Consider the following 288,358-nt stretch of genomic DNA (forward strand, 5'->3'; position numbering starts at 1 on the left):
AGGGGATTATGTGCAGTTCTGGACGTCACTCCAGGAGGGGATTTGATAGAGATATTCAAAATCATGAGGCAGCTGAACAGAGTTGATAGGGAGAAACTTGCCACTCAAAAGGCTTAGGAACAAGAGGGCACAGATTTAAAGTTATTTGCAAAATTAACGAATGTTTTTTGAGAAAACATTTTCACCCAGCAAGTGGTTTGGATCTAGGATGCACTGCCTGGAAGTGTGGTGAATGCAGTTTCAATTGAGGAATATTTGAATAAAAACAACGTATGTGGATTTAGAGAACGTTCAGGATATGGTGCTCATTTGAACCATTGGTGCAGACACAGTGAGCCAAATGGCCCCCTTCTACACCATAACAATTCTGTGACTTGAATGTAATTGGATTGTCTATCCCTATTTGTCCTTGAGGATGTGGTAGTGAGTGGCCTTTTTGAACCATTGCAGTCAATGTGTATTTTAGATTTGATTTATTATTGTCACATGTATTACTTTACAGTGAAAAGTGTTTTTCTTGCACGCTATATAGACAAACTATTCCATTTATAGAGAAGGAAAGGAGAGAATCCAAAATGTAATGTTAAGTTATAGCTAAGGTGTAGGGAAAGATCAACTTAATGCCAGGTAGGTACATTCAAAAATCTGATGGCAGCAGGTAAATAGCTTTCTCAAGTCGGTTAGTACCTGACCTCAGACTTTTGTATCTTTTTCCTGACGGAAGAAGGTAGAAGAGAGGTGCCTGGGGTGTTTGGGGTCCTGAGTGTTGAAAGCTGAGCTGTAGTCAATAATTAGGAGTTTGATGTAGGTGCCTTTGTTATTTAAGTGTTCCAAGGTTGAGTGTAAGACCAGGGAGATGGCATCTGCTGTGGATCTATTGCAATGGTAGGCAAACTGTGGTGGATCCAGGTAGGCTAGAATTGATTCATGCCATGACTAACCTTTCAAAGCACTTCATAATGATGGATGTCAGAGCCACAGGCCGATAGTCGTGCTTGCCTTTTCTTTGGTACCAGAATGATGGTCGTCTTCTTGAAGCAGATAGGGACCTCAGATTGCTGCAAAGAGAAGCAGGAGCACAGCTTTGTGGTCTGATTTGCCAAAGTGTGATTGGGCAATAGAGCGGTAGGCATGTTTGATATTTGTGCAGCAGTGGTCTAAGATGTTTGGGTCTCTGGTGAAACGTGTTGGTGGCAAATTGGGAAGTACACTCTTGAGCTTGGCCTAATTGAAGTCCCCTACCACGATGAACAAGGCCTCAGGATGTTTCGTCTCAAGACTATTTGTAGTGATGTATATTTTGTCCAGTGCAATCTTCACGTCAGCATGGTGTGGGATGTAAATTGCTTTCAGGATAACAGAGGTGAACTCATGTGGAAGGTAATAGGGGCAGCATTTTAGCATCAGGTATTCTAGGTCTGGGGAACAGGATAGAAGAAGAATCAACAAGCTTGGGGTCACCACAAAATAAACTTCACTCTCTCCAGCCAGACTGGAAGTGCCACTCAGGCCCCATCAACTGGAAAGTTTAACACACTTCAGCACAAAGGAGACCCCACCAACCAGAAAAAGAATTGTCAAGATATCTGGGGAAAAAAAACATAGAAAATAATAGCACGAGTAGGCCGTTCAGCCCTTTGAGCCTTCTCAACCATTCCTTACGATCATGGTGATCATCAGATTCAATATCCTGATCCTGCCTTCCCCCATATCCCTTGATCCCTTTAGCTCTAAGAGTTATATTTAATTTCTTCTTGAAATCAGACAACATTTTGACTGCAACTATATTCTGTGGTAGTGAATTCTACACATTCACCTTCCTCTGACTTAAGAAATTTCTCTTCACCTCTGGTCTACAAGATTTACCCCTTATCCTCAAACTATGACCCCTAGTTCTAGACTCCCCCACCATCAGGAACATTCTGAATCTACCCTGTCTAACCCTGTTGGAATTTTATAAGTTTCTATGAGAACCCCTCACCCTTCTAAACTCCAGCGAATATAACCCTAATTGACTTTAGTCTCTCCTTACGACGGCCCAGCCATCTAAGGACTCAGCCTGGAAAGATACTATCCATCCCTCCAGACAAGATTAAGGAAAGCCTGTGGGATCAAGTGTAATAAATTGGAGCCTATTGGAGTTGGGTTTGGGTTTGAGTTGCTCAGTGCTGCCTCTCTGGCTGTATTAGTGTTGGGTTCGGGCTGTGTTGCCTGGCGCTGACTCTGTGTCTGGGTTTGGTGTCGGTGCTGTCTGTCTCTGTGTGTGTGTGTGTGTCTCTCTCTCTCTCCCCGTGTCGCTCCCGGTCTCTCTCCGGGTCTCTGTCTGGGCTCCGGGCTCCGGGATGCTGCGCTGGGAGCGGGTTTAGCCCGGGCTCGGGAGCGGTGTGTGAGGCCGGGACAGCGTTACTGAGGCTGGGCTGTGCTGAGCCTATGCCCGGGGCCATGGAGGACATCATGTCGGAGAAGGAGGCGGAGGAGAGTCACCGGCAGGACAGCGCCAACCTGCTGCTCTTCATCCTCCTGCTGACCCTCACCATCCTCAGCATCTGGCTCTTTAAACATCGCCGCTTCCGCTTCCTGCATGAGAGCGGACTGGCCATGGTGTACGGTAAGGAGATCCCCACCCTCACCCCCCCCCAACCTCCTCTCTCTCTTCCCGCACCACCCCCCCCTCCCCCTCCTTCCTCCCCCCTCCCCCTCCGACCCTCTCCCCCTCCCCCTCTAACCCCCTCTCCCCGTCTGTCCCTCCCCTTCCGACCCCCTCCAACCCTCTGCCTCCGACCCCCTCCAACCCTCTGCCTCCGACCCCCTCCAACCCTCTGCCTCCGACCCCCTCCAACCCTCTGCCTCCGACCCCCTCCAACCCTCTGCCTCCGACCCCCTCCAACCCTCTGCCTCCGACCCCCTCCAACCCTCTGCCTCCGACCCCCTCCAACCCTCTGCCTCCGACCCCCTCCAACCCTCTGCCTCCGACCCCCTCCAACCCTCTGCCTCCGACCCCCTCTCTTCCCCCCCTCCCCCTCTGATCCCCTCCCCCCTCCCCCTCTGATCCCCTCCCCCTCTGATCCCCTCCCCCCTCCCCCTCTGATCCCCTCCCCCCTCCCCCTCTGATCCCCTCCCCCCTCCCCCTCTGATCCCCTCCCCCCTCCCCCTCTGATCCCCTCCCCCCTCCCCCTCTGATCCCCTCCCCCCCCCGATCCCCTCCCCCTCCCCCTCTGATCCCCTCCCCCTCCCCCTCCCCCTCTGATCCCCTCCCCCTCCCCCTCTGATCCCCTCCCCCTCCCCCTCTGATCCCCTCCCCCTCCCCCTCCCCCTCCCCCTCCCCCTCTGATCCCCTCCAACCTCCTCAAACTCGTCCCCCCCAAACTTCCCAACATACCTCCCCATAAGTGCAGACTGGCAATGGTATACGATAAGGAGACCTCCGCCCCAACCTTCCCCCTCTGACCCCCTCCCCCCTCCAACCCCCTCCCCCCTCCCCCCTCCCCCCTATCTCCCCATAAGAGCGGACTGGCCATGATGTACAATAAGGAGACCCCAATCCCAGCCCCAAACGCTCCCAACTCTGTCCCTGAACTCCCCCCTCACCACCCCACCCCCTCACAAATTCCCCAACCTACCCTCCAACAGAGCAGATGGGCCATGGTGTACGGTAAGATCTCTACCCAACCTGCCCACCCCCCACCAGTGAGATTGGACTGACCATGGTGTATAGTAAGGAAATTCCCAGCCTCTAACCCCAAACTCCCACCCCAACCACCCTCTCCCAATCACTCTCTCCCCCATCTACCCCTCCAAACTCCCCCAACCCCTCCCTCCAAACTTTCCACTCCCCCTGACCCACTTGTTCTCTGTGTATTTTCTATTTATAACTTGTTATTTTTAGACACTTCACAAAACTCCCTTTGTTTACTGATCGGTAATCAGCATTCCGACATTGCAGCTTTCTGAGGCCCCAGGTAAAGGTGACACAGACATTGAATCATTGTTCGAACAGCATCTATATCGCAAAATATGTGTGGATTACCTTGTTTACGTAACTCTTAAACACTTTTAGGGAGGTTGTGTTCACTGCAGCAGAGAAAGGGCCCAGAATTATTCTGATAAGACAACAGCTAGAATGTGTTCCCAGCAACCACACAAGATGCTGCAACCCTTAACACAGGTACGGACACATACAATACTGCAATATTTAATATATTTGCATCCTTCCTTAAATCAGGAAACCAATACAGTTCTGCAGATACAGTCTCACCAGTATCCTGTACAACTGAAGCATAACCTCCCTATTTCTGTAATTGATTTCCTCACGATAAACATCAACATTCAATTACTTTTCCTATCTATTTGCTGTACCTGCTACCAGCCTTTTGTGATTTGTGCACTGGGGCATCCAGATCCCTCTGCACCTCAAAGTCGTGTAACCTCTCACCATTTGGATAAGACGTTTCTGTTTTATTCTTCCTGCCAAAATGGGCATTTTCACATTTGCCCACATTATTCTCCATTTGATGGATTTTTACCCACTCACTAAACCCATCTATGTCCATTTGTAACAAAAACAGAAAATGCTGGAAAATCTCAGCAGATCTGACAGCATCTGTGGAGAGAGAATAGAGCCAACGTTTTGAGTCTGGGTGACCCTTGGTCAGAGCTGGGAGGAAAGAAAATCAGACAAGATTAATACTCTGAGGATGGGGGTTGTGGAATTGGACAAAGAGAGTGTAAATGCAGAAGGCTGAGAAGGTGCTAAAAGTGGCCATTAAGTGATCAGAGTGTGTGAATGGGCAAAACAAAGGTACAGCTTGGTAAAGGACTGCCAAAGGGTTCTGATGTCTCCCTGCCTGTCGTTTAGGGTTCTGGCGCCACCCTGCCTGTCGTTTAGGGTTCTAATATCTCCCTGCCTGTCATTTAGGGTTCTAATATCTCCCTGCCTGTCGTTTAGGGTTCTAATATCTCTCTGCCTGTCGTTTAGGGTTCTAATATCTCCCTGCCTGTCGTTTAGGGTTCTAATATCTCCCTGCCTGTCATTTAGGGTTCTAATATCTCCCTGCCTGTCGTTTAGGGTTCTAATATCTCCCTGCCTGTCATTTAGGGTTCTAATATCTCCCTGCCTGTCGTTTAGGGTTCTAATATCTCCCTGCCTGTCGTTTAGGGTTCTAATATCTCCCTGCCTGTCGTTTAGGGTTCTAATATCTCTGCCTGTCGTTTAGGGTTCTGGCGTCTCTCTGCCTGTCGTTTAGGGTTCTAATGTCTCTCTGCCTGTCATTTAGGGTTCTAATGTCTCTCTGCCTGTCGTTTAGGGTTCTAATGTCTCTCTGCCTGTCGTTTAGGGCTCTAATGTCTCTCTGCCTGTCGTTTAGGGCTCTAATGTCTCTCTGCCTGTTGTTTAGGGTTCTGGCGTCTCTCTGCCTGTCGTTTAGGGTTCTGGCGCCTCCCTGCCTGTCGTTTAGGGTTCTGGCGCCTCCCTACCTGTCGTTTAGGGTTCTGGCGCCTCCCTGCCTGTCGTTCAGGGTTCTAATATCTCTGCCTGTCGTTTAGGGTTCTGGTGTCTCTCTGCCTGTCGTTTAGGGTTCTGGTGTCTCTCTGCCTGTCGTTTAGGGTTCTGGTGTCTCTCTGCCTGTCGTTTAGGGTTCTGGTGTCTCTCTGCCTGTCGTTTAGAGTTCTAATATCTCTCTGCCTGTTGTTTAGGCCTCCTGGCTGGAGTTGTTCTCCGATATGGGATCCATGTTCCCACGGACGTCAATAATGTGACCCTGAGCTGTGAGCTCGAAGACAGTCCTGCAACTTTATTAATTAATGTCAGTGGGAAGTTTTATGAATACACGATGAGGAGTGAAATCAGCCCCAAGGACATTAATAATGTACACGACAATGAGATGCTGCAAAAGGTAAATGTATTTCTGATTTCACTCACTGGTGGAGAATTCAGGGGGACAGGCTGAGAGACTGGGGGAAAGAGGCAAAGAGTGTGGATAGCATGTGATGGGGTGGGAGTGGAGAGAATGGGAGGTGGATGGGTGGAATCTCGGGGCAGGGAGTTGGGGAGGTGGAGCATTGGGGTGGGTGGCAGATGTTTCAGTGGGGAGGAAGGGGTGTGGGTAATGCAGGGGGTGGGGAGGGGAGAGGGGCAGAGGGAGTGGAGGGGTTAGGGAAGGGGTGGGAGTAATGGAGGGGGTGTAGAGGGTGTGAGTGAGGCCTGGGGTTTACCTCTTTACCCGCTCTAGTTTTTGATAATTCTACCATTGCTTCTGCTTTGATGCACAGGTGACCTTTGACCCAGAAGTGTTCTTTAACATTCTGCTCCCTCCGATTATATTTTATGCTGGTTACAGTCTGAAACGAGTGAGTCAAATTCTACTCTCTGATTTTTCATGAGTGCAACTGATGTACGTTTCTGTATTTTAGTTAAATATCAGAATGAATTTCTAAATCAATAGCAAGAATTGAGAGAGGGTCAGACTGAGTAGAATCTCTGTGGGTAAAGTTGAGGAATCGCAAAGGTAAGTTGTGGGATGGGAGTCAGGTACAGGCCCCCTAGCGGTAGTCAGGATGTGGGGCAGAAAATAAATCAGGAGATAGAAAAGACAAATAAAAAAGCAATATTACAATAATCGTGGACTGGGAAAATCAGGAAGGTAGTGGATCCCAAAGAACGGAGTTTTTCATTGGGTTCATAACATTGAGAATGTCCACGTTTACACAGCTATTTGGAATGGGGATATTTTACTGATATCTTATTGTTAATATTTCTGGGGACTATAAGACATAGGAACAAAATGAGACCACCATTCAATTATGGCCAATAGTTTTCTCATCACCTTTCTCTTGCTTTTTCCCCATAAACTCCTCATCCCCTTATTAACCAAGACCCTTAGATTTAAATTCTTCCCCTGGAGATTAGTTTGGAGTTTGCATGTTGGGAAATTTATCACTTTGTGTGTTTTCAGCGACATTTCTTCCGGAACTTGGGCTCCATTTTGGCGTATGCTTTTATTGGGACTGTCATTTCCTGTATTGTGATTGGGTGAGTATTACCAACACGTTCCTGATTCTGTTCAGACAGTGAACTTTCCTCAAAATTCATGGTGACAATGGTTGGAGTTTAGCTGCGGTTTATCTGTTGTTAATATTACTGACCAGCAGAGGGCAGGTGGGTTAAGGGCCCGTTATACAAAATTCCTGGATTCAGTTACTTCCAAAAAAAAATCGTCCAGTCACTAAATGAATTAAAAGTTGAGGAATTATATTTTCACACTCCTATCACAACATCGACAGAATGTTCATGGGTATAGCAAATAATTAGGAAGGCATATGGAATGATGGCCTGAATTGGGCTAGGCCATTGCATGGGAGCTGTGCTGACACCTGCGAAGGTGGTTCCTCTGAGCTTGGGTCGAGTAAAAGATCAGGGAAACCAGTGAGGGAAAATCCAGACTTTACCTGATGCAATTTTTCAAAGCCACTTTGTCCTCTTGGCAAAGATGAAGCCCGAGAAGGGCTGCAATGCCTCATCCTGTCAGCTTGGATCCTGTTTGTCCCTCATGTGGGGACCATGACTGGACTTAATTGATTAGAAACAAAGTACTAAGATGTACCAATAAAAAATTGCAAAGGGATGGCGAAAAAAATAAATCTAAAGTTCATATAACTTTAATAAGACTTCCTTATTCTGATACTTTGGCCTTTTTAGAAAGGGAGTTAATGTGATTTGGGTTTTGGTGGGACCACATGTGAAATAGTGTGTGCAGTTTTGGTCTCCACATTTAAGAAAGGAGATAAAGAACACAAAGTTACAGCACGGGTACAGGCCCTTAGGCCCGCCAAGCCTGCACCAACCACGTTGTTCGACTGAATTAAAACCCCCTACCCATCCGGGGACCTATCCTTCCTTTCCCATCCTATTCATGTATTTGTCAAGACACCCCTTAAATGTCAGTATCGTATCTGCTTCCACAACGTCCCCTGACAGTGAGTTCCAGGCACCCACCCACCCAATGTAAGAAAAACCTGCTTTGTACATCTCCTTTAAACCTGCCCCTCGCGTCTTAAACTTAGAAGGGTAGCAAGAATAATCCAGGTTATTACAGTCTGGTGAGCCTAACATTAGTGGTAGGAAAATTATTGGAGAGGATTCTTCGAGACAAGATTTGCTCTCGCTTGGCAATAAGTGGTATATTAGCAAGAGGCAGCATGGTTTTGTGAAGGGGTGGTGGTGTCTCACTAACTTGATTGAGTTTTTTGAGGAAGTGACAAAAATGATTGATGAGGGTGGGGCAGTGGATGTTGTCTACATGGACTTCATTAAGGCCTTTGACAAGGTCCCTCATGGCAAACTGGTGCAGAAGGTGAAGTCGCATAGGATCAGAGGTGAGCTGGCAAGTTGGATACAAAACTGGCTCAGTCATAGAAGACAGAGGGAGAATGTGTTTTTGAATGGAGGGTTGTGACTAGTGGTATTCCTCAGGGATCAGGACTGGGACCTTTTGCTGTTTGCAATATATATATATATATAAATGATTTGGAAGAAAATGGGGTGGAGGCTGAGACATTGTTTCCATTGGTTGGGGAATCTGAAATATGGGGACACAGTCTCAGGTTGAAGGGGCGGGGTGGGGTTGCGGATTTGGAATCTGTTGTTAAGGTGTGTATGATTGGCTGGAGCTGCAAGATCCCAGCAATAGACCAGCTGGGATCTGGATTCACGCTGCTTCACACAAACTGACACGAAACGGTAAATAAAAATGTCCAATCACAGCTCGGAATGAATTCTCTCCCTTCTCTCTCTCGATAGGCTGATTATGTATGGCTGTGTCAAGCTGATGGCTCTGATTGGCCAGTTGAATGGGGACTTTTATTTCACAGACTGCCTGCTCTTCGGGGCTTTTATTTCTGCGACTGACCCAGGTACGTCAAACTGGCCTATCAGCTAGCAGAGATCTCAAACCAGAACAGGGTGAGAGGGAGGGAGGAGTGTCTGAGATGGTGGAGTGGGGGAGAGGGAGGGAGTGGGGGAGAGGGAGGGAGTGAGAGGGAGGGAGGGAGGGAGTGGGGGAGAGGGAGGGAGGGAGGGAGGAGTGTAGGAGGACAGAGGGAGGGAGGGAGGAGTGTAGGAGGACAGAGGGAATGGAGGGAGGAGTGTAGGAGGACAGAGGGAATGGAGGGAAGGTGGGAGGGAGGGTGATGACATTTCATTACTCCACCAATCAGCTGTCTCTGGAATAATGCCGGTACCGTTTTGAGCATTTATTCTGAGCTGTGGACAGTCTCTGGATCAGCATTATCCTCGCTGCTAAATCCGATTCTGTTCCACAGACTGGCTGCTGGGAGCGGGGTCACATGTAGACCAGGCGCAAGTTCCCTTCTCCCTGGGATATTTGTGAATGTCCACAAAACTTTACAAAAAGTCTGTGTGGGACCCTCCCCTTCATTTTAAAGCAAAGAAGTACTCACCAATCCTCCTCACCAATCAGAGAGAAGAAGGGACACCCTTCCCCCTTTCCCCAAACTCCAGCTGAAATCTCTTGCAGCAAGGTGGTGTCAGCACCAATCACCTTCGTGAAACCAAGCTCACTCTTCCCAATCACCTTCAGCTTGTCTGTGTGTCCAGCTATAACCTCTGTCTGACTCCTGCACCTTCCCACGACAGAGGTCAACCGAACTGGCCTTCAATTCCCTCTTTCCTGCCTCCCTCCCTTCCTGAAGCGAGAGGTTATTTTCACGATGGTCTGGGCTGCATTCACAACCCTTTGTATGTCTAAGGTCTTTAGTGGCTACATCCTAGGAAGCAGCAGTGGTGAGCTGCTTCTTTGAACCGATGCGGTCCACGTGGCAGAGCTGCATCCACAGTGCTGTGAGGGAGGGTGTTCCAGGATTTTATCACACACAGTCTCGCCCACACAGTGTCCACCTCGCATACTCTCACTCCCACACGCACATCACTTGCCTTCGTGCCCCCATGACCTGACCCCACCAGCCTCTCTCTTCCTCACTCTCACCTTTACTGGACCTTTCTTGCTGTCCGCTGAGAGGCCAGCGTCTCCCTGATTGAAGGAGAAACCAGTCTCTGATTGGAGAAGCATCTTCACAGCATCTTTCCAATGTTGGACATCAGCAACATTCCTCAACACGCTCACCGCAAACCCAGAGTTCCACAGTTTGGGAAACTCGGAATAAGGTGGAACAGTTTTCAGTGGCAGGAATGTCTTTAGGGAGATTGAAAATATGAATAAAGAGCTGGGCAGCTGAGGGAAATGTTTTTTAACATGGTGAGTTGTGATCTGGAAGGCACTGCCTGAGAGCGCGTTGAAAACAAATTTGGTAGGAGCTTTCAAAAGAAAATTGGATAAATATTTAAAAAGGAAAAACATGCAGGACAGTTGGGAAAGAACTGGGGGCAGTTGGGATTAATTGGAAAGATCTTTCAATGAGCCAATATGGACACAGTGGGCTGAATGGGATTGTGTTCAGTTGTAAAATGGCCATTCTGAGCCTCTGCCTCAGGGATATTGTCTGGTTCTTTGTGGTGGAGGCAGTGGTGACTCAGGTGCCAGGAGGGTGCTGGGGGCCTGAGCAATGTTTTGTTATTGTGACTTCTGATTGGTGGAGGAAAGTTAATGTCTCACATTGCAGATCGGTTTAAAAAAAAAACCTAGGGAATCCAGGAAGATGTAGCAAGCTGCACACAGCATTAGCTCAGTGCAGGAAAGGAAGTCCAAGGATTCAGGGGTGGACCATTTAGGACGGAGGTGAGGAGACATTTCTTCAACTAAAGAATGGTGAGCCTGTGGAATTCATTACCACAGGAAGTGGTTGATGCCAAAACATTGAATGTATTCAAGAGGTAGCTGGATATAGCACTTGGGGCAAATGGTATCAAAGGTTATAGGGAAAAGGTTCATGATGGAAGATATAGGAGGGATGTCCGAGGTAGATTCTTTACTCAGAGAGTGGCTGGGGTGTGGAATACACTGCCTGCTGTGATAGTGGAGTCAGACATTTTAGGAACTTTCAGGCGGTTATTGGATAGGCACATGGAGCACTCCAGAATGATAGGGAGTGGGATAGCTTGATCTAGGGTTTGGACGCAGCTCAGCACAACATCAAGGGCTGAAGGGCCTCTACTGTGCTGAACTGTTCTATGTTCTAAAAAGCAGGATTAGGCAATTGAGTCAGCCATGATGGTAATGAATGGTGGAGCAGGCTCAAAGGGCTGAATGGCCTCCTCCTGATGCTTTCTTCTATGTTTCTATCTTTCAAAGAGTAATTGTTGATGGATGCTTTTGGAACCAGAAGGCTGTTTCCATGGAAGGGTTCTGCACCACACAGTACTAGGACACATACCTTTTGTGGTATTTCTTAACAATTTGGACATAGGGGGAATGATCAGGAAATTTGCAGACAGCACAAAAATTTGTCTACATAGTCGATAGGAAAATTGCTGTAGGCGAGGAAAATATTTGTGTCCTGGAATGGAATTCAACCTGAAGAAATTGAGGAGCTGCATTTGGGATCAATCGAGGCAAAGGATTAGACAACAAGTGGGAGGATAATGAGAGGGGTAGAGGAAGTGAGAGACCTTGGGATGAACGTCCACAGACCCCTGAAGGTTACAGGACAGCTTGATACGATGGTTAAGAAGTCATAGGGAATCCTTTCATTTATTAGCTAAGGTGTAGAATATAGTAAGTAGTCTCACAACATCAGGTTAAAGTCCTATAGGTTTATTTGGTAGCACTTTTGGAGCGCTGCCCTTTTATCAGCTGAGTTCATTTTAACCTGGTGTTGTGAGACTACTTACTGCGCCTACCCCAGTCCAACGCCGGCAACTCCACATCATGTGTCGAATGTAAGAACAGAGAAGTGGTGCTGGAACTGTATTAAATACCAGATAGTTACAACTTGAGTGTTGTGTGCAGTGCTGGTCACCTCATGACAGAAAGGATTTAATTGCATTAGAGGTGGCACAGTGGTTAGCACTGATGCCTCACAGTGCCAGAGACCCAGCTTCAATCCCTGGCTTGGGTCACTGTCTGTATGGAGTTTGCACATTTTCCCCATGTCTGCATGGGTTTCCTCCCACAGTCTGAAAGACATGCTGGTTAGAACATAATAAGAACATAAGAAATAGGAGCAGGAGTAGGCCAACTAGCCCTTCGAGCCTGCCCCGCCATTCAATAAGATCATGGCTGATCTGTCGTGGCTCAGTTCCACATTCCCGCCCTCTCCCCATAACCCTTAATCCCCTCTCTCATCAAAAACCCATCAACCCGCATCTTAAAAATATTTAACGAGGCAGCCTCCACCACTTCAATGGGCAGAGAATTCCAGAGATTCACCACCCTTTGATGCATTGGCCATGCTAAATTCTCACTCTGTGTACCTGAACAGGCGCCAGAGTGAGGCAACTAGGAGATTTTCACAGTAACATCATTGCAGTATCAATGTTAGCCTTATTTGTGACTAATAAATAAACTTACGTAAAGAAGCTCCAGAGGAGATTTATGCACGTGTGGCCAGGACTGGGTTGGGTTAGTTGGGACTGGTTGTTGAACAGAACAGGCTGAGGAGAGTATTGATTGAGATGTACAAAAATGTGAGGGTCCTGGGTAGAGTGGGACAGCCTATTTACTTCAGCAGAAAGGTCAGTGACTAAGGGACATAGATTTAAAGTAGAACATAGAACATCATTACAGCGCGGTGCAGGCCCTTCGGCCCTCGATGTTGCGTCAACCTGTGAAACCAATCTAAAGCCCAACTAACCTACGCTATTCCAATATCATCCATATGTTCATCTAATGACCATTTAATGCTCTTAATGTTGGCGAATCCACTACTGTTGCAGGCGGGGCATTCCACGCTCTTATTACTCTCTGAGTAAAGAACCTATATCTGACTTGCATTTAAGATGGCCAGTCAAACTAACCTGCACACCTTTGGACTGTGGGAGGAAACTGGAGCACCCGGAGGAAACCCACAGGGAGAACATGCAAACTCCACACAGACACCCAAGACTGGAATTGAACCCAGGTCCCTGGTGCTGTGAGGCAGCAGTGCCACCCTAATGTATGTAGAGAGCCAGCATTGTGGGTTTTATTAATGAAATCCATTCTCTTACAGTGACTGTGCTTGCAATATTTAATGAACTACAAGCTGATGTGGATCTGTACGCCCTGCTGTTTGGAGAAAGTGTCCTGAATGATGCGGTTGCCATTGTCCTGTCTTCGTAAGTTTTCAAGTCCTGATTATTGAACAAGAGAAACTTGGTCAGTTGGTAATTAACATGTCACCAGATGCATCCTCGCTGACAGCCACAACTTCATTCAAAGAACAAAGAAAATTACAGCACAGGAACAGGTCCTTCAGCCCTCCAAGCCTGCACCGACCATGCTATCTGACTGAACTAAAATCCCCTAGCCTTCCAGGGACCATATCCCTCTATTCCCATCCTATTCATCTATTTGTCCTGGTGCCCCTTAAAATTCACCATCACATCTGCTTCCATTTCCTTCCCCGGCAGCGAGTTCCAGGCACCCACCACCCCCTGTGTAAAAAAAAAACTTGCCTCATACATCTCCTTTAAACCTTGCCCCTCGCACCTTAAACCTACGCCCCCGAGTAATTCCATCTTGGGGAGAAAGCTTCTGATTATCAACTCTGTTCATGCCCCTCATAATCTTGTAGACTTCTATCAGGTTGTCCCTTAACTTCCATCGTTCCGGTGAGAAGAAACCAAGTTTCACCAACCTCTCCTCATAACTAATGCTCTCTATGCCAGGCAATATCTTGGTAAATCTTTTCTGTATTCTCTCCAAAGCCTCCACATCCTTCTGGTAGTGTGGCAACCAGAATTGAACACTATATTCCAAGTGTGGCCTAACTGAGTTTCTATAAAACTGCAACATGACTTGCCAATTTTTAAACTCAGTGCCCCAGCTGATAAAGGCAAGCATGCTGTATCCTTTCTTGACTGCCTTCTCTACCTGCATTGCCACTCAGTGACCTGCGTACCTATACACCCAGATCCCTCTGGCAATCAGTAATCTTAAAGGTTCTGCCATTTACTGTATATTTCCTATTGGTATTAGACCATCCAAAATGCATTACCTCACATTTGTCCGGATTAAACTCCATCTGCCATCTCTCCGACCAAGTCCTACCGATCTATATCCTGCTGTATCCTCTGATGGACCTCCTCACTATCCGTAAATCCACCAACCTTTGTGTCGTCTGCAAACTTGCTAATCAAACCAGTTACATTTTTCTCCAAATTATTTCTATATGTTACAAACAGCAAAGGTCCCAGCCCTGATCTCTGAGGAACACCACTTGTCACAGCCCTCTATTCAGAAACACACCCTTCCACTGCTACCCTCTGTCTTCTATGTCTGAGTCAGTTTTGTATCCACTTTGCCACCTTCATCTCCTCATGTTGCGCTTTTCCTTTTCCTTGTGAAATGCGGACTTTGCAGTTTCCTGTTTCTCAGTTTTCATGGTGTTTTGAGCTGAGGACTGGGATGCTGCCAGTTTCAGTGTTCCACTGCGCTGGTTTAGACACCTATCCCCACAGCCTCAGTCACACCAAGATCCAAGTAGCTTCAGGCCAGTGGGTTCTGTACCCACCCCAGCAACATCTGCTGAAACTGCCTGCCAGGTTTATATTGTCAGAGTTGGCATCTCGCATCAGGCTAACAGAGAGAAAGTAAAGTTTATTTATTAGTCACAATACGGTTTACATTCACATTGCAATGAAGTTACTGTGAAATTCCCCTCTCGTCCAGAATAGATTTGAACCCTGTCCCCAGAATTGAAAAGTCACAGCATTTCCCGGTGCTTAAGTCATCCCACTTCCTGCATTAAAACCCAACTAAAGAACCACTGAAGTCTAATATGCCCATCAATCCCATCACATCCATAGCCCAGATCTGATTATTCTCTCATGTATCAGTTTGAGGGCCCCTCCTGCTCTTACATTCCACTACACAGAGTCCTAAACAGGAAGGGCTCCAGTGTTTAGCAAAGGTCCTTGAAGAGTATTCTGCTCCTTCGAGACAGTCTTTCAGAATGGTGGGGTGACTCACTTTCCCTCCAGGTAGATGGGTTCTGAGATGGTTGAGAGTCCAATGCGGGATCTGCAGACTGTCACGTGTGGGGTAGGTGCTGCATGAGAGGTCGGGTAAATGGATAGATTAATAAAATGCTAATAGAAAATTTAGCAAATGACAAGATGATTAAGCTGAGTCAATATGGTTTTATGAAAAGAGGAATGTTACTCTTCCCTCTCCCCCATTCCAACCTGCCCCCCAACCCCCTGCGACTGAGTGGGCTCCGGAGATAGAGATATCCGTCCTTCCTTTGAATTCTGTCTATGAGGTGGAGAGGAAGAGACGTGGATTTCTATGTCTAAACCACGCACTTTGGGACGTTGGAGCAATTTAGCCTGGCCAATCCACCCAACCCACACATCTTTGGCGTGTGGGTGGAAAACAGAGCGTCCAGAGGAAACCCATGCAGACACGGGGAGAACGTGCAAACTCCACAAAAAACCTTGAGGTGGAAGAGAGAGTACGAGGGAGGGAGTGTGGAGTCCCAATAAGAAAACCAGAAAAATAATCACCATTCCGCAAGGACCAAATGAACATTGAAAACAGATGATCTGGTTCATATAAGGAACTTTGAAGATAGTCCCAGTTAGGTCCTGGGAGAAAACAGGCCCAGTTACTTACAAGGTTAAAGGCCAGGGCAACATTGTAAAATAGCTGGACCATCTCAGAGCTTCAGAGCCCCTGCCCAAGCAGGTCTCACCGGCCATTGAGATGCTCGTTCCAGTGTCTGCCCGCAGCTTAAAGCCGGCCTGTGTTAGCCCCTCCAGAAGAGGAGGACACAGACTGGAAGCTGGCATCGTGGCTGAAGCAGAACCCAAGAGGAGCCTGTGTCAGTCAACCTGCGACACTCCCTCTGGAAACAAAGGCTCCCCATTTTGTTCACACCACTAGGCCCAGCCCCACCTTCGGACCTCAGACTGGCTGCCAACCGACAGAGAGGACCTTCTCGCGGTGGGGTCCTAAAGGGGGAGGGATGTTTTAGTGCTGTCTGAGGCCATGGGGGAATCATCAATAGATTTCCTTGTGGGCTTCGTGGAGTGCAAACTCCCTTACTGAGTGAGGGGCGGCCCATCTGACAGGGAGTGAGGGGCAGCGGAGTTAAAAGCCGTTGGTTTACTCTGAGCCAGTATTCTGTAAATCCTCGGAGATTTGACTTGCTGCGAGCCAAAGGCCCATTCTGGTGTTATAATAAAAAGGCCTTAGGTGATGGAGGCTGGTCTTGGGGAATTATCATAGTAAGCAGGAGGTAAAAGGTTATGGGTGGGTCAGCAGGAATGTGGGTTTGAGCTTACTATCAGATCAGCCGTGATCATATTGACTGGTGGAGCAGGATCGAAGGGCCGAATGGTCCTATTTTACTGTCCCTGTTTCCTCTGGATAGCCTGCCGGTTTGGACAGACTGAACGAGGAAAGGTTCGGCTGCTTTGGGAGTATCGGTGTGGACGTTGCCTTTGCTCCTAGGTTTGTAGGGGATTTTCACAGTAACTTCATTGCAGTGTTAATGTCAGCCTACTTGTGACACTAATAAAAGAAACTGTACAATGTTAGTTGTGTGTGTGTGTGAACGACCAGGGCATCACAATCCGGGAAGGCCGCAACACAAACTCATTAATCACCCATGGCTTGTGTTGGTGAAGTTAGTAACACGGGTTTTATTAAAGTCCCTGTGCAAGTAATATCTACCTTTCATCAAATTACTTTAACTCTCAATATTTCAACAGAACATTCACACTCAGACCATCTATTCACAGAATTCTTAATTGTTTTGGGAAACAGCAACTTCGTGAATCCATTGAGACTCGGCTGCCAAATGCAACAGGGTTGGAGTAAAGTCATGTATCTGCATGAAAAACCCACTCTGCGTTGTGGAATAAAATTTGATTGTGTGAACTCTTGGTAGTATTTGCATAGAAGAATACATAATATTTGCATACTTGAATATGCAATATATTCATACCTCTGATTATGTATTAATTGCGTGCATAAATATGTCAAATTGGAATACATGAATATATCATAATCTCATGAATACATAATTGCAGACACAAACCATGCAGATGTAGCGATCACCGACAGATGCAATATTTGCACATGCCCGTATAATAGAAATCATACATCATATTTACATGCATAAATACAGAATATTTGTATACTAAGTGTAATATCTGCTCACATGTATTTGCGTACATGACATTAATTGGAGACATGTTATTCACATAGACAAACAAGTTATATTTGTACAGAGACATTCAAAATATGAATATATGTCATGGAAATTGCCATGGGGGATTTTGAAACTGCAGTTATCCTGTTTTTTTTTAAAATCTGAATCATTTGCATGCATTCTCTTTGTGAATTTGTGCTATATTCCATACCTGGAATGGGTTTATCTCGGTTAGTACTGGGAGCTCAGTAAGTTGGGATTTGTACTTGTGTCCTAGTGTAAATGTACCCCATATATTACCTGTTCAGGTAAAGATTCTCTACAAAGACACCAACTGCTAACCCAGACCCTCAACTCTTTGAAGATTGAGTTAAGATTTAGCTACATTGTGGCTTAAATTTAATTTGAATTCCAGAGATTGATTAGTCCTCTGTTTCTATTACCTTCCATCCAATACCATGGACAGGTTGGGCTGAAGGGCCTGTTTCCGTGCTGTAAACCTCTATGACACTGTGAGCCGGGGAGCTGGCTCCCTGATCCTGCTCTGGGATGTGAGGGTGTGGTTCAGCAGGAACAATAATGAGCTTTTCTTGGTGAACCCAGGATCTGAACTTGGTGCAAAAACCAGATCACAGGATTGTTACAGCACAGAGGGAGGCCATTTGGCCCATTGTGCCTGCACCTTCTCTCCTAGAATAACAGCAGAAGTATTCCGAATGCTCCACTCAAATTCGGACTGAGACATCACACGGTGCAAAAGTTCAGGGGGTCATTAACCAATGTATAGTTGGAATCAATGGGTGCTTTTCTGGTTGGCAGTTGGTGACTAGTGGAGTGCCGCAGGGATCGGTGCTGGGGCCTCAACTGTTTACCATATACATAGACGATCTGGAGGAGGGGGGTGAGTGTAGGGTGACGAAATCTGCTGATGACACGAAGATGAGTGGAAAAGCAAATTGCGTGGAGGGTGTGGAAAGTCTGCAGAGAGATCTGGATAGGCTGAGCGAGTGGGCGAGGACCTGGCAGATGGAGTATAATGTTAGCATATGTGAGGTTATCTACTTTGGCAGAAATAATAGTAGGAGGGATTATTATTTAAAGGGTGAAAAGCTGCAGCATGCTACAGTGCAGAGGGACCTGGGGGTCCTTGTGCACGAATGGCAAAAACCCAGTCTGCAGGTGCAGCAGGTGATCAAGAAAGCGAATGGAATGTTGGCCTTTATAGAGAGGGGGATAGAATATAAAAGCAGGGAGGTCTTGCTGCAACTGTACAGGGTACTGGTGAGGCCGCAGCTGGAGTACTGTGTGCAGTTTTGGTCCTCTTATTTGCGAAAGGATATACTGGCCTTGGAGGGAGTACAGAGAAGATTCACCAGGCTGATACTGGAGATGAGGGGGTTAGCTTATGAGGAGAGATTAAATAGACTGGGCCTGTACTGGTTGGAGTTTAGAAGGCTGAGGGGGGACCTTATAGAGACTTACAAGATAATGAAGGGGCTAGATAGGGTAGAGGTAGAGAGATTATTTCCACTTAGAAAGGAAACCAGAACTAGAGAGCACAGCCTCAAAATAAGGGGGAGGCAGTTTAGAACAGAGTTGAGGAGGAACTTCTTCACTCAAAGTGTGATGAATCTCTGGAATTCTCTGCCCGTTGAAGTGGTGGAGGCTACCTCGTTGAATATGTTTAAGTCATGGGTAGATGGGTTTCTGACAGACAAGGGAATTAAGGGTTATGGGGAGCAGGCAGGATAGTGGAACTGATCCACTTCAGATCAGCCATGATCTTACTGAATGGTGGGGCAGGCTCGGAGGGCTAGATGACCTACTCCTGCTCCTATTTCTTATGTTCTTATGTATGGAATAATGAATTATCCCATGAGTTTTTTTAAAGGTTTTGGTGTGTGGTTGGTGCAATCTCAGTATTTATCCATGGGATAATCTTCAAATTCTGCAAATCTCACTCATCAAAAACTTGGATCAAACCTTGTGACCATCTCTAACTGACCATTCCTTTTGGAGTTGGTTTCAATTGACAATTCCTAAATATAGATGATGTGATTTGCAAATAATGATCTCCTGCTGTGTCCTGTGTTTGAAAATTAGCCCTTGCTCATAGAGTCATCTTGTTAAACTTTTGTGATTTTTTTAGAACTGATAAATGTTTAGGGAATATTGGAACCAGTGTCTAACTAAAGGGGTCCATCACAAACTGAGCTGTTCAACTATCAGGATCGAGATTGGTGGGCTGAATGGCTCCCTCTGGGATTGGTGATTCTGACAGTGCTCCCAGGTCTATTTAGGAACGACATTGCTCCAGCTGTGCTGGGCAGTTTTTCATATCACCTCATCCTCGTCAGTAGGGTAGGAACTCGCTGTCATCAGGGAGACAAAGTAACACAGTGTGGGAAATAATTATGCGATGGGATTTTCTGTGAATACTGTCTGGGAGGTGGTGGAGGGGGGCGTAGTATGCTCTGGCTATCTGATAAAGAACAGTAAGTGGGCTTTACGACTGAAAAACAGCAGTCGGATGGCAAAGTGGGTAAGTGAGAGACAACACTGCTCTCTACAACTTCCAGATTCAAATGAAAATGATTCTTTTCAGCCAGACCACACCCTGTGGATATCTATAGGCTGCTGCATTTTACCAGGATCCTTGGGAATTCCTGAATGAGTCTGGTTAGATCCATCCTGTCACCAGCCATCCTGCCCCCATCCCTCATCTTTGAAAATAATTCCAGGGTGGGATGAAGCTGGGGGTTATGCAGGCTGATGGCACAACTTTTAATTCTTGCAGACGTACCTTCTATTTTCCACACCTCCCCGCAACCCCCTTCCTCGACACCCTTCCTCCCCCACTCCAGAGCTTGGTTCCAGATTGATCTTAAATCCTGGATATCTCAGTGGCAACTTGGTCACTGATTCAACGGCAGCCCCCACAAAAGCCCCCAGCACTCGCGCCACCCCTCCTGTTGTTTCTGGTTTCTGTGTGGGTGACAAAGTGAACTCTCGACGAGGGTACCTATAAACACTAACCACCATCACCAACACCCCCCCCAAGAATGATGACTATCTCCCCCCACACGGTTAGAGGAACTGTGACAGAAACTGCGAAGTGTTTTTTGATGGTTTGGGGCAGTGTGTTGATCTGAACCTTCTCTAGTTTTCGGTTGGGTTTTGGTGTCTGATCACTAACTGGAATTTCTGTTTTTAGGTCGATTGTGGCATATCAGCCTGTGGGGGTTGGTTCTCACAATTTTGACGTGTCTGCAATGTTCAAGTCATTTGGATTGTTTCTGGGAATTTTCAGTGGATCGTTTGCACTCGGATCAGCCACAGGAGTGGTGACTGCACTGATATCCTTTATCTTGATTTGATTTGATTTATTATAATCACATGTATTAACATGCAGTGAAAAGTATTTTTTTTTGCATGCGATACAGACAAAACATACTGTTCATAGAGAAGGAAACAAGAGAGTGCAGAATGTAATGTTACAGTCATAACTAGGGTGTAGAGAAAGATCAACTTAATGCAAGGTAAGTCCATTCAAAATTCTGACAACAGCAGGGAAGAAGCAGTCCTTGAGTTAGTTGGTACATGACCTCAGACTTTTGTATCTTTTTCCTGAAGGAAGAAGGTGGAAGAGAGAATGTCCGGGGTGTGTGGTGACCTTAATTATGCTGGCTGCTTTGCCGAGGCAACGAGAAACGTAGACAGAATCAATGGATGGGAGGCTGGTTTGCGTGATGGATTGGGCTACGTATGCAACCTTTTGTAGTTCCTTGTGGTCTTCTGCGGAGCCGGAGCCATTCCAAACTGAAAGAATGCTTTCTGTGGTGCATCTGTAAAAGTTGGTGAGAGTCATAGCTGACATGCCAAATTTCCTCAGTCTTCTGAGAAAGTGGAGGCATTGGTGGGACAGTGTCAGCATCGGGGGACCAGGACAGGTTCTTGGTGATCTGGACACCTAAAAACTTAAAACTCTCAACTCTTTTCACTTCATCTTTGATGTAGACAAGCGCATGTTTTCCTTTACGCTTCCTGAAGTCAATGTCAATCTCCTTCATTTTGTTGACATTGAGGGAATGATTAATGTTGTCACAGGTTTACCAGATTCTTTATCTCATTCCCGTAGTCTGTCTTGTCATTGTTTGGGATTCGACCCACTACAGTGGTGTCATCAGCAAACTTGAAAATTGAATTAGAGGGGAGTTTGGCTGCATGGTCACAGGTGTATAAGGAGTATAGGAGGGGACTGAGAACACAGCCTTGTGGGGCACCGGTGTTGAGGATGATCATGGAGGAGGTGTTGTTGCTTATCCTTACTGATTGTGGTCAGCGAGTTAAAAAGTTCAGGATCCAGCCGCTGAGGTCCAGGCCACAGAGTTTGGAGATGAGTTTCGTGGGAATAATAGTATTGGACTCTGACATAGGTGTCCTTGTTATCTAGATGTTCCAGGGTTGAGTGCAGGGCCAGGGAGATGGTGTCTGCTGTAGACCTGTTGCAGCGGTAGGCAAACTGTAGTGGATCCAGGCAATCTGGGAGGTTGGAATTGATAGGTGCCATGACTAACCTTTCAAAGCACTTCATAATGATGGATGTCAGAGCTACTGGCTAATAGTCATTATGGCACGCTGCTTGGTTTTTCTTAGGTACCTGGATGATGGTCGTCGTCTTGAAGCAGATAGGGAGCTCAGATTGTTGTAAAGAGAGGTTAAAGATATCTGCGAATACCTCCACCAGCTGATCCATGCAGGATTTGAATGTATGCCCCGGCACCCCATCCGGGCCAGTTGCTTTCTATGGGTTGACCTTTGAGAAAGCTGCTCTGACGTCTGCAGTAGTGACCCCAGATACAGATTCATCCAGGGTTTCCAGGGTGGAAGGCATTCTCTCGATGACCTCTTGTTCAAAACAGGCGTAGAATGCAGTGAGCTCATTAGGGAGGGTGCGTTGGAGCTGGCGATTTTACATGCCTTCACCTTGCATGTTATATCTTGCAGATCTTGCCATAGTCAGCGGGGTCAGTGTGGCTAGCCTGGGACTCTAACTTGGTCTGGTATTGTCTTTTGGCATCTTTGATGGATCTCCTTAGATCGTACCTTCAGTTTCTCCCTGTTCTTACCCGTTCCTCACTGCCTCCACTGGGTCCAGCTCACTAGAAAGACAGCGAACAATATCCTGCATCATCCAATGAATACACTCAGATCTGTACCAGTGCTCTGCCAGTAACAGCCTCATTCAGGGGTTGGAGCAGATAAAAATTGAATCGCTCCTGTCACTGATTGAGAATAACCACAAAGTTCATTACCATCAATTAGGTGCTTTTAGTCTAGTCACTCTTATAATCCAGGAAAGCTAGAATGGCAATCGCAGACAGTACTGAGGGAGTGCTGCGCTGTCAAGGGTCAGGACTGACAGACTGGCGCACTGTCAGAGGGTCAGTGCTGAGGGAGTGCCGCACTGTCAGAGGGTCAGTACTGAGGGAGTGCCGTACTGTCAGAGGGACAGTACTGAGAGAGTGCCGCACTGTCAGAGGGTCAGTATTGAGGGAATGCTTCCCTCTTGGTTCAAAGCCTCGGTGAGCAGTCAATTCTGGGTTGAGCCTTGGGAAAAAAACTAACATATTTAGAGACAAAGAAACAAAACATTTAAACCATACACCGAGACCCCTTCAGCAAAATGTGTGTCGGGGAAGCAGGGTGACTAGAAATGTACACTGTGTAGAACCCAGAATCCTGCCTGAGATCCTGGAGTGATCCCTGGGTGTGTCCCACCCCCTGTCTGGGGTCCCTGGGTGTGTCCCACTCCCTGTCTGGGGTCCCTGGGTGTGTCCCACTCCCTGTCTGGGGTCCCTGGGTGTGTCCCACTCCCTGTCTGGGGTCCCTGGGTGTGTCCCACTCCCTGTCTGGGGTCCCTGGGTGTGTCCCACTCCCTGTCTGGGGTCCCTGGGTGTGTCCCACTCCCTGTCTGGGGTCCCTGGGTGTGTCCCACTCCCTGTCTGGGGTCCCTGGGTGTGTCCCACTCCCTGTCTGGGGTCCCTGGGTGTGTCCCACTCCCTGTCTGGGGTCCCTGGGTGTGTCCCACTCCCTGTCTGGGGTCCCTGGGTGTGTCCCACTCCCTGTCTGGGGGTCCCTGGGTGTGTCCCACTCCCTGTCTGGGGTCCCTGGGTGTGTCCCACTCCCTGTCTGGGGGTCCCTGGGTGCGTCCCACTCCCTGTCTGGGGTCCCTGGGTGCGTCCCACTCCCTGTCTGGGGGTCCCTGGGTGCGTCCCACTCCCTGTCTGGGGGTCCCTGGGTGCGTCCCACTCCCTGTCTGGGGGTCCCTGGGTGCGTCCCACTCCCTGTCTGGGGGTCCCTGGGTGCGTCCCACTCCCTGTCTGGGGGTCCCTGGGTGCGTCCCACTCCCTGTCTGGGGTCCCTGGGTGCGTCCCACTCCCTGTCTGGGGTCCCTGGGTGCGTCCCACCCCCTGTCTGGGGTCCCTGGGTGCGTCCCACCCCCTGTCTGGGGTCCCTGGGTGCGTCCCACCCCCTGTCTGGGGTCCCTGGGTGCGTCCCACCCCCTGTCTCTGTCTATTTGATCTTAACCTGAGTACGTTACAAAATTCACAAAATTAAGAGACTTCCAGTTACTGGAGACGGCTCTTTTCTTCCTGATGTCGTGGAGCACCTTTCTGCTGGCTGAAGCATGTGGCTTTACAGGTAAGCAATTATAACACAGTCTTAAAACATTATCATGAAGGATTCACTCTCTAAGTGTATGGCACAGGAGTTAGACTCGAGCTGTATTGTCAGTACAGGCAGCCTGTACAGTTTCACAGTGTGTGTGGATCTGAGTGTGTGTGTGTGAGTAGAACCATTACAGAACGTGGCCATTCGGCCTATCTTGTCCGTGGTGACTCTCCTTAAGGAACAATACCCCATCTTCTCCCCATATTCCTGCACATTCCTTTTTTTTTCAGACATTTGTAAAAAGTAGAAATATTTATAGCACAGAAGGAGCCCATCTCTCCACTGGCCAAACTCATCCTCTTTTCTGCTACATGGTTACGGCACGAGAGGTGAATAACCAGGCATCTTTCAAAGGAGTTGAGGGTTTCTACCTCTTCTGCCATTCCAGTGTGAGTGCCAGATCCTCTCAAACCTCTGGGTGAAAAGCTTTTCCCTTTGAATCTTTCTACCAGTCAATTTAAATCAATCACTCCTAGTCGCTGATCTCTCTGCTAACTGAAATAGATCTTTCCCACTCACTCTATCCGGGCTCCCCATTGTTTTATACATCTCCAGAAAATTCCCCCTCAGCCTCCTCAGTTCCTTTATAAATCTCCTGATCATTCCCCCTACGTTTATGTCTGAATTAGCACCAAGGGCAGGGACCCTAGAACTGTGGTGTGCAGAACCCCTCCATGGAAACAGTCTTCCGGTTCCAAAAACACCCATCAGCATTTACTCTGTTTCCTGCCACACGCAGCACGGTGGTACAGTGCTTCACACTGCCTCCTCACAGTGCCAGGGATCCAGGTTCAATTCCCGGTTTTTATTTCTAAACTGCCATTGAACCAATTCTGTACCCAGCTTGCTGCATTCCCCAAGATCCCAGGGGATTTTTTTTTTAATCAATCTGCAATGTAGGACATCGCCAAAAGTCTTCCTAAAATTCATGTAGATTGCATCAATTGCACTACCCTCAATCAAATATTGATTCTAGGTTTGAAGGGGCTGTTGTATGAGGAGCAGTTGAGTAGCTTGATTTGTACTCGCTGGGGTGCAGAAGAATGAGGGGGGATTTGATTGAAGTATATAAAATACTTAATGGGATTGATAAAGTAAATATTAACCAAACGTTCCCCCTTCTAGACAGGACAAGAGGTCATAGTTGTAGAGTAAGAGGGAAGAGATTCAAGACAGAGATAAGGAGAAGCTACTTCTCACAGGGTTGTGAATCTATGGAACTCACTGGCCCAGAGTGCAGTGGATGCAGAATCAATCAATGGATTCAAGAATAGATAAATATTTGATCAAAAGCAGGATAAAAGGCTGTGGGGAAACGGCAGGAAAGTGGAGTTAGGATGAGATGGCGATCAGCCATGATCATATCGAATGGCAGAGCGGGTTCAAACGGCTGAATGGCCTTCGCTTGTTCCTAGTTGCTTTGTTCCTAATCCTCCTCGTTAGTTAGACATGACCTTTCCTTAATAAATCCATGCCAACTGTCCTTAATTAATCCGTGCCTCAGTGACAGTTTGTCCTGTCTCTCAGGATTGCTTCCAATAGCATGCTCAATAGACTGAGTGGCCTGTAATTGTTTGAATTCTGATCACTGCTGCTGAAATGCTCCCCTACAGCCAGTCCTTCCACTTGTCCAGCTTTGATTTCCAAAATAAAGTCTAGAATCACACTGTTTCTTGTTGGACTTACTACAAATTGGTTAAAAACGTTCTCCTGAATGTAGCTCAAGAATCCTGTTCCCTCCATTTCTGTCCGACTGAAGCTGTCCCAGTTTATATTGGAGTGGACCTTCAGTGGGACTGTGGTTAGTTTAATCAGTCTTTTATGCAATTGTTTTGTTGTGCATCACTGTAAGCCTCATGATTTCCTGAGGAGCTCAGAATGACTTGTGTTCGGTCTGAAGTGAGACTTTGTGAGTATCAAAAGATGGATCGGACTGGGCTTTGATGGAGAGGTGGGTGGGAGAAAACTTGTGTGGAACAGAGATACGAGAAGGGGCCGAATGGCCACAGAAACCAGGGGAAAAGGCTGCTAATGGCTGTTCATAGAGAGAATAGAAGGAGTGAACGGCCAAATGGCAGAGAAGCTGAAATCAGAGGGTAGGCTTTGACAGATGAAGACTTGGGAGTGGAATGGGTGAGAGAGAGATAAAATTTAGAAGAAAGGGAGAGAAAAGGTAAGGAAATGGGGGATAAAGTAGGGGCAAAGGGAGGGAGAAAAATGAAGAAAGACAATGAAGAAATAAAAGGTAGAGAACAGTAAAGAAATTAAATAAAATGAAAACAATCGGGTCAAGGTGGGATATTAGCTCTACCTGCTGAGATTTTTCAGCATTTTCTCTTTTGGGTTCAAGGGACTGACTGGCCTCTTTCTGTGCTGGAACGACCAGTGATATATCAGTCTCTGTAGCCTTCAAAATAGGGAGCGCCTGAATTATATTATTTTGTGTTGTGGAATTTGAAACTGGATTTAAATCAAATTGTATTTCTGTTTATGCCAACATCCTGTTTTGGAAAGTGGATTTTAATCATTTAATAAAATAAAAATGAAAGACTCCTCTTTCTTGCTGTTTTCCAGGAGTTGTGGCTGTCCTATTCTGCGGGATCACGCAGGCTCACTATACCTACAATAACCTGTCTCCTGAGTCCAGGATCCGCACCAAGCAGGTCAGACTTTGCTATTTGCAATGTGTTAATTGGAGATTGAGGTTTAAAGAGGGGATCCAGTTACTCTGCAACTAGCAATTCCTTTTGAAACTCTTCCTCTAGTTTCTCTGTGTCAATGTTGACTCCAGAAATTGAACATTATTTATCTGTGTACATATTGATGGCTCCTTGTGATGTGTCATTTGTGGAGTAATTTCTCATTTGAATTACTTTGCTTCCTGGGTAAGTCAGCAATTGAGATTAGTTTGAGATGTTTCAGTGAAGAAGCTCCAGCACTTTCCCTGGCCATTGCGATGGATTTTAAGGTGCAGCTTCGGGCTGAGTAAGGAACATCTGAGCCTCGGTCCATCTCTCTGGACACTCATCTCTGTCTCTCTAACTTTCTCACCTTCATTCACTCTCACCATCCAGGTTAGGGGTTGCCAACTCAGATTGAAGTGGTGGGGTCATTCCTTGAACTTTTGTCACAAGACCTGCACCCCATAATGCCCCACCCCCACTGTCCTACCATTGGTCCATCTTCCACCGCCTCCTCAGGACCAATCAGAAAGGGAAGAAATCTCTGTTACAGAATTGAATTCATCCTGTCAGACACACCCACATTTCCCAATCTCCAAGATTGTTATAACCAATAAATTATATTGCTCAAAAGAAAAGGGAATGCAAGCCTTCTTTAAACATCTCTGACAGTGCAGCACTCCCTCAGTACTGACTCTCTGGCAGTGTGGCACTCGCTCAGTACTGACCCTCTGACAGTGCGGCACTCGCTCAGTACTGACCCTCTGACAGTGCGGCACTCGCTCAGTACTGACCCTCTGACAGTGCGGCACTCCCTCAGTACTGACCCTCTGACAGTGCGGCACTCGCTCAGCACTGACCCTCGGACAGTGCGGCACTCGCTCAGCACTGACCCTCGGACAGTGCGGCACTCGCTCAGCACTGACCCTCGGACAGTGCGGCACTCGCTCAGCACTGACCCTCGGACAGTGCGGCACTCGCTCAGCACTGACCCTCGGACAGTGCGGCACTCGCTCAGCACTGACCCTCGGACAGTGCGGCACTCGCTCAGCACTGACCCTCGGACAGTGCGGCACTCGCTCAGCACTGACCCTCGGACAGTGCGGCACTCGCTCAGCACTGACCCTCGGACAGTGCGGCACTCGCTCAGCACTGACCCTCGGACAGTGCGGCACTCGCTCAGCACTGACCCTCGGACAGTGCGGCACTCGCTCAGCACTGACCCTCGGACAGTGCGGCACTCGCTCAGCACTGAAGATCCAGGCGTTTTAAATCTATGTAGGCAGTGAATAGCTAAATGTGTCACCATTGATTTGAACATTTAGCGGAATTCTCTGTCTCTGAAGAATCTGCATTGCAGCCATTTATATTCATGTTTTGCTCTCTGTGTGTCTCGCTGGAGTCGATTCTCTCTGGCAGTGAAAGTGTTTTAATGAATTATGCCCCTGGCTCAAAGCCCAGGGCAAATCCTTGCTGCCCTCCCCCCTCGCTCACTGTCCCCCCCTCAAATATTTATACAAAGTCCCCCTCTCACCCCTCCTATGCCAGCCTCGTTCCTCATCTTCCATTCACAGGGTCCATTCAGTGTTTCCACGTTGACCAGACAATGAGTGTTCTGATGATTTGGTGACTATCCCAGGTACTGGTTTACAGAGAGCCACTGGGGGAGGGAAGATAAAGGAAGAACGTCAGAGTCAAACTCTTGGAATCTGAGTTTGCTGTCTTGCGGAATAACTGTTGGGAAAGTGGTGACTGCAGGAGGATTTAATTCCCAGCTCCATGCTTGAACTGATTCTTTAACTGAGACTCTGGCAGTGTTGTTTTTGATTATGTGATTACACTGATCTCATATGAATTAACATAAAAATGATGTGTTTTGTGTTTTTCAGTTATTTGAACTCCTCAATTTCTTGGCAGAAAATTTTATCTTTTCCTACATGGGATTGACTCTCTTCACGTTTGAGAGCCACGCCTTCAATCCCACATTCATCGTTGCTGCTTTTGTATCTTTTCTGATTTATCACAGTCTGATCGGGTGTTGCCATCCTGGTCTGATTAATGACAACACGAATGTGCCACCAATAATCACCTCCAGCAATAGAGATACTACATTTGACATTTATTATCAACAGGGCGGGGGAGTTAACCATTGACCAGAAACTAAATGCAAGCTAGCCAGGTAAACACAGTGGCTGCAAGAGCAGGTCAGAGGCTAGGAATCCTGTGGCGAGTGACTCACTTCCTGACTCCCCAAAGCCTATCCACCATCTAGCAGGCACAATCAGGAGTGTGATGGAACACTCTCCAATTGCCTGGATGGGTGCAGCTCCAACAACACTCAAAAAGCTTCACGCCATCCAAGACAAAACAGCTCGCTTTGATTGGCACCTCATCCACAAACATCCACTCCATCCACCACCAACACACAGTAGCAGCTGTGTGTACTCTACAAGATGCACTGTAGGAGCTCACCAAGACTCCTTAGACAACACCTTCCAAACCCACGACCACTTCCATCTATAAGAACAAGAGCAGCAGATGCCTGGAAACTCCACCACCTGGAGGTTCCCCTCTAAACCATTTAATCATCCTGGCTATCAGCCGTTCCTTCACTGTCGCTGGATCAAACTCCTGGAAATCCCTCCCTAACAGCATTGTGGGTGTACCTACGTCACATGGACTGCAGCGATTCAAGGAAGCAGCTCACCATCATCTTCTCAAAATGCTGGCTTTTTTTTATTCTTTCATGGGATGTGGGGGTCGCCAGCATTTATTGTCCATCCCGAAGTGCCCTCCGTTTCCGAGGGCTTTTGAGAGTCAGTCACATTGACTCTCGATGACCTAGCCAGTGAAAGCCACATCCCAGGGTGAATGAGTAAAACTGTGAAGTGCCTGAGTGTTTTGTTGAGAGGTGAGTCAGCCGGTTCCTAATCCCTGTATTGGTGAAGTATTGGTGATTTATTTTTAAATCTGTGATTATCTAATCCTCTGGCAATCGAAATAATCCCAATTTATAAAGTATTGTTGAGAGAATGGGTTTGTCTAAATGCTTGCTCCTGTAAATTATAAGATGAATTGATCAAAGTTTGAATGACAGGGTAATTGTCTGGGTTTTCATTACTTGTGATGTGGAGATGTCGGTGTTGGACTGGGGTAAACACAGTAAGAAGTCTCGCACCGTCAGGTTAAAGTCCAACAGGTTTATTTGGTAGCAAAATCCACTAGCTTTCGGAGCGCTGCTCCTTTGTCAGGTAAGTGGGAGTTCTGTTCACAAACAGGACATATAAAGACATAAACTCAATTTACAAAATAATGATTGGAATGTGAATCTTTACAGGTAATCAAGTCTTAAAGGTACAGACAATGTGAGTGGAGAGATGGTTAAGCACAGGCTAAAGAGATGTGTATTGTCTCCAGACAGGACAGTTAGATTTTGCAAGCCCAGGCAAGTCGTGGGGGTTACAGATAGTGTGACATGAACCAAAGATCCCGGTTGAGGCCGTCCTCGTGTGCGGTATTTAATTTTTTGTTCTTGGATTCTTCCTGGTGACCTGGTGGAAGATTGTGATTCCTCTGCATTGTAATTCCAGCTGTTCATTCCTTAATCCATTCACTTAGCTGGCTGTGTTCCTCGGGAGAGCTGCAAATATTTACCCACTTTCGTTCCTCCTGAACCTGGGTCGAAGGAAAAAGATTGGTTCCAATCTGCAGCACATGATGATGTTTGCTGGTGTGTTACAATCACTGTGTGAATTTTATCATTCAGCTACATCCAGATATGATGTATTCAAATCCTATAGTGCCAGGTGTTGAGAGAAGTGAAAGGAGCTATCACTATGGATGCTGTAATCCCGCCACAGATGGCAGGTTGGAATTACAGCATGATGTTTACGTACATTTCTGCTAGAAATTGGAATTCATAACAGGAAGATATAAAGAAGTAAGAACAGAATGTAGGACTTTAAAATGTGGACTGAGTTTCTGTCTGCATTTCCTGTTCCAATTAACCCCTTTCCCCAGACTGCACTCCAGCTCAGATCTGTCTTACCGAGAGCACCAAGGGAGAATGACTGATTTTTAAAAGTATTTTGGAGTTTTTTTTCCCTTGTGTCCACTCTGTTCTCTACTTCCCTGTTACATGGAGATTTGAAGTGTATCTGTCACGTGTGTGGGAAGGTCTGACAATGGATGAAACCTTTCACCTTGCTCTCGAGTTTCTCTCCCACACTGAGGACAGACTGAGGTCAGTCAGGCTAATCGCAAATCTTTCTCAACCACCTTCTCCCTTGAGCATTAATCAGTGCCTTTATTCTTGGACTGGCAGTGTTGGTAATCCGCTTGCAGGTTTCCAGTTAATTCCATGGAGAATTTAACCAAACTCTTAATTAGTTTATCTCCAAATTTCATAACACATTTTATGTTCTGAGAAAAGAGACATGCCATAAAAGCTTTTCATCTTGCACTCATCAGGACATTTTGCAAGAATATCATGTTGTAAAGAAAACAGCAACTTCTATTTCATCAGAGGATGTTCTTGCTCTCAGGGAGTGCAGCGAAGGTTTACCAGGTTGATTCCGAGCATTGCAGGACTGATGTATGAGGAGAGATTGATTAGGTTAGGATTGTTTTCGCTGGAGTTCAGACGAATGGGGGGATCTCATACAGACTTATAAAATTCTAACAGGACTAGACAGGGTAGATGCAGGGAGGATGTTCCCGATGGTGGGGGAGTCCAGAAACAGGGGTCACAGTCTGACGATTCAGGGTAGACCATTTAGGACGGAGATGCAGAGACATTTCATCCCCCAGAGAGCAGTGAACCTGTGAAATTCATTCCCACAGAAAGTAGTTGGTGCCAAAACATTGAATGCATTCAAGAGGTGCCTGGATACAGCACTTGGGTGGAATGGGATCACAGGTTATGGGAAGAAAGCAGGTTTAAGCTATTGAGTTGGACGATCAGCCATGATTGCAAAGAATGACAGAGCAGGCTTGACGGGCCAATTGGCCTCTTCCTGCTCCTATTTGCTATATTTCTGTGCGGATTAGAGACCACTCAAAAACCAATCAGTAGGGTTGTTGCTATGGAGAATGCTCCAGTTAAATGATTGACAGTTAACTGCCAAACTTTGTTTATGTTCAAATGTGGTAGGTTGACTCTGGTGAAGGCATTGTCCTATGATTGAACTCTGGGCTAGTTGAAAAAGGCACAATGTATGTCCATGTTCCTTCTGTCTGCAAAGGCCAGCGTCCTGTTCATTAACATAACACATGCATGTTAATATATATGCTCATTAATACCTGTAGCTTCTGGCATTCATGAGTCACATGGTGAACCTGATTGATAATCTTAAACTGGTGTTCAGTGTAATTCTTAGCACACTCAGGATTGTTTAGCCAGTATTGTCCAATCATGGAATCATATCTAACGTTGAACACTATGTAGTCTGTACTTTGCCCGCTGCGAACGGCAAAATGGACTTTAAAGCAGAAACTGCTGTAAAAACAAGTCAGGCAGCATCTGTGGAGAGAGATTAGAGCCAACGTTTCGAGTCTATATGATTCATTTCCCAGTTAAAGACAGGGAGAAGTGTGATGGAATTACAGTGTTTAAGAGAGGCTGGAGAGCAGAATAGAAGGTCTGGGCAGGTGGGAGCTTGGAGAGATTGCACGGGTGTTCCTGAAACATGTGGCTACACGCCTGGCATCAGAACAGCACTGGAATTCATATATCACTTTACCCGCGTGATAGAGCAGCTTTTTTGGCTTGACAGTTGCATCATGTTGGTAGCAAAAATAGGAAGGCAGATTATTATCTGATTGGCTGTGGATTGGGAGAGGGCACTGTGCAATGAGATGGCTTGGACCCTATTTACAAGGTTACCCATATGGCCAATCGTATAACATGTAGAACTGTAAGAATTCCAAGGCAAATATTGATTGGTGAAAGTAGGCTTGTGATTGATCGTTACAGAGGGCTTACTGGTAGATTTCTCGATTAGTGTGTCAGGGCGAGGAAGGCCTGCTCCGTTTCAAAAGCGAATCTGAAACTTTAATCATAAGTCAGGCATCCCAAAAGACTATTGAATCATCAAAGTTTATTTATGAGTGTCACAAGTAGGCTTATATTAACATTGCAACGATGTTACAGTGAAAATTCCCTAGTTGCCACACTCCACCTGTTCAGGTACACTGAGGGAGAATTTAGCACAGACAATGCACCTAACCAACACGTCTTTCAAACAGCATGTCCCGTTCGTTGTGCACAATGGGTATTGTACACACCATACCAACCAGCCTGTACTTGTAAAACTCAAAACACTGGATGGAATTTTGTGGCCCTGCTTAAACTGAGACTGGAAAATCCTGCCCGAGGTCAACGAACCTTCACATTGTTCGCCCCTCACCCACAGTGATTCCCATGGCAGGCGGGGTGGTAGAATTCAAGCGACTATGTCCAACATTAGATGTGATTCCATCATTGGACAACATTAGCTAAACAATCCATAGTGTGCTAAGGATTACATTGACAAACAATTTAAGATTATAAATCAGGCTCGCTGTGTGGCCTAGAAGCTACACATATCAATACAACAGACCCTGTTCTTTGCAGACAGAAAGAACGTATACGCACATTGCATCCGTTTCAACTAAACAAAACAGGCAACAACAATTCTCTGGTTCGTTCCCCAAGGCAATGTCTTGACCAATCAGAGTCAACTCTGACAGGTTTCAATTTAAACAAAGCTTGGCAGTTAATTACCAGTCATCAATTAATTGGTGCATTCTCCATGGCAACATTTCTGCCAATCAGAGTGCACTTGTCAACCAATCAGCACTCTCTTCTCATGCAGTATAAATTTACCATTGGTATATTCTGTCCTGATGAGTATGAGGCAGAAAGCTTCATCAGCATGGCTCTCTCTTCAGTAACACTCCAGTTCTATACCCCAAACAACCCCCACTTATTTAATATCCGTTCACTCATCAATGCTGTGCTCGCTACACTGACTCCTTGTCCATCAAGACCTTCATTTTCAAATTCTCCTCTTTGTCATCAAAGGGAAATCATCTTTGATAAACCTGTTGGAGTTCTTAGAGGATTTTACTCACAGAATCGATGAGGGAGAACCAGTGGATGTGATGTATGTGCATTTTCTGAAGGCTTTTAAGAAGATCCCACACAGGTTAGAACACATGGGGTTGGGGGTAATACACTGGCATGGATTGAGAATTGGTAAGCAGAAAGAAACCAGAGAGTAGGAATAAATGGATCATCCTTGGGATGGCAGTCTGCGATTAGTGGGTTTACCACGAGGGCTAGTACTTGGGCTCCAGCTGCTCACAATCTATTTAAATTCTTTAGATTTGGGACCAAATGTAATGTTTTCAAATTTCCTGATGAGACAAAATGAGGTGGGAATATGAGTTGTGAGGAGGACACAAAGAACTTCAAGGGCATTTAAACATCAGAATGAGTGAGAAAGAACATGGCAGATGGAAAAAATGGGAAGTTATTCACTTTGGTAGAAAAAACGGAGAGTTGGATTATTTCTTAAATGATGAGAGGTTGGGAATTGTTGATGTCCAAAGGGAGCTGGGTGTCCTTGTTCATGAGTCGCTGAAGCTACAATGGACATGTAGCAAACAAGGAGGAAGGTAAAGGTATGTTGGCCTTTATTGCAAGATGCTGTGAGTACAGGAGAAAGGAAGTTTTGCTCCAGATTTGCAGAATATTGTTGAAACCTCACTGGGAACATTGTGTGCAGTTTTAGTCTTACCTACGAAGATACACTGGCCATGGAGAGAATGCAGCAAAGGTTCACCAGACTGAACCCTGGGATGGTGGGATTGAGCTCTGAGGGAAGATTGAGGTGACTGGGCCTGTATTTGCTGAATTTTAGAAGAATAAGAGGTGATCTCATTGAAGGATATAAAATTCCTCTGGGGCTCCACAGGAAGGATGTTCGTCCTGGCTGGGACAGAGTCGAGAACCCAGGGTCACAGTCTCAGAATAAGGGGTGGCCATTTTAGATTGAGATCTGGTGGAATTTCTTCACTTGGAGGGTGGCGAATCCTTGGAATTCTCTTCCCCAGAGAATTATGGAAGCTCAGTCATTGAGCATGTTCAAGACAGAAATCTATAGATACTGAATACTAAAGATATTCGGGGATAATGTGAGAATGGCATTTAGCTAGAAGATCAACCAGGATCCAGTTAAATGGTGACGTGGGCTTGAGGGGCCAATTGGCCTATTCCTGTTCCTATCTCTCACTTGCCCTAACTCTAACCTCCAGCTCCTACAACCCTCCCTAGCTCTGTAACCTTTTTCAGTCCCTACACCTCTCCCTGTCTCTCTCCTTCTGCAGCCCCTTTTACCCTCCCATTTATTTCCACTCTCTGTTTCCTGTCAGTGAACCAATTCTCGATCGATGCCATTACTTCATATTCCAGGTGCTTTAATATTGCACACTAACCTCTTATGAGGGACCTCACTAAAGCTTTCTGAAAGTCCAAATACACCACATCCACTGATTCTCCTTTATCTATTTTACTAGTTGCATCCTCAAAAAACTCCAGTAAATTTGTTAAGCATCATTTGCCTTTCATAAACCCATGCTGGCTTTGTCCAGTGCTTTGCAAGTGTTATTACGTCTTTTATAATAGACTCTCACATTTCCCCAGTGCTGAAAGCAGATGTGTAGGTCAGGCTAACTATCTGTGATTCTCTCTTTTTAATACCAGTGGGATGAAAGTCAAACCCCACAGCTGCTCTGGGCTGTGAGTTGTTGTTAGGTTACTGTTGCCTTGCTCTAGAATGTAATTGTTATTGTGTAAATGACCCTGTCTTCCAGGTCTGAGAGGGGCAATGGCATTTGCCTTGGCCATTCGCGACACTGCTACCTACGCACGTCAGATGATGTTCAGTACAACACTTCTAATTGTTTTCTTCACTGTCTGGGTCTTTGGAGGAGGAACCACACAGATGTTGTCCTGGCTTCAAATCAGGTGAGATCCCCAACGAACATCCTCAGATAGTTGGTGCCCTATTGGAGTGAGAGCGATATCCAATCACCTGATAACCCATAACAGAACAGGAATAGCAGGGGATGGGGTAGTTACATGAACACTTGGTACCTGGAGGCAGTCACATTTCTGTGGATGGGGTCTCCTGATGTGGCCAGTAGTCAGGGACAAGAGGATGTGACTGTGAATGAGGCAGGCACAGGGATTGGGAAGGTAAAGGTGGGGTAGCCTCTGTTTTTGTAACTGTCCCACAGGTTTGATGTTCTGGTTGTTTATACGGATGAGAGTGAGGGCTGCAGGGCGGGCAGACAAACTGACCGTGGCATTGTGCTACAGGGGAGATGAATAGGAATGTAGTGGTGGTGGCTAGGGAGAGTATATTCAGGGGGATTGACACCATTCTCTGCAGCCGAATGCGGAAATCCAGGACATCAGCTCTGGGCTAGAGAGGAACACAGAACGTGGGCGGGGTGGGTGCAGGGAATCTCCACGTAGGTACCAGTGACATAGGTACAACTAGGAAAGAGGTTCTGTTGTGGGAGTATAAGCAGTTGGCAGCTGAATTAAATAGGAGAACTTCATGGATAATAATCACTGGATTACTACCTGAGTCATGAGCAAATTGAAACAGAGTATGTCAGATTAGACAGTTAAATGTGTGCCTCAAAGGCTGGTGTGGGAGAAATACATTTTAATTCTTGGGGCACTGGCACCAGTACTGGGAAAATGGGGCCTGTACCACTGGGACGGTCTACACCTGAACACTGCCGCCTTGAGTATTCACTAAAGATGTAAAACTAGGGAGGTCGAGAGAGCTTTAAATCAAATTTAGGGGGTGAGGGATCAAGTGAGGGAAGATGTGAAAAATGGAGAATAAAGAGCAAGAGAGTAAAGAAATCAGAGTGGCATGAAGGGATAGAATTTGCAAACCAATCAATAATGCCAAAAGTTATAAAAATAGGGGGGAAAAAAGGCCTAAAAGCTCTCTATATGAATGCATGTAGCATGTCGGAGGGTCAGTGCGGAGGGAGCGCCGCCCTGTCGGAGGGTCAGTGCGGAGGGAGCGCCGCCCTGTCGGAGGGTCAGTGCGGAGGGAGCGCCGCCCTGTCGGAGGGTCAGTGCGGAGGGAGCGCCGCCCTGTCGGAGGGTCAGTGCGGAGGGAGCGCCGCCCTGTCGGAGGGTCAGTGCGGAGGGAGCGCCGCCCTGTCGGAGGGTCAGTGCGGAGGGAGCGCCGCCCTGTCGGAGGGTCAGTGCGGAGGGAGCGCCGCCCTGTCGGAGGGTCAGTGCGGAGGGAGCGCCGCCCTGTCGGAGGGTCAGTGCGGAGGGAGCGCCGCCCTGTCGGAGGGTCAGTGCGGAGGGAGCGCCGCCCTGTCGGAGGGTCAGTGCGGAGGGAGCGCCGCCCTGTCGGAGGGTCAGTGCGGAGGGAGCGCCGCCCTGTCGGAGGGTCAGTGCGGAGGGAGCGCTACCCTGCTCATCCAGGTATTTTTTAAGGCTGTGAAGCATGTTGCCTCCACCACCCTCCCAGGCAGTGCATTCCAGTGTCCCCACCCTCCAGGTAAAAAAGATTTTCTCGCGTTCCCTCCCGTGACCCAAACCTCCTGCTCCTTCTCTTGTGGGAAGACTAGAACCAGCGGACAAAGTTTTAAAAATAAAATCTCTCCTGTTCAAGATGGGGATTGTAAGAAATGTTTTCTCTCAGGGTGTCATTAGTCTGGAATTCTCTTCCATGATGTGAAGATGTGGGCATTGGACTGGGGTAAGCGCAGTAAGTAATCTCCCAACACCAAGTTAAAGTCCAACAGGTTTATTCGGTAGCACAAACTTTCAGAGTGTCGCTCCTTCTTCAGGTGAGTGAGGAGTTGTGTTCGCCTAGGGCTTTTGTACACACAAACTCAATTTACAAGATAATGGTTGGAATGTGAGTCTTTACAGGTAATCAAGTCTTAAAGAGGTGTGTAACCTCCACGACTTGCCTGGGCTTGCAAAATCTCACTGTCCTGGCTGGAAACAATACACACCCCTCTAACCTACACTTAACCCTCCCCCCACTCTCACTGTCTGTACCTTTAAGACTTGATTATCTGTAAAGACTCCTCGCTCACCTGAAGAAGGGGCAACACTGCGAAATCTTGTGCTACCAAATAAACCTATTGGACTTTAACCTGATGTTGTAAGTCTGTGAATTTGGCCATGGCTGAGTTGGAGCAATGTTTTGCTATTAAGAGAGTGAGGATTATGAGGGGCAGGCAGGAACTGAATTTGAGAGCACAGCCAAATCAGCCATGGCCTTATTGAATGGGGGAGCAGGCTCGAGGGGCTGAATGGCCTACCTCTGCTCCTATATCCCTAGTCCAATTCTCCACTGCAAACCAGTGATTGAAAGTCCAGAACCCTCTTAGGGAATTTCACAGTAATTTAATTGCAGTGTTAATGTAAAACTACTTGTGACTAACAAATAAACTTTACTTTTATTTGACAAATAGGAAATGGAGAGTGGGTTTAGACAGGGCGGGATATTAAATGATTCAGGAGATTGGAATTAAACAATGTAGTTTATGAGTTAAGTTGCGGGTTAATAAACTTGTGTGAGTGTGAACAGTCTGATTGATACAAAAACTGAAAAATCTCAGCCGGTCTGACAGCATTTTTGGAGAGAGAATAGAGCCAACGTTTCGAGTCTGGATGACCCTTCAACAGAATTATCTTATTCCTTTTCTCTTCTTCGTGTTTTGTCTCGGTATTTGTGAAATAATTTTAATTTTGAATCTTGTTTTCAGAGTTGGTGTTGATCCTGACCAAGAACATTCTGCTAATCTTGATCATTCCCAACAGGTAAATTCCGCTGCTTCAACTGTGGCTAAAGTGACCCTTTGTAATGTTGGAGTTTGAGGTGATCTTGCAGCAGAGTTTGTCTTTCATTTAAACCTGTTATTTTCCATGCGGGAAAAAAACAAAGCTCACATCTTCCCCAAAGGGTTGTGAACCTGTGGAATTTGCTACCCCAAAGTGCAGATACTGGGACAGTGAGTAATTCTAAGGAGGAGATAGACGGATTTTTAATTGGTAATGTGTTGAAGGGTTATGAGGAGAAAGCAGGAAAATGGGAATGAGGAGCATATCAGCCATGATCGAATGGTGGAGCAGACTCGATGGGCCGAATGACCTAATTCTGCTCCTATATCTTATGAACTTCATAGAAACATACAGCACAAAATGAGGCCATTCAGCCCATTGTAACTCTGCTGGCTGTTTGAACAGTCTATGTAATTATTCCCACTCTCCTGCTCTTTCCCACAGCCCTGGGAATATTTGATGGGAATATTTTGAAATATTTCTCAGTCAGTGTAGGAAAGGGTTCCTGATTCTGTCTGGGGTTGGGGGGAGGCAAACTGTAACAAATTCTCCAAGTGAGAATAATGGCAAATTCTGACGTTTGATCAGGTGATGATTTCATACAATGGGAGCACACAAAACCCTCACTGTGTCTGCCAGAATGTTCAGCCCCATCTCGTTGGCTAGTTTTGGGAGAGATGGGAATGTGAGAACATCACCGAGGATTCTAACCTGTTCCTTTCCTATTTCCTCAGGATGGATCTGAAGGAGATCAAAGGAACACGAAAGCCGAGAGTGCCTGGCTGTTCCGCCTCTGGTATACGTTTGACCACAAGTATCCTTCACTCTTACACCGACTCCAAGTACGGCTGTTGCTGCGGTGATGAGGTTTCTATTGTGGACCTTGCAGCAAGATTATATAAATTGATGACTGTTCAGATAGGAGGGTGCGACTGCGAGTGAGACAGGAGAGGGGATCCTGAGGGCAGGAGTGTCAGGCCCTGCAATTGTCCACCAAGTTTGAGGTCCTCTCAGCTTGTATGGAAGGGAGTGGAGGCTGCAGCATGGATCAGTTGAGTGACTGACCATGGTACACTAAGCCATTCAAGTGAGGGGAGAGAAAGGAATGTAGTGATAGTAGGGCACAGTATAGTGAGGGAGACCCACTGTTCTCTGCAACAAAGAGCCAGAATCCACACAGGTTTGCCTGCCCAGTGCCGCAATTCAGGACATCTGATGCAGGCTAGAGAGGAACTTGCAATGAGAGGGTGACGATCCTGTTGTTGTGGTCTTTGTAGGTACTAATGAAATAGGTAGCACGAGGAAAGAAGTTCTGCATTGAGAATGAGGGGCTAGGCACCACATTAAACAACAGAACCTCCATAGTTCTAATCTCAAGATTATTTACTGAGCTACCTGTAAATTGCAAAGACTGGTGGGGGAGAAGTGGGTTTTGGCTCGTAGGCTACTGGCACCAGTACTGGGGAAAATTGCGATATGTGCCATTGGGATGGCATACACCAGAAGCATGCTGGGGCAAATGTTCATGCAAGTTGCATTGCTAAGGAAGTAGAGAGGATTTTAAATCAAGGGTATCAGATATGGATGATGTGGCGAATCCAAGTTGAGACAAGGCAAAGAGAAAGGCATTATGGGAATAAAAAGCCACCGGTAACAGGAAGGGACAGACAGCACAAATCTAATAATCAACAGACGAGGCTAAAGGTTATAAAAAGATTATGGACCTGGACTTGGCCTTTACAGCGAGGGGGATAGAATATAAAAGTAGGGAGGTCTTGCTGCAACTGTACAGGGCACTGGTGAGGCCGCAGCTGGAGTACTGTGTGCAGTTTTGGTTGTCGCACTTGCAGAAGGATATATTGGCCTTGGAGGGAGTGCAGAGGAGGGTCACTAGGCTGATACCGGAGATGAGGGGGTTGGACTATGAAGAGAGACTGAATAGACTGGGTCTGTACTCGGAGTTTAGAAGGCTGAGGGGGGATCTTGTAGCGACGTATAAGATAATGAAGGGGATGGATAGGGTAGAGAGATTCTTCTGGCTTAGAAAGGATAGCAGGACTAGAGGACACAGCCTCAAGATAAGGCGGGGCAGTTTAGATCAGAGTTGAGGAGGAACTTCTTCACTCAAAGGGTGGTGAATCTCTGGAATTCTCTGCCCGTTGAAGTGGTGGAGGCTACCTCGCTAAATATATTTAAGTCATGGGTGGATAGGTTTCTGATAGACAGGGGAATTAAGGATTATGGGGAGAAAGCGGGAAAGTGGAACTGATCCACTTCAGATCAGTCATGATCTTATTGAATGGTGGGGCAGGCTCGAAGGACTAGATGGCCTACTCCTGCTCCTATTTCTTATGTTCTTAAGAGGATAAAACTAAAATCTCTCTATTTGAATGTACAAAGCATTCAAAACGGAACAGATGAACCGAGAGCGCACATAGAAATAGATAAGTCTGATGTAATCATTATTACAGGGGACATGGATTGGGAGCGGAATATTGAAGGGTATGGGACATTTCAGAAGGACAGGAAGTAAAAAAAGAAGGTGGCTTTGTTAGTTAATGATGGGATTAGCACAATAGAGGGGGTGACCCAAGTTCAGGAAATGGTTTAGGTAGAGACGAGGAATGATGAAGTTAAAAAGGTCACTTATGACAGTCATGTTCAGGCTGCACCTTCAAATTGAAATCAGAAGAGAAAACGCTGGAGAATCTCAGCAGGTCTGGCAGCATCTGTAAGGAGAGTAAAGAGCTGATGTTTCGAGTCCAGATGTCCCTTTGTCAAAGCTAAAAGGCATAGAAAGTGGACATCAAATTGAATTTGGGTCATTAAGGGCAGGAACTTGGAGGGAATCCCATCCATTCAACATTACAACCCCCCATCCCACCTCTGAAGTAGCCCAGGGGGGAGTATAACATTCGACCCAGATATTGGAAGCAGGTTTCGATTCTGTACAGACCAGGAGATGGATCATGGTGACTGTTGTAATGTGTTGGATAGCTCAGCAGGGGGAGCTCCAGGGCAGACAATAGACACATATGTAAAGTTGAAGCATATGGGATTGCATGTAATGTCTTGAGATGGATAGAAAGCTGGTTAGCAGATCGGAAGCAAAGAGTTGGCATAAATGGGTCTTTTTCTGATTGGCAGTCAGTTATTAGTGGGGTTCCACAGGGATCTGTGCTGGAACCCCAAATGTTCACATGATTTGGAAGAGGGAATTAAATGTATTATCTCCAAATTTGCAGATGATACAAAGTTAGGTGGGAGGGTGAGCTGTGAGGAGGATGCAGAGATGCTTCAGCGTGATTTGGACAGGCTGTGTGTGTGGGCAAATACATAGTATAATGTGGATAAATGTGAGGTTATTCACTTTGGTAGGAACTGTAATGTTTTAAAGTTTATTTATTAGTCACAAGTAAGGCTTACATTAACACTGCAATGAAGTTACTGTGAAATTCCCCTAGTCGCCACACTCCAGTGCCTGTTTGGGTCAATGCACCTAACCAGCACATCTTTTCAGACAGTGGGAGGAAACTGGAGCACCCGGAGGAAACCCACGCAGACATGGGAAAAATGTGCAAACTCCACACAGACTGTGACCAAAGCCAGGAATTGAACCAGGCCCGTGGCGCTGTGAGGCAGCAGTGCTGACCACTGTCCTGCCGTTCTGTGAAGGGAAATTATTATTTGAATGGGTGTAAATTGAGAGAGGTGGCTACTCAATGAGACCCTTGTGTCCTCATGCATCAGTCACTGAAAGTAAGCGCGCAGGTACAGCAGGCAAATAGTACATTGGCTGTCATAGTGAGAGGAGTTGTGTATAGGGATAGGGAGAGAAACGTAGAAATTAGAAGCAGGGTTATGCTATTTGGCCTTCGAACCTGCTCCGCCATTCAATTTGATCATGGCCGATCGTCGAATTCGATATCCAGGAATTGGCCTGGTAAACCTTCACTACTCCTCGACAGCAAGGATATCCTTCCTCAGATAAGAACAGCAAAACCGCACGAGGGGATTAAGGGTTATGGGGAGAGGGCGGGAATGTGGAACTGAGCTACGACAGATCAGCCATGATCTTATTGAATGGCGGGGCAGGCTCGAAGGGCTAGTTGGCCTACTCCTGCTCCTATTTGTTATGTTCTTATGTTCTTATATACAATTGCAGCAAAACAGAACTAGGGGTCATAGTTTGGGGATAAGGGGTAAACCTATTAGAACTGAAGTGAGGAGAAATTTCTTCATCCAGAGGGTGGGCAATGTATGGAATTCACTCCCACAAATGCATTCAGGCCAAAACATTGTCTGATTTCAAGAAGAAATTAGATATAGCTCGAGGGACTAAAGGGACCAAGGAATATGGGGAGAAGGGGGAGGAATCAGGATATTGAATTTGACGGTCGGCCATGATCAAACTGAATGACGGAACAGTCTTGAAGGGCCGCATGGCCTTCTCCTACTCCTTGTTACTATCGGTGTTAAGTTCACTGCCTTTCTTGTCCCATATTCATGACTTTGACCTCGGCATGCAGGGACACACTTTCAAAATTTACAGATAACACAAAACTGGGAAACATGGCAAGCTATGAGCACAGTGTAGAGCCTCAATGGGACAATGGCTGCTGGAGGGGATGGATAAATGAAAGATAATATTTAGTATAGGGAAGTATGAATTGATTCATTTCAGTAGGAAGAATCACAGAACCTTTACAATGTAGAAGGAGGCAATTCAGCCCATCGAGTCTGCACCAGCCCTCAGAGCATTCTAACTGGCCCCATTCCCTGCCTTAGCCCTGTAACCTTGCACATTCTCTCTTTTCAGATAACAATCTAATTCCCTTCTGAATACTTTGATCAAACTTGCCTCCACCTCCCTCTCAGGGAGTTCATTCCAGACTCCCAGACATCCTCCAGGTGAATTCTTTTCCTCCCATCTTGAGGTACTTTGGGAGAGAACAGTTTCTTGCTATTTACACTGTCCATACTCCTCAGGATCTTGAATATTTTTATCAAGTCTCATCTCAACCTTCTTTACTGCAAGGAAAACAGACCCATCCTCTTCAATATATCCTCAAAGCTACAGCTCTTGCTCCCTGGAATCTCTTCTGTTCTCTCTTAATGCCTCCACATCCTTTCTCAAGTGTGACACCCAGGACTGGACACAGTCTTCAGGTGAGGTCTAACTAATGTCAAATTCAACAGGACCTTCTTACTTTAGTACCCAATACCCTACTAATAAAGCCTAAAATACTGGATGCTTTTTCAACTGTCCTCTCAATATGCCCTGCCACCTTCAATGACTTGTGTGCATACGCACCAAGGCCCCTTTGTTCCTGCACCTACTTTAGAGTTTCTCTCTTTATTTTGTGCCTTTTCTGCATATTCTTCCCACTAAAATTAATCACCTCACATGTCTCTGCAATGAACTTAACCTGCCACTTGTCTGCCCAATCCACCAATATGTTTGTGCCCTTTTGAAGTTCAAGACTATCCCCATCATAGCTTTACAGTAATATTTGTAAGTTTTGAAATCATGCACTGAACAGCAGAGTTTGGGTCATTCTGATATGTCAGGAAGAGCAAGGGCCCCACACTGACCCTTGGGAAATTCCACTCCAAACCTTCATCCAATCTGAAAAATACCCAATTACCATTACTCTCCATTCCTGCCTGTCAGCCAATCTCATATCAAAGTGTCGACTTCCTGTTTTCCTCCATGAGCTAGAATTTTGCTCACAAGACTTTTGTGATCTTCTTTCCAATGCCTTTTGAAAATCCATTTACAGAAAAGATTTACTAGGATGTGCCGGGAATTGATGGCTTGAGTTGTAAGGAGGGGCTGGATAGACTGGGGCTTTTTTCTCTGGAGTGTAAAAGGATGAGGGGTGATCTTATAGAGGGCTACAAAATAATGAGGTGCACAGATCAGTGAGATGGTCAATATCTTTTCCCAAGATAGGGGAGTCTAAAACTAGGGGGTACAGGTTTAAGGTGAGCGGGGAGAGATACAAAAGGGTCCAGAGGGGCAATTTTTTCACACAGAGGGTGGTGAGTGTCTGAAGCAAGCTGCCCAAGGTAGTAGTAGAGGTGGGTACAATTTTGTCTTTACAAAAGCATTTAGACAGTTACAATGGTAAGATGTGTATAGAGGGATATGGGCCAAATGCGGGCAATTGGAACTAGCTTGGGGGTTAAAAAGGGGGCAGTATGGACAAGTTGGGCCGAAGGGCCTGTTTCCATGCTATAAACCTCTTATGATTTTATGACTACATCAGCGACATTGCCTTTACCAACCTTCTCTGCTATTACCTCAAAAACTCAACTCAAAGAACATGGAGAGACAGTATAAAATAAAAGGTACAACTCTAAAGAGTGCAGGAGCAGAGGGACCCGGATATGTCTGTGCAGAGATCATTGAAGGTGGCAGGGCAGGTGGAGAGAGCAGTTAATATTGCATATAGTAATCTGGGCTTTATTAATAGGGACATAGAGCACAAGAGCAAGGAGGTTATGCTGAACTTATACAAGACACTAGTTTGACCTCAGCTTTGATTTTTTGATTTGATTTATTATTGCCATATGTTGGGATACAGTGAAAAGTATTATTTCTTGCATGCGATACAGATGAAGCATACTGTTCATAGAGTACATAAGGGAGAAAGAAAGGAGAGGATGCAGAATGTAGTGTTACAGTCATAGCATAGGGTGTAGAAAAAGATCAACTTAATATGAGGTAGGTCCATTCAAAAGTCTGATGGCAGCAGGCAAGAAGCTGTTCTTGAGTTTGGTTAATATGTGACCTCGGACTTTTGTAACTTCTTTCCAGCTCAAATATTGTGCACAGTGCTAGGCACCACACTGTAGGAAGGATGTGAACGCATTGGAGAGAATGTAGAAGAGGTTTACCAGAATGTTCCAGGGATGAGAAACTTCAGTGATGGGAATAGATTGGAGACGTTGGGACTGTTATCCTTGGAGAGAAGGCGGCTAAGAGGAGATTTGATAGAGATGTTCAAAATCATGAGGGGGCTGGATAGAGTAGACAGGGAGAAACTGCTCCCATTGGTGGAAGGATTGAGAATGAGAGGGCACAGATTTAAGGTAATTGGCAAAAGAAGCAAATGCGCCATGTGAACAAAGCTTTACCCAGCGAGTGGTTGGGGTTTGGAATGTGCTGCCTGTGATTGGATTGGAATTGGATTACTAACTGGATAGAAAGAATGTGCAGTGCACAGGATTAGGCCAGGAGAAGGGTACTAAACCAGAGTTAGCACAGACAATACAGGCCGAACAGCCACCTTCACTACAGTCACTATTACATTACCCTATTTATCAAATTCCTCTTTTGAAAGTCGCCATTGAATTTATTTCCACTGCTCCTTCCAGCTCTAAACGAGTGACTTTTTAAAGTCTGAGGGAGGGAATTGTCAGGTTTCAGTCACTCGACTGCAGCCAGTTTGTGAAACTCTTTTCCTTCACCAGAGGTAACCAGTTATCTGAAACCGATTTTAACGCACAGCGGACCCCCTCTCACCACCACGTTGCCCGGATGGTGTGGACCTATCGCCAGGTTCCTGACCAGCCCATTGGCTTACCAGGTGAGAAGACCATCAATCTTACCCATTAATCTCTCTGGTTGTGTTTGCTGGAAGCTTCTGGAAGCTGCATCGAGCTATGTGTCTTATTCTGCTGGAAACTGTATGAATCCAACCTGCAATGATTGGCTCCCTGATCAGGGAGGAACCCAAGGAAGGTCTCTCATTGGTTCATTTCTTCCAAAATTTCAGCTTTCGCACTGAATGAGATATCTGCTCCCTCACTGACACTGTTCAGCAGCTAATATGTGGCTGGCAGTGAGTCGGTTATGTGCACTCTCTGGGTATATTTATATATATATATGTAATGTGTGTACTTTATATTGGGTGATGCAGTGGTGTATTCTCACTGGACTGGGGACCCGGGTTCGAATCCCACCAGAGCAGATGGTGGGATTTGAATTCAATATGAATCTAGAATTAAGATTTTACTAATGACCATGTAACCATTGTCGATTGTTGGAAAAACCCATCCAGTTCACTCATGTCTTTTGGCGAAGGAAATCTGCCATCCTTACCTGGTCTGACCTATATGTGACTCCAGAACCACAGCAATGTGGCTAACTTGTAAATGCCTCTGAAATGGCCGAGCGAGACACCCAGTTTGTATCAAAACACTAAAGAAAAGTCTCAAAGGAATGAAACTAATGGACAACCCAGCATCGACCTAGGCACTGCAAACAACAGTAAACCCAGCCCTGTCAACCCTGCAAAGATCTCCTTACTCACATCGGGAGGCTTGTGGGGGTAAGGGGGAATCAGGATATAGAATTTGATGATCAAAATGAATGGTAGAGTAGGCTTAAAGGGCTGAATAGCCATCTCCTGCTTCTAGTTTCTTGTTTAACTCTGGTTCAATGGAGAGTGCAAAAGGGCATTCCAGGAGCAGCACCAGCACACCTAAAAATTAGCCATAAACCTGGTGAAGCTATGACACAGAACTAATTGAATACCAAACAGCAAAAACAGCAAGTAATAGACAGAGCTATACGATCCCACAACCAAGGAGTCAAATCTAAGCTTGGCAGTCCTTCCACATCCAGTCATGAATGGTGGTGGACAACTAAACAACTCACTGGAGGAGGAGGCTTCATAAATATCTCCATCCTCAATGATGGAGGAGCCCAGCACTTCACTGCAAAAGATAAGGCTGAAGCAGTCAGCTCTGGACAATATCCAGGCTTGGGCTGACAAGTGGCAAGTAACATTCACACCACACAAGTGCCAGGCAATGATCATCACCTCTTGACATTCAATGGCATTACCATCGCTGAATCCTCTACTATCAATTGAACTGGACAAGCCCTATAAATATTGTGGCTACACATGTGGGTCATGTGCTACTAATCCTGTGGTGTCTCCCCAAAGCCTGTCCAAGGCCCAAGTCAGGAGTGTGATGGAATACTCTCCACTTGCCTGCATGAGTGCAGCTCCAACAACACTCAAGAAGCTCAACATCATCCAGGACAAAGCAGCCCCGCAGCAATTCAAGATGGCAGCTCCCATCACCTTCTCAAGGGCAATTAGGGATGGGCAATAAATGCTGGCCTAGCCAGGAAGACCATGAATGAATGAAACATATTTATATGTGTGTTTCTCATAGCACATGGAATAAAAGGGACAGAAGCAACATGGATACAAAATTGAATGAATAATAGGGAGCAGAGAGAGTAATGGTCAGTGGATATTTTTCAGAAGGTTTGTAGTGGAGTTCCCCAGAGGGATCCTTGCTTTTCCTGATGTATATTAATGATCTAGATCTTGGTGTGCAGGGGACAGTTTCAAAATGTGCAGCTGATGCAAAACTTGGAAGTATTGTAAATTTAGAGGAGAACAGTGCAGAACTTCCAAAGGACATGAATCTATGACACAGACAAGTTGGGGAAGTGGGCAGATCGGTGGTAGATGAAGTTCAGTGTGGAGCTGTGTGAGGTGATGTATTTTGATAGGAAGAACATGGAGAGACAACATAAAATAGGGGGCAAAATTCTTAAGGGGGCAGGAGCAGAGGGAGCTGGGTATATCTGTGCAGCGATCATTGAAGGTGGCAGGACAGGTGGAGAGAGCAATTAATAAAGCATATAGTAATTCGAACTTTATTGATAGGGGCACAGGGTACAAGAGCAAGGAAGTTATGCTGAACTTTGATTTGATTTATTGTCATCTGTATTAGCATAAAGTGAAAATTATTGTTTCTTGCGTGCTATACAGACAAAGCATACAGTACATAGAGAAGGAAAGGGGAGAGTGCGGAATGTAGTGTTACAGTCGTAGCTAAGGTATGGAGAAAGATCAATATGGCAAATGTGCAGGAGATTGAATTAAAGCATTGTTAGAGAGTTTAAATGAGTTAGAATGAAGTTTTTGAAGCAGAGAACAAGAGAATTAGAGGGTATGCTGGACACAGCTCACAAGAAGTAGCCTCGCTGCAACACCATCTTGGAATATTATGTTGTTGTGAAATTACGTAAGACACTAGTTAGACCTCAGCTGGAATATCGTGTACAGTTCTGCGTGCCACACTACAGGAAGGATGTGAACGTATTGGAGAGAGTGCAGAAGAGGTTTACAGGAATGGTTCCAGGGATGAGAAACTTCAGTTATGAGGATATATTGGAGAGGTTGGGACTGTTTTCCTTGGAGAGAGGGCAGCTGAGAGGAGATTTGATAGACATGTTCAAATTCATGAGGGGGCTGAATAAAGTGGACAGAAATTGTTCCCACTCATGAAAAGATCAAGAATGAGAAAGCACAGATTTAAAGTGATTTACAGAAGAAGCAAATGTAATGGGCGAAAAAGGTTTTTCTCACAGTGAGGGGTTGGGGTCTGGCATGCACTGCCTGGAAGTGTGGTGGAGGTAATTCAATCCAGGTATTCAAGAGGGCATCAGATGATTACTTGAATGGAAACAATGTGCAGGTTGTATGGGGAAAAGGCAGGGGAATGACACTAAGTCACGATGCTCATTTGGAGAGCCGGTGCAGACAGACTGGGCCAAATGGCCTCCTGCACTGTAACAATTCAGTGGTTGCCTGATTCTATATTGTGTGTGTACATATATGTGTATATATATTTATGTGTGTGTGTATTTTATTAAATTCATTTGTGGGACATGGACGTAGCTGGCTGGCCAGCATTTATTGCCCTTGTTGCCCCTGTTCTGAGGGCAATTGAGAGTTAACCACATTGGCTGTGGCTTTGGAGTCACATGTAGGTCAGATGGGGTAAGGATGGCAGATTTCCTTCCCTAAAGGACATTAGTGAATTGGATGGGTTTTTCTGACAATCAACTATGGTTTCATGGTCAGCAGTAGATTCTTAATTCTAGATATTTCTTATTGAATTCAAATTCCATCTGTCGTGGTGGTGGGATTCTAACCCGGCTTCCCAGAACTTTGGCTATGTTTCTGGATTAATAGTCTAGTGATAATATCGCTCGGCCATTGCCTCTTCTGCTGGTTGTGCTGAACAAATTGTTGCTCTTTCTCAGAACCAGGAACAGCTGAAAGATGATGATTCAGACTTGATTCTGAATGATGGAGATATCAGTCTGACATATGGAGACTCCAGCCTGACCACCACCTCTGATCGCAGGAACCTCATTCAAAACCTGGAAGATGCCCAGGAACAGGAGCTGGCTTCGGGGGAGCACGAGCTGGTGATTCGAGGAACCAGGCTGGTTCTCCCGGTGGAAAACACTGAACCCGCCTTTGACTTAAAGCTGCCCGAGAGTCCTGGTCCTCAGCTGATGTAAGATGTCCAGTCAGAGACTTCATTCATCCTTGGTGCAATTTCTGGTGCCCCATTGCCATTGGGTGACGTCTGTGTAATCAGGAGTTGGAGGGGCTGCTATTTAATTTACTTTGAGCTGTTTGAAGGGTTGAATTTCATTCCCAACTGGAGCAGAGAGACAGGAAGGCGGATTTTGAAATGTGAATGGATTGTGGTTAAAACAAACTCTCTCTCCATTTGGTTCCTTTTCTTTTTCGATGATCTACCCTCCCAACAAGACATCACCTTAACAAGGATGGGTTACGGCACTTTATTCACTCTCTCACTCCTGACTTTGAAATAGTTTGAATTTTGTTGCACTTGTCATTAAGAAAGAGGTGGTTTGATTTGTTGACACTGAGGTGGCCTGGTTCAATCACATCTTATTAAAGCTGGCTTATTGTGGAGAGCCTGGCCTGTGTGTAAATCTGATTGGGTCTCATTCTGCTTCTAGAACCAGTTGCAACATTCCAGCTTCAGGGAACGTGGTTGCCGGATTGGTGCAGATTATTGACTTGATGCTGGTCAGTATTTAAGGTTTTGTGGTTGACTAGCAGGTTTTAATTTGAGGGAATCAAGCATGAATGATATTTCCGTTTGACTGAAGGAACTCTGAGGTGTGAACTGTTAGAATCACTGCTCAATCACTCCCAAAATACCGATTGATGGCTCTCAGAGCTTGTGTCTTGTATTAACTTTTTCTTGAAATCAGACAAAGTTTTGGCCTCAACTATATTCTGTAAGAGTGAATTCCACCCATTCATCACCCTCTGGGTGAAGAAATTTCTCCTCACCTCAGTTCTAAAAGGTTTACCCCTTATCCTAAAACTATGACCCCTAGTTCTGGACTCCCCCACCATTGGGAGCATTCTTTCTGAATCTACCCTGCCTAACTCTGTTAGAATGTTATAAGTTTCTCTGAGATCTCCTCTCTTTCTTCTAAATTCCAGTGAATATCATCCTAATCGACTTAGTTTCTTCTCATATGACAGAACTGCCGTCCCAGGAATCAGCCTGGTAAATCTTCGCTGTACTCCCTCTATAGCAAGGACATCCTTCCTCAGTTAAGGACACCAAAACTGCACACAATTCTTCAGGTGTGACCGCACCAACATCCTATAGAATTGCAGCAAACGTCCCTATCCCTATACTCAATTCTTCTCACTATGAAGGCCAACTTACCATTTGCCTTCTTAACTGCCTGCAGTACCTGTGTGCTTACTTTCAGCAACTGATGCACAAGAACGTCAAGGTCTCGTTGAGTATCCACCTCTCTCAATTTCCACCCATTCAAGTAATAATCTGTCTTCATATTATTGCCATCAAAGTGGATAACCTCACATTTATCCACATTGCACTGCATCTGCCATGCATATGCCCATACACACAGCCAGTCCAAATAATGCTGAAGCATCTCTGCATCTTCCTCACAGCTCACCCTCCCACCCAACTTTGTGTCACCTGGGATCACAGCCTAAGAATAAGGGGTAAGCCATTGTGGATGAGATGAGGAAGAACTTCAGAGATGTGAACCTGTGGAATTCTCTACAACAGAAAGCTGATAGGGTCAGTTCATTAGATATGTTCATGAGGGAGCTGGATGTGGCCCTTGTGGCTAAAGGGATCAAGAGATATGGAGAGAAAGCGGGAGTGGAATACTGAAAGTGCATGATCAATCATGGTCATATTGAATAGTGGAGCAGGCTCGAAGGGCCGAATAGCCTACTCCTCCACCTATTTCTGATGTTTCTATCTGCAAATTTGGAGATAATACATTCAGTTCCCTCTTCCAGAACATTAATATATAACGTGAACAGTTGGGTCAGATCTCAGATCCCTGTGGAACCCCACTAGTCACTGACTGCCAATCAGAAAAAGACCCATTTGTGCCAACTCTTTGCTTCCTATTGACTAACCAGCTTTCTATCCATCTTGAGACATTGCCTGCAATCCCATGTGCTTTAACTTTATATAGTAGCCTGTTATGTGAGATCTTGTCAAAAACTTTCTGAAAGTCTAAACAAACCACATCCACTGGTTTTCCTTGGTCAACTTTACTAGTTACACCCTCAAAATTCCATCAAGCATGATTTCCCTTTTGTAAATCCATGCTGACTTTGTCTGATTATTCCACTGCCTTCCAAATGCCAAGTTATGAAATCCTTGATAATGGAAGTTGCTAAACTTCCCCAGTAACGACGTTAGGCTCACTGGTCTGTAGTTCACTGTTTCCTCTCTATGTCCCTTTTTGAATAATGAGCTTACATTAGCTACCCTCCAGTCTGTAAGACCAGTCAAGAGTTCAAAGAATTTTGGAAAATAAGCACCAATGAATCTATTATTTCCAGGGCCACTTCCTTAAGTACTTTGCGATGAAAATTATCAGGACCTGGAGATTTATCCACCTTCAATTTCCCCAAAACCATTCCTCTACTAATGTGGATTTCCTTCAGCTCCTCACAAAAACAGATTTCCCTCCGCACTTCTGACACATTATTCATGTCTTCTTTTGTGAAGACTGAAGCAAAGTAAAATTTAATTTCTCCGCCATTTCTTTATTCCCTGTTATGATTCTCCTGTTTCTGACTGTAAGGGGCCCACATTTGTTTTTGTCAATCTTTTTCTCTCTACATATCTGTAGAAACTTTTACATATATTTCCCACTCACTTACTTTCATACTCTATTATTCTCTTCTTAATTCTTTATAAAATCTCTACAATGCAGAAGGAGGCCATTTGGCCCATCGAGTCTGCACAGAGAGCAATCCCACCCAGGCCCTATCTCCGTAACATCACATCTTTACCCTATTAGTCTCCCTGATTCTAAAGGGCAATTTAGTATGGTCAACCAATCTAACCCACACATCTTTGGACTGTGGGAGGAAACCGGAGTACCCAGAGGAAACCCATGCAGACAGGGAGAACGTGCAAACTCCACATAGACAGTGACCTAAGGCTAGAATTGAACCCGGGCCCCTGGCACTCTGAGGAAGCAGTGCTAACCACTGTGCTACCATACTGCCCAATTGCTTGGTCCTCCTCTGCTGAATTTTAAACTGCTCCCAGTCCTCAGGCCTATTGCTTTCTCTTGCCAATTTATACACTTCTTCCTTGAATCTGATACTATCTCTAATCTCCATGGTAAGCCATGGTTTGGCCACAATTCCCTTACCACTTTTGTGCTAAACAGGAATAAACAACTTCCGGAGTTTACCTATTTGTTTTTTAAATGCCTGCCATTGCCTTTCCTTTCAGTAGTTGAAAGATTGGAAATGTATCTTTCATTTATAACTGGGAATAGTTTGATTTAGTTGTACAGATTATTCAATTCAGCACCATTGCTACCAAACTCTGAGATTATTCAATGTGGACAATTCAGTCCATGATGAAGCTCTCACTCATTCACCAAGCAATTAAACACAGCCTAACTAATTGCTTCCAGATTCATTGACTGGTAACACACCATTCTGACTGGTATGTTGCTTCAGACAAGATTACTCAACATCTCGAGATTAAGATATATTTTAAAGGTATATTGTACAGGGTGAAATGGACTCCAATCAAATGGGTAAAAATGTTACACTGCACGCAGTTGTACTGTATATTTTAATCATAAGACCATAAGAAATAGGAACAGGAGTTGACCATTTGGCTCCTCGAGCTTGTTCTGCCATTCAATGGGATCATAGCTGATCCGACATTCCTCATGTCCATACTCCTGCTTTTTCCCCATAACCTTTGATTTCCTTACTGACCAAAAATCTATCTCAGCCTTTAATATACACAAGGACTCTGCCCCCACAGCTGTCTGTGGCAAGAAGTTCCAAAGACTCTAAACCTTCTGAGAGATGAAATTCCTCCTCACCTCAGTGTTAAATTGGTACCCCTTTATTCTGAGTGCCCTCTGATCCTAAACTCTTCCATGAGGAGAAACATCCTCTCAGCATTTCCCTGTCTAGCCCTTTAAGAATCCTGTATGTTTCAATGTGATCACCCCTCATTCTTCTAAATTCCAGTGAGTAGAGTCCCAACCTGTTTAACCTTTCCTCATAAAGCAATCCCTCCATACTGGAGATCATCCTAGAGAACCTTCTCTAAACTGCCTCCAATGGAATAATATTTTCCCTTAAATAAGGGGATCGAAACTGCTGACAGTTCTCCAGATGTGGTCTCACCAGTACCTTGTACAGTTGCAGCAAAACTTCCCAACTCTCATACTTCAACTCCCTTGAAATAAGGGCCAACATTCCATTAGCCTCCTGATTACCTAATGCACCTATCTTCTGGCTTTCTGTGTTTCGTGCACAAGTCTCCTTTGTGTTGCAGCTTTCTGCAGTTTTTCTCTATTTAAATAATATTCCTGACCAGAAAGAGCAACTTATGTTTTTTCACGTTATACTCCATTTTCCATCTTTTTGCCCACTTACTCAACCTATCAATATCTCTTTGTGAACTGTTTGTGTCCCTCTCGCAACTTGTCTTTCAACCTAGTTTTGTGTTGTCTGCATTCACTTACTTCCTTCAAGTCATTAATAAATATTGTAAACAGTAGCAGTCCCAGCACTGATCCCTATGGAATTCCATTGGTTACAGGTCACCACCTGAAAAAGAGCCCCTTATCCCCACTTGCTGTTTCCTGCCCCTTAGCCAATTCTGTATCTTTGCTAATATACTACCTCCAACACCATGGGCTTTTATGATTTAACCTTTTGTGAAGTACTTTGTCAAACACCTTCTGAAAGTCCAAGTACAACACATCTACTGGTTCCCCTCTATCCATCCTGGTTGAGATTTTCTCAAACAACTCTAATGAATTAGTCAGACACGATTTCCCTTTCATGAAGCTGTGCTGACTCTGTTGATTAGATGAGGAATTTTCAAATTTGCTGCTTTTAGTTCCTTAATTATTGATTCCAACATTTCCAACAATAGATGTTAGGCTAATCGGCCAATCATTGCCTGCTTTTTACCTCCCTCCCTTTTTGAATAGAGATGTCACATTAACAGTTTTCCAATCCTCTGGCACTTCACTAGAATCCAAGCATTTTTAGAAAATTACAACAAATGCATCCATTATCTTTGTAGCTGCTTTTAAGATCCTAGGATGCAAACCATCTGGGCCTAGAGTCATAGAATCCCTACAGTGCAGAAGGAGACCATTCAGCCCATTGAGCCTGCACCAACCACAATCCCATCCAGGGCCTATCCCCATAACCCCACGCATTTACCCTAGCTAGCCATCAGACACTAAGGGGCAATTTCAGTACAGCCAATCCACCTAACCTGCATATCTCTGGAATGTGGGAGGAAACTGGAGCACCCAAAGGAAACCCACGAAGAAACAGGGAGAACGTGCAGACTCCACAGAAACAGTGACTCAATCCAGGAATTGAACCCAGGTCCCTGGCGTTGTGAGGCATAGAACTAACCATTATGCCACCGTGGACATGGGGACTTATCTGCCTTTAGCCGCATTAATTTGTCTAATACTACTCCTCTAGTGATGGTGATGGTACTTAATTCTTGCCCCGTATTCTTTAATAATATTTCGAAGGTTACTTGAAAGAAAATAGTATATAACAATCAAATCAGCTCCTTATCATCCATTGACAAATGGATTATCTGAACAATTCATACTGTCACTCAAACAGTCATTAAAGGTATCACAGGATCAAGGGATGTTGTCAAGGTGAGTAAATAAATCACGGATTTCATATAGGAACATCACACACACACAATTATACAATTCAGCGATACTGCTTTTAAAAAGATCGAACAACGTTTGACCTTTTGATACCAGCTGATCGATGAAAGACAACAAAAAGCAGATTGCTAAGAGGGAACAAGTAACTTCTCACTAGCACACTACCAATGAAAGTTGGGTACCTGCCAGTGTTACGATTCAGGTCAGAAACTCCAAAGTGTTTTCTGGAGCACACCTGGATCATAAGTTTAGCATCTTGAATTTGGCTTGAATTTGAACATAGCATGATAGGTTTCACTTCAGGTATGATTCAAGTAACCAACAGGGAGCTTTTATCGAACAAACTTTATTTAAGAATATAGTTAACATGCATAGTAAGAAAATTAGCAAGAACTCTTATCAATTACAAGCAACAAACAAAACAACCAGTATAGTGTATAACTTTTAAAGATATCTAAAATGTTCCAATCTAACAAAATCCTTTAAACAAATTCAACATAGCAAAAACTAATGCTCACGTGATACTGAAATTGAGTCCTTTGTTTGAAGTCTGCAGTTCTCTGGATGCACCCAAAGCAGTTTGAAGTCAGAACAGCTTCCCAGAACCCCTGGTAGACTCTGGTCAAGCCTCCAACAGCAGATTTTCTGCTCCAGGAAAGCTTTCAGCTAACCTGCAGAATTTCCAAAACTAGGGGCAGAGAGAGAGGCTTCTTTTCAGCTTGATGTCCCCTCTAAAACTAAAACTCAAACCTGCAGCTCCAAACTCAAAATGAAAAAGAAAACTCCTTTCACCTGACACTCCTGTTTAAGCAGTGAGAAAAGGAGCCCTCCAGACAAGCCAGTGCCATATTGGCATCAACTAAGGCTGTGAGCTGAATAACACTGTGAGAGCTGCAGAGATCATGATTAAAAAAAAAACCCTTCTTAAAGGTACACTGATGTTACACTAGCAAAACAGGTCCATTATCTTATATTGTACAGCTGGATAATGAGAGTAGTGATATCATATTGAGCAAATATTAGCCTCAAGAAGTGAATTCACTGAAGCTTCACAAGAAGTACGTACATTGGAAATGCTAAGTAGAATATTGAACTGACACTGAAATTGTTTCACATAAAGAATTAACAACCCAATTAAAAGAGGACACTTCAAAGATCACACGTAGCCAAATTCCAGGGCACTGAGTTCAACCCTAAAGAAATTGATGATTGATGTCCACCTGAGAGATACTCTTACTGTTTGCACAGAAATGAAAATATAAATATGTGTATGTATCCACTGTTTATTTAGGTCTGTTGTTTAAACATAAAGAAAAGCCATAGTTTGGAACTGAAGAAGTAAAGGTGGAGGGATGTTATGTATTTAAGTAGTTGCATTTCTGCTAGTAGAATGTCATTTGACCTGTCATGTCATAAGCAGAGGGGTTCATGGGCTTTTGGAGCATTTCCATCTTCGCCATTGATGAGCAACATCTCCTAAATAAATCTGCATCTTGTCTGACTTTAACTCAGCAGTGTGGCACCTCATTAATTGAAATTCCTGGCCAATATTTAACAATCATCTGACTGCAACTTGGCTGCAATTGGCAATGTACACAATGCCTGACTAGGGTCTCAATCGGTGCCAGGCCACCAGACGTAACTCCTGGCAAGTAGACCCTGATGGACACTGTGTAATTCAGTTGGGAGCAAATCTCTTCCAAATACAGGGACGACTACATTCGCTCCCCAGAGTATGATGCCAGCTTGGCAACTAACACATCTTTTCATAAAAATATGTTTTCATCTCTTCAGAAACTGGCTCATTCGCCCAACCCATTAGTAACATGTGCCTCACCTGACTGGACCAGTACATGATTTCACCACAACTGGCAATGTGTCTGAGAAATTCAACACCATGGCAATTTCCTGTAGGTACTGGAGGAGGTACTACACTCTCTGCATTCACTGTGGGTTTTCCAGGCAGCTGTTTGAAGGTACATTCATAGGTGGAGAGGATTGACATTGAACACTGAATTCTTGCTAATGAGATTGATGGAATAGCCTTGTCTTCTTTGGAAAAAGTCCAAAAGCAGTTTGTGATCAGAAATGATGACAAAGTTTTTTTTGTGGGACCCGGGCATCAGTGGCTGGCCAGCATTTATTGCCCATCCCTAGTTGCCCGAGGGCAGGTGAGAATCAACCACATTGCTGTGGCTCTGGAGTCACATGTCGGCCAGATCAGGTAACAATGTCAGATTTCCTTCCCCAAAGGACATTAGTGAACCAAATGGGTTTTTCCAACAATCGGCAATGGTTTCATGGTCATCAATAGATTCCTAATTCCAGATATTTTTATTGAATTCAAATTCCACCATCTGCTATGATGGAATTCGAACCTGAGTACCCAGAACATTAGTTGAGTTTCTGGATTTATAGTCCAGCGATAATATCATAAGGCCATCGCCTCCCAACTCTACCATGTCTATTAAGTGCCGACAGTATAAACACTGGTGGGGAATTACTTGATACCAAAAGCTATTGATAATCCTGCTTTCTCAACTTGTGAGTAGCCTTTTTTGGCTCTCAAAGTGTTCTCGAGAAATACGGTATTGGCCTTTCAGATCTGCTGCCCAGCTCATGGAACAATTTGGATCAACATTTTCTAAGTACATGGGATTTAATGTGATTGAGGGTTATAGGTAGGCCTAGTAGGTAGGGATATGATTAGCACAACTTGTGGGCCAAAGGGCCTGTTTGTGCTGTAGTTTTCTATGTTCTATGTAACATTGTATGGAGAGGCATTGCAGAATAACATCAGTTCCTGAGACGGGTTGAACCAAGTTCAAAGAATGCAGAATTTGTTCACTTTGTTAAAAGCTTCTCTCTGGGAATCTTCCAAATCCAATGCTGGTGTTGCTTTCGCGGAATATTCAAGGGGGCCAATAACGTCGACAAATTTGATTAAAAAAAACACCCGTGGTAATTCACCATTCCTTAAAATTGACTTGAGCTCGTGTGTTTCTGGGGGCCAATGCCCCTTTTATGGGTCTGACCTTGTCTTCCATGGGGTATAATCCTTGTGCATTTACTCAGTTCACCAGGTAAATTACCCTCAGTGGCTTAAAAAGTACATTTCTGCTTCATAACCCCAGCCTCTTTAGTGCCTCCTCTAAGTGATCTAGGTGATTGACTTCTGTTGATCCAATTATGAGAGCATCATCCAGGGGTTTATATAATTCCTGGAACCCTCTGCAGCAGACTCTGTCCATCGCCCACTGGAAAATAACACATGCTGACGACACACCGAAAGGCAGGTGCGTGTACTGGAGTGAACGTTTGTTTGTGTTTATTGTGGAATAACCTCAGGAAGTGTCATCTCATTCAAGTTGCTAATTTGTGTGACTCATATCTAGCTTTATATTAGATTGATCTCCAAGCAGCTTCGCATACAAATCTTCAATTCTCGGGGTTGTCAACGTATCCAATTTTGTAACCTGATTAACTGTTAACATGTGGTCTCCACATGCAGGCGGTCTTGTCAGGCTTCAGGGGGACTATGGTACTGCCCATTCCACGAACTGAACTGCTGGATAATGCCCAATTCCTTCAATCTCTTTAATTCTGTACCTACCTTTTCTCATACGGAAAAAATACAAGGGGGTCACCTCTGGATTTATATTGATCTTTGACTGCAGGCCTTTTATCTTGCCTCAACTGTCTCTGAAGACATTTTCATATTTCTTCACCTGTTAGAGCAGTCCCTCCTTCCACACTTAGAAAATCTCGCTCCAATTTAACTTGATTTCTTTCAGCCAAACAGCCCAGAAAGCTTTGTCCTTCCAAAAGAGAAAATGCTGGAAAATCTCAGCAGATCTGGCAGCATCTGTAAGGAGAGAAAAGAGCTTTGACAAAGGCTCATCTGGCCTCAAAATGTCAGCTCTTTTCTCTCCTTATAGATGCAGCCAGACCAGCTGAGATTTTCCAGCATTTTTTCTTTTGCTTTCAGACTCAAGCATCCGCAGTAATTTGTTTTTATTAAGCTTTGTTGTTCTTTTGACACGATTGTTACAGGGAACTGGGCAGACTACTGCCTGTCACTTCCATGTACTCTGGCCATGCCCATTATTTTTAAAGCTGTTCATGTGTAACTTGTTAACTTTGCTGCAGGTCTCTTTAAATTCAGTGGCTGGGCTCCTTCACGCAAGTAGTGAAATGTATGTTGACCTATCACAGTGGCAGATGCCCCCGATGTTGACTTCCATCTTAAGAGGCTTTCCATTTGCCAGAAGTGTTACGGTGCTGGGGTCTGTCTTATCCCCATTCCCTTTAAGCAGGGAGTGAACATCTAAATCATTGGTGCTAGCTTCTGCCACACTTTATACTTGTGACACTCTACTTAACTAGCTATTGGGTAGGCAAGAGTTGCTTTTGCATCAATGCCTTGGATGATCTTTCCCGTAATTGACAAAACATTTAGCCTCTTTATATCTGCTGGATTCAGGGGAGAGGTTACTCCCATAATGCTAATGTACTGCTTCAAGAATAGATACTTTCAAAGAGCTGGAACAGGCATGATGACTGAATGGCCTTCTGTGTTATATTATTCTATGAAGTCAACATGATTTTAAAAGATATCCTGCAGCTATTTTGATGAAGCAATATTCTCATTATTTCCCAATACTTTGTGCTCAGACACTGATATTCTGCATGTTGATGGTTATCTTGACCAAAGGTAGGGGAGTCTAAAACTGAAGAGCATAGGTTTAGGGTGAGAGGGGAGAGATACAAAAATGCCCAGAAGAGCAATTTTTTCACACAGAGGGTAGTGAGTGTCTGGAACAAGCTTCCAGAGGTAGTAGAGGATACAATTTTGTCTTTTAAAAAGCATTTAGATAGTTACATGGGTAAGATGGATATAGAAGGAAATGGGCCAAATGCGGGCAATTGGGGCTAGCTTAGTAGTTTAAAAAAAAGGGCAGCGTAGACAAGTTGTGCCGAAGGGCCTGTTTCCGTGCTGTAAACCTCCGTGACTCTATGACTTTACGATGGTTAATGATTGGCTGCATTTCTGACTCCATGGGTGGAAAATTCTTATTTTTGACTAATTATTAACTAAGGCGTCAATCCTGGCACTGCCTAAGCACTGACCCCTGACCATTGACCAGGGCTCAGTACTTGGACAGTGCCGAGATGTAGTGCCAGGGATCAGTGCTAGGGCAGTGCCAGGGGGCTGCCCAGGCATGACCCTTTACCCCCAGGAATGTTATGGGGGTAGGGGAATTATTGAATATGGGGCAAGCCCACTACAAAGAAACAAAGAACAACCCAGCACGGGAAACAGGCCCTTCGGCCCAACGAGCCCGCGCCGCTGCATCCTCCTACACCTACCCTGCCCCGTGTGTATGTGAATGGTACCCCTAATGTAGCCAGATTCAGGGGAGAATAGTGTCAATTTGGTAAACCAATCAGCCTAAGAGCACATCTTTGGGGTGTGGGAGGAAACCGGAGCGCCCGGAGGAAACCCACGCAACCACAGGGAGAATGTGCAAACTCCCACAGACACAGGCCCAAATCCATGTATCTGCACAGCTAGCAGTGATAGTCACTGAGCTGTTGTGGTGCCCGTCTACTGGTCCAGGATTAAGCACACACAACGACACGAAGTACTAGGCCACTCCCGGAACCTCCAAGAGCAGCCCACGCACGACCCACCGTGTGCATGCCCCTCGTTTGACAACAAGGTGGACCGACACCTGCGGAATAAAAAGACAAAAACGTTAACATGTAATTCTACATTTCCGGTGTCCCCCGAGGCTCTGACCCTATTTAATACCGTCTACTATAACCCTCCATCCTTGTTTCGCTCATGTGTCTATCTAAGTAAACCTTAAACAAGTCCAACGTGCCTGCCTCCACCACCCTACTCGGTAGCGCATTCCATACCCCCACGACCCTCTGCGTGAAAAACCTTCCTCTCGTATCCAAATTATACTTCTCCCCCCTCACCCTTAGATCGTGACCTCTCGTAACTGTCCCCAATCTAGGGAAAAGCCTACCACTATTGACTGTATCTATTCCCTTCAGTATTTTATATACCTCTATCATGTCCCCCCTTCATCTCCGTCTTTCCAAGGAGAAGAGTCCCAGTTTCTCCAACCTTTCCTTGTAACTCAGTCCTTCCATGCCAGGCAACATCCTGGTAAACCTCCTCTGCACTCTCTCCAGGGTCTCCACGTCCTTCCGGTAGTAAGGTGACCAGAACTGGACGCAGTACTCCAAATGCGGTCTAACCAACGTTCTATACAACTGAAGCATTAGACGGCAGCTCCTATACTCTATACCCCTTCCTATAAAGGCTAGCATTCCGTAAGCTTTCTTCACAACCTTCTCCACTTGTGTCGCAACCTTCAGAGACTTGTGAACCTGCACTCCCAGGTCCCTCTGTATTTCTATACACCTAATCGGTTTACCTTTTATCACGTAGATCCTCTCTGCATTATCCCTTCCAAAATGCATCACCTCACATTTGTCAGGATTAAATTCCATCTGCCATCTATCTGCCCAATATACCAACCTATCTATACCCTGCTGTGTCATCTGCCATTCCTCCTCAGTACCCGCCAACCCTGCCATCTTGGTGTCATCCGCAAACTTGCTGATCACACCACGCACGCTCTCTTCCAAGTCGTTTATATATACTACAAAGAGGAGAGGCCCCAGTACTGAGCCCTGTGACACACCACTGGTCACTGGCCTCCAGCCCGAAAAGGTCCCCTCGACAACTACTCTCTGTCTCCTATTGCCCAGCCAGTTCTCAATCCACCTAGCTACCTGTCCTTGTATCCCATGTGCCTTCACCTTTTCTACCAGCCTACCGTGAGGGACTTTGTCAAACTCCTTACTGAAATCCATATAGATGACATCAACAGCTCGCCCATCGTCAACCGTTTTTGTCACTAATAAGATGTAAATGTATGTTCATGGGTTGATGGCCTTTTCAAGGCAGGAAGCCAGCCTTGTCATTGTTGAGGGTGGAGGGGATGATCTGAATGGGGGTTTGGGGGAGCCCCATTGAATTGTCCGCCCCCACTGGCTTTCCCTTCCACCAGGAGTGAATCCCAGCCCATCCCTGCTCCGTCGCTAACTCCGCCAATTGCATTGTCTTAGCTGAAAGCCTCGTTCAAACCTGCATTAAATGTGAATGTCGTACAATAACTCTATTCAGCCCCTGCCCCATTTCCCCCTCCCCCACTCTCTTCCCCGCCCTATCTCCCCCTCCCCCTCCATGCCCCATCTCCCCCTATCCCTGCCTTCTCCCACCCCATCCCCCCTCCCCTCCTCCATGCCCCATTTCCCCCTCCCCACCTCATCTCCCCTTCCCCACCTCATCTCCCCTTCCCCACCTCATCTCCCCTTCCCCACCTCATCTCCCCTTCCCCACCTCATCTCCCCTTCCCCACCTCATCTCCACTTCCCCACCTCATCTCCCCTTCCCCACCTCATCTCCACTTCCCCACCTCATCTCCCCCTCCCCACCTCATCTCCCCCTCCCCACCTCATCTCCCCCTCCCCACCTCATCTCCCCTTCCCCACCTCATCTCCCCTTCCCCACCTCATCTCCCCTTCCCCACCTCATCTCCCCTTCCCCACCTCATCTCCCCTTCCCCACCTCATCTCCACTTCCCCACCTCATCTCCACTTCCCCACCTCATCTCCACTTCCCCACCTCATCTCCCCTTCCCCACCTCATCTCCACTTCCCCTTCCCCACCTCATCTCCCCCTCCCCACCTCATCTCCCCTTCCCCACCTCATCTCCCCTTCCCCACCTCATCTCCCCTTCCCCACCTCATCTCCACTTCCCCACCTCATCTCCACTTCCCCACCTCATCTCCCCTTCCCCACCTCATCTCCACTTCCCCACCTCATCTCCACTTCCCCACCTCATCTCCGCTTCCCCTTCCCCACCTCATCTCCGCTTCCCCTTCCCCACCTCATCTCCGCTTCCCCTTGCCTCCCTCCCACCCCATCTCCCTCTCCCCCAGCCCCCCACCCCCCCACCCCCAACACCTGCCCTGTCTCCCCCTCCCTCTGCCCCACACCCCATCTCCACCTCCTCTCAAACCCCTCCCCGCCCCATCTACCCCTCCCCTGCTCCATTTCCTCCTCCCTTCGACCCCCTCCCTGCCCTGTCTCCCCCTCCCTCTATCCCCCTCCATCTCCCCTTCCCCTTGATCCCCTCCCCGCCCCGTCTACCCCTCCCCCTATCCTCACTTCATCTCCCCCTCCCCTCGACCCTCTCCCCGCCCTGTCCCCCCCTTCCCCTGGCCCCCGCCACTTCTCCCCCTCCTCCTCCATCTTCAACTCTTGCAAAACCTTTGACTTCTTTTGATCAACGTGGAAGTCAGTGGTTCTGGAGACCGGACGGGAAAGTGGAATGAAGCCACAGTGAGATCAGCCATGATCTCACTGAGCAGCCAAGCAGGCTGGAGGGGCCGAATGGCCTACTCCGGCTCCTAATTTATAAGCAAAATACTGTGGATGCTGGAATCTGAAACAGATGCCCCTCCGTCAGAACTGAGAGCAAAGGGAATCAGCAGAGATTTATACTGTGAGGATGAGGGGGAGGGAGGCTCTAATTGAACAAAGGGAATGTAAATGCGGATGAAGGATCCCTTCTGATGAAGGGTCATCCGGACTCGGAATATTGGCTCTATTCCCTCTCCACAGAGGCTGTCAGAATTGCTGAGCTTTTCCAGCATTTTCTGTTTGTGACCCTGCTCCCAGTTTGTTGTGATTCTAGTGATAGTGATCACTCTGGCTAATGACTCATTAGAACAAAGAACAGTGCAGCACCGGAACAGGCCATTCGGCCCTCCGAGCCTGTGCTGATCATGATGCCCTCACTAAACTAAGAAATAACATTCCGCCCTTACTCGGACCATCTCCCTCTATTCCCTCCCTAGTCATGGATCCATCCAGGTCCCTTTTAAATGTTGCTAATACGCATCTTTTAGTTCATGGAATTATCAGTGAAATATTCAGAATGTTGTCTGTGTTGTTTATTTATGATAGAATCAATTTTTGGAGATGGTTAACTTTTCTCAACACAAACCATTTTAGAGTCATTAAATTCTCTAGTTGAGGAAGGAAATTCATCACATTCCAGAGAAGTGAGATCGATGTGGGAATGTTTCCTGTGGTCTCTGGCTCCAAGCTCCGATCCTGTGCTGGATTCATGAACTGGAGAATTGTCTGCTTGGATAATTTCCACTGGGATTTTGGTGGAAAACTATTTAACTGAAGGAGAACGCACGGATGTGAGCAGAAAGCGAGGAGTGACCCACTGGAGAAGTCAGATGTGTAAGTGTGTAACTTTTGTCTTTACACTTACGGAATACTTGTCATGATGGTGAAGATCTCTTTACTTTAACAGAAATTCAGAAGCATTGAGAGTCAGACAGTGGCTATCGATTCCTCATTAATAATAAATAAATACCCAAAAGTGCTGTCGAGCATCTTTACAGCAGTATCTTGTTCTGAGGAGTCATATTCAACTCTTCAGGACATGAACCATCTTTCTCTCTCGATAGATGCTGCCTGACTTACTAAGTGTTTCCAGTTTTTATTTCAGATTTCCAGTACCTGCAAGATTTTAGTTTGACATTCCTAGACTCAGTCAATTACTTTAACAGGCTGTTTCCTTTCTGTAGACATTTAAAACATTGCTTTAAAAAAAATAGTTTTGTGGAAACCTTGGAGATTTGTGCATGTGTGTTACAAAATCCTACTTTAAACCAGTAAGTGCAGCTTCATCATAATCATTTGTTCTGTGGGGGAATGACTTGATGGAATTCTTTAAGATACTGAAAGAGTTCAATTGGAAAGTTGTGGCAAAGATGATTTGGTTTATGTGGTAGTTTGAAAATTGGAACCATAAGTATCTGATAGTCCTGAATAAATCCATTGGGGAAATCAGGAGAAGCTTCTTTACCAGATAGTGGGGAGAGTGTGGGACTCGCTCCCACAGGGAGTGGGGAGAATGTGGGACTCGCTCCCACGGGGGAGTGCGGAGAGTGCGGGACTCGGTCCCATGGGGAGTGGGGGAAAAGTGGGGGGAGAAGGTGGGATTCACTCCCATAGAGAGTAGGGAGAATGTGGGACTTGCTCCCACAAGGAGTGGGGAGAATGTGGACACGTTCCCACAGGGAGTGGGGAGAATGTGGGACTTGCTCCCACAGGGAGTGGGGAGAATGTGGGACTTGCTCCCACAAGGAGTGGGGAGAATGTGGGACTTGCTCCCACAAGGAGTGGGGAGAATGTGGACACGTTCCCACAGGGAGTGGGGAGAATGTGGGACTTGCTCCCACAGGGAGTGGGGAGACTGTGGGACTTGCTCCCACAGGGAGTGGGGAGAATGTGGGACTTGCTCCCACAGGGAGTGGGGAGAATGTGGGACTCACTCCCACGGGGAGTGGGGAGAATGTGGGACTCGCTCCCACAGGGAGTGGGGAGAATGTGGGACTTGCCCCCATGGAGAGTGGGGAGAATGTGGGTCTTGCTCCCACAGGGAGTGGGGAGAATGTGGGACTTGCCCCCATGGAGAGTGGGGAGAATGTGGGACTTGCTCCCACAGGGAGTGGGGAGAATGTGGGACTTGCCCCCATGGAGAGTGGGGAGAATGTGGGACTCGGTCCCACAGGGAGTGGGGAGAATGTGGGATCCGCTCCCACAGGGAGTGGGGAGAATGTGGGACTTGCCCCCATGGAGAGTGGGGAGAATGTGGGACTCGGTCCCACAGGGAGTGGGGAGAATGTGGGACTCACTCCCACGGGGAGTGGGGAGAATGTGGGACTTGCCCCCATGGAGAGTGGGGAGAATGTGGGACTCGGTCCCACAGGGAGTGGGGAGAATGTGGGATCTGCTCCCACAGGGAGTGGGGAGAATGTGGGACTTGCCCCCATGGAGAGTGGGGAGAATGTGGGACTCGGTCCCACAGGGAGTGGGGAGAATGTGGGACTTGCCCCCATGGAGAGTGGGGAGAATGTGGGTCTTGCTCCCACAGGGAGTGGGGAAAATGTGGGACTTGCCCCCATGGAGAGTGGGGAGAATGTGGGACTCGCTCCCACGGGGAGTGGGGAGAATGTGGGACTCACTCCCACGGGGAGTGGGGAGAGTGCGGGACTCGGTCCCACAGGGAGTGGGGAAAATGTGGGACTTGCCCCCATGGAGAGTGGGGAGAATGTGGGACTCGGTCCCACAGGGAGTGGGGAGAATGTGGGACTCGGTCCCACAGGGAGTGGGGAGAATGTGGGACTCGGTCCCACAGGGAGTGGGGAGAATGTGGGACTTGCCCCCATGGAGAGTGGGGAGAATGTGGGACTCGGTCCCACGGGGAGTGGGGAGAATGTGGAGCTTGATGCTATTCAGAGTGCTGGAGGTGAATGTGGTCGATATGGTTAAGGGGAAGTTGGATGAATACCTGAGGGGGAAAGGAATGGAAGGATATTGAGATGAGGAATTTGGGGCATTAACACTATTTCAGACTCATCAAACCAGGGGGCTGCTTTTCTGCAATAAATTCTTTGTCATAAATAAACCATTTAACACAACTGAACGTTTGTTAAAAATCAGATGATCATCTGATAAGAATGTCTCTGATATTTTGAGCCGATCTGTAAGAGTCTAGAATGGTAGAGATTCACTTCAGTCTCAACTCTTGAGTGATTTATGGATCTTGGGCGTGCACACGGGAGTGGGTGCAGCCTCTGCACTCTCCCATTAATACCTGGTCATTCAGTCAGGGTTTATAATGGGTGTTGGGTGGCAGTGTGTCAGCACGGAGGATATCTGAACTGTATTGAAAGGCCAGCGTGCAGCCTTCACCCAGGGGAGGAGGGGTGCTGAAGAAGGAAAGCTGTGCAGAATGGTTGGGCCCACTGGAATGTGGGAGTGGGGGTGGGGGGGGTGGTATGGAGGTAGGGGTGAGGGTGAGGGTAGGTGTGGGGATGGGGAGTGAGGGTGGGTGTTGGGGGTGGGCATGAGGGTGGGGGTGTGGGATGAGGGTGAGGGTGGGGAGTGTGGGTGAGGGTGGGTGTTGAGGGTGTGTGGGTGGGGATGACGGTGAGGATGGGTATTGGGGGTGTGGGTGTGTGGGTTGGGGGGGGTGTTTCCTCTCTGGAGATGCTCCTGTGGGAGGTGGAGGGTCAGGCAGAGGTTCTGTTCTCAGTGAATGGCGTGGTGGGGGTGGAGGGAGGGAGGGGGGGGTGGTGGGGGTGGTGGGGGGGGGGGCAGTGGGGGGGGGGATGTGGTAAGGGGGCGCAGCAGGGAGGTGATTGGAACTCGCAGAGGGAATGTGGGGCAGTGACCCAGTTAGGTGAGCTAGTGCCTGAAGCGACTCGATGAGCTGGAACAATCCGGAAAGGGGCGGGGTTTTCATTATCGTGAGCTCACTGCCCTGTCTGTCAGAAACGCCTTCCATACAAGAGCAGACTGGGCGTGGGCTCCATACACTGGGCATGAGCAGGAACCTGCATCCACAGTGAGGCACAGGGTTAGCTCACATCAGGAGCCCCTGATCTCTCAGTTATTTGGTACAATGCCAATACTGAATGGCCATTTGAAACTGGCAGCTAAGTGGTACAAAAAGTGCTGGTAATGAGCAGTAGAGAATGGGCACAGTCCCACCTGGAGATTGAGGTGGCATTCATATTTCACCATTACTGATGTGGGTGTCGCTGGCTATCACAGCATTTATTGTGAACTTGTCATTATCCAAGAGAAGGTGTCTTTGAACCTGTTTCCAAAAGAAGCAGATGTGACATCTGAAAAACCTTTTCACCCAGCGAGGGGTTTGGGTCTGGAACGCACAGCCTGGGAGGGTGGGAGAGGCAGGTTCAATTGAGGCTTCATGAGAGCATTAGATGATTATTTCAATAGAAACAATGTGCAGGGGATATGGGGGAAAAGGCAGGAGAATGGCACTAAATGATAATGCTCGTTTGGAAAGCCAGTGCAGACATGATGGGCTGAATGGCCTCCTTCTACACCGGAACAATTCTGTGATTCTTCTTTCGAAGAGTTGTGAATCTTTGGAATTCTCCACCCCACAGAGGTTCTGGAAGCCCCATTGTCGGATATACTGAAGGCTGAGATAGACAGATCTTTGGTTTCATGAGGAATTATAGGACTTGGGGAACGAGCAGGAGAGTGAAGTTGAGATGCTAGAAACGTTAGAAATGTTAGCATCCAAAGGGATCTAGGTATGCAAATCCACAGTTTCCTGAAGGTGTCAACTCAGGTGGATAAGCCAGAAGAAAAGGAATTAAGGGTTATGGGGAGAAAGTGGGAAAGTGGAACTGATCCACTTCAGATCAGCCATGATCTTATTGAATGGCGGGGCAGGCTCGAAGGGCTAGATGGCCTACTCCTGCTCCTATTTCTTATGTTCTTATATTTGACATCTGGCCTTCATTGGTCAGGGCGTTGAGTATAGGAATTGGAAAATCATGTTGCAGCTGTATAAGTTAGTCTGCATTTGGAGTATTGTGTACAATTCTGGTCACCATACTACCAGAAAGGATGTTGATACATTGGAAAGAGTGCAGAACAGATTCATCAGGATGTGGCCTGGTTTGGAGGATACGGACCACGAAGAAAGATTGAACAAACTTGGATTGTTTCCATGGGAACATTGGAGGATGAGGGGTGGACCTGATAGAGGTTTACAAGATTATGAGAGGCTTGGATAGAATGGATAGTCAGAGCCTTTTTCCCAGAGTCAAAGAATCAATTACTCAGAGGCATAGGTTGAAAGTGAAAGGAAAAAAGTTTAAAAGAGATATAAGGAACAAGTTTTTTGCACAGAGGGTGGTGAATGCCTGGAATGTGCTGTGGAGGAGGTGGTGGAATCAGATTCTATAGCAGTGTTCAAGAGGTATCAGGATAGATCCACGAATAGGCAGGGAATAGAGGGATATGGACCGAGAAGAGGCTAGATTAGAGAGGCATCTGTGTCAGCACAGATTCGGTGGGCTGAAGGGCCTGTGCGGTATTATTCTTTGTTCTTTGAGATAGATCAGCCACGATGTTATTGAATGGGGAAGCAGGCCTGATGGGACAAGTGGCCTGCTCCTGTTTCTCATGTTCTCCCGTACAGCGTGCCAATTTGTGATTTCCCCAGAAGATATGTTATGTTTCTGGGTCTGGGATGCTCCAATAACAGGGAATCAGCTCGTGTCGGGAGATCACTTCCAATCCAAACTGTTCTATAAATGACTGGGTGTAGTGTATCTTATACTGACCGCACTGATATTTTAACAGCTTCTCAGGTTAATGAATCTTTTTAGCAATAAGTTAGCAAAATGTTTTTCACTGATTATTTGTCCTTCTAAAATTTCAAACAAGATGTTTTGCGTGCTGCTCGTGACCTCCTGTGTGTCCCGATCCTCTCCGCGTGACCTTGGCTGTCCCAGATATCTTGTTAACATTCTATCCCACTGCAGTCAGAAGCTCAATTCACCCAAGAGAGTCAGATTTCACTATTTCGATCCCTTATCTTTTACCTTTCTCGATATTTTGCTCCTCCGCTTCCTCCTCAGGTTAACTTGCGGTGTTAATTATTGGGAAGTGTGAAGATCGGAATGAATTCAGCAAATTAATTAAGTTAAAAAAACCGGAGAATTGTATCCCGTTCTAGGAGCTGCACTTTCAGAGGAGGTGAAGTTTTTGGAGAGGGTGCAGAGGAGATTTCCTGGAGTGGGAGCAGGGGTGAGGGAATACAGTGAATGTGGAGAATTTGGGGTTGTTCTCCTTGGTGCAGAGAAGTTTTGGAAATTTAATTGAGGTGTTTAAAACCACAGAGGGTTTGGATATAGTCAATAAGGAGAGACTGTTTCCCATTCACAGGAGGGTTGGAGATACTGACTAAAGGTCATTGGAAAAGAACCAGAGGTGACATAGAACATAGAACACTACAGCACAAACAGGCCCTTCGGCCCACAAGTTGCGCCGATCACATCATCACCTACCAACCTACAGACCTAGCTATAACCCTCAATCTCATTAAACCCCATATACTCATCCAGGAGTCTTTTAAAAGACCCCAGCGAGTTCGCCTCCACCACCACTGACGGCAGCCGATTCCATTCACTCACCACCCTCTGAGTGAAAAACTTACCCCTAACATCACTTCTGAACCTCCCTCCCCGCACCTTAAATCTGTGTCCTCTCGTAGCGACCATTTCAACCTGGGGAAATAGCCTCTGAGAGTCCACCCTATCTATTCCTCTCAACATTTTGTAAACTTCTATCAGGTCGCCTCTCAACCTTCGTCTCTCCAGGGAAAAGAGTCCCAGCTCCCTCAACCTAACTTCATAAGGCATGCCTCCCAGTCCAGGCAACATCCTTGTAAATCTCCTCTGTACCCTTTCAATAGCTTCTACGTCTTTCCTATAGTGAGGCGACCAGAACTGCACACAATACTCTAAATGAGGCCTGACAAGGGTCTTATAAAGTTCCAGCATTACCTCCCGACTCCTAAACTCAATCCCTCGATTAATGAAGGCCAGTACACCATACGCCTTCTTGACCACCTCCTCCACCTGCGAGGCCGATTTAAGAGTCCTGTGGACCCGGACCCCAAGATCCTTCTGCTCCTCAACACTACTCAGACTTCTGCCCTTGATAGTGTACTCGTTCATCCCGTTGGTTCTGCCAAAATGGACGACTACACATTTATCCGCGTTGAAGTCCATCTGCCACTTCTCCGCCCAGTCCTGCATCCTATCTATGTCCTGCTGCAACTTTTGCCATCCTTCCAGATCATCCACAACACCACCGACCTTCGTGTCATCAGCGAACTTACTTACCCATCCCTCCACTTCCTCATCCAGGTCATTTATGAAAATGACAGACAACAAGGGTCCCAGAACAGATCCTTGAGGCACTCCGCTGGTGACTGACCTCCATTCAGAAAAAGCCCCATCCACAACCACTCTCTGCCTTCTGCAGGCAAGCCAGTTCTGGATCCACAAGGCCAAAGGCCCTTGGATCCCATGCCCTCTCACCTTCTCAAGAAGTCTTGCATGGGGGACCTTATCAAACGCCTTGCTGAAGTCCATGTACACTACGTCCACGGCACTTCCTTCGTCAATGTGTTCAGTCACATTATCGAAGAACTCAACTAGGCTTGTAAGGCACGACCTGCCCTTGACAAATCCATGCTGACTATTCCTGATCATGTCAAACCTCTCCAAATGTTCGTAAATCTTGTCCCTCAGAAGCCTCTCCATCTGGACCATTTTTGTGGTGATGTGGAGATGCCAGTGTTGGACATGGGTAAACACAGTAAGAAGTCTCACAACACCAGGTTAAAGTCCAACAAGTTCTTCACTCACTTGATGAAGGAACAGTGTTCTAAAACTTGTGAGTTTACTATCAAATAAACTTGCTGGATTTTAACCTGGTGTTGTGAGACTTCTTACCATTTTTGTGAGGCAGCCGTTTGCTGTGATCTGGGACGTGCCGCCTGGAAGCAGACTCGATAATAACATTCACAAAGGAAGCGGATAAAGACTGAATAAGAGCAATTACAGTGTTTGGGGAGAATGCAGGGGAGTGAGAATAATGGGATAGCCCTTTCAAAGAGCTGCTTGCTACAGATATGATGGGACAAATGGTCTTCCCCTGTGCTGTATTGTTCTGTAATTTGGTCATTTTGTTGGGGGCAGTATCTGACTATATCTGGATGGTACACAGAGGCCCTTGTTGCCTGAGAATCAGTCTCAGGACGCAAAGTGGAACTGACCAAAAACAATGCTTTATCCACAAAAACAAAGAATAACCGCATTAACCTGATCTGAGACACTTCACACAGCTGGCTCAGCATTACTGATGATTCTCTGTAAGGTCAGCCACACTCTGTAACTGTTTGTCAGAGCGTTTCTGTACGATCACCTTCAGCCAGAACACACTGTATTTTTAGAATCGAGGTGAGAAGATTGCAGTATTTGGAAGGATTACCTACAACTTAATCCCAAGACAGCCGCAGAGAGATCCCTCGTGACTGACCCTTCAACTAAGGGGAATAGCTGCTTCTTATCCATTCGGTCCATGCCTCTCATAATCTTATACACCTCAATCAGATCACCCCCTCAGCCTTCTCTACTCCAACAGAAACAACCCAAGTCTACCCTCCCTCTCTTTATGACTTAAATGTCCCATCCCAGGCAGCATCCTGGTGAACCTCCTCTGCTCCCCCTCCAGTGCAATCACATCCTTCCAATAATGTGGCGACTAGAACTGCACAGTAAGAAGTCTGACAACACCAGGTTTAAGTCCAACCGATTTATTTGATAGTAAACTCACAAACTATCAAATAAATCAGTTGGACTTTAACCTGGTGTTGACAGACTTCTTACTATGTTTACCCCAGTCCAACGCCGGCATCTCCACATCATGACTAGAACTGCACACAGTACTCCTACTCTGGCCTCACCAAAATTCTATGCAATTCTAACATGACTTCCCTGCTTTTGTAATCTATGTCTCAACTGATAAAGGCAAGTGTCCCATATTCCTATTTCACCAGTCTACTAACATGCCTTTCCATTTCCAGAGTCTATGGACAAACACACCAAGGTCCCTTTGTTCCACAGAACTTTCTAGTGTCCTACCATTCATAGAATACTTTCTTGTAAAATGATTCCTTCCAAAGTGTATCACTTCACATTTTTCAGGGTTAAATTCCATCTGCCACTTATCTGCCCGTTTGACCTTTCCGTCCGGATCTTCTTGTAGCCCAAGACACTCAGCCTCACTGTTAACCACCAGCCAATCTTTGTGTCATCTACAAACTTACTAATCCTACTTCTATGTAGAATTTACCAATGTCACTTATATAAATGATGAATAATAGGGGGCCCAACACGGATCTTTGTGATTCGGCACTGGGCACTGGCTTCCAGTCACTAAAGCAGCCTGTTGTCTTCACCCTCTGCCTCCTACAACTGAGCTAATTTTGAATCCTTTATCAAATTACCCTGTATCCGATGTGAATTTACATTCTTTACAAATCTCCTATATGGGACCTTGTCAAAGGCTTTGCTGAAATCCATATAAACTATAACAACTGCACCAACCTTGTATTAAGTTGAACTTTCTCTACACCCTAACTCTGACTGTAGCACTACATTTTGCACTGTCTTGTTTCCTTCTCTATGAACAGCATGCTTTGTCTGTATAGCGTGCAAGAAACAATACTTTTCACTGTATGTTAATACACGTGATAATAATAAATCAAATCAAAAACTGTACTATCCTTATCTACACACCTCCTCAAAATATTCAGTTAGATTTGTCAAGCATATTAAAACCCAGCCCAGAAACTCACAGGTGTTTTGTGAAGTTAGCTGAGATCCTCAGTTTTCCATTTGATTTTTGCATTGGTGAGCATAAGGAGTTTCACTCCAGGTATGTTCATGTGACCTACTAGAAAGCTTTTGTCAAACAAAGTTTATTTAAAATCACGGAATATAACAAAAATAATTAACATAACCATTACTAATTACAAGAATGAAACATGAGACAGTGTAACTCCTAACAGCTAGCTATCTCTGTTGTTCCAAGTTAACCACCATCCCAGAGACACAAACCCCTCTTCAGACTTGGCATAGAAACAAGTATGCTCAGGTGATGCTAGAGTGCAGCTTTTAACCCCATAAGAATTGTTGCTTTGAATGTTGGATTAAATCTTCAAGGCTTCCCAGTTCTGGAACTTTCAGCACGCCTCTGGAGAGAGAGAGAGAGAGAGGGACGGGGTCCAAGGGGACAGAGAGAGAGAGAGAGACACACACAAACACATAGAGAGAGAGAGAAAATGAGAGAGAGAGAGACAAGTCTCTGAGAGAGATAGAGAGAGAGAAACACAGAGAGAGAGGGGGGGGGCGCGCAGGGTGAGGAGAGAGAGAGAGAGAGACATTGACTGCCTCCACCCACTTCTAGCGGCAATTGAGAAACTAAATTAAAACGGACTTTTCTCTGAAGCATAGCCTCACATGACATAAACTGTCAATCAGCCTCAATCAAGCTCCACTCAGCAATCCCCAAAGAACCATTAAACCACAGGACACTGCATTAGCAGTATAGTTCATTTCAGTTGAGAGATGATTGATTGGGCAGTAATTGGCCGGGTTGGATTTGTCCTGCTTTTTGTATACAGGACATACCTGGGCAATTTTCCACATTATTGGGTAGATGCCAGTGTTGTAACTGTACTGGAAGAGCTTGGCTCGGCGAGCAGCAAGTTCTAGAGCACAAGTCTTCAGTACTATTGCTGGAATGTTATCAGGGCCCATTGCCTTTGCAGTATCCAGTGACTCCAGCCAATTCTTGATACCACGTGGAGTGAATCGAATTGGCTGAAGACTGGCATCTGAAATGTTGGGGACCACTGGTGGAGGCTGAGATTGATCATCCACTCTGCACCTTTTGGCTGGAGATTGCTGTGAATACTTCAGCTTTATCTTCTACACTGATGTGCTGGCCTCTTCCAATATTTGAAATGGAGATATTTATGGAGCCTCCTCCTCCAGTGAGTTGTTTAATTGTCCATCACCATTCATGGCTGGATGTGGCAGGACTGCAGAGCTTAGATCTGATCTGTTGATTGTGGGATTGCTTGGTTCTGTCTATCACTTGCTGTTTTTGCTGTTTGAAATGCAAATAGTCCTGTTTGGTAGCTTCACCAGGACGACACCTCGTTTTTAGGTGTGCCTGGTGCTGCTCCTGGCATACTGTCCTGCACTCTCCATTGAACCAGGGTTGATCCCCTGGCTCGATGGTAATGGTGCAGTTGGAGATACGCTGGGCCATGAGGTTACAGATTGTGCTGGAGTACAATTCTGCTGCTGTTGATGGCCCACAGCACCTCATTTGATTTGACTTGGTTTATTATTGTCACATGTATTAACATACAGTGAAAAGTATTGTTTCTTGCGTGCTCTACAGGCAAGGCATAGAGTTCATAGAGAAGGAAACAGTAGAGTGCAGAATGTAGTGTTACAGTCATAGCTAGGATGTAGGGAAAGATCAACTTAATGTGAGATACGTCCAATCAAAAGTCTGATGGCAACAGGGAAGAAGCTGTTCTTGAATCGGTTGGTACATGATCTCAGGTTTTGTATCTTTTTCCTCATGGAAGAAAGTATGTCCGGGATGTGTGGGAGTCCTTAGTTATGCTGGCTGCTTTTCCGAGACAGCAGGAAGTATGGACAGAGTCAGTGGATGGGAGGCTGGTTTGGATTATGGACTGGCTTCGTTCACAACCCTTTGTAGTTTCTTGTGGTCTTGGACAGAGCAGGAGCCATACCAAACTGTGATACAACCAGAAAGAATGCTTTCTATGGTGCATCTATAAAGGTTGGTGAGAGTTGTAACGGACATGTCAAATTTCCTTAGTTTCCTGAGAAAGTAAAAACATTGGTGAGTTTTCTTAACTATAGTATCAGCATGGGGGGGACCAGAACAGATTATTGGAGATTGGACGCCTAAAAAGTTGAAGCTCTCAACCCTTTCTACTTTGTCCCCATTGATATAGACAGGGGCATGTTCTCTACATTTCCTCAAGTCGGTGACAAGCTCCTTCATTTTGTTGACATTGAAGGGGAGATTATTGTTGCCGCACCAGTTCACCAAATTCTCTATCTCTTTCCTGTACTCTGTCTCGTCATTGTTTGATATCCAACCCACTATGTTGATGTCATCAGCAAACTTGAAAATTGAATTGGAGGACAATTTGGCCACACAGTCATAGAGTGTATTAGGAATATAGTAGGGGGCTGAGAACACAGCCTTGTGGGGCACCGGTGTTGAGGATGATCATGGAGGAGATATTGTTGCCTATCCTTCCTGATTGTGGTCTGTGGGTTAGGAAGTTCAGGATCCAGTCACAGAGGGAAGTGCCAAGGCCCAGGCCACGGGAGTTTGGAGATGAGTTTCGTGGGAATAATGGCGTTGAAGGTTGAGCTGTAGTCAATAAATAGGAGTCTGACATCGGTGTCTGTTATCTAGGTGTTCCAGGGTTGAGTACAGAGCCAGGGAGACAGCGCCTTCTGTGGAACTGGTGAAGCTGTAGGCAAACTGTAGAGGATCCATGTAGTCCGGGAGGCTGGAATTGACTCGTACCGTGATGAAACTTTCGAAGCACTTCATAATGATGGATATCAGGGCCGATAGTCATTGAGGCACGCTGCCTGACTTTTTTTTGCTACCGGGATGATGGTCATCTTTTTGAAGCAGATAGGGAACGGTCAGAACATTCCAGTCTAACAGTGTGAGATTCAGCCCCCAGACATAACGGTTTAACTGGGTTTAAATTAGATAAATTTGGATAAAGCTGTGTGATTAAAGGGTATGTGTTAGAAATGGAAATGTGAAGGAATTGGCTCTGATTACTCATCATTCACTGAATATTTTTAGTTAATGTCTCGATGTTAGTGAGTGAATCTAAGCAAATATCCAAAGCATAGGAGTTAAATTCTAGGCTAAGGTGGGGTCAGATCTGGATAGCTGTGTAAATGTTGACGTATCAGGGAGATTTTGGAAATAAGATCTGAATAATTCCAGCATATGGAATGTGGGATATGAAGAGAGCTGAATTCACCTCATTGGGGGCAGCAGAATACAGGCTGGCCGCCTTTATATACTGAATAGAACTCAAATATTTCAGTACTATTAATGTTAGAAACTAAGGGGTTAAGGGCAGAATAACAAGTGAAGCAGATTGCCCTTCCTGTTAGTATTGGAGTTGATGTTTGATATTAGTGCTCTGTGTTAGTGCTTAATGTCAGTGTTTGAGTTAGTGTTCGATGTTGGTGTTTGATGTTTGTGTTTCTATAGTCAGCTCTGCAGAGGTTTCCACTTCTTCAGAAACATATCTGCTCGTGACAGGAAAGTAAACTAAATTCGCAAAACGATGGCACATTAAATAAAAGCTGAAAGATTTCAATACAGATGTGATTTTTTTTCCCACAATGGGGATCACGGGCTCAGTTCATTGGCTAGAGTGGGGGCATAAAACTGGAAGTGGAATAATCTCATTTCGAAATGAACAAGTTCAGAGAAATGTTTCCACAAATAGGGAAATAAACGAAGTTGGTGTTTTTTTAATAAAAGTCAATCATTCTTAGACTAAACTTAATGAATAAACTAATAGAGCCAAAGGAAGCCACCTTAGAAGCAACATGTTATCCTTTAACGGTCACTGTTTTATATATTGTTGTACTTACAATGAATTAGACTAGCCGGCAACAGATACTGAATCTCAGTGAATTTTGACAAATGTCAGATAAATTATTTATCTAATAAATAATAGGCTTGACTAAGATGAATAGTTTTTGAAAAGAAATATCTGAGCAAAATACATGAAATTGCAGTATTGAAAAACTTTTAATTTTAGCAGAATTACAGTCTATAGCTAACAGCGACAGTGACAGGATTCCTGTACCAGGAATAAGTCACTATGGAAACAGACAAGAGTCTGCTTTAGGGCTTCACTAGGTGTGAGAAGAGAATTGGAATTGGACCTGATGGTAAAATAACACATTAAAATGTATTAAAAACATCTACCAGTAACTTCTAATTACAAAACAATTAATGTTTTTTAATAACAGTCGTTATGAGGACTGAAATTATGAATTCCCTTTTTATTGATATAATTAGCTGTGTGATGTTACTTGTTAAGTCTTTATTTTTAAATTAAGATTAATTTGCTAGAATCACTTTCGTAGTTTAAAAGCAAACAGGATGAATCTGTGTTATTAGAGAGTCCGTAACAATAGAAACAGTAGATAAGGAACAGCTGAGTCCTTGATCCATCAACTCAGGAATTGTTGGACCTGAGCCCAGAAACTAAGATTGAGCCACAGTTATAATTAAATAATAAGTTTAGAAACCAAAATGTATACAAAATATAAAGTCGCAGTTCTGCTAAATTGCCCCTTAATGTCCCAAGATATATAGGTTAGGGGGATTTGTTGGGTAAATATGTGGTATGTGATAAGCCCGGGTACATTTTGGTGCAGAGTCGATGGATCAAATGGCCTCCTTCTGCACTGTGGGGATTCTACGATTCTGTAATTCAAAAAGCCAGCATTGCTGTGATGGGCGTTTGTTGCAGCGAGGCTTTCTTGTTATCTGTGTTACTGGGTGGAGTACTGTGTTACACCCCTAGGCGCCCACAGAACTTCACAAACTGTACACGTCTAATACTGCTGAGAGGGGACTGTGTCCCACCGACTAAGAGCTCTACTGATTAAAAGCCACACAGTCTGTTAACTTGACCCCATTCCGTACCCCGCCGTATTGAGTACATTCACTAGCAATGCCAGGTCTCCAAATACTGATTGAAATTGAAAGATTTAGGTATTTACTTAGAGCTTTGGGTAACTCTCATTCAAGTTATTAAAATACAAGTAAATTATTTTAAGCATTTGTTTTTATGCTTGTGTCAATGTTGTAAGTAGAACAGCTGTGGGCAGTGTGGATGTTTATCCAGAGAGGCAGTTCTCTGTTTCAACTCCCCGATGGCCAGGGAGAGAAAACTGACAGGGAAAGCACACTTTATGCTGTAGTTAGAAGTTGTTTCTTTACACACAAACCAAACCCTGGGCAATACTATTGAAATGTACATCAATAAGGACTGTGAGGATAAACTCACATTTCAACAGCTCCTGTGATCACTTCAGCACAGGCAAAAATCTTAACAATCAATCAGATCCTATGGTACTCACTATAATGTGCAAAATCTCGCAGCCAACCTTAGCACAGGAAGATCCCACAAGCAGCAGTGATTGAGATTGTCTGATTTGGGGAAATCAGTTGAGGGACAAATATTGTCCAAGGTTACTGGGGTGGTTTCCTCCTGCTCCTCTTCAAATAGCAGCTGTGGCCTCGTTTAAATCCATATAAAAGAACCGTTAGCTTCAACTAAACATCTCACCTGGAAAACAGATCCTCTGACAGTGCAGCACTACCACAGTACTGACCCTCTGACAGTGTGGCACTCCCTCAGTACTGACCCTCTGACAATGCAGCACTACCTCAGTACTGACCCTCTGACAGTGTGGTACTCCCTCAGTACTGACCCATTGACAGTGCAGCACTACCTCAGTACTGACCCTCTGACAGTGTGGCACTCCCTCAGTACCGACACTCTGACAGTGCAGCACTCCCTCAATACTGATCCTCTGACAGTGCGGTACTCTTATAGTACTGCCCCTCTGACAGTGAGCACTCCATCAGTACTGACCCTCCGATAGTGTGGCACTCCCTCAGTACTGACTGTCTGACAGTGCGGCACTCCCTCAGTACTGACCGTCTGACAGTGCGGCACTCCCTCGGTACTGACCCTCTGACAGTGCGGCACTCCCTCGGTACTGACCGTCTGACAGTGCGGCACTCCCACAGTACTGACCCTCTGACAGTGCAGCACTCCCACAGTACTGACCCTCTGACAGTGCAGCACAGTGGCACAGTAGTTAGTACTGCTGCCTCACAGCGCCAATCACCTGGGTCTATTCCTGGCCTCGGGTAACTGTCTGCGTGGAGCTTGCGCGTTCTGCCCATGTCTGCATGGGTTTCATCCAGGTACTCTGGTTTCCTCCCACAGCCCAAAGATGTGCAGGTTAGGTGGATTAACCATGCTAGTGTCAGGAGGTTTAGCAGGGTAAATATGTCGGGTTACAGGAATAGGGCCTGGGTTAGATTATGGTCAGTACAGACTTGATGGGCCAAATGGCCTTGTTCTGTACTGTAGGGATTCTATGATTCGATGTGGCAGTGTGTCCTGCAGCTTCTGATGAACATTTTGCTCCTTTCAGAGTTACATCTGTCGCTGCTATCAGTTGCAGATATTTCTAATGGGCCGGATTAAATCTGAAGTATTCGACATTCTCTGTGGGACGTGGTGCTGTGCTGTCTGACTCACACACTCAGAATTTGACCCTTTGGCTGCTTGTTCCTCAGCTGTTGTTACAGTGCGTGAGCTAAAAGCCTTTCTCTGGAATCAATCTCTTCAAAACAAACATCGGTCCAAAAGCTTCTCACTCCCTCATCAGGATCCAATTAAAGCAAAATCTCTTTTCTCACCGCTGTCATTCCTAAATGGACATTAATTATATGAATTCAGGTCTGACACAAGGCACCATCCAGAATTTAATCCTAAAATGAGACAAATTTGCACTTAAATCCTAATCCCTCCTTTAGGGTTTTATTGAAATAATTGAAGGCTTTTGCTGGGTTGTTGAGGAAGGGGGTTTATTCTAGCTTCAGATCAGTTCCCACTCCGCTATTCAAAAAGGGAGGCAGAGAGAAAACAAGGAACTATAGACCAGTGAACCTAACGTCGTTTCTGGGGAAGTTGCTAGAGTTCATTATCAAGGATTTCATAACTCGGCATTTTGAAGGCAGTGATATAATCAGACAAGGTCAGCATGGATTTACAGAAGGGAAATCATGCTTGACGAATCTATTGGGAATCTTTTGAGGATGTAACTAGTAGAATTGACCGAGGAGAACCAGCAAATGCGGTTTATTTAGTTTTTCAGAAGGTTTTCGGCAAGGTTTCACATAACAAACCACTATGTAAATTTAAAGCACATGGGATTGCAAGTAATGTCTTAAGATGGATAGAAAGCTGGTTAGCAGATAGGAAGCAAAGAGTTGGAATAAATGGGTCTTTTTCTGATTGGCAGTCAGTGACTAGTGGGGTTCCGCAGAGATCTGTGCTAGGACCCCAACTGTTCACATTATAGATTAATGATTTGGAAGAGAGAACTGAATGTATTATCCCCAAATTTGCAGTTGATACAAAATTGGGTGGGAGGGTGAGGTGTGAGGAGGACGCAGAGTTTCTTCAGTGTGATTTGAACAGACCGAGTGTGTGGATATCTGCATGGCAGATGCAGTATAATGTGGATAAATGTGAAGCTATCCACTTTGGTAGCAATAATAGGAAGACAGATTATTACTTGAATGGGTGTAAATTGAGAGGTGGATACTCAACGAGACGTTGGTGTCCTCATGCATCAGTCGCTGAAAGTAAGTGCACAGGTACAGCAGGCAGTAAAGAAGGCAAATGTTATGTTGGCCTTCCTAGTGAGAGGATTTGAGTGTAGGGATAGGGATGTTTTGCTGCAATTGTATAGGGCGTTGATGAGGCCACACCTGGAGTAGTATGTGCAGTTGTGGTGTCCTTATCTGAGGAAGGATGTCCTTGCTATAGAGAGAGTACAGCAAAGGTTTACCGGGCTGATTCCTGGAATGGCAGGTCTGTCATATAAGGAGAGACTAAGTCGATTAGGATTATGCTCACTAGAGTGAGAGGGGACCTCATAAAAACTTATAAAATTCTAACAGGGTTAGACAGGGTAGATTCAGAAAGTATGTTCCCAGAGGTGGGGGAGTCCAGAACGAGGGGTTATAGTTTGAGGGTAGGGGGTAAGCCTTTTGGAACTGAGGTGAAGAGAAATTTCTTTACCCAGTGAATGGTTAATACGTGGAATTCACTACCACAGAATGGAGTTGAGGTCAAAACGTTGTCTGATTTCAAGAAGAAATTAGATTTGGCTCTTGGGACTAACAGGATCAAGGGATATGGGGGGGCAGGGAGTATCAGGATATGCACGATATCGGCCATGACCAAAATGAATGGCAGAGCAGGCTCAAAGGGTGGAATGACCTCCTCCTGCTTCTAGTTTCTGTGTATCTATATTGTTCAGCTGGTTAATGTCTCACTACAAGAAGGATGTGGAAGCTATTGAAAGGGTGCAGGGGAGATTTACAAGGATGTTGCCTGGATTGGGTGGCATGCCTTATGAGGTTAGGTGGAGGGAGCTAGGTCTTTTCTCCCTGGAGAGACGAAGGATGAGGGGTGACCTGATAGAGGGTTTATAAGATGATGAGAGGTATTGATGGGGTGGATTCTCAGAGGCTATTTCCCAGGGCTGAAATGGTCACTACGAGAGGACACAGGTTTAAGGTGCTGGGGAATAGGTACAGAGGAGATGTCAGGGGTAAGTTTTTCACTCAGGGGGTGGTGGGTGAGTGGAATCGGCTGCTGTCGGTGGTGGTGGAGGCGAACTCGCTGGGGTCTTTTAAGAAACTTCTGGATGAGTACATGGGATTTAATGGAATTGAGAGTTATAGATAGGCTTGGTAGGTAGGTATGATCAGCGCAACTTGTGGGCTGAAGGGCCTGTTTGTGCTGTAGTGTTCTATGTAATGTCCTGTGCTTTGTTTAATGCTGGGGATGCAGTTATTGAGACCTCACAGTGTTAATGCTGTAACTGTGTGATAAAGTTCACTGGGACTGTGTAAATTATCCGGTTTTCTGTGGGGAATCCATCAACAACCATCTGTATTGATACATTACAGACGGCATTTATGTTTGCCTTTAATGTGTTGGAACCTTCCAGGACATTCAGCCAACATTGGCTCTGGGCCTCGGAAACATTAGGGAGGATTTAGCCTAACCAGGCTGGGAAGCGGCAGGTTAAATATGGAAGGAAAAGAACGTGTACGAGGATAGAATGAGCGTAAGGAATGGGGCCAGAGTGAGAGGAAATACACTCAGGTTAAACTTTGGTTTACTGTGCAAATATGTGGAGTGTGGTCGATGAGGTTGAATTTAGTATGGCCTAACCATGCACCTAACCAGCACATCTTTGGACTGTGGGAGGAAACTGGAGCACCTGGAGAAAACCCACGCAGACACGGGGAGAATGCGCAGACTCCATGCATACAGTGACCCAAGCCAGGAATTGAACCCAAGTTCCCTGGTGCTGTAAGGCAGCAGTGCTAACCACTGTGCCACTGAGCCATGATGAAAGAGAGAGAGAATGTCCCAGAGGGCTCAAGGACAGAATCTATTTGCACAGAGCTAAGGAACATTGAATAGCGGTGTCCACACACTGGGTATTAACTATAAGGTGCAAGTTGAGAAATGTTTATTAAAGTTTATTTATTTATTAGTCACAAGTAAGGCTTACATTAACATTGCAGTGAAGTTACTGTGAAACTCCAGGAGGCACTGCTAGACCTGGCTCTTAGGAATGAGGTGGATGTCGGCAGTATAACATTTGGGGGACAGTGATCATTATGTTGTATGTTTTAGGCAAACGTTGGACAAGGAGAAAGAGAGAAAGTTAACTGGGTGAAAACCAACTTGATTGGGCTGCCTCCCCACCCACCCCTGCACCCAGCACCCTGTACTCTCCCCATCCACCCCTGCACCCTCCCCACCCACCTCTGCACCCAGTGCAATGTTACCTACGCCAGGGGATGGACAGACTACCCAACCAGTGGCCAATGAATACCCACTCCTGCTGCTGATGGACTTGTACAGGTGGTCAGGGAGATCCACGACAAGCAGGGCAAAGGCTGGCACTAAGCACGGGTGGGGGCATCCTTAATGGGCCAGTTACACCCCCCCCACCCCCCCAACCCCACCAACACCCAACCTGTGCCTGGCCCAGATTCCCATCCCCATGCCCCTTAAAACTAGGCACCTCCCCCCACCCCCTGCACTCCCAGCTCCTCACTGACACTCATGCACTCACTGAGCCCCCTCACTGACCCCCCCTCCCTCTCACTGACCCCCCCTCCCTCTTACTGACCCCCCCTCCCTCTCACTGACCCCCCCTCCCTCTTACTGACCACCCCCCCCCCCCCACCTCCCCTTTCCCCTCAGTGCTGTGAGTGGTCGTTTGTGTTTTGATGTTTGTTGCAGTGATTCTGACAATAACATTGACTCACTTAGACTGGAATGTCAGGCTTTGCCAACTCTCTCTGATCCTGGCTCCAAATCACTGCAAGTTTCTGGCATTCAGTTTGGGGGCTGGTCTTGAGTCTCTCGGCTCAACTAAATGTTTAGCAGGTTGAAAAGTTTCCAGGTTTTCACCACCTTTCCATAATTCCAGTTAATGCCTTCTTGTTTGTTCTTTAATTTCATTACAATTACCTCTGTAAGTGTGCCGTGGTTAATCATTAGATTCAGTCAGTGAACCTCTCAGACTCCCTCTGTGCTTTTCATTCCTTTTTCTTTATATCTTTATGGGATATGGGCATCACTGGCTGGCCAGCATTCATTGCCCATCCCTAGTTGCCCGAGGGCAGTTCAGAGTCAACCACGTTGCTGTGGCTCTGGAGTCAGGATGTGGAAATGCTGGCGTTGGACTGGGGTAAACACAGTAAGAGGTCTGACAACACCAGGTTTAAGTCCAACCAATTTATTTGATAGTAAACTCACAAGCTTTCGAGGTTTCCCTCTTCGTTAGGTGAATGGAGAGCACTCGAAAGCTTGTGAGTTTACTATCAAATAAATCGGTTGGACTTAAACCTGGTGTTGTCAGACCTCTTGCTCTGGAGTCAGACCAGGGTAAGGATGGCAGATTTCCTTCCCAATTGGACATTTGTGATCCAGATGGGTTTTTAATAATTTACGGTTTCACGGTCACAGGATTTATATTCCAGATTTAAGGGGTAAATGTTAAATTTGACCAGCTGCCATTATGGGAGTTGAACCTCTGACCCCATTTAGCCTGGGTTTCTGAATTATTCATCTTGTGACATTACCCCTGTGCCAGCATCTCCCCTGAATGCTGTGAATGAGTTTGATGTTTGAGTGTCAGTGTGACAGCCTTAGCTACACTTACAAAGCTTCCCCAGTATTTACATGGATTACGTTACCACAATGTTGTGCCGACTGTCCACTGAGGTTTCTAAGGAAAGTTGAGAACACATGCTGCTCGCTGACAGAACCTCCGCATAAAGAAAGGTCATCCAATGTTGGATTCTCTGTTGCTGTTACACTGTCCTTTTAACTACCCTAGCGATGGCCCATTGCCCGTGACAAGCTGGGGATGTTGGACAGGTGTTGCAAAGTTACTAAAACTGGCCTCAGGATCCCTGGATTAGCAACATGGAAAAAAAATCAGAGTCCTGCTGTGCATTGCATGAACTCCCACACTCCACTGAAAGCTGGACATATATGGGAATGGCTGAAATTACAGCTGGGGGAAACCTGATCTCAATAAAATACTAACCAAAAGAAAGGGAAAGAGCCTGCTTTTCATCACCACAGAATATCCCACATTGTCTCACAGTCAGTGAATGTTCTTTTCAATGTACATGCTGTTGTACTGTAGGCAACAATTTATACACAGCAAGATCCCACAAACAATAATGAAATAATGAGCAAATCTGACTTTTAATTTTAGCTGTATATTGGCTAAGGAATAATTAGTGTCATAAATGCATTATCACGGAAAGATTTCACCTTCAAGGGCTAAGGACATACTGGATGATTTTGTATTTTTAAAAGACACTGCCTCTTAAAGGGTTAATCATAGAGTCCTACAGTGTAGAAGGAGGTCATTCAGCCCATCAAGTCTGCGCTGGCCACAATCCCACCCAGGTCCTATTCCCATAGCCCCATATATTTATCCTGCCAATCCTCCTGACACTGGGGTCAATTTAGCATAACCAGTAACATAACCTGCACATCTTTTTTACTGTGGGAAGAAACCGGAGCACTGGAGGAAACCCATGCAGACATGGGAAGAACATGCAAACTCCACATAGACAGTGACCCAAGACTGGAATTGAACCCAAGTTCCTAGCACTGTGAGGCAGCAATGCTAACCATTGTGCTACCGCACTGGTCTTGCAAGGACTCTGGTTGCTGCTGTTTTTGGGAAAGACAACATTTTACAGGAAAAGGTAATTAAGCAGTTTGAAAGAAACTGGAAATCTCTTGACCCCAGTGGAATTGACGAAAGGGCCACATGGTAGTTTAAAGCTTTGAAGGAAAGTCATGCTGGGAAAACTGTGATTAAGAGCTGGTCGGCAGGGTTTGTGTTGGAGAAACATGAACCAATTGGGTAAAGAACATACCAACTCCTGAAGCTCGAGACCCAATCGGAAGCAAGAAGTGAGGGGAACTTACTCAGCAGTTGCCCTACTTTCTGAAATCGATGGATTTTAACAGCAAGTTTCCTGTAAAATCTGCCTGAAACATCATGGAAGAGTTTCCACACAGCAGCACTGAGAAGGGCTGTATAACCCAGGAACCATTTCAAGGACAACCCCATTTATCCTTGACCCTTGAACCAATGACATTTAACTCTGTGGCAGAATTTCTCTTTTTTAGGGTGTGTGTATGTGTGTGAGTAACAGGGAATTTAGAGTAATTTTTATATTTTCATACTTTATTCTGTTATTTTGCTAATAACGTTGCCTTTCTACTGGACCAGACTTTGATTTGATTTATTGTTGTCACATGTATTAACATACAGTGAAAAGTATTGTTTCTTGTGCACTGTAAAGACAAAACATACTGTTCATAGAAAAGGAAACGAGAGTGCAGAATATAGTGTTATAGTCATAGCTAGGATGTAGTGAAAGATCAATTTAATGCAAGGTAAGTCCATTCAAAAGTCTGATAGCAGGGGGAAGAAGCTGTTTTTGAATCGGTTGGTATATGATTGATCTCAGACTTTTGTATCTTTTTCCCGAAGGAAGAAGGTGTAAGAGAGAATGTCCAGGGTGCGTGCAATTCTTAAGTATACTGCTACTTTACTGAGACAGTGGGAAGTGAAGACAGAATCAATGGATGGGAGGCTGGTTTGCGTGATGGATTGGGCTATATTCACAACCTTTTGTAGTTTCTTATGATTTTGGACAGAGTAGGAGTCATACCAAGCTGTGATACAACCAGAAGGAATGCATCTGTAAAAGTTGCTGAGAGCCATAGCTGATGTGCCAAATTTCCTTGGTCTTCTGACAAAGTAGAGACATGGGGCTCAGGTCAGGTTGTTGGCGATCTAGACACATAAAAGCTCTTGACCATTTCCACTTTGCCCCATTGATGTAGACAGGGGCATATTCTCCTTTCGGCTTCCTGAAGTCAATGACAATCACTTTCATTTTGTTGCCATTGAGGGAGAGATTATTGATACAGCACCAGTTCACCAGATTCTCTATCTCACTCCTGTACTCTGTCTTGGCATTATTTGAGATCTGACCCACTATGGCGATGTCGTCAGCAAACTTGAAAATCGAATTGGAGGGGAATTTGGCCATACAGTCATAGGTATATAAAGAGTTTAGTAGGGGACTGAGAACGCAGCCTTGTGGGGCACCGGTGTTGAGGATGATCATGGAGGAGATGTTGTTGTCTATCCTTACTGATTGTGGTCTGTGAGTTACGAAGTCTGGTTTGCTTTTGGAGGAACCTGGATAATGCGAGATCATTCAGAGGCCGACAGGAAAGTGTTGATTTATTGCAGAAATCAGTAAAATAAACATTCTGACTTGTGGAGGAGTGAGCATTTTACCTATCCTTGCCAGTACATGGTTAACACTTTACAAAGAACATCAGGCTAATGCAGAACATCCAACTGTGCGGCATTCTCTCAGTACTGATCCTCTGACAGTGCGGCATTCCCTCAGTACTGACCCTCTGACAGCGCAGCACTCTCTCAGTGCTGACCCTCTGACAGTGCGGCATTCCCTCAGTACTGACCCTCTGACAGTGTGGCACTCTCTCAGTGCCGACCCTCTGACAGTGTGGCATTCCCTCAGTACTGACCCTCTGACAGTGCAGCACTCTCTCAGTGCTGACCCTCTGTCAGTGCAGCACTCCCTCAGTACTGACCCTCTGACAGTGCAGCACTCTCTCAGTGCTGACCCTCTGACAGTGCAGCACTCCCTCAGTACTGACCCTCTGACAGTGCAGCACTCCCTCAGTACTGACCCTCTGACAGTGCGGCACTCTCTCAGTACTGACCCTCTGACAGTGCAGCACTGTCTCAGTGCTGACCCTCTGACAGTGCGGCGCTCCCTCAGTACTGACCCTCTGACAGTGTGTCACTCCCTCTGCACTGAACCTCTGTCAGTGTGGCACTCCCTCAGTACTGACCCTCTGACAGTTCAGCACTCTCTCAGTATAGACCCTCTGACAGTACGGCACTCCCTCAGCACTGACCTTCTGACAGTACGGCAGTCCCTCAGTGCTGACCCTCTGACAGTGCAGCACTCTCTCTGTACTACACTGATAATCTCATGCTGAATGTTGTCTTTATGACTTCGGATGTGGCTAAATGTCGATGATTTTAATCAAGGATCAGGAAGCGACGGTGAGGATGATGTGAATCACCAGCAGTGATAGTCAGGTAGAATGGCAAGCAAGTGGCAACTAGAATTTAATAGATAAATTTGTGAGGTTGTGTATTTTGACAAAGGAGTCATGCAGTGGGGAAAACAGTATTAATGGTTCACCTGTATAGGGTGAACAGGGATCAAAGAACAAAGAAAAGTTCAGCACTGGTACAGTCCCTTCGGCCCTCCAAGCCCATACTGATCATGATGCCCTAAATGAACTAAAAAAATCCTTCTGCACTTATTCAGTCCGTACCCCTCTATTCCCTCCCAATAATGGCCCTATCCAGGTGCCTCTTAAATGTTGTCAATGTGCTTGCTTCTATCACCTCCTCTGGCAGCGCGTTCCAGACACCCACAATTCTGCATGAAAAACTTCCCCCGCACATCTCCCTTAAACTTTCCCCTCTGCCCCTCATCTTGAACCAACACTGCCTTGTAATTGACACTTCCACCCTGGGAAAAAGCCTCTGACTATCTACTCTGTCCATGCCCCTCACAATTTTGTAGACCTCTATCAGATCTTCCCTCAGCCTCTGCCTTTCCAATGATACAGTGATTCGCAAAGCCTGTGGGATCATGGGCTTTAGAAGTGGAGACATTGAGGGCAAAACCCTGGAGATTCTGTGAAAATTTATAAATTTTTGGTTGGGCTCCAGGTCTGGCCGCCAGCCTTTAGGAAGGATGTGAGGGTGTTTCAGTTACTGCAGATTGACCAAAATGTTCCCAGGGATGAAGAGCTTTCGTTATAGGTTGATTTGATTTATTATTGTCACATGTATTAACATACAGTGAAAAGTATTGTTTCTTGTGCGTTATACAGGCAAAACATACTGCCCAAAGAGAGGGAAATGAGAGAGTGCAGAATGCAGTGTTACAGTCATAGCTAGGGTATAGGGAAAGATTAACTTAATGCAAGATAAGTCCATTCAAAAGTCTGACAACAGCAGGGAAGAAGCTGTTTTTGAGTCGGTTGGTACATGACCTCAGACTTTTGTATCTTTTTCCCAAAGGAAGAAGTTGGAAGAGAGAATGTTCAGAATGCGTGGGATCCTTAATTATGCTGGCTGCTTTGCTGAGGCAGCGGGAAGTGTAGACAGAGTCAATGGGTGGGAGACTGGTTTGTGTGAGGGGGATTTATTTGAGGTGGACAAGATTCTGACAGTTTTAGATAAGGCAGACAAAGGAAAGCTGTTCCTATCAGCGGATGGAACATTGCATCAGCAGACTAGAGGAAAAGATGACAATGTCTTCAACTTTAGTAAATCTGTGATTAAATATTGCTTGATCTACTTCTGCATTTCCATGGAGCAGTCCAACTCATTCTTGATGATAATCCCCAGCCACTCTTGGCTGTTTTATTAATTTTATTAGGAATGTCTGTGTGTGGAAATGAATCTTAACATCTCATTTCATAGCCATTTACAGTCATACATCAGTGACTTCAATGTGAATCTAACAAAGTTCAAGAAAGTAAGTTGAACAATTTCACAAATTAAAGACTGGTTCAGTATGAATTGAGTTTAGTGATTAGAATGGTGCATTACTTCGGGTCTAAGTATAATTGGTCAATATTACCAAGTTAATGTTTGATAATGCATAGAGTGTTACATGCACAAAATGCGCAGAAGCAGAATATATGGAGTCTGTTATAGTTGTAATAGATCATTGAGAAATATTCTGCACCCATTCGGTTTCCTCTGTACTGTCAAGCTTCAGCTAAGTGTCAGAGTTTACATAATGGAGCTTCACACTCATATCAGCTGGGACTCAGTGAGTAACATGCCTGCCTCTGAGACACAAACAGCCAGGTTCAAGCTCCACTCCTGACATTTCAGCACACAATACAGCCTGACACTCCACCGAAGTACTGAGGGAGTGTCGCACAGAGGTCAGTACTGAGGGAGTGTCGCACAGAGGGTCAGTACTGAGGGAGTGTCGCACTGTCAGAGGGTCAGTACTGAGGGAGTGTTGCACTGTCAGAGGGTCAGTACTGAGGGAGTGTCGCACTGTCAGAGGGTCAGTACTGAGGGAGTGTCGCACTGTCAGAGGGTCAGTACTGAGGGAGTGTCGCACTGTCAGAGGGTCAGTACTGAGGGAGTGTCGCACAGAGGGTCAGTACTGAGGGAGTGTCGCACAGAGGGTCAGTACTGAGGGAGTGTCGCAAGGTCAGAGGGTCAGTACTGAGGGAGTGCTGCACTGTCAGGGGGTCAGTCCTGAGGGAGTGCTGCACTGTCAGAGGGTCAGTACTGAGGTAGTGCCGCACTGTCAGGGGGTCAGTACTGAGGTAGTGCCGCACTGTCAGAGGGTCAGTACTGAGGTAGTGCCGCACTGTCAGAGGGTCAGTACTGAGGGAGTGCTGCACTGTCAGAGAGTCAGTACTGAGAGAGTGCTGCACTGTCAGAGGGTCAGTACTGAGGTAGTGCTGCACTGTCAGAGGGTCAGTACTGAGAGACTGCTGCACTGTCAGAGGGTCAGTACTGAGGTAGTGCTGCACTGTCAGAGGGTCAGTACTGAGGTAGTGCCGCACTGTCAGAGAGTCAGTACTGAGGGAATGCTGCACTGTCAGAGAGTCAGTACTGAGGGAATGCTGCACTGTCAGAGAGTCAGTACTGAGGGAATGCTGCACTGTCAGAGAGTCAGTACTGAGGGAATGCTGCACTGTCAGAGAGTCAGTACTGAGAGAGTGCTGCATTGTTAGAGGATCAGCACTGATGGAATGCAGCACTGTCAGAGGGTCAGTACTGAGGGAGTGCCACACTGTCAGAGGATCGGTATTGAGGGAGTGCCGCACTGTCAGAAGTGCCTTTTTTTTGGATGAAATGTTCAGCCAAGCTCTTGTTCGCTCTCTCCGTGGATCCCAGACAGATATCTGAAGAAAAGCTGTGATGTAATTCCTGATACCCAGAACACTGCTTCCTGCAGCTAGAGAATGGCCTGACTGGCTTTGAGCAGGTGTAAGAGAGTCTGAGAAACAGTAACAATGCAAGTCCACCATTTTCTCCAACATTTCCAGAACAGCACTATTTGGAGCATTCTATTGGTGCTTGCTGTGTATTTGGTGACTGAGGTGTATCCCAAGAACTTACTCCACAGACACGGGCTGGGCAACACAGGGATTTATTTGCAGGTCTCGCTTGCTCCTACCCCCCTCCCAGGGTAGGCTGCCGCCAGATCGCCAGACACCCAGGGTCATGTGACCCGTTCCCTTAAACTGTTCCCCAACATACAAACAATGCAGAAGATGAGAAGACTGTGATAGAGAAGCTTCTTGGGAGAGATCCTACCTGCGGGGGTCAGGGGCCTTGTTGGCAGATGTAGGGCTAGGAAATTTGATTTCATTTATTATTGTCACATGTATTAACATACAGTAAAAAGTATTGTTTCTTGCAATACAAACAAAACATACTGTTCATAGAGAAGGAAAGGAGAGACTGCAGAATGTAGCGTTACAGTCATAGCTAGGGTGTAGAGAAAGATCAACTTAGTGAAAGGTAAGTCCATTCAAAAGTCTAATGGCAGCAGCAGGGAAGAAGCTGTTCTTGAGTCGGTTGGTACGTGACCTCAGACTTTTGGATCCTTTCCCCAAGGGTAGAATGTGGAAGAGAGAATGTCCAGGGTGCGTGGGGTCCTTAATTATGCTGGCTGCTTTGATGAGGCAGCAGGAAGTGTAGACATAAGAAGAAATAGGAGCAGGAGTAGGCCATCTAGCCCCTTGAGCCTGCCCTGCCATTCAATAAGATCATGGCTGATCTGATAGTGGTATAGTTCCACTTACCCACCTGCTCCCCGTAACCCTTAATTCCCTTATTGGTCAAAAATCTATCTATTGTGACTTAAACATATTTAACAAGGTAGCCTCCACTGCATTAATAGGCAGAGAATTCCAAAAATTCACTAACCTCTGGGAGAAGAAGTTCCTCCTCAACTCTGTTCTAAATTGACTCCCCCGTAATTTGAGGCTGTGCCCCTCTAGTTCTTGTTTCCATTCTAAGTGGAAATAACCTCTCTGCCTCTGCTTCATTTTCTTATATGTCTCTATAAGATCTCCCCTCAGCCTTCTAAACTCCAATGAGTACAGGCCCAGTCTACTCAGTCGCTCCTCATAAGCTAACCCCCTCATGTCCGGAATCAACCTGGTGAACCTTTTCTGCACTCCCTCCAAAGCTAATATATCCTTTCTCAAATAAGGGGACCAAAACTGCACACAGTACTCTAGGTCACCCTCACCAGTACCCTGTACAATTGCAGCAAGACCTCCCTGCTTTTATACTCCATCCCCCTCGCGATAAAGGCCAACATTCCATTCGCCTTCTTGATCACCTGCTGCACCTGCAGACTGAGTTTTTGTGATTCGTGCACAAGGACCCCCAGGTCCCTCTGCACAGTAGCATGTTGTAATTTTTCACCATTTAAATAATAGTCCATTTTACTATTATTCCTTCCAAAGTGGATAACCTCACATTTGCCAACGTTATACTCCATCTGCCAGATCCTTGCCCACTCACTCAGCTTCACTTACAGTCAATGGATGGGAGGCTGGTTTGCATGATGGACTGGACTACGTTCACGACGATTTGTAGTTTTCGTGGCGTCTTGGGCAGAGCAGGAGCCAAGCTGTGATACATCTGGATACTTTGGGGAGTTAGCAGGTGAGTTACTTGCCGCAGGATTCTGACCCTCTGACCTGCTCCAAAGGCCGAGATGGATCATCCAGTCTGGCTGAAAATAGTCACAGGTGCTTCAGCCTTTTGCATGGATGTGTGGACTCCGCCATCATTGAGAAAAAGGGGATTAGTGGAGCCTCCTCCTCCTGTTTCCCTCATTATTGATGTTTCCCTCCCTTCACTCATTGGAATTTACCGAGTTTCTATCTCAGTGTTCTCTCCATGGGGATTAGCCATTGTGCTGTTCCAGCTCCTGATGTTAATCTTTGATTCCAAATGACCCTGGCTAGATTCCTCCCATCACATTGAATCATCATAACCGAGACATTATAGTGAGATTGTTATCCTAAAAGGAGAATTGGAAGATCGTGCACACAGTACCTACACTGAGCATGTAGGATGTGCTTGATGTTTAAATGTGCCTGTCCTTTTGGATTATTTTCTATCCAGTTCATCTCAGTTTCACGGCTCTTTTCCAGAATGCGACATAAACATTTATCAAATCGGAGCCTACTTCTCAAGGTCAGCAATGAATTTTGGGGTCAGGAGAATGGGACAGTTGGGTGCACACCAATAATTTGTCAGCCTGCTTATAGCTGGAGTGTGAGTCAGACCTCACCAATCCATCTGCTTAGTTACAATGAAAACACTTTCTAATTATAATGAAATCAGCAAAACACAAATGGTGATCTCATGTAATACTTTCAACGTGACAAACACTTCCCTGAATTGGAAACAGATTTCAAGTTTCTTCCAGAATTTGGAGAAATTTATTAATAAAAGAAAAATATGTAGTTTTAATCAAAGCTGGAAAACATCCCATTTAAACTCCTCATAATCTCAGAGTTCAAATTACTTAGAAATACTGTTTTAACAAAACTGTCAATCAACCATCACAGTGAAAACTGTGTTTGTAAATAATGCTGCACTGTCAGAGATGCAGTGCTGAGGGAGTGCCACACTGTCAGAGGGTCAGTGCTGAGGGCGTGCCACACTGTCAGAGATGCAGTACTGAGGGAGAGCCACACTGTCAGAGGGTCAGTGCTGAGGGAGTGCCACACTGTCACAGATGCAGTACTGAGGGAGTGCCACACTGTCAGAGGGTCAGTGCTGAGGGAGTGCCATACTGTCAGAGGGTCAGTGCTGAGGGAGTGCCGCACTGTCAGAGGGTCAGTGCTGAGGGAGTACTGCACTGTCAGAGGCGCAGTACTAAAGGAGTGCTGCACTGTCAGAGGGTCAGTACCGAGGGAGTGCGGCACTGTCAGAGGTGCAGCACCAGAGAGTGCCGCACTGTCAGAGGGTTAGTAGTGAGGGAATGCTGCACTGTCAGAGGGTCAGTACTGAGGGAGTGCCGCATTGAAAGAGGGTCAGTACTGAGGGAGTGCCACACTGCCAGGGGGTCAGCACTGGGGGAGTGTCGTACTGCCAGAGGGTATTTTGTGGTCTTGGGCAGAGCAGGAGCCATACCAAGCTGTACTTTCAATGGTGCATCTGTAATAGTTGATGAGAATCATACCAGATATGCCAAATTTCCTCAACCTCCTGAGAAAGTAGAGGCATTGGTGGGCTTTCTTAACTATAGGATTGGCATTGAACAGATTATTGGTGATCTAGACACTGAAAAACTTGAGCTCATGACAATTTTCACATCATCCCCATTGATGTAGACAGGGCCATGTTCTCCACTGCGCTTCCTCAAGTTGGTGACGATCTCCTTCATTTTGTTGACATTGAGGCAGAGATTATTGTCATCGCACCAGTTCACCAGACTCTCTATCCCCTTCCTGTACTCTGTCTCTTCATTGTTTGAGATCTGATCCACTATAGTGGTGTCAGCAAACTTGAAAATCGAATTGGAGGGGAATTTGGCCATACGGTCATAGGTGTATAAGGAGTTTAGTAGGGGACTGAGAACACAGCCTCGTGGGGCACCGGTGTTGAGGATGATCGTGGAGGAGGTGTTGTTGTCCACCCTTACTGATTGTGGTCTGTGAGTCAGAAGTCTAGAATCCAGTCACAGAGGGACGATCCGAGGCCCAGGCCACGGAGTTTGGAGATGAGTTTCATAGAAATAATAGTGTTGAAGGCTAAGCTGTAGTCAATAGTCAACCTGGGTGTCCTTGTGCACCTGTCACTGAAGGTAAGCATGTGATAAAGAAGGCAAACAATATGTTGGCCTTCACTGTGAACAATTGCAAGTACAGGAACAGGGATGTGTTGTTGCAATTATACAGGGCCTTGGTGAGGCCACACCTAGAATACTGTGTGCAATTTTGGTCTCCTTTTCAGAGGAAGGATGTTCTTGCTCTCGAGGGAAACCTTGGATAATGGGAAATATTGTGAGCCTAGTCAAACAGAAAAAGGAAGCATTTGCCAAAGCTAGGAGGCTGGGAACACACGAAGCAAGTGTGGAATGCAAGAAAAGTAGAAAGAAACTTAAGCAAGGAGTAAGGAGAGCTAAAAGGGGTCACGAAAAATCATTGGCCGGCAGGAATAAGTAAAATCCCAAGGCTTTAAAGAACAAGAGGATGGCCAGGGAAAAGGTAGGCCCACTCAAGGATAGGGGAGAGAATCTATACGTGGAGCCAGAGGAAATGGGCAAGGTATTAAATGAGTACTTTGTATCAATATTCACCAAAGAGAAGGATTTAGTGGATGATGATTTTTGGGGCAGGGTGTGTAGATAGTTTGAGTCATGTTGAGATCTAAAAGGCGGTAGTATTGGGGTTCTTGAGAAACATTAAGATAGACAAGTCTCCAGGGCCATATGGGATAAAACCTTGAATACTGAGAGATGCAAAGGAGGAAATTGTTGGGTCCTTGAGAGAAATCTTTGTATCCTTACTGCTGACAGGAGAGTTCCCAGGGGATTGGAGAATAGCCAAAGTTGTTCCTTTGTTTAAAAAGGATAGCAAGAATAATCCAGGTAACTACAGGCCAGTGAGCCTTATGTCAGTGGCAGGGAAATTATTGGAAAGGATTCTTCAAGACAGGATTTATTCCCACATGGAAATAAGTGGACATATTAGCAAGAGGCAACATGGTTTTGTGAAGGGGAGGTCATGTCTCATGAAATTGATTACATTTTTCGAGCAAGTGACGAAGATGATTGATGAAGGTAGAGCAGTGGACCTTGTCTACATGGACTTCAGTAAGGCCTTTGACAAGGTCCCTCATGGCAGGCTGGTGCAGAACTGGTGCAGTTGCATGGGATCAGAGGTGAACTGGCAGGTGGATACAGAATTGGCTCGGTCACAGAAGACAGAGAGTAACAGTGGAAGGGTGTGTTTCTGAATGGAGGGCCGTGACAATTGGCATTCCTCAGGGATCAGTGCTGGGACCTTTGCTGTTTGTTATATATATATATATGACTTAGAGGAAAATGTAACTGGTTTGATTAGTAAGTTTGCAAACAATGCTTGGAGATTTGAATGGAGAGATGGCAGATGGAGTTTAATCTGGACAAATGTGAGGTAATGCATTTTGGAGGGTCTAATACAGAGAGGAAATGTACAATAAACGGCAGAACATTTCAGAATACAGAGAGACAGAGGGATCTGGATGTACAGGTACACAGGTCACTGAAAGTGACAATGCAGGTGGAGAAAGTAGTCAAAAAGGCATATGGCATGCTTGCCTTCATTGGCTGGGACATTGAGTTTAAAAATTGGCAAGTCATGTTGCAGCTTTATAGAACCTTAGTTAGACTGCACCTGGAATATAGTGTTCCATTCTGGTCGCCACACTATTAGGTGGATTTGGAGAAGGTACAGGAAAGATATACCAGGATGTTACCTGGTATGGAGGGCATTAGCTATGAGGAAAGGTTGGAGAAATTTGATTTGTTCTCATTGGAACGACAGAGGTTGAGGGGAGATCTGATAGAAGACTACAAGATTATGAGGGACATGAACAGACTGGACAGTCAGAAGCTTTTTCCCAGGGTGGAAGAGTCAATTACTAGGGGAAATAGGCTTAAGGTGCAAGGGGCAAGGTTTAAAGGAGATGTATGAGGCAAGTGTTTTACAGAGCATGATGGGTGCCTGGAACTTGCTGCTGGGGGAGGTTGTGGAAGCAGATACGATAGTCACTTTTAAGGGGCGTCTTGACAAATATATGAATAGGATGGGAATGGAGCGATATGATCGCTGGAAGGGTAGGGGGTTTTAGTTCACACGGGCAGCATGGTCAGTGCAGGCTTGGAGGGCCGAAGGGCCTGTTCCTGTGCTGTAATTTTCTTTGTTCCTTGGAGTGCAGCGAAGGCTTGCCAGGCTGATTCCAGGGATTGATGTAAGAGGAGAGATTGACTAAGTTAGGGTTGTTTTCACTGGAATTCAGACAAATGAGGGGGGATCTCATAAACACTTATAAAATTCTAACAGAACGAGACAGGGTAGATGCAGAGAGTATGTTCCCAATGATGGAGGAGTCTAAAACCAGGGGTCACAGTCTGAGGATTCAGAGTAGACCAATTAGGATGGAGGTGAAAAGACATTTCTTCACCCAAAGAATGGTGAGCCTGTGGAATTCCTTACCACAGGAAGTAGTTGATGCCAAAACATTGAATTTATTTAAGAGGCAGCTAGCTATAGCACTTGGGCTGAATGGGATCAAAGGTTATGGGGAAAAAGCAGGATTAGGCTATTGAGTTGGATGATCAGCCATGATCATAATGAATGGCAGAGCAGGCTCGAAGGGCCAAATGGCCTCCTCTTGCTCCTATCTTCTATGTTTTGATTTTCCTATAGGAGTCTGACATAGATATCTTTATTATCTAGGTGTTCCAGGGTTGAGTGCAGGGCCAGAGAAATGGTGTTTATTGTGGACCTGTTATTGGGGGATTGGGGGAAAGGCAAATTGTGCAGAGGGTGTGGAGAGTCTGCAGAAGGATCTAGATAGGCTGGGCGAATGGGCCAGGAAATGGCAAATGGAATTTAATGTTGGCAAGTGTGAGGTGGTCCACTTTGGTAGGAAGAATGGTAGGAAGGACTATTACTTACGTGGCGAAAAACTGCAGCAGGCGACGGTGCAGAGGGACCTCGGGGTCCTTGTGCATGAGTTGCAAAAACCCAGCTTGCAGGTGCAGCAGGTGGTCAGGAAGGCGAATGGGATGCTGGCCTTCATAGCCAGGGGGATTGAATATAAAAGTAGGGAGGTCTTGCTGCAGCTGTATAGGGCATTGGTGAGGCCGCAGCTGGAGTACTGTGTGCAGTTTTGGGCGCCACACCTGCGCAAGGATATTTTGGCCCTGGAGGGAGTGCAGACGAGGTTTACTAGGCTGATACCGGAGTTGAGGGGGTTGAGCTATGAGGAGAGGCTGAATAAACTAGCTTGTACTCGTTAGAGTTTAGAAGAATGAGGGGAGATCTCATTGAGATGTATAAGATGATGAATGGGATGGATAGGATAGAGGTGGAGAGACTCTTCCCGCTCAAAAAAGACAGTAGGACTAAGGGGCACAGCCTCAAGATAAGGGGGAGGCGGTTTAGAACGGAGTTGAGGAGGAACTTCTTCACTCAAAGGGTGGTGAATCTCTGGAATTCTCTGCCCGTTGAAGTGGTGGAGGCTGCCTCGCTAAATATTTTTAAGAAGCGGGTTGATGGGTTCTTGATAAGAGAGGGGATTAAGGGTTATGGGGAGAGGGTGGGAAAGTGGGACTGAGCCACGACAGATCAGCCATGATCTTGTTGAGTGGCGGGGCAGGCTCGAAAGGCTAGATGGCCTACTCCTGCTCCTATTTCTTGTGTTCTTGTGTGTTCTTGTGTTATGACAGTAGGCAACCTGTAATGAATCCAGGCAATCTAGGAGGCTGGAATTGATTTGTGCCATGACTAACCTTCTGAAGCATTTCATCATGATGGATGTCAGAGCCACAGGATGATAGTCATTAAGGCACGCTGCTTGGTTTTTCCTAGGTACTGGGATGATGGTCATATTCTTGAAGCAGATGGGGACCTTAGATTGGTGTAAAGAGAGATTTGATCTATCTGATATGATTTGATTTATTATTGTCACATGTTTTAGTATACAGTAAAAAGTATAGTTTCTTGCATGTTATATAGACAAAGCATACCATTCATAGAGAAGTAAAGAAGGGAGTGCAGAATGTAGTGTTACAGTCATAGCTAGGGTGGAGAGAAAGATCAACTTAGTGCGAGGCAGGTCCATTCAAAAGTCTGATAGCAGTAGGGAAGAATCTGTTCTTGAATTGGTTGATAAGTGACCTCAGAGTTTTCTATCTTCTTCCTGACGGAAGAAGGCCAGAGAGAGAATGTCCAGGGTGTGTGGGGTTCTTAATTGTGCTGGCTGTTTTCCCAAGACAGCGTGAAGTGTAGACAGAGTCAATGGGTGGGAGGCTGGTTTGCGTGATGGACTGGACTACATTCCTGACCTTTTGTAGCTCCTTGTGGTCTTGGACAGAGCCTGAGCTACACCAAGCTGTGATACAACCAGAAAGAATGCTTTCTATGGTGCTTTTGTAAAAGTTGGTGAGAGTTGTGGCTGACATGCTAAATTTCCTTAATCTTCTGAGAAAGTAGAGGTGTATGCGAATACCCCTGCCAGCTGGTCCATGCAGGATCTGAGTGCTCATCCAGGTATCTCATCTTATCTTTCCTTGTTGTGAGCTTGGGGTGAAATGTTGTTTGATAATTACTCATGTGAAAAGCTTTGGGACATTTATTATGTCAAAAGAATTATAGAAATACGGGTAATTATTTTCTAAATATGAATTAATATCCCTGGTTTGCTAACTAATTCATCCCCTCACAACGTTTGTCACTTTAATTAAGTTCCCCCTTCAGTGTTCTCCACTCCACCTGTGAGAGTTAATCCTTACGGTTGTTTTCCACATGTTAATCAGATTAATAGAGTGAATAGATGAAGAAGAGTGGAGACTTTAGTGGAGGATAAATGCTAGCATTGACCAGTTGGGCCAAATGGCCTGTCTCTGTGCTGTAGGCCCGAGGTGTCTATTGAAGGAGCTGTTTTATTCCATTGTTGATTAATGAATTTAAATCTCTCCCATGACTCATTGTTTTATTAGTGACTTGATCTGAAAATTAATCATCTCTAAAATAGCTGAGCAGGGAATTAAATCCCTTTTACACATTTTGTAAACTAGTAAAATAAGTGATTTTGTGAATTGTCTCCAAATTTTCAAATGACTAATGTCAAATTTTATTCCAAATATAGTGTGAGCATCGGTTTGATTTATTTGTCCTTCACTCGATATTTTCCTTTATATTTTTATAGAAACAGCCCATAAATCTCAGCCACTCTGGAAAATATTCCAAACTCCTCATCTCACATTTTTATAATCAATGTGCTCAGTTTGCCCAGTGGGAGGATTTGAACCTCCGCTGTGTGAAATGTGGATCATTGTCATCAGCTCGACTCAAGGGTGAGGTCTCTGCCACTGGCTCTCACATTGAACAGGATAATTCTCGATCGAGATTTTTGTGTATGTCACAGTGCTCTGTGTCAATCAGCTGGCAGAGAATATTCATTGTATATAAGAACATAAGAACTTAGGAGCAGGAGTTGCCATTTGGCCCTTTGAGCCTGCTCCGCTATTCAATAAGATCATGGCTGATCTTTTCACGGACTTACCCGCCCGCTCACCGTAACTCCAGTCATGTTGCCATCGAGAGAGCCAATTCTACTCAACCGAAGCAGAAAGTCTTGGTAACAGAGACATGAAGCAGTAGTCTTTTAATTCCAATTTTCCTTTCCCCATGACTCTTCCCCTGCATCCCATTTTAATTTCTGTATGACAGAATGTATGGCAAGCTCTTCATTCCAGGGATCATTCTTGTGAACTTCCCCTGGAACCCCTCCAAGGCCAGCACGTCCTTCCTCCGGCTTGGGGCCCAAAACTACTCCCTTATCTACTCTATGAACGGTATGTTTTGTCTGTATAGCGTGCAAGAAACAATACTTTTCACTGTATGATAATACATGTGATAATAATAAAACTAATCAAACACTCCAGAGATGGCACATCCTCTTATGGCCCAAGGCATCATCTCTGCTGTACCAGTCTGAACTTTGACATTTGTAGGGAGCATTTTAATTCAATCAAAGATTATTGGGTAAAATAAAAGCCCCATGACGTTGGAGTTAACACATTGACATGGATTGAAGATTAGTAATGAACAGGAAACAAAGAGTTGGTGTAAATGGGTCATTTTCTGGGTGGTAGGATGATGTGTGTGCCACAGGGATCAATGCCAAGACCCCAACTTTTCACAATTTTTATAGACAGGTAGAGCAAATGGGCAAAGGTCTGGTAAAGGGAGAATAATGTGGGCAAATGTGAAACTGTCCATTTTGGCAGGACAAATAAAAAAGAAGCTTAGAAGTTTGTGATGGAGCCGGTGGAGAGGCCAGGGGTCAATGACAGGTTTGGGTTCAGTGATGGAGACTGGGGGGGTCAGTGATGGAGACTGGGGGGGTCGGTGATGGAGATGGGGGGGTCGGTGATGGAGACTGGGGAGGGTCGGTGATGGAGACTGGGGGGGTGTCGGTGATGGAGACTGGGGGGGTCGGTGATGGAGACTGGGGGGGCCGGTGATGGAGATTGGGGGGGGGGGGTCGGTGATGGAGATTGGGGAGGGTCGGTGATGGAGACTGGGGGGGGGTCGGTGATGGAGATTGGGGGGGGTCGGTGATGGAGACTGGGGGGGTCGGTGATGGAGACTGGGGGGGTCGGTGATGGAGACTGGGGGGGGTCGGTGATGGAGACTGGGGGGGTGTCGGTGATGGAGACTGGGGGGGTGTCGGTGATGGAGACTGGGGGGGTCGGTGATGGAGACTGGGGGGGTCGGTGATGGAGATGGGGGGGGGGGCCGGTGATGGAGATTGGGGGGGGTCGGTGATGGAGACTGGGGGGGGGTCGGTGATGGAGATTGGGGGGGTCGGTGATGGAGATTGGGGGGGTCAGTGATGGAGATTGGGGGGGGCCAGTGATGGAGATTGGGGGGGTCAGTGATGGAGATTGGGGGGGTCTGTGATGGAGATTGGGGGGGTCGGTGATGGAGATTGGGGGGGGGTCGGTGATGGAGATTGGGGGGGGTCGGTGATGGAGATTGGGGGGGGTCTGTGATGGAGATTGGGGGGGTCGGTGATGGAGATTGGGGGGGGGTCGGTGATGGAGATTGGGGGGGGTCGGTGATGGAGATTGGGGGGGGTCGGTGATGGAGACTGGGGGGGGTCGGTGATGGAGACTGGGGGGGTCGGTGATGGAGACTGGGGGGGTCGGTGATGGAGATTGGGGGGGGTCAGTGATGGAGATTGGGGGGGTCAGTGATGGAGTAGGGGGAAGGTGGGGGAATGGGGTCAGGAGTCAGTAATGGGTTGACAGTGATTTTGATCATGAGAACAGTGAACGTGCTTCAGAGTGATGGGGACTGGACAATAACCTCTTCCCATTGCACAAGAACAGCTTCAATAATTCCACAATCTCAGAGTTCCCGCCTGGGACTGGGATCCCTGCCTGACACAGGGGCTCCAGGGGCTCCCACCTGGCAGAAGGACCCCTGTCTGACACAGGGGCTTCAGAGGAAATAAATCACCTTCTGTGGGCTGGGACACCATGTGGCAAGAAAAGGGCTCTCACCAACACGCAGATCGTGCGGCTCTGAGGACAGAGACCCAGGGACATTGTGGGCTAACAAAACAGAAATCAGGAAAACCTCCTGTAAACTGTTCTGGAAAATTCCATGGAATATCTGCCATTCCGAGTGGATTCTATCCTGATAAGAGCCAGGGCAACTCTTCAACTATCTGTCTCTTTATTTGTATATTTCTATTTTTATCTATACATAGAATGGGAGATTGCTTTGGGCATGTCGCTGGTTTATAAATAATAGCCTGGGCTTGATGCTGGAAGTAGAATTGGAAACTCTGTCTGTGTCATGCAAATCTGTCTAGTTAAATGTGTCAGAATGAAATATTGAAACTTCAGGCTCTGTCTGAGAGTGAGAGTCAGTCACTCCAAATTTCAGCCATCAAATCACCCAACCCTTTTCATTAGAAAGATGTTGCTTCATCCCAATCATTTACAACAGGCAGTTAATTACCCCTATAAAATAAAAATCAAATAATCCAACAGGAACCCAGGAGTAACTTCTGCAGCCAGTGAGTGGTGAGAAGGTGGAACTTGCTCCCACAGTGAATAGTCTGGATATATTTCACGGTAAAGGCATGAGGGAGAAAGGATCTGGTGATGAGGAGGTGAAGCATAAACACCAGCACCAACCGGTCAGACTGAATGGCCTGTTTCTGTTGCAGAACATTCTAACTCATTGTTAAATATTTCACTTAGGGCTGGAGTGAACAGAAAGTCTGCTTATCTAAAAAAAACGGAATTTACGTGTTAGCTTTCATATCTCATGGTCGCTGGTGAATTGCTGTAAAGTGTGTCTGAATCAAAGACAACAAATCCACATCCAATAAACAGACATGAGAGGCATACAGCATTTAACTGCAGAAATCAAGCCATCCTTTCTGAACACAAGCCGCTGTTGGGTCTTTTGAAAGAAGACAAATCTATTCTGTCAATCACATTGACAAGAATGTAACATTGGGCATTAATCCTCTGTCTATGCAAATTCATTCAATCACCAATCTGGAACATACAGAGTGAATGTGAATGCTGTTAACCACCTACCTTTACAAGAAAGTGTTACAGCTGCTCCGGTACCACAGGACATTGGCCTGGTGATGAATATTTTGGACATTTGGCCAGTCTCAGCAAAACAGATCAGGTTGCAGATCAGTCGGGATCCACTTCTGTCCAAAGTGAGACACGAGATACTTAAAGGTTGGGCCAGTGAGACAGTTTCAGAAGAAATGAAACCATTTGTTACCCACAGGATGAATGGAGGTGCCAGGATGGTATCATGCCCTGGGGAGTAAGAGCACTGTCCCTGTACCAGGCAGAGAGCACTGATGTTAGGCTAACTGGTCTGTAATTGCCGGCTTATCCCTGCTGAACTTCCTGAATAAAGGGACCACATTAGCTACCCTCCAGTCATCTGGCACTTCACCTGTGGCCAGCAAAGATTTAAATCTCCCCTCCAAGGAGAACAGTCCCAACTTCTCCAATCTATCCTTGTAACTGAAGATTTTCATTCCTGGAGCCATTCTTGTAAACCTCTTCTGCTCTCTCGCCAATGTGTTCACATCCTTCCTATAGTGTGGCACCCAGAACTGTGCACAATATTCCTGCTGGGGTCTAATTAGTATCTTGTAGTTAAATATTAGAAATAAAACCATTGTTATGTTACATTCCATGTTAATAAATTGCTAAAAATGTCCCCTACAAATGTCAAAGCTCAGACTGGTACAGCAGAGACAATGCCTTGGGAGGATGTGTCATTTCTGGAGTGTTTGATTTGATTTATTATTGTCACATGTATTAACATACAGTGAAATGTATTGTTTCTTGTGCGCTATACAGACAAAGCATACCGTTCATAGAGAAGGAACAACAGAGTGCAGAATGTAGTGTTACAGTCATAGCTGGAGTGTAGAGAAAGGTCAACTTAATGCAGAATAGGTTCATTCAAAAGACTGATGGCAGCAGAGAAGAAGCTGTTTTTAAGTCGGTTGGTACATGACCTCAGACTTTTGTATCTTTTTCCCAATGGAAGAAGGTGGAAGAGAGTATTCCAGAGAATGTGGGGACCTTAGTTATGCTGGCTGCTTTTCTGAGGCAGCAGGAAGTATAGATGGAATCAGTGGATGGGAGGCTGGTTTGTGAGATCGATTGGGCTGCATTCATGACCTTTTATAGTTCCTTGCGGTCTTGAGCAGAGCAGGAGACATACCAAGCTGTGATACAACCAGAAAGAATGCTTTCTGTGGTGCATCTGTAAAAGTTGGTGAGAGTCGTAGCTGACGTGCCAAATTTCCTTAGTCTTCTGAGAAAGTAGAGGCGCTTGTGGGCTTTCTTAACAATAGTGTTGGCTTGGGGAGACCTGACAGGTTGTTGGTGATCTAGACACCTAAAAACCTGAAACTCTCGACCATTTCTATTTCGTCCCCATTGACGTAGATAGGGGCATGTTCTCCTTTATGCTTCCTTCGTTTTGTTTGTTGATATTGAGGGAGAGATTATTGTTTCCGCACATGTTCACCAGATTCTCTATCTCATTCCTGTACTCTGTCTTGTCATTGTTTGAGACCCGACCCACTGCAGTGGTGTCATCAGCAAACTCGAAAATCAAATTGGAGGGGAATTTGGCAGCACTGTGCAATAATGGGCTGGGGGTGAGGGAATCTGGGCCCTGACATTGTGTTAAATCCCGTCAGAAAGTGACTGTGGAGTGAAGTCGCTCCTCAAGGGAGTGAGGATAATTTCAGGATTACTGCAAGGTGTCCCTGACTGGATTCAGCAGCTGCTCCAGCCAGGGTCAGTGGGGTGGGGGTGAGAGTAAGAATGAGTGAGGTTGAGGGTGAGTGGTGGAGAGAGTGACTCACATTAAAGATGACAAAAAGGCAAGGTTTGGAAGTATTTATGGAATAGCAGAGCTTTCTCATTTGAATAAATGTTTACATCGACAACAGAAAAGCATCTTTTAATTTTGTTTTTGTGGTTTTGCAATAACAAATCCTTTTTGTGGCTTGGTTCTCTAATCCAACAAGAATCTTTCCCCGGGGTTTTGCGAGTCCTCCCGGGTGGTTCAGTGGATTCTGTGGTTGGGAAGCTTGGAAATCCTGGTGAACTGGTGACTCTCGGAGAGAATTCTCTTGCTGAGAGATTGGGAGAAGATGCAGACTCTGTTACTTCCAAATATTCTCTCTCACTCAGACATCTCCCCATTGCCTGAAACTCACTACTGATTATCACTGGGAATTACTGTCCTGAAATTGAGAAAGTTCCAATAGTTTTACCCAAAATCCCTCCTCTATGGCTTCGCCTACATCCAAACATTATACCTGTTACAAGTTTAAATAAGTTTATAGATTCTTATTAAAACAGGAGGGTTCTACTTTCTCAGAAGACTAAGAAAATTTGGTATGTCAGCTACGACTCTTACCAACTTTTACAAATGCATCATAGAAAGCATTCTTTCTGATTGTTTCACAGCTTGGTATGTCTCTTGCTCTGCCCAAGATTTTAAGCAACTACAAAAGGTTGTGAATGTAGCCTAATCCATCACGCAAATCAACCTTCCATCCATTGACTCTGTCTACACTTCCTGCTGGAAAAGCTGCCAGCATAATTAAGGACCCCACACACCCCAGACATTCTCTCTTCCACCTTCTAGGCTAGGGGAAGAATCAGTCCCCTCAGGGATAGAGGAGGGGAATTGTGATTAGAGTCCAAGGGAATGGGGGAGATCCTGAATGAATACTTTGCGTCGGTATTCACGAAAGTGAGGGGCTTGATGCCTGGTACAATCTTCGAGGGAGCTGTAGACCAATTGAAGGAACTATCCATTACGAGGGAAGAAGTGTTGGTGCTTTTAGGTAGCATTAAAACTGATAAATCTCCGGGTCCCGATGGCATTTATCCTAGGCTGCTTAGGGAGGCGAGAGATGAAATTGCTGGGCCTCTGACGCAAATCTTTGTCTCTTCTTTGGACACAGGTGAGGTCCCAGAGGACTGGAGGATAGCGAACGTGGTACCATTGTTTAAAAAGGGTAGGAGGGATAACCCTAGTAACTATAGGCCAGTGAGTTTGACGTCAGTGGTAGGCAAGTTGATGGAGAAGATTCTTAGGGATAGGATGTATGAACATTTAGAGCGTTGCGATCTGATTAGGGATATGCAGCATGGCTTCGTAAAGGGGAAGTCTTGCCTTACGAATCTGGTAGAATTTTTTGAGGAGGTGACAAAAACAGTCAACGAAGGACAAGCCGTTGATGTCATCTGCATGGATTTCAGTAAGGCTTTTGACAAAGTCCCTCATGGTAGGTTGGTTGCAAAGATTAAGGCTCATGGGATACAAGGCCAGGTATCTAGATGGGTTGAGAACTGGCTTGCTAAGAGGAGACAGAGAATGGTAGTGGAGGGGTCCTTTTCTAGCTGGAGGTCTATCACTAGTGGTGTGCCGCAGGGCTCAGTACTGGGACCTCTTCTCTTTGTAGTGTATATAAATGACTTGGAAGAGGCAGTAAGTGGTGTGATCAGCAAATTTGCTGATGACACCAAGATGGCTGGATTGGCGGGCAGTGAGGAGCAGTGTCTGGCAATACAACAGGATATTGATAGGCTGGTATATTGGGCAGATATATGGCAAATGGAGTTTAATCCTGATAAATGTGAGGTGATGCATTTTGGCTGGAATAATGTAGGGGGGAGTTATATGATAAAGGGTAAACCTATAAAGAGTATAGAAATGCAGCGGGACCTGGGGGTGCAAGTGCGCAAGTCTTTGAAGGCGGCAGTACAAGTGGAGAAGGTTGTGAAGAAATCTTATGGTATGTTAGCCTTTATAGGAAGGGGTATAGAGTATAAGAGTTGGAGTCTAATGTTGCAGTTGTATAGAACGTTGGTTAGGCCACATTTGGAGTACTACGTCCAGTTCTGGTCGCCTTACTACCGGGAGGACGTGGAGACCCTGGAGAGAGTGCAGAGGAGGTTTACCAGGATGTTGCCTGGTATGGAAGGACTGGATAATGAGGAAAGATTGAGCAAATTGGGGCTGTTTACCCTTGAAAGACGGCAACTGAGGGGGATCTAATAGAGGTACATAAGATTATGAAAGGTATAGATAGAGTAAACAGTGGTAAGCTATTTCCTATGTTAGAGACGCACAGTACGAGGGGCCATGGGCTTAGGGTGAGGGGGGAGAGGTATAACACGGATATTAGAGTGAAGTTCCCCTCACAGAGGGTAGTGGGGGTATGGAATGCTCTGCCGAGCAAGGTGGTGGAGGCAGGCACGCTGGAGTTGTTTAAGAGTTACTTAGACAGGCACATGAGTGGGTTGGAGATGGGAGGATATAGGAGATTGTTTTAAATAAGGTTCATTAGCATTGGGAAGTCCCTGGTAATGTATAAGGATATGGAATAATACTAATGTTTTTCTCTTTTAATTCACAGGTTTTGAGTCGGTCCGCTTTGTTGTCCAACGAGGGGCATACACGCGATGGGTCGTACTTGGGCTGCCCTTGAATGTTTGAGAGTAGCCTAGTGCTTCATGTCGTTAGTGTGTGCTTAAGCTGGACCAGATGCTGGGCAACACAACAGCTCAGTGCCTATCACTGTTTGCTGTGCAGACACATGGATTTGGGCCGGTGTCTGTGGGAGTTTGCGCATTCTCCCCATGCTTGCGTGGGTTTTCTCTGGGTGCTCCGGTTTCCTCCCACACCCCAAAGATGTGCTATTAGGCTGATTGGAGGTAATAAATTGTCCCTAAATTAGTTTCCCTCAATGTGGAATGCCATACTCATTGATAAGGGTCATGGGTGGAGGGGGGGACTGGTGGTGTTAAAATGGCGGCGTGGGCTTTTTGGGCCGAAGGGCCTGTTTCCCGGGCTGTCTTTGTTCTTTGTTCTTTGTTTGTTCTCTTTGTTCTTCCATTAGGAAAAAAGTACAAATGTCTGAGGTCATGTACTAACTGACTCAAGAACAGCTCCTTCCCTGCTGCCATCAGACTTTTGAGTATACTTATGTTGATCTTTCTCTACACCCTAGCTATGACTGTAACACTATATTCTGCACTCTCTCCTTTCCTTCTGTAAAGTACAGTGTAAAGTATTGTTTTAAAATCATGCAACAATAATCAAATCAAATTGAATCAAAATCATTATTAGTGATATTTGTTAGAATCTGTTACAACGTGCTCTGAATGGACAGGTGCACTTTCAGACAGGAGCAGCCATTTAGCCCATCTATCACACCTATCCTTAGTATTTGCCTCTATGTTTCTAATAACCCTGAATCTCGTTAATTGACTAGATCCTGCCTGTTCCTTCCAAAGACACAGGAGGTGTTAGTGATTTACAATGAAATTGATTTCACTGATGGACAGGGATTACTTTGTGGATATTATCTCCTGAACCAGTGAGTAATGCAGGAATGTGAACCGGGGTCTGATCCAATCCCCAACGCTTTCTTGCTGAAATACCTAAAATGGTAAACTGTGGGAATGGGATTGCAAGCCTTCTCAGAAAGGGGCTGGGATCTGTTGTCCGGTTCCTTATTAATAGCTCACTTGGCAAGTGACAGACAATGAGGTAATTAAATGAGTGGCGAGAGTTCTCAGTCTGTGAATCCAGTGTGAAGGGTAAAGCATGGCTTTCCACAGGAGCCCAGGTAAAAACCTCTGACTTTCTCTGAAAGCAGCAATTCTTTCAATTGCATTTTGTAGCAATTAATCTAAAGTTGTGGAATGAGGAATGTGAGGAATGTGGCTGTGCTTTTTATTGAGTTTTTTTGAGTATTTTATAGAGAAAGTTCCAATAGTTTTACCCAAAATCCCTCCTCTATGGCTTCACCTACATCCAAAAATTATACCTGTTACAAGTTTAAATAAGTCTTGGGCAGAGCAAGAGACATACCAAGCCGTGAAACAATCAGAAAGAATGCTTTCTATGGTGCATTTGTAAAAGTTGGTAAGAGTCGTAGCTGAGAAAGTAGAACCTTCCTGTTTTAATAAGAATCTATTTTATAGAGGTCTATAAAAATAATGAGGGACATAGATCAGCTAGATAGTCAATATCTGATCCAAAAGATAGGGGGATCTAAAACTAGAGGGCATAGGTTTGAGGTGAGAGGGGAGAGATACAAAAGGGTCCAAAGGGGTATATTTTTCCACACAGAGGGTGGTGAGTAGAACAAACTGTCAGAGGTAGTAATAGAGGCGGTACAATTTTGTCTTTTAAAAAGCATTTAGACTGTTACAAGGGTATAGAGGGATATGGGCCAAATGCAGGCAATTAGGACGAGCTTAGGGGTTTAAAAAAAAGGGCAGCATGGACAAGTTGGGCCGAAGGGCTTGTTTCCATGCTGTAAACCTCTATGACTTTATGACTGTCTATGAGCACAGATTATCCTGGAGATATTCAAAATATTCCAAACATTCCTCAAACTTTAGCAGGAGATTTGCATTGTTGTAGTTTTGAGTTCTCTCCTACACAGAGAGTAGTAAGAATCTGGAATGTTGTGTCTGAGGGTTCGGTGGAGATAAATTCAACTGAGGGTTTCAGAAAAGGAGTTGGTTCATCATCTGAAGAGAAAATATTTGCAGGGGACAGGATAAAGGTGAAGGGCTGGGACTAGGAGAACTGTTCTTGCAAGGGCCAGCACAGATGCAATGGGTCAAATGGCCTCCTTCTGTACAGCAACCATTCTGTGACTCCATATAGCCTGGAAACAACTAAGTTAGTGACACTAGTGAGCAGTTAACCCATTGACCCGACTTCACCATCGCTAGTTAATATTTTCATTAAGCAGCAGCTGGAAGATGTTAGCGGCTTCATTGCTAACTGTGACAGTCTGAGTTTGTCTCTCAATCTGTAACCCAGTCTGATGCTGCAACACACAGGGTAATGATGATCAAATCTTTGTACAGCTTTGAGAATTGTCCTCACACCGGAATCTGCCAGTTATACTGCAGCCTGCGCATCCTCACAGCAGTGAAATTGTAAAAATCAGTTCAAAACCAAGAGCTTCACACACTTTATATCTGGTAAAAAATACCACCGTGTTCCCAGGGGAGGTGGGGGGAAGGAGCGGGATCAGGGCTCAAATTACTCTTAAATTCAACTCCTGATGAATTGTGAGCAACACCTTTCACTTTTAAAGGATGTTAAATGTTTCTATCAGCAGTTAACTAGTTAGCAATTTTGCATCTGACACAGAAATGAAATGGGGAGCATACATACCCCATGGAGAATCAGTATGTGTGGGATCCATACCCCAGTGAGAGTCAGTGAGTATGGGACCCGTACCCCAGTGAGGGTCAGTGTGTGTGGGACCCGTACCCCAGTGAGAGTCAGTGTGTGTGGGATCCATACCCCAGTGAGGGTCAGTGTGTGTGTGACCCATACCCCAGTGAGGGTCAGTGTGTGTGTGACCCGTACCCCAGTGAGGGTCAGTGTGTGTGGGACCCGTACCCCAGTGAGGGTCAGTGTGTGTGGGACCCGTACCCCAGTGAGGGTCAGTGTGTGTGTGACCCGTACCCCAGTGAGGGTCAGTGAGTATGGGACCCGTACCCCAGTGAGGGTCAGTGTGTGTGGGACCCGTACCCCAGTGAGGGTCAATGTGTGTGGGACCCGTACCCCAGTGAGGGTCAGTGTGTGTGGGACCCATACCCCAGTGAGGGTCAATGTGTGTGGGACCCGTACCCCAGTGAGGGTCAGTGTGTGTGGGACCCATACCCCAGTGAGGGTCAATGTGTGTGGGACCCGTACCCCAGTGAGAGTCAGTGTGTGTGGGACCCATACCCCAGTGAGGGTCAGTGTGTGTGTGACCCGTACCCCAGTGAGGGTCAGTGTGTGTGGGACCCATACCCCAGTGAGGGTCAATGTGTGTGTGACCCGCACCCCAGTGAGGGTCAGTGAGTGTGGGACCCGCACCCCAGTGAGGGTCAGTGAGTGTGGGACCCGCACCCCAGTGAGGGTCAGTGAGTGTGGGACCCGCACCCCAGTGAGGGTCAGTGTGTGTGGGACCCGTACCCCAGTGAGGATCAGTGAGTGTGGGACCCGTACCCCAGTGAGGGTCAGTGAGTGTGGGACCCACACCCCAGTGAGGGTCAATGTGTGTGTGACCCGTACCCCAGTGAGGGTCAGTGAGTATGGGACCCGCACCCCAGTGAGGGTCAGTGTGTGTGGGACCCGTACCCAAGTGAGGGTCAGTGTGTGTGGAATCCATGTCCCAGTGAGAGTCAGTGTGTGTGGAATTATATCCCAGTATTAGTCAGTGTATGTGTCGTACCCGTATCCCAGTGAGAATCAGTATGTGTGGGACCCATACCCCAATGAGAGTCAGTGTGTGTGGGACCCCTACCCCAGTGAGAGTCAGTGTGTGTGGGACCCCTACCCCAGTGAGAGTCAGTGTGTGTGGGACCCCTACCCCAGTGAGAGTCAGTGTGTGTGGGACCGGTATCCCAGTGAGAGTCAGTGTGTGTGTGACCCGTACCCCAGTGAGGGTCAGTGAGTGTGGGACCCGTACCCCAGTGAGGGTCAGTGAGTGTGGGACCCGCACCCCAGTGAGGGTCAGTGAGTGTGGGACCCACACCCCAGTGAGGGTCAGTGTGTGTGGGACCCACACCCCAGTGAGGGTCAGTGTGTGTGGGACCCGTACCCCAGTGAGGGTCAGTGTGTGTGGGACCCCTACCCCAGTGAGGGTCAGTGTGTGTGGAATCCATGTCCCAGTGAGAGTCAGTGTGTGTGGAATTATATCCCAGTGTTAGTCAGTGTATGTGTCGTACCCGTATCCCAGTGAGAGTCAGCGTGTGTGAGACCCATACCCCAGTGAGAGTCAGTGTGTGTGGAATTATATCCCAGTGTTAGTCAGTGTATGTGTCGTACCCGTATCCCAGTGAGAGTCAGCGTGTGTGGGACCTGTATCCCAGTGAGAGTCAGTGTGTGTGGGACCCCTACCCCAGTGAGAGTCAGTGTGTGTGGGACCTGTATCCCAGTGAGAGTCAATGTGTGTGTGGAACCCGTATCCCAGTGAGAATCAGTGTGTGTGGGACCCCTACCCCAGTGAGAGTCAGTGTGTGTGTGGTACCTGTACCTCAGTGAGAGTCAGTGGGGTATAGGTTCCACACACAGTGAGAGTCAGTGTGTGTGTGGAACCCGTATCCCAGTGAGAATCAGTGTGTGTGGGACCCCTACCCCAGTGAGAGTCAATGTGTGTGTGGTACCTGTACCCCAGTGAGATTCAGTGTGTGTGGGACCCGTACCCCAGTGAGGGTCAGTGAGTATGGGACCCGTACCCCAGTGAGGGTCAGTGAGTGTGGGACCAGCACCCCAGTGAGGGTCAGTGAGTGTGGGACCCGCACCCCAGTGAGGGTCAGTGAGTGTGGGACCCGTACCCCAGTGAGGGTCAGTGTGTGTGTGACCCGTACCCCAGTGAGGGTCAGTGAGTGTGGGACCCGCACCCCAGTGAGGGTCAGTGAGTGTGGGACCCGTACCCCAGTGAGAGTCAATGTGTGTGTGGTACCTGTACCCCAGTGAGATTCAGTGTGTGTGGGACCCGTACCCCAGTGAGGGTCAGTGAGTATGGGACCCGTACCCCAGTGAGGGTCAGTGAGTGTGGGACCCGCACCCCAGTGAGGGTCAGTGAGTGTGGGACCCGTACCCCAGTGAGGGTCAGTGTGTGTGTGACCCGTACCCCAGTGAGGGTCAGTGAGTGTGGGACCCGCACCCCAGTGAGGGTCAGTGAGTATGGGACCCGCACCCCAGTGAGGGTCAGTGAGTGTGGGACCCACACCCCAGTGAGGGTCAGTGAGTGTGGGACCCGTACCCCAGTAAGGGTCAGTGTGTGTGGAACCCGTACCCAAGTGAGGGTCAGTGTGTGTGGAATCCATGTCCCAGTGAGGGTCAGTGTGTGTGGAATCCATGTCCCAGTGAGAGTCAGTGTGTGTGGAATTATATCCCAGTGTTAGTCAGTGTATGTGTCGTACCCGTATCCCAGTGAGAGTCAGTGTGTGTGAGACCCATACCCCAGTGAGAGTCAGTGTGTGTGGGACCCACACCCCAGTGAGAGTCAGTGTGTGTGGGACCTGTATCCCAGTGAGAGTCAGTGTGTGTGGGACCCCTACCCCAGTGAGAGTCAATGTGTGTGTGGAACCAGTACCCGAGTGAGAGTCAGTGTGTGTGGGACCCCTACCCCAGTGAGAGTCAGTGTGTGTGTGCTACCTGTACCTCAGTGAGAGTCAGTGGGGTATAGGTTCCACACACAGTGAGAGTCAGTGTGTGTGTGGAACCCGTATCCCAGTGAGAATCAGTGTGTGTGGGACCCCTACCCCAGTGAGAGACAGTGTGTGTGGAACCCGTACCCCAGTGAGAGTCAGTGTGTGTGGAACCCGTATCCCAGTGAGAGTCAGTGTGTGTGGGACCCCTACCCCAGTGAGAGTCAGTGTGTGTGGGACCTGTATCCCAGTGAGAGTCAGTGTGTGTGGGACCCCTACCCCAGTGAGAGTCGGTGCATGTGGAACCCATGCCCCAGTGAGAGTCAGTGTGTGTGGGACCTGTATCCCAGTGAGGGTCAGTGTGTGTGTGAGACCTACACCCCAGTGAGGGTCAGCATGTGAAACTGTATCCCACGGAGGATCAGTGTATGTGAGACCCATACCCCAGTGAGAGTCAGTGTGTGTGGAACCCGTACCCCAGTGAGAGACAGTGTGTGTGGAACCGTTACCCCAATGAAAATCAGTGTGTATGGGATCCGTACCCTAGTGAGAATCGGTGTGTGTGGGACCCGTACCCCACTGAGAGTCAGCGTGTGTGGAACCCATACCCCAGTGAAAATCAATGAGTGTGGGACCCGTACCGTAGTGAGAGTCAGTGTGTGTGGGACCCATACCCCAGTGAGAATCAATGTGCATGGAACCTGTGTCCCAGTGAGGGACGGTGTGTGTGGAAACTGTGCCCCAGTGAGTGTCAGTGTGTGTGGGACTCGTATCCCAGTGAGAGACAGTGTGTGTAGAACCCATACCCCATTGAGAGTCTGTGTGTATGGGACCCGTACCCCAGTGAGAATCAGTATGTGTGGAACCCGTACTCCAGTGAGAATCAGTGTGTGTGGAATCCGTACTCCAGTGAGAATCAGTGTATGTGGAACCCGTATCCCAGTGAGAGTCAGTGCGTGTGGAATGCATACACCAGTGAGAGTCAGTGTGTGTGGTACCATACCCCAGTGACAGTCAGCGTGTGTGTCTACAGATTCATGCCTCTTAGTCCCCAATGCAATTGTTTCCCTCAAGTCAGGGAATAGTGTGTGTGTGTGTGTGTGTGTGTGTGTGTGTGTGTGTGTGTGTGTGTGTGTGTGTGTGTTTATGTGATGTCAGGAAGCACAGGGAGAATGGAGTTCTGGAATTTATCTCTGTAGTGAGCTGCTGAATGGGGCTCCATTGGAGATTTGTCAAGCAGTGAGGTTTGAATTGGGTTGGTGGATATGAATCGAAGTGGATAGATCGAGTTACAGTCGCAAATCCACAAGCACCTAATTGAAGGCTGGAACCAGATGGATGGGCTGAACAGCCTCTTCCGTTTCTGTGATAACTGTGCCTCAGGATATATTAACCTCCGAGAGAATGGTTTTCAGAATAAAGGGATTAAATAGATTGGAAAGGTTGGGTTTGAGCAGGGAATAATCCTAATGAAGGTGTCTATGATGATCATCTTGGGGACACAATGGCCGAGGGGTATCATCGCTAGACTGCTAATCCAGAACCACAGTTAATGTTCTGGGACCTGGGTTTGAATCCCACCACAGCAGGTGATAGAATTGAATTCAGTTTAAAAAAAATCTGGAATTAAGAATCTACTGATGACCGTGAAACCATTGTTGATTGTCAGGGAAAAGCCCATCTGATTTACTAATGTCCTTGAGAAAGAAATCTGCCGTCCTTACTTGGTCTGACCTATGTGTGACTCCAGAGCCACAGCAACGTGGTTGACTCTCAGTTGCCCTTGGACAACTAGGGATGGGTGATAAATGCTGGCCAGCCAGCCATGCCCATGTCCCACGAATGAATTAAAGATTTGGTTTGGATAATTAATGAGTAACGACTATTTCTGTTGGCCCAGAAGTGAGAATATTGTCACTATGGCAGTGACAAGTTATGGTATAACAGGAAAGCGGAATCTCCTTGAGTTGATGGGGTTTGGAGTGTGTGTTCTTGGATAGTTTGGGCAATGCACACGGTTCCAGACAGTATGCTGTAATATTGGGAATCTCTCGCTCTGTCTCAGTGTTTATGCTGCTTTCTTTTTGTTTCCATAGAACCGTATTACAGGTTCCCGGAACGCACAATGACAGATCGCTTTGACTGCCATTACTGCAAGGAATCTCTACATGGAAAGAAGTACATTCAGAAAGATGATCAACATTGCTGCATCAGATGTTATGAAAAGTTCATCGCCAACACTTGTTTTGAATGCAAGAAACCAATTGGTTGTGATTCTAAGGTATGCACCAATCAGTAATTACGAGGATTGGCAAGTGTGACTGAACTATTAACAAGTGAGAAGGTAGAAACATCGCTCTGACAGCCATTCAGCCCATCATTTCTGTACTAGTTCTCTGAGCTGTGCAATTCTTCCCAGTCCCTCCCCAACAGCCCAGCAAATATCATCCTATCCTGGATTTCCCCAGTTCCCCTCAGGAAGTTATTCCTGAATCTGCTCCCCCCACTGTCAGGCAGCATCCCCCATATCACAACAATTCACTGGGAATAACTGGGAATAACCTATCTGCTTAGAGACCCTCTCACCAATCAAACAGATTCTTCTTAAAGAGCCAGGAATGTTTTTTTTTCATTATTTTCTGAATCTTTGTTCAGATTAATAAGCACAGAATTGTCAATGAAGCTGGAAGCCATTCAGCCCATCCTTTCTGTAGCAAAAAAAATCATTATTAAAAAAGCTGGAATAAAACTCTGGCCTCAGTAAAACTGAGACCGAATCTGTCAGATTAAAAATACAAGTCGGTTCACCAGAATCCTAGTGAACCTACTGCACAACAGGAGGCCACTCTGCCCATCACACATATGCAGCAACTCAGCCAACCCCACTCCATGACCTTCCTACTATTAATCCCAGTGGGAACTGGGGATCAGAATGTGGGTGATATTGGGGATGAGAATGGGGGTGAGATTGGAGATGAGAATGGGGGTGATATTGGGGTGAGATTGGGATTGTCTTTCCAGCCTCCAACACTCACTGGGAAACAGATAGCAATCTGATGCAGATCACTTTAACTCAATGCCAAATAACTACTGTAACACCTTACAATATTAGGCTGAACTTTGAAGTTCATATTGAAGTCCCTCCCTATCTCTTGAACCTCATCCAGCAACAGAAATTCCCCGAATTCCAACCTCTTGAATATCCCCCACCCGCCTCATTCCAGCCACTCCACCATTGGCGGCCATGCCTTCAGCTGCCTGGTGATCCTAAGCCATGGGATTCCCTCTCTAAACATCTCCACCCCCATCTCTCTCAGTCCCTCTCTCTTTCCCCCTCTCCGTGACTGTCTCCCCCTCCTGCTCTGTGAATCTTCTCTCTCTCTCAGTCTCTCCCTCTCATTCAGTCTCTCTCTCCCCCTTCCCTCTCATTCAGTCTTTCCCTCTCATTCAGTCTCTCTCTCTCCCCCTTTCTCATTCAGTCTCTCTCTCCCCCTTTCTCATTCAGTCTCTCTCTCCCCCCTTTCTCATTCAGTCTCTCTCTCCCCCTTTCTCATTCAGTCTCTCTCTCCCCCTCTTTCTCATTCAGTCTCTCTCTCCCCCTCTTTCTCATTCAGTCTCTCTCTCCCCTCTTTCTCATTCAGTCTCTCTCTCCCCCCTTTCTCATTCAGTCTCTCTCTCCCCCCTTTCTCATTCAGTCTCTCTCTCCCCCTTTCTCATTCAGTCTCTCTCTCAGTATCTTTCTCTCCTCCCCACCTTCCCTCTCTGCCCCCTCATTCAGTCTCTCTCTCCCCCTTCCCTCTCATTCAGTCTTTCCCTCTCATTCAGTCTCTCTCTCTCCCCCTTTCTCATTCAGTCTCTCTCTCCCCCCTTTCTCATTCAGTCTCTCTCTCCCCCTTTCTCATTCAGTCTCTCTCTCCCCCTTCCCTCTCATTCAGTCTTTCCCTCTCATTCAGTCTCTCTCTCTCCCCCTTTCTCATTCAGTCTCTCTCTCCCCCTTTCTCATTCAGTCTCTCTCTCCCCCTCTTTCTCATTCAGTCTCTCTCTCCCCTCTTTCTCATTCAGTCTCTCTCTCCCCTCTTTCTCATTCAGTCTCTCTCTCCCCCCTTTCTCATTCAGTCTCTCTCTCCCCCCCTTTCTCATTCAGTCTCTCTCTCCCCTTTCTCATTCAGTCTCTCTCTCCCCCCTCTCTCTCCCCCTCCCTCTCCTTCTCATTCAGTCTCTCTCTCCCTCTCATTCAGTGTCTTTCCCCCTTCTCTTCCTCCCTCCCACAACACTATCCTCCCCCCACACCCTCACCTTCACCACCCCTTTAACATTCCTTAAAATTGATGTCCTTGATTAATTAGTGACCTGCTCAATTGTCTCTTCCTGTCGCTTGTTTTCATTATTATGGTTTGGTTCCAGTTCTTTAACCAGCTTTGGGTCTTTCTAATCACAAATTGGCAGCTACATTCCAACTGCTACAGATTTTTTAAAAAATTCCTCATTTGCAGCAGAATCTTTGGAGATTTCATTCTTCACAAATGTCTCATTTCCCAGTGAATCATCATCGCCACCTGCTGGAACAATCAGAAACTGTGATGATATTAAAGATAGCTTGCACTGTCTAATCCTGACAGGATGAGTTTATTCCTGATAAAGCCAGTATTTATTCACCCATCCTCACAGTCATACAGCACCAAAACAGGCCCTTCGGCCCATCACGTTTATGCTGGCCGCCCAATACCAACCTATACTAATCCCACTTAACAGCACTGGGTCTGTAGCCTGTTCTGCCTTTGTAATTTAGAGGCTTGTCCAGATGCTTATTAAATATTGCGAGAGTCATCATAGAAACCCTACAGTGCAGAAAGAGGCCCTTTGGCCCATTGAGTCTGCACTGACCACAATCCCACCAGGCCCTATCCCCATATCCCTACACATTTACCCACTAATCCCTCGAACCTACACATCTCAGGACACTAAGGGGCAATTTTAGCACGGCCAATCAACCTAACCCACACATCTTTGGACTGTGGGAGGAAACGGGAGCACCCAGAGGAAACCCACGCAGACATGAGGAGAATATGCAAACTCCACACAGACAGTGACCCAAGCCGGGAATCAAACCCAGGTCCCTAGAGTGTGAAGCAGCAGTGCTAAGCACTGTTACCGTACTGTCCCTGCCTTCACCACCCTCTCACATATTCCATATTTCCACCACTCTCTGGGTGAAAAAACATTTCCTCAGATTCCTTCAAATCACTTACTCCTCACCTTAAACCTGGACTCTCTGGTCAACCCTTCCTCATAGCTGAAAGGTTCCAGCCAGGTGACTCTCCTCTGCACCCTCTCCAGTGCAGTTACTCACCTGCGCCCTCAGATGTGACTTTTCAAATCGCTGGGAAGTTTGCATAAAACACGCAGAAGGACAGTGAACGAGTTGTGAAATTCACTTGCAGGATTAGTGGTGAAGACAGGAATGATGTTAGCATTCAGAATCCATTATCTCAGGTTGATGAAGCAATACAGGAACAGGGAGAATGTATGTGATTAGGATGATTGATTCTTAAAGCAAATTCTGACCTTGGCTAGCTAAAAGAAAATCTTACATTTATATATAACCTACATCTATATATCACTTTTCACCTCAGGCAGATATCTGAAAACATGTTCAGTCTCTCTAACCATAACAGATCTGAATTATTTTCCCACAGGTGACCTTAGACTAATATGTCTAGAATTTATGAGTTTATTTCTCTTAAAGTGACATTTGCCATTTCCCAACAGAAGGGTCAGTTCCTAAGTTGAGGGAGAATTGAAAGGTCATGTACAATTCTGACAGATTGGAGTTATTGTGTGGCTTTCTTTATCTCAGTTTCTCCGGTTGATGTTGTTGGTATTTGGTTTAGGAGTTGCACCATGGTGGCCATTACTGGCACGAAAACTGTTTCCGCTGTTATCACTGCAGCCGCTCCTTGGCCAATGATTCCTTCACCCTCAAGAACAACCGAATCACCTGCACCAAGTGTTTGCCTCGGACCGACAGCTCAACATGTCACAGCTGCAAGAGAGCCATCAAACCAGGTCAGTCACTCAATTGTTCGCTGGTTAATTACCAACCTGATTAACCCCCCGCTGGTTACAGCCTGGTTAACTGTCTGCTGGTTAATCACTAGCCCGGTTAACATTCTACCAGTTAGGTTTATGTGTGGCAGAGCTGTGTGGGAGGAGTTGGTGATGTTGCGATTTTGGTAGGTCGGATTTGAAAAGTCTGGGAGCTTCAGAGTTCCTTTTGGTCAGAGTGTGTTTCCTGTTTCAGTAATCGGGTTAATGAATTTATTGTGATGTCTCAATGAGCTGCTTGGGGTCAGCATTCTGCACAGATAGTTGGGACAGTAGCTGATGCCAGATCCTGTTTTCACCCACATGTTGGGGCTTTGACAAGTATTAATTAGCAGTGGAAACTCAATGGTGCAATCTGTGTTATTGGACTTGTTGGCTGGAATTTTACTGCCCCACCCATCACAGAGTTTACAGTTTCAGGACAAGCGAGGCTGTAAGATCCTGCCCTGTGTTTGTTATGATCAGTTTCCGAGACTTGAAACGTCAGCTCTTTTCTCTCCTTGCAGATGCTGCCAAACCTGCTGAAATTTGCCCGCATTTTCTCTTTAGATTCCTCGATTAACTGAATCCAGTTTCCCAGATATCAGAATCCAAGCTACTTTGCTGGATACGTTACAGGAAATTGATCAATTCACATCTCCACCTTTGGCTGGTGTTTAGCTCATTGCTCTGCCCTTTGAGTTATCCAATTAATCCTCTTCCAGAACTCTACAAATATTTCCTTCACAAGCATTGATCCAATTCCCTTTTGGAAGTTATTATTGAATCTGCTTCCACTGCCAATCCAGGCGGGTGCATCCCCAGTATTTCTGTAACGGGATCTGAGCAGAGTTGCCAACTCTGGTTTAAGATGTTCCTGGAGATGCAATGGCCTTCTGACCACCATACCTGATCATGTGATGTGATATCTGAGCAGCTGACTAATAGTGGGGAGCGGGGGAGGTGAAAGCTGTTGGGTTTTCAGTGTTGATATTTCACTCTTTCTCCACAGGGACGAAGAGTTTTGAGTATGGCGGCTCTCACTGGCATGAACGCTGCTTCACCTGCTGTCGCTGCCTGAAGGAAATTGGAACAGGAAGCTTCGTTCCAAAGGGTGATGACATCTACTGCACTTCCTGCAACGAGAAGAAGTTTTCGAAGCATTGTGTCCACTGCAGAAAGGTGAGATTCAGACAGACACAGTCACAGACAGAGAATCCCGGTTACATGTCCCTGGTATGAAGGGTATTAGCTATGAGGAGAGGATGGAGAAACTTGGTTGTTCTCACTGGAGCAATGGCGGTTGAGAGCTGACCTGATAGAAGTCTACAAGGTTATGAGAGGCATGGGCAGAGTGGATAGTCAGAAGCTTCTTCCCAGGGCGGAAGAGTCAATTACTCGGGGTATAGGCTTAAGGTGCGAGGGGCAAGTTTTAAAAGAGATGTACAAGGCAGATTTTTACACAGAGACTGGTTGGTACCTGGAACTCATTGTCGGGGTAGGTAGTGGAAGCGGACACAATTGTCAAGACACCCCTTAAAAATCAGAAGTGCGTGAATAAGATAGGAATAGACGGATATGGTCCCCGGAAGGGTAGGGGGTTTTAGTTAAGTCAGGCAGCATGGTCGGTGCAGAGTTGGGGGGACGCGGTAGAGCCTGTTCCTGTGCTGTAATTTTCTTTGTATTCACAATGACCAGTCTTCGTGTTTGCAGAGGTACAGATTGGAGTTAAGCTGAAGAACAGAATTGTCAGGGAGAGCAATGGAGTCAATATCGAGGGATTGGAGCCTGGGGTGGAACCATTAACAATGGCTGTCTCCTTAACTTACCCTCCTGTGACTTAGCTTTAGGAATCTTGACATTATTTCAGGGAGCAGCATCCAGATTCATAAACAATCCACTCCCATCCTCCAAAGCTGGAGACGTGATGCACCCTAGTGGACAGCTGCAGAAATTATTTTGATTTGATTCATTATTGTCACATGTTTTAGCATACAGTGAAACGTATTGTTTCTTGTGAGCTATATAGATAAAGCATACCATTCATAGAGAAGGAGGGACTTCAGAATGTAGTGTTATAGTCATAGCTACGGTGTAGAGAAAGATCAACTTAATGTGAGGTAGGCCCATTCAAAAGTCCGATGGCAGCAGGGAAGAAGCTGTTCTTGAGTCGGTCGGTACGTGACCTCAGACTTTTGTATCTTTTTGGTGACTTGTATAGAACCGTCGGCCTTTTGGCTAAGATCAAGTGTAGTTTTAACATGCTGTACTTGGTTGAAGTCATTAGGTTACAATTCAGCTTCATTTGAAGCAATTTTTTAAAGCAGCATCTTGGCCTTTTGGCTAGGATGCAAATGAGATCAAGCCTTGAAGGAGGAGCTACACCTACTCCAATCAGCTTGGATCGTGTAGATCGAGCCCAAGACAGGAGGTGAGAGCCCTGTCTTGTCAGCTTGGATCGGGAATGTCCCAACTTGTTGGGACTCTGAATTGGCTTTAATTTGACTTGATTGGCTCGGAATAAAGTAATCAAAAAAAAAATTTTTCAAATGATTGAATTTATTTTATTTCCTCCAATAATAAAATGCAGCAAAAACTAGAAACCAAAATATTAAATGGGTTTGAGGATTAATCCCGCTTTGGTGCAATCACAACAGAGTGAAGGGCAAAAGTTATTTTCAGTAAGGGTTAAGCAACATGAAGCTAAGGAAATCTGCTGGTCTTACTCTGCCTGGCCCATGTGCTGACTGCAGATCAACTGGAATGACCAAAGAAGTCACTCAGTTATTCAATTAGGAATGAATTATATACTGCCTGACTTAACTAGAACCCCCTACGCTTCTGGGGACCATATCCCTCTATTCCCATCTCATTCATGTACTTGTCAAGATGCCCCTTAAAAATCACTACTGTATCCGCTTCCACTACATCCCCCGGCAACGAGTTCCAGGTACCACCACTCTCTGTGTAAAAAATCTGCCTTGTACATTTCTTTTAAACCTCGCCCCTCGCACCTTAAACCTATGCCCCCTAGTAATTGCTACTGGCTTAATTTATAACTTTCCCTTAAAAAAAAATAAGGTTCACGCGCTCCAATAACAGACCCAAACACGAGCTCCAACTCCCTCCTGGACAGTGACCTTCTGCTCACTCGCCCCCTTCCCTCTTCAAAAGGAGAAAAAAACCACAAGGATGAAATGGAATTAGGATAAAAATTCTCAAAATTGAACAAAATATCAGAATGAAGAAGGGGGCAGAAGAGAGAGAGAGAGAGAGAGAGAAAAACTCAATGTCAGTCAAAAAGCAACAACAATCACTGAGGAAGAGATGTGGAGATAAAGATAAAAGCAAATTACTGCAGATGCTCTATAACCCGATGAGTCAGTGGAAACTAGTCCAGGAATTGTAAAGGAGGGTGGGATTGTAAAGCCAGAGCTGTGTTCTCTCTGTCCCAGCCAGAAGCAGGTCCCACTCTCACTTTGTTAAATGAACTGATGTCAGGCCTCTTTCAGAGATTCAGGAATCTGAACCAAAAACAGAAAATGCTGCAGGACTCTGATGAAGAGTCATCCAGACTCGAAACGTTGGCTCTATTCTCTCTTCTCAGACACTGTCAGGCCTGCTGAGATTTTCCTGCATTTTCTGTTTCTGTTGTGAGGGATAAGGACTTGGACTAGGAAAGATTAGGGTCAGGCCAGATCGAGGTTAGATATCAGGAGGGGATTCCTTCCCAGAGAATCTCTGAAACATCAGTTCATTTAACAAAGTGAGAGTGGGACCCGTTTCTGGCTGGGACAGAGAGAACACAGCTCCGGCTGTAAGATCTCTACGATCCCACCCTCCTTTACAATTCCTGGACTGGTTTCCACTGACTCATCGGATTACAGAGGAATTTCCTGGATTTAATCAGGTTTCCCAATTCTCCCAGGAGATCACGTGGTATAATGGGGACTCTCCATAACTGTAATGCATGAAGCATCAACAACAACTTACACTGATATAGTATCTTTAACCTTGTAAACAGATCCTGAGTCACTTCACAGGAACATTGGCAAAGTTTGACAGTGGGACACGTGTGGAGATTGGGTCAGATCTGGTTTTAATCTCCACAGAGTAAAGAGGGCCAGAGAGGTTTAGAATCGAGAAATAGAAGAGCTGGATTAGGCCATTCTGCCCCTCAAGTGTGCTCCACCATTTTACAAGCTTATGGTCGATCAAACCTTTCAGCACCATGCCCAAAAGTACGGATTCCCAAAGCACCCAAACATTTATCATCCTGTCTTAAATATATTCAACGGTGGAACATCTACAACTCTGGGGGGTAGAAAATTCCAAAGATTCACATCCCTTTGAGTGAAGCAATTTCTCCTCATCTCAGTCCCAAATGGTTCTCCCCTTATCCTGAGATGTTGTCCCACTGTTTTAGATTCCCTGACCAACAGAAACAATCTGTGTGTGCACCCAATTGGAGCCCTTTAAGAACTTTTTGCTTTAATGAGATTGCCTATCATTTTTCTTTAATATAATTTAAAAATCAACTTAACATCAACGTTTTCTATGGTAGTTATGATCCTAGACCAGATCCCCAAGATCTTAATAAGATCCAGTTAGAGCCCAATAATATTTTGATTTTGCGGAGAGAACTTTTATTTATTCACAACTCACAGAATCTTGAAACTTTAATCTCTTAGTGTCTTGAAAATCAAACTTTGTCTACAGAATGTTATTGGTCCCTATATCGTGTACTTCCAACGTCCAGAACCTGAGGCACATTGTGAACCAAAGCCAAACTCTGGTCAAACATAGCAGCCTGCACACCAAATGCCCACCACCACCAAAACAGACCACCCCTCAACTGCTCACCAAGACCATGAGTCAACCACCCACTGAAACTCACTCTCCCACCATAAGAGACCCAGCTCCCAACTCTCAACAATCCACCTTGCGAGCTTTCTTCAGGCATTGCTTTAGCTCACGTGGGACTAACACTGGCCACCCAGTTGAGCCCCTTTCTGTGGCCATTCCAAGCAGACCATTACTGCTCCAAACGAGTGCATTCAACCCACTGACTCACAGCAAAGCCATCAACCTGTGCTTCCTTTCTGGATCTTCAAGGCTTCTCTTGAATTTTCTTCATTGAAAGTTTACCCATGGCCCTTTTCCTATTTGCAATCTGTTCCTCCCCTTCCCACTTAACTGGGATCTGTCCCTGTCCCTGTCCCTGTCCCTGACTGCTCCCCATCTGCAACCGTTCCACGTCCCCAACCGTAAGAGCTCCCTGTCCTTAGCTGGAACATTCCTGATTAAAACAGGCGGACTCACCTGTTCACTGACACTTGAACTGATCTGGTGACCTTTCACAAACACTCCAAATGGGGCCCGTCCTTGTTATTAGACAGCAACAAATACAACAAGCATTGGACATCTATATTTGAATTGTTACAATATCCGCAAGTTGCTGAGTTACACAGCACACAGGGACACAGAATAAACAGGGCTTCATCACAACTTTCTCCAGCCACATTGACAATGGGAAGTGTTGATGTTTCCAGGGGGAATTCCAGAGTTTGGGGCCCAGGCTGCCTTCAATGATGGAGCAATTAGAATACTCAAGGCCAGAATTAGAGTGCAGATTGGAGGGTTGTGGGGCTGGAGGAGTTTCAGAGATGGGGGAGGGAGAAGGACATAATAAACAGAATGAAGCAATGAGTATTTTCCTGTCTGGTAGCCTTGACTAAGGGATTGGCAGAAGATGTGGCTGTGTTGATAATGACCATGATGCAAGGTTCCGGTGGTCTCTTGTCTATTTCAGGCCATTACCAGTGGAGGACTGACCTACCGCGATGAACCCTGGCACACTGAGTGCTTTGTGTGCAAGACATGTCGCAAACAACTGGGTGGACAACAATTCACTGCCCATGAGAATTTTCTCTATTGTGTCGACTGTTACAGCAACTTCATCGCCAAAAAATGTGGCGCCTGTCACAAGCCTGTTACCGGTAAGTTGTGGCTAACGGCCACTTTCCTCCTTCAATTACTGAGGCTAAAAGACAGACTTTTTTCAATAGCGTCATTATTCATGAGTGCTAACCTCAACGACCCCACTCACTGTACTATAAACCTCATAGAGGATAGTCTAACCCCACCACCATCACTCAGTTACCCACTCTATCCCCATGCTAGGGATCAACCATCACTGCATGGATCAGCAGATCTCTGTTAATTCACCTTTGCTTGTTGTCCAAGCTCATTGTGGCTCATTGCACAGACTGACTTCATGGCTTTGATCGCGACCTGACATGAGTCCTGGAAATCCTTCCCACGTCTCCTCTCAGAGCTCTATTCCCACTAGTTCCTCATTACCTGGCTTCCTCTCCTGTGCACCTATGTTGTCTAACATTTGAAACGGTTTCTTATTTTCAGGCATTGCCCTCTCCCCATCCTTTCACAATCAGCCCCTAAACATCAGCTCTTGTAGAGCTGCCACTCTGCCCCCAAGCCTCCCTTTTCGACAAGATTGGCAACAATTCTGAATCAACTCCATGTTTGAACTTCTCAAACACAAGATCCCGGCCTCTGCCACAGCAGCAGAACAGCCTTAACCAAAGTTACCAACATCCTCTTGTGGGTTCTCACTCCTTGACCTCTCTGCATATATCAACTCCTCCCTACTCGCCATTTCAGCGTTGACAAAGAGTCATCCAGACTCAACATTGGCTCTGTTCTCCCTCCACAGTTGTTGTCAGAGCTGCTGAGGTTTTCCAGCATTTTGTTTTTGTTGCAGATTCCAGCATTCGCAGTATTTTTACAGCGCAGTACAGGCCCTTCGGCCCGCGAAGGGCTTTTATCTCAGTTCAACAATCAGTACGTTCCATTCTTACCAATCATCTGGTAATAGTTTCTCTTCGTGCAGTTACTTCTGAATCCCTCCCAAGATTTATCTTTGGCCTTTCTTCTTCATATTGTCCTTGATGACCTTATGCAGCCAATTTCTATTTTTACAAAGGTGAACAGGTAAAGCTTGGTGTCATCAATCTCAACTTGCCCGCTAATAGCTGCTTGTCTAACATCTGGTCCTGTATCCTCCCCAAATGTTCCCCAGCAAGCATCATGCCAGAATCCAATGTCTTTGGTTCCCACCACAAACACCAACCCCTAACCACCACGTTCTGAATCAAGGTGTTCAGAATCTTCGCTGCTCTGAGTGAAGCAGAGATCCTGACTCCATGTCCTATCACTCAGACGGCCCATTCCCATTTGTATAACACTGTGTCCTGCACTGCCACTTTCACCTGCTGCTGAAATTCTCTCGGTGCCTTTATTGCCTTCAGAGTTGATTATTCAAATAGCTGGATTTCCATTTTCACCCTCTGTTTACCCAAATCTTTGCTGAAAACCTCCTCATTCATATCAAGTCCTATTCCCCATTGCCCCTGTGCTCACTGATCTGCCTCCTATCCCTGTCCAGCAATGCCTCAATTTTTAGAAACATATCCTGGTGTTCAAATCCTTCCAGGACTTACCCCTCCTCACTCCCTAACCTCCTCTATCAGGTAAAGCTGAGCTGTTTAATTCTGGCGTCTTCTGATGTACTTTACATAGTTGCACTGTAAAGCGTGTGCAAAATTGCTCTAACATCCTCTCTACCAATTACTAGGCTTTGGAGGGGCACAGGTTGTAACCTACGAAGATCGCCAGTGGCACAGCGACTGCTTCAAGTGTAAGAAGTGTTACAGCTCCCTGGTCAACAAGCGTTTTGTTACCCACAACAGGGATGTGTACTGCCCCGATTGTGGAAAAACACTGTAAACTCCAATTCCTTACACCATGAAACATGCAATCACATCCCTTAATCAAAATCATTACTGTTACAGCAAAGTTTTTAAAATTCGCTGAAGTAACCAGATGCTTCAAAAGCAGTACGATAGCATGTGTTTGTAATCATTTCAAAAAGTCAATATTATCCATTTTCCCTGCAGTGTTCTGCGCAGCCATTGGGAATGGAATGCCTGCAATATTTAATCATGTAACTTTATAGATGTGCTTCTCAAAATAGTAAAAGCTGTAACAATAGTTAAACTCAATATATAGAGGCGGATGCTATTTACTCTGTGACTGCATGCACCACTCACCTGAACAGACTTTCAGATGTCAGTGTCACGCCAATTGTTAGCGAAATTGTTATATCTTAGATTGAAATGCAGTGTTTTGAAATGTGAATCAAAACCAGTCCCATATGCATGTTAGCAGGTAATGTTCTGTGAAAGTGTGATCACTGAGGTATTTTAGGTTGTGATATGGATTTGCAAGGCTCTTGCTATCCGGCATCTTTCCTACACTCCAGCTGATTAACTCTGCTGCTTTTTCACTGATTTTATTTCACGTTTGGCTTTTATTCACCAGCCTCAAAACAATAATGTTTTAATGCAGAGCGAGAAAGTTAACAGCTGCATATTAACATAGAACACTACAGCACAAACAGGCCCTTCGGCCCACGAGTTGCGCCGATATTCTTCTGTTTAAGTTTGTGCTTCAAGTTAGTGTTTATGTGGTTCCAATTCATTACTTCTTTTGAAATGACTAAAATGTTTGTTGTGTGGCAGTGTGTAATGAGATGTTGTGTGACCACGTTAGCATGTGAGGTCCCCATCCAATGCATTGTACAGACAATCAATGGATTATATACAGCATGCCAATACTGTACCTTTAATAAAAGAGTTTCAAATCTCCAGGCAGCTTTGTGTTTTTGGAATGACAGTTTTTCCTTGTTTTTGGAATGAGTATAGATGTACACAATTTATTTATCGGCATACACTGAAACACATCAAACTGGAAAGCTAGTCTGTGAAAGATCAAATAGAACGGAGGGTGAGTACAGAAAAATTTCTTCACACAAGAGGATGATGATGATGTAGGAGGAACTGCATGAAAGGATGGTGGAAGCAGATTCCTAAGAATTTTCAACTAACTGACCGTGTATTTGAAAAGAGTGAATTCACAGGGTTATGGGGATAAAGCAAGGGCCTGGGATGATACCAAACCAACTCTTTGGAAAAGCCAGCGCAGTACAATAGCTCCCCAGGCTGTACGATTCACACATACTCAGAGCAGAGAATACGCAGCAATAAAACCAGCCACTAAATCCAAATAGCTCACCCTGATTATGCCCCGCATGAGCCTTTTTCCACCCTGCAGCATAACCTTCTAATCTATTCCCCTTGTACTCATCCAGCTTCTCCTTACATACATCTTTACCTCAATGTAGCAGAAGGCCTTTGAGCTACTGGAGAACATAAGAAATAGGAGCAGGAGTAGGCCATCTAGCCCTTCAAGCCTGCCCCGCCATTCAATAAGATCATGGCTGATCTGTCGTGGCTCAGTTCCACATTCCCGCCCTCTCCCCATAACCCTTAATCCCCTCTCTTATCAAAAACCCATCAACCCGCGTCTTAAAAATATTTAGCGAGGTAGCCTCCACCACTTCAACGGGCAGAGAATTCCAGAGATTCACCACCCTTTGAGTGAAGAAGTTCCTCCTCAACTCCGTTCTAAACCGCCCCCCCCCTTTATCTCGAGGCTGTGCCCCCTAGTCCTATTATCCTTTCTGAGCGGGAGCCTGATGGAATCTCACATTCTCGCCACTCTTTGGGTAAACAAGCTCTCCTACACTCCCAATTGGATTTAGAATCAGAATCACTACAATGCAGAAGGCCATTCAGCCCGAGTCTGTACCAACTCTCTGACACAGCATCCCACCCAGGCCCTACTCAGTGACTATCTAATATTTAAAGGCCCCTATACTCTTTTCCACAAACACCTGATTGAATCCAGTGCTGGCATCACCTTCAGGCTGAAGGTTAGACAGAGCCCAGCTCAATATTCGCCTCACACTGAAACTTACAGCTGGAGATCCCAGCTCATCGTTAATATTCACAGAAAAGCTTTAAAGAGTAATACAGAGTAAAATTAAACCAAAGCCAGTTTTTTCTTATTTTGTAAAATTTATTTAAACGATGCACAGATTATTCTATTTACATACAGCTGTCACCAAGGCATTAAAGAGGAGTGATGTGCACAGCAAGAGGGGTAGTTCAGTTAGTGATTGTCATTCTCCTGCGAAGGTTTCAAGTTAACTATCTTACAAAAATACACTAAATGATTTATCTAAGGCACTGCTCTAGCCTAACTCATTGTCAGTGTGTATTGGAGCTTGACTGCATTCAGCAATTGTTACAGACTAGAAGATTCCTATTTCTAAAACCTGCATAAAAGGGAAAGAATAACAGTTCTCACCTTGGAACCAAACTAACACATTTTCAATGATAAGTTTAAAAAAGGATAATGCAGCCAAATAATAATAGCTTCCCTTTAAGGGGGAGTGGATATGGTTAAGCAGGCTACTCATTCCTGACTCCTTCAATGAGACTAACAAAGAACAGTAGCATAACTTATATAAGGAGGCAATATTTCAAACAGAAAAGATGGAGCAAGTGCAGTAAAAGAACACAGCTTCCAAGGTAAGTTAGCAGCTATTTAAATCCATAAGCTAAGGAAGTTTGTTATTTGCACTTCAGTTTAGTATGTATGGAGTATGGACGGGATATGAAGGAGCAAGTTAAGGGCCACAATGAAAAGGTGGTTTAAAGTTGACATTTCTTGATGAATGGTTTTGGGATGATTCTTAATGATACACCCCTAATACAGAAAAAATATTTAACCAAGGATGTTCATTAAGAAATGGTTTAGTGGCCCAATGCTGCTGATATTTACAATAATACTTACATATACATGGAGAAACTTCAATACATTAAAGCAAAAAAAAATTTATAACAAGTGAAATACAGGTAAATACTAAGTTGCTACCTACAAATACTTGAGTTTATCAACTGAAGCCATTTCATTCTTAATGTATGTTAGTGCAGGTTTATTGAAAATACAGTAATCTAGAAGGTTGGACTCTTAACAGGAGTTAGTTTAAATAACATCAACTCACAGTTGGTTTCCTATGTCAGTACATAAAACATACAACAACATTGCAATGAAACACCAACCAACATTTTCAGATTAAAAAGTTTACCTTCTCTCATCCATCTACCATTGCCCTCACCTATTTAATTAAAACAAGCCTCTCCTTCACTGTTCATTCTTCCTCTTAATATAGTGCTCTTTGAGTTGAATCAATAAGAACTTGGACCAGACATAGCAATGGAGAGGAAGAGGGGGGCATGGGGGGGGGGGGGGGAGGAAGGGAAGAGCGGGGAGAAAGGGAAGGAAGGGAAGAGGGGGGCATGGTGGGGGGGGAAGATGGAGAGGAAGATAGGGGAAGAGGAAGTAATGGCCAGAGTGAGAGGTGGGGATTGGGCTGGGTGCTTCCTTTAGCTAGCATGCTCTATCACAAGCACAAAGACTACAGCCAGAGTGTTAGCATTTTAAAGATCACAAAAGCAAACATGTACTGCACACATCTGATTTTGGATTTCAAATTAAATATATTTGAAATATGAATTATCGTTCAGAGTTTTCCTTTCGCTCCATCACTATTTGTGAGCAGCTGGTTTATTTTAACAATTTATTTTTAAAAAGCATTAACAAATAGGACTGGGATAATTTAACTGCACACATGGAGATGCCCATTGGCACTCTTTATCCTGCAGTTAGAGAGATGGAGCATTCATCCAGGATGTGGCACAAGGCCAGAATAAGAAATGTCAGCTAAACTCAGTTCATAGGAAACTAAAACTGGCAAAAATATCTTGAGAGAATATACAGTATAAGGAATGAAACTTCATCTGATTACACTCACTGTTAAAAACAGATCATAAAAATCAAAAGAACTGTCAGCTATTGAGAGAAAGCACAATGCAGTCAAGGAATAGGCCCCTGAAACTTTGAATGGTGCAAACTAGCATCCTATATGACATGTCACATGCCACTTTTGTTATGGTCTTTTAAATTCTTCTGGGAAAATGAGGAAATTCCGTAGAAGCAGCTTCATGTAACAAGGCCTTCAGCACTTCGTAAAAATACTGAATATGCAAGTGCAATCATGAGTGACGTTCGAAATCAAAGCCATTCAGAATCCTGAGAAAACACAACAAATTATAAAGCATTATATACAGTAACAGAATCCAGGGGAACGTGACACATTGCTCCTCTAACCCTGCTTCATCTCACACTATCAACACATCCTTTTCCCTCGCTTTGATTTGTGCCAATTGCTTTAACCACATCCTGTGGACCCCAGTCCTACATTCTGTCACTCTCTGGATAAAAAAGCTTTTTAAGTTTTAGTTTTTAAACTTTATTTACTTGTGACCCAAGTAGGTTTACATTAACACTGCAATGAAGTTATTGTGTAAATCCCCTAATTGCCACACTCCAGTGCCTGTTCAGGTACACTGAGGGAGAATTTAGCATGGCGCCTAACCAGCACGTCTTTCAGACTGTGGTAGAAACTGCAACACCCGGAGGAAACCCACACAGACACAGGGACAACGGGGAGAACATGCAGACTCTGTACAGAGTGACCCAAGCCAGGAACTGAACTCGGGTCCCTGACTCCGTGAGGCAGCAGAGTTAACCACTTACCACGATGCTGTACACTATTCCCTGCTTTTCCTATTATATTGAATATTGCTGACCTTAGTATGGGTCTCTTCTGCAAGAGGAAATATTTTCTATAGCTATCCCATTAAAAATGAGTGCCAATGATTGGTTTGCTATGACCTAATTAACTTGCATCACTCCTTTTAGTAACCTGCAGTCCCACGTCAGAGCATGTCCTTCCCTGATAACAGACAATAAAAGATTCCTCTCAAAATCTTAAAACTAAAGACAAAGCTTGCTCAGAGGTGAGTAATTTGGTTCAGAATGTAAAACTGATAGTTCCTGACATGTCGCTGCATTATTTCTTTAATTCTCAGAATGAACCATATAGCATGGATGTTTGATACGGCTTCTCGATATTTTATTCATTTAATCTAGAAATGTGCCTGAGCTTGGTGAGATATATAAAACTCATGTACTAGAAACTCCTATTTATTCAGGACCACAGCCATGCCACTCTGAGGACAGTGAAGAGTTAACCAGAAGCTGGGTCTGCAGCAAGGTGCTGTCCAGATCTTGAAGAAGGCAGATTCCTCTCCCTAAGACTCAGACTTGAACCAGCTGGGATTTTACAGCAATCCAACTGCTTCATGTCACTGTTCCTGAGATTAGATTTTAAAGCTCTATCCAAATTCTCAAATTACCACTGTGGGATCTCAATTTTGTTCTCTGGATAACTGGCCCAATAACACAACACTACCACAACTCGCTTTCGATTAACCCCAATCGAACTGATGCCAGGAATCAGGACAAATTACACCTGTGCTACTGAAAACAGTCAGAAAGTCTGGAATCAAAGTGTACCTGATGTCTCCTCAATAGGTTTGGTCAAGGATGTCACTCCTCCATTCTCTCCAAGTGCAATGATATGAGCGTCCGGAATGCCAGCAATATCAGTCAGGTTTTGGTTACAGTCATCAGCGTTGCGGGGAGCAACGGTTAATTTGGTGATCTTTGAACAAACATTAAGGTCAATATAGTCCTCGAGGATCCACGCACTGGCTTTTCCATTCTGATGTCCAACACTTTGACCCACTTCATTCACATGTAAAAGTTCTGATACAACACAATCTTCCTTTGGCTTAGAGCTTAAATAAGAATGGAAAAAAACAATACAACAACATAAGAAACATGAGCAATAGGCCACTCACCCCCTTCAGCCAATCAGTAAGATCATGGCTGATTTGAATGTGGCCTCAACTCCCTCCTCCTGCCTGCCCCCTTTGGCCCTGGACTCATTGCTGATTAACATAAATACACAAGAGAGATGAATAAAAAGTTTCCAATTCTTCACGTTTACAGTGAATGCACCATTTCGGGTTTCACATTTATCTAGTTACAGTTGCTATTGGGATGCACGATTCAAGGATCTGAGTCTCAGATTAACCAGGTTAGCTTTTAATCTTGTACATTTTCTCGCCATTCTACTTGTTTAATCTCGAAGTGTGCTTAATGAAATGTTTAAAGCTGTGACAGAAACTCATTATTATACAGCACCTCATCACAGACTGCAGTGCCACCCCAAGGGCTCTCCTCATGCAGTAAGATCCCACAAGCAAAAGGGAAATTATGATTCAATGACTGGGTCATCAGATGAATCTTAACAAAACTTGGCAATTCTAAGCATGCAGCACTAACCAGGTATTGCACTGCAGCAGCAGCCTCGAGTGTATGCAGCCCAGGAGTGGGTTTTAAACCAACAGATCCAACAATCAGAACAAAATCTCTGAACTAAACAGACACTCACAGCCGCTGCGCAGCGCATCTTGCCATTCACACGTGCAGATAAAACTCTTGCTCCATAGTTAGAGAAGATAATCAGAGGCTAAGTAATTAACTTACCGACAGACAAGTAGCCTTCAACATTCCTCAGTATTGGTGCTTTTGGAGGGCTATTGACGTGATCTATATTGGTACAGCTTCTTTCTGTGCTAGAGTTTATCTCTGGCATGTTGCATTCAGAGACTCAGCTTCTGAGCAGAGGGGTGGAATTGATTCATCCACAAGCTGCTGTTCTGGGCACTGCAGGATTGATGGGAGCCTGACTCTGACTGCCCAGCTCCTCACAGAGAGGGGAGAGGGGGAATATGGATTAATTCTAATCCTACAATGATATGGGAGAAACCAAATTCAAGTGGAAAGATGAAGTGTTTCTTCTTTTTATATGGTACCTAGCAGATCTCCCAAGAAGTTGCTCACTTGGAGACAGAACGGCATCATCAAAACCAAAGATTTCCCCAAGGAAAGGGATTCTGAAATTGAAAACTGAAAAATGACTGACTGAACAGGGATGAGGATTTTAATAAGGAATAAAGTCTGTACAGCTCACAGCTTTATTCCTTGGTACACGTTAGATCAAAACAAATACTGGAAATCAAAGACCGAAAATGTGAGAAGTCTCCAAACTGGGTCAATATTTTAAGTGTACACAGAACATGGGTACAGGAGATGTTCATCTGCCCATCCTTCTCTTTTGTTCATTCCATATGCTGCATAAACTTTCTCCATGAGTACAGAACTTACCTCACATCCAGTGTCTGCTCTTTGTTCAAACTCTCTCCCATGTTATTTGTCTCAGCGACGCCATTGAGCTCAGTATTCTCAGCTACTGCAGCTTCATCTGACCACTTGGCACATTTCTGTACGTTATCCTGAAGCTCATCGATTCCGTCTGTGCTATCTAATGTACAAATGATGAGGGAGAAATTGGAGCAGTTATTCTGACAGTTGTAGCTTCCTCTTTGAATTGTTTCAAATCAAATCACTACAAACTTCACTGATAACATAACTTCCCTGTGATTTTATTTATACACAGGACACAGTGAGACAGAAACTGGGTATAAAGATAACTGGTACTTTAACATGTAGAGACATTTTCCAGTTTGTAGCAGAAAGATGAGCAAAACTAATGTCAAGTTAAAGCAGCAGAGATTAGTAGGCTGACTTGATCAAAGAATTGGATTTTAAATGAGAAAAACAGAGTTTTTGGAGGGAATTGCAGAGCGCTGGGCACCTGGAAATGTACGCTGAATGGCAGAGTGAAAGGTTGGGGGGGTGGTGGTGAGAGGGGAGGGATGTACATTGGGGTAATGTACAAATGGAGGAGGGGCAAGGGAGTTAAACAAGGGCGAGAAATGAATCACCGCCAGTGTTACAACAACTAATACTTTTCTTACTTGAGGGAGGTGAACAGATCAGTTAAAATATAGGATATTTATTTAACCACAGTGAAATAGTTTCCACCTGATTCAATAATGTCCTCTTTGGGGCAGAACTCTGCTGTCTTTACCCAGTCTGGTCTACATGTGATCCAGACCCACAGCAATGTGGTGGACTCTTGCCAAGCAAGTCACTCAGTTCAAGGACAATTAGGGATGGGCAAAAAGTGCTGTCCCTGCCACTGACGCCCACATCCCATGAAAAAAAATGAAGAACAATTTGCCGTTAGCTGCAAATTGTGAATCAGTCTCTCTGTATTTCCGGGAACCTTGTTGATTGTTTAAGGAGGCCTCACGATCTGGGTTTGAAAAACTAGTTTTCAAACTGGAATCCACAGAAATCATCACTTCTACACAATGATTTACTAGCATATCCATTCCAGCACAGTCTATTCAGTAGGTTCTAGTTTGCGTCGATGTCACTTTTCCTTTGGAACAGGATACTCGCCATCTGAATTTATGGAGGAACGGGATTCAGGAGTGTCAGTATTTGCAGATGGATAGAGGATTAGCATCAACACTACAGTAAAACACGTTGAAAGTCACACACCCACTTCATCTGCATCCTCATTCCTGGGCTCGTCCTCACCACTTTCTTCTGCCGTACCACCATCTGATCTTTCAGCCTTCTGTGTAAACAGGAGTATTACTGAATGAGCATTCTTTACATAAGATCAAAGAATTCACACTTCACAAGAAATCCCTTCATCACCACTCCACATTTCAATTAGACCCTGGCTAATCTGTATCATAATGCCATCCAGCAGCCTTGGCTTCGTAATCCTCAATATCCCGGTTTAACAGAAATTCATCCACTTTTGTCTGGAAATTTCACTCAAAAGGGGAGAGGATTCCTGATTTTCACTGGACAAGAATCTGCAAAAACTGTTCAATCAAAAACCCAATCTCTCCATCTTCTGCTTCTTTGGGTAACTGTACTGACTTTCACATCTCTCATACTTGTAGATTTTAATCCAAAACTTAGAGATGAGAAGTTCAATCAGTGGGATGCGTTATGTTTCAGTTTTATCCTAATTCCCTGGATCCAAATCAGAAAGTGAAATTATCCCACTGGTGTATTCCCTTCATCTTCATTCACACTTTTAACCAGTCTGCAATGCCTGGGTTTGCCACACTCCCCTGTTTAATGAAAGCAAGTTTAGTGGCATTATTGAGCACATACTCCTGATAACGACCAAGTCACAGCAGACAGCAAAGAATCCCAACGTCAAATAAACCAAAAGTACACGGTGGATGCTTACCTTCAGTTCCGGATTAGTGTTTGAAGGACAGCAGTTAGTGTGGGAAACCATTCAAACTTTGAGAAAAGAAGTTAGAAACACAAAATTGTTCAAAGTCCATTACCTTTGATTTAGTTTGGCCAAACCGTGTTCGCTTCATAATCTCAGCAATTCTCTGTTAATTAAAGGAAAGAAGTTGCTTGTGTGACACCAACATTCAAACCAATTAGTCCAAAGGAAACATGTTACAAATATGGAAGAACATGTAGGCTTGCAGGCAGTAATGCTAATGTCCCACTTGGAATAGCTCCAACTGACAGAATAAACTAGTTCCTCCTCATAATTAAAGCTGTGATCCCACACAACCACACTTACGAAGAGTTAAAGCTGCATTATCATAGGTGCATGGACAGGGAAACATAGCAGCTAGCAAGTTATAGTAAGTCCTTTAATCATTTCCCTTACAATATTTAAGGATCTTCAAACCAACTACTGAAGCTACGGAACAGAATGATACAAGACGGGAAGCTATTCAGCCCATCATGTCAACACACTGAAGAGCTGTAACAATTATACAATCATTATTCATGAAAGAGTTGACTTTTTTTAGATTTCAATGGCATCAAGTGATATGGGGAGACAGTGGAAATATGGCATCGAGATAGAGGAGCAATCATGACCATACTGAATGGTGCAGCAGATTGAAATGGCTGAATGGCTTACTCTTCCTTATCTCTATATTATAGCACAGGGGAGGGACCAGTCTGCCCATTGATTCTATGCTAGTACCAAGTCCACTGCCTGATGCTCCAATAGCACGTATAGTGAGATGGTCATATTGCAGGTAAGGGGAAAAAAGACAAGGGAAAAGGGTGACCACCAGACGGAATAAATGCACTAGGCAGGTAGCAGAGGAGTCCCGAGTCCATCCCCCTCTCTAACAAGATGACTTAGCTATGATAGATTGGCAAAACCCACATTCCATAAATAAAAAAATAAATTAAAAGGCATGATGGTGGATAGGCAATGGTTAATACTTAAAGGAACAAATGTGTGCATTGCAACAGCTATATACTCCTTTCTGGTGCAAAAACACAACAGGCAAAGTGGCCCAACCATGGCTAACAAAAGAAATTAAGGATATTATTAGATCCAAAAAGGAATTATATAAATGTTAGAAAAAGTAGCAAGCCTGAAGATTGAGAGCAGTTTAGAATTCAGCAAAGGAGGATCAAGAGATTGATCAAAAGGGGAAAATTAAAAACGGGAGAAAACTTGTATGGAACATAAAACCAGACAGAAAAAGAGAAAGATTATTGAAGACAAATATAGGTCCATGACAGTCCAAACCAGGAAAATTAAAATAGATAACAAGGACATGGCAGAGCAATTAAAGAGCTGCTTTAGAATCTCAGGATCCCTACAGTGCAGGAAGAGAGCATTTGACCCACTGAGTTTGCACCAACCCTCCAAGAGAGTATCTCACCCATGCTGTCCCTTCTAACCTATCCCCAGAGCCCCATGCAGTGACAATGGCCAATCCACCTAAGCTGCATATTTTTGATGTGTGGGAAGAAAGCGGACACCCAGAGAAAGCCCAGACAGACACAGAGAAAACACACAAACTCCACAGTCACCCAAGCTGGGAATTGAACCAGGATCCTTGGCTCTATAAGACAGCAGTGCTAACCACTGTGCCGCCTTGTTCTGTCACGAGGCAGACACAAGTAACTTCCCAGAAATGTTAGGGAACAAAGAGTTTAGTAAGAAGAAGGAATTGAAGGAAATTAGTACTCATAAAAAAGAGAAATTAGTGAGACTGAAAGCCAGTAACTCCCCAGAGTCTGACAATTTACACGTCAAGATACTAAAAGAGGTGGCCATGGAAATAGTTGATCGTCATCTTCCGAAATTCTGTAGATCCTGGAACATTCTGGGCAGGGTGGAAAACGTGATATCGCATTTAAAAAGATGGGAGGAGAAAATAGGGATTAGTGCTTGGGCCCCAGCTATTCACAATATATATTAATGATTTGGATCTCCTTGCTGCTAAGAGACAAACTTAATATTTCCAATATTAAAAACAGAAAATGATGGAAATATTCAGCAGGTCTGGCAGCATCTGTGGAGAAAGAGAGAGAAACAGATTAATGCTTCCAGTCCAGACAGAAAACCTGATGGGAATGTGGACAGACTGGATGCAGGGATATGGTTTCTGCCAACTGGGATGTCACAGTCTCAGGATACATGGTGGGCCATTTAGGACCGAGGAGAAACTTCTTCACTTCAAGGATGATGAACTTGTGGAATTCTCTACCACAGAAGACTGCGGAGGCCAAATCACTGGCTAGATGGCCTACTCCTGCTCCTATTTCTAATGTTCTTATGTTCCTATTTCTTATACTTAAGGAGGAAATAGATTTTTTGGCACTAAAGGAATTAAGGGGGCAGCATGGGAGTATGCTGTTGAGCTATAGGATCTGGAAATCCAAGTACACAACATCTACAAGTTCCCCTTTATCTATATTGTTTCTTACTTTCTCAAAGAAATCCATTAAGTTGGTCAAACACAATGTCCCTTTCACAAAACCATGTTGATTCTGCTTGATTAGGGTAACATGTGCCCGCTAGTCCTTATGTCATCATCTAACGGAAACAGCTTATGTCTAAAACTATCATATGCTTCAGCACCTCTATTAGATCTTTCCTCAATCTGTTGCAGCAAAGAGAACTATTCCCGCTTTCCAGCTGAACCATATAATTTGGAATATAGTGTTCAATTCTGGTCGCCACACTATCACTACTTTGGCGAGGGTACAGAAAAGATTTACCAGGATGTTGCCTGGTATGGAGGGCATTAGCTATGAGGAGAGGTTGGAGAAACCTGGTTTGTTCTTACTGGAACAAGTGAGGTTAAGGGGTGACCCGTCAGAAGTCTACAAGAATATGAGGGTCATGGACAGAGCGGATAGTCAGAAGCTTTTTCTCAGGGTGCAAGAGTCAATTACTAGGGGGCATAGGTTTAAGGTGCGAGGGGCAGGGTTTAAAGGAGATGTATGAGGCAAGTCTTTTACACAGAGGGTGCCTGAAACTCACTGCCGGGGGAAGTAGTGGAAGCAGACACGATAGTGAGTTTTAAGGGCATCTTGACAAATACCTGAATAGAATGGGAATAGAGGGAATTTGGAATAGAAGGGTAGAGGGTTTTAGTTCAGACGGACAGTATGGTTGGTGCAGGCATGGAGGGCAAAGGGCCTGTTCCTGTGCTGTAATTTTCTTTGTTCTTAAACCACCCAAGGATCCTTGAGTCCTTCCTAAAGTGTGGTGACCAGAATAGGATGCAATAATCTAGTTGTGGCTAAACCAGAGCACTCAAATATCTTCATGCATGAAGTCCCACGAACCTGAATTCTTTGTTAATTACTCTCAGTATGACCTGTTACCTTCAGAAACTGATGCACATGAACCCCAACCCCACCAGTTCTCTGTCCCTGTATCCCTCGAAAACTGTGCCATTAATCACAGAATCCTTACAGTGCAGAAGGAGGCCATTTGGCCCACTGAGCCTGTACCAACCACAATCCCACCCAGCCCCTATCCCTGTAACCCCATGTATTTACCCTACTAACCTCTCTGACATTAAGGTGCAATTTTTTATGGTCAATTCACCTAACCTGCACATCTTTTGGACTGTGCAGAAACCAGAGCACTCGGAGGAAACACACACGGACAAGGGGAGAATGCGCAAACTTCACAGACAGTGACCCAAGCTGGCAATCGAGCCCAGGTCCCTGGCGCTGAGAGGCAGCAGTTCTGACCACTGTGCGACCCATTAAGTCTGTATTGCCAATCTCTCTCTCTCCCTCCCGCCTTTCCCCCAAAACCTCAGGCACATTACCTCACACTTCTCCATATTAAATCCCCTCTGCACATTCTTCATACCTACCAATGTCCCACTGCAGCTGATTTGTTGTCATCCTCACATTTGGTCTCATTGGAAAATTTCATTCATTTTTGCAAAAAAAAGCAATTGTCGCAGCACCGCCACTTGGGGGACCATTGTCTACTATCTTTGAGTCTGAGAAATAACCATTTCCCAAGCAATGGTTTCTGTAATTAAGCCATTTGTTTTTATCCATTGGGACAGTGACTTCTTTCCATAAATCTCCATTTTGTTAATCAGCCTTCTATTGTTCTCATCGACCTTTCTTGTTGCTTCATCAGTAAATGCAATATTCCTCAAACACAATCTGCCTTGTACCAATCCATGCTGGCTGTTCTTATCAGTTCAACCTCCTCCAAATGTCTGCTGGTTTCTTCTCCCTACTTATTGTTTCTAAAATCTCAATTGACCGGCTTGCACTTTCTAGGACTGACCTTATTCTCTTTCTTGAACAAGTGTCACATTTGCCATTCTACAAATTTTCCCAGCACCTTCCTTATATCTAGGGAAGATTATGACAAGCTCCTCTGCTCTCTCCAACTCCACTTCCCTGAGCAACCTGGGAAACAAGTCATCTGGACCAGGTCACTTGTCCACTCTAAGTATGACCAGCCTATCCAGTACATCCTGCTTATCAATTCTCACCCCATCCATACCCTCTATCACCTCAGCTTCCTCACCTTATGGCAATGAGATAGACTGATTAAAGGCCTCCTGTGCACCATCCCCTTCCCAACACTCTCCATATGCAAGGTTATGTTCTTGTACATCCTCATTCATTCCTGCACTTTACAATTATCTGCCCTTCACTCGTTCTTCCCCTTCCAATGCTTTCAAAAGCCAAACTGGCTGCTTCCCAATTGTTCTTGCATCATTCTCCTCTGACTCTAGCTGTGGCTTTCTTGTGCAATGGGAAACAGCTTTTCAATGATCAGAGTTAGTTAAGTGCAAACCTCCTTCCTGGCACGACGTTCCTGCTGATTCTGCTTTGTGATCAGTTCTCGCTCCTGCCTCCTCCGCTCAGCTTCCTCCAGAGCTTTCGCTTCAGCCTCTTCTTTCTGAAACACAGACTCAATGGTCACCTTTCACCACAGTTCCATAGCTGCTAAGTTGAAGACCAGTGCAGCATCCAGTCTGCATTATCACACTGCAGCAATCTCTCATCTGTCTTCTCAATACATTTCAGTAGCAGTTAAAATTACATTTTACACAGATTTTTTTTGTGGGGGGTGGGGGGGGGAGAGAGGAGGAAGGAAAAACGATGAAAAGCAGGATAAAATAGGGGATGGAAAAAATGAATCAATGGAAGAAATGAAAATAAGGATGAAGGTGGAGGGGAGAGTTCACACTCTGAAGTTGTTGAACTCTATGTTCAGTCCGGAAGGCTGTAAATTCCCCAATCAGAAGATGAGGTGCTGTCCCTCCGGTTTACTTTGGGCTTCACTGGAACATTGCAATAGGCCAAGGATGGACAAGTGGGCAGGAGAGCAAGGTGGTGTGTTGACATGACAAGTGACTGGAAGGCTTTGGTCCCGCTTGCCAACAGATTAAAGGTTTTCAGCAAAGCAGTCACCCATCTTATTTGCCTTACCACCATCTCATAGAGACTTATAAAATTCTAACAGGACTAGACAGGGTTGATGCAGAGAGGATATTCATGATGGTGGGGTCACAGTCTGAGGATTCAGAATAGGCCTTTTAGGACTGAGGTGAGGAGACATTTCTTCAACCAAAAATTGGTAAGCCTGTGGAATGCATTACCTCAGAAAGTAGTTGCTGCCAAAACATTAAATGTATTCAAGAGGCAGCTGGATATAGCACTTGGGGAGAAAGCAGGACTGGGCTACTGAGTTGAATGATCAGCCATGATCGTAATGAATGTTGGAGCAAGCTCAAAGAGCCAAATGGTCTCCCTGCTGCTCCTTTCTTCTACATAGAAAGAGAACATTACAGCACAATATAGGCCCTCCGGCCTTCAAAGTTGTGCCGAGCTATGTCCAATCCCAAGATCAAGCTATCCCCTCCCTATAATTCTGGAGTGCTCCATGTGCCTATCCAATAACCGCTTGAAAGTTCCTAAAGTGTCTGACTCCACTATCACAGCAGGCAGTCTATTCCACACCCCAACCACTCTCTGAGTAAAGAATCTACCTCGGACATCCCTCCTATATCTCCCATCATGAACCTTATAGTTATGCCCCCTAGTGACAGCTACATCCACCCAAGGAAATAGTCTTTGCGCGTCCACTCTATCAATCCCTCTCATCATCTTATAAACCTCTATTTAGTTGCCTCTCATCCTCCTCTGCTCCAAAGAGAAAAGCTCCAGCTCCCTCAACCTCTCCTCATAAGACTCACCCTCCAAACCAAGCAGCATCCTGATAAATCTCCTCTGCACTCTCTCCAATGCTTCCACATCCTTCTTATAATGAGGTGACCAGAACTGAACACAATATTCCAAATGTGGTCTCAACAACATCCGGTATAGTTGCAGCATAACTCCACGGCTCAAACTCAAACCCCCTGTTAATAAACACTAACACACTATAAGCCTTCTTCATAGCTCTATCCACTTAAGTGGCAACTTTCAGAGATCTGTGGATATGAACCCCAAGATCTCTCTGTTCCTCCACATTCCTTAGAACCCTGCCGTTGACCCTGTAATCTACATTCACGTTTGTCCTACCAAAATGAATCACTCTCACTTATCAGGGTTAAACTCCATCTGCCACTTTTCGGCCCAGCTCTGCATCCTATCAATGTTTCTTTGCAGCTTGCAAGAAGCCCTCCACCTCATCCACTACTCCACCAATCTTGGTGTCGTCAGCAAATTTACTAACCCACCCTTCAGCCCTTTCTTCCAAGTCATTGATAAAAATCACAAAAAGCAGAGGACCCAGCACTGACCCCTATGGTACACCGCTGGTAACTGGCCTCCAGTCAGAAAATTTTCCTTCTACCACTACCCTCTGTCTTCTATGATACAGCCAGTTACTTATCCAATTGGCCAAATTTCCTTCTATCCCACACCTCATCTTATTCATGAGCCTACCATGGGGAACCTTATCAAACGCCTTACTAAAATCCATGTATATGACATCAACTGCTCTAACTTTGTCCACACACTTAGTTACCTCCTCAAAGGATTCAGTCAAATTTGTGAGGCAGGACTTATCCTCACAAAACCGTGCTGACTATCCCGGATTAAACTGAATCTTTCCAAATGGTCATAAATCCTATCTCTCAGGACCCTTTCCATTAACTTACTGACCAAAGTAAGACTAACTGGCCTATAATTACCAGTGTCATTCCTATTTCCTTTCTTGAAAAGAGGAACAACATTTGCCACTCTCCAGTCCTTTGGCACTATCCTTGTGGACAGTGAGGACCCAAAGATCAAAGCTAAAGGCTCCGCAATCTCATCCCTTGCCTCCCAAAGTATCCTAGGATGTATCCCATCTGGCCCAGGGGACTTATCCACCCTCAAGTTTTTCAAAATTGCTAATACATCTTCCATTAGAAAATCTATCCTATCAGCCTGTATCACACACTCCTCCTCAAAAACATGGCCCCTCTCCTTAGTGAACACTGAAGAGAAGTATTCATTCAACACCTCACCTATCTCTTCTGACTCCATGCACAAGTTCCCACTACTATCCTTGACTGGCCCTAACCTCACCCTGGTCATTCTTTTATTTTTCACATAAGAATAAAAAGCCTTGGGGTTTTCTTTCATCCAACCCACCAAGGACTTCTCATGCCCCCTCCTAACTCTCCTAAGCCTTTTAACTCATTCCTAGCTACCTTGTAACACTCAAGCGACTCAATTGAACCTTGTTTTTTCATCCTTACATACGCTTCCTTTTTCCTCTTGACAAGGCATTCAACCTCCTTTGTGAACCATGGTTCCCTCATTCGGCCATTTCCTCCCTGCCTGCCAGGGACGTACCTATCAAGGACATGCGGTATTTGTTCCTTGAAAAAGCGCCACTTTTCGTTTGTGCCCATACCTGACAGTTTCTGCTCCCATCTTATGCTCCCTAATTCTTGCCTAATCGCATCAGTTATCCCTGCCCCAACTATAAACCTTGCCCTGTCACATGACCCTTTCCCTCTCCATTGCGATAATGAAGGACACCAAATTGTGGTCACTATCTCCAAAGTGCTCTCCCACGAACAAATCTAACACTTGGCCCGGTTCATTACCCAGTACCGAGTCCAATGTGGACCCACCTCTTGTCGGCTTATCCACATAATTAGTCAGCAAACTCTCCTGCACACACTGTACAAAAAGTGTCCCCTCCGAACTATCTGACCTATAAAAGTTCCAATCAATATTTGGAAAGTTAAAGTCGCCTATAATAACTACATATCTTCTATGTTTCTACGTTTCTATTTCCTCCTTCCTCCATACCCCTCTCCTCATTAGAACTATTTGTTACCTGCTCCAAATTGTCCTTTGTCACACAGAGAATTTAGCATGGCCAATGCACCTAATCAACACATCCTTTGGACTGTAGGAGGAAATGGCGAACCCGGAAGAAACCCTTGCAGACACGGGGAAAATGTGCAGACTCCGCACAGATAATGACCCAAACCAGAAATTGTACCCAGGTCCCTGGTACTGCGCCGCCCCAAAAATTTTGTTTTTGATTGTGAACTGTAAAGCGGAGTTGCTTTGCCCATGTTTTTAACATTGTATTAATCTATTCCATGAGGTGTGGATTCTTCAAATTTCAGCTCTTTAAGTCAGGAAATATTTGCACTCGAGTGTAACATACACAACGTCAAAGAATACAGAATTTGTGCAGAGCTGCACTCCCAAATGAGAAAAGCACTGGGGGAGAAAAGCAGGCAGTCCTATTTACTTATACATCAACCGTAATGGCTTTGTAATACTTATCACAGAAAAATGGCTATACCCTACATCTAGCTATGTGGGCAATGTCCTGACCACTCAAGTCTTTAAATTTGTAATTCAAAAATGGGTTGTAATAGTTGGCAGATTAAGCTGAAATGACAAGGCAACAGCAGTGGCCATTCAGTGAAAGATGGACAAAACTTTTCTCTGACTAAAAGCCCATGTCCAATCACAAGGCTTCCAGATGAGCTCAGCAGGATACAGAGCAAGTGTTGTGTGGAGAAGTTCTTTAAATGCAAAAGATTACATCAGTGAGCACAAGTACATTTTTAGTGGAATGAATCTGTTCTTTTTAAAAAAAAAATGTGCAATCCTTTGCTTTGGCACATTCCCAGGCTCTCCTATACTCGACATCTATTGATGGGAATCACCAAGTGAGTTTTACTTCATAATCCATCTCAGCCAGAAATGAACACATACATATCCAGCTCACTCAATAGTAACAAGTTTTATTCTGACCCTTTACCAAGTCCATTTTGTTTTTAGGGTTATGATCAGGAGGATGGGGGTCCTTGCGTGAAATAATCAGATCGTTTCAAAAGGAACTGGCTATATAAAACAGATGGGAAAAAACCTTTCAATGCTGTGGAGAAAAAGCCAGCACCATACGATTGGCCAAATGGCCTCAATCTCAGTTTCAAGATTCAATGATTCTCGTTAGCTGTTAAATGCACAAAAGAATTTGGCATGCTTATCTTGAAAATTGCATCTGGCGCACACCTGTCTTATATGAAGATGCAAAACAATCTTGAAAAGAATATCTGGCATTTCCTGGCCAGATGAGAATCAAAGGAATTACAACCAGCTGTCAGTCTACAGGACAAATAGCTCTCCCTGCTCCTCAGAGTATGTCTATTCACAGTTGCCTTTGGGGAGATGCAGCCACAGCATGATGCACTGCAGATATAAAACGATGATTTGATTTATTATTGTCATATGTATTGGAATACACCTAAAAAGTATTGATTCTTGCGTGCTATACAGACAAAGCATACGGAAGGGAAGGAGAGAGTGCAGAATGTTGTGTTACGGTTATAGCTAGGGTGTAGAGAAAGATTAACTTAATGCAAAGTAAGTCCCTTCAAAAGTCTGAGCAGCAAGGAAGAAGCTGTTCTTGAGTCAAACTTATCAAAGATAAAGATCAGCGACAGTAAATGCCAAGGGGAATCTGCTCATCATTCAATAAACTGATTTGAAAACATACATGCTCTAGGGAACACAGGATGGTTCTGGCTAGAGAAGTTGCAGCTGTTAACCCAACTGAAGTAACATCATTCTTGTACTAAAGGCAAGCAGGTTAAAAGAACCCAGGCACAAGTAATACCCTGACAACAGAAAACCAGCTTTAGCGTCTTCATTAGGGTTCAAAGGGAAAGACTTTTTACATTGTTTTTTTGCCAATTCTTTAAACTTTGGAAGTGTTGTTTAAGAATATATCCACAAAAAGCTGAATTTCACTGCTAACAGTGTGTGAACTCTGACCTGGAGCTGCAGATCTGCTAAACGTTCTCTCTCTTTCTGTTCTCTACAAATCCTTTCCTCTTCAGCTTTTTTGTGTTTCTCCTCATCTGCAAGTTTTCTCTCTTCTTCTTGCAAATGGGCTTCTTCTTTTCTGCAAGCCTTCTCTTCAGCTTCTTTCTTTTTCAGTTCTTCTTTCCTGCACCTTTAAGGAAAGCACAATCCTTTATGGTGAGTTTTAAATGCTTTGTTTTCCCCATCTCCCCAATACAAATAACCATCTCAAATCACAGAATAGAATCATAGAATCCTACAATGTAGAAGGAAGCCATTTGATCCATCGAGTCTACACCGACCACAATCTCATCCAGGCCCTATCCCCATAAGCCCATGTATTTACCCCAGCTAGTCCCCCGACACTAAGGAGCAATTTAGCATGGCCAATCCGCCTAACCCACACATTTAACTCAGCCCATCACCCTCTATCATTGCTAGCTCCTCAACTGGAGCTATCACTCGAGTCTCATTAATCCACACTTGTCCCTTTCAAACACATACAACCACCTGAGGGAAAGCATTTCACATTCCAGCAACACTGAAATATTTGCTACAAGACTACCCATTCATTCTGTTAGTGATCTAATTCCCAGCTGTTCTCTGAAACTTGATGTGATGGAAAAGACATTAATCTCATTAAGCACGCAATTTCAAATCACTAATGAGTCCAGTTTCTTGGCTGCATGGCTTGAATCTAAAGTATGAGGTGTGCACTCTAATACCAGTCTTTGTTGCAGTGCATCATAAGCACTGCTTACCTCTCAGCTTCTTCTAACTGCAGTCTCTCCCGCTCCTCTCGCTCCTTTTGTTCACGTGCCAGGCGCCGGTTCTCAGCCAAGATTTTAGCAGCTTCCTCAGCAGATGTGGTCCCTGCGACAGTGTTAATAGTAAGTTAAAGTGTCAACAGTAAGTGAAGGATTGATAGTAAGTGAAGTACAGATTGTAACTAATTTTCACTCTAACCTGCATCAAATACGAAGGGCGTTCAAAAACCATCCCTGTAAAATGTGTGCATAACCACACAAAATAATTGGTTGTTTTAAGGTGTTTTTAAACGTTTATTTATTAGTATCACATTAACGCTAACACCAAAACTTTCAAGACATCTCCAAGATACAACCAGCCAGGACAGAAGATCTGTGTTATATAGTGTGAATAATACAAACTCTTCAATTCAAGGTGAAGCTTAATTCAATAATACTGCAAAGGCAATGGGCCCTGATAACATTCCTGCAACAGTACTGAAGACTTATGCTCCAGAACTCAGTGCCCACTAGCCAAGCTGTACACTGCTAGCACAGCTAGTACACTGGCATCTATGTTGGAGGAACCCAGCACACCAGTACAAAAGATAAGGCTGAAGCATTTGCAGCAGTTTTCAGCCAGAAGTGCTGAATGGCTGATTCATCTTGGCCTCCTCTAGTGGTCTCCAGCATCTCAGATGCCAGTCTCCAGCCAATTTGATTCACTCCACGTGATATCAAGAAATGCTTGGAGGCACTGTATACTGCAAAGGCAATGGGCCCTGATAACATTCCAGCAATAGTACTGAAGACCTGTGCTCCAAAACTTGCTGCTCCCTTAGCCAAGCTCTTCCAGTACAGTTACAACACTGGCATGTGGAAAATTGCCTAGGTATGTCCTGTACCCAAAAAGCAGAACAAATCCAATCCGACCAATTACCATCCAATCAGTCTACTCTCAATCATCAGTAAATTGATGGAAGGGGTCATCAACTGTGCTATCAAGCAGCAGCTGCTCAGCAATGCCCAGTTTTGGGTTTCGCCAGGATCACTCAGCTCCTGACCTCATTACAGCCTTGGCTTAAACATGGACAAAAGAGCTGAATCCCAGAGGTGAGGTGACAGTGACAGCCCTTGACATCAAGGCTGCATTCGCCCGAGTGTGGCATCAAGAAACCCTAGTGAAACTGGAGTCAATGGGTATTGGCGGGCAAACTCTCCACTGGTTGAAGTCATACCTGGTACACAGGACGGTGGTTGTGGAGGATCAGTCATCTCAGCTCCAGGACATCACTGCAGGAGTCCCTCAGGGTAGTGCCCTAGGCCCAACAATCTTCAGCTGCTTCATTAATGACTTTCCCTCCATTGTAAGGTCAGAAGTGGGGATGCTCGTCGATGATTACAAAAAGTATGTTCAGCACCATTCATGACTCCTCAGATACTGAAGCAGTCCGCGTTCAAATGCAACAAGATTTGGACAATTTCAAGACTTGGGCTGACAAGTGGCAAATAACATTCGCGCCACACAAATGCCAGGCAATGAGCATCATCAATAAGAGACACTAATCACCGCTCCTTAACATTCAATGGTGTAACCATCACCGAATCCCCCATTATCCAACATGCATTGACCAGAAACTCATCTGAACTCAGTGGCTGCAAGAGCAGGTCAGAGGCTAGGAATACTGCAGTGAGTAACTCACCTCCTGACTCCCCAGAGCCTATTCACTATCTCCAAGGCACAAGTCAGGACTGTGATGGAATACTAGATAAACGCAAAATACTGTGAATGCTGAAATCAAAAGAGAAAATGCTGGAAAATCTCAGCAGGTCTGGCAGCACATGTAAGGAGAGACAAGAGCTGACATTGAGTCCACAGATGATTCTCTGTCAAAGCTAAAAGGCATAGAAAATAGATCTTTCACTTTATTTGTCATTTATATTAATGATTTGGATGAAAATAGGAGGCATAGTTAGTAAGTTTGCAGATGACACCAAAATTGACGGCATAGCGGACAGTAAAGGTGATCTGAAGTTGCAATGGGATCTTGATCAATTGGGCCAATGGGCTGACAAATGGCAGATGGAGTTTAATTTAGATAAGTGTGAAGTGATGCATTTTGGTAGACTGAACCAGGACAGGACTTACTCAGTTAATGGTAGGGCACTGGGGAGAGTTGCAGAGCAAAGAGCTCTAGGGATTCATATTCATAGCTCCTTGAAAGTGGAGTCACAGGTGGACAGAGTGGTGAAGAAGGCATTCAGCATGCTTGGTTTCATTGGCCAGAACACTGAATACATGAGTTGGGACATCTTGTTGAAGTTGCACAAGACGTTATTAAGGCCACACTTGGAATACTGCGTACAGTTCTGGTCACATTATTATAGAAAGGATATTATTAAACTAGCAAGAGTGCAGAAAAAACTTACTAGGATGCTACCAGGACTTGATGGTTTGAGTTATGAGGAGAGGCTGGATAGACTGGGACTTTTTTCTTTGGGGCATAGAAGGCTAAGTGGTGATCTTAGAGAGATCTATAAAATAATGAGGACATAGATCAGCTAGATAGTCAATATCATTTCCCAAAGGTAAGCGAGTTTAAAACTAGAGGGCATAGGTTTAAGGTGAGAGGGGAAAGATGCAAAAGTGTCCAGAGGGTCAATTTTTTTTTTACATAGAGAATGATGAGTGTCTAGAACAAGCCGCCAGAGGTAGTAGTACAGGCAGGTAAAATTTTGTCTTTTAGAAAGTACTTAGATAGTTATATGGGTAAAAGGAGGAAATAGGCCACATGCAGGCAACTAGGACTAGCCTCGGGGTTTTTAAAAAAAGGGTGGCACAGACAAATTGGGCCGAAGGGCCTGTTTCCATGCTGTAAACCTCTATGACTCTAAGCCATTTATCATCCTGACTGGGAAATATATCACCGTTCCTTCTCAGTTGCTCAGTCAAAATCCTGGAATTCCCTCCCTGATGGCATCGTGACCAACCCACAGAATATGGACTGCAGCGGTTCAAGACAGCAGTTCACCACCACCTTCTCAAAGGCAACTAGGGATGGGCAATAAATGCTGGCCAGCCAGTGATGACCATGTCTCATGTCTACCATGTCCGGTACACAAAGCTGGCCAATTATCGCCCTAGCGGTCTATTCTAGATCATCAGTAAAGTGATGGAAAGCATCATCACCAGTGCAATCAAGCAGCACTTACACAGCAATAACCTGCGCAATAATGCTCAGTTTGGATTTCATACAGAGTGCAGAAAAGGCTAATCGGCCTATCAAGTCCACACCGATACATTAGAAACTCCCACCTGGTCCCATTTGGCCCATACCCCTGAATGCAATGATGTGTCAAGTGTTCATCCAGATAATTTTTAAAGGATGTGAGGCAACCCATCTCCACCACTCTCTCAGGCATCACATTCCAGACTGTCCACAACGCCCTGGACCTCCTGCCCCTCACCTTGAACCTACACCCCCTTGTGACTGACTCTTCAACTAAGAGCAACAGCTGCTCCCTATTCGCCCTACCCGTGCCCCTCAATCAGGTCACCCTTCTCTGCTCCAATGAAAACAACGCAAGTGTACACAATCTCTCTTCATAACTGAAATGTTCCATCCCAGGCAGCATCCTGGTGAATCTCCTCTGCACCACCTCCAGAGCAATCACATCCCTCCAATAATGTGACGACCAGAACTGCACACAGTACTCCAACCGTGGCCTCACCAAAGTTGTATACAATTCCAAAATGATTTCCCTGCTTTTGCCGTCTTTGCCTCAATTGATAAAGTGCCCTTTTCACCACCCAACTAACATGCCCTTCCATTGTGAGATCTGTGGACAAACACGCCAAGGTCCCTTTGTTCCACAAAACTTCCTAGTGTCTTGCCATTCTTCGAATACTTTCGTGTCAAATTACTCCTTCCAAAGTGCATCACCTCACACTTTTCCGGGTTAAATTCCATCTTCCACTTATCTGCTCTTTCGACCATTCTGTCTGTAATTTCTTGGTAGCTCACTGTTAACCACATGACCAATCTTTGTGTCATCTGCAAACTTATTAATCCTAACCCCCACATAGTCATCAATATCATTTATATAATGACAAACAATAGGGGGCCCAACAAGATCCCTGTGGTATGCCACTGGATACTGGTTTCGCTAGGATCACTCAGCTCCTGACCTCATTACAATTTTGATTCAAATATGGACAAAAGATTTGAACTCCAGAGATGGAGAGAGAGTGACTGCCTTGAATATCAAAGTGGCATTCAACCAAGTGTGGCATCAAGGAGCCCTAGCAAAACTGGAATCAACGGAAATCAGAGAGAAAAGCAGTGGCACAGTGGTTAGCACTGCTGCCTCACAGCGCCAGAGACCAAGGTTTGATTCCCAGCTTGCGTCACTGTCTGTGCGGCGTCTGAACATTCTCCCTGTGTCTGCGTGGGTTTCCTCCAGGTGCTCCAGTTTCCTCCAACAGTCCAAAAGATATGCTAGTTAGGTGCACTGGCCATGCTAAATTCTCCCTCAGTGTACCTGAACAGGTGCCGGAGTGTGACAACTAGGGGGTTTTCACAGTAACTTTCCACTGGTAACCTATATACTTTCCAATTTCATGTTCATGTTTTCATTTGACAGTTCCAGTCTTTGCTGATAGACAAACAGGAAGAAACTTCTACAGGCCTTAAAACTTCCATTTCTGTATTTTGCTGCTAATACAAGAATGCAGCAGACAGGAGTACACTGCTTAGCCTATTGGTCTGATCTTGTTTCACAGTCTATCACAGCAAGGATATTATCCCAACTGCATCTGTGGAGATAAGTTTTGCATAAACATTCCCCCATTTTTAAAATTTAACTAATTATGTCCAAATTAATTACAGATTTTGACATGGCTACACAACTCTGCAGTTCCCCAGTGACAATGGCCCCACAATATCTCATCATCCCAGTCTACAATGACCTTCTGGCCTTCAGAATGGCATTTATTTGGCTCCTGTTTGGAAGTGGCTGGAGCACTGTGACTGGGAGTTGGTCCAAAGTTTTCAATGTGTGCCAATTCTAATTTCACTTATGGTTTGCTCATTTCAAATTGCTGGAGTCTGATGTTAAGTTCAACATCCTCGTCAATACCCTCCTTCCATCTGCAATGTTCTTTATCGTAGTCCAGCTCCTACAGAACTTGAATGGGAAGCTACAGAATCTTCCTGGTTTCTTTCTAGAGCATCCCTATTTCCTTTGCTCCATCACAGATGGCTATGCTTTCAGCTGCCTCAGGCCTTAAGCTCTGGCGACACTCTGGTGAGTGTGGTGACTCGAGGGTTTTCACAGTAACTTCATTGCAGTGTTCATGTTAGCCTACTTGTGACACTAACAAGTAAACTTAAAACTCTGCAATTCCCTTCCTAAGCTGCTCTCTCCTCTATCCACCTCTCTTCCTTGAAACTTACCTTTTTGATCAAAGTCTTGGTCAGCTGTCCTGATGTCAAACTTTGTTAAGTAACACTCACGTGAAACAGCTTGGCACGTTGGATACATTGAAGGCGATATATAAACGGGAGGGGAAAGCGAGTGAGGGAAGGAGGGAAAACGAGCACCCATAGGCTGGGAGTGGGATAGACGCATTCTTATCCTCTCACACTCGATTCTCTTCATTTACTTTTCATTTTTAAAAATATGTCAATTGTTGCACTTTGATTTTTCTCAGAAAGTTATTTATTTTCACACATCAGCTTTTCAATTTGAAATTCATGTTTAATCACCTCCTCCTGCTCTCCCAGCCACAGAAAAATTGCAATGTGACTCCTGTGAAAAAAAGGCTGGGCAAGCCTCATTCGGAGGGTGTTATTACTCTATAGCGTGGCTCTCTCAGTCCTCACAGGATTAAGCCATACCTGGTTTCTGCTCAGGATCTTTGGTTTTACTTGATGTTGTTGGTGGTTCTTTTTCTGACACTTGTCTAGCTTCGTTCTCCGGACCCACAAACTCTGCTTTAGACTTTGGTTTTCCCTCCCTCTCAGTTTTCTTTTTGGTCACAGTCGAAGTACCTGGGAGTCTGTGGATGGGCAGAGGCTTCTGGACAGATGGAGGGGATGGAGGATGCTGTTTGAATCTGCTGGGAGAAGGTGGACGATTCTTTGGACTTGACCTAATATTGAAATCAAATCACAACCCGTTAAGCTTCACTGAACCGTTTTATGGAACAATGTCATTGTTAAAAGAACAATCGAAAAGCAGTTCTGTAAAATGGCTGGCTGGGTTTATTTCCCCTCTATTCTGTTATTTACATGTTTGAATTCAGTATTCGAACCAAAGGCCAGCAGCACCTTCCTTAACAAAATAGGAAAGCCACAAAACAATACTGAACATTCTGAGCTGCAAGAGGATGATGATTTTGGCCCAAGTTCTTTCAGTCAATGCAAAGGAGACAAAGGTTTAAACCCAACATTCCCTGTGGCTTGAGCACAGCAGCATCTGAGCTGATAAAAATATCCAGCATTCTAAACCCATGTGACATTACCTGATTGCAATCTTCGAAACTCACTGACCCACAGATGGTTAATTTCTATGTAAGTCACACTGCTAAACCAACTGAGTTTCAGCAAAACCATCAGGTTACAGAGTGCAGACCGACAAGAGTTAGCTAGATAAACCCGAAACTATCAGGTTACAGAGTGCAGACCAACAGGGTTAGCCAGATAAACACCAAACCATTAGGTTACAGAGTGCAGACCAACAGGTTTAGCTATACATGTCCCAAGCCATCAGGTTGCAGAGTGCAGACTGACAGGGTTAGCTAGATAAACCCCAAACCATTAGGTTACAGAATGCAGACTCATAGGGTTAGCTAGATAAACCCCCAGGAATTAAACCATTTCTACATCACAATCAAACATCATGGAGATCAGAAAATTGGTTTTGACGTAAAAGTTCTGGAGTATGAGACGTTCTAAACACTCCCTCCAGTAAAGGTGAGAAGACAGAAGGAGAAGGTGCTGAAGAGGCAGAGAAGATTAGCATGACCTTAGAAGGGGAAGAAATACCAGGTTGCTCCCAAGAAGGCATATATTTAAAGAATATCTTGTGTTGAGCACTTTTGCAAAGATTTTGTCACCAGGTTTGCATGAATTTAGAAGGAAAGCTCATCTGTAAATAACAGGCCAATGGTGCAGGAGCTCATTCAGCTCCTGAGCTTATCCAAGCCTTTAATTAGATAATTGCCAATCTGTACTTCAATTCCACAGATTCTCACATAATCATACAGTGCAGAAGAGGCCCTTTGGCCCATTGAGTCCGCACTGACACATTAGAAACACCTGAACTCCCACCTAATCCCATCTGCCAGCACTTGGCCACAGCACTGAATGTTATGTTGTGCCAAGTACTCATCCAGATACTTTATAAAGGATGTAAGGCAACCCGCCTCCACCACCCCCCCCAGGCAGTGCAATCCACACTGTCACCACCCTCTGTGTAAAAACGTTTTTCCTCATCTCCCCAAACCTCCTGTCCCTCACTTTGAACTTATGTCCCCTTGTGACTTCCCCAATAGAACTGTCAGATTCAGAAGGCAACAATGGTTTCATAAGTTAAATGCAATCATTGTGAATTACTTGACAGTTGAAGGTGATGTTGATCTCTTTGTCACTGGGTTTGATGGTGATGGGGGTCTCTTAGCCCCTGTGCTCGGTGGAGATGGGGGTCTCCTGGCCCCTGTGGCAGGTGATGGGGGTCTCCTGGCCCCTGTGGCTGGCGATGAGGATCTCGGAGTGCCTGTGCTGGCAGGCCATGAGGGTCTCTTTGCCAAATTTGGTGAAGGTGAGCGCCTACGGCTTGTTGAAGCAGGAGATGAAGGACGTTTCTCTTTAATTTGCTTCTGTTTGTACAAATCAAATAAGACCATCGTCATTGTCTCAACCAACTTTCCCATCACCCAGCCCCCCCAACTCTCCCAACCACTTTCATTTCATATGCATTGAAACAAACATTGCTCCAAACCTATATCATCAAATTATTTCATTAAAAGTTCTATGTATTTGCTACTTTACCACCTACTAGGTACTCATTGATTACATAACATTCCTGTGTACTGAAGTCAATTCTGCATTACATTTCACATTATATAACTTAACATCAGTCAAGCTCCAGCTGGATACTATACACTGTTTAGACACAATCTCGGCTCTCCGACAGCTAAATTGTACTTTTCCCAAATTTAGACAAGCACTCTCTACAATAAATCTGGTAAATCCCATTTCCCTCCTCGGCCATCACAGTGTCATTTGAAAGAATTTTTTTGCTCCTGCTTCTGTTCCTCAGTCTGATGGTCTTATTCATTTTTGTGTTTAAATCCTCTTGCAATAAAGGCTAACATACCATTTACCATCCTAATTGTTTGCTGCCTTTGCATGCTGACTTTCAGTGACTTATGAACAAGGACACCCAGGTTTCTTTGGATGTCTACACTTTCCAATCATTCCTCATTTAAGAAATACTCTGCATTTCCGTTTTTCCTACAATGTGGGTAACTTCACGTTTCCACATCATATTTCATCTACCACATTCTAGCTCCCACCCAAATCATTGATATGGATTGTGAATAGCTGGGGCCCAAGTATTGACCCATGCAGCCCTCCACTGGTTTCAGTATGAACTGAAAAATGCGAAGTACATTATTTCAAACCAGTAAATGCTTCCTCCCCCACTAACCTGTATGGCCTCGACTGATGTAGTGTCTTTGGCTGTGGCTCCAGGCACCGAGTTTTGACGGTCAGTGCTGCGGCTACGCAGAGGCTTGTTGGGGGGGTTGACGGGGGGATTGATGGATCTAGCTGAAGCTGAACGAGGACAGAGATGAGACTCTACAAGGTTAGAATTTGAAATAGGAAAGCAAGAAAAGTGTAGAGCAAGAAAACAAAAGGAAAAAGAGAGAAATTGTGCATGTTAGGACCACGAATGAAAAGCAGAGTGCAGACCACAACACCTGATTAACAGACACCATCACCATGCTATGGTTAGTAATTAAGGTGAAGAAACATTAAATAAAAAATTGAATTAACATAATTAACTTTCAATTGCCAAAATGATATATGCCATCTGTAAATAGCAAGTTATTTAAGCATTAAACCATAGGACAACACCATAAACCAGTGAGAAATGTGAATTCAGTGATTTCACAATACATGGATGGTTATTGAAGCTGCCAGCTGTGGACATGCACCCTCTATGCTGCTGCTGTTCCCATTACAATGCAGTCCTTGGTACAGCTATGGATAGACTTATAAAGATATAGACACATCAAGCTTTACCCCCAAAAAAACCACGTTTTGCAAGAAATTTAACTGTTAAAAATACATAAAGGAGCAATGGAAGCAGCACTGGGTTCCATGCAGCAGACATGGTGATGCTCCAGCCAGGTTGAACATTCAGCCACAAAGTAGGTACAATGATTAGAAAATTCCAAACCAAAAACACACAACTTACAACATATGCTGGAGACGATAAAAAGCAGCAAATGAAGAGATATCAGATCAATGAAAATTAAATAAGCAGCAACATCAGAATATCTCTGCAAGAACTTGTCAGAATATTAAAAGAAAAGCAGCACTTGAAATGACCCAAATTTTCAACAAAAGCAGCTGCATCTTTTCCAGACTTCATCCGAATTTCCACCAGTTAAACATCTCTTTTAATCTACCAGAACAGTCAGATCTCCAGGGCAACACATCACAGGTCAATGAACAAACTTGCTTGCATCAATTTTCCCAAGTTCTCGGCTAAGTTTAAAGTTCAAAAAATGTATCAAATTGGATAAATCCTAAAAAAAGACTTAACAGCAGATGAAAGTGCAAACACAAAACAATGTTGATGCTAGAAACTGGAATTAAAAACAAATGCAGGAAATATTCAGCAAGTCAGGCAGCAACTGCGGAGAGAAAGAGTCAATGTTTCAGGCTGGTGACATTTTGTCAGACTTTAGTTCTGACAATTGGGCGTTAATCTCAGAGTTAACTCTGTTTCTCTCAACACTCTTGGTGCCAGGCCTGTTGAGTATTTCCAGTATTTTCTGTTTTTATTTCTAATAATTACATCTACTGCTGTACTAAGGGTGATTAACAACATTTTAAGCTCTCAAAATTGCTCATGGTTATTCTTGGAATATTTCTGCTAATATTGAGTTTTCTGCAGTAAAACTCATGCATTTGACAGGAGCAATTCACAATATTCTGAGCTTGGTAACGGCTACCCTGTTGCAAACAAATGAACAGAGTATGTATGTAGCAAGGGTTACACAGAAGAGCGTGTGAAAGTTACAGAGCTGAGAGCAGCTAGGGAATTTAACGTGTTTCTGAATGTTCTGCATGATGACACTGCATCGTTAGGCTCTGGCCTTCGACTGAAGAAAGCCTATAGTTAACAAAGTTCTTTCTCCTTTTCAAATAGACTAAAGGTGGCCAGGAGGAAGAAAACATTTCAATAAAATATTAAAGTTAAAATTTACAACATAAAAAAATGTAGGAACGGATGCATATTAATCTGATCTCTCTCCTCGTCTGATCTGAAAATATTGCAACAGGCGGGGGACGGACAGAGAGGCGGGGGACGGACGGAGAGAGACAGACAGAGGGAGAGGGAAAGGGAAACAGGGAGAAGATTGTCAGCTGAGAGATGTAGCCATATGCTCAATTTTTAAGATTTGATTGAAGTTGCATTTTAGTCCTTACGTCCAGCAGAGACAGAACAACAGTCTCCGTGGATTGGTCAGTTATTCCAAGGTTTGAGCTAATGTAGTGTGATGCTGACAACATGAAGCAATCAAATATCTCAAAGTTTAGTTATTATGATACTTGGACTAAGCTACACACAAACAATGCAAAGCTACATTAAAAAAAAACTGTTTTTCCTCTACCAATTTCTTATCAATTGCACAACTAACTTCATCTAATAAAGCAAAAAGACTACAAATACTGGAAATCTGAAATTAAAACTGAAAATGAAGGAGATATATAGCAGATCAGTCAGCATCTGTAACAGGGAAAAGGCAGCATTAACATTTGCAGCAGGGTTGATCAGCATTTTTGGGTTGTATATCTGATTGTAATCTTTAAAAATCAGATTTCCTTTCTGGATCACATTCAGTACCACAAAATGATCTTCGGAACTACTGTCTAATGAATGACAATCTATACTAGAAGTGGAGGAACTGGGAGAAACGTTAAACTATTCAATGGGGAAGGAGCTCAGATTTAACAAATGTTTTCACTTTCTGCTCCATACCATTCAAAAATACTTTCTCTTCAACTCAACATCCGACAGAGTACAACTCTGCATGAATCAGCAGAATGACAGTGAGCCTGTATCAGCCCAATGGCCCATCCAGCCCCTTCCAACTGCAAACTGATATCCCTCCCTCACCCACCCTCCCCTACAACAGCCCCACCCCCACCCTCCCCCTCCAACAGCCCCTGCAGCCACCCTTCCCCTCCAAATGCCCCACCCCCCCCACCCACCACCCCCGCAGCCACCCTCCCCCTCCAACCGCCCCACCCTCCCCTCCAAAAGCCCCCGCAGCCACCCTCCCCAATCACCCTGGATCCCCCCTCCTCCAACCGCCCAAGCCCCCACCCTTCCTCATCCCCTCTCCCAGCAGCTTCCAATCCTCTCCCCCATACCCACCGACCCACCAGGGTTGCCCATTTTCCCCCACGCAGTCCAAGATGGATATTCTCCAGTTCTGAGAAAAAGTATGCCTGGCAGTAAGTAGGGACCAGATAAGGTTCACCATTATGCTGGCTGAACCAGCTGGCATGAGCTGCTGCCTGAGTCAGCAGAGGCTTCACTGGTCCTGGAATACACTTTGCTACATCACCAGAAAGCAGACAGCAGCCACAAAGTGCATTAAAGGTCGGAGTGTAGTACAGTGCCAAAAGCAGTCGCGTTCAACAAAAGCTTTGGATGTGGAGAGCTGTTGTCTTTGGCGGAAGAGAATTACCTGCAGAACTTTGTCCAGCTTCTGATAAAATAGCAGCACTCTTGCTCCTAGCTAAAGAGGACTGTGTAGGGGTCAGTAGGCGGCTGATTATATTACTCTCCAGGGGATTGTTCTGGGAACTCCGAGCTGAGGGACAGGAATAAATCAAAAGGGAATCAGCATGGTTTTAATGGGGGAGGAAGAGAGGGGTGGGAACGAAAAAATAAAACAGGATTCAAACATAAATTATGACAAAAACATGTTAGTTAGGTTAGTGAATGCTTATGTAAAACAAAACCAAGAAAGGGTTAAAACAAAAATGTCACTTTCTCAAACAATTAAAAAACGTAGGGCAAACAATAATCAACAAGCATGATGCGTTCCCAAAATTACACTCCTGGACATTAGAAAAATTAAGCACAAAGTTGCCAGCTTCTAAAGAAGCAAGATGTGTTCAGACAGAACACTGATAAGCTCAGAGCCTGATTAACATGTCAGTACGCTCAATGACGTGTACCGTAAGTGCAAACAAATGCTCCATTGGCTGTGGGGAAATAACCTGCTGGTTAGTGTGTGGAGGCACGAGCATAGCCCCAGTGGCCAGAATCCAGGAGACTTCCTGCAATAAACACAAAGCTGCCACACTACTCAAGTGGCACAACATAGTCAGAGGACAGCAGCAGCTATCTGTACAACTACTGAATTAAGTCTGTATTAAGAAACTGCAAGTTACATTAACCAGTGCAAGCCTAGGAAAGGAAAAATAGTGAGATTAGGGGTGACCTAAGCAGTTTAGAACATGGTTAATGAATTCAAGGTTTAATGTCAGATCAACACGACAAACAAGCAGACCAACAAGTTAAAAAGATTTCCAAACTCGGGAAGATTAATCTCAAACAAAGTGCATTAGGTTTACATTTGAAGAATGGTTAAAAGTGCACAAAGGCCAGGAGCTAGAATTGTTTTTTCAATACTCTCACTGTAAACAATCGGAAAATCAAAATTAATTTTGAGCTTGTTTCCTCAGTGAGAATGAATAAATTCAGTGAAGGGTTTCTGTGCTTCAGCTGGTGCGACTTTGAGACAGCGCATTACAATTCAGAATCAATAAATTCCTGTAGGATCAGGTTAAATAAGTACAATATTCACGTCATGGAACAGGGAAAAAGTCTGATGCAAATCGTCATCCACCTTGCAGATCTTCCTTCTTGTCTGATTGAGAAGATGAACGCGGGTTACTAGCCAATCTATTCAGTGAAGAGCTTCTCTTCTTATCCACTGTGCCTAAGAATCAAGGGATTGTCCATTATTCCCACAATATCCTAACCGGCAAAGATCACTCCCAAACATGTTGGCCCACATCCATAACTTAAAAATTGTGAAATTTTCATTTGCCATCTAGTCTAAAAGTATTCTGAAAAACGTGACTGAAATAACTCTATAGAAAGTGACTACAGACAGCTTGTTTTTTTTCTTAAAAGGAATAAAGAGACATTAACATGAGATAAAACAGCACTTTAAATGTGGCTAAAGAGCATTTCCTGCACCTGCTTGTTCCACCTGGGACACTTTCTGTGCTGGTTGAGAGCTTTTACTACCCAATCTGTTTAATGAAGCACTTCTTTTCTTCAAAGACATACCTAAAAAATCAAATTCAATTTCTGTTAATTGGGTGAAAAAAACTGTTAGTGAATGCACTGCTCTGTAACACAGCTGATGAACTGACTAACAATTCTATTTTAGAACTAAAGCTTAAATCCACAGTATCCCATTTCAATTGTGTACTACAGGACCTGCAGTATTCTCAAAACTGAGTCAGAGCTCATTTGTTCAAATCCCACTCTAGAACCTGAACACAAAAGGAACATTGATACGGGGGCGCCGCGCCGCCAGCGGGTCGGAGGGGGGTGCCGCGCCGCCAGCGGGTCGGAGGGGGGCGCCGCGCCGCCAGCGGGTCGGGGCGCAGGGGGCGCTGCATCGAAGGGCTGCCGCACTGTCGGAGGTTCTGTACTGTGTGAGCACTGCGTTGTCAGAGGGTCAGTGCTGAGGGATCGTTGCACTGACAGAGGGTCAGTACTGAGGGATCATTGCACTGACAGAGGGTCAGTACTGAGGGATCGTTGCACTGACAGAGGGTCAGTACTGAGGGATCGTTGCACTGACAGAGGGTCAGTGCTGAGGGATCGTTGCACTGACAGAGGGTCAGTACTGAGGGATCGTTGCACTGACAGAGGGTCAGTACTGAGGGAGTGCCACAATGTCAGGGGATCTATGTATAGAGAGCATCGCAATGTTGGAGGGTCTGGCCTCCATGCGACTCCAGACCCACAGCAAAGTGGCTGTGACAAATGCCCTCTGAAATGGCAGTGCGTGTCAAAGGCAATTAGGGATGGACAATAAATGCCCACCCATTTTATAAAAAAAGATTGCCTTTCGCTGGGTCCATGTCAGGTAGAAGACTAGCTAGCTGGGAGGGGGATAAGATCCAAACCCACTCATTTGTTCAGTCCCAGAATTTTGTAATAGGTCAGTTCTCAGTGTGAGGGATTAAGAGGGTTTAATATTTGTGTCTTTCTGATCAGCTTCAGCTAGGTGATTGTGTAAGCCTCTCATCCTCAGCACTTAAAACACACAAACACAGCCAGCAGCAAAACAAATGAGAACGGCATTTGAGTGGCAAAGATCAAAGCAGTTACATAACACTCTCAGGAGAGATGAAAGGGAGACTGTGCCATCAGCAATTCAAAGTACATCATACAATCATTCATTTTTAAATTCCGAGTTCATTCCAGCATTTAATTTCTCTGCAGAAGGGTTGGGGAGTCAAAGACTGAGACAACATAAACACAAGCAGAAAGCAGCATATTGTTGGTCGGATGTGAAGTTGTACTGAAAATCAAAGGCTGTAAATATGATATATAAAACAACTGAGGTTTTTACAGTACAGCAACAGTAAAACCATTTATGGAGGTTTTCAAAAGGAAACCAGATAAATTAGACAAAGCCATATTGCAAGACTGAGACGAGGTGTATAGAATGGGAGGAAGCTTGCTGAATATAAACTAACAGGGGCTAGTTAGGTTAAATATCCTGTTTATTCTATGTCATTCTGTCACTTCAACAAACTTGTTAGAGGGCACTCATGCAGATAATTTACCATCAATAAAACTCCCGCTCCCCTGCACTTTAACAATTCACAATCCTTTATTAAACCAACACTGTGGGAACTGTCAAATGATTATCAAAGGTGAACATTGCTGAACATAACAGTTTTCTTAACATTTCTACATTTGGTTTAAGGACATCAAGAAAGTGAGGCACCAGCAACTGATAGAGGGATGTTTAGCCACGGCTGCGACAGCAAATGCAATGGCCAAATCAGGGTCTCTCAGCTTATCTACAGAATAACAATCCAAAATAAGCTGCATTTGAAAATCATCCAAACAAAAATAAATCCAAAAAAAGAGATTTGTCTGAATCATTTTGAAAACAGACATACTGCAGGTTTAAAAGTTATGAGTCTAACTCAAAATAACCTGATGATTTCTAAAGAAAATATTATGCTTGCAAAGGACATGGCTGAGTTACTAAATAAATACATTGCACCTGCCTTTCCCAAGGAAGAAGCCATTGTCAAAGTCATAGTCAGCTGACACACTGGGCAAGATAAAAATTGATACAAAAGAAGTATAAGGAGGTTGATAAGTCACCAGGATCAGATGAGATGCATCCAAGGATACAAAGGAAGAAAGAATGGAAGTCGCAGTCATAATGTCGTTTGACACAGAAGTGGTGTCAGGCACTGAAGAACTGTAAATATCTTACCCTTGTTCAAAAAAGGATTTTTAAAAATGCATTATTTCATGGGATGAGGGTGTTGTTGGCGAAGTCAGTGTTATTGTCCATTTTTAGTTTTCTCTGAATAAAATGGTTTGTTAGGCCATAAAGTTAACCCCAGCAACTGCCAGCCAATCAGATTAATCTTGGTGATGGGCAAGTTCTTAGAAACGATAACTTGGCATAAAATTAACAGTTAATTCGATAAATGTGGAATAATTAAGGAAAGCCAACATGAACTGCCTTGGACAAATTATGTTTAACTAACTTGACTGAATTTAATGACATAAGAAGGTCAATGAAGGAAATTTTGTCCAATCATAGGACATGGGCATAGCTGACAAGACCAACATTTTTATTGCCCATCTTTAATTGCCCTTGAGAAGATGGTGAACTGCCTTCTTAAACTGCTACAATCCATGTGATGCAGGTATACCTAAAGCGCTGTTAGGGAGTGGGGGGGTTCAAGATTTTGACTCAGCAATTGTGAAGAAATGACTACTTGTCCATGCCACCCAGTTTTTAACCACTAAGCTAGTCCCAATTGCACTTGTTTGGCCCATATCCCTCTATAGCTATCTTACCCATGTAACTGACTAAACGCTTTTTAAAAGGCAAAGTTATATCCACATCTACTACTGCCTCTGACAGCTCGTTCCACAGATTCACCACCCTCTTGTGAGTGAAAATATTACCCCTCTTGTCTCTCTCTTTTTCCTCTCACCTTAAACCTATGCTCTCTAGTTTTAAACACCCCTACCTGTGGGAATTAGAGGGGGGAATGTGCAATGAGATCTGGGTGTCCTCATACATCAGTTGCTGAAGGTAAGCATGCAGGTTCCGCAGGTGGTGAAGAAAGCAAATGTTACATTGGCTTTCATAGAGAGAGGATTGTAGTACAGGAGCAGGGATGTCTTGCTGTAATTATATAGGGCCTTGGTGAGACCACACCTGGAACAAAGCAGGCAGTTTGGACTGCATATTTGAGGAAGAATGTTCTTGCTCTAGAGGGAGTGCAGAAGTTTTACAGGCTGATTCCTGGCATGGCAGGACTGATGTATGAGAAGAGATTGAGTTCATTAGGATTATACTCACTGGAGTTCAGAAGAATCCGGGGGTGGGGGGGGGGAGATCTCGAAGAAACCCATTAAATCCTAACAGGACTAGACAGGGTAGATGCACGAAGGATGTTCCCAATAGTGGGGGTGACCAGAACCTGGGGATACAGTCTAAAGATACGGGGTAAACCTTTTAGGGCTGAGGAGAATTTCTTCATCCATTAGCCAGTGGAATTCACTACAACAGAAAGTAGTTCAGGCCAAAACCTTGTACGTTTTCAAGAAGCGGTTACATATAGATCTTGGGGCAATGGGGACCAAAGGATATGAGTGCAAGACGGGATCATGCTATTGGGTTAGACGATCAGCCATGATCATAATGAATGGCGAAGCAGGCTTCAAAGACCAAATGGCCTATGCCTGCTCCTGTTTTTTAGGTTTTCTATGTTTCTAAGAGTTGAACCATAAAATCCCTACAGTGCAGAAGAGGCCATTTAGCCCATCGAATCTGCACTGACTCTCTGACAGAGTATTACCCAGTCCCTCTGCCCCACCCTATCCCTGCAACCTAACACATTTACCTTGGCTAATCCCATTTTATCTACACATTTGAGATACCAAGGGGCAATTTAGCATGGTCAATCCACCTAACCTATACATCTTTGGAGTGTGGGAGGAAACTGGAGCACACGGGGGTAATCCACACAGATAAGGCAGACAACGAGCAGACGCCACACAGATAGTCACCCAAAGCTGGAACTGAACCTGGGTCCCAGCACTGAGAGGCAGCAGTGCTAACCACTGTACCGTCTGTGCTGAGGAATGAGGGACCTGGGCCAAGTAAATAAAGATAACATGTTCCCATTAGTGAACGGAATGAGAATAAGGCGGCACAATTTAAGATAAATGGAAGATGCAGCAACAATGATATGAGGAAAAGCCTTTCCACAGAGCAAATAGGATTCTCAGGAGGCTTGACAGGATAGATGCTGAGGCTGTTTCCCCTCGTTGTGGAGTCTAGGACCAGAGGGGCATAATCTCAGAGTAAGGATTTGCCTATTTAATGCAGAGATGAGGAAGAATTTCTTCTCAAGAGGGCATTGAATCTATGGAATTCTTTAACACAGAAAGCGAGAGAGGCTGGGGCTTAGGTATGTTCAAGGTTGAGTCAGTAAAGGAATCAAGGGTAATGGGAATAAGGTGGGAAAGTGGAGTTGAAGATTATCACATCAGTTCAGTCATGATCTCATTGAGGGGTGGAGCAGACTCGATGGGCTGAATGGCCTACTTCTGTTCTGACATCGGTTCTGGAATTCACTGCCTTGCGTGTGATGGAAGCAGATTCAGTCATAGCTTTCAAAAGGCAACTGGATAAGCAGGGCAATTCAGAAAACACAGAGGAGTGGACTAGTTGAGTTGCCCTCGTCTCCCTCTGCTGTAGCTATTCCATGATACTATCAAACTGGATGTAGCAAAGAATTTTTGAAGCCATTTAGGAAATATTCTCCAGTTGTGAGCTTTTGCAATTCAGAAATGTTCAAGAGATGAAGAAAGCTGCACGAAAGAAAGAAACAAACACCTGGACCATTTTGCTGAAATCATCAGAACTGTGTTGACTATTCCCTTGGTTTAAGATCACACTCAGCATGGTCAGTGGAGTTTATAAGAAATTCAGTGTGGTAAAGGATGGTGCATTACCTTTCCCTGTTCAATTGAGAGCCAATGTACACTAGTCAATACCATAACATCTGATAGTTTCAGAAAATGGTCTGAGAAGATTGGGACTGATTCATACTGAGATTAAGGTAATGGACCAATCATTACTGACTTGCAGTATGTTGCAATACTGATTGGGGAAGGAATTTTGGAATTCACACCCCTCTTAAACATCTGGATAAGCTGACTGCATTAGCACCCATCTTCACAGATGTGGAACAGGTTAATCTATTGACATGAATCCAATCAGAAGCGACTCATGTGCAAGTGAGGGTCAGCAAAATGCAAGTCCTTAACTGTGATCCATTCAACCCAAGCAACCAGATCAATCATTTAGAAATCAGTTATTCCGATTTAAATAGTCACCCTAGCTTTAAGAGATGAGTTTACCATCCTTTATCGCTGATGCTCGGTGTAAAGGCACACACTTGAATTATAGGATGATCATCTGCTGAAGAGCAACACAATACTTTGAAGTTAAATCTACGACATAACTGACACATTAACATGTGTTACCCAGGAACAGCCCACTTACTTTTACTAGGAGAGTTCAAGAGTGCTGTTGAGGATGAAGATAGACGCTTGCTCATCTCTGGCTGTGTCTGCTTTGAGAGGTTGGCAGTGGATGTAGAACGTTTATCTACAACTACAGGAAGGAAACAAGATCCAGTATCATTGAGACATAAGTTCAGATACAGCATCAGAAACTGTTTCCATTTTCACCACGCGTGTTTTTGATATATTTTATCCTGAAAGCATATGTTGGATGAGGAAATTTACATTAATTTAACTGAGTTGTATTAGGAACTGAATACATGAATGTTCTTGGCTTGGGTCTGGAGTTTTACACTTTGAAAATTGTCAAATTAGATGCCAAAACCACAGCACAGTGGTTAGCAGCGATGCCTCACAGCACCAGCGACCTGGGTTCAACTCCAGGCTTGGGTGACTATGTGGAGTTTGCACATTCTCCCCGTGCCTGCCTTTCTTTGGGCGCTCTGGTTTCCTCCCACAGTCCAAAGATATGCAGGTTAGGTGACTCGCCATACTAAATTGTCCCTTAGTGTCTCAGGATGTGAAGATTAGGGGGATTAGTAGGACAAATACATGGAGATAGGTCTGGGTGAGATGCTCTTTTGGAGAGTCAGTGCAGACTCGATGGGCCGAATGGCCTACTTCTGCACTGTAGGGACTCTATGATTCTAACTCAATGGAAAATGAGACTTTCACCTTAGACTTAAAAAATCGTTACAACTGGCTTACCATGGTGACTGTTGATAATCCCAGTCACATCAATTTGCCTCAAACCTGTTTATTGTGTCATTTTGCTTACTTCATGTGGAGTTTTATTCCAGGTATAGTATCCCATGCCAGTGGTAGACATACCCAGATTACAGTGCAATCCTGTTCTATAGTGAAGTCCAACCCAATTCCAAACAGTAACATCCAGCCCCCACACCACTTCCAGTTCAGACTGGTTCAACTGTCTTTCACCTTCTCAAGATCTAGAATACCCAACTCCTTTCACGAAGGAGTCTGAGCAGAAGCACTGCATTGGAGTTTGGCTCAAATTCAAAGTGGATCCCCAAAGTGCAAGTATCCCAGAAACTACACTCCTCAATCCACTGTAAAGATGACATCACATTTAATTCTTTAAAATATCATAGTGGGGAGTTCAAGTGGTTAGTGCTACTGCCTCACAGTGCCAGGAGCCCAGGTTCGATTCCCAGCTTGGGTCACTAGCTGTGTGGAGTCTGCACTCCCCCCTCCCCTTGTTTGCGTGGATTTCCTCCGGATGCATCCCAGTCTGAAAGACATGCTGGTTAGGTGCACTGCGCCAAACAGGCACCGGAGTGTGACGACTAGGGGAATTTCATGGTAACTTCACTGCAGTGTTAATGTAAGGCTGACTTGTGACTATTTAATAAGTAAAACTTCAATGTATTAATTTATTGTGACTGGCAGCTCCACAGTTCCAGGTACATCGCTAATGAATGTTTACTGTAATAAAATTCAAACCAGAAAACACGCCGATCACAAAAACAGAAAGTGTGATTTCTAAATGCTCATCAATGCAGCTAACTTCAAAGTGTCTAAACCATGAAGCAGCATCTGTCTGAACTATCTCAAGTGTGAGCATAATTAATGATTTCAGGATAAAATGTCACTTCACAAGTCACGTTTCCAAACCAGGTGCATGCATCCATACCCTGTATTGGGAGGGGGAAGAAAGCAGGTATTACATGCTGGTAGTGCTCGAGATTAGTTTCCCTTTCATATCCAGCTTTAAAAAAAGTTAGTCTGCAACATGAACCAATGCGTTAAAAGTGAATATTAATCTCAGCAAGCATGTATCATAGTTCCAAACCAGAACCATCTTCAGTGGAAGCTTGAGAATCTGAGGAAGGAGGGGGGCAGTCAGACAAATTTAAAGGTGGAGTTAAGGAATGTTCAGGAACACCTAAACAAGAGAGAAATTATAATTTAACAAAAACAATGCAGGTTAATAGATAAATATCAGTGATAGTAAAAACAAGGTGATTAATAATGGCTGGGGAATAATCTGAGGTAAATGCCGATAAAAGAATCAAAACAAAATGAGTCCTGTCTGGTTCCAGCTTCATTTCACACACAATCCCACCAAACTCCACTTCTGTAACACTGCTTAGACCCAAACCTCATCTCCAACGGATCCATACACTCACATTCAGCACTGCCCTACCTCAACCGCATCAATATAACTTCACTGTATTGGTGTTAGAGAAGCTACAATTAGTAAGAGTTGTTCAGTTCTCTCTCATACTGGGAATTAACTCCATGCGTGCTGAATTTGGCAGCAGCGCAAACATATCCCAAGCAGTTCAGGTTCCCTCAGTGGTAGCTTTAAGCTGGCGGCCAAAGATAGTTGTTTGTGTGTTATAATGACAAGGTTTATCAGTCTGTTAAGCTTTGTGACTTTGCCTTTAAGGTAAAATGGTGAAGGGCATGCGGTCTGTTCTGAAGTCTACCTAACAATGGGCTGAGGAGATTTCATTATTCCAGATCAAAGGCAGGCTTAGAGTGTTTTACTGAGATGAAGGTGCAAGGCAATGTCTTTGTATTAGCATGGAAATGGAGTCTTTCAGAAAGTGGACACGGATGGACAGAGTGGTGAAGAAGGCATTCTGCATGCTTGGTTTCATCGGTCAGAACACTGATTCCAGGAGTTGGGACGTCTTGTTAAAGTTGTTCAAGACATTGGTAAGACCACACTTGGAATACTGTATGCAATTTTGGTCACTCTATAATAGAAAGGATATTATCAAACTAGATACAGTGCAGAAAAAATTTACAAGGATGCTACCGGGCCTTGATGAATTGCGTTAGAAAGAGAGGCTGAATAGACTGGGGCTTTTTTCTCTGGAGCGCAGGAGGCTGAGGGGTGACCTTATAGAAGCCTATAAAATAATGAGGAGCATAGACAAGGTAGATAGTCAATACCTTTTCCCAAAGATAGGGGAGTCTAAAACTAGAGGGCATAGTTTAAGGTGAGAGGAGAGAGATACAAAAGTGTCCAGACAGGCAATTTTTTCACACAGTGGGGGGGGGGGTGAGTGTCTAGAACAAGCTGCCAGTGAAGTAGTAGAGACAGATACAACTTTAGCTTTAGAAAGCATTTAGGTAGTTACATGGGTACGATGGGTATAGAGGGATATAGTTCAAATGCGGGCAATTGGGATTTGGTTAGGGGTTTTAAAAAAAAGGGCGGCATGGACAAGTTGGGCCAAAGGGCCTGTTTCCATGCTGTAAACCTCTATGACTATGATTAGAAAGTGTTGAGAATGACAGATTGTGAACTGTTCTGTTTTAAACAGTCAAAATGTTTACTTCCAAAATGAAAGAGAGAAGGGCTCACAAAGATAATTAGCCTTTCTATCTAATATAAGGCCCATGTGCATCACATTGTCATGGGGAAGGATGTAGATGAAGCTATTGTAAATGTCTGGTTACAGGCTTTCCTGGAATATCACTGTTTGCCCAGATCTGGGAGTGAATGAACAGTTGGAGGTCAAATAAAAGTTTGCTCTGTAAGAAAGCTGGCAGGAGATCATTAGGATTAAAAAGAACAAATTTGTGAGTTTCAAACAAGGCTGCAGGAGTCACCTGGCCTGGGCTAGGAGGAGAATCTCTGGGAAAGAAAACTTCATTGTGGAAGACAGTTCTAAGACTGCAGGTTACCAGGTTGAGTAAAGAGTAGTACAGGAATAAACCTTCAGGAGATAAGAATCACTTTAGATCTATGTAAAGGACAGTGCAAAATATACCTGTAAAATGTGCTTTACCAGTTAGACTAAGGGTGCATCCCATTCTGTGGGATGAAGTACAGGTTCCCTCTAAGGATTGTGTTTAGTTAATACCTGCCATGACTGTAGTCTTGGTTATAGTTCACATTTCTTAAAACAACACGTGTCAATTTGAAGAGGAATTTATTTTGGACGGTTACGAGGGGATGATAACAGTTCATTGCGCAGTAATAAGGCCCCCATCCCACCAGCCCTCTTCAAAGCATTGAAGTCCAAAAATTGTTTACAATTCTCCTCCCACCCCACTGCTTTAACCTGCTTCAGCTCCCAGCTCCAACTCACTCACTACCTCTACTCTTCAAACAGGGATGCACCTGCACCTCCCCCATCCCCACCACAACTCTGTCCCATCAGTAATGAGCAATCTTCTACTTCTCGTGTTTAGTCTCTCCCCACACTATTCTGATGAATTATTTTTCATTAATATCTGTAAAAGACTCCTCCCAACACCTTGTGTACTTGCACTACATTTCCCATACACTTGCTCAGTGATAGATACTGTTCTGAAGCCTGACACAATTGAACATTGATGAGTAGAATATCTTTCTGAATACATCTTCAAAACAGGTCGGCATTACAACTGGCAACTGATTCCCACAGATATTTTTTGCTTTGCTGAAGCAGTGTGCCAGCATGCAGCAAGGGTGCATGGCCGCCTGATGGAGTGAAAGGGATTTCAGCAACATTTTATTTAATGATTTAACCAGCTTTCGTCTTGGGCCCCTCCAAATCACAATGGCCCAATCAAAATGAACCACCTCTGTTTTGAATTACGAAAGCTACTAATTATTGAACATTTTTACATAAAATACATTGATGGAACAATTTATTTTTCTTTTTATTTGCAGAGGCCGTTAAGAAACATCACTTCAAGGAGTCTTGTAACCATTTTAGCAACACCACTTAGAAGCATGTGCAGAAGTGGAGATCCCATCCTTGGTTGATGTGATAAAACATTCCAGTGTGCTCTGGAAGGGTTAGGCCACAATCAATAGTAAGCAGAGGTGGAGGGAGTGAGCTACAAGATACAAATGGGGACAATTTCCCAAAGGCTACAATGCAATTTGAAAATGAGAACCACGATCCTGGAGTCAATCTGGTGGGGAACAAGACTCAGACCGTGGAATTGTGTGTCAGCTTGTGTTTGGAGAGGTATGAATCTGGTAAACAGCACTGGAGGAATGGAAGTTGGAAGAAAAGTCTTAAAAATCTAAGTGAAATAGAACATTGTGGTTTCAGATAATTAGGCCCCAGCTGAGTGACAAGCCAGGAAAGGCAATGGGGTCAGTACCGAAACTGTGTAGATGCCCTTGAAAACTGAGAAGAATTGAGTTTATGATAATATCCTGCAGCGCTTTATCACACAGACAGCTGAATGATGCAAGAAACCTAGCTTTAGAAGGATAGAGTCAAGCATCACTGGACCCTACATATGTGGATGTTCTTAAAGGGCAGTTTGGTAAATAATAGTAGAAGGACAAAGGATGGAGTCAGAGGAGACAAGCGACCCAGGATCATTTGTGACTTCAGTAATTATTCTGAATGCACAAAAAAATCAGAAGTGTTTTATACAACTGGTACCCAGTCAGGAAAGAACTGGCGCAATTTTCTTTAGAAATTAGAGGATAATACCTCATCTCTGGTCTTCATGAGGTGACAAAATTTCAGAAAATACTGCTCATTCTTAACTTAAATGACTGTGAATATTTTCCCTTTCCTTAATTCTCCTTTACAGGGAATTTGCCATCATTTATCTTCCTATCACTGGGGGAGAAAAGGTTTTCCTCTAACTTATGAGATTGAGGGGCGACTCGAGCAGAATAACCGAGCTTGCAGTTTTCATTTCATCAAGATGGATTTCACTGGGGCCAAGAATGGGCAAAACCACTCCATTAAAGACGGGTGCATGAGTGATAAACACTTTGTGACTTAAATTCATACATTTTCCATTACTAATCAAATATTCCACTTATGTCTCAAAACCATGAAGTTATTGGCACAACCGGCAGAGACAGCAGATTCTGAGCGAGTGTGGCTAAGTGGCACTTACCATTTGAGCTTTCCTTTTCATTTGCTGAAGCTCCTCCCCAGGACCATCTTTTTTGCCTCTGTTCCAAGCGCTGGCTCCGTTCTAAGGTACGCCTCATCACAGCTTCATAGTGCACCTACCTCCGTACCAAAAATAGGGAAACAGAATTAAAGGTGCACTAGCTGAGAAACTGAAACCCTATTTCTTCTTTCAATTATTTGAAGTTATTTTGAAAGCAATTAAGTCACATCCAAATTGCACAGATGTTTCAGAGATTTTCACTTGCCCAGGAGCACCTTTGCACTTTTCACTTTCCAATACGTTGTTTCTGTTGCTGTATATTAATTTAAAGAACATTTTGATAACATTAGGGTTTCTACCTTTCATCCTTTGGAATACAGGCTAAGGTGAGCTCTGGAAGGTGCTGCTATTTGCTTGCCTACGCTCCCCCACCCCACCTCCCACAGAAGTACCTGAAGTCACTGAGGGAATGTCTATACTCAGCACACATCATTAAATGCTACAAAATCAAGAAAACAGTAAATTAGTAGAAGCAGACTGGAATTTGGAAATTAGGACACGGTGATACAATTTGTTCACTAAAAGTCAAATACAGCAATGAGAAATAACAAACATCTCCTCGACAAAGAGCGTCCTCCCTATACAAAAGATATACCACTCTTGGATTGTAAGAGAGGTGCTCTGTATTTAGATTGAGGCCACTGTAGACTCCACCTTGCAGAATGGCTTTATTGATAGGCTTTACTTTCTGTAGGTATACCTGAAATTACACCCAATTCATTTAAACAGAAGTTCAAAATAAAAGGAGACAGCTTTAAAACTTTAGTGACTATTCTCAGATCTTAAACTAAAAACAACGTTCGATCCCAAAGTAAAACTCACCAGAAATATCATCATTCACAAATTTCAGGAAATTAAAAAATGTGTTCCAGAGATCAACAAAAGCCCCAAAATACATTACCTTGTCTTTTTCATTACTGGGACTTCTAGCAGTGCTATCTTCATTTGGTGGGCTCGAACTGATCACAGGGTTAAAGGCAGATTTCAAGCTAAGGTCATGCAGGGACATTTCATCACTACTTTGGGCAGACAGTTATCTCTCTTAAATATATTACAGGAATGGTACATCATTAACACAAGGAAGATGTTGTATAAGAGATGTATGTTTTTTCTCAGTGTTATAACATGACTTGCATTAGACAAATGCTCTCATAGTAGTATCTGTTCTTTGGTAATGAACAATTTATACTGGTCCACACAACATCCAAAAGCAAAATGCTGTGGATGATGGAAATCCAAGTTAAACACAGGAAATACTCAGCAGGTCTAGCAGCATCTGCTTCAAGAAGACGACCATCATTCCGGTACCTAAGAAAAACCAAGCAGAGTGCCTTAATGACTACTGGTCGGTGGCTCTGATGTCCATCATTATGAACTGCTTTGAAAAGTTAGTCATGGCACAAATCAAATCCAGCCTCCTGGACTATCTGGATCCACTACAGTTTGTCTACTGCCACAACAGGTCCACAGCAGATGCCATCTCCCTGGCCTTGCACTCAATCCTGGAACACCTAGATAACAAGGGCACCTACGTCAGACTCCTATTTGTTGATTATACCTCAGCCTTCAACACTATCATTCCCAAAAAATCATCTCCAAACTCCGTGGCGTGGGCCTCAACACCTCCTTCTGCGACTGGATTCTGAACTTCCTAACTCTCAGACCACAATCAGTAAGGATAGGCAACAGTACCTCCTCCACAATCATTCTCAACACCAGTACCCCACCAGGCTGTGTCCTCAGTTCCCTACTATACTCCTTATACACTTAAGATTGCGCGGCCAAATTCCCCTCCAATTCGATTTTCAAGTTTGCTGACGACACTACTGTAGTGGGTTGGATCTCAAACAATGATGAGACAGAGTACAGGAATGAGATAGAGAATCTGGTGAACTGGTGCGGCAGCAATAATCTGTCCCTCAATGTCAACAAGACAAAGGAGATCGTCATCAACTTCAGGAAGTGTAAAGAAAATATGCTCCAGTCTACATCAATGGGGACGAAGTAAAAAGCTGCAAGTTTTTAGGTGTCTAGATCACCAACAACCTGTCCTGATTCCCCCCATGCCGACACTATAGTTAAGAAAGCCCACAACCCTCTATTTTCTCAGAAGACTAAGGAAATTTGGTATGTCAGCTACGACTCTCACCAACTTTCACAGATACACCATAGAAAGCATTCTTTCTGGTTATATAATAGCTTGATATGGCTCCTGCTCTGCCCAAGATTGCAAGGAACTACAAAAGGTTGTGAATGTAGCCCAATCCATCACGTAAACCAGCCTCCCATCCTTTGACTCGGTCTACACTTTCTGCTGCCTTGGCAGAAACAGCAGGAAGTGGATATAAAATGAAGGTCTCTCTCGATCTTGACAGCAAATTGCAACCTAACTCAAACAAGCACCCCTAATGTAAATGTCTATCTTTCATCCGTCTCCAGCCATTATTTCTTTGTTCTCTGAAATGGGACAGTCACTCAGAGGGAGGGCAAGCACAGAAAATAAAGGAAGAGAAAGTGACAAGTAGACCTGATGTTTCATTGAATAGGAAGGTCAATAATAGATCAACCAGGGCATGCAGTGACCCTCACCCTCAGTGGGCTTTATACAGCATACACAATCTACAGTTCATACTCTGGCATCAGTGGTGAAAAACATAACAGAAAGGAACTCAGAACATTCTTGATCTATGGATTGATGGATCTATGGAGTGTGTGCGCGTGTGTGTGCGTGCGTGTCATGGTTAGCATTCCCTCAGAACGGTTCAGGGCAGCAAAGTGGCTGCTTACAGCCAAGCATCATTGTGAGTTATCATTCAACAAGCATTGATTACTGTCTCAATATCGGAAGCTGAATCATCATCATGTTTACTCCTTTTAAAAGGAAATTTGGAGAACATAATGTATGACTAAACTCAGGTAGTGGGGCACAAGGAGGGAAAACTAGTAATGCCAGCTTGTATTGTAAGCATAGGGTTAGTAGAAGCTGTCAGTCTTAAAGTTATAATGTGGAGGTGCCAGTGTTGGACTGGGGTAGACACAGTAAGAAGTCTCACAACAACAGGTTAAAATCCAACAGATTTATTTGGTAGCGCATCTATATATTTCCTGCTTGTGAACCTAACTCTCCACTCACCTGATGTAGGGGCAGTGAGGAAAGCTCATGCTACCAAATAAACCTATTGGACTTTAAGCTGGTGTTGTAAGACTTCCTACTGTTTCAAAGTTCACTGAGGGCTTTGAAGATGCAGTTTTCCTAGTGGGTATGTAGTAAGCTGTGAGGGGAGGCTGGGTTGAGCTTCTCTCTATTTCATCGATTGCTGACAATGTCCAATATCATACCCTGCACACACACCTAGCACAGTCTGACTAATCTGCTGCGATACAGGCAAAGCATTTAATGGCAGCTTCCCCCCTCGTAAGACGATGGTTTGTGCATTGGCGCTCAACTTGATGTCAGAAGCTCTACATTGGTATGGCAGGCTCTGCCACAGGGAAGGGGCACAATTCACTAGCTTCTGTTTTCTCTGCGTCCTCTGGTATGTTCTATACCCTTTTAAAATTTATCACAACATAGGCTTTTATTAACACAACATAGGCTTTTATTAACACTACAAAGAAGTTACTGCGAAAATCCCTGAATCACCACACTGCAACGCCTGTTCAGGTACATCGACGGAGAATTTAGCATGGCCAATCCACCTAACCAGCACATCTTTCGTACTGTGGGAGGAAACTGGAGCACCCAGAGGAAACCCACACAGAACAGAAAGAACGTGCAAACTCCGCACAGACAGTGACACAAACTGGGAATCGAACCCGGGTAACTGGCACAGTGAGGCAGCAGTACCAACCACTGTGCTGCCTGTTTCTGTTAGCAACAATATACAAAAGCTCTTAACTCTCTGGAAATAAGTTACTGTTAAAGGCATGTGCAATGAGGCGTAGGGTAGCACAACTGTTCTGTTACCAGACTAATAATTCAGCGACGTGAGGTTACATCCTAGCAAGGTAGCTGGAGTTAATTCAGGCCATTAATTCAATAAATCTCCAGGGGAGAGGATTGTTGTGAAAACAACAGAGATCCGTGGATAGGTTTATGGATGAAAAGGGATTGGTTTAGGTTAGAGGGTCATTGTTTTTTAACTGGTCGGCGCAACATCGTGGGCCGAAGGGCCTGTTCTGCGCTGTAATGTTCTATGTTCTAAAACTCATGTGGGTTTCCTTTAGGGAAGGAAATCTGCCGTCCTTACCTGGTCTGGCCTACATGTCGCTCCAGAGCCACAACAATGTGGTTAACTCTTAACTGCCTCTGAAATGGCCGAGTAACCCTCTCAGCTCCAGCAATTCAAGGTGGCAGTTTATCATCAATATTCACAATTGGAGATGGACAATAAACGATGGCCTTGCCAGTAACGCCCATGACCATGTATGAATTAGTGATTTAATTAAACATTTAGTCTATTTTTGAAGGATTCGTTATAACTAATGTTTTATAGCAGAGGAATCTCAAGATCCTCAGCCACAGATTGGACAGTCTGTGAGATATGACACTAACTGACCTTCTCCTCCTCCTGTTTCTGTTTCCGTTTCTCTTCCACTGCAACTCTCTTCTGCTGCTCCTTCTGCTTTTGTTCTTCCAGCTTCCTCTGACGTTCTTCCACTTGTTTCTCATACTGAAGCCGTGCTTTCTTTTCTTTTTCTAGTAACTGAAATTCTCTAGCAGCTGATAGTAAAAACACAAAGAAATGAAAAAATATTAGTGCGACATCATTACTAACAAGATCCTTTCATTGTTCTACATGTTATACTGATAACCCCATCCATTCATCTCTGAACTCCTCTACTCAGGACTGAAACATATTAAATGTCCCCAAGATCCTCCAGGAGTGCTATTAAAAACAAAACTGTCACCAAGCCATATATGGAGAGATGAGGTCAGATGACCAAAATCTTGATCAAAATAGTAGGTTTTAAGGAATGTCTTCAAGAAGACGGAGGCACAGAGATTTAGGGAGGGTATTCTCCAGTTTAGGACCAAACAGTTGAAGGCAAGGATGGTGGTGATTATAATCAGGGATGCACAAAATGTCAGAATTGGAAGAGCAGAGAGATCTCTGAGAGTTGTGTAGCTGAAGGAGGATGGGGAGAGGGAGGGGCAAGTAGGAGTGAAGTCATGACAGGAACTGAAAATAAGAATGGGAATTTTAAAATTAACACATTGTTGTCATGAAGTCAATACAATTCACTGAGCACAGGTTGTTGAGTGTACCCCCCCGAACATTGTCACCTTGGTATGGTGAAGATGGAAGACTGCTTTGGTGGTCCCAGTTATTGCAGTTTGACATAACAAATTCTAACCACCAACCTATCGAGATCCTGCGGACATCAATGGTGCCCTACGGTCCCCATATTAAACAAAATCATTCACAGGCTGCTGCCAGGGTCCGTTTGCCTGTAGCGATACAGAATTGGTGACGGGGAGGGCTGTGAAGCTGGAAGTCCCCAATCAGGAATCTGTATAACAGATGCATGAAGCTTGTTGGGCACCTGTATAGGGGTCTTGGGCATCAGCACCTCTAACTGAGCTGCCCTCGTCAGCATATCTTTTGCTCACCCCAAATGGGGAGGGGGTCTTAAAATGAGGTTGTGCCACTTTGTCCTGGCCGGGGAATCACACCCTGTGTGGTTTTGTATTTATCCTTCCAGTGGAAGAAGGTGGCAGAACAGACTCGATGGGCCAAATGGCCTATTTCTGTTCCTACGTCTGATGGTAACAAGGACATGTTCAGCACATTTTGTCAACAGGAAGACATCATTTGCATGAGTTTTTTCCACCCCATTTTCTCAATGGTTTCTCTGCAGACATTGGAATCATGGCCAACCTGGCATTAATGAGCCCAGAAGAATGATCTTTCCTTCATTTAGTATGTCAGTAAGGATGTCGTCAAGGCTAGAATAGAACTTAACATTTCATCAAAGTCAAGGGCATAAGTGCAATTTGGAATTGTCAGACTTTTTACTGTGTTTACGCCAGTCCAACGCCGGCATTCCCACATCGCAATCTGGAATGTCAGGGTGACCGTCCATAGAGAAGAACTACAATCCTACCACATGAGCCTCCTTCGAGACCACCTTCTTAGGGAGGGGCAGCTGAAAGAACAAATGAAGATACACCATCCTCCTTAAGGAAAGGCTGGCAGTGATCCTCAAGTCCACGCAGTCGGACTTTGTTATTTGGAATCAGATCTTGGGTGCACTGCTGGAACTCTCCAAAGGTTTAACAACTCAATGACACTTTAATCAACAGCTCAGCCATAACCAATACATCAACATCACCAACATTTATTCCCTTGACTTTGATGAAATGTTAAGTTCTATTCTAGCCTTGACGACATCCTTACTGACATACTAAATGAAGGAAAGATCATTTTTCTGGGCTCATTAATGCCAGGCTGGCCATGATTCCAATGTCTGCAGAGAAACCATTGAGAAAATGGGGTGGAAAAAACTCATGCAAATGATGTCTTCCTGTTGACAAAATGTGCTGAACATGTCCTTGTTACCATCAGACGTAGGAACAGAAATAGGACATTTGGCCCATCGAGTCTGTTCTGCCACCTTCTTCCACTGGAAGGATAAATACAAAACCACACAGGGCATTCTAGATCAAAGCAATGGCACCTCCTGGATTATGTCATTGCTCAAGTCAAAGGGCTAAGTAATGTCTTATCACTTGATCCATGCTGTGGACTCTTGTTTGCTGCTCAGATCATCGATTATAAGACCTGATACAAGTTTTGATGTGCTGGACCTTTGTCTTGATTTTCACCTTCAGATTATTCATGGCATCTTGAGAGCAGATGAAACTTAAAAAAAATTAAAAATAAGAAGTGTATGCTGAAGTTTCCAAGTCTGGGTGATCCCTTTAACATCAGAAAAATCATTTTTAGTGAGGCCTCACATGCAAACCTTGCCAATGGATTTTGCAGTGCAAGAACATTTATGCTATTGTGAGAAAGAATGGGAGATCCCAGCATGAGAGGCAAAGAGAATAAGCAGTGTGAAGAGTACACATACTGTTAAAACTCTGCCTGTCACTGATGTGACGTTCTATTTGTCTAAGTTTTGAAAGAAATACAGTATGAAAGAAAAAGACTGAAACAACAATACCAACAGAATGAATTGCAGAATCACACAGTGCAGAGGAGGCCCTTTGGCCCATCAAGTCTGCACCAGCGCTCAAGAAACACCTGAACTCCCACCTAATCTCATCTATTAGCACTTGGCCCACAGCCCCAAATGTTATGACATGTCAAGTGCTCATCCAGTTAGTCTATAAAGGATGTGAGGCAACTCGCCTCTATCGCTCTCCCAGCCAACGCATTCCAGACCATCACCATATTCTGGGTAAAAAGAACCTGAACCTCCTGCCCCTCAGCCTGAACCTATGCCCCTTTTTTGACTGACCCTTCAATGAAGGGGATCAGCTGTTCCTTATCCACTCTGCCCAATACCCACATAATCTACACCTCAATCAGGGCACCCCTCAGTCTTCTCTGCGCCAACAAAAACAACCCAAGCTTATCCAACTTCTCTTCATAACTTAAATGTTCCATCCTATGTAGCATCAGGCGAATTCTCCTCTACACCTCCTCTAATGCAATCACATCCTTCCTATAATGTGGCAACCAAAACTGCACACAGTACTCTAGCTGCAACCTCACCCAAGTCTAAACAACTCTAAAGTGATCTCTCTGCTTTTGTAATCTATGCTTCAATTGAAGGAGGCAATCGAAGCATAGATTATAAAAGGACTTGGTGGATGATGAATCTGGGGAAGTTGGTCGGGTCACGTTGAGAGCAAATAGGAGGTGGTATTGGGGTTCTCGAGAAACATTAAGGTAGACAGGTCCCCAGAGCCTGATGGCATATACCCCACAATACTGAGAGAGACAAGGGAGGAAATTGCTGGGACCATGACAGAAATCTTTGCATCCTCACTGGCTACTGGGAGGTCCCAGAGGATTGGAGAATAGCCAATGTTGTTTCTTTGTTTAAGAAGGGTAACAAGAATAATCCAAGTATTTACAGGCCAATGAGCCTTCTATCAGTAATAGGGAAATTATTGGAGAGGATTCTTCGAGACAGAATTTATTCCCAATTGGAAATAAATGGATGCATTAGCAAGAGGCAGCATGGTGTTGTGACAGGGAGGTTGTGTCTCACTAACTTGACTGAATTTTGAGAGGAAGTGATGAAGATGATTGATGAGTGTAGGGCAGTGGATGTTGTCTAAATGAACTTCAGTAAGGCCTTTGACAAGGCCCCTCATGGCAGACGGGTACAGAAGGTGATGTTAACATAGAACATAGAACATAGAACACTACAGCACAAACAGGCCCTTCGGCCCACAAGTTGCGCCGACCACATCACCTACCAACCTACAGACCTATCTATAACCCTCAATCTCATTAAACCCCATATACTCATCCAGAAGTCTTTTAAAAGACCCCAGCGAGTTCGCCTCCACCACCACTGACGGCAGCCGATTCCATTCACTCACCACCCTCTGAGTGAAAAACTTACCCCTAACATCACTTCTGAACCTCCCTCCCCGCACCTTAAATCTGTGTCCTCTCGTAGCGACCATTTCAAACCGGGGAAATAGCCTCTGAGAGTCCACCCTATCTATTCCTCTCAACATTTTGTAAACTTCTATCAGGTCGCCTCTCAACCTTCGTCTCTCCAGGGAAAAGAGTCCCAGCTCCCTCAACCTAACTTCATAAGGCATGCCTCCCAGTCCAGGCAACATCCTTGTAAATCTCCTCTGCACCCTTTCAATAGCTTCTACATCTTTCCTATAGTGAGGCGACCAGAACTGCGCACAATACTCCAAATGAGGCCTGACAAGGGTCTTATAAAGTTCCAGCACTACCTCCCGACTCCTAAACTCAATCCCTCGATTAATGAAGGCCAGTACACCATACGCCTTCTTGACCACCTCCTCCACCTGCGAGGCCGATTTAAGAGTCCTGTGGACCCGGACCCCAAGATCCTTCTGCTCCTCAACACTACTCAGACTTCTGCCCTTAATAGTGTACTCGTTCATCCCGTTGGTTCTGCCAAAATGGACGACAACACATTTATCCGCGTTGAAGTCCATCTGCCACTTCTCCGCCCAGTCCTGCATCCTATCTATGTCCTGCTGCAACTTTTGCCATCCTTCCAGATCATCCACAACACCACCGACCTTCGTGTCATCAGCGAACTTACTTACCCATCCCTCCACTTCCTCATCCAGGTCATTTATGAAAATGACAAACAACAAGGGTCCCAGAACAGATCCTTGAGGCACTCCGCTGGTGACTGACCTCCATTCAGAAAAAGCCCCATCCACAACCACTCTCTGCCTTCTGCAGTCAAGCCAGTTCTGGATCCACAAGGCCAAAGGCCCTTGGATCCCATGCCCTCTCACCTTCTCAAGAAGTCTTGCATGGGGGACCTTATCAAACGCCTTGCTGAAGTCCATGTACACTACGTCCACGGCACTTCCTTCGTCAATGTGTTCAGTCACATTATCGAAGAACTCAACTAGGCTTGTAAGGCACGACCTGCCCTTGACAAATCCATGCTGACTATTCCTGATCATGTCAAACCTCTCCAAATGTTCGTAAATCTTGTCCCTCAGAAGCCTCTCCATCAGCTTACCAACCACTGAGGTCAGACTCACCGGTCGGTAATTTCCCGGGCTATCTCTGTTCCCTTTCTTAAAAATAGGAACTACATCCGCAATCCTCCAATCCTCTGGAACCTCTCCCGTCTCCATTGACGACGCAAAGATCATCGCCAGGGGCTCTGCAATCTCTTCCCTCGCCTCCCACAGTATCCTGGGGTACATCCCATCTGGTCCCGGCGACTTATCTACCTTGATAGAATTCAAAAGTTCCAACACATCCTCCTCCTTAATATTCACGTACTCAATCCTTTCCATCTGCTGCAAATCCATAACAAAATCTCCCAGATCGGCTTCCACCGTGAATACTGAGGCGAAGTACTCGTTAAGCACCTCCGCCATTTCTTCTGGTTCCACACAAACCTTTCCCCCCTCACCTTTTATCGGTCCTATCCCTTCTCTTCTTATCCTTTTACCTTTCACATATTTATAGAAGGCCTTGGGATTCTCCTTAATCTTACTCGCCAAGGTCTTCTCATGACCCCTTCTGGCTCTCCTAATTTCCCTTTTAAGTTCCCTCCTACAGTCCTTATACTCCTCAAGATCTTTAACATCTCCTAATTCCCTGAACCTCTTGTACACCTTCCTTTTCTTCCTGACTAGGTTCAACACATCCTTTGTGCACCACGGTTCCCTCGACCCACCAAAACCCCCTCGTCTCATCGGAACGTTGTCATTCAGAGCTCCAGACACACATTCCTTGAATATCTGCCACCTTCCTTCGGTACTTTTCCCTAAGAACGCCTCCTTCCAGTTTATTTGTCCAAGTAACTTCCTGACTTCTTCGTATCTCCCCTTGACAGGACCATAGGTGAGCTGGCAAGATGGATACAGAACTGGCTCAGTCACAGAAGTGAACAGAACTCCCACTCACCTGATGAAGGGGCAGCACTCCAAAAGCTAGTGGTTTTTGCTACCAAATAAACCTGTTGGACTTTAACCTGGTGTCGTGAGACTTCTTACTCAGTCATAGAGGACAGGGGGTAGCAGTGGAAGGGTACATTTCTGAATGGAGGGCTGTAACAAGTGGCATTCCGCAGGGATCAGTGCTGGGACCTTTGCTGTTTGTAATATATACATATAAATGATTTGGAGGAAAATGCAACTGGTTTGATCAGTAAGTTTGCAGACAACACAAAGATTGGTGGATTTGCAGATAGCGATAAGGACCAGAGGATACAGCAGGATATAGGTTGTTGGAGACTTGGGCGGAGAGATGGCAGATGGCGTTTAATCCGTACAAACGTAAGATATAATCCAGAGGACAAATGTACAGAAATTGCAGAATTCTTAAGAGTATTGATAGGCAGAGGGATCTGGGTGCACAGGTCACTCAAAGTGGCAACGCAGGTGAAGAAGGTAGTCAAGAAGGCATACGGCATGCTTGTCTTCATCGGTCAGGCATTGAGTTTAAAAATTAGTAAGATATGTTGCAGCTTTATAGAACCTTAGTTAGGCCGCACTTGGAATAGTGTTCAATTCTGGTCGCCATACTACCAGAAGGATGTGAAAGCTTTGCAGAGGGTACAGAAAGGACTTACCAGGATGTTGCCTGGTACGGATAGCATTAGCTATAAGGAGAGGCTGGAGAAACTTGGTTTGTTCTCACTGGAATGACGGAAGTTGAGGGGCAACCTGATTGAAGTCTACAAGCTTATGAGGGGCACAGATAGAGGGGATAATCAGAAGCTTTTTCCAGGGTGGAAGAGTCAATTACTCAGGGGCATAGGCTTAAGGTGCGAGGGGCAAAGTTTAGAGGGGATGTATGAGGCAAGTTTTTTTTTCCACAAAGGATGACGGGTGCCTGGAATTCACTGCTGGGGGAGGTAATGGAAGCAGATACGATAGTGACTATTAAGGGGCGTCTGGGCAAGTACATGAATAGGATGGGAGTAGAGGGATATAGTCCCCAGAAGGGTAGGGGGTTTTAGTTCAGTTGCGCAGCGTAGTCGGTGCAGGCTTGAAGGGCCGAAGGGCCTGTTCCTGTGCTGTAATTTTCTTTGTTCTTTGCAAATGTCCCATATGCCTTTTTCAACACCCTACCAACAAGCCCTTCCACCATCAGAGATCTGTGAACAAACACGCCAAGATCCCTTTGTTCCACAGAACTTCGTAGTGTCGTGCCATTCATTGAATACTTCCAAAGTATATAACCTCATACCTTTCAGGGTTAAATTCTATCTGCCAGTTAACTGCCTATCTGACCATTCCATCTACATCTTCATATAGCCCAACTCACACAACCTCACAGTTAACCACCAATCCAATCTTTGTATCATCCGCAAACTTTTTAATCCTATCCCCCATCCTAATGTTACACAGATAACCCATCTTTGATTTGATATTGTCACATCTATTAGTATATAGTGAAATGTATTGTTTCTCGTGCACTACACAAAGCATACATACATAAAGGAGGAGAGGACAGAGTGCAGAATACAGTGTTAGTCACAGTTAAGTTGTTGAGAAAAAATTTAAAAGAGAATAGAGTTTTAGAAGCATAGAATGAGAGAAAAAGATAGAATTAGAGGGTATGCTGGGTGCAGTTCGCAAGAAGTTCGCCTCACTCTGGTGCCATCTTGGAATCTTTCTGGATAATGTACATTCTACAAAAGAGTAAATGAGGAAAGACTTGTTGTAGACAAAGCCAGTTTAAAAAACATGTTGGAGAGAAAATAAATCTCTCAGCTGATGTGGGTAGATACTGGTCAACTATCAGATTGTTTTATGAGAGGAATGCCTCTACAGGAAAATTGTTAAAGGTTCTAGAAGAAGGATAAGACATTGGTGAGGATGAATTTAAAGTAGTGTGTGCCGTTTTGGTCACCTAATTACAGGGAGGATATTAATAAGGCTGAAAGAATGCAGAGAAGGTTTACAAGGATGTTGCCAGGACTTGAGAAACTGAGTTACAGAGAAAGGTTGAATAAGTTAGGACTTTGTTCCCTGGAGAGTTGAAGAATGAGGGGAGATTTGATAGAGGTGTATAAAATTATGGTGGGTACAGATAGAGTGAATGCAAGCAGGCTTTTTCCGCTGAGGCTAGGGGAGAAAAAAACTAGAGGATATGGGTTAAGGGTGAAGGGGGAAAGGTTTAAAGGGAATATTAGGGGAGGCTTCTTCACACAAGAGTGGTGGGAGTGTGGAATGAGCTGCCAGATGAAGTGGTAAATGTGGGTTCACTTTTAACATTTAAGAAAAACGTGGGCAGGTACATGGATGAGAGGAGTGTGGAGGGATATGGTCCAGGTGCAGGTCAGTGGGACTCAGCAGAAAAATGGTTCCGCACAGCCAAGAAGGGCCAAAAGTCCTGTTTCTATGCTGTAATGTTCTACGATTCTATGGATGTCTCACTGTGTAGCAGCAGAGTTTGAAATTATTTTGTTCTGTAATTATACATATATCTTTTGTATAAATTGTTTTGTTTTAAAGAAAAGCTCTGTCAGTGTTAAAAATGCAGTTTGCCAAGGTCATGCTTTGGTGAACAGAGAGCAGTTAATGTTCATTGAAACTTGCATTTTAAAGCAAGTTTCCCTCGGTTAAGGAGTTGTTTCTGATCAGTGCAGCACATAGAAACATCGAAGCTAGAAGCAGGAGTAGGCCACTCAGCCCTTCAAACCTGCTCCACCATTCATTTTGGTCATGCCAATATCAAATTCAATATCCTGGTCCCGCCTTACTCCCATATCCCTTTGATCACTTTAGCCCCAAGAGCTATATCTAGTAAAGACAGTTTGATTTCAATAATTATTTACAATTAAGAACAAAGAACAGCACAGCACAGGAACAGGTCCTTTAGCTCTCCAAGCCTGCACCAATCATGATGCCTATCTAAACTAAAACCATACGCGCTTAGAGTCCGTATCCTTCCATTCCCATCCTATTCATCTAGTTGCCCCTTAAATGCCACAATCGTACCTGCTCCTACCAGCTCCCCGGGCAGTGCCTTCCAGACATTCACCAACCTCTGTGTAAAAAACTTGTCTCACACATCTCCTCTTTCCACACACATCTTAAACCTATGTCCCCTGGTACTTGACTCTTCTATCCTACTAAAGAGCATCTGATAATCCACTTTGCCCATGCCCCTCAATCTTGTAGACCTCTATCAGGTCACCCTCAACCTCCATCATTCCAGTGAGAACGAACTGAGTTATCCGACCTCTCCTCACAGCTAATACCCTCCAAACCAGGCAACATCCTGGTAAATCTTTTCTGTACCCTCTCCAGATCCTTCTGGTAGTATAGCGACCAGAATTTTACCATAATATTCCAAATGAGGCTTAACGAAGGTTTTGTACAGCTGCAACATGACCTGCCAATTTTTAAACTCAATGCCCCAACTGATGAAGGAAAGCATGCCATATGCCTTCTTGACCATTTTATCCACCTGCGCTGTCACTTTCAGTGATTGGTGGACATGTATGCCCAGATCTCTCTTAATAATCCTAAGGATTTTATCATTTATTGGATAATTCCTACATGCACTGGACCTTTCAAAATGCATTACCTCACAATTGTCCGGATTAAACTCCATCCGCCATTTCCCTGCCCAAGTCTCCAACCAGTCTATATCCTGCCGAAACTCTGTAGTTTAATTGTGGCATTAGTCAAATATTCAAAGTATGTTAATCCAATATGGTTTATGCTGAATTCTGGGACACGTGGATTGGTTTTAGCACCACAGTCTAAAATTGACAAGAAAGGACGGACATACTGCCTTAAGACAGTGATACAAGATGTCAAAGTTGAACAGTTACTGGTGTGGAGCCATCCACCTGCCTCACAATTAAAATAATCACTTCTGTTCTCTAAACTCAAAGTCTTATTGTGCAAAGGAGACCAGCATCCAGCCTTGTGCAATAAATTAGAGCGATTTAACTTCATACTTTGTGTTTCTAAGTTTAGAGTTACGTAACTAACTTTTGTAACACGACTGTTCTCTTGATTTTAATCTGTTAATATGCTGTATTTTATTTGGCACACTGATCTCGAGCATTGATATGTATTTTATACAGACTGAGTAATTTCTGTAACTGTTTTGCTTTGTCAGACTATTCTGGATCTTTAACTGACCTTTACTAAGTACTGACAGATACAACGTAAACATACCATGGCAAAGTAGTTGTAGAAGTTCTACATCAATTCGACATTGGAGCAATAAGCCCATGTTCCCAGACATTGCATTACCTTATATCTCAAGTAAAAGCAGTCATTCAAACCGTTCTCACTTATATTCCATATATATCTTACATTAGCACTTTATAAACTTCTTTATTACCTTTAAAGTTATAAACAACTTCACCACTCTATCCTTTACAAGTAAAGCAAATCATTCCAAGATATCAGAGAGAGAAGTAATATAACCTCCAAATAACCTGTACAAAACAGAGTCATTGATTGGGATCTTTATTAAATACCAATTAAGTCTGAGGTATGAGTTCAAGATACCAAGTCTGTGTGGAGTTTGCACATTCTCCCTGTGTCTGCGTGGGTTTCCTCTGGGTGCTCTGGTTTCCTCCAACAGTCCAAAGATGCGGCAGTTAGATGGATTGGCCATGGTGAATGTATGGTGCAGGGGAGGGGGCCTGGTTAAGAACACTGTCAGAGAGTCGGTGCAGACTCTCAGCCAAATAGCCTCCTCTGCACTGTAGGGATTTCATGACATCACGTAACATTCTTTTAACAAGTAGTACAATGCCAGAAAACTTTAATGGAGGGGTGGGGGGGAACAGAGAGAGAGAGAGACAGAGAGAGGGAGGGAAAAAAAGGAAGGTCATATAACTAATTAAAATCTTAGAGGGGCCAGTCAGGAGTCAATGCGAAATAACATCAAGTGATGACCATCATCCTCGAGAAACCAATCAGCAACTGAACATGCACACCTTAAGCTAATTAAGGATTAGGTTTGTCTGAGTTAGAATAAAATAACACCATCAAATGAGTTAACAAGCAGAAGCTTTCACTGAGCAAGTTGCGCAGCAAGTACCTATTGTCCAGTGGTAGCGGAAGTTACAGAGAGCGAATAGAGATTGAGTGTTAACTTGTGCCAATGGCTGAACTGGAAAGCAAGAGTTGCAATACCCTTCCCAATTCTGCCCTGTCTTTAACAGGTATGAATCTACAACTTAAAGATTCCCTGAATTACATCACCAAACTGTCTCCAGTTGTTAAATGGTTAAAAGTCTCAAATTAACACAATTAGAATTTAAATTCAAATAATACTTAGAACTTGCAACAGGGAAAGGATCCAGAAGGGAAGAATGGAGTCTGAATTATCGTATCACAATAAAACAGTTGTGAACTTTCAGAATTGTCGTCTTCTGCCTAATCCAATAAATATTCACCCGTTTAGCAACCCAGATGTTCCCCCTTGCCATGCTCACAATGGTTCTTCTTGCCCCCCTCCCGTGCTCCTTCCTGTGCCACCCTCCCGTGCTCCTTCCTGTGCCACCCTCCCGTGCTCCTTCCTGTGCCACCCTCCCGTGCTCCTTCCTGTGCCACCCTCCCGTGCTCCTTCCTGTGCCACCCTCCCGTGCTCCTTCCTGTGCCACCCTCCCGTGTTCCTTCCTGTGCCACCCTCCCGTGCTCCTTACTGTGCCCCCCTCCCGTGCTCCTTCCTGTGCCCCCCTCCCGTGCTCCTTCCTGTGCCCCCCTCCCGTTCTCCTTCCTGTGCCACCCTCCCGTTCTCCTTCCTGTGCCACCCTCCCGTTCTCCTTCCTGTGCCACCCTCCCGTTCTCCTTCCTGTGCCACCCTCCCGTTCTCCTTCCTGTGCCACCCTCCCGTGCTCGTTCCTGTGCCACCCTCCCGTGCTCCTTCCTGTGCCACCCTCCCGTGCTCCTTCCTGTGCCACCCTCCCATGCTCCTTCCTGTGCCACCCCCACCACGGTGCTCCTACTGTGAAAGCTGGGATTCTCACTTACCCATTTCCTTTTCTCTTTCTTCTCGCCGTTCCTTGGCTAGTCTCTGTCTTTCCACAGTCTTTAAAGTGGAGCCATCTATTACTGATCGAGAAATCACATCATGTTAATGAACAGTAATGATAAGCTGATTAATGAATATTTAATATCGGCCTTTCTACTGACTAAGTTTGAACTGAGGGACAGGCCTGCCAGAAACACACAGGGCCAAGGTGTTAGAAATACACAGCATTGAATGGAATGAGATGGCCCGACATACTAAGATGCCTGGGTGATAAGTAACTGCGTGTACATAATACAAGGAATTAGCTGTAATCACTGAATCACAACTGAAGCACTTGTGCTTAGCAAAGATCAGGAAGGTAATGGTGCAATATTGTTAGCTGTTGTCTTGTCCCAGGCACTCCCACGAGGCCTCCAATTAATTCATCCATCCATGCAACTGTAACAGCAGGATTGATGAGGCTTTTTGGGTGGAATGAAAGACAGACAAAAAAAAGAAACAGAACACAAAAACATAAGATGATAAAGGAGAGATCAGCTGCTTAATCAAATAGATTCAGGTAAAAATGCAAGCTCAATTTAGCAAATCAAGTCATAGAAAATACAGCACAGAAAGAGCTCATTGGCTTCATCATGCCCTGGTTGGCTTGCAAAGATCCAAATAAAGCATTTAAGCTTTCCTTTCAAATATTTACTTCCCTGCCTGATTAAGACAGGGAATTAGCAAGATGGGAGCAAGGGATAGAAAACCAACCAGCTACTGACAAGGAGTCACATCATCTTACATTAAATACAATGGCAACAGGGGGTTAGTGAAAAACGTCAGGTGTAAATGACAACTTGTTACGTGTCTGAGCAAAGTAAACTGGTCTAAATACACTGTTTATATAAGAGCAACCAGTTTACAGTGTGCCATACTGGGCTACCTGCAAACTCTGGATGGACATTTTCATAGAGGTTGGAATTGTTGGTGATTCTCACGGCTCAACTGTACCTGGTTTTGTTGGTGCCTTTGTGACTATTGGTGGTGAGTCAGAGACAGGACTAGTTACGCTTTGGCTTCTTCTTTCATCAGCTTGGGCCTGGGCAGCAGCAACTGAAAGAGAGAAAAACAATCAATCCTCACGCAATCCACAACATAGGAATGAGACATTTGGCCCATCAAACCAGTGCCAGTACTCATTGAGCTATCCACTTAGAGCAGGGAACTGGGGCTTTCTCCATTGGCCTTCTCCCTTTTCAAGTATTAATTTTCACTCCCCTTCCCTAGCAGTTTAATAAAAACCTCGCATGGTCTTTGGTTTTTTGCCAATTATCCTCAATCTGTGTCCTTTGGTTCATGATGTGGATATGCCAGCGTTGGACTGGGGTAAACACAGTAAAAAGTCTGACAACACCAGGTTTCAGTCCAACCGATTTACTATCAAATCGGTTGGACTGAAACCTGGTGTTGTCAGACTTTTTACTCCTTTGGTTCAGCCAGTGGAACAACTTTCTCTTCATTTACTCGATCAAAACCCTTCATGTTTTTGAAAACTTCTGTCAAATTTCCTGTTAATCTTCTCTGTTCTCAGAGCAGTTAGTCTCTCCTGTAACTGAAGTCCCTCAACCCTGATATCTCTCCAGTAAATCTTCTCTGCCTCCCCTGCAAGCCTCAACATCCTTCCTAACATATGGTGCCCACAAGTGAACACTCTGGTGATGGCCACACCAGTGTTTTATAGAAGATCAACAACATGTCATTATTTATGTGCTCTATTTTTAATAAGGTGGCTCAGGCTCCCAAATGCTTTGCAACAGCCTTCTCAATTTGCCCTCCACGTTCAATGCATTCTGTACATATACTCCAAGCAGACACTTTCAGATAGGACTATTTTGTTTATTTTGCTTCTCCTCATTCTTAACAAAATGTATCACTTCAAATTTCTGTTAAATTATCAACTGTGTGTCTGTCCATTTCACCAGTCTAGTAGTTACAATAGAATTTAATGCTTATTTAATTGGGAAATAGAAATAGCTTGTGATGTCATTTAAAATATCAAAATAACTCCGGTATATGGGTGTGAACAGCTCATGACACTGTTGGGAACAAAACGGAAGCATATTCATTCTAAACACTGTTCCTGCTGGGATTACAAAGTGTGAACTGCACAAAACGCAGCATGTAAGAAATATTACAGACAATATACAGTTTAATTTGTAACAATTCCCAATACAATCCATGGCCAATGCACCTAATGCAGGTTGCCCCTTAGTAACCTAAGGTGTGTTGGTTAGATGGATTAGCCAGGATAAATTTGTGGTATTACAGGGATAGGACAGGGGAGAAGGCCCGTCAGAGTCAGTGCAGACCTAATGGCTGAATGGCCTCTTCCACACTGTAGGATTCTATGATAATCTTTAATAATCTTTAATACTTTTCTATGACCAAATGCTAATCAATGAGAACAAAGTTCATTGGTGGTGAAATGAGAGGGAATGAATAGCAGCAATGATGGTGGCGTGTTGGGGAAAACAGGAAGATGGTATTAGAAAAAAAGTAGGAATGTATGGAGACCATTCCCTCGGAGCTGTTTCATCAGGTGGCGATCAGGATCTCAGCGTCGTTCCATATCCCTGACTCAAAAAAGAAAACGCAGTACGAAGTCTGACAACACCAGGTTTAAGTCCAACCAGTTTATTTGATAGTAATCCCACAAGCTTTCGGAAACGGTGTTCCTTCGTCAGGTGTATGCAAGGTTCTGATCAGAGAAAGGCATATAAATACACACACAGTTTACAGAATACTGATTAGAATTGCATTCTAATCAGTATTAGAACCAGAATGGATTATAATGCAAGTCTAATCAGTATTCTGTAACTGTGCGTGTATTTATATGCTTTTCTCTGATCAGAACCTTGCACACACCTGACGAAGGAACACCGTTTCCAAAAGCTTGTGGGATTACTACCAAATAAACTTGTTGGACTTAAACCTGGTTGTTAGACTTCGTACTGAGTTTACCCCAGTCCAAAGCTGGCATCTCTACATCAAAAAGAAAATCACAGGGCTTTCATGAACGCTGAGCATTCACAGCCGAGGTAGGGAGGCTGGTGACAGGTGATTCTCTGTGAAATGCTTCACTCCTGGACAGCCTAACTCCAAATTTAAGGTTGTATCCTCTCATGCTGAACATCCCCCACCAAAAAAATTGCCTCTGTATATCAACCCCATTAATTCCTTTTACCATTTTCAGCACCTCAATCAGTTCACTATATTTTCTATGGCTTCAACAATGTAGCATTCCCTCAGAACTATACTGAAGTGCCAGCCGCCATAAATATTCAACCCATACAGTGAGGTTTGAACCCATGATTTTGTGACTCAGATGAAAACCCCATCACGAGCCAAACTGACAGCTGTCTCCAATAACCCGATAGATCAGCTGAACAGATTGAAATCAAGTTAGGAGCTAGGGATACTTCCTCAGAATTTTTCCAAGAGGCCCTGTTTGAGATAATGAACTCATTAAATCTGACCATCATTAAATTTAATTGCTGTGCAGTTGCATAAAAATTGCACATGGAGCCTGAATATTTAGCTCTGCAGTATTTTACAATCTCCCCTTTGAAAAGCAAGTGGCCCATTAAATCATTCTTTTGAACTAGGAAGAGAATTTCAATTAACTTTCCGACATTACAGCATGGACTAAACTTCATTTGGTATAAAGGTCATTTTGAGATTGTGAAAGGTGCTAGAGGAATTCTAGTCTGCCTTTTAAAATTGACTTCTGGGCCCAAGATCCTTCCTTCCTGTTACTTGCTTATTTATTAAGTAATAAAAAAAAATCTATTTCACCAATTCTTGTGAGAGACTGAAGCTTTAGTCGCAAACATCCTGAAAAAATGGGTAGAAGTAAACCCAGCAACAGGAGAGAGAAATCAGACAACACAGAAAGCCTTTCAGATTTGCCTCAAACAGGAACTGATTAAACCACAGAAGCAAATCCCTGACAAACACAAATGAAAATCAGCACTACGTAAAGCACTGAAAATCTTCCAAAGTGAAAATCAGACCAAATAAAACAGTAATTTATTCTATTCTAGTGAGCAATCTGTTTGAAAATGACCTTTCGCAGGAGCACAGATTCGCTGTTCAGTTATTCAGGGAGCAGCGTTTCCAATTATTTTCTTTTCCTTAATCAATAAGTAAATTCAGTAAGAAAACTGTACTGACAACACTACACAAACCTTTATTTTTAGCTTTTTTGCTGCAAGTGAAATGGTAATGTAGTTTCATTTTTCATGCTATTTTACCGAATATTAAGATTTCTAATTAGCTGCATCAGCATCTCTGATACAGTCCAATGTAAGTGAGAAATAGTGCGTACTCCAGATGCTCAGACAGCACTGTGCACGGGGAAACAGCAGACAGCTCCATATTGCAATGCAGCAAGACCAATCTACTCAGTGGTGTCCTTCCATTTAGTGCATTACAGTAATAAAATTAAACTGTAATGGCCACTTTAAAAAAAAGAAACTTCAGCAGCATTCCGCATTGTTTACATCAAATCAACATATCTTTAAAAGGCTATGAAACTAGCTAATGATGTGGAATGAGTTTAGCCATGCACAACCCTTACCCTGGGGCCTGCCTGCTTCAAGTATGTTTTCCCCTAGCATGTTTCAAAGCTACATTACTTAGAATAAAAATCTACATCTTTAGATTTAGATTTATCTTTCAATGAAAAAGTAATCAGCTGGAGGCAATTTTGTATATATTCAATTTTTAAAAAAATTCACCAATTGTTTCTTGATTTAACCAATGGAACAAAGTATTTTAAATATCCATCAGTAACTTAACCACTGGCTTGAGTGGAACCTTGCTTCCGAGGTAAATTCGATCGCTATCCACGCTCAGCAAATAGTCTAGACTGGCATTCTTGTGTGTGTGCTCTTGAGAAGGCACTGTATTTTCAGAAGGGCTGTATCTGAGTCAGTCAATTTGACCTCTTTCCAATGAAGCTCTCAGAATGTCCTTAGAATGTTTTCTCTGTCCTCTTCAAGATCAGGTGCCATCCCTAAGTTATGAAAAGAGGATCAGCTTTGAAAGCTGATTAGTTGGCAAGAGAGTGCGGATGTCGAGCTGGTATTGCGTAAACACGGCTGCGATGTTGAAGGAATTGACTTTGGGAAGGAACCTGGAGCTTGTTCACCTGTTTTTCCCACCCGTCTCTTGATTGGACAATGATGGTGAAAATTCTCGACTACCTGGAGATGGCTCTGGCAAGTGACCATGTCTCACTATAAAAGGGTGAGGGCAAGAACAGTGTCTGAGGAACCTGCTGCTAACCATGCCAACGTGGCTGCACCTCATCCAACAAGCAGAGTTGGAAACTGACTGCATTGACAGTGCCGTGAAGAAGCAATGAAAGTAAAGAGAAAGAATTCTGGCTATAGGTTCCACTTTCCTCAGGACAACTCTTATCCGCCCTGCCCAAAGACCAGCAGCTCCAGGATTGGCCAGTTCTATTCCCAAACACACAAATCATGAAGCCTAGCAGGTATCAATGACTACAAGCACCCCAATAAGACATGAAATGGAAGTTCCCCGAACTGTTTATTTTGGTGATTCAGGTGCATATTAAAGATCCCACTCACAGCAACGTTTGGAAAGGAGCTGTTCTGGCCTATATTCATTCTCAAACATTTGGCTCGCCAAAAACCAAACTGTATGTACTCACAGCACTAAAACATTCCCTGTGTAACATTGGTTAAAGTTTATTTATTAATGTCACAAGTAGGCTTACATTAACACTGCAATGAAGTTATTGTGAAAATCCCCTAGTCGCCACACTCCAACACCTGTTCAGGTACACTGAGGGAGAATTTAGCACAGACAATGTACCTAGCTAGTATGCCTTTCAGATCGTGGGAGGAAGCCAGAGCACCCAGGGAAAACCCACACAAACACAGGGGAACATTGGGAGATATGATAAAGTTTTATATAGATCACAAATCAGCATTTAGCAGCTCTTTGATTTGATTTATTATCGTCACGTATTAACATAGTGAAAAGTTACGTGCTATACAGACAGCATACCATTCATAGAGAAGGAAATGAGGGAGTGCAGAACGTAGTGTTACAGTCATAGCTAGAGTGTAGAGAAAGATCAACTTAATGTGAGGTAGATCCATTCAAAAGTCTGACAGAATTAAAGCATTATTAGGAAGTTTAAGAGATAGAATTGAGCTTTAGAAGCGTAAAACGAGTGTAAAAAATAAAATTAGAAGGTATGCTAGGCACAGCTTGCAAGACATCGCCTCGCTGCGGCACCAACTTGGACTTTTTTTCTGGTTCACGTTTCCACTTAATCTATTATCTTGCAATAAAAAGATTCATTTTGTTCTTTTAAATTATGTTACAATCTCAACACAATAGGAACAGCCCAATTCACAAACCAGGTCTTTTCAATTAGAGCATGGCTGATCTATCTTTGAACTCTATTACATGGTTATATAACCTGAACCAAGCAAACCTATCAATCTCCATTTTGAAATTTATTACTGACGTCTAGCATCGCCAACTTCGAGGGAGAGAATTTCAGATCCCCATCATCCTTTGTGCAAAGAAATATTTCCTGATTTCACTGCGTAATGTCTGCCTCTATCTAATTTGAAGATTCTCCCCCTCCCTTGTTCTAGACTCCTGACACCAGAGGAAATAGCTTCTTTCCATCTACTCACTTAATCATCTTAAACACCTCAATTAAGCCCCGTCACCATTAATCATCTATAAGAGTGAATACGAGCCAAGTCTGTGCAATAGAAACAGAATTTCTGGAACAACTCAGCAGGTCAGGCAGCATCTGTGGAAAGAGAAACCAAGTTCATGTTTCACGTTGAGGACCTTTCATTGGAAACATTCTATTCAAATTGTCCTCACATTTTATTGGGCTTGTGCACCAATTTTGTGATTTGGATCTGCTTTTCTCTACTTCTGCTATCATTGCTGTGTATCCTGGGACCCAGATCCATAGACTGGGCAGCGGGACTGAGGAGTGATGGGGTGGCCCTGCTTCCACCAACCTGGGAGAGTGGCTGATCTGTGCCAGGCCTGGACTCATGTTCCAACTCCCTCAATCGGTGCTCTTCCCCAGTTCATAGCTTCTCGCCCCTCAGAAAGGAACACAAAATAAATCTCAATCATTGCTCTCTCAACCCTTTAATTTTGTTACTGCCCACATTAATGTTGGTCCATATTTAAAATACACAGAACAGTGTTGTGACCAGACAAAGCCAAACACCATGTGCTGCTCTCTCTCAGATTCAGAGCTTTCGCAGTCTTTCCATGGATTTGTGGCGGCTCGTTTCATGAAGCGTGTACGAACACACCCACATTCAAAGCATTCCACAAAGGCCAATAAGGAGGATGAGTGCATCAGTGCAATCATTTTTAGCAGAGACAGGAAGTGATCTCAGTTTAAGTTAATGTCAGCAATTTTGCCCAGTTCTGAGATTTGATGGAATTCACACACTTGAGGATAATGTGGCTGATAAATGTCTGCAGAGCTCTGAAATATTGGAGTGGGAAGTGGGTTCAGGGCAGACAGATAATCCCTAAATCCGAATATCCAACCAACTGTGCTCATTATTCTCCACGAAACAGTACCTCACCCACCTTCCTTCTGCCGGGTTGGCCCGGAAGGGGACACGGCCCTCGGGGCGGAGCAGCCCGGAAGGGGACACAGGGAGGTGATGGCCCAATGGTATTATCACTCGACAATTCATTCAGAAACCCAAATAATGTTCTGGGGACGGGGGTACAAATCCCGCCACGACAGATGGTGGAATTTGAATTCAAAAAATATCTGGAATTAAGAATCTACTGATGATCATGAAATCATTGTTGATTATTGGAAAAGCCCACCTGATTCACTAATGCCCTTTAGGAAAGGAAATCTGCTGTCTTTACCTGGTCTGGTCTGCACATGACTCCAGAGCCACAGCACTGTGGTTGACTCTTAACTGCTCTCTGAAAATAGCCTAGCAAGCTACTCAATTGTAACAATCGCTACAAAGTCTCAACAAAGAAATGAAACTGCAAGGACCATCTGGCATTGACCTGGGCACCAGAAAAGACAATGGCAAAACAAAACAACCGTATTGACCCTGCGAAGTCCTCCTCACTAACACCTGGGGGCTAGTGCCAAAATTGGAAGAGTTATCTCACAGACTAGTCAAGCAACAGCCTGACAATCATTCTCAAGGAATCATACCTTTCGGATAATCCCAGACACCATCATTACCATCCCTAGATATGTCCTGCACCACCGGCAGAACAGACCCAGCAGGGATGGAAGCACAGTGGTATACATTCGGGAAGGAGTTACTCCGGGAGTCCTTTACATCATATCTGGATCCCATGAAGTCTCATGACTTTAGGTTAAACATGGGCAAGGAAACCTCTTCCTGGTTACCACATACTTTCTTCCTTCGGCTGATGAATCAGTGTTCCTCCATATTGAGCAACACTTGGAGGAAGTACTGAGAGTGGCAAGGGCGCAAAATGTACTCTGGGTGGGGGATTTCGATGTCCATCACCAAGAGTGGCTCAGCAGCAGCACTACTGATTGAGCTGGTTGGGTCCAAAAGGATATAACTGCTAGACCAGGTCTGCAGCAAGTGAAGGAACCAACAAGAAGAAATAATATATTTAGAACATAAGAAAAGGAGCAAGGGTAGGCCACCTGGCCCCCCTTGCCTGCTCTGCCATTCAATAAGATCATGGCTGATTTTTTCATGGACTCAGCTCGACTTACCCGCCCGATCAGCATAACCCTTAATTCCCTTACTGTTCAAAAATTTATCTATCCTTACCTTAAAAACACTCAATGAGGTAGCCTGGGCAGGGAATTCCACAGATTCACAACCCTCCATGTGAAGAAGTTCCTCCTCAACTCAATCCTAAATCTGCTTCCCCTTATTTTGAGGCTATGCCCCTGAGTTCTAGTTTCACCCACCAGTGGAAACAACTTCCCTGCTTCTATCTTATCTATTCCCTTCATATTCTTGTATGTTTCTGTAAGACGTCCCCTCATTCATTTGAATTCCAATAAGAATAGCCCCAGTCTACTCAGTCTCTCCTCATAAGCCAATCCTCTCAACTCCGGAATCAACCTCATGAATCTCCTGTGCAACCCCCCCCCCAGTGCCAATATATGCTTTCTCAAGTAAGGAGACCAAAACTGTACACAGTACTCCAGGTGTGGCCTCACCTGCACCTTATACTGTTTTTAAACACCATCCTTCCAACAATGAAGGACAAAATTCCATTTGCCTTCTTAATTACCTGCTGCACCTGCAAACCAACTCCTTCAGATTCTTGCACAAGGACACCCAGGTCCCTCTGCACAGTAGCATGCTGCAATTGTTTACCATTTAAATAATAGTCCATATTGCTGTTATTCCTACCAAATGATTTGACCTCATCCTTACCAATCTGCCGGCTGCAGATGCATTTGTTCATGATAGTATCAGAAAGAGTGATCACTGCATAGTCCTTGCGGAGACAAAGTCCCACCTTTACATTGAGAATAACCTCCATTGTGTTATGTGGCACCATCACTGTGCTACATGAGTTGCTAGATTAATTCAAAATCTGTGCCATTTAGCACAGTGATGGTGCCATACAACACAGTGGAGGTTATTCTCAAAGTAAAGACAGAACTTCTTCTCTGCAAAGATTGGGCATCCATGAGGTGCTGTGGGCCATCAACAGCAGCGGAATTGTACTCCAGCACAGTCTGCAACCTCATGGCCCAACACATTCCCCATTCAATCATTACCATCAAGCCAGGAGATCAACACTGGTTCAATGGAGAGTGCAGGACGGCATGCCAGGAGCAGCATCAGGTATATCTAAAAATGAGGTGACAACCTGAAGTTACAGAACAGGACTACTTGCATGCCGAACGGCAAAAACAGCAAGTGATAGACAGAGCTAAGCAATCCCACAACCAGATCTAAGCTCCGCAGTCCTTCCACATCCAGCCCTGAATGGTGGTGGACAATTAAAACAATTCACTGGAGGAGGCTCCACAAATATCCCCATTCTCAATGATGGAGGAGCCCAGCACATCAAAAGATAAGGCTGCAGCATTCACAGCAACCTTCAGCCAGAGGTGCAGAGTGGATAATCCATCTCGGCATCCTCCAGTGGTCCCCAGCATCTCAGATGCCAGTCTCCAACCAATTCTATTCACTCCACATGATATCAAGAAACGGCTGGAGGCACTGGATGTTGAAAAGGCAATAGGCCTTGATAACATTCCGACAATAGTATTGAAGACTTGTGCTTCAGCACTTGCCGCTCCCCCAGCCAAGCTCTTCCAGTACAGTTACAATACTGGCATCTACCCAACAACGTGGAAAATTGCCCAGGTACGTCCTGTATACAAAAAGCAGGACAAATGCAACCCAGCCAATTACCGCCCAATCTGTCTACTCTCGATCATCAGTAAAGTGATGGAAGGGGTCATCAACTGTGCAATCACCCGCTCAGCAATAACCTGCTCAGTGACGCCCAGTTTGGGTTCCACCAGGGTCATTCAGCTGCTGACCTCATTGCAGCCTTGGTTCAAACATGGACAAAAGAGCTCAATTCCAGAGGTGAGGTGAGAGTGACAGCCCTTGGCATCAAGGCTGCATTTGACCAAGGTAGCATCCGGTAGCCCTAGCAAAACTGGAATCAATGGGTATTGGGGCAAACTCTCCGCTGGTTGGAGTCATACCCGCTAATAGGAAGATGGTTGTGCTTGTGGAAGGCCAGTCATCTCACCTCCACGACATCGCCGCAGGAGTACCTTCAGGTAGTGTCTTAGGCCCAACAATCTTCAGCTGCTTCAACGACGACCTTCCCTCCATCGTAAGGTCAGAAGTAGGGATGTTTGCCAATGAATGCACAATGTTCAGCACTATTCGCGACTCCTCAGACGCTGAAGCAATCCATATTCAAATCTGGAGAATATCCAGGCCTGGGCTGACAAATGACAAGTAATTTTCACGCTGCACAAATGCCAGGTAATGACCATCACCAATAAGAGACACTCTAACCACCACCCCTTGACATTTAATGGTGCAACCATCACTGAATCCCCCATTGTCAACATCCTTGAGGTTACCATCAACCAGGAACTCAACTGGACTCACCACATAAACGCAGTGGGTGCAAGAGCAGGTCAGAGGCTAGGATTACTGTGGCATATAACTCGCCTCCTGGCTCCCCAAAGCCTATCCACCATCTACAAGACACAAGTCAGGAGTATGATGGAATGTTCCCCACCTGCCTGGATGGGTGCAGCTTCAACAACACTCAGGAGACTTGACAGCATCCAGGACAAAGCAGCCCACTTGATTGGCACAACATCTACAAACATTCATTCCCTCCACCACCTACACTCAGAAGCAGCAGTGTGCACTATCTACAAGATGCACTGCAACAATTCACCAAAGATCCTCAAAGAGCAGCCTCCAAACCTATGACCACTTCCATCTAGAAAGACAAGGGCAACAGATACATGAGAACACCACCAGTCTTCAGCTGCAATGTTGTATGGACTCATAGCCTCTGTCATATCCAATGCTTTCAGCTGTTTGTTAATATCACATGGAGTGAATCAAATTGACTCAAGACTGACATCTGTCATGCTGTGGACCTCCAGAGAAGGCCAAGGTGGATCACGGTTTAAAATGCCTTGTCTTTTGCACTGATGTACCAGGCTCCCTTGCTTTTGTGGATGGGGATGTTTGTGGTTGTTTAATTATCCATCATTGACGACAGGATGTACTGGACTGCAGATCTGTTCCGTTGGTTCGAGGGCTGCTTGGCTGTGTCTATGACATGCTGCTTCTGCTGTGTGGCAAGTAAGTAGTCCTGTGTTCTAGCTTTTTTTATTCACCTGATGTGGGCAATGCTGGTTGGGCCAACATTTGTTGCTCATCTCCAACTGCCCTTGAACTAGGTGGCTTGCTCAGCCATTTCAGAGGGGAATTAAGAGTCAACCACATTGCTACAGATCTGGAGTCGAATGTAGACCAGACCAGATAAGTATAGCAGATTCTATTGCTGAACCAGATGGATTTATACGACGATTATCAATGGTTTCATGGTCATCACAGACTTTGTATTCCAGATTTTCATCAAAATCAAATTTCAGCATCTGCCATGACTGGATTTGAACCCAGGTCCCCAGAGCATTAGCTGGAAATACTACTCCAAGAAAATACCACTGTGTCACTGCCTCCCTCCCAGCATGCACTCTGCATCAAGCCAGGGTTGATCCCTTGGCTTAACGGCAATGGTACAGTGGGGGATATGCCAGGCCATGAGGTTACAGATTGTGGTCGAGTACAATTCTGCTGCTGTTGATGGCCCACAGCACATCATGGGTGCCCAGTCTTGAGCTGCTAGCTCTGTGGCACAGTGGTAATGCCACAAAACACAAGACAGGAGTATCCTCGGATGGCACAGTGACAGTGGTTAGCACTGCTGCCTCACAGCACTAAGGACCTGGGTTCAATTCCTGGCTTCAATGACTGTCTGTGTGGAATTTGCACGTGCTCCCCGTTTCTATGTGGTTTCCTCCCACAGTCTGAAAGACATGCTGAATTCCCCCCTCAGTGTCCCCAAATAGGCACTGGAGTGTGGCAACTAGGGGATTTTCACAGTAATTTCATTGCAGTGTTCATGTAAGCCTATTTGTGACACTAATAAATAAACCTCAATGTGAAGGCAGGACTTTGTAACCACGAGGAGCTTGCAGTAGTCACTCCAACTATACTGTCATGGACAGATAAATCTGCAACAGGAAGATTGGCAAGATAGTCAAGTAAGTTTTACATCTTGTTGGTTCCCCAACTGCCACAGTTTAGCAGGTATATCAACTTGGCAAGTAGTAGAGGCACTCGTGGATATTTTGTGCCCTTGCCAACCTTAGTACTCACTCCAATTGGTGTTCAAATTTAAGCCCTCATTCCCACTTGCCTGCATATTTCTCTCATTGACAATTTTAAATTCAAATTACTACATAATTCAATGTTTAAAATCAACAATTTGGAACTATTCGTGGACTGCTTCTCAAACTCTATTTTACATTTGGCCACCTCCATTGAACTGGCTGGCTATTAATCTTCCATCCATCCCGTCATGGAATTAGTCTTGCTCACCCATCACCCCTGCTCGACAACATGTTTGCTTCCTCAATGATCCTTCCAATTTAAAATTCTCAACCTGGTGATTAAATCCATTCACCATCTCATTCTTCCCCCTCTGCCTCCAGCCCGACAATGCTCCCCATCCCACTTGAGATCACTGTCCCTCTAACTGGTGAGTCTTTCTATAACTGATTTGCATGCTAAACCTGGATTGGTGCAGATGAATAATAGAAAAGCAATCCAATCCTGGGCTTCAGGTGACAGCAAACTGTGATAATGAAGTTCAACTGAGAATTGTAATTCAGATTGAACTAAATTCACAAATAGCTGTTCAATATTTTTACAAGTCATCATACTTCGTGATTAATTTCTCCTTTTCTAATTCTTTCCATTTTCTTTATGTCTTTATTTCATCTCTTCCATTTCTCAGTTCCTGTAAAACGAAGGCCTGTAGCTTTGCAGAGGCTGTGAGTAATAAGGCTACAGGTACATAGTTCACTCACATGCAGATCACTATACATACTAACAAAAAGTTAACTAAAATTGCATTCTTTGGAAATTATAAGGCTCATCCAAGCTACAGCCAATGATCGATCTACTGCGATTAGTTTGTGCAGTTTATAGACAGTTAAATGATGGAAATCATTTGAAAACATCAGAAAATCTAATGCAGGCTAGGAAAGATTAAAGGGTGCACTGTTTTTGACCAGCGTCTCAGTTATAAACCCACCATTTTACCCTCTTTAAAAAACGTCTCCCCCAAATTACTGTTACTTCCTTCAGATAACAACCAGAGCACAAGAAAGTCCAAAGAAGTGTGGGTTAGGTGGATTGGCCACGCTAAATTGATCCCAGTTTCGGGGGATTAGCAGGGTAAATGCATAGGGGTTATGGGAATAGGGCCTGGGTGGGATTGTGGTTGGTACAGACTTGATGGGCTGAACGGCCTCCTTCTGTACTGTAGGGATTCTATGGAAACTATACACCTAGCAACTTATTCTGTTTACACACTAACTTGTAGAAATGATCAACTGCGTAACTTTTATACAGTTCTCTACTTGTAAACATCATAAACACCAATAGGTCAAAATTGCCACTTTTTGTAAAGTAATTAGACTGGAGAATGAAGCTCTTTCACTCAGCTAGCTTGGGCCAATTTCATTGGTGAAAATCTAAATCTCTACTCTGATTTCTAGCATCGTTTGCAGGAGACACTAGAGGACATGGCAGTGACTGCATTCTCTGTCTTTATATTTGTGCATACAGAAGACCAATTATATTTTTAAACACAGCACAATCAGGAATGGAGACTGTGGGCACAAGTATGAATGAAGGCGGGGAATACACTGCTGTGATTTCTTACTGAAAATCCAGAGAAGAGAACTGGGAGGTTTTTCTGAGTAGGCGTGTGGTATTCTGGATAGGCTATACATAACTCAATTTCTCTCTGCCAAAAGATTAACTCAACTCCTGGATAATTCTGTTAACAAATCAGAAGAAAATACTTCTCTATGAAAAGCCCCTTTTGGCTGCTGATACTAGTTGCTGACTCTTTCACACATCAGCTGCAGGAAAGGGGAAGGGGAGAATTAAAAGCACTCATACAAATATGCTGCAGCTTCTAGTCTGCACATTCAATTAGCAATTTGCACATCATCTTACATAACTGGGCAGTTCTTTTGCAGAGTTCCGGATATCACTGCTCCAGAGGGAAGCAGCCCTCACTCCAGTTCTGGCACCAATAATTAATTCATCAAGTTAAATATAGATGAGGGAGGCCATACAGACATAACGCACAGCCCCTCCATCACACAAGACAATGTTTTTTTTTTGAATAAAGATATGGAGTTTTGCCATCAGCCTACGCAGAGTCTTTACCGTGAACTAACATCATTTGAAACTTGCCTTTTATTAATTTGGTTTGAAGCGAGATCTCAGATTCACCTTTTCTGTTCACAGTCCATTATGGCATGGTGGGTGGCACACTAATTAGCACTGCTGTCTCACAGCACCAGGGACACAGGTTCAATTCCCGGCTTGGGTCATTGCGCAAACACCACACAGACATTCTCCCCGTGTTTGTGTGGGTTTCCTCCTGGTGCTCTGGTTTCCTCCCACAGTCCGAAAGACATGCTGGTTAGGAGCATTGACCATACTAAATTCTTCCTGTGTACCCGAACAGGCATCAGAGTGATTTTTTTATTCATTTGTGGAACATTGGTGTCGCTGGCTTGCCAACATTTATTGCCCATCCCTAGTTGATAGACAACCATATTGCTCTGGAGTCACATGTAGGCCAGACCAGGTAAGGATGGCAGATTTCCTTCCCTAAAGGACATTAGTGAATCAGATAGGTTTTTCCAACAATCGAAAATGTTTTCATGGTCATCAATAGATTTTTAATTCCAGATATATTTTGTTGAATTCAAATTCCACCATCTGCCATATGGCAACCAGGGGAGTTTCACAGTAACTTCACTGCAGTGTTAATGTAAACCTACTTATGACAGTAATAAACAAACTTAAAACTTAATTCCTCGATCTCAATTATAATGAAAATCCCAAATTTTTCCAATTTTACCTTGTAACTCAGTCTCTGAACTCACACATGGAGCGTGTCCCCTAGCTTCAAAGTTGTGACATTTTGTTCTAATGATTGGTCATTAAATGTTAACTCTGCCTCTCTCATTTTTTTCTCCACAGATGTTGCTTGACCTCTGAGCATTCCCAGCATTTTACTATTATTTCACACTCCCAGCATTCACAATATTTTGCAATTTTCACAATCAGTCATCCACGTTAGACTAAATAGACTGGGTCTGTACTCGTTGGAGTTTAGAAGGCTGAGGGGGGATCTTATAGAGACATATAAGATAATGAAGGGGATAGATAGGGTAGAGGTAGAGAGATTCTTCCTGCTTAGAAAGGATAGCAGGACTAGAGGGCACAGCCTCAAAATAAGGGGGGGTGCAGTTTAGATCGGAGTTGAGGAGGAACTTCTTCACTTAAAGGTTGGTGAGTCTCTGGAATTCTCTGCCCATTGAAGTGGTGGAGGCGGCTACCTTGCTGAATATATTTAAGTCACAGGTAGATAGGTTTCTGATAGACAAGGGAATTAAGGGTTATGGGGAGAAAGCGGGAAGTTGGAACTGATCCACTTCAGATCAGCCATGATCTTATTGAATGGCGGGGCAGGCTCAAAGGGCTAGATGGCCTACTCCTGCTCCTATTTATGTTCTTATGTTACCTCTCTAAATGTTTTAAAATTCATACGAGATGTGGGCATCACTGCCTAGGTAGCATGCATTGCCCATCCCTAGTTGCCCTTTAGGCGATAGTGAGCTGCATTCTTGAACTGCTGCAGTCCATGAGGTATAGGTATACCCAAAGCGCTGTTGGGTAGGGAGTTCCCAGATTTTGACTCAGTAACAGCAAAGAAACAGTTATTGTCTCTGGGTCCCCTTTTCACCACATTAGACTCCATCAATAAACTCATGTCAACGAGTAGTCCTAGACGGACTTGTAGCTGCATAATGCATTACTGTTCAGGCTATGCCTTGTTGGGTCAAGTCTGCTTGAGTGAAGCTAGTACCAATGACAGCTTTGCATCAGTAACTGTAATTGGGGCTTTATGGGTGATGAAGTTCATCACTTATGTAGGCCTCAGATGGTCTGTTAATGTATTTACATGCTGAACAGTCTCACTCTGCAATATACATCTTCAATTAAACAAAACAATCTAATCCAAAGGGGATCCACAAGCAAATATCAAGATTACTTCCTTGTCATGAAACTTATCATCAAGGGAATGACTTAGATTTTCCCACAGATTTTATCAAACAAGGTTGAGCACGCAAGTGAAAATTAGCTACATTTTGACAATAACACAGGCTTATACACAGAACCCAAACTACCCAATAGTAGCCTAAACAAAGACAGAATTGAAGCTATTAACTGTTTGCCAGACCCAGTTTGTAAAGGCAGTTGCAATTTACTATCTTGGATTGGTTCATGTGTTCAGAAATACAGGAACTGCTCAATATTTGTTGAATCTGAGGGAAGTTTGCTGTCAGCTTCTAAGAAATACTAACCATATAGACTCCGCACCTTCCAATTTATAAGCTTAGAGACAGAAAGAAACTCACGTTCGCAAAGATCAGCTGTGATCTAGTTGAATGGCAGAGTAAGGCCGAGGGATCATGTGGCCTGCTCCTATGTTGCTACATCACATGTATGGGAGAGTGTGATACTTTTGGAAGAAGAAAGGCTTATGCTGTCCTTGAGCCTGCTCCACCCGCCCACTGATTCATTTATCACCCTCGATATCCTTACCAATGGAAATCTGTCAATCTCAATCTGGAAAGTTTCTACTAATCCCCATAGAGCACAGCTATTTAAGGGGCAGTTTCCAGATTCCTATTACCCTGGATATAAAGAAAAGCTTCCTCATTTCACTCTGAACAGCCTTGTTCTAATTTTATGTTCCCTTATTTTAGATTCCTCCACCTGAGAGAATAGTTTCACTCTATCAACCCTATCAAATCCTAGAATCGTCTGCAACCCTTCGATCCGATCACTGCTCACTCTGCTAAAATCACTTTTACATGCTTGGTAATGATATCAATAACTAGTCAGCTTTCATTTATGCAAACTTGCTCAACTTGATTACCAAGATAGGTTTTAATCACTTAATTACAAGTTTGCTGTTCTATTTATGATTCTTAACTCAAATGATTGCACAATCCCATTTTCAGGGCAAGTGATGGATTATTCAGAGCAGATTGTACTAACATTTAGCTTCAAAACGGCAGAATGATGCTAATATAAACACACCTCTCTAAGGACAAGTAACATTGTTTTATACAAAAACCTCATTGGAACACAAAATGGCACAGAGACTGCTGCTTTCTCTGAGGGACGGTGCAATGGGGAATTGAGAGTAAATCAGATAAAAAAAAATTACTATTTAATTCAGAAAGTTAAGATATCAATCAAGCTGAAGAATATTTTGCCAGCTGCAGATTGTGAGAATTGAAATTTCAGTGGCCACATACCAGGATGAGATTGCTGAACATTAGAAATCAAGAAAATTAGAACTAGCCAAAGTCACAGATTGATCGGCAGAGTCCACTCAGCCCTTCAAGGTGAACACGCATTAACGGTCAAGCCAATCACAGGTACCAAGCAAACAAACCTGAACCAAGGATGAGTATAATGAGGCACAGCCTCGATGCAGAAACTGGAATAGAATACACCCTCAGTCTAAATTATGGCCAGTAAACCATACCAACACATTCAGTGAGCAGGATTATTAACTATAAGTCAATGATACCTTGGGGGTTACCACTCCAACAGCTCATTCACAAACAGTACAAACTAAAACTCTCACCAACTTTTACAGATGCTCCATAGAAAGCAACCTTTCTGGTTATATCACAGCTTGATATGGCTCCTGCTCTGCCCAAGACCGCAAGGAACTAAAAAAGGTCACAAACATAGCCCAGTCCATCACTCAAAGCAGCCTCCCATCCACTGACTCTGTCTACACTTCCCACTGCCTCGATATAATTAAGGACCCCAGGCACCCAGACATACTTTCTTTGCCTTCTTCCGTCGGAAAAGATACAAAAGTCTGAGGTTACATACCAGCCGACACAAGAACAGCTTCTTCCCTGCTGCTGTCGGACTTATCTTGCATTAAGTTTATCTTTCTCTACACCCTAGCTATGACTGTAACACTACATTCAGCACTCTCTCCTTTCCTTCTCTGAACGATACGCTTTGTCTGTGTAGTGCACAGGAAACAATACTTCTTGCTGTATACTAATACACATGAGAATAAATCAAATCAAAAAGTATGAATCCTCATTTCTGGTCAAACAGATTTTTGGGAGAGTGAAATTCCCTTTTGACTTTTTCAACTGGACACATTGCCATTCCTAATTAAAGTGTACAGGCAAGGAGATGAAACAATGACATGAAGATTAAACGTCGAGTGCAGTGCTAATTTCTCAGAGGACTATCTGAATGGTGCTAAGGAAGCTGGCCGAGAACACAAAGGAACATTGTTCCATTATTAAAAAAGGCATATAGAAACAGACCAGAAAATTAATTACGGACCAGTTAGCCTAACATCAATGTAGGGAAAATGATAGATTCTATTATAAAGGATAATAATAACAATACCAATTGGATTAGACAAAGTTATGATATGGAGATGCCGGCATTGGACTGGGATAAACACAGTAAGAAGTGTCACAACATCAGGTTAAAGTCCAATACGTTTATTTGGTAGCACAAGCCATAGCCATTAGACAAAAACAGCACAGTTTTATGAAAGGAAAATCACATTTGACAATCCTACTGGCACTTTTTGGGAACATAAGTAGAATAAATAAGAGTGAACCAGTGAATATGGTGAACTTGGATTTTTAGGAAGCAGAATTAACACACAAGAGTTAGTGTACAAAATTAAAGTGCACAGGAGTGGCATGAATTGAAAATGGTTAGCAGACAGGAAGCAGGGAGTTGGAATAAATGGGTCTTTTTCAGAGTGGTAGGCGGTGACTTGTGGGGTCCCACAGGGATCAGTGCTGAGACCCCAGCTATTCACAATGTATATATTATCGAGATGAGGGAACTAAAATAATATTTCCAAGTTTTCTGACGAGGTGAAACTTAGTGGGAATGTGAGTGGTAAGGAGGATGTTAAATGGCTTCAAGATGATTCAGTTGAGTGAGTGGGCAAATATGTGGCTGATGCCGCATAACGGGATAAATGTGAAGTTACCCAATCTGAACGGAAAAACAGGATGGCAGAGTATTAATTAAATGGTAATAGGTTGTGAAATGTTGGTGTACAAAGGGATCTTGGTGTCCTTGTACACCTGACACTAAAGCAAGCAGGCAGGTACAGAAAGCAGTTAGGAATACAAATGGCATGTTGGCTTTCACTGCAACATGATTTGAGTACAAGAGCAAGGATGTCTTACTACAGCTGCACATAGCCTTGGTGAGACCACACCTGGAATACTGCGTAATTCTGGTCTCCTTACCCAAGAAAGAATATACTTGCCATACAGGGGTTTCAGCAAAGGTTCACAGACTGATTCCTGGGATGGCAGAATTGTTGAACGGAGAGATTGGATCGGCTAGACTTGCATGCACTGGAGTTATGAAGAAGAAGAGGGGATATAATTTGTATAAATTTCTTACAGGATGGACAGACTGAACGCAGGGATGTTCCTCTGGGTGGAGGGACGGAGGGGTGTCTAGAACAAGGGGTCAGAATCTCAGGAAAAGGGGTAGACCATTTAAGACAGATGAGGAGGAATTTCTTCACTCAGAGCTTGGTGAATCTGTGGAATTGTCTACCACAGAAGGCTGTGGAGGTCAAGTTACTGAATATATTTAAGGAAATAGATTTTTAGACTCTAAAGGTGTCAAGAGTTAGAGGGAAAGCAGAGGAGTATTGTGTTGAGATAGAGGATCAGCCATGATTACATTTAATTGTGGAGCAGGTTCAAAGGGCCAAATGGCCTACTACTGCTTCTATTTTCCATGTCTCTATGTCTACATTTCTGCTGAGTGAGCTGGTGACCCTTTAGGCAAAAGGCTAAGTAGGCATTTGGCAATGATAAACTCTGAAACTTCTGGGGCTCCAATTCTGGACAGGCATATGCAGAGGCATGATGAAATGAGCGTGGTGATGTGTGCTTTTATTTAGCTGTTGCAAAAGGAACTTTGTGTATACAGAATGCACAAGCTTGTCCCTTCTGAGTCAGACAGGCATGGACGTTGTTACTGGCAATCTCCAGTTACTCTTTATTGCTCTAGTGATAAAATGCCCAAGCTTCTCTCTCTGTTTCAGAGATAATCAGAAATAGATGCAGTAAGTAATGTGACAAAAGTGGATTATGATATTATTACATTCTCTGCAACATACCAATCCAATGGGTAATTTTCTTACACGCAAGCAGTCCCAGGAAGAGTACAAACTACAAATTACATCTACACATTTTTGATTCCTGTGCACAAATCATCCTGTACATTAATTCCCCATTGACCTGCACATTCCCATTCTCCGCTTCTTTCCAGAAATTTCTGTCTGAAATGCATCTCTGCAGTTTCTCCTCCCCTCACCCTGACAATCCCAATCCAAATTCTTGTTCTTGCATGCCGAGTTAATTAGAGATGCTGAAAGTTTACATCACGCATAAATTCCTCCTTCCTTACTAACTCATGTTGCTGTGATGCCCTGTGGCCCACACACCTTATCCACCACAGGTACAACCTCTATTAACAACTGTGAATTTCTGTTCTCCCATTGAGAGTCAGCATTAGTCCTTATTTTGATTTGTCACATATATATTAGTATACAATGAAAACTGTTGTTTCTTGTACACTATACAAAGCATAACATTCATAGAGAAGGACTGTATTGCAACCTGGTCAGTCCCTTCAGCCAGTGAAATCTGGTGTACTAGAACCACTCAGGAGGTATTGGAGCATTTGCAGCATAGTTTTCATGTCGTTGTTTCAGTGCTAAGCTTGCATCATGTCAGTCGGATATTAAGACTTGAAATGAGTAAAGAAGCAGAGGGAAAATCTCTCCTCCTGAGTAACATGAAACCTATGCTGCAAATGCTTCAATAACTCCTGAGTGGTTCTAGTACACCAGATTTCACTGGCTGAAGGGACCGACCAGATTGCAATACAATCCTTCTCTATGAACATTATGCTTTGTCTGTATAGTGTGCAAGAAACAATAGTTTTCATTGTATACTAATATATGTGACAAATCAGAATAAGGATTAATGCTGACTCTCAATGGGAGAGCAGAAATTCACAGTCATTTATAGAGGTTGTACCTGTGGTGGATAAGGTGTGTGGGCCACAGGGCATCACAGCAACGTGTGTTAGTAAGGAAGGAGGAATTTGCGCGTGGTGTAAACTTTCATCAGCCCTCTTCTCCAGTGTCAAGACGGGTTGTAATCTTGGACTCAAGCTACAAGTTTACTGATTAGTGACACGTAACACTGCAATGAAGTCACTGTGAAATTCCCCTAGTCACCACATTCCGATGCCTTTTCGGGTCAATGCACCTCACCAATACGTCTTTCAGAATGTGGGAGGAAACAGGAGCACCCAGAGGAAACCCAAGCAGACACAGGGAGAACATGCAAACTCCACACATACAGTAACCCAAGCCAGAATTCAAATCGGGTCCCTGGAGCTGTGGGGTATACTGTGGGGTAACCACCGTGCGAGCTGATGTAAAATAACAGCTTTGCACTGAGGGTAAACTTGCAATACAGCAAGTTTGTAGAGGACTGACATTGGAATACAAATGTAATGAGGGACACTGTCAAAGTAGCAGGAAGATCGATTGTTTTGATGGAGTGAAGAAAGCTCTAATCAGGATCTGATCTGTGCTATAAATGCTCAAGCTGATACTCAGTTAACTGGATTTTGGGGAGATTCTGCAGAGTATAGGGAGAGGGTGACATAGTGGGAATGCCATTGGACTAGTGATCCTGGGGCCCAAGCTGATGCTTGGGAAACACAGTTCAAATTCCACCACAGCAGCTGATGGTATTAGAAACAAGTCTCAGTGATGGACTCTGGATGTCTCATTGATTGTTGAAAAACTCATTTAGTTCACTAATGCTTTTCAGCGAAGGAAATCTGCCATCCTTATCTGATCTGGTCTCTGGGGCGAAGATGGCCTTGTGGTATTAGCATTAGACTATAAATCCAGAATCACAGTTAATGTTCTGGGAGCCTGGGTTCAAATCCTGCCATAGCAAATAGTGGAATTGAATTCAATAAACAAATCTGGAATTAAGAATCTCCTGATGATCATGAAACCTTTGTCAATTGTCAGAAAAACCCATCTGCTTCACCAATGTTTGGGAAGGAAATCTGCCATTCTTATCTCATCTGGCCTACAGAGCCTTACCTGGCCTGTGACTCTAGAGCCACAGCAAACTGCCCTCCAAGAGCAACTAGCGATGGGCAATAAATGCAGGCCCAGCCAGAGACACCCATGTCCCATGAATGAATAAAAAAATTTAGAAAGTGGATCAATTTCTCATCATTTAGAAGACACAGATTTACAACTGCGCATTCAAATGACAGCACAGCCTACAGACATATTGCAAAATGCCAAAACCACCTAGCTTACATTATCTACTGGGTACGTGTTCATTTGCTCTGAACTACACTCAATAAAACAACTGAATTTCAATGACAAGATTCTGTTTTTAGCTGCTTGATATGGATTACGCACATGCACTTTAACACAATGAAAAAAATGGAAGGAATTATAACCAAATCGAAGCAGCTAAACATAAAAAAAGTCCAGTCAGGAAGTGCTGCCGCCCAGACACCAGTGAACTATAGCAACTACAACACCTGACTTCAAAAGCATTTCTCTTCCGTGTACAAAGTGGATGGCCTGTTTGCTCCAGTTTAGGAACTCACCCAGTGAGTTCCTATTCTGCTTCAGACAATCATTTGACAATAATCACCTTCAATAAACAGGTCTCTTTTAAAATTATTTTTCCAAGAGGTGTAGGCATTGCTTACAACTTTTCTTGCCCAAATCTAACTGCCCTTGAACTGAATGGCTTGCTCAGCCATTTCAGAGGTTGTGGGTTTGGAATCACACAGAGACCAGATCAGGTAAGGATGGCAGATTTCCTTCACTGAAAACCATTAGTGAACCAGATGAGTTTTTCCAACAATCAATGAGGCATCCAGGGTCCATCAGTGAGATTCAATTCTAATACCAGGAGCTGTTGTGGTGGGATTTGAGCCTGTGTTCCCAGAGCATCAGCCTGGGTCTCAGGATCACTAGTCCAGTAGCATTCCCACTACACCACCCTTTCCCGTTAATGCACAGAATCTTCCAACAGAATAGGGTATTCGGCCCATCATGCCTGTGCTGGCTCTTTCAATGCACTACCTAATTAATCCCATTCCACTTGAAGCACTTTTTCCAATTCCCCTTTAAAATTACTGGTGAATTTTGCTTCAACCACATTCAGGCAAAGCATTCCAGATTCTGTAATTGTAACTTGTATTAAAACATTCTCATTTCTCTCTTTTTGGCATTGGAAACAGTTTCTCCTTATTTACTCTATCGAAACCCTTCAGAACTTTGAACACCTCAATTAAATCTAATGGTCTCCAATGAGAATAATCAAAGCTTCTCCAGCCTGAAGTTCCCCATCATTAGTATCATTCTGGTACATCTCCTCTCCAAAGGTTTAACATCCTTCCTAAAATGTGGTGGGCAGAATTAAACAAAATACTCTGGCTGAGATCTAACTGGTGATTTATGCAGGTTTAGCACCATTTCCATGTCTTTGTTAATAAAACCAATGATCCTGTTGTACTTCTCAATTTGTCCAGCTATCTTTAAGGTTTATTGTAAATAGTACTGAGTATGGCGTGGGAGCAGAAAAGCCTGGGGCATCAACAGTCATGCGAGGACTCTTTCCAACACAGATCAGAAAAGTAACAAGGATACTGACAGAAAATGAAAATCTCAAAAAGAAATCGCACATGCACAATATTAAAAGAAGTTGAGTAAGGGCTGGCGCTTCCTGCATCTGACCCGATGGACAACTTTGGACAGGATCATTTGGATCATCTCACTCAATGCATCAAGGATTGGATTACTTGGTACCTATCACATAGCTTCAATCCAAAATCCAGTTCCAATCATTTTCATAGATCTCAGGATATAAATAGCAATGACAATGGTTTGAGATTCATCCACTAGGGCAGTGATAATTTCAGGAAACTGTGCATTGGGAGTTTTGGAAAAGCAAACTTTAAACTGGAAAATATAGCAAGCAATGAAAGCATAAGTTGCCTGGTCTGAAGAGCTTTCCATTTATTCAATCCCTTCAGGGCACTGCAAGATGCACCTTGTCACTGGTTTAGTTTTGGAGTGTAGCCACTATTCAGTAAGCAATAGTGACATCAACAGAAGTCCCACAGGTATCAAGTGAATGAAATTCCCAGTTGTTCTGTTTTGCATGGCAGTGCTTTGAGTCAGAAATTGTCACTGTGACTCCAGGAAAAACTCAAGCCCTCCTTTGAATAATGTCACAAAAAACCTTTATTTCCACCTGAATATGCAGAAAGGGCTTCAGTTTAAACATCTCACAACACCTCCAAAAGTGCAGAGCTTTCTTAGTAATGTGCTGATGGCTAAGAACACACTAGGCCACACAGTTCATCAAACCTACTCCCCCATCCAATATGATTACAGCTGATTTTCAGTCTCAATTCCATTTTCCCAGCTGATCTGATATCCCTTCATTTTCTTTCAGAACAGTACTCTGAAAGTTCGTGCTACCAAATAAAGGAGGACTTTAACCTGGTGGTATATAAGACTTCTTACTGTGCCTTCATTACCTGAAATTAATAAACTGTCAATCCCATGAAGTAACAACCCTTGGGGTCAGGAATTCCACAGATTCACGACCCTGAGTGAAGAAATTTCTCCTCATCTTAGTCCTAAATGATCAGCCTCATTTCCTGAGACTCTGTCCCTGTGCTGTCAATTCACCAACCAGCAGAAACAATCTCAGTGTCAAACCCTTTCAGAGTCTTATATACTTCGATAAGCTCTACACCCTAGCTATAACTGTGACACAATATTCTGCACCCTCTCCTTTCTTTCCCTATGCTTTGCCGGTATAGCACACAAGAAACAATATGTTTCATTGTATACTGAAACATATGACAATAATAAGTCAAACCAATCAAATCAAAACTCTCATTCTTCTAATTCCAGAAAAGATTGGCCTAAGTTACTGAGCCTAGCGAAGGGTCAGTTAGCTCAGCTGGCTGCAGTGTGGCGAGATGGATGCCAAGGACTCAGGTTCAACATTTGACAAGCTACAATATTTGATGTGGGGGAGCTATCTGCTCGCTGGGCCCTATTTTTGATATGGAGTGGCTCCCTTTCTTTGTTGATAATAGAACAGCTCTCTCATCCTGAAAACCAATTCAGTGAAAGCAAAATACTGTGGATGCTGGAAACCTGAATAAAAACAGAAAATGCTGCAAAAGCTCAGCACACCTCTTCTTCAGAATCATATTGGATTTGAAACATTAATTCTGTTTCTGTCCACAGATACTGCCCCAGACTTGCTTAGTATTTGCAGCATTTTGTTTTTGTTAGCAATCTGGTAACCCCCCAGTGCAAATATATACATCCTTAGACATGGAGACAAAATGATGCAAAGTATTCCAGGCGTAGTCTCAAGAAGGCCCTGTACGATCACAGCAAGATTTCTGTGATCTTATATGTCATATCCTTTACACTAAAGCCAGGCCATCGCCTGCCCCTATTCACCATGCTAACTTCCTGTGTTCCTTGAATGAGTAACTATAGAACTCTAAATCAACATTTAAAAGTTTTAAAAATATTCCACTTATTTATTTTTCCCAGAGGGAATCATCTCACATTTCTCCATATATATTCCAGCTGTCATATTGCTGCTCCCTCACTAAAGCTGTCTGTACCTCTTTGCAGCCAGTGTCCTCCTCAGTTTGCATTCTCGCCTAGCTTCATAACATCAGCAAATTTAGCAGTTTTGGAAGTTCAACATGTGCTATGTCAATGTGATGTGCTACCAAACGCAGTCAACATTCATAGGTAAGCAGGCCCACAGTGCTCACACTGACAAGTACTGCTCAAAGGCCAATATTTATTCCCTGTACTTCTCTGTAAAGATATAGTTATTTACTAGATAAGATTATAGCCAGTTGTCGCAAGCCAAAAACACAATGAGATGATAAGATCAAATGACTGAACAATTCATCATCTTTAATGATGGGTTGCGCAACAGATTTGGACTGTTAGGTGAATAGTATTTGTGCCACGAAATGCTGGATAATGGCCAACCACCTTCCGGAATATTGTCATCACTGGTCAAAAGCTTCAAGTTTCTTGGTTTCCAGATCACAACAATCACCTGGTCCCTCCATGCTAACACTAAAGTTAAGAAAGCCCACCAATGCCTCTGCTTTCTCTGGAGGCAGAGGAAATTCGGCATGTCAGCTACGACCTCACCAACTTTTACAGATGCACCATAGAAAGCACTCTCTCATCACGCAAACCAGCCTCCCATCCACTGACTCTGCCTATACTTCCCAATAGCTCGGAAAAGCAGCCAGCATAATCAAGGACCCCACGCACCCTGGACATATTGTCTTCCATATTTTTCCATCAGGAAAAAAGGTACAAAAGTCTGAGGTCACGTACCGGCCGACTCAAGAATAGCTTCTTCCCCGCTGCCATCAGACGTTTGAATGGACCTACCTCACATTAAGCTGATCTCTCTCTACCCCGTAGCTATAGCTGTAACACTACATGCTGCACTCTCTCCTTCTCCCGTTTATCCTATGAATGATATGCTTTGCCTGTACAGCACACAAGAGACAATACCTTTCACTGTATACATGTGACAATAATAAATCAAATCAATCAAGTGAGCTGCTTTGTCCTGGATGTTGTTGAACTTCTGGAGCGTTGTTGGAATTGCACTCATCCAAGCAAGTGGAGAGTATCCAAACACACATTAGACTCTCACCTTGTAGATGAACAGGTTTTGGGGAATCAGGAGGTGAGTTACACGCTACAGGATTCCTAGTCTCTGATCTGCCCTGGTAGCCACAGTATTTACATGGCTGAGTTCAGTTTAGTTTCTGGTCATTGTAATCACTTGTATAGATACTGCAATCAGCTCCTGAGGAAAGGCAACTTTTCAGTCAGGATATTGCTGTGCCTGGCTTCTCAATGATATACCATCACCGTCGGTTGCATCTGATACTTCATGGCACAACCACTGCTGCAGAAAAGGACCCAATTGTGTGAAAGGCTTGGAATTCCTGCCCACTGCAAACCATTCACTTCCAGAGCAAAGCAGATAATTAGTGACCTGGGGCTAGGGTGGGAGACTGGAATCCGGATAGAAGACCTGTCATGATCTTATTGAATGGTGGGGCAGACACAAGGGGCTGCATGGCCTACTCATTTATTTTTATTTCAGGAGAGACCTGCAGCAAGAACTAGCTGTGTATGTGTGGGGAAAGGAAGCTCCTCCATATTGGGGGATGGGGAGCTTTGTAAATTGTGGGTTAAAGGGAGAAATATTTGAGGCAAAAGCTTGGGAAGCAATTCTAAAACAGAAGGAGCCCTTTTAAGAATTGTGCAGTGTGGCCTGTGAACTGGGAGTGGAGTCCACAGGGGTAAGGGACAATGGAAAAGGTTAAACGAGGCTTGCTTGTTCTGGGACTATGGTGTTATTCAATGACTTATTTTTCCTTTCTTGAAGGTTAATATTTTTGAAGTTGGCTTTTTTAAAAAATGAATCAAGCAGCAATGCAAGAACAACTTCATGGAGCTTTGCTAATAGAGTATTCCTACAAATGGAATAGACAGAATTTAGAGGGATACGATTCTAAATCAGTTGCTAAAACTAACACAGTATCAGAGTTTCATTGAATGATGGAGCGATAAATATGTCTTTCAACAAACTTGAGAAAACTACACAAAACTTGTATATAGCACCTTCAATGTAGTTAAAAATGTCCCAGGAGTTATCAGACAAAAATTTTTACTGAACCAATACTAGGTCAGATGACTAAAAGTTGGTCAAAGAGGTGGTTTTGAAGAATGCTTTATAAGGAGGAAAGCAAGGTAGAGGGTCAGAGAGACTTAGGGAAAATAATTTCAAAATTGAGGGCCTGGGCAGTTGACAACGTTTTTAGGGACAAGAATTAGAGGAGTATGGACTTGTCAGTGTTGTGGAGATGAAGGAGATTACAGAGATAGGGAGAGGAAAGGTCACAGAATGATTTGAAAGTAAGGATGGGAACATTAAAAATCAAGATGTTACTAAAGCAGGAGCAAACGTGAGTGCAGTGGCAATGGGCAAACAGGATCTTGATGCGAGTTAGGATACTGATGGCAGAGAATTGGATAGGTTTAAGATTTTGAAGGATAGATGATGGAAGGTAGGTCCATAAATAATCACAGCTTGGAGATATCCCAAAACAAAATATTGCTGTCACATATACAGACATCATTGCCAAAATAAATTAGACAGCATTCTAGGTGGAATTGAAGGAATATTGTTGTTGCAAGGTTAATATTTTCATGTCAGCAACGACTAAGTATTTTCAATTGTTGAATTCTGGATCTTTCTTGTATTAATCTGTCAGGTATCAGTCAATACAGGCATCCATCTGTGCTGCACTTCAGTCCAATTTCATTCTTTCCTCAACAGGAAACACGCAAGACCAATCCCTAGCCAAACACAATGCTGATTTATACACAGCTGTTTCTCACATCTTATACTCAAGATTTCTTAATGGAGTCAGGAAAGCATACTGCAGGACACGACAATTATAAAACAAGATGTGATACAGAACGGCACAGTCAGATCATTTGCCCACAGCAATTACACCAGAATCAATGTGCTGAAATCTGTAAAGTTTTCTACGATATCAAACGGTGATGCAAACATACACCATCCATTAAATCTCCAAGGAAAAACCTTTAGGTACAAGGCCTGTTGGTTATTTTAGACAATACTTCACTCTCAGTGGTGTCAGAGGCAATTTTCCAAAAGATAAAATCCTAGAGGAAATATCAAACATGCAAAAACTAGGAGACACCAAGTCAATTAAAGGAGGAAAATCCCAAACACTGCACTTTGAAAACGTTCATGCAACATTTCTCAATAAAATATTTTTCCACCTTGCAATTTCAGATACACCTCTGAAGGAGTGAGTGAAATTGGTTTATTCCCATAAGAACGGGCACAAACTCAAGCCCCTTCCCACCCCCGCCAAACAAACCACAAATTCCATCTCTCTATGTAGTGCTTTAGTTTCAGAGTTAGATTTGCTCTCATTTCTTTTCAAAATGAAACTTACATAAGAAATAGGAGCAGGAGTAGGCCATCTAACTCTTCAAGCCTGCCCTGCCATTCAATAAAATCATGGCTGATCTGAAGTGGATCAGTTCCACTTTCCTGCTTTCTCCCCATGGCCCTTAATTCCCTTGTCTATCAGAAACCTATCTACCCGTGACTTAAATATATTCAGTGAGGTGGCCTCCACCACGTCAACGGGCAGAGAATTCCAGAGACTCGCCACCCTTTAAGTGAAGAAGCTCCTCCTCAACTCCAATCTAAACTGCACCCCCCCCCCTTACCTTGAGGCTGTGCCCTCTAGTCCTACTATCCTTTCTAAGCGGGAAGAATCTCTCTACCTGTACCCTATCTATCCCCTTCATTATCTTATACGTCTCTGTAAGATCCCCCCTCAGCCTTCTAAACTCCAACGAGTACCGACCCAGTCTATTCAGTTTCTCTTCATCGGCTAACCCCCTCATCTCCGGTATGAACCTTCTCTGCACTCTCTCCAAGGCCAATATATCCTTAACTTAATTTACTGTTAATTCAAGGATAATTCTGACAAATCCTAATCATTCATATAATCTCAAAGCAAAATACAGTGGATGCTGGAATCTTAAAGAAAAAGATCATCCTGCCTCGAAACTTTGGCTCTATTCTCTTTCCACAGATGTCAGACCTGTTGAGATTTGCCGTTTTTGTTCCTAATCAGTCACCTACAGGGTATAACTTGGAATAATGTAATATAGGTGATCATTTGGCCCAACATTCCTGAGCTAGCGCTTTGAATGACTGATCCAATTAATCCCACTCCTCACTCTTTTCCCATACCCTTGAAAATTCAAATATTTATCCAATTCCCTTTGGAAAGTCACTATTGAATCTGTTTCCAACACTCTGTCAGACAGTACATTCTGAAGTGTAAAGTTGCATTGAAATGTATTAGTTCTGTGATTCTTTGCCAGTTTCCCAGAATCTGTGTGCCTCTGGTTATTGACCCGCCTGTCACTGAGAACAGATTCTCCTTATTTCCTCTCACCAGCCCGCTCTGATTTACATTCAATCTCCCTCAAGCTCTCCACATTAACTGGAGGCTTTGTCCATGGACACAGTGAGGCGGTCAGTCGCAGGACAGTGGTCACTGCACCCAGGACAATGACCATTCCAGGCCCGGCCAGGGGGGTGTCAGACCTTGCACACTGCACACCCCCCAACCCCCGGCCAAGCCGGCCATCCATCCCCTGGGGGCCCGGGGTCAGGCCCGGCCCGGGGTCACTCACCCCCGCCTCAGGAGCGGAGCCACTGTCTCTCTCTCTCTCTCTCTCCCCTCCCCTCCCCTCGGGCCGAGGGCCAGATTACTCCGGCCCCGGGGTGATCCGGATGACCGGCTCCCAGACTCCCGCCCCGCTGCCGCTTACCGAGCTGCGCCCGGAGCCCCTTCAGCGACATCCCGCCATCCGCCATCTTCCCCCAGCAGCAGCGAGCCTGCGCACTGACAGCGACGGAGACAGGGAAAACCGCGCATGCGCAACGTGTCAGACAGAAGAAGTTTTGAAGTTTGTTAGTTTAACAAGTGGGCTTACATTCACGCTGCAGTGAAGTTACTGTGAAATTCCCCTAGTCGCCACACGCTGGCGCCTGCTCGGGTACACTGAGGGAGAATTTAGCATGGATAATGCTAAACTAACCAGCGCATCTTGGGGTGGCACGGTAGCACAGTGGTTAGCACCGCTGCCTCACAGTGCCAGGGACCCAGGTTCAATTACCCAGCTTGGGTCACTGTCTGTGTGGAGTTTGCACATTCTCCTCATGTTTGTGTGGGTTTCCTCTGGATGCTCCGGTCTCCTCCCACAGTCAAAAGATGTGCATGTTAGGTGGATTGGCCATAGTCAATTGCTGCTTAGTTTCAGGGGAATCAGGAGAGTAAATGCCTGGGGATAGAGCCTGGGTGGGAGCGTGGTCTGTCCAAACTTGATGAGCCAAATGGCCTCCTTCTGCACTGTAGGGATTTTATGTTCTAACCTTTATGTTCTAACCTTGCAGGTGCAGCAGGTGGTCAGGAAGGCGAATGGGATGCTGGCCTTCATAGCGAGGGGAATTGAATATAAAAGTAGGGAGGTCTTGCTGCAGCTGTATAGGGCATTGGTGAGGCCGCAGCTGGAGTACTGTGTGCAGTTTTGGGCGCCGCACCTGCGCAAGGATATTTTGGCCTTGGAGGGAGTGCAGAGGAGGTTTACTAGACTGATACCGGAGTTGAGGGGGTTGAGCTATGAGGAGAGGCTGAATAAACTAGGCTTGTACTCGTTAGAGTTTAGAAGAATGAGGGGAGATCTCATTGAGACGTATAAGATGATGAATGGGATGGATAGGATAGAGGTGGAGAGACTCTTCCCGCTCAAAAAAGACAGTAGGACTAGGGGGCACAGCCTCAAGATAAAGGGGAGGCGGTTTAGAACGGAGTTGAGGAGGAACTTCTTCACTCAAAGGGTGGTGAATCTCTGGAATTCTCTGCCCGTTGAAGTGGTGGAGGCTGCCTCGCTAAATATTTTTAAGAAGCGGGTTGATGGGTTCTTGATAAGAGAGGGGATTAAGGGTTATGGGGAGAGGGCGGGAAAGTGGAACTGAGCCACGACAGATCAGCCATGATCTTATTGAATGGCGGGGCAGGCTCGAAGGGCTAGATGGCCTACTCCTGCTCTTATTTCTTATGTTCTTATGTTCTTTAGTTAGCTTATTTGGTAGCACCAGCTTTCAGAGCACTGTCCCTTCATCAGGTGAGCTCCGAAAGCTTATGCCACAAATAAACCTGTTGGCTTTTAACCTGGTGTTGTGAGACTTCTTACTATGCCCACCCCAGTCCAACGTCGGCAACTCCACATCAGGGCACAACTTTGGACAGTGGTGGGAAACCAGAGCACCTGGAGGAAACCCACACAGAAATGAGGAGAACATGCAAATTCCACAGACAGTGACCCAAGCTAGGAATTTAACCCGGGTCCCTGATGCTGTGAGGCAGCAGTGCTAACAACCGTGTGACTGTGCCACCCATAGAAATCGAGACTGAAAAAAAGGAGAGAGATAGAAATAGAGGGAGAGAGCTAAATAGAGAGAAATGGAGAGAGAGCAAAAGAGAGAGAGAAAAAAATAAAGATAGAGAGAAATAAAGAAATAGTGAGAGAGAGAGAGAAATAGAGAGAAATAAAGGAGAGAAATAGAGTGAAGTAGAGAGCAATTGAGTGAAATCGAGAAAGAAAGAAATAGAAAAGTACAGAGAGAGAAATAGAAATGGGCAGAGAGGGAAAGAGAAATAGAGAGAGCGAAATAGAAAGGGGGAGAGAAATAGAGAGGGAAATAAAAAGAGAGAGAAATACAGAAAAAGGGAGAGAAATATATTGAGAGAGGGAAATGGAGAGAGAGAGAAATAGAGACAGAGTGAAAGAGAGAAATAGAGATGGAGAGAGAAACAGAGAGAGAAGGAAATGGAGAGAAAAATAGAGAGGAATGGAGAGAGAGAAATAGAGAGAAAAATAGGGAGAGAGAAATAGAGAGAAAAATAGAGAGAGAGAAATGGAGAGAGAGAGAAATAGAAAAATGGAGAGAGTGAGAGAAATGGAGAGAGAAATAGAGATTGAGAGAAATAGAGAAAAAATAAAGAGAGAAATAGAGAAAGAGAGGAATAGAGAGAAAGAGGAGAAAAATAGAGAAAGAGGGAAATAAAAATAGAGAAATACAGAAAAAGGGAGAGAAATATATTGAAAGAGGGAAATAGAGAGAAATAGAGACAGAGAGAGAGAAATAGAGAAAGAGAAATAGAGAGAAAGAAATAGAGAGAAAAATACAGAAAAAGGAGCGAGAAATATATGTGGAGAGAAATGTAATATATGTAACACCTTTGTTGAAAAGGGAAAGAGGCAAAATTGGGAAATTACAGACCAGTTTAAATCTGTTGATGGGAAAGTGTTAGAATCATTTATCATGGAAACAATATCATGACATTTGGAAAGTCAAAGCATTCTCCATCAGAGTCAGCATTGTTTTATGAAGGGCAAATTATGTTTGACTGATTTGCTAGAGTTCTTCAAGAATGTAACAAGCAAAGTGGATAATGGGGATCCTGTAGATGTAGTATATCTGGACTTCTGGAAGGCATTCGATAAGGTGCTGCACAAACGATTAATTCACAAGGTTAAATCACATGGAATTAGGGGTAATTTATTTGCTTGGATAGGTAACTGCCTGATGGACAGAAGACAGAAAGTCAGGATAAATGGGTTTTTTCTGGATGGCAAGGAGTAAATAGTGGGGTACCGGGGAGTATGTCGTCCAGTACTTCCCCAGAGCGGAGAAACTATGACATCTTCTCCGGAGCCTTCAACATATCATCACTGAAGACTAACATCTCGCCAGGGCCATACCCACACCTCCACCTTTTTGCCTTCAAACAACCGCACAACCTCAGTCAGACCATTATCCGCAGCAAACTGCCCTGCTTTCAGGAGAATAGTGACCACAACACAACACAATCCTGCCACAGCAACCTCTGCAAGATGCGCCAGATCATCAACACTGATGCCATCATCTCAAGCGAAAATACCATCCACCAGGTACATGGCACATAGTCTTACAATTCAACCAATGTTGTCTAGCTGATAGACTGCAGGAAAGGATGTTCCGAGGCATGGTACACTGGGGAGACCATGTAGACACCATAACCACAGATGAATGAATACTGCTCAACAATAACCAGGCAGGAGTGCTCTCTTCCTGTTGGGCAACACTTCAACAGCCACGGGCATTCAGCATCTAATCGTCGGGTAAGCATTCTCCAAGGCGGCCTTCACGACACATGACAATGCAGAATCACCGAGAGAAACTGATAGCCAAGTTCTGCACACATGAGGATAGTCCCAACCAGGATCTTGAGTTCATGTCACACCATCTGTAACCCCCACAACTTGCCTGGGCTTGCAAAATGTCACTAAATGTCCTGGCTGGAGACAATACATATCTCTTTAACCTATGCTTAATCCTCTATCCACTCACATTGTCTGTACCTTTAAGATTTGATGACCTGTAAAGACTCAAATTATTTTGTAAATTGAGTTTGTGTCTTTATATGCCCTGTTTGTGAACAGAACTCCCACTCACCTGATGAAGGAGCAGTGCTCCGATAGCTTGTGGCTTGTGCTACCAAATAAACCTGTTGGACTTTAACCTGGTGTTGTGAGACTTCTTTCTGTGCTTACCCCAGTCCAACGCCAGCATCTCCATATCATGGATAAAGTAGACATGGAGTGAATGCTTCCTCTTGTGGGGCATTCTAGGGCGAGAGGACATAGTCTGAGGATAAGGGGTAGCAAATTTAAAACATGACTTCTCCCAAAGGGTTGTGGATCTCTGAAATTCACTACCCCAAAGTGTGGTGGATGCTGGGACTATGAGTAAATTTAAGGAGGAGTTGGACAGATTTTTAATTGGTAATGGGTTGAAGGGTTACGGGGAGAAGACAGGAAAATAGGGATGAGGAGCATATCAGCCATGATTGAATGGTGGAGTAGACTCAATGGGCCAAATGGCTTAATTCTATTCTTATATCTTATGAACTCATGAGAGAAATAGAGAGAGACAAATAGAGAGAGAAATACAGAGAGAGAGAAAGAAATACAGAGAGAGAGGAAAAAAAGAGAGAAAGTAATAAGGAGAAAAGAAATAGAGAGAAAAATATATAGACAAAAATAGAGATAGAGAAATAGAGAGGGAGAGGAAGAAATATAGAGAAAAAGAAATAGAGAAATATGCATAGATAGAGAAAAATACAGAAAGTGAAATAGAGAGCAAGAGAGAAAAATAGAGAGGGAGAAACAGAGAAAGAGAGAAAATGGTGAGAGAGAGAGAAATAGAGAGAGAGAAATTGAGAGTGTGATGTTAGTGCCCCTATAAGAAAGGGTTTTTTAAAATTGTGCTCACAGACTTTGGTGATGTCATTTGTGGGAGGAGAAAAATAAACTGTGAGCTGGTCAGGTGACAATGGTTTTTAGTTTTGTTGTGGCTGTAGTGTTATAGGCAGTTTTAGAAGAAAGCTGGAAAATAAGTATTTTCTCTCTCTGTTCTGCTTTGAAAGTTTTACCTGTTAGCTGAAGGAAAGGGTTATAGCCATGCTGCAATGAAGAGTTTGTGCTTCAGTGTTTTGGGGAGCTGATGACTGCAAACTGCGCTGAGTTTTCAAGATCATTTGAAATCAGCACTGAACCCAGGGTACTGGATACAAGTATCATGTGAGCTTTAGCCTGTGCAGTGATAAAATCTGTTTAGAGGGTTTTGTTTACTGGATATTAGTCTTGATTGGAACATATGGTTAAGGGTTATGCATTATTGTAGTTCTGTTTTTTCTTGTAATTAATAAATGTTCTTGCTAATTTTCTGACTGTACATGTTAACTATATTCTTAAACAAACTTTGTTTGATAAAAGCTCCCTAATGTCATTTGAATTATACCTGAAGTGAATGATTCACTTCAGGTTGCACGGTGGCACAGTGGTTAATACTGCCCCACTGCGCCAGGGACCTGGGTTCAGATCCCTGCTTGGGTCACTGTCTGTGTGGAGTTTGCACGTTCTCCCTGTGTCTGCGGGGATTTCATCCCACATTCTGAAAGATGTGCTGGTTAGGTGCATTAACCCAAACAAGCACTGGACTATGGCGATGAGAGGAATTTCACAGTAGTTTCATTGCCGCGTTAATGCAAGCCTTACTTGTGACTAATAAATAAATAAACTTAAAATAAAACTTTAAACATATCATGCTTATCCTAGCCAAATTCAAGATGTAAAACATTTGATTCAGGTGGGCTCCATAAAACACTTTGGAGTTTCTGACCTGAACCATAACAAGAGTGTGGGGAGGCATGGTAGCACAGTGGTTAGCATTGTGGCTTCACAGCACCAGGGTACCAGATTCAATTCTGGCCTCAGGTCACTGCCTGTGTGGAGTTTACACATTCTCCCCACATCTGCGTGGGTTTCCTCCAATTTCCTTCCACAGTCCAAAGATGTGCAGAATAGGTTGATTGGTCATGATAAATTGACCCTACTGTCAGGGGTTAGCAGAATAAATGTTTGGGATTGTGGGAGTGGGAGTGGGGCCTAGGTGGGATTGTGGTCGGTGTAGACTCGATGGGCTGAATGGCCCCCTTCCTATTGTAGGGATTCTATGATTCTAATAGAGAGAGAAAATTTTTCTTAAAATTTATTTAGTGTCACAAGTAGGCTTACAATATCAGTGCAATGAAGTTACTGTGAAAATCCCTAGTCGCCATGCTCCAGCACCTGTTCGGGTACACTGAGGGAGAATTTAACACGGCCAATGCATCTAACTCAGCATGTCTTTTGGACTGAGGGAGGAATCCGGAGCACCCGGAGTACGTACACACTCCACACAGAAGTGACCCACGTCAGGAACTGAACCCAGATCACTGGTGCTGTGGGGCAGCAGTGCTAACCATTGTGCCATCCATAAGATTTCAAGCCAATCAGGAGTCAAACCTGGAATCTTCCGATCTGTAGTCAGATCCATTACTCATTGCGTCGCTGGTCCAGCTGATACTATAACGATTATAGATACTGCAATGATCTTAACACCTTGGTAGCTTTGGAAATTGATATGATTTGATGAGAACATTGTGCGTTTGACTATGAGAGTCTATTTTTGATCTGTTGTGGTTTTCCTGTTATTTTTCTAACCTATTCTGAATGGTTAACCATGTCATTAGTTTGTTCTTGCTGTATGTAATCCTAGTTTTGGTGTAGCTTGAATCTCCCTATGTAATAAAAGTTATAACCTCCTTTGAAAAACATTCCAATTAAATCATTTATTCTATATGATCCTCTTGTGCAAAATTTTACCCAGGCAACTGCTGGGAAGTAGCAACGTTGACCCAATAAGAGCACTCCTGTAACCAGACAGATAGTGATGAATATTCCACACACAGCAACACAAAGATCAGAGCAAAGACAGCATTCACCATCCAACCTCTTTATGAAAACAGCCCTGAATAAGATAAACATGTGACAGCGTGCTTTTATGATCTATAGAAGCTCTGATCTCTCTCAGCCACTGGGAGCTGCGGATTAATGATTTACCCCTTTACTCAACAGCATCATCTTCTCATTGTAAGTCCCACAGTGGCACTGTGTGTCTGTGTTGTACAGATTACAACATTTCAGACTCTGCTCAAGTATTTCCATTTTCACTGAGAACCCAGGACATTTCCGAGATTGTCACAGTGTCAGCCTTTGGCTAGGGATCGCATTCCCTATGTGGGGTCAAAGAAGTGCATGGGATTGTGGGTAGTATCTTGGATAGAAACCCGGTTGGCAAACAGGAAGCAAAGAGTTGGCATAAAAGGGTCTTTTTCCGATTGGCACTCAGTGACTAGTGGGGTTCCACAGAGATCTGTGCCAGGACCCCAACTGTTCACAGTATATATTAATGATTTGGAAGAGGGAATTGCATGTATTATCTCTAAATTTGCAGATGATACAAAGTTGGGTGGGAAGGTGAGCGGTGAGGAGAATGCAGAGATGCTTCAGTGTAATTTGGCAGGCTGAATGCAAGGGCACCTGCATGGCAGATGCAGTATAATGTAGATAAATGTGAGGTTATGCACTTAGTAGCAACAATAGGAAGAAAGATTATTACTTGAATGGGTATAATTTGGGAGTGGTGGAATTTCAGTGAGCCCTTGGTGTCCTTGTGCATCAGTCACTGAAAGTAAGTGCAGAGGTACAACAGACAGTAGAGAAGGCAAATGGTATGCTGGCCTTCATAGCGAGGGGATTTGGATATAAGGGTAGGGATGGTTTGCTGCATCTGTACAGGGTGTACAACAGCTGGAATATTGTGCGCAGTTTTGGTGTCTTTATCTGAGGAAGGATGTCCTTGCTATCGAGGGAGTACGCCAAAAGTTTACTAGGCTGATCTGTGAGATGGCAGATCTGTCATGAGGAGAGACTAAGTTGGTTAGGATTATATTCACTGGAGTTTAGAAGGGTGAGAGAGGATCTCAGAGAAATTTATAAAATTCTAACAGGGTTAGACAGGGTAGATTCAGAAAGAATGTTCCCGATGGTGGGGGAGTTCAGAACTAGGGGGCATAGTTTGAGGATAAGGGGTAAACCTTTTAGAACTGAGGTGAGGAGAAATTTCTTTACCCAGTTGGTGGTGAATGTGTGGAATTCACTCCCACAGAAAATAATTCAGGCCAAAACATTGAGTTCAAGGGGAAATTAGATATCGCTTGTAGGGCTAAAGGGATCAAGGGATATGGGGCAATGGGGGATCAGGATATTGAATTTGATGATCAGCCATGATCAAAATAAATGGCGGTGCAGGCTCAATGGGCCGACTCAATGTTTCTACGTCCCATGGAGGGGATCCAGTCCTAGTCTGGCTCGCTCCCGGAACTCTCTCCATTACATTGATCATCATTGGTGCTGCTCTCACCTGTAAATTTATCAATTCTTTTTTGCTTCCAATTTCCATCCCTCTATCACCTGCACATGGTCCATCTCTGACACTTCCCTTCCCTTTCTTGACCTCCCTGACTCTAATTCTGGCAATAGATGGACCACCAATATTCATGACAAACTCACCGAATCCCACAGATACCTTGCCTGTAGCTCCTCACACCCTCCGTCCTGAAAAGACTCCATCCCATTCTCCCAGTTTTTCTGCCTCTGTTGTGTCTGCTGTGATGATGCATTCCTTGAAAATGGTGCTTCCGACATGACAGCTTTTTGTCTTAATTGAGGTTTCCTCTCAGGGCGTGCGACCTGTCTGACCTACCCCCAGGGTACTTCTCTGACCCATTCCCCAGGCCACTGCTCCGATCCCATCCCCTGGGCCACTGATTCCATACCATTCCCCAGGCCACTGCTCCGATCCCATCCCCCAGGCCACTGCTCCGATCCCATCCCCTGGGCCACTGCTCCGATCCCAACCCCCGGGCCACTGCTCCGATCCCATCCCCGGGGCCACTGATTCCATACCATTCCCCAGGCCACTGCTCCGATCCCATCCCCCAGGCCACTGCTCCGATCCCATCCCCCAGGCCACTGATTCCATACCATCCCCCGGGCCACTACTCTCACCCCATCCCCCGGGCCACTGCTCCGATCCCATCCCCCGGGCCACTGCTCCGATCCCATCCCCCGGGCCACTGCTCTCACCCCATCCCCCAGACCACTGCTCTCACCCCATCCCCCAGGCCACTGCTCTCACCCCATCCCCCAGACCACTGCTCTCACCCCATCCCCCAGACCACTGCTCTCACCCCATCCCCCGGGCCACTGCTCTCACCCCATCCCCCGGGCCACTGCTCTCACCCCATCCCCCAGGCCACTGCTCTCACCCCATCCCCCAGACCACTGCTCTCACCCCATCCACCGGGCCACTGCTCTCACCCCATCCCCCGGGCCACTGCTCCGATCCCATCCCCCAGACCACTGCTCTCACCCCATCCCCCGGGCCACTGCTCTCACCCCATCCCCCAGACCACTGCTCTCACCCCATCCCCCAGACCACTGCTCTCACCCCATCCCCCAGACCACTGCTCTCACCCCATCCCCCGGGCCACTGCTCTCACCCCATCCCCCGGGCCACTGCTCTCACCCCATCCCCCGGGCCACTGCTCTCACCCCATCCCCCAGACCACTGCTCTCACCCCATCCCCCGGGCCACTGCTCTCACCCCATCCACCGGGCCACTGCTCTCACCCCATCCCCCGGGCCACTGCTCTCACCCCATCCCCCAGACCACTGCTCTCACCCCATCCCCCAGACCACTGCTCCGATCCCATCCCCCAGACCACTGCTCTCACCCCATCCCCCGGGCCACTGCTCTCAGCCCATCCCCCGGGCCACTGCTCTCACCCCATCCCCCAGGCCACTGCTCTCGCCCCATCCCCCAGGCCACTGCCCTTGCCCCATCCCCCAGGCCACTGCTCTCGCCACATCCCCCGGGCCACTGCTCTCGCCACATCCCCCAGACCACTGCTCTTGTCCTATCCCTCGGGCCACTGCTCTCACCCCATCCCCCAGGCCACTGCTCTTGCCCCATCCCCGGGCCACTGCTCTGACCCCATCCCCCGGGCCACTGCTCTCACCCCATCCCCCAGGCCACTGCTCTCACCCCATCCCCCGGGCCACTGCTCTCACCCCATCCCCCAGACCACTGCTCTTGCCCCATCCCCCGGGCCACTGCTCTCACCCCATCCCCCGGGCCACTGCTCTCACCCCATCCCCCAGACCACTGCTCTCACCCCATCCCCCAGACCACTGCTCTCACCCCATCCCCCGGGCCACTGCTCTCACCCCATCCCCCAGACCACTGCTCTCACCCCATCCCCCAGACCACTGCTCTCACTCCATCCCCCAGACCACTGCTCTCACCCCATCCCCCAGGCCACTGCTCTCACCCCATCCCCCAGGCCACTGCTCTCACCCCATCCCCCAGGCCACTGTTCTCGCCACATCCCCCAGACCACTGCTCTCACCCCATCCCCCAGACCACTGCTCTCACCCCATCCCCCAGACCACTGCTCTCACCCCATCCCCCAGACCACTGCTCTCACCCCATCCCCCAGGCCACTGCTCTCACCCCATCCCCCGGGCCACTGCTCTCACCCCATCCCCCAGGCCACTGCTCTCACCCCATCCCCCGGGCCACTGCTCTCACCCCATCCCCCGGGCCACTGCTCTCACCCCATCCCCCAGACCACTGCTCTCACCCCATCCCCCAGACCACTGCTCTCACCCCATCCCCCGGGCCACTGCTCTCACCCCATCCCCCAGACCACTGCTCTCACCCCATCCCCCAGACCACTGCTCTCACTCCATCCCCCAGACCACTGCTCTCACCCCATCCCCCAGGCCACTGCTCTCACCCCATCCCCCAGGCCACTGCTCTCACCCCATCCCCCAGGCCACTGTTCTCGCCACATCCCCCAGACCACTGCTCTCACCCCATCCCCCAGACCACTGCTCTCACCCCATCCCCCGGGCCACTGCTCTCGCCCCATCCCCCAGGCCACTGCCCTTGCCCCATCCCCCAGGCCACTGCTCTTGCCCTATCCCCCGGGCCACTGCTCTCGCCACATCCCCCAGGCCACTGCTCTCGCCACATCCCCCAGACCACTGCTCTTGCCCTATCCCTCGGGCCACTGCTCTCACCCCATCCCCCAGACCACTGCTCTCACCCCATCCCCCGGGCCACTGCTCTCACCCCATCCCCCAGGCCACTGCTCTCACCCCATCCCCCGGGCCACTGCTCTCACCCCATCCCCCAGGCCACTGCTCTCACCCCATCCCCCAGACCACTGCTCTCACCCCATCCCCCGGGCCACTGCTCTCACCCCATCCCCCAGACCACTGCTCTCACCCCATCCCCCGGGCCACTGCTCTCACCCCATCCCCCAGGCCACTGCTCTCACCCCATCCCCCAGACCACTGCTCTCACCCCATCCCCCAGACCACTGCTCTCACCCCATCCCCCAGACCACTGCTCCGATCCCATCCCCCGGGCCACTGCTCTCACCCCATCCCCCGGGCCACTGCTCTCGCCCCATCCCCCAGACCACTGCTCTCACCCCATCCCCCGGGCCACTGCTCTCGCCCCATCCCCGGGCCACTGCTCTCACCCCATCCCCCAGGCCACTGCTCTCACCCCATCCCCCAGTCCACTGCTCTCACCCCATCCCCCGGGCCACTGCTCTCACCCCATCCCCCAGGCCACTGCTCTGACCCCATCCCCCAGACCACTGCTCTCACCCCATCCCCCAGGCCACTGCTCTCACCCCATCCCCCAGGCCACTGCTCTCACCCCATCCCCCAGACCACTGCTCCGATCCCATCCCCCGGGCCACTGCTCTCACCCCATCCCCCGGGCCACTGCTCTCGCCCCATCCCCCAGACCACTGCTCTCACCCCATCCACCGGGCCACTGCTCTCGCCCCATCCCCGGGCCACTGCTCTCACCCCATCCCCCAGGCCACTGCTCTCACCCCATCCCCCAGGCCACTGCTCTCACCCCATCGCCCGAGCCACTGCTCTCGCCCTATCCCCCAGACCACTGCTCTTGCCCCATCCCCCAGGCCACTGCTCTCACCCCATCCCCCGGGCCACTGCTCTCACCCCATCCCCCAGGCCACTGCTCTCACCCCATCCCCCAGGCCACTGCTCTTGCCCCATCCCCGGGCCACTGCTCTGACCCCATTCCCCGGGCCACTGCTCTCACCCCATCCCCCAGGCCACTGCTCCGATCCCATCCCCCGGGCCACTGCTCTCACCCCATCCCCCAGGCCACTGCTCTCACCCCATCCCCCTGGCCACTGGTCTCGCCCCATCCCCCAGGCCAGTGCTCTCATCCCTCCCATACCTCCCAGAACCAGGACAGGATCTTTCTTGTCCTCACTTTTTACCCCACCAGGCTCTGCATTCAAAGGATCATCCTCTGCCATTTCTGCCAACTCCAGCATGATGCCACATCTTCCCCTCACTCCCTCTGTCAGCTTTCCATAGGGACTGCTCCCCCACTTCTCTGGTCCACTCCTCCATCATCTCCAACATTTCATTCTTTTTCCACAGCATGTTCCCTTGCAATCGCAGAGGGTGTAACACCTGCTCCTTTGTTTCCTGTTTGCCAACCAGTTTTCTATCCATCTCAATATGCTATCCCCAATCCCATGTGTTGTATTTTACATACTAATCTCTTATGTGGGACTTTGTCAAAAGCTTTCTGAAAGTCGAAATAAAGTATATCCACTGGCTCCCCCCTCGTCAACTCTACAAGTTGCATCCTCAAAGAATTCCAGTAGATTTATTGAGCATATTTTCCCTTTTGTAAATCCACACTGACTCTGTCCAATTCTGTTTTCTTGTTTTGCTATAATATCTTTGATAATGGATTATAGAATTTTTCCCACTACTGACGTCAGGCTTACTGGTTTATAATTCCCTATTTTCTCTCTACCCCACTTTTTAAATAGTGGGGTTACATTGCCTACCCTCCAATGTGTAGGAACTGTTCCAGAGTCTATACAATCTTAGAAAATGATCACCAATGCATCCACTATTTCTCAAGCCACTTAAGTACTCTGGGATATAGATTATTAGACTCTGGGGATTTATCCGCCTTCTATCCCAACACCATTTCTCTACCAATACTGATTTCCTTCAGTTCCTCCCCCACATTAAATTCTGTGTTCCCCGAAGATAGAACTATAGTATGTATTCAGTTGGTTTGCTATTTCTTGGTTCCCCATTATAAATTCCCATTTCTGACTGTGAGGGACCTACATTTGTCTTCACCAATCTTGTTCTCTTCACATTCATGTAGAAACTTTTACAATCAGTTTTTATGTTCCCCACAGGCTTACTCCAGTACTCTTTTCGCCTTCTTAATCGGTCACTTGGTCCTCCTTTGCTGAGTTCTAAACTACTCCCAGTCCTCAGGTTTGTTATTTTTGGCCAATTTGTATGCCTCTCCCTTGGATCTAATGCTATCTCTAATTGCCTCTGTAAGCCATGGTTTGGCCACTTTTCCAGTTTTACTTTTGTGCCAGACAGGAATAAACAACTGTCACAGTACATCCATGCACTCATTGAATGTTTGCTATTACCTATCCAGCATCATCCCTTAAAGTAACATTCCCTAATCTAAAATAGCCAACTCATGGCTCACGTCATTGTAGCTTCCTTTGTTTACATTGAGGACCCTGGTCTTCGAATCAACTATACCATTCTCCATCTTGATGGAAAATTCTATCATGTTATGGTCACTCATCCCCAAGGGCTTTCACACAACTAGATTACCAATTATTTATTTCTCATTACACAATACCCAGTCTAGAATGGCCTGGTCTTCAACTGGTTCCAGAAAATCATCCTCTATATGCTCCAGGAATTCCTCATCTGCAGTATTGTGACTCATTTGATTTGTCCACTCAATATGCAGATTAAAATCACCCATAATTACAGAGGTTCCTCTAATGGGTGGTGGAATCTCACAAAAACCTATCAAATTCTAACAGGAATGGACAGGGTAGATGCAGGAAGGATGTTCCTGATACTGGGGAAGTCCAGAACTAGGCGGTGCAGTCTGAGGATACGGGGTAAACCTTTTAGAATTGAGATTGGGAGAAATTTCTTCACCCAGAGAGTGGTCAGCCTTTGGAATTCACTACTGCAGAAAGCAGTTGAGAGGAAAATATGTATGTTTTCAAAAAGCAGTAAAATGTAGCTCTCGAAGTTAAAGGAATCAAAGGATATGGAGGAAAGTGGAGTTAGGCTATTGGGTTGGATGATCAGCCATGATAACAATGAATGGCACAGCAGGCTCAAAGGGCTGATTGGTCCCCTCCTGCTCCTATTTGCTATGTTTCTCCTCCATCTTAAGCCCTTTCAAAAAAAAATTGTCCGATGGTAATAGCCCTCCACCCCCCCACCCTCTCCCTGCCACACCAAACAATCGATATTTTGTTCTTAAGGTTGCTACATCTTGTTGTAATCTCTCATAGCTACAGTTTAATATCTATTTCTCCCTCTCTTTAGTTCTGATAAGTGCCAACTGAATTCAAAATGTTTCTCTCCCGACAGATTGCTGCCACATCTGCTGAGTTTTTCCAGCATTCTTGGCTTTTGACTTGTTGGAATTGTTGGTAGAGCAACTCTTACCTGTGTAAAGGTTTCTTGTGTTAACTGTTTCTTTTCTTTATTTTAATAAACATTCAAGTTTAATATTTAAAATTATCACAAATGGGTCGAGGACTATTAATCTTGATTTCAAATGCCACCCCCTACTATACAAATTCCAAACCATTGTGGCAGCTTATTTCCAAGTTTCTTTTTGGGATTTAGGTAGCTAGCAATTATTATCTGCTGTGCCATAACAGTGTTCTGTCTCATATTAACTCTGTTAGTGCGAGTGGGCGAAACGAGCATTACAGACTCAGGGTGAAGTTCAATAATGGCATAGCTTTATTTTCTTTTTACGTCAACAGAGAAGCACAGTCAGGACATACAATCGGACTGTCCCAAAGTGTTCTAAAGACTCCCCCACAACGGGTTATAGTTATACCTGAACTTCACGTTTCAAATGCTAATCCTTTATTTACAGTATTTGACTTCAGCCATCCTGTTTCGATGTTTTCGAGTGTTGGAGCAATTGTTTTAAGTGTGTGTTAATCGTTTTTGTCTGGTTGGTTATCAATGGTCTAGAATCTCTGTGGTTTGAACCATAGGTGTGTTATTGATCTTGAGGGGCCAGGGACGTTTCCTTAACTGTGTTAATTTTAGGTGTCTCCATGGGTTGTTTGACTGGTTTAGAAGTGCTGATTTTGATGGGGTGGGGATATGTTCTTTAATTTAGTTCCTGTAGGTGCCATCCTGTCCAATTTCCCTTATGTGCTAGCCCTCATTTGCATTCTAAAAGCATGCTCTTGCCTACTGATCAGTGTCTGTTACTTTGTGATTTTAGTGGAGGGCTCTGAGGATAGCTTTAGTTTGCTTCCATTTTGTGTGCCTAATTTCATAAAATTTGTTGTCCAATAACAACTCTATACCTCCTCTGTTTCGTTATTATTTCATCGATGTTGATGGCCCAGTGGATTTCAATCTGCAATGTGTGTGTGACATTGAACTGAACATAGAAACAGTAATTGAGGATGATGAAAAATATCACATGCCACAAAAAAATGACTATTTGTCTCTTAAGGAAGTTGTTTGAATAAGACACAGAGGGTGAGGGGAAGATTGTGAGCAGTGTAATTAACAGCACGGAGCAGATGGGTTGAATGGCCTGTTTCTGCTCTGAGCATTGTCATGTTATTTCAATAACTGCCAACCTGCCCTGTCACAACCACTTTCCGAGAATGAATAAAGCTGTTGATGAATTGGGTTCTCTCAGCCAAGTCTGTCTCACGACTGCAGTGCAGGTGGAATGTCAAATTAAAACAAATTTACTCTTCACAGTTTTCTTCCAGAGTAATGACCACTGAACACAGGCCACAGAATCATAGAACCTGGTTTCACTCCACTCCTGAAATTCTCCTTCATTCACACCCCAGCATCCTTGCAATTCCTATATGGGTTGATTTTTGCAAAGAGGCAGAGATAGGCATCATGTATAGAGGCAGTCTGGGTAAGGATACCAATGCTTCTTCCCTAAAGAGATGTTTATGAACCAGCCAGGGCTTGAGTGCCAATCAGACTGCTTCATGGTCACTTTTACAGAGAGCATCTTTTTATTCCAGATATTTTTATAAGTATCCCTATTTTCAAATGGCGGTGTTGGGATTTGAATTCATGGGGCCTGATTTGAACCCATTCGCAACCTGTCCACATTGGGCACTTAGATGGTCTCTGGATTGCCAACCGAGGAACATAAACACAACACCAGGTGACCTGCGATTCTGCAGGAGGAGTTAACACCATGATATACACGTTCCTTCCCACAAGATCAGAAGACAGAAGCCTCTGCAGTTCTGTCTACAGAAGGTGATTTCACAATCTGAAAAGCTATTCAGGATAAATCTCTTCTCCATAGTTACAGGAGCAATGAAGTGCAATAAACACAGACATTGACTCCTGACCAGACTCCAGAATCCGACCTGGTTCTCGTTACAACAAGAAACAAAATTTGAAAAGCTTTCTCTAAAGATGAACTCACGAACATCGGTTGGAAGGACAGGATAGACAAAAAGTAAAGGATCATTCTCAAATTATTATTGATTATTGGAGCTAAACAATTCCACAAATAACAAATCAGATCTAAGCTCGGCAGTCCTGCCACATCCAGTCCTGAATGGTGGTAGACAATTAAACAACTTACTGGAGGAGGAGGCTCCACAAATATCCCCATCCTCAACGATGGAGGAGCCCAGCACATCAGTGCAAAAGATAAGACTGAGTATTTGCAACAATCTTCAGCCAGAAGTGCCAAGTGGATGATCCATCTCGGCCTCCTCCAGTGGTCCCCAGCATCTCAGATGCCAGTCTCCAGCCAATTCGATTCACTCCAGGTGATATCAAGAAACAGTTGGGCTTTGATAACACTCCGGCAAGAGTACTGAAGACTTGTGCTCCAGAACTTGCCACTCCGTTAGCCAAGCTCTTCCTGTACAGTTACAGCACTGGCATCCACCCAACAATGTGAAAAATTGCTCCGGTATGTCCTGCACACAAAAAGCAGGACAAATCCAACCCAATCAGTGTGCTCTCACTCATCAGTAAAGTGATGGAAGGGGTCATCAACTGTGCTATCTAGCAGCACCTGCTCAGCAATAATCTGCTCAGTGACGCCCAGTTTTGGCTTTCGCCAGGGTCACTCAGCTCCTGACCTCATTACAGTCTTGGTTCAAACATAGTCAAAAAAGCTGAATTCCAGAGTTGAGGTGAGGGTGACAGCCCTTGACATCAAGGCCGCATTCGACTGAGTGTGGCATCAAGGAGCCCTAGCAAAACTGGAATCAATGGGTATCAGGGGGCAAACCTGGTTGGAGTCATACCTAGCACAAAGGCAGATGGTTGTGGTGAGGTTAATCATCTCAGCTCCAGGACATCACTGCAGGAGTTGTTCCATCATTGAGGTGACACAGTGGTTAGCATTGCTGCCTCACAGCGCCAGAGACCCAGGTTCAATTCTGGCTCGGCTCATTGTCTGTGTGGAGGTTGCTCATTCTCCCCATGTCTGCGTGCGTTTCATCCGGGTGCTCTGGTTTCGTCCCACAGTCCAAAAATGTGCAGGTTAGGTGGATTGACCATACTAAATTGCCCCTTGGTGTCAGGGGGATGAGTTGGGGGAGTGGGGAGTGGGGGGGTGAGAGGTCAGTGGAAAGTAGGTTTGTTTGTAGCTGTCACAGGCATTGTAGTGTGCGTGCAAGTGTATGAGAGTGTGCGTGTGAGAGAGAGTGTGAGTGTGAGTGTCCCTTCAGTTGCAGAGTAAGCTGAATGAACTCTCTATGATGTTGAATTTTGGAGTTCTCAATCAGTGTAACGTGTTACTCATTAATGAAATATTTTACACCTCTTGGGCAATGTGCAAGGTCTCCATTCTCACTTCAATAAACAGCTAACTAGACAGGCCTTGAAGCATTCACTGTGCAAGGGACTGAAATGGTTTGGAATTTTGACTCGTGATGGTTAATTCCTGGGTAAAGGATCTGGGAGTAAGGGGCCAAATTCCCTGAGGAGGCAATGAAAACATGTCATGGAGTTCAGTACACAGGTGGGCTGAATCAGATCGATTACAGTCCTAACCCTAAATGTGGAATTCTCCCTCTTGCTGTCTCTCCACGTCCAGCAGCAGAGATTTCACAATGCATCCATATAATTCTGGATTTAAAAAAAATCTTCATCTAAGTTACAGCTTTCACACATTGAAGATTAAACCCATTAATTACTCTTCAATTGACAATATTGATTTAATATCATGAAAACTGCAGCCAATTTGTGCACAGTAAGATCCCACAATCAGCAATGTGATAATGAGCAGATTGTCTGTGACAGGTTGGAGGATACATGCACACTAACACCATATCCAATCACAGCGATCGAGTCTTTGGACTTCATTGTGACTTCAACATAAGAGCGATACTCACTGAGCCGCAGAACAAGGCCAACCAAACATACAAAATCAGAGCAAAGGTAGGCCACTTCAAGACGAGCCCCCAATTCATTATGACCTAGCAGATGGTAAATGCCATGTGAGCCAAAGGGAAACTTGACAAGCCATCACAACCATTTTTCACTTGTGGTTTCTCACAAGACAGTATGTGCACTAAAGTCAGGAGTCACACAATCCAGTAACGCCTTTGGAGATATTTAATTTTAAATTCAAACATTTATTAACATGATTTTCAGAAAGCTTTTGATAAAAGGTTAGTGTGTACAATTAAAGAGCATGGGATTGGGGCTAATATAATGGCACAGATTGAGAATTGGTTAGCAAGCAAGAAACAGAGAGCAGGAATAAATGGGGTGTGTGCGGGAGTATGGAGTTGAGATAAACAATCAGCCACAAACGTGATGAATGGTAGAACAGGCTTTGAAGGGTCAAAAGGCCTCCTCCTGCTCCTAGTTTCCATGTTTGTATATTTTACTAAGCTTCTCTCACTCCCACTCGTTTGTAGAAATTCAAAGCCCTAAGCCAAAGCCCTGAATTCTGGGACAAGTGGACACCTCTCTGGGGTGGCTGAAAGCTGCTCACTTCACTCCTTCACAATTCTGTTCCCAGCATGGACACACTCTACGTGGCCACCACTGACCCATTGACCTTATTCTGTGAAATTCACATTCCCCAGGATATTTTGTTTTTTCCTCATCTTTGGGCAAGATAAAATTGAACTTATTCATTTATGATCTTTTTTCAGTTATAAATTTCTTTATTTCTCCATTGAAATTTAACAACTAAATACAACAAGCCTTCTTTATCTCCTAATGCAAATTTCTGCCTATGTCCCATTTATCTGTAGAATATCCAATTTACCTATTGACTCTCCAAAGCCTGTCCAGCATCTACAAACGTTCAATCCTTCCACCAGTACACACAGTGGCAGCAGTAGATGTTAGGAATGGATTAACTGCAATCTTCCACATTAGACCTCATTTGTATGTTAATTGTTGAACAGTACTCACCGGGATATATAAAGGGGTTACAGGTGGCACAGGGTGTTGGGTGTGTATACGTGGAGTTGTTAAAGAGCATAAAGTGAGTTTGTGAAGAAGCTGGACTTGCATCATCTTTTATTACTGGACTGCAACTGAGAGCTTTAAAATATATACCATCTACAAGATGCATTGTAACAACTCACCAATGCTCCTTCAGCAGATCCTTCCAAATCCATGACTGCTAGAAAGACAAGGGCAGCAGATGTCTGGAAGTACCTCCATCTGGAGGTTCCTCTTCAAGTCTCTCACCCATTTTGACTTGAAACTGTATCATTGTTCCTTCACTGTCACTGGGTCAAAATCCTGGAGTTCCCTCCCAAACAGCACTGTAGGTGTATCTACACCACAGGGACTGTAGTGGCTCAAGAAGGCAGCTCTCCATCAACTTCTCAAGGGCAATTAGGGATGGACAATAAATGGTGGCTATGCCAACGACGCCCACATTGCATGAATGAATACCAGGCTTGGCGAGGAAGCTGAAGATGATGACATTCCCACAAGTTTGCCAATGTGTTCTCCTCCTCGGCTTGTGTCTGAAGCAGTTTAATAGACTCATAGAATCCCTATAGTGCAGAAGGAGGCTGTTTGACCCATCGAGTCTGCACTGACAACAAGCCCACCCAGCCTCTATTCCCATAACCCCATGCATTTACCCTAGCGAGTCCCCCTGACACTAAGGGAAAATTTAGCATGCCCAATCCACCTAACTCCACACGTTGTTGGACTGTCTCACAATTGTTTGATTCTATTATTAGAAACTGGTGTCCCTCTAACTCTTCCCTCTTGTGCATGCTAAATTGTAGTCATTGTCCCATTGGTGGTCATGCCTCCAGCAGTTGGGTCCCAACCTCTGGAATTCCCTCCCTAACCCTCTCTGTCTCTCCACTTCACTTTCCTCCTTTAAGACACTCTTTAAAACCAACATCATAGAATCTCTACAGTACAGAAGGAGGCCATTCAGCCCATTGACTCTACACTGACCACAATCTTACCTGGGTCCTATCCTCGTAACCCCATGCATTTACCCTAACTATCCCCCCCAACATTAGGGGTCAATTTAGCATGGCCAATCCACCTAGCCTGTATATCTTTGGAGTGTGGGGGGAAACTGGAGCACTCGGAGAAAGCCCATTCAGATGCGTGGAGAACGTGCAAGCTCCACACACACAGTGGCGAAAGGCCAGAATTGAACTCGGGTCCCTGGCATTGTGAGGCAGCAGTGCCAACCACTGTGCCATCATGACACCCTTTGACCAAGTCTTTGATCCCTGACGTGGTTGTGTGTCAGACTTTATCTAATGATGTTTGTGGGAACTGCTTTGGGACGTTTTGCAATGTGAAAGTTGTTATTAACGGTTAAGTTGTTGTCCTCTTTGCTGATGGAGGTCCCCCCCCAACCCCGGCAGTGGGATAAATACTGCCAAGAGCTGAATGAGACCCTTCAATAGCCATTAATTAGTATGGAGTCTCAATAGGGAGGGCAGTCTGTCCAATGCCTTCCCCCCACTCCCCTCAGACAGATTGGGGAGGAACAGGTGAGTGGCAGGAAGTTTGCCCCTTGGATTGCACGTGCAGAAATGTAAAATCCAGCCCGTAATTTCAAAACTCACCATAACAATGAAGAAATGAAATTCAATGAATTAAATAAAACTGAAATTGTACACAAATCTTGTTAATATAGTGTCAGATTGTTGTTAAAACCCACTTGGTTCCCTAATGTCCTTTCGAGATGGCAATCTGTTGTCCTTACCCAGACTGACCGACATGTGACCACCCCTCCCCACCCCCCCGGGGCAAGGCAGCTGGAAGCAGAGTTACATTTAGTTGAGTTTGGCAGTTTAAAGGTGTGTCCTGTCTTTTACCTGCGTCAGGCAGAGTGAGTGATAACACCAGGCTTTGAGCAAGTGGGTCACAAAGATCAGGTAATGTTATAAACTTTTACAATACAGTGAGCATCATCAGAGAGTGGCAGAAAGCCAAACACCAAGTGAGGAATCTCCAACAGCAAAATCCACCAGGGGATTTCAGTAACGATGAAGAATTCAGGGTGACACAAGGAGACTCAGCGATCAACCCCATTGGATCCCACTTTTATTCTTCAATGATTACCAGCTGCCAGTGACGGGTGAGTGTTTCTGAGAGTGTTTAAGCTGACAGAATGAGAATGATTTGTTATTGTCATGCTCATGAGCTGTTTTCCTCTGTCCGATGGCTTCATGGAGCCTTCAGCCCATTTTAAAGTTTACTGAGTTAACAGAAGGAGTTGATTTATTTGAAATAGGTCCTTTATTTATAGCTTTGTTTGAGTGGGCTGCACACACACCCGAGTCTGGAGGCTGTGGGGTCAGGTCCAGACACTGGGGTGTATAATCCCTAGGCACGTTGTGCAATGCTGAGGGAGTGCTGCACTGTCAAGTCTCTTTAAATGAGGTGTCAAACTCTCTCAGGTGAACTTAAGTATTCCGTGGTACAGTTTGAAGACAAACAGAGCTCCTGGCTAACTTCATCCCTTAACCAACATGGTTAAAAGTAACTTCAGTTGTTTCTCTGTGTGTGAAAATTGGCAACTGTGTTTCTCACAACAGCGACTACACTTCAACAGTATCTCATTATTCTGCTTCTTCACAAAATACCTTTATCTCTTTGATCCAACGCCACACACAATTCTCTACCAACCAATAGTGCCACCTTTATATATCCGTGACTTCTATTGAATAATTGACATCAAATTAAGACTTAATTGGAAAGTCTGTTAACCCATTCCTAATACAGGACTGCAAGGTGTTGGTGAGGATGTTGCATTTCCTCTGGCATCCTGAAGGATGTTGCATTGAAATTCAGCACTTGTTTCAGAGCCTTGTGTCAGGATGAAATCTTACCAATAAACTTAGGAAAGGTCAATCTTCAGTTAAACTCTGCTGACCCTCACCCTCAGAATTCTCTCTGAAATATCACGGACAGAAAATGCTGCTAAATGAGAAATTTTGGTTGAGTTCAGAGTTAAAAATCAAAATGAACAAACTGCGGGAACCTGCTTGTGACAATAAGCAATGAGATTCTTCAACTTTGGAACCAGATACAGCGAGTGAAAGCAATGCTGTCACAACTCAAATGTGGCTCCTGTGAATAAAAACCCATTGGCAAATTGTGATACAGAGAACGGATCGCAGTAACCTTACTGATGTATCACCCTCAGTAACAAAGTGGACTGAAGTACATGAAAAATTGGAAATGACCAACATTAAGTCGCCAAGTAGGACTGAAATTACAGAATAATTCTTCTAGGTTAATGACCGAGGAAAGTGTCCTCGCAGTTAGTGTCACAGTGAAGCAGTCTGTGAATGTGTCCTCACAGATAGCGTCACACTGAAGCAGCCTGGGAAAGTGTCTTCACAGATAGCGTCACAGTGAAGCAGTCTGTGAATGTGTCCTCACAGTTAGTGTCACAGTGAAGCAGCCTGGGAAAGTGTCCTCACAGTTAGTGTCACAGTGAAGCAGCCTGGGAATGTGTCCTCACAGTTAGCGTCACAGTGAAACAGCCTGGGAATGTGTCCTCACAGTTAGCGTCACAGTGAAGCAGTCTGGGAATGTGTCCTCACAGTTAGCGTCACAGTGAAGCAGTCTGGGAATGTGTCCTCACAGTTAGCGTCACAGTGAAGCAGCTTGGGAATGTGTCCTCACAGTTAGCGTCACAGTGAAGCAGTCTGGGAATGTGTCCTCACAGTTAGCGTCACAGTGAAGCAGCTTGGGAATGTGTCCTCACAGTTAGTGTCACAGTGAAGCAGTCTGGGAATGTGTCCTCACAGTTAGTGTCACAGTGAAGCAGCCTGGGAATGTGTCCTCACAGTTAGCGTCACAGTGAAGCAGTCTGGGAATGTGTCCTCACAGTTAGTGTCACAGTGAAGCAGTCTGGGAATGTGTCCTCACAGTTAGCGTCACAGTGAAGCAGCTTGGGAATGTGTCCTCACAGTTAGTGTCACAGTGAAGCAGTCTGGGAATGTGTCCTCACAGTTAGTGTCACAGTGAAGCAGCCTGGGAATGTGTCCTCACAGTTAGCGTCACAGTGAAGCAGTCTGGGAATGTGTCCTCACAGTTAGCGTCACAGTGAAGCAGTCTGGGAATGTGTCCTCACAGTAAGCGTCACAGTGAAACAGCCTGGGAATGTGTCCTCACAGTTAGCGTCACAGTGAAGCAGTCTGGGAATGTGTCCTCACAGTTAGCGTCACAGTGAAGCAGCCTGGGAATGTGTCCTCACAGTTAGCGTCACAGTGAAGCAGTCTGGGAATGTGTCCTCACAGTTAGCGTCACAGTGAAGCAGCTTGGGAATGTGTCCTCACAGTTAGCGTCACAGTGAAACAGCCTGGGAATGTGTCCTCACAGTTAGCGTCACAGTGAAACAGCCTGGGAATGTGTCCTCACAGTTAGCGTCACAGTGAAGCAGTCTGGGAATGTGTCCTCACAGTTAGCGTCACAGTGAAGCAGTCTGGGAATGTGTCCTCACAGTTAGCGTCACAGTGAAGCAGCTTGGGAATGTGTCCTCACAGTTAGCGTCACAGTGAAACAGCCTGGGAATGTGTCCTCACAGTTAGCGTCACAGTGAAGCAGCTTGGGAATGTGTCCTCACAGTTAGCGTCACAGTGAAACAGCCTGGGAATGTGTCCTCACAGTTAGCGTCACAGTGAAGCAGTCTGGGAATGTGTCCTCACAGTTAGCGTCACAGTGAAACAGCCTGGGAATGTGTCCTCACAGTTAGCGTCACAGTGAAGCAGTCTGGGAATGTGTCCTCACAGTTAGTGTCACAGTGAAGCAATCTGGGAATGTGTCCTCACAGTTAGCGTCACAGTGAAGCAGCCTGGGAATGTGTCCTCACAGATAGCGTCACAGTGAAGCAGCCTGGGAATGTGTCCTCACAGTTAGCGTCACAGTGAAGCAGTCTGGGAATGTGTCCTCACAGTTAGCGTCACAGTGAAGCAGTCTGGGAATGTGTCCTCACAGATAGCGTCACAGTGAAGCAGTCTGGGAATGTGTCCTCACAGATAGCGTCACAGTGAAGCAGTCTGGGAATGTGTCCTCACAGTTAGTGTCACAGTGAAGCAGTCTGGGAATGTGTCCTCACAGTTAGCGTCACAGTGAAGCAGCCTGGGAATGTGTCCTCACAGTTAGCGTCACAGTGAAGCAGCCTGGGAATGTGTCCTCACAGTTAGCGTCACAGTGAAGCAGCCTGGGAAAGTGTCTTCACAGTTAGTGTCACAGTGAAGCAGTCTGGGAATGTGTCCTCACAGTTAGCGTCACAGTGAAGCAGCCTGGGAATGTGTCCTCACAGTTAGTGTCACAGTGAAGCAATCTGGGAATGTGTCCTCACAGTTAGCGTCACAGTGAAGCAGCCTGGGAATGTGTCCTCACAGATAGCGTCACAGTGAAGCAGCCTGGGAATGTGTCCTCACAGTTAGCGTCACAGTGAAGCAGTCTGGGAATGTGTCCTCACAGTTAGCGTCACAGTGAAGCAGTCTGGGAATGTGTCCTCACAGTTAGCGTCACAGTGAAGCAGTCTGGGAATGTGTCCTCACAGTTAGCGTCACAGTGAAGCAGTCTGGGAATGTGTCCTCACAGATAGCGTCACAGTGAAGCAGTCTGGGAATGTGTCCTCACAGTTAGTGTCACAGTGAAGCAGTCTGTGAATGTGTCCTCACAGTTAGTGTCACAGTGAAGCAGCCTGGGAATGTGTCCTCACAGTTAGCGTCACAGTGAAGCAGTCTGGGAATGTGTCCTCACAGTTAGCGTCACAGTGAAGCAGTCTGGGAATGTGTCCTCACAGATAGCGTCACAGTGAAGCAGTCTGGGAATGTGTCCTCACAGTTAGCGTCACAGTGAAGCAGTCTGGGAATGTGTCCTCACAGTTAGCGTCACAGTGAAGCAGTCTGGGAATGTGTCCTCACAGTTAGCGTCACAGTGAAGCAGCCTGGGAAAGTGTCCTCACAGTTAGCGTCACAGTGAAGCAGTCTGGGAATGTGTCCTCACAGTTAGCGTCACAGTGAAGCAGTCTGGGAATGTGTCCTCACAGTTAGCGTCACAGTGAAGCAGTCTGGGAATGTGTCCTCACAGTTAGCGTCACAGTGAAGCAGTCTGGGAATGTGTCCTCACAGTTAGTGTCACAGTGAAGCAGGCTGGGAATGTGTCCTCACAGTTAGCGTCACAGTGAAGCAGCCTGGGAATGTGTCCTCACAGTTAGTGTCACAGTGAAGCAGTCTGGGAATGTGTCCTCACAGTTAGCGTCACAGTGAAGCAGCTTGGGAATGTGTCCTCACAGTTAGCGTCACAGTGAAGCAGCTTGGGAATGTGTCCTCACAGTTAGCGTCACAGTGAAGCAGTCTGGGAATGTGTCCTCACAGATAGCGTCACAGTGAAGCAGCCTGGGAATGTGTCCTCATAGTTAGCGTCACAGTGAAGCAGTCTGGGAATGTGTCCTCACAGTTAGCGTCACAGTGAAGCAGTCTGGGAATGTGTCCTCACAGTTAGTGTCACAGTGAAGCAGTCTGGGAATGTGTCCTCATAGTTAGCGTCACAGTGAAGCAGTCTGGGAATGTGTCCTCACAGTTAGCGTCACAGTGAAGCAGTCTGGGAATGTGTCCTCACAGTTAGTGTCACAGTGAAGCAGTCTGGGAATGTGTCCTCATAGTTAGCGTCACAGTGAAGCAGTCTGGGAATGTGTCCTCACAGTTAGCGTCACAGTGAAGCAGTCTGGGAATGTGTCCTCACAGTTAGCGTCACAGTGAAGCAGTCTGGGAATGTGTCCTCACAGTTAGCGTCACAGTGAAGCAGCTTGGGAATGTGTCCTCACAGTTAGTGTCACAGTGAAGCAGGCTGGGAATGTGTCCTCACAGTTAGTGTCACAGTGAAGCAGCCTGGGAATGTGTCCTCACAGATAGCGTCACAGTGAAGCAGTCTGGGAATGTGTCCTCACAGTTAGCGTCACAGTGAAGCAGCTTGGGAATGTGTCCTCACAGTTAGCGTCACAGTGAAGCAGCTTGGGAATGTGTCCTCACAGATAGCGTCACAGTGAAGCAGTCTGGGAATGTGTCCTCACAGATAGCGTCGCAGTGAAGCAGTCTGGGAATGTGTCCTCACAGTTAGTGTCACAGTGAAGCAGTCTGGGAAAGTGTCCTCACAGTTAGTGTCACAGTGAAGCAGTCTGGGAATGTGTCCTCACAGTTAGTGTCACACTGAAGCAGCCTGGGAATGTGTCCTCACAGTTAGCGTCACAGTGAAACAGTCTGGGAATGTGTCCTCACAGTTAGCGTCACAGTGAAGCAGTCTGGGAAAGTGTCCTCACAGTTAGCGTCACAGTGAAGCAGCCTGGGAATGTGTCCTCACAGATAGCGTCACAGTGAAGCAGCCTGGGAATGTGTCCTCACAGTTAGCGTCACAGTGAAGCAGCCTGGGAAAGTGTCTTCACAGTTAGCGTCACAGTGAAGCAGCCTGGGAATGTGTCCTCACAGTTAGTGTCACAGTGAAGCAGCCTGGGAAAGTGTCCTCACAGTTAGTGTCACAGTGAAGCAGTCTGGGAATGTGTCCTCACAGATAGCGTCACAGTGAAGCAGCCTGGGAATGTGTCCTCACAGATAGCGTCGCAGTGAAGCAGTCTGGGAATGTGTCCTCACAGTTAGCGTCACAGTGAAGCAGCCTGGGAAAGTGTCTTCACAGTTAGCGTCACAGTGAAGCAGTCTGGGAATGTGTCCTCACAGTTAGTGTCACAGTGAAGCAGCCTGGGAATGTGTCCTCACAGTTAGCGTCACAGTGAAGCAGTCTGGGAATGTGTCCTCACAGTTAGCGTCACAGTGAAGCAGTCTGGGAATGTGTCCTCACAGATAGCGTCACAGTGAAGCAGTCTGGGAATGTGTCCTCACAGTTAGCGTCACAGTGAAGCAGTCTGGGAATGTGTCCTCACAGATAGCGTCACAGTGAAGCAGCCTGGGAATGTGTCCTCACAGTTAGCGTCACAGTGAAGCAGCCTGGGAAAGTGTCTTCACAGTTAGTGTCACACTGAAGCAGCCTGGGAATGGTGTCCTCACAGATAGCGTCACAGTGAAGCAGTCTGGGAATGTGTCCTCACAGTTAGCGTCACAGTGAAGCAGTCTGGGAATGTGTCCTCACAGATAGCGTCACAGTGAAGCAGCCTGGGAATGTGTCCTCACAGTTAGTGTCACAGTGAAGCAGTCTGGGAATGTGTCCTCACAGTTAGTGTCACAGTGAAGCAGTCTGGGAATGTGTCCTCACAGTTAGCGTCACAGTGAAGCAGTCTGGGAATGTGTCCTCACAGATAGAGTCACAGTGAAGCAGTCTGGGAATGTGTCCTCACAGTTAGCGTCACAGTGAAGCAGTCTGGGAATGTGTCCTCACAGTTAGTGTCACAGTGAAGCAGTCTGGGAATGTGTCCTCACAGTTAGCGTCACAGTGAAGCAGTCTGGGAATGTGTCCTCACAGTTAGCGTCACAGTGAAGCAGCTTGGGAATGTGTCCTCACAGTTAGCGTCACAGTGAAGCAGCCTGGGAATGTGTCCTCACAGTTAGCGTCACAGTGAAGCAGCCTGGGAATGTGTCCTCACAGTTAGTGTCACAGTGAAGCAGTCTGGGAATGTGTCCTCACAGATAGCGTCACAGTGAAGCAGCTTGGGAATGTGTCCTCACAGTTAGCGTCACAGTGAAGCAGCCTGGGAAAGTGTCCTCACAGTTAGCGTCACAGTGAAGCAGTCTGGGAATGTGTCCTCACAGATAGCGTCACAGTGAAGCAGTCTGGGAATGTGTCCTCACAGTTAGCGTCACAGTGAAGCAGCTTGGGAATGTGTCCTCACAGTTAGCGTCACAGTGAAGCAGTCTGGGAATGTGTCCTCACAGTTAGTGTCACAGTGAAGCAGTCTGGGAATGTGTCCTCACAGATAGCGTCACAGTGAAGCAGCCTGGGAATGTGTCCTCACAGTTAGCGTCACAGTGAAGCAGCCTGGGAATGTGTCCTCACAGTTAGTGTCACAGTGAAGCAGTCTGGGAATGTGTCCTCACAGATAGCGTCACAGTGAAGCAGCCTGGGAATGTGTCCTCACAGTTAGTGTCACAGTGAAGCAGCCTGGGAAAGTGTCCTCACAGTTAGCGTCACAGTGAAGCAGCCTGGGAAAGTGTCCTCACAGTTAGTGTCACAGTGAAACAGCCTGGGAATGTGTCCTCATAGTTAGTGTCACAGTGAAGCAGTCTGGGAAAGTGTCCTCACAGTTAGTGTCACAGTGAAGCAGCCTGGGAATGGTGTCGTTGCTGTTAGTTTTTGTTGAAAACTGAAATAGAGTGAAATCCCAGGAAAACCCTCGAGAGCGCAGTGAGAAATCTGAGTGCTAGCTTGGAGTTCCTGAGATGGTGCCAGGATTGTAAAGTGACGTGGGGCAAAGGGAAACAGCTGATTGGGTGTGTAAGGCCGGCTAAGTATTTACTATATTTACAATTGTAGTTTGTAAGCTCTTTATTTTGTGGTTTATAGTTTGTAAAAGCTAGATTCTGCAATAACAACAGAATGTGCAACGAGCAAAGAGAGTAGCGGTTTGGTGAGGTCTCACATGGAGTATGATATGAGGAACACTGGAGTATCGCATTGTGTCACGTGAGGAACACATGGATTATTACATATGTATCACACGAGGAACACAGTTCTATTGATTAATCAATGACTCTTTTTCTTTACAGGATGAGTTTCTGTAATCTGTTGGGAATTCTCAACCACCATTGGCCATCGCCTTGGCTGTTCATTCTTGGGATTCTCATCTTGACGCAGCCTCACTCAGCAGGTGACAATTGCCCATCAGATTCTATCGACAGAAAGGATTCCTTTGGCTTTGATTACAAAGTGGAAGTTTTTTTTGTTGTACTTTGGATGGTTGATTTGTTTGATGTGTCATTAATCTGGGGAAGGCATGTACAATATCATGAGATAGAGGATTGTCAAATTAGAAAGAAATTTTCCAGCTATTTCCACCATCTCAAAGCAAAAGCTCAGTGAAAAGAAAATAGCTTTTGAAATGTAGGAAGTTATAAGATGTGAAAACACATGACTGAATCCACAAAGTGTGTTATATAAATAAGGAGAGAATTTGATCTTATATGTTCTGGAACAAGTTGCCAGAGGTAGTAGTAGAGGTGGATACAATTTTGCCCTTTAAAAAGCATTTAGACAGTTACATAGGTAAGATAGATTTAGAGGCCAAACGTGGACAATTGGAAACAGCTTAGTGGTTAAAAAAGGGTGACATGGACAACTTGGGCTGAAGGGCCTGTTCCCATGCTGTAAACCTCTATGACCTATGAGTCTATGTAACTGAGTGAACAATATTGCCAAGAAAGTTTTGATTTGATTTATTGTCACATGTATTATTGTACAGTGAAAAGTATTGTTTCTTGTGCACTACACATAAAAAGCATAGCATTCATAGAGAAGGAAACGAGAATGTGCAGAATGTAGTGCTACAGTCATAGCTTGGGCGGAGAAAGATCAACTTAATGCGAGGTAGGTCCGTTCAATGTGCAGAATGCTTCTGCTGTTAAAAAAAATAGTGCCGGAAGAATCCTTTATGCCACTGTAGAGGGCAGAGGGTACAGATGGGGGAGGGGGAGAGGGGGAATTTGGTTTAACATCTCATATAGACTGAATGCCCACTCACCAGCCACTCTCATCAGGTAATAAAGCTTCTGTAAAGCATTTTCTACAATGCAAGTTGCCATAGTTCCTAGTTTCAGTTCAGTAGGGGAAAAATCCGCTTCAAGAAGCTAATTTTTTGTGATTGTTCAATTGTTTGTTGCAGGAAGTACTTCTCTGAAAGGACAGAAGGCATTTTTTGACGGAGTCGAAAAGTACGGGAGCCTAAATTCTGGAATCCAAATGTCTGCACTGACTGGACTTACGGTGTGCATTGACATTTACATCAGTCACAAAGTCCCTATGTGGGCAGCATTTACCTACTACACTGCAAAATCTGGAGCAGCCCAAGAGCTGGGAATTGGAGGCGAAGATCGCAACCTTATCGTGTGGCTTTCTGGCACAGTCATCAGAACCAAAATCTTTGTGCCATTATTTGTGTGGCACACGGTGTGTTTGACATGGAATGCAACTTCCAAACTCAATGTTTACCTGAATGGGACAGAGGAAGTTGTTTTCACTGTCAGTGCTAGCACAGTGAAATCCGGAGGATCCTTAATCCTGGGACAATACCAACAAATCCAACCAAACACTTCGAACATTATGTTCCATCAATCCTGGCAATTCTTTGGAGAGTTATATTATTTCAGAGTATGGGACCATGTGAAAAGTTTCTGGGAGATTTCAAACTTGAATTGCTCGGATGGTAATGTCATCAGTTGGTCAAGGAAATATTTGAATTTCACAGGGAATCTACTGCAAGATGATTCCACTCTTCGATGCGGTGAGTTACATCTGGGAATAATATTACAACATGTTGAAATTAGATTGGAGAGAAGGACAGACTTAGGAGGGACATTCCGGAGAAACAAGCAGAGCTGGATGGACAGGTGGCAGACGGGAAAACATAAAGCAAATTGGGAAAGCTGAGGGGAAATGATTTTCCATACTCTGAAATTGGACGGAGAATGCAGAGAAGAAAGAAAGAAGTTTGGAGGAGACAGTTGAATGAATAAAAGAGAGAGAGTGTGAGAAAGGTCACGGTGGAGAGATGGAGATTAGGTTTGAGAATGGGATAACTGTTTGTTCAAAGTGAGAGAGGGGGAAGAGCCGGAGGAACTTTCCAAATCTGGGCAGAGTGCAGCAATGGACTTTGAGATCATAAAAGCAACCAGAGCTGATGGTTGATTTGTGGATCAAATATCAGAAAGCTGCCACTGATAACAAATATCATTGCATTGTTCTGATTGAGAAAGATACAATCTTTTCCAATTCAATTATCAGTTATTTTTAGATTCTCTTCACAAAGCCACTTCCTGGTTTAAGGATGTGAACTTCGGGCAGTTTGAAGTTCCAGTTTGGGTTATTCCTGTCAGGAATTTCCTGGAGTCTGTGTCAGACGCTGAGGCAGGAGTGGATCGGGCAGGTGCAGATCTTCTAATGATAAAAAATATATTACATCACTGCTCATAAACACAGGGATCCCAAAGCAATGAAATATTTTCTGAAATGCAGTCACTGTTGTAACATACAAAACACAGCAGCTAAGATACGCACAGCGGGATCCCACACTGCAGTTAAAAGATGACCAGATAATCAGTTCAGTGATGTTCGTTAAGGAATTAAATATTGTCAAGTTATGGCAATCGCCAGCTGTACCCCTACTTAAATCGTGGCAGTGGCATTCTGGATATCCACCCAATTTCATTCATAATACTGACCTCCTGACAGCATGGCACTCCCTCAGTACTGACCCTCTGGCAGCGCAGCACTCCCTCAATACTGACCCTCTGACAGTGCGGCACTCCCTCAGTACTGACCCTCTGGCAGCGCAGCACTCCCACAATACTGACCCTCTGACAGTGCGGCACTCCCTCAGTACTGACCCTCTGGCAGCGCAGCACTCCCACAATACTGACCCTCTGACAGTGCGGCACTCCCTCAGTACTGACCCTCTGACAGTGTGGCACTCCCTCAGTACTGACCCTCTGACAGTGTGGCACTCCCTCAGTACTGACCCTCTGGCAGCGCAGCACTCCCTCAGTACTGACCCTCCGACAGTGCAGCACTCCCTCAGTACTGACCCTCTGACAGTGCAGCACTCCCTCAGCACTGACCCTCTCACAGCGTGGCACTCCCTCATTACTGACCCTCTGACAGTGCAGTACTCCCTCATTACTGACCCTCTGACAGTACGGCACTCCCTCATTACTGACCCTCTGACAGTGCAGCACTCCCTCAGCACTGACCCTCTGACAGTGCAGCACTCCCTCAGCACTGACCCTCTGACGGTGCAGCACTCCCTCAGCACTGACCCTCTGACAGTACGGCACTCCCTCAGCACTGACCCTCTGACAGTGTGGCACTCCCTCAGCACTGACCCTCTGACGGTGCAGCACTCCTTCAGTACTGACCCTCTGACAGTGCAGCACTCCCTCAGCACTGACCCTCTGACAGTACGGCACTCCCTCAGTACTGACCCTCTGACAGTGCAGCACTCCCTCAGCACTGACCCTCTGACAGTACGGCACTCCCTCAGTACTGACCCTCTGACAGTGCAGCACTCCCTCAGCACTGATCCTCTGACGGTGCAGCACTCCCTCAGTACTGACCCTCTGACAGTGCAGCACTCCCTCAGTACTGACCCTCTGACAGTACGGCACTCCCTCAGTACTGACCCTCTGACAGTACGGCACTCCCTCAGCACTGACCCTCTGACAGTGCAGCACTCCCTCAGTACTGACCCTCTGACAGTGTGGCACTCCCTCGGCACCGACCCTCTGATGGTGCAGCGCTCCCTCAACACTGACCCTCTGACAGTGCGGCACTCCCTCAGCACTGACCCTCTGATGGTGCAGCACTCCCTCAGTACTGACCTTCTGACAGTGCAGCACTCCCTCAACACTGACCCTCTGATGGTGCAGCACTCCCTCAGCACTGACCTTCTGACAGTGCAGCACTCCCTCAGCACTGACCCTTATTTTTACAATATCGCTATGACTGTATTTGAACAAATCTGCATTCGCTATGGAGTGTTTCTGACATGTTGATTGTGTGAGGCGCTTTATAAATGCAGCAAGATTCAATAATTTGATTTGATCAATATGTATCATTAATGTTTGCTCTGTTTTTTCAGCGTTGCCAGTTGCATCAAGTCCTGCTCCTGCCACAGGTTAGTTCTGGCCCAAGTCTTTTGGATTTTTTGGTTTTTATAGTGTTTGAGGATGATAGTAAGTTTCAGTATTCCCTGTCTGCCTAATCAGGCCTTGCTGCTGTATAACCTCACCATCAAGTCCTCCAGTTTAAAGGCCAATAAATCCCATCAGCATCTGAACAAATCTTGCTGCTCTCCAGGAGTCACTGAGAAGATTTTCATCATTCTATAATCAAGCCAACAGGGCGAGTAGTGATATTGTCACAGGGTTACAATCCAGAGAGCCAGGGTAATGTTCCAGAGACCTGGGATAATGTTCCGGGGATCAAGAGTAGTGTTCCAGAGAGCCCGGGGTAATGTTTCAGAACTGGAGTAATGTTCCAGAGAGTGGGGGTATGTTCCAAAGAGCTGGGTAATGTTCTGGGGACCTGGGGTAACGTTTCGGGAACTCAGGGTAATGTTCCAGAGAGCCAGGGTAATGTTCCACAGCAGATGCTGAAATTTGAATTCAATAAAAATTATTGATTATAAAACATAAGGAATGGAATCAGAAACAGAAAAAGCTGGAAAATCTCAGCAGGTCTGACAACTTCTGTCAGAGAGAATACAGCCAATGTTTCGAGTCTGGATGACTCTTTGCCAAAGCTGGAAGGAAATTTGATTTGATTTATTATTGTATTAACATGCAGTGAAAAGTATTGTTTCTTGCATGCTATACAGACAAAGCATACTGTTTATAGAGAAGAAAACGAGAGAGGGCAGAATGTAGTGTTACAGCCATAGCCAGGGTGTGGAGAAAGATCAATTTAATGCAAGACAAGTCCATTCAAAAGTCTGACAGCAGCAGGGAAGAAGTTGTTCTTGAGTCAGCTGGTACACAACCTCAGACTTATGTATCTTTTTCCTGACGGAAGAAGGTGGGAGAGAGAATGGGGTCCTTGACCATGCTAGCTGTTTTACCAAGGCGTGTAGTGTAGATAGAGTCAATGGATGGGAGGTTGGTTTGCGAGATGGATTGGGCTACATTCATAATCTTTTGCCACCTTTACCCGGTCTGCTACCAATCTGCCCTACTTGTGACTCCAGAGCCACAGCAATGGGGTTCACTTTGAAATGGCCCAGTAAGCCTCTCAGTCTAACGGTGATTTGGCCCAGCGAGCAACACCCATCAGGCTGAGTGGAGTCAGCTGATTTCAAACCCCCTGCAGCTCCATCCCTATTCGGCGAGTCCTCACTAGCTCTGTCCCTATTGGGCGAGCCCCCACTTGCTCCATCCCTGTTGGACAATCCTTCATTCGCTCTGTCCCTAATGGATGACCCTTCATTCGCTCTGTCCCTAATGGATGACCCTTCATTCGCTCTGTCCCTAATGGATGACCCTTCATTCGCTCTGTCCCTAATGGATGACCCTTCATTCGCTCTGTCCCTAATGGATGACCCTTCATTCGCTCTGTCCCTAATGGATGACCCTTCATTCGCTCTGTCCCTAATGGATGACCCTTCATTCGCTCTGTCCCTAATGGATGACCCTTCATTCGCTCTGTCCCTAATGGATGACCCTTCATTTGCTCTGTCCCTAATGGATGACCCTTCATTCGCTCTGTCCCTAATGGATGACCCTTCATTCGCTCTGTCCCTATTGAATGCGCTCCCTGTTGTCCAATAGAGGAGGTGATATTCAAGGAGACTGATGAGGAGATAGATGAACATTCCCCCCCGGCCATCATAACACCAGAAATCTCTGCTGCTATTGCTTGCTCCATTTCCTGTGTTTTAAGACACTGGTTAACTCATCACTTTCAAAGGAATTGTGTCTGGGGAGGGACAGGCAGCTGTTTGTGAACCAGCAATAAACAATGTTTAAATATACAAGTCTCAAGACCTCAACATTAAGACATCTAAAAGCATTCATATTATAACAATACACAAGAATGAGATTTAATTAGCATCAGGGAATAACTTTTTATCTCAATATCTGATTGTATTTACAATGACATTGACAGAGAAATTCTATCACTTCAGTTCATCCAGAAGAAAGTAAACTTAGACTTGTCCAAATGGATGTTTTTCAAAATTCTACTGCCAAGTATAATGATGTCTTAATTTCTTCTTCACAGTCTCAAACTTATTAACTGCAATTTTACTTTACCTTTCAGATTTAACCAGCGCACCACCAACTCCACCTCAGAGAACCACTGCTGTACCAACCCTACCATGGAGAACCACCTCATCGCCAACCCTACCACAGAGAACCACTGCACCGCCAACCCTACCACAGAGAACCACCGCACCGCCAACCCTACCACAGAGAACCACAGCACAACCAACCCTACCACAGAGAACCACAGCACCGCCAACCCTACCACAGAGAACCACAGCACCGCCAACCCTATCACAGAGAACGACCGCACCGCCAACCCTACCACAGAGAACCACAGCACCGCCAACCCTACCACAGAGAACCACAGCACTGCCAACCCTACCACAGAGAACCACAGCACCGCCAACCCTACCACAGAGAACCACAGCACCGCCAACCCTACCACAGAGAACCACCGCACCGCCAACCCTATCACAGAGAACCACAGCACCGCCAACCCTACCACAGAGAACGACAGCACCGCCAACCCTATCACAGAGAACGACCGCACCGCCAACCCTACCACAGAGAACCACAGCACCGCCAACCCTATCACAGAGAACCACAGCACCGCCAACCCTACCACAGAGAACCACCGCACCACCAACCCTGCCACAGAGAACCACAGCACCACCAACCCTATCACAGAGAACCACAGCACAGCCAACCCTACCACAGAGAACCACAGCACCGCCAACCCTACCACAGAGAACCACTGCACTGCCAACCCTACCACAGAGAACCACAGCACCGCCAACCCTACCACAGAGAACCACTGCACTGCCAACCCTACCACAGAGAACCACAGCACCACCAACCCTACCACAGAGAACCACAGCACCGCCAACCCTACCACAGAGAACCACTGCACCGCCAACCCTACCACAGAGAACCACAGCACCGCCAACCCTGCCACAGAGAACCACAGCACCGCCAACCCTGCCACAGAGAACCACAGCACCGCCAACCCTGCCACAGAGAACCACCGCACCGCCAACCCTGCCACAGAGAACTACTGCACTGCCAACCCTATCACAGAGAACCACTGCTGTACCAACCCTACCACAGAGAACCACCGCTGTGCCAACCCTACCACAAGGAACCACCGCACCGCCAACCCTGCCACAGAGAACCACTGCACTGCCAACCCTACCACAGAGAACCACCGCACCGCCAACCCTACCACAGAGAACCACAGCACCGCCAACCCTACCACAGAGAACCACTGCAAAGCCAACCCTACCACAGAGAACCACTGCAAAGCCAACCCTACCACAGAGAACGACCGCACCGCCAACCCTACCACAGAGAACCACTGCAAAGCCAACCCTACCACAGAGAACCACTGCAAAGCCAACCCTACCACAGAGAACGACCGCACCGCCAACCCTACCACAGAGAACCACTGTCCCACCAACTCCAGAGAAAATGACCTCATCCTCAGTCAGAACCATTTCATCCCTATTCTCAAAAGCCACCACTTCAAGTCCACCTACAACTTCAGTCATTGCGTCTTCATTGATGAGTTCTCCTGTGTCACCAGTATCCAATGGTATTAATGGAAGTTTAATATTCCATTGTATTTTTATAGCTTGTGGGCCACTGTTATGAAAAAAGTTTCTAGAGCATTTACTGTCGGCGTAGTTTACTGATCTAGAGAGGAACCCATGGTTCTGGCAGAGAATTTACAAATTAATGAGCTTTATTAAATGATTCAGCTAGAACAGGTGATCAAACTGATTCCAGTAAATCTGCTGAGCTATGCATTGACTCGGTGAAGTATCATGTTCTTGGTTTTATTGTTCTGACAATGTCTATTCAGAGTCTGTTGAAGGATGATGGTCAAACGGCCTGGTTCTGTACTGCTCTATATCGAAAGCACTGACTTTATTAAGAGAATCTGACCTGAGATCTATGAAAGAGAAGATGGTGTAGCATTGTATCATTTTGCGACGCCTCCTTGAGTATATAGTTAGCCTGAATGTTAGAATGAACACCTCACCACAGAGAAATCTCTGATTCTTTCTGTTATGTATCCCCCCCAATGTCTCTGACTTTCATTTAGTTTTTTTTTATTGATGGGATGTGAATGTTACTCGTTGAGACAGCTACCAATGTCCACTTCTCATGAACAAATATTTCTGGGATTTATTGGCGATTGGATATCTCCCCAGTCTTGCTTTTTATCTCAATCCATAAATCTGTTAAAAGTACGACCCAACTCACGACATCTTTTGAGTAATTTTTTTTCTCTGTACGAGTACCTGTGACTGGGCCCCCTGTCGATTGAGTCAATCCTCATGGACTGTCCCATTCTCTGTCCCATTTCAGAATTTATATCCTTCTCTCGCAAAGTCGCTGGAAACAAGTTTCCCCAAAAGCCATTTTGGAGTGTTTTTCAATCGTTCAAAAACAGAGTCCTCACCATGAAATTAAACAACTGCCAAAACCAAACAGCCTATCCCTTGCGCAAAATCGAATCTCAACACGAGGGCTGACTCCTGACTTTCCAGAGCAGGTTTCATTAGTCTTTGATCTCTCCTTTCAAAATCAGTGACAAATGATCTCTTGGGATTGACCGTCCATCTTCTTAAATTAATGATTAAATATTACCCACACCTCAAAGGTCATTCTTTTTGTAAATCTTGTTGATAAATTGTATCAGAGTTGGCAATTACCCTTTGGTAGCTGAGAAAGCCACAGCCATAGCTCACTTCCCCTGGGCTGGAGCAGTGACTCGGGTCCACATCTCCATCTCATTATCCCACTGTTCACAAGGTTCAGATCCCACACAGATTGCTGCCGTGTGACTCAAACGTTGTGACGCAGACATTACACCTCCAAAGCCGCTGGCAGCTTTCGTTTTGGTTGGGATTGGGATTGGGATTTGGATTGGGATTGGGGTTAGGATTGGCATTGGGATTATGCCCCCCAACTCCCACCCCCGCCCTCCAGAAGCAACTCCCAACAGGCGAAAGGCCCAGCTTTTAAATAGAAACTTCAATGAGAGTCACCTGCTCACTGTTCACTCTGAAACAAGACCTGGGATCTGCATTTTTAACATTGTCAGAGAGCTGAGGTGGGTAGAGTTGAGGTAGGGACTGAAGAAAGTGAGGCAGTAGTAGAGGGAGGAGGGATGACCGAGGGGAGGGCTCGCTGCACTGAGTGCCAATTAACTCCAATCTCTTCCCCTGAATTGGGGTATCGGGGGGATTCCAAAGCTGGAATGTCATTCTGGGGAGATTTTGCCTTTAATCGACTGTTAAGAGTGGCTTCTCAATGCTGCGAATGATTCGATCAGAGAGCTAACATTTCCTTGATTCTTCCAGTGAGTTTCTTCAAGGCTTCGATGCTGGTGAGGGCAGTGGGAATAGGAGTTGGTGATGATCTGTCGAACATTACAAACAGCTGGGTAAGTGAGGATCATTGGCACCAAATCAACAACATTCCCAGTTATTAGTGCCGATTATCTGTAAAATCCAAAGGGAATAACAGATATCTGGCTCGGGTCCAATTCAATTCAGAAAGTAGAAAGCTGAGCCTAGGAGAGGCTAACCCTGTTGCATTGTCATTAAAACCCATTGCTTTACTGATGTCCACTGTCCCCGAACCTTACCTCGTCTCTGCTTTAATCTGATTTCAACCCCTCATTAAAATGGCCGCAGAGAGTTCTGTGGGCCCCACCCCCCCTTTCACCTTTTTAAGAATAGGACAGGTTGACCATGTGCATTCTGACCAGTGACATCATTCCACCCACTCACCCATCACCTGGAGGCGGGGGGTGGAATTAGAATCGCCCCCGTCACCCTCCCACCCCCATCGAGCCCCCCCACACCCCTGACCCTTTCACACCTCTCCCCTCAGTCCTCCAGCAACTTTATCCCCTCATCCTTCACCCCTCCTCACTTAAACCCTCCCTTCTTTCACTCCTTCCTCACCCACCGGCCTTCATCACTCCTTCACTTTGTCCCCTCTTCCGCTGTGCCGCTCCCCCCTCTTCACACCTCCCCTCCCTGTCATGCCCCACCTGCTGTGCCCCCTCTCCGCTGTGCCCCTTCCCTGCTGCGCCCACTGGATGGATGAGGAATGTTTTAAACACTATCTGATCTTCGTGTTCATTCTTTCCTCTTGGCCGCAGCTGAAGAGAATCTTCACTTCTGGGATTTACTTGCTGGATATGAAGTTACCAGAGACTGGACGCAGGTGAGGATCGGATCCGTTGAATGGAGTTGAGAAACTCTCCACATTGATGGGGTCTTTGGGTCTGAGGTTTCCCCCGTGTCAGTCTCAGCTTGGGGCTGGGAGGAGCAGAGAGATCGACCGATTGTTCAGAGATCAGTTACTTCACTGACAGCTGGTTCCCTCAGAAAGTTATTTGAGTGAATCACTCCAGAACGATGGGGGCCTTTTCAGGTTTGGGCAATTTGGAACATCCTGCAGACTGAGAGTGAGCAGTCGGTACACCGCCAACGCCCCCCCCCACCTCCCCCAACCCCCAACCAGACTTCAATTCAAACGGGTGGGGAGGGAGGGTACACGGCTCAGAATGAGGAGCAATTCTTGGAGAAACACTCCAACCCTACGTTCCCCTGGCCAGAGTTTGGGATTTCTGTCCTCCTCGGAAATGACTCTGAAATTTGTTGGCTGAATCACTTCATCCATCACCTCAGTACTTTCAGGAACCCGAGGTTGTCCGGGTTACACAATGACACCAAGTGAAGAACAGGTCGGGGGGATTAACTGGGGCATTTACCAACTGGTTTCTGAAAAAGGAGAGGTCAGGTCTATAACAACAAGGCTTCAGAAGGGCAATCTGTCCTGAGAGTGACTTGCAGAGGGCAGATGTGTGGAGTTGAAGCAAGTGTGGGAGTCTGGGAATGTTGGCAGGGAGTATTGCTCCATCCACAGGTCAGTGGAGGTGGAGCAGAGCAAGGCTAGAGTGGCGGGGGGGCTGGTGATAAGTTACTGCAATCCTACAACATCGGGTGAAAATGCTTGTGTGAGCTTACAGAGAGTGGGGAACTCACCAACACAGAATGACAGCACGGGAAAACATAAGTTCATTGGTTGATGAGTAACTGAACTTAAGCTACTGGTTCTAAGTTGCTTTTAGATTAAAGTTAAAGAGGGGAAACATTTCACCAATTAGAAAACCAAAGGCCAGTTGGAAATTTAAAAAACAAATTAAATTAAATAAGAATGGAGGGCAAGGCATTGTGCTGTTCCTGCATGATGTGGGAGCTGCTGGCCCTCATTTTGGGTTCCGAGTGAACACATCTGTAGCGAGTATTGTTTTCCTGAGGAATTCTGGATCAGAGTTGATGAGCTGGAATCTGAGCTTCGAACATAGTGACACTTCAGGGAAGGGGGAGAGGTACCTGGTCTCTGTTTCAGGAGGCAGTCACATCCCTTACATTAATGACCATTAATTTGACCAATAACCAGAGACAGGGTGGTGTGACTTGAGTGTGAGGCAGGTAGAGGGATCTAGGAAGTAGGTTGCACGAGCCTCAGCTGTTGTCTTTGTCCAACAGGTTTGAGATTCTTGTTCCCTGTGTGGACGAGTCTGGGGACTGTAGGGAGGATGAGAAAAGTGACCACAGCACAGTGGTACAGGGAGCCATTCAAGTGGGGGAAGAGAAGAGAAATGTAGTTGTAATCAGGAACAGAATAATTAGGGGAATAAATACTGTCCTCTGTGACCAGGATGATAGAAACATAGAAACTAGAAGCAGGACTAGGCCATTCAACTCTTCAAGCCTGCTCTGTCAGTTGGCTAATCATCCAATTCAATGTCTTGACTCCCCCCTTCCCCCCATATCCCTTGATCCCATTAGCCTCTGGAGCTATAATTTCCCCTTGAAATCAGATAACATTTTGGCCTCAACAGCATTCTGTGGTAGTGAATTCCACACATTCATCACCCTCTGAGTGAAGAAATTTCTCCTCACCTCAGTTCCAAAAGGTTTACCCCTTATCCTCAAACTATGAACCCCAGTTCTGGACTCCCCCACCACTGGGAACATTCTTTCTGAATCTACCCTGTCTAATTCTGTTAGAATTTTGTAAGTTTCCATAATATCCCCTCTCAATCTTCTAAACACCAGTGAATATAATCCTAGCCAATTTAGTCTCTCCTCATATGGCGGATCTGCCATCTGAGGGATCAGCCTGGTAAACCTTTGCCGTACTCCCTCTATAGCAAGGACAACCTTCCTCAGATAAGGACACCAAAACTGCATACTACTCCAGGTGTGGCCTCACCAACACTCTATACAATTGCAGCAAAACATCCCTGTCCCTATACTCAAATCCTCTCGCTATCAAGGCCAACATACCATTTGCCTTCTTTACTGCCTGCTGTACCTGTGCACTTACTTTCAACAACTGATGCAGGAGGACTCCAAGGTCTTGCAGAATATCTACCTCTCTCAATTTACACCCATTCAAGTAATAATCTGCCTTCTTATTATTGCAACCAAAATCAATAATTTCATATTTGTCCACATTATACTGCATCTGCCATGCAGATGCCCTCACACTCAGCCTGTCCAAATCATGCTGAAGCATCTCTGCATTCTCCTCACAGCACACCCTCACATCCAACTTTGTATCATCTGCAAATTTAGAGATTATACAATAAATTCCCTCTTCCAAATCATTAATATATAATGTGTACATTTGGGGCCCTAGCAAAGATCCCTATGGAACCCAACTAGTCACTAACTGCCAATCAGAAAAATACCCATTTATTCCCATTCTTTGTCTCCTATCAGCTAACCAGCTTTCAATCCATCTCGAGACATTACCTGCAATCCCATGTTCTTCAACTTTACATAGTAGTCTAGATCGTGAGTCCATACGTTGTGGGGCTACCTGGTGCTTGGGTTCAGAATATCTCATCTGGGCTACAGAGAAACTTGGACTGGGAAAGGAGTGATCCAGTTGTCGTGGTCCACATAGGTACCAATGATACAGATACAAGAAGGTTGGAGGTTCTGTGGAGGGAGCATGAGCAGCTAGGAGCTAAATCAAAAAGCAGAACCAAAAAGGTAACCTTCTCCACATTACGACCTGAGCCATAAGCTAATTAGCACAGGGTCAATAAGCCTAAAGAGGTATGTGGTTCAAAGATTGGCATGGGAGAAATGGGTTCAAATTCATGGGACACTGTTCCTCTACTGGAAAATGAATGAACTGTTCAAATAGGACAGTCTTTGCCTGAATCATGCTGGCATCAGACTCCTAGTGACTTACATAACTAGGGCTATGGATAGGGCTTTAAACTAAGTAGAGGGGCGGAGGGTTCAGTTACATGGAAAATTAGAAAATCAAAATTAAAGGAGAAGATAGGAGTGCAGGTTAATGAAGAAGCGGATTGTTACCAGAAAATAAAAAGAAGAGACAGAAGTGTGAATGTCATTTTGCAACAAGGAATTAAACAAGAGTAGGGAAAATTGATAATAGAGCAAACCAAAAAGCTTTGTGTCTGAATGCACAAAAACAGCATATTGGTCTTCATTGGGAGAGGTTTTGAGTACAGGAGCAGGGATGTGTTGCCGCGCCTAGAGTATTATGTGCAGCGTTGGTCTCCTTTTCTAAGGAAAGATGTTCTTGCTCTTGAGGGAGTGCAGAGAAGGTTTACAAGCTGATTCCAGGGATGGTGGGACTGATGTATGATGAAAGATTGACAAAGTTAGGATTGTTTTCACTGGAGTTCAGGTGAATGAGCGGAGATCTCATAGAGACTCATAAAATTCTAACAGGTCTAAACAGGATAGACGCAGGGAAGATGTTCCTGATGGTGGGGGAGTCCAGAACCAGGGGTTACAGTCTGAGGATTCAGGATAGACCATTTAGGACGGAGATGAGCGACATTTCTTCACCCAAAAAGTGGTGAGTCTGTGGAATTCATTACCACAGGAAGTAGTTGATGCCAAAACATTAAATGTATTCAAGAGGCAGCTGGATATAGCATTTGGGTTGAATGGGATCAAAGGTTTTGGGGAGAAAGCAGGATGAGGCTATTGAGTTGGATGATCAGCCGTGATCGTAATGAATGGCGAAGCAGGTTCGAAGGGCCCAATGGCCTCCTCCTGCTCCTATCTTCTATGTTTCTATGTTTCCATGCTTGTGAGAAAGATGTGGCAGTAATCATGGGTGAATTAAAATGCACGTGGATTGGATTAACCTAATTAATCTAACTCTGTGAGGGAGAGATTCCATCAGGAATGTCAGAATGTGGAACTCCCTGAGGGAGAGATTCCTTCGGGAATGTCAGAGTGTGGAACTCCCTGAGGGAGAGATTCCACTGGGAATATCAGAGTGTGAAACTCAGTGAGATGGTGCATCTTCACTGGGAATGCGTTCCTTGTGTTCCTGACTGTATCAATGGTATTTTGTGTTCTTTGCTGAGCTGCTGTAGAAATTGTTGGATTTGAATTTAAGCGATTTGTTGATTTATACACCAATATCATTAATCTTTCAGACAATATAACCAAAGAGGAATCATAAAAACTCGATGGGTAAGTTCAGGCTGGTCTTAATTATATTGTAAAAATTTCATATAAAGTTCTGAATTGGGGGAAGGTCAATTTTAATGGGATAAGACAGGATTTGGTCAAAGTGGACGAGGAGGATACTTGTAGGAAAATCCACATCAGAATACTGGGAGTCATTCGAAAAGGAAATAGAGAGGGTGCAATGCCAACATGTTCCTGTAAAGATAAAGGGGGGGACCAAAACATCCAGAGAACCCTAGATATCAAGGAATATACAGGATTGGATTGGGAAAATAAACGGAAGCTTATGGGAGATAGAGCGGCACAAAACAGTGGAATCCATAGAGCATAGAAAGTGCAGGGGAACTTAATAATGAAAGGAATATGGGGGGGAAGGGGGGAGGTCAGGATATTGCATTCAATGATCAGCCATGATCAAAATGAATGACAGAGCAGACTCGAAGTGTCTGCCACTAATTTTCAAATCCTTTCTGGTTGTAGGGGAGTTGCTAGAGGATTGGAGGGACAGGTAATGCAGTACCATTATTCAAGAAGGGAAGTAAGGATAAGCCAGGTAATACAGGCCAGTGAGTTTAATATCAGTGGTAAGGAAATTATTGGAAGAAGTTCTGAGGGACAGAATTAATCTCCACAGTTGATATGAGAATAGTTAAAGTCTCCTACAATTATTGTCCTCTTATCCCTACAGGCAGTAATTTGCCTACATACTTGTTCTTCTACCTTCCTTTCACTATTTGGGGGGTTGTAGTGTACTTCCATTCGTGTGACTGCCCCTTTTTTATTCCCAAACTCAACGCATAAAGCCTTGTTTGTTGACCTGTTTAGTACATCATTCCTTCTCACAACTGGAATTGATTCTTTAGCCATTAGCGCTATGTCCCTCCTTTTTTATCTCCCACTCTATCATGACTGAAGGCTCTCTAACCAAGGGATATTGAGTTGCCAATTTTGCCCCTCCTTTAACCAGGTTTCCGTCATAGCAATGGCTTCATGTGTTCACATAAGAACATAAGAAATAAGAAATAGGAGCAGGAGTAGGCCATCTGGCCCTTCGAGCCGGCCCCGCCATTCAATAAGATCATGGCTGATCTGTCGTGGCTCAGTTCCACATTCCCGCCCTCTCCCCATAACCCTTAATCCCCTCTCTTATCAAAAACCCATCAACCTGCTTCTTAAAAATATTTAGCGAGGTAGCCTCCACCACTTCAACGGGCAGAGAATTCCAGAGATTCACCACCCTTTGAGTGAAGAAGTTCTTCCTCAACTCCGTTTTAAACCGCCCCCCCTTTATCTTGAGGCTGTGCCCCCTAGTCCTACTGTCCTTTCTGAGCGGGAAGAGTCTCTCCACCTCTATCCTATCCATCCCATTCATCATCTTATACGTCTCAATGAGATCTCCCCTCATTCTTCTAAACTCTAACGAGTACAAGCCTAGTTTATTCAGCCTCTCCTCATAGCTCAACCCCCTCAACTCCGGCATCAGCCTAGTAAACCTCCTCTGTACTCCCTCCAAGGCCAAAATATCCTTGCGTAAGTACGGCGCCCAAAACTGCACACAGTACTCCAGCTGCGGCCTCACCAGTGCCCTATACAGCTGCAGCAAGACCTCCCTACTTTTATATTCAATCCCCCTCGCGATGAAGGCCAGCATCCCATTCGCCTTCCTGACCACCTGCTGCACCTGCAGGCTGGGTTTTTGCGACTCATGCACAAGGACCCCGAGGTCCCTCTGCACCGTCGCCTGCTGCAGTTTTTCTCCACGTAAGTAATAATCCTTCCTACCATTATTCCTACCAAAGTGGACCACCTCGCACTCGCCAACATTAAATTCCATTTGCCAGTTCCTGGCCCATTCGCCCAGCCTATCTAGATCCCTCTGCAGACTTTCCACACACTCCGCACAATTTGCTGTTCCACCAATCTTGGTGTCATCAGCAAATTTCGACACCATACACTCGGTTCCCTCCTCCAGATCATCTATATAAATGGTAAATAGCTGAGGCCCCAGCACCGACCCCTGAGGCACTCCACTAGTCACCAACCGCCAATCCAAATAGCACCCATTGACCCCCACTCTCTGCCTCCTGCCTTGTTTATCTGCCTTGTTTGCAACACTCCTTGTATTGAATACTCTTTGCTGGATGTGTTTTAACACTTGTTTTGTTTGTCTTTGAGCCACTGATGATATGTTGTATCTCCTGTTTTCTGATCTGAATCTGACCTATCTGAGCCCAGCCTTTGATTCCCACCCCACTGTCATATTCGTTTACAACCTCCCCAGTGAAAGCAGCAAATCTTCCTCTGGAGACTTTAATTTGAGTTTGGGAATTTAATATACAATCTAAAGGGAAATTAGATAAATATTTGAAAAGGCAAAACTTTTCTGAGTGTTCAGGAAACAAGGACAGGAGTGGGACAAATTGGACAGTTCAGTCAGGGATGACTGAATGGCCTCATTCTCTGCTGTGTGATTCCATGGTCCTGACTCAGACAACTGTTCCCACTTAGAGTCACTAATTTACGTAATCTCTTCTGCCTTCTAAATACCTGCTGGCCACTTGGGCAGTTTAAATAAGGAACAAATATAATGTTGCTGTGTGCTGAACTCTGATTAAAAGCAAACATTTTGTTTACAGATTCAAAGGAAAATTCCACCTGCAGACAGGTAGGAAAATGTCTAAATTTTGTTATTACTTCAGTTTATTGATGCTATCCCATGTTTTTAATTAAAGCAGTTTACGAAAGCGTTATAAAGAATGTTCTTTGAAATCTGACAGGTACAGATGTGTATTCAGACTGCAAGCAATATCCATAAAAACTGAATCACAAATAAAGAAGGAGATAAAGGATAGATTGATAAATGGAAACTCTACTGGACCAACACTGAAACTCGCTGCCGATCCTCTTAATATCGACGTGACTAAGTTTGGTAAATAGCTTTGGTTGCAGATTCCACCCTTTGTTATTGAAACCAAACAGTCTAATCTTTTGTAACTAGTTACTGGAGCAATAATTGTGCACTGAAGGTAGGTACAAAAACATAAAGAATACGAGCAATCACTTGGCTCATCAAGCCTACTCTGCTATTTCATATGATCACAGTGGATCTTGGGCTTCAACTCAACTTTTTGCCCACTTCCCATAGCCTTAATTCCCCAAAAAACTAAAAATCTGTCTGTCTCAGCCTTAAATGCATTTCTTGCACCAATACATTGAAGTCTCTTTGAACACCAACACTTAAAATTTTCTCATTTTGGAAAAGATTTTTTTTTAAATCCTCTGACGAAAGTGACTAACTTCACATTTCTCTACATTATACTCTGTCCACCATCATTTTAAAAAGTCTGACAACACCAGGTACCATCATTTTGTCCAGTCATCTCACCTCTCTCTATCTCTTTGCAGCCTCTCTGTGTCCTCCTCACAGCTTACCTTCCAACCTTGCTTGGTGTCATCGGCAAACTTGAATACATTACTCTCTGTCCCTTTATCGTGTCTGACGAATTTATTGGAATTCTATGAGGATGTGTCTAGTGCGGTGGACGGAGGGGAACCGGTGGATGTGGTGTTTCTCGATTTTTAGAAGACATTTGATAAGGTGCTGCACAAAAGGTTGTTACAGAAGGTTAGGGGACATGGAGTTGGGGGTAAGGTGTTAGCGTGGATAGGGGATTGGCTGTCAAATAGGAGGCAGAGAGTGGGTGTCAATGGGTGCTATTCGGATTGGCGGTTGGTGACCAGTGGAGTGCCCCAGGGATTGGTGCTGGGGCTTCAGCTATTTACCATTTATCTAGATGATCTGGAGGAGGGAGCCGAGTGTAAGGTGTCAAAATTTGCTGATGACACAAAGATAAGTGGAACAGCAAATTGTGCGGAGGTGTAGAAAGTCTGCAGAGGGATCTAGATAGGCTGAGCGAGTGGGCGAGGACCTGGCAGATGGAATACAATGTTGGCAAGTGTGAGGTTATCCACATTGGCAGGAATAATAGTAGGAGGGACTACTACTTACAGGGCGAAAATCTGCAGCATGCTACGGTGCAGAGGGACCTGGAGGTCCTTGTGCATGAGTCGCAAAAACCCAGCCTACAGGTGCAGCAGGTGGTCAGGAAGGCTAATGGGATGCTGGCCTTCATAGCGAGGGGGATTGAATATAAAAGTAGGGAGGTCTTGCTGCAACTGTACAGGGCACTGGTGAGGCCGCAGCTGGAGTACTGTGTACAGTTTTGGTCGCCGCACTTGCGCAAGGATATTTTGGCCTTGGAGGGAGTGCAGAGGAGGTTCACTAGGCTGAAACCGGAGTTGACGGGGTTGAGCTATGAAGAGAGGCTGAATAGACTGGGCTTGTACTCGTTAGAGTTCAGAAGGATGAGGGGAGATCTCATTGAGACGTATAAGATGATGAAAGGGTTGGATAGGGTAGAGGTGGAGAGGTTCTTCGCGCACAGAAAGGACAGCAGGACTAGAGGGCACAGCCTCAAGATAAAGGGGGGGCCGTTTAGAACAGAGTTGAGGAGGAACTTCTTCACTCAAAGGGTGGTGAATCTCTGGAATTCTCTGCCAGTTGAAGTGGTGGAGGCTACCTCGATAAATATATTTAAGACGCGGGTAGATAGGTTTTTGGTAGGCAAGGGGATTAAGGGTTATGGGGAGAGGGCAGGAAAGTGGAACTGAGCCACTTCAGATCAGCCATGATCTAATTGAATGGCGGGGTAGGCTCGAAGGGCTAGATGGCCTACTCCTGCTCCTATTTCTTATGTTCTTATGTTCTAAGTCATTAATATGGATTGTAAATAGCTAATGCCCCAACACCGATCCTTACTGCACTCCACTATTCACTGCCTGACAACTTGAAAAAGCCCTGTTCGTGCCGAGTGTCTGCTTTCTATCTGTTAATGACACCTCCCCCGCCCCAGCTAATATATTACCCCCAACTCCGTGAATCCTTGTCTTGCCTATTAACCTTTTGTGCGGCACCTAATCAAAAACCTTTTGGAAACATAGGGATATTGTCTCTTCTGGTTCCCCTCTATCTTTCCAACTAGTTACATCCTCAGAACATCTATTACATTTATCAAACAGGATTTCCCTTTCGTAAAACTGCATTTACTTGTTCTATATTTTCAAAGTGCTTTGTTAAGGCTTCCTCAATAGATTCCAGCATTTCCCAACTGGTACTAGTCTAACTGGTGGATTCATCTATATGGATTTCAGTAAGGCTTTTGACAAAGTCCCTCATGGCAGGTTGGTGAAAAAGGTTAAGGCTCATGGGATACAAGGACAGGTGGCTAGATGGGTTGAGAACTGGCTTGGTCACAGGAGACAGAGGGTAGCAGTGGAAGGGTCTTTTTCTAGCTGGAGGTTTGTGACTAGTGGCATTTCGCAGGGCTCTGTACTGGGACCTCTGCTATTTGTGATATATATAAATGATTTGGAAGAGGGAGTAACTGGTGTGATCAGCAAGTATGCGGATGACACGAAGATGGCTGGACTTGCTGATAGTGATGAACAGTGTCGGACAATACAGCAGGATATAGATAGGCTGGTAAATTGGGCGGAGAAATAGCAGATGGAATTTAATCCAGATAAATGCGAGGTGATGTATTTTGGAAGAAATAATGTAAGGGGAGAGTTATACAATAAATGGTAGGACTATTAAGAGTATAGAAACACAGAGGGACCTAGGTGTGCAAGTTCACAAGTCCTTGAAGGTGGCAGCACAGGTGGAGAAGGTGGTGAAGAAAGCATATGGTATGCTTGCCTTTATAGGAAGGGGTATAGAGTATAAAAGCTGACTTCTGATGTTGCAGTTGTATAGAATGCTGGTTGGACCATATTTAGAGTACTGTGTCCAGTTCTGGTCGCCACACTACCAGAAGGACGTGGAGGCCTTAGGGAGAGTGCAGAAGAGGTTTACCAGGATGCTTCCTGGTATGGAGGGTCTTAGCTATGAGGAGAGATTGAGCAAACTGAGGTTGTTCTCCCTGGAAAGACGGAGAATGAGGGGAGACCTAATAGAGGTGTGTAAGTTTATGAAGGGTATAGATAAAGTGAACAGTGGGAAGCTTTTTCCCAGGTTGGATGTGAAAATCATGAGGGGTCACAGGCTCAGGGTGAGAGGGGCGAGGTATAATTCAGATGTTAGAGGGATGTTTTTCACACAGAGGGTTGTGAGGTCCTGGAATGCACTGCCAAGCAGGGTGTTGGAGGCAGTCACACTCGCATTGCTTAAGACTTACCTAGATAGGCACATGAGCAGACTGGAGATGGAGGGATGCAAAAGAATGTCCTAGTTGAAGATCAAAAGCCTCAGGACATTCCTGGGAATTAATAGATGCCCATCAGCCTTCCAACAAATTTTAAGGCTCACTTTGTCACTTACGTTGGAGCTATTGGGGATCTCCCATTAATGTCTGTATAGCCTGTTGTATGTCTATTCATGTTTATTGATGTCTCCTTTTTACATCCACAGGCGATTCAGTCCGCTTTGTTGGCCAACAAGGGGCATACACGCGGTGGGTCGAGCGAGGGCTACTCTTGGATGTTGCTTCGAGAGTTGCCTTGTGCTTCATGTCCATTAGTGTATGCTTAAACTGGACCAATTGATGGGCAACACGACAGCTCAGTGACTATCACTGTTTGCTGTGCAGTTACAGAGACCCGGGTCGGATCTCCGACTTGGGTCAATGTCTGTGGGAGCTTGCACGTTCTCCCCATGCTCGTGTGGGTGCTCCAGTTTCCTCCCACATCCCAAAAACGTGCTTTTTAGGCTGATTGGTGTCAATAAATTGTCCTTGAATTGGATCTTCCTTAATCTGGCGCACATATAATTCCCTAAATTTGCACCCCTTTATTGTGGAGTCCACTAGAGGTAGACAAAAACATCGACGATCGACGAAAGACTTGAATAAGGCATTCACTGAGTGTAAAAATGGGCGGTGCAGGCTTGTAGGGCCAAAGGGCCTGTTTCCTGTGCTGTGCTGTTCTTTGTTCTTTATTCTTCGGTTTGTAAGTTTCGTTTTCCCTCCCATTCATTCCATGAAACACAGTATAACATTTTCTGACCTCTAATCTAATGGCATAGAGTCATAGAGGCTTACAGCATGGAAACAGGCCCTTCAGCCCAACTTGTCTATGCTGGCTTTTGTTTTAAAACCCTAAGCTAATCCCAATTGCCCGCATTTGGCCCAAATCTCACTGTACCCATTGTACTCATGTAAATACATAATGCTTTTTAAAAGACAAAATTTTACCCGGTTCTCCTACTACCTCTGGCAGTTTGTTCCAGATACTCGCCACCCTCTGTGTGAAATAATTGCCCTTCTGGACACTTTTTTATCTCTCCCCTTTCCCCTTAAACCTGTGCCTTCTAGTTTTAGGCTCCCCCACCTTTGGGAAAAGATATTGACTATCTTGCTGATCTATGCCCTCATTATTTTATAGACCTCTATAAGATCATCCTTCAGCCTTCCAAGCTCTGGAGAAAAAGTCCCTGTCCACCCAACCTCTCCTTTAACTCAATCCAGCAAGTTCTGGTAGCATCTTAGTGAATCTTTTCTGCACTCTTCCTAATTTAATAATATCCTTTCCATAATAGGGTGACCAGAATTGCACACAGTATTCCAAGTGTGGCCTGACCAATGTCTTGAACAACTTCAAGACAATCCAACTCCTGTACTCAATGTTCTGACCAATGAAACAAAACATGCCGAATGCCTTCTTCATCACTCTGTCCACCTGTGACTCCAATTTCAAGGAGCTATGAACATGTACCCCTAGATCTCTTTGTTCTGTAACTCTCCCCAACGGCTTACCATTAACGGAGTAAGTCCTGCCCTGTTTAAATCTACCAAAATGCATCACCTCGCATTTGTCTAAATTAAACTCCATCTGCCATTCGTCAGCCCACTGACCCAATTGATTGAGATCCCATTGCAATTGGAGATAACTTTCTTCACTCTCCACCACGCCACCAATCTTAGTGTCATCTACAAACTTACTAAAGATATTTCCTATATTCTCATCCAAATCATTAACGTAAGTGACAAATAACAGTGGACCCAGCACTGATCCCTGAGGCACACCGTGGTCCCAGGCTTCCAGTTTGAAAAACAACTCTCTACAACCACCCTTTGGCTTCTGTGAAGAAGCCAACTTTGTATCAATTTAGATACCTCACCCTAGATCCCGTGAGATTTATGCAACAACCTACCATGTGGTGCCTTGTCAAAGGCCTTGCTAAAGTCCATGAAGACAACATCAACTGCACTGCCCTCATCTACCTTCTCGGTTACTCCTTCAAAAAACTCAATCAAATTTGTGAGACATGATTTTCCACTCACAAAGCCATGCTGACTGTCCCTAATCAGTCTTTGCATCTCTAAATGCCTGTAGATCCTGTCTCTCCAAATACCTTCCAACAATTTACCCACCACAGATGTGAGGGTCACTGGCCTGTAGTTCCCAAGCTTTTTCCTGCAGCCCTTTTTAACCAAAGGCACAACATTTGCCACCCTCCAATCTTCAGGCACCTCACCCGCGAGTATAAATGATTCAAATATCTCTGCTAGGGGACCCGCAATTTCCCCCCTAGCCTCCCACAATGTCCTGGGATACACTTCATCAGGTCCTGGGGAATTATCTACCTTGATGTGCTTTAAGAATTCCAGCACTTCCTTCTCTGTAATATGTACACTCCTCAAGACATCACTATTTATTTCCCCAAGTTCCCTAATATTCTTGCTTTTCTCAACAGTAAATACTGATGAGAAATATTCATTTAGGATCTCGCCCACCTCTTGTGGATTCGCACATAGATGACCTTGTTAATCCTTAAGAGGCCCTACTCTCTCCCTTGTTACTCTTTTGCCCTTCATGTATTTGTAGAAGCTCTTTGGATTCTCCTTTGCCTTATCTGCCAAAACGATCTTGTGTCCTCTTTTTGCCCTCTTTTTCTCTTAATCCTCTCCCAATTTACAGCCATACAGGAAGTAATCTGCCTTCTTGTTTTTGCTTCCAAAGTGAATAACCTCACATTTATTCAAATTATACTACATCTGCCATTGATTTGCCTACTTACCCGACCTTCCAGATCATTCTGAAGGATCGCTGCACCCTCGTCACAGTTCACCCTTCCACCCATTGTGGTATCATATGGAAACTTTCAGATGTTACATTTTGTTCCCTCATCCAAATCATTAATATGTACTGTGAATATATTGGGGTCCCAGCACTGACCACTGTGGCACCCCATTAGTTACTGCCTGCCAATTTGAAAAGCACCCATTAATTCCTATTCTTTGTTTCCTCTCTGCCAACTGGTTTTCTATCCATTTCAATACACTTCCCCCAATCCCTTCGCTTTAATCTTGCACGATAATCTCTTGTGTGGGACTTTGTTAAATTTTTTCTGAAAATTCAAATCTATCACATTGACTGACTCCCCCTTGTGAAATCTACTAGTTACATCTTCAAAGAATTCCAACAGATTTGTCAAGCATGACTTCCCCTTCATAAATCCATCAATAAAGCTTTCTTAATCCAATATTGTATCATGTGGCAGTGTTCATTAGAAATCTCATTATAAAAAATCCACTGGGAAATAATGGTCATTCCATGTTGTGTTTGAGGCCACACCTAGAATATTGTGTGCAGTTTTGGCCTCCTTTTCTGAGGAAGGATGTTCTTGCTCTTGAGGGAGTGGAGTGAAGGTTTACCAGGCTGATTCCAGGAATGGCAGGACTGATGTATGACTAGGTTAGGATTGTTTTTGCTGGAGTTCAGACGAATGAGGGGGGAATCTCATAGAGACTTCTAAAATTCTAACAAGACTAGAGACAGGGTTGATGCAGGAAAAATGTTCCTGATAGTGGGGGAGTCCAGAACCAGGGTTCACAGAGTGAGCGTACAGGGTAGACCATTTAGGACTTTAATTTTAACAGCTGTTGCTTTGTTAACATTTTTAATAAGTATTAGTAAGATTACTGAGGTAATAATTTGATTCCTTCACAATCCCTCCAGTACCAGGTGCCTGCCAGGAAGACAAAACATGGATCGATGATGAGACGTATCAGTGGCCTCGGACCATGCCTTTAAGGAAAGTTGAGCTGCAGTGTATCAAGAAACCAAACTGCCACGCCCTGAGACATTGGTGAGGAGTTTGTGGGATTATTTGAGAATCTGCAGTGCGTGGGTTCAGACCCTGTTATAAATATTAGGAACATATTTCCTGTTTTAATCAAACTCTGAGGAAAAGGATAAAATATTCTCATCATAAAGCTGCTGTTTGGGTGAATCGACCCAATGATTCTGAAATTCCTCCCTGTTTAATCTAAAAACCAGCAAGCTAGACCAAGTTAGTATCATGCTGCGGGTAAATGGGAAGTCTCTTACAATGGAGGTGGATACAGGGGCATCAGCTGCAGTGATGGGCAAGCTTACATTTCCATATCTAAAAGAGCAAATCCAAACATTGAACTTGAATAGCATTTCTGTCGAATTGAAGACTTCCACAGGAGAAACAATAAAAGTAAAAGGCAGCACAATGATACCTGTGAGTTTTAGACAACAATCTACCCAGCTCCCAGCAATCATAGTCATGGTGAAGCATCAAACCTTCTTGACTGTGATTGGCTTAAATAGATCAATTTGAATTGAACCGAGATTTTTCAAGTTGCTGAACTGATAAGGGAATATGGGAATGTCTTCTCTGGTGCATTAGATACAGGCAAAGAGCCACCAGCTAAGATTAACATTGACCCAGAGGTGACTCTCCAGTTCTTTAGAGCCAAACAAGCACCATAATCCTTATGGGAGAAAGTGGATACTATCGGTAGAACAAAGCATCATCCAGCAGGTTCAGTTCTCGGAATGGGCAGCACCAATGGTCCCCATATTGGAACCAGACAAGACCATTGTATTTGAGGTGATTATCAGCTAATTGTACATCAGGTTTCCAAGTTGGATAATTATCCAATCTTGGGATGTCCCAGGGTGCTGGCATTCAGAGATTTGCTGGAGGCCAGGGACCTGCTGATGCCCAATCAGATCCAAAGCCTCTGGACTCGGTCATGCCTCAGCTGCTGGATCACCACAGGCAAAGTTGGGAAGATCAAGAAGTGATGCCAGCTTCACTTCTCCACTCATTCACACAGAATAGAGGAGTCTGAGGAGATTGCACTGATGCACTGAGGCAGCTGGTCAACACTGCGAGGATGGTGGCTGCAGTGGAGACCTTAGTGCTGGACTTCTATCCTGTGGGGAACATGTACCCCGTGGCACAGGACGCGTACCCTGTGGCGCAGGACGCGTACCCCGTGGCGCAGGACACGTACCCCGTGGTGCAGGACGCGTACCCCGTGGTGCAGGACACGTACCCTGTAGTGCAAGATGCGTACCCCATGGTGCAGGATGTGTACTCCATGGTGCATGCACTTGTGAGCATCTACAAGTGCCGATACCAGTGGATGGCACTTTTTAAAAATGAATTTATGGGATGTGGGCATCGTTGGCTGGGCCGGCATTTATTGTCCATCCCTAACTGTCTTCAGCAATGGGCCTGAGGATTGAGAACGGTTTAAAGTTCAGCAAAAGAGGACCAAGGGATTGATTAAGAAGGGAAAAAATAGAGTATGAAAGTAAGCTAGCGGGGAACATAAAAACAGACTATAAAACTTTCTATAAATATGTAAAGAGAAAAAGATTGACAGAAACAAAAGTAAACCCCTCACAGTCAGAAACGGGAGAATTCATAATGGGGAGTAGAGAAATGTCATTGGAATTAAATTTGTACTTTGCTTCAGTTTTCATAAAGGAAGACAGTAATAATGTACCAGAAGTTCAGAAAGAAACATGTTTTAGTGAAAAGCTGAAGAAAATCAACATTAATAGAGAAATAGTTTTAGGGAAATTGAAGGGATTGAAGATGGATAAATCTCCAGGTCCTGATAATCTTCATCCCAGAGCACTTAAGGAAGTGGCCGTGGAAATAGTAGATCCATTAGTGGTTATTTTCCAAAATTCTTTGGACTCTTGACTGGTTCCTACAGATTGGAGTTAATGTAGCTAATGTAAGCCTGCTATTAAAAAGGGAGATAGAGAGACAACAGGGGACTACAGACCAGTGAGCCTAACGTCGGTACTGGGGAAGTTGCTAGAGTCTATTATCAAGGATTTCATAACTTGGCATTTGGAAGGCAGTGGAATAATCAGACAAAGTCAGCATGGATTTACAAAAGAGAAATCGTGCTTGACGAATCTATTCACATTTTTGAGGATGTAATTAATAGAGCTGACTGAGGAGAACCAGTGGATGTGGTTTATTTAGACTTTTGACAGGGTCTCACATGACCGATTACTATGTAAGGTTAAAGCACATGGGTTTGCAGGTAATGCCTTGAGATGGATTGAAAGCTTGTTAGCAGATAGGAAGCAAAGAGTTGGCATAATTGTTTTGATTGGCAGTCGATGTCTGGTGGGGTTCCACAGGGATCTGTGCTAGGACACCAACTATTCAATTATATATTAATGATTTGGAAGAGAGAACTGAATATGTTATCCTCAAATTTGCAGATGTTACAAAGTTAGGTGGGAGGGTGAGCTGTCAGAGGGATGCAGAGATGCTTCAGTGTGATTTGGACAGACTGAATATGTGGGTATATGCATGGCAGATGCAGTATAATGTGGATAAATGTGAGGTTATCCACTGGTAGCAATAATCGGAAGACAGATCATTATTTGAAAGGGTGTAAATGAAGAGAGGTGGAGACCTTGGAATCCTTGTGCATCAGTCACTGAAAGTAAGCACACAGGTATAGCAGGCAGTAAGGAAGGCAAATGATACGTTGGCCTTCATAGTGATAGGTATAGGGATGTTTTGCTGCAATTGTACAGGGCGTTGGTGAGGCCACACAGATTTGGTGTGCTTATCTGAGGAAGGATGTCCTTGCTATAAAGGGAGTACAGTGAAGGTTTATCAGGTTGATTGCTGGGATATGAGGAGAAACTAAGTCGGTTAGGATTATATTCAGTGGCGTTTAGAGGACTGAGAGGGGACCTTCGAGAAACATATAAAATTCTAACAGGGTTAGACAGGGTAGATTTGGAAAGAATGTTCCCAATGGTGGGGGAGTCCAGAACTAAGGGTTGAGGATAAGGGGTAATCCTTTTAGAACTGAGATTAGGAGAAATTTCTTCACCCAGAGGGTGGTGAATGTGTGGAATTCACTACCACAGAACATAATTGAGGCCAAAATATTGTGTGATTTCAAAAAGAAATTAGATACAGCTCTTTGGGCTAAATAGATCAAGGGACTTTGGGGAGAGGGGGGGATCAGGATATTGAATTTGATGATCATCCATGATCAAAATGAATGGCGGAGCAGGTTTGAAGGGCCAAATGGCCTCCTCCTGCTTCTAGTTTCTATGTTTCTATGTCCTTGAGAAGGTGCTGGGGAGCTTCCTTCTTGAATTTTTGCATTGACCAGGACAGCCACGGTATTAGAGGATTGGATGGAGAGAGATTTGTTGAGTGCATTCAGGAGGAATTTCTCATACAGTAAGTGGATGGCCTGACTAGAGAGGTGGCAACCATTGACCCTCCACTCTTGGGAAATAAGGGAGGGCAGGTGACAGAACTGTTAGTGAGGGATCACTTTGGGACCAGTGACCATCATTCAATTAGAGCTATGAGAATGATAGGTCTGGCCCAAAACTTAAAATTTTAAATTGGGGCAAGGCCAATTTTGATGATATCAGGCAAGAACTTTCAAAAGTTAATTGGGGAAGTCTGTGGGAAGGCAAAGGGATGTCTGGTAAGTGGCATGCTTTCAAAAGTGTGTGAACCAGGGTTCAGCGTAAGGACATTCTCTTAAAATGAAGGGCAAGGCTGGAGGAAGTAGGGAACCCTGGATGATATTGAGGCCCTGTTCAAGAAGAAGAAGGAGGCACATGACGTACCTAGGCAGCCGGGATCAAGTTAATCCCTTGAAGCGGGGTGTAGGAGTAAAGAAAGAAATCAGGAGGACGAAAAGGGGACATGAGATTGTTTTGGCAGATAAGGCAAAAGAGAATCCAAAGAGCTTCCACAAATACATAAAGTGCAGAAGAGTTACAAGGGAGAGAGAGTAGGGCCTCTTAGGGATCAACAAGGTCATCTATGTACAGATCCACAGAGATGGGTGAAATCCTAAATGAATATTTCTCATCATTATTTACTATTGAGAAAAGTATGGATGTTAGGGAACTTGGGGAAATACATAGTGATGTCTTGAGAAGTGTACATATTACAGAGAAAGAGGTGCTGGAAGTCTAATGAACATAAGAACATAAGAAATAGGAGCAGGAGTAGGCCATCTAGCCCTTTGAGCCTGCCCCGCCATTCAATATGATCATGGCTAATCTGAAGTGGATCAGTTCCACTTACCCGCCTGCTCCCCATAACCCTTAATTCCCTTATTGATCAGAAATCTATCTACCCGTGACTTAAACATATTCAACGAGGTAGCCTCCACCACTCCAATGGCAGAGAATTCCAGAGATTCACCACCCTCTGAGAAGAAGTTCCTCCTCAACTCAGTTCTAAACTGCACCCCCCCTTACTTTGAGGCTGTGGCCTCTAGTTCTGGTTTCCTTTCTAAGTGGAAAGAATCTCTCTACCTCTACCCTATCTAGCCACTTCATTATCTTGTAGGTCTCTATAAGATCCCCCCTCAGCCTTCTAAACTCCAAAGAGTGCAGGCCCAATCTACTCAATCTCTCCTCATAAGCTAACCCCCTCATCTCCAGTATCAGCCTGGTGAACCTTCTCTTTACTCCCTCCAAGGTCAATATATCCTTTCGCATCAAGGCGCATCAAGATAGATAAATCTCCGGGACCTGGTGAAGTGTATCCCAGGACGTTGTGGGAAGCTGGGAAGGAAATTATGTGTTCCCTTGCAGGGATATTTGAATAATTGATAATCTCAGGTGAGATGCCTGAAGATTGGAGAGTGGCAAATGTTGTGTCTTTGTTTAAAAAGGGCTGCAGGGAAAAGCTTGGGAGCTACAGGCCAGTGAGCCTCTAATCTGTCGTGAGTAAATTGTTGGAAGGAATTTTGAGAGATAGAATCTATAGGCATTTAGAGACGCAAGGACTGATTCGGGACAGTCAACATGGCTTTGTGAGTGGAAAATTATGTCTCACAAATTTGATAGAATTTTTTGAAGCAGTAACCAAGAAGGTGGATGAGGGCAGTGCAGCTGATGTTGTCTACATGGACTTTAGCAAGGCCGTTGACAAGGTACCATGTGGTAGATTGTTGCATAAGGTTAAATCTCACAGGATCCATGGTGAGGTATCTAAATGGATATAAAATAATTGGCATCTTGACAGAAGCTAGAGGGCGGTTGGAGACGGTTGTTTTTCAAACTATAGGCCTGCAACCAGCGGTGTGCCTCAGCGATCGGTGCTGGGTCCACTGTTATTTGTCGTTTATATTAATGATTTGGGTGAGAATACGGGAAACATGGTTAGTAAGTTTGCAGATGACACTAAGATTGGTGGCATAGTGGATAGTGAAGAAGGTTATCTTAGATTACAACGGGATCTTAATCAATTGGGCCAGTGGGCTGACAAATGGCAGGTGGAGTTTAATTTAGATAAATGTAAGGTAATGCATTTTGATAATTGAACCGGGGCAGGACTCACTCAGTTAATGGTAGGGTGTTGGGAAGTGTTACAGAACAAAGAGATTTAGGGGTACAGGCTCATATCTCCTTGAAAGTGGAGTCACAGGTGGACAGAATGGTGAAGAAGGCATTCAGCATGTTTAGTTTCATTGACCAGAACATTGAATACGTGAATTGAGATGTCTTGTTGAAGTTTTACAATACATTGGTAAGGCCACACTTAGAATACTGTGTACAGTTCTGGTCACCCTATTATAGAAAGGATATAATTAAACTAGAAAGAGTGCAGAAGAGATTTACTAGGATGCTACCGAGACTTGATGGTTTGAGTTGTAAAAAGAGGTTAGATAGACTGGGACTTTTTTCTCTGGAGCGTAGAAGGCTGAGGGGTGATCTTATCGAGGTCTATGAAATAATGAGATCAGCTAGATAGTCAATATCTTTTCCCAAAGGTAGGGGAGTCTAAAACTAGAGGGCAAAGGTTTAAGGTGAGAGGGAAGAGATACAAAAGTGTCCTGAGTGGCAATTATTTCACACAGAAGGTGATGAGTGTCTGGAATAAGCTGCCAGAGGAGTAGTAGAGGCGGGTACAATTTTGTCTTTTAGCATTTAGACAGTTACATGGGTATGATGGGTATAGAGGGCTTTGGGCCAAATGCGGGTAATAGGGATTAGCTTAGGGGTTTTAAAAAAAAGTGTGGCATGGACAAGTTGGGCCAAGGGGCCTGTTTCCATGCTGTAAATTTCTATGACACTATGAGTCTATGTGGTACAGGTACACCCACAGTGCTGTTAGGAAGGGTGTTGCAAGATTTTGACCCAGTGCCAATGAAGGAACAGTGATATATTTCCTTGTCAGAATGATGAGTGACTTGGAGGAGGAACCTCCAGTTCGTGGTATCCCCAGGTATCTGCTGACTTTGATTGTTCTGATGGTAGCAGCCACGGGTTTGGAAGGTGTTGTTTAAGGAGCCTTGGTCAGTTGCTGCAGTGCGTCTTGTAGATGGTAGACATGGCTGCCACTCAATGTTGGTGACGGAGAGAGTGGATGTTTTTGGAAAGGTTGCCAGTCAAGTGGGGCTGCTTTGCCCTGGATGGTGTTGAGGTTTTTAATTATTGTTGGAAATTCTCTTATCCAGGCAATGCCATGCCCTCTGCACCCTCATCCTCTCAATGCCATGCCCTCTGTCCCCTCACTGCTCTCAGCACCATGCCCTCTGCCCCCTCATCCCTCTCAGTGCCATGCCCTCTGCACCCTCATCCCTCTCAGTGCCATGCCCTCTGCCCCTCATCCCTCTCAGTGCCATGCCCTCTGCCCCTCATCCCTTTCAGTGCCATGCCCTCTGTCCTTTCAACCCTCTCAGCGCCATGCCCTCTGCACCCTTACCCCTCTCCATTCCATACGCTCTGCCCCCTCACCCCTCTCAATGCCATGCCTCTGCCCCCTCACTCCTCACTGTGTGCTGTGGACAGTCTGTACAAGCGTGAATGTGACCCCAGGTTGTGGTTGTGTTTTGCAGCGAGCTGAGTGATGTTAAAGACCAGGCAGAATGGTCCACTGCAAACATGGAGCCTTGCAGAATTCTTCCAGACAGCATTCTTGGCCTGGAAAATGTCCCGATAACTCCAGGTGAGCCTGCTATTGGTGTTATACATCTTCCTGAATGATTTTAGCTTCATGGAATGAATTTTCTTTTCTTCCATTCTTGGGATTGTTGGAAAAACCCATCTGGTTCACTAATATCCGTCAGAACATAGAATATTACAGCGCAGTACAGGCCCTTCGGCCCTCAATGTTGCGCCGACCAGTGGAACCAATTTAATGACCCTCTAACCTAACCTATTCCAATATTATCCATATGCCTATCCACTGACCATTTGAACGCCCTTAAAGTTGGCGAGTCCACAACTGCTGCAGGCAGGGCATTCCACGCCCTTACTACCCTCTGAGTAAAGAACCTACCTCTGACATCCGTCCTATAATTACCACCCCTTAATTTAAAGCTACGTCCCCTTGTGTTAGCCATCACCATCCGAGGAAAAAGGCTCTCACTGTCCACCCTATCCAATCCTTTGATCATCTTCTATGCCTCAATGAGGTCACCTCATAACCTTTCTCTTTCCAATGAAAATAACCTCAGGGAAGCAAATCTGCCCAGTCTAGCCTACATATTACTCCAGAGCCGCAGCAATGAGGTTGCTTCTTAACTGCCCTCAGAAATAGTCAAGCAAGACATTCCGTTTTATCAAACACTCCATCGCTACCTGGACTGCAACCATTCAGTGGACACTCAATGAACCCTTTGTGAAAGATTGGCATTGATTGGCTGTCCCTCATCACAGCTGCTTCAGGATCTGGCAAAGTGACCAATTGGCGGAGTTGTTACTGATGAGCAGAAATTACTGGCTCCTGAGACCACTATTATTAACCAATGGCTGTGATGATTGATGTTGTTCAGCCAATGGCAGGTGCACAGGAGTTGGTGGAAGGAAGTCATGTGACAATGTTTCCAAAGCTATAGTCCAATCATGTGGGATGAATCTATGGGTAATTGCAGCATGTCAGGCGATACCTGTCTTCTGTAACGCCCTCAATCGGGAACTGTGTTAACCCCCTGAGATCCAAACTGCCCAAAAATCACTCTCACTTTGTTCTTTAAACAGTGAATGTAGCTGCTGTAGCCAAACACATTCTCCAGCTGACCAACACCACCTGTTGCCTCTCCCCAAAAGACCTGGAGATTGTCGTCTCAAAGATATCTGAAATTTTGGAAACGGCGGTAGTCGACACCCCATTGGCCAACAATGTGATGGGGATTACCAACAACATTCTGAATAAGACAGACAACCTGATTGGCTTCTCTGCAAGGTCAGCTCACCTCAATATCCAATATCCAAACAGAACTTTCCAGGAAGATCTCACATTTCTATCATGCTTTTCTTTCCAAAGTGCTTGCCAGTGATTGGGTATTTTTGGAGGTGTGGTCGCTGCTGTAATGTAGGAAACATAATAGCTAATTTGTGCAGAGTGTGATCCCACAAAGAGCAATGATTGGATTGTCCGTTTTAGTGATGTTAATCAAACGCCAAGGCACTGAGGACAAGACTCCCTCAAGCTCTTTGAAATCACAGCTGAAGGAGAGCTTTGGAGAGAGGGGTTTGATTCTGAGGGACATTGGGTCAGGAAGGGTTTGTACGAATAGCCCAGGCTCCACCTGAACCAGGCTGCGGTCTGTCTGAGTCAAAAGGATAAATACAGCAAACAGACAGATTGGTAAAAGGGGGGAAGTTTAGGTGGATAAGTTCATAAGATATAAGAGCAGAATTAGGCCATTTGGCCCATCGAATCTGCTCCGCCATTCAATCATGCTCCTCATTCCCATTTTCCTGCATTCTCCCCATAACCCTAGAACCCATTACCAAATAAAAATATGTCTAACTTCCGCTTAAATTTACTCACTGTCCCAGCATCCGCCACATTTTGGGGGAAGCAAATTCCACAGATTCACAACCCTTTGGGAGAAGTAGTTTCTCCTCAACTTTGTTTTAAATTTGCTACTCCTAAGACTATGACCTCTTGCCCTAGAATGCCCCACAAGAGGAAGCATCTGCTCCACATCTACTTTATCCAAACTTTTTTTAAAATCTTGTATGCCTCATTTGATCTTCCCTCATCCTTCTAAATTCCGGAGATTATCGACGTAAACTATTCAATCTCTCTTCATGTGACAAACCACTCATCTCTGGAATCAATCTGGTGAAGCTCCTCTGAACTGTCTCCAATGTCACTACATCTTTCCTCAAATAAGGGGACCAAAACTGCGCACAATACACCAGATGCAGCCTCACCAATGCAACAATACTTCCTTATCTTTATATTCTGTTCCTTTAGCTATAAATGCCAACATTCCATTTACTTTCTTTATTATCTGCTGCATCTGCATACTAGTATTCTGTGACTCATGAACAAGGACACCCAGATCCCTCTGCACTGGAGCACTCCGAAGTCTCTCCCATTTAGATAATAAACTGCCTTCCCATTTTTCTGACCAAAATGCTTGAAAAGGTCAAATAAATAACAGTTCAAAAGCAAACAAAATGAAAAGAAGAGAGGAAGGGTTAGAAACAGGTACTATACGGAATGGGAAAATTAAAAGTTATAAAGGAACTAAATTAGGAGAGATGTATAAAACGTGGAACATATTAGAGTAGCAGGTCAGGCTGCATGGGTCAAAGATTCTCCACAAATGCACACTGTATAAAGAAAAGAATAGAACGAATTTCAGGAACAAATTTGATTGGGGAGTAATGCAGGGTGAGCATTACTGAGATACAGCTGGCAGCTGAGGAGGACTGGCAGTGAAAGAAACCAATTTGTAAGGTCAATAAGACAGAGTGGGAAAATGGAAGGAGAATGGGAGGAGCAACATCTGGGTGCCGCTGGCAGGGCCTGAACTTATTCCCATCCCTAATGGTTATTCATGGAATTGAAGTTCAATTCTAGACCTGGTGGGGAAAGGTGGAGCAGAAGGAGCATAGAGATAGCAGGCGGGCACTGGGATTGGCCCAATCCTCAGGTTTGTGGCACGGGGGAGTGGGGGGAGAATGGAAAAATTGACTACCTTGATTTTGGGTGGGATGGAGAGGTGGGGGGGGGGAGCATTGCAAGCACCCTTCTCACTGGCGGAGCTCCCCCTTATGGACCAGACACTTCTGAACCACCCACTGCTCGTATTCCCACCCACATCAAGCATCCCCTGTCCTCTCCTCCGCAGGACACCTGCCACTTAACTCACACCGGCTCACAGAACTCAGGCACAACATTGCAGTACCTCCTCCAGCCACTGCAACGCTGTGCCTGGATGGATGGAGGGCTGTCAGCCAATCTGATTGGCCATCAGCTCTGAGGCGGGATTTCCTTCAAGTGCGAATGGAAGTCACGCCTGCTGCCAATCAAAGCTCAATGGCAGCGGCTCTGTCAGAGTCGGTGGGCATCTGTTTCCCACCAATTATGCAGATGGGGGGAGGAGTTGGGGAGGGAGTCGGGGGGGGGGGGCGGTGGGAGCGCCAGGAGGGGGGTGGTCGAACCCCTGCCAGCTGGGAGATTTGGACCATGCAGTTTGCTCACAGGTCAGCCATGATCTCAATGCATAGCAGGCCAGTATGAAAAAGTTGAATGGTTTCCTCCTGATCCCAGCTATTCAAAGTTTATATCAATGATTTGGATGGGGAAACCAAATGTAATATTTCCAAGTTTGCTGACAACATTAAACTTCATGGGAATGCGTGTGAGGAAGATGTAAAGAGGTTTCAAAACGATTTAGACAAGTTGAGTAATTGAGCAAATACATGCAGGATAACCTGGATAAATGTGACGTTATCCACTTCAATAGAAGGAACAGAATGGCAGAATATTATTTAAATGGTGACAGGATTGGGAAATGTTGACGTACAAAGTTACCTCGCCCTAGTACGGAAAGCAAGCATTCAGGTACAACAAGCAGTTAGGAATGCAAATAGTATATTGGCCTTCGTTGCAAGAGGATTTGAATACAGGAGCAAGGATGTCTTACTGCAGCTGTACAGGGTCTTGACGCGACCACACCTGGGGTACTATGTGCAGTTTTGGTCTCCTTTCCCAAGAAGGGATATTTTTGCCATTGAGGGGGTTCAGCGAAGGTTCACCAGGCTGATTCCTGGGGTGGCAGGATTGTCATACCAAAAAAGATTAGGTCAACTGGACCTAGACTGGAGTTATGAAGAATGAGAGGGGATCTAATTGAAATGTATAAAATTCTGACAGGGCTGGACAGACTGGATGCAGAGACAGGGTACATGCAGGGAGGGTATTCTGGGGGAGTCCAGAACCAGGAGTCACAGTCTGAGGATTCGGGGTAGGCCATTTAGGATGGAGATGAGGACTCATTTCTTCACCCAAAAAGTGGTGAGCCTGTGGAATTCCTTACCACAGGAAGTAGTTGATGCCAAAACATTGAATGTATTCAAGAGGCGGCTGGATATAGCACTTGGGTCGAATGGGATCAAAGGTTATGGGGAGAAAGAAGGATTAGGCTTTTGAGTTGGATGATCAGCCATGATCATAATGAATGGCGGAGCAGGCTCGAAGGGCCAAATGGCCACCTCCTGGCCCTATCTTCTATGTTTCTATGTTTAGGACTGAGATGAGGAGAAATTTCTTCACTCAGAGGGTGGTGAACACATGGAATTCTCGACCACAAAAAGCTATGGAGACCAAGTCAATATTTAAGAAGGAAATCGATAGATTTCTAGACTCTAAGGATATCAAGGGAAATTGAGAGAGCGCATGAGTCTGTTGTTGAGATAGAGAATCAGCCATGCTCATGATGAATGATGGAGCAGGCCCGGAGGGCTGAATGGTCTTTAGAAATTTGTCAATTTTGAACAGATTGCCTCTCATTCTTCACAATGGGTGATAAAGGCTGGAACCTTCACAACATTTAAGAAGTATTTACATAAGGATTTGAAATGTCATAGCATATAGGCTATGGGCCAACTGTTGGAAAGTGGGATTAGATAGGTATTTGATGGCTGGCCCAGACATGATAGGCCGAAGGGCCTGTTTCTGTGCTGATTCTGTGGCTTACTCCTGCTCCTATTTTCTATGTCTCTCTGTTCCCATGTTCCTCTATTCCAGGGAGATCCTGGGATGAGAGAGACACATAGAGGGGAGGGATGTGTTATTGTGGGATCTTCCTACAAGTTACCTCCATGCTGCAGGGAGACCTGCCAGGTACACCGAGACTTGACTCCCCCACCCCACCGATTCCCTCAGTGATCTGGCCCCAGTCATGCCTACTTGTACCCCAGTGGGCACCCTGATTGAATCCAAAATCTCTCAGTGTGCCTTTACCCCGAGATGAACTTGTTCAACGTTCATCTCCAGCCTAAAGCAAAGCCTCTTTGTTACAGGATTCTAAACATTGTGGAAACACTGGGGAGTAAATTACAATTCTGCGGAAGTGAAATCAACATCATCACAGCAACAGTCTCCATTGCTTTGGTCAAAGTCAATTCCATTCACTT

At 45.0% G+C, this 288,358-nt stretch overlaps 3 protein-coding genes and 1 long non-coding RNA gene across 11 annotated transcripts; 2 read left to right on the forward strand and 2 right to left on the reverse strand.

The window, feature by feature from the left end:
- The first annotated feature begins 2,227 nt into the window (after nucleotides 1–2,227).
- On the forward strand, nucleotides 2,228–50,336 carry slc9a6a (solute carrier family 9 member A6a). The gene is made up of 16 exons (XM_080187775.1): nucleotides 2,228–2,608; nucleotides 5,692–5,891; nucleotides 6,268–6,345; nucleotides 6,951–7,027; nucleotides 8,795–8,907; nucleotides 13,120–13,225; nucleotides 20,483–20,624; nucleotides 23,868–23,973; nucleotides 26,578–26,666; nucleotides 28,574–28,687; nucleotides 30,303–30,414; nucleotides 35,541–35,694; nucleotides 38,490–38,544; nucleotides 39,300–39,379; nucleotides 46,055–46,160; nucleotides 49,649–50,336. Exons 1-16 carry the CDS (start codon nucleotides 2,431–2,433, stop codon nucleotides 49,910–49,912), a joined length of 1,974 nt encoding a protein of 657 aa, XP_080043901.1. The 5' UTR covers nucleotides 2,228–2,430; the 3' UTR covers nucleotides 49,913–50,336.
- Nucleotides 50,337–64,955: 14,619 nt separating this feature from the next.
- fhl1a (four and a half LIM domains 1a) lies at nucleotides 64,956–128,459 on the forward strand. Of its 2 annotated transcripts, none has more exons than XM_080187773.1 (6): nucleotides 64,956–64,976; nucleotides 116,411–116,595; nucleotides 120,206–120,380; nucleotides 121,411–121,580; nucleotides 126,211–126,397; nucleotides 128,056–128,459. In XM_080187773.1, the coding sequence occupies exons 2-6, from the start codon at nucleotides 116,440–116,442 to the stop codon at nucleotides 128,205–128,207; spliced, it is 840 nt and encodes a 279-aa protein (XP_080043899.1). In that variant the 5' UTR covers nucleotides 64,956–64,976; nucleotides 116,411–116,439; the 3' UTR covers nucleotides 128,208–128,459. The 2 variants fall into 2 exon arrangements, with proteins under 2 accessions (XP_080043899.1, XP_080043898.1); XM_080187772.1 differs by lacking the exon at nucleotides 64,956–64,976 and adding an exon at nucleotides 109,660–109,768.
- LOC145342309 (uncharacterized) lies at nucleotides 106,136–119,651 on the reverse strand. Its single transcript, XR_013886532.1, has 3 exons — nucleotides 119,571–119,651; nucleotides 118,665–118,870; nucleotides 106,136–106,255 (listed from the first exon to the last, which is right to left on the reverse strand). It is a non-coding gene; the product is annotated as an uncharacterized LOC145342309 (long non-coding RNA).
- A 3,215-nt stretch (nucleotides 128,460–131,674) lies between the features above and the next one.
- Nucleotides 131,675–221,908, reverse strand: map7d3 (MAP7 domain containing 3). Of its 7 annotated transcripts, none has more exons than XM_080187777.1 (21): nucleotides 221,845–221,908; nucleotides 191,278–191,379; nucleotides 190,284–190,364; nucleotides 178,186–178,349; nucleotides 173,567–173,681; nucleotides 169,542–169,634; nucleotides 167,709–167,819; nucleotides 162,110–162,202; nucleotides 161,754–161,846; nucleotides 160,584–160,709; nucleotides 157,301–157,428; nucleotides 156,205–156,467; nucleotides 154,486–154,739; nucleotides 148,601–148,712; nucleotides 147,810–147,990; nucleotides 142,360–142,464; nucleotides 137,588–137,638; nucleotides 136,773–136,851; nucleotides 135,528–135,684; nucleotides 133,809–134,092; nucleotides 131,675–132,479 (listed from the first exon to the last, which is right to left on the reverse strand). In XM_080187777.1, the coding sequence occupies exons 1-21, from the start codon at nucleotides 221,888–221,890 to the stop codon at nucleotides 132,472–132,474; spliced, it is 2,646 nt and encodes an 881-aa protein (XP_080043903.1). In that variant the 5' UTR covers nucleotides 221,891–221,908; the 3' UTR covers nucleotides 131,675–132,471. The 7 variants fall into 7 exon arrangements, with proteins under 7 accessions (XP_080043903.1, XP_080043902.1, XP_080043905.1 ...); XM_080187776.1 differs by having other exon boundaries at nucleotides 157,301–157,452; XM_080187779.1 differs by lacking the exon at nucleotides 169,542–169,634 and having other exon boundaries at nucleotides 157,301–157,452.
- Nucleotides 221,909–288,358: the final 66,450 nt, after the last annotated feature.

This window comes from Carcharhinus amblyrhynchos, chromosome 4 (assembly GCF_965287045.1).
Source record: "Carcharhinus amblyrhynchos chromosome 4, sCarAmb.v2.hapA, whole genome shotgun sequence".
NCBI classification, from domain to species: domain Eukaryota; kingdom Metazoa; phylum Chordata; class Chondrichthyes; order Carcharhiniformes; family Carcharhinidae; genus Carcharhinus; species Carcharhinus amblyrhynchos.

Bases quoted from the DNA above. Each gene is read 5' to 3' on its own strand.
- slc9a6a (XM_080187775.1), top strand. From the start codon at position 2,431: ATGCCCGGGGCCATGGAGGACATCATGTCGGAGAAGGAGGCGGAGGAG. The intron at 28,688-30,302 runs GTATCTTTTCTG...CCATTCACTTAG, and splicing joins CATTCATCGTTGCTGCTTTT to CTGGCTGTGTTCCTCGGGAG. The intron at 35,695-38,489 runs GTGAGATCCCCA...TCTTGTTTTCAG, and splicing joins TTGTCCTGGCTTCAAATCAG to AGTTGGTGTTGATCCTGACC.
- map7d3 (XM_080187776.1), bottom strand. From the start codon at position 221,890: ATGGCGGATGGCGGGATGTCGCTGAAGGGGCTCCGGGCGCAGCTCG. The intron at 157,453-160,583 runs GTAATTCTCTTC...CTAACCTTGTAG, and splicing joins AGCTGGACAAAGTTCTGCAG to AGTCTCATCTCTGTCCTCGT. The intron at 135,685-136,772 runs GTGTGTGACTTT...TTTGTACATTAG, and splicing joins TGAGGATGCAGATGAAGTGG to ATAGCACAGACGGAATCGAT.
- fhl1a (XM_080187772.1), top strand. From the start codon at position 109,747: ATGGCTTTCCACAGGAGCCCAG. The intron at 109,769-116,410 runs GTAAAAACCTCT...TTGTTTCCATAG, and splicing joins GGCTTTCCACAGGAGCCCAG to AACCGTATTACAGGTTCCCG. The intron at 120,381-121,410 runs GTCAGTCACTCA...CTTTCTCCACAG, and splicing joins CAAGAGAGCCATCAAACCAG to GGACGAAGAGTTTTGAGTAT.